The sequence below is a fragment of the Poecilia mexicana genome, unplaced genomic scaffold (assembly GCF_051168715.1).
Source record: "Poecilia mexicana isolate PSO_F unplaced genomic scaffold, ASM5116871v1 scaffold_10, whole genome shotgun sequence".
In the NCBI taxonomy this organism is placed as follows: Eukaryota; Metazoa; Chordata; class Actinopteri; order Cyprinodontiformes; family Poeciliidae; genus Poecilia; species Poecilia mexicana.
Window position 1 is genome coordinate 18605431 of NW_028263379.1, and position 281786 is coordinate 18887216.

Sequence of the window (281786 nt, forward strand, 5' to 3'; positions counted from 1 at the left end):
TGATTTCCTGGTTAATGTCAAGTTGTCATAACAAAGACATTTTGAATAATGTCAACTTTGTATTAAAAGTGTCATAATTTACCGAATGACGCTTTATGACAACAGTCATAAATATTCATGAAGGCTTATTCATGTTCATGACAGTGTCATGACAGTATTATTTCAGCCCCTTCAAATAAAGTGTTACCAAATACTGTATACTAAAGTTTCTGCTCAAGTGTGAAAAGGTTTAAAGTTTTAAAGGGTATAATTTTAATTGGAAGATACTGCATGTATAATGACATGCATGCTCATAAAGACACTATTTAAACCTCACCATGGTCGCAGTGGAGTGATGAACAAAGACTGAGGTTTCAAATAACCTTACAATAGTCCTTTGACCTTGTATAATCGGCGCTTCTGTGGCAGCGTCCTTTTGCTACTTTTCTCACCGTCCCGCACCAAACAGAAGAAACCAATTTTACTTTAAAAATGCAAAAGGGGGGCAATGTAAAAATAAACCGTCCCACAAAATATTTATCAACTGGGAAAGATAAATGTCTTCCTATGAATGCCAGAGCAACAGGAAAACATGAAGACGTGTAGCGCACACTACACACTACACACTGCGCGAGGCCATGTTAGGTGTTAACTCTGACAGCAAATCCTCAAAGAGCAAATAAGGAAAGAATGAGCTCTATTAGCTGAGGGAAGCTGAGATGGAGCTTTGTGTCTACCAGTGGGTCTCATCACACATGCATGCCCACCCACAGAGAGAGACACTTCGGTCCGCCTCAGTGCACTCTCTCTTCACGTCAATAATTTATGGCCACTAAAATAAAAATACCATCATTTTTGGTGCAGAGAGACTCAAACATAATCAGACATTAATCTTCAGGTCTTTCCCCACTCACGTAAAATCTTTCAAAAGATCAGAACATGGAGATGAAAGAAGAAAAAAAAGATGAAGAGGGTGATGTTGTGTTTGAATGACACAGGCAGAAGATCTATTATCAGACGATACATAAAGGAAAACAAACTTTAGATTCTGCATCTTTTGGGTTTCTTTTTAGGATGGTGAATAATTCAGGGGAATGCCATCTGTGGCGGACCGAAACAATTCAGGCTTTAGCTGTACTAGGATTCACTCAGTACACTGTCCTAATCGGTCATTCTATTAAAAAAATAAAAAACAGAGTGCCACTCGTGCATCGTCTGACAGCATTGTGGTCAAATGCTGTCAGACCTCTAGCATTTTTTATGTGAACCTTCCTGGAGTTTCTGATTTCTGTTCATTGCTTTGTCTCAATGTTTTCCCTCTTAGTAAAATGTTCTCTAAATAAGGATACAAAAACAATGAAAGCTCTATATTGCCACATTGTTTCCTGTTTTTTTTTTATTTCTTTCTTTGACGTGTCTGAAAACCATGATGGCTTACAACAAGAAGAGAAACAGGAAGCTCAGAAAATGGCTTTCTTCCTTTTCTCAGCTCCCACTGTGTGACTTTTACATGAATCCACAGCTTGGGTTGCAGCTACTGTAACTGCTACCACAGTTTGTTTTGCTGATAGCGTTGATTTCTCAATTCATCCACTTATTCACCATCATCACAACAAGCGTGGTGAAACAACTTTATTCAGTAAATTGTAATATTATGAGTTCAGTAACTCAATAAGTGAAACACATTAGGCAGACAGACGTCATCAAACCTACTTTCTGGTTAATTATGATGTTTTTCTACTTACTGCTAATGAAAACGTAACATTTCAGACTAGACTGTTACATCAGATCAATAAGAAACACTTAGTTCAGAAGTGTGGGAATAACAATAATAGAAATACCTGTTGAAAGGTTGTTTTCAGGATACTTTTAATCTTACGAATGAGCTTAATCGAAATGCATATTCTAATTAACTCTATAGCCTGTCAGCTCATGGATAAGGGGCCCTGGTGACTTCACATTTATCAGTACTTATGAGAAAAGAGTTTTTATTATAAATAGTATCTTTAGTCTCAGAAAAAAAACATAGTTTTGAATTTTTGGGGGGATTTTTTTTTATAATCCACATAAAGTCATGATTATGTATATATAGTTTCTATGCATCCAGAATGCTCAGTTAAATGTTTTAACTATTGGTGTCAGAATGTTTTGAATATAATTATTCAGTTGGGAAAAAATACCATAATTCCTATTTTTATTTTTTAAAGCTTATCATTAATAATCCATGACATCATGTTTGCTTCTGGTGCAAATATGAGATGACAAACAGGCTCATTTCTTTTAACCATAGCAACTATTAGATACTATGGATACAAAATATTGTTTTGGTGTGGTGTCAGGCGAACCAACTCAGATGTAAATATCTGGACTTTGGACTTTGCGTGGAACCATATGCTTTGTTGCAGTGAAACAAGGATGGAGGCTTTCAACAACAAAATAGTTCCACCCGGTTCAGCTTCTCACAAAGAATGGGTAGTGTGGGGGAAAAAAAGTAAAACTCATAACTAAAGTGGAGGGTGTCTGATGCAGTGTGCTTAGCGGGTGGAGTAGTCATGTTGCAATTAAAAGGTTGTAGGGTGAATTACAGCTTCCTCCTATCACATGTTGATGTGCCTCTGGGCAAGGCACAACCCAGACTGCTTACCAATCTGTGTGTTAGTGTATAAATAAATGTAAGTGTGATTGGATGAAAGTAGCTACAGTGTAAAGTGCTGTGAGTGGTTAATGTGAGTGGAAAAGTGCTATATAAGCTCAGTCCATTTACAATTTGCTATTACAGCGATAGCATCAGGAGCTCTTTGGGATATAAACACACAAATAGTTCTCTGGACACAAGATCCACCTTTATCCAAGGACATCTTCAGTCCCACCACCCACCACAACAAATGACAGACAGATTGTGAAGAGAAATGGTCAAATGGTCTCTGTGTAGGATTTATCCTCATGAAATGCTATAGAAGAAAACTAAGTAGTCTTCTGTTTTCCATTAAATAAATGTAGGTTTTGTTATTTTCAAAAGTTTGTCTGTGGTGTTATACCACAGCAGTAAAATATGTTTTCTTAAAATAAAAGTTTTTACTCATATTTATGGTGGTAAATATGTTCTACACTGTGTGTAGCACCTTGCCAAATCCAGACACAAACAGTAAGCCTGAGATTAATTGGAAACCAGAAACTCCATGAGAAAACACACACAGAAATCAGCTCTGCAATGAATAAAATGTGTTAATGTTATCAGAATGGAGTAAAATCAACCATCTGGAAAATTTGTAAATTCTGCTTCGCATTCATGTCTGTTACAAATTTAAATGAACTCTGTCCATTCTAATAAAAAAGAGTGATACCCGGTAAAGGATTATAACTTTAATCCTGTGTCTAAAATAAAAGCATGCGGTCAAAGGGACGTTAAAGCATTATTGAGGCTGTAGGTATATCTGAGTCTGTATGAATAACTCTGACTTTAAGTGGATGAAAGAAAATCTTTCATAATATCAATATGCATAACAATAATTCAAATAAATCATTAAAAGTTCAAAACCGGTATGTCATTTATGTTCCTGATAAGTGGACCACTGTGTCACCTGCGGTTGGAGCAGAGGTGATAATAAAATATTCATAAAATCAGTTCGGCTGCACATTAACTAATAAATAACATAAAAATAAATTAATTTGAGAGGAAATAAATTCCAACCGGGACAGACAAAATAAACATTTAGTGGTTTTATTTGTTTCAGTTGGAGACACACGACCAGAATGTTGTTGTATTTTTGCCACATGTATTAACAAACCAAATTATGATACACATTAGCATTGGTTTTGTATTTTATATTGTGTTCTTTTGAGCTCATTTCAGTACCATGTAGAGGTCCTGAAGATATTTTAACTTCTCATAATCTTCTAAATTCAGGCTTTGGGTTGAAGGCTGAGCTCTTACCCAAATGACTGCATGCTCTCAACGCCCAGTATCTTAGAAAAGTATTGCCTGTTTTACATCCACAAAGCTTAATAACGTATTTCACTGAATTTTCAACAGACTAAAAGAAAGTGGTGTATAATTGTGAGATAGAAACCAAATTTGTCATGGTTGTGGGAGGTTTTTAACTTAGAAAAGTGTAAAAACTGACATGTATTTGTATTCAGTCTCATTAATTCTTGTATTAAGTCCTATAGCAAAGTAAAATTTTGTTATTTTTAAAGTTTTCAGAAGTAACCAAAATGTTGTCATCCTGTAATCCCAGTGGCCTCTGAAGTTTATTAGTAAATAAAAAGCTTAATGAAGACCAAGGGACCCAACAGACAGATCAGGGATAAAGGTGTGGAGTAGTTTAAGGAAGATTTAGGATATATAGTGCAACAATGTTCGACAATTTCATTGTTTCCCTGAGAGCTATTTGAGCCAGCATCCTAAAATTGATGCACACCATACACAATGTGTCTTTGAATCATCCTGAATTAATATGAGTAACAACAAAACTTAATTTCTCTTTGGGATTAATAAAGTATTTTGAATTTAATTGAATGTCACACCAGCACCTAGATGATAATCCAGCTAGGACATGCAGTAACTTGCAATGACTTGCAGTAACTGATAAAATAAAGTCACTGTTGAAAGTTATTCATAAAAATATGTGTTTACCACGAGCAGTGAAACGAGCACAACAAAAATGTTGAAGACGTTGCTCTGGTCAAACCAAAACTAAACCCTGTGGCATAAATACAAAACACTGTTTGTCAAAGCAAACTATCCGTTTACATACCATCCCCATAGCAACGCATGGTGATGGCAGCATCATGGTTTTGGGATTCTTTTCTTCAGGAAGGACAGCTAATCTGGTCCAAACTCAATTGTCCAGTAATTGCATCACATAGTGGTTCTGTAGGAGGTGAATGATTTTTTGAAAACTATGTACCATTTTAATTATACTTTACAGTTAGGCATGATCCCACTTTGGATTGGTGCAACACAAACAAATTCCCAATTAAATTCCCCCAGATTTGTTAATGCAACACAAAATTTCGTTGCATGTAGGGAACAGAACACATATTTTAATTCCCTTCTTGTGTTTGTAGATAACATTATTCAGCTTTACATACCTTCAAAAGTCATAAAGCTTAAATTGCTTAAATTAAGATTTGAGGCTCTATCTCAGCATATCACACGTCACCTGTGTTATAATTAAAAGGTAGTTTAATTGAACCACCTGCTTTAAAGTCCAATTCCCACTGCATTGAAATTGACTCCAGAAAACTAGCCATGGATTAAGCATTTGCATTGAAATAAATAAATATAATTCTACCCAGATTTTGCTCCTTTAAACTTATTAAGCAATAACTTAATGATTCGGGGCAGAAAGTGCAATAACCTTCAACCAGTAACATCTCCATATGGTCAAGAAAGTGAACAGTAGGGCAAGACAATTTCAAGACAGCTCATCAAATTAATAATAACAACAATAATAATAATAAAAAAAATAATGCATGAGAAAACTAACTCACCTTCCACGGCGAGAACCAGGAGAACCAGCGCTGTTTTCACCGGGACCCCCATCGCTTTATCTCCTCCAGAGCGACGCGCGCTCCCAAACTTCCAGATGGAAAGTCTGTTGCGTTTTCTTGGCGTGAGATTTACTCAAATCAGCAGGAGGAAAACGAAAAGCAAACCAAGACTAAAGCGCTTATAGTGCTGCCATCATGTCACACTCTGCGGCTGAACGCCGGTAGCTGATGAATCTCGGAGGCATCTAGAGGATGGAGAGGAACGCAGGCTGCAGACTGAGCCGGGAGAAGAGGAGGCTGGATGTCTTCTGCAAGAGCGCACCGCCGGTCCAGCAGCTGTGATTGGAAGCCAAGCCGTGGAAATCCGAGTCCTGCCTGGTTTCCTCTCACCGATGCGAGTTTTGTTTTAATAGAAAATACTTGCTAGAAGTAAGAGGCTCGTTGACTCAGTTATCGAGATGGAGGATTAAATCACTCTCTTGGCTGCGTCGGTTTCACTCTCTGCTCACCTGATCCACAGTTTCAAAGTGTGATAATTAATAGGAAGCTATTAAAGTTTCCTGAGGATGACCCTCAATCCTTAAAATGAACTGAAACCAAGCTAATCTGGATTAATTTTCTTGCACTTTTAATTGAAATTGGTGCCTTGAGAGTTGATTTGTTGTTAAAGCCATAAAACGTTCCATAATCAATTAATTATGAGCAAAAATGTTAATTAAACTAAGGCAGCCACTTTGCTTCAGGAAAAATGCTTCACCATCCGGGTTGGACAACACATTGTTGTCCAGGTCTGAATCTGAGCGACTCTTGGATTTCTGATGACTGTGAATTGGTATAAGAAAAATGAAACAAAAAAGATCATAATTTCAAGCAGTACTGTTGAAACCAATATTAGTCGTTCTTTCTGAATTTATTGAGATCATGCAATTTGTTGCAGTTGAAATGAAAGGAATCAGCTTATCTGAAGCACAGAATGGAAGTGTAATCTTCTGTAAAAAAAATGCTGTCAGCCAGCTTTACAGCACATTTGATCATATTTAAGGCAGACCTTTGTAACTTCATCTTTATCTCATCTTTCAGGTGTAGAACTATCAATCTTCTAATCTAACTGAAATAATAATTTTCCACAGCACTGGCAATTTTTGACTAATATTTTTGAAGAAATCTCATGTAATGCACGAAATTTCAAACACATTTTGATCTGATATAAAATATTCTTTTAAAAAGACATTTTATGCTTTCATGAATAGACAGATATTCCACAAAATAGTCACAGCTCCGGTTCCAGTCTGACTCTGTTGTCCTGCCGTCACGCCCTGTTTCAGCCACACCTAAGCAACATGCAAGCATTAGCCTTCCAAAGTCCCTGGCTGTCTCTCCTAATGAGCATTATCTCTGCGTCCTAAAAGCAGAGAAGAGAAAGAAGAGAAAGAGAGATTTAATCAGGGCTTCTCAGAGCTCAGTGTGGGGTCAGCTGAAAAGCCAGACACCAAACACACGAGCATGGAATATACTGATAGCATCTGAGCTCTTGGTTTGATCTTACTGAAACTGGATTTTTGCCATATGAAATATGACTGCTAAAGAAACTGACTGATTTTGAAAAGAGCAGGATACGTAAATAGGTTCTGGTCCTGGATGAGCGACTGATGAGGCTGGTTCAACAAATGATGGTTAGTTTGGTTTCTCCATGCAGACCTTTTCAGGTGGTAATTGCTTCTTGGAGGGCAGAAATTGTCCCCAGCCTCATCTGACGCTTCTCTCCCTCTGGACAACATGGCGCCCTGGTGAAGTGACCGATTCCCCTCCTGCATTAATGCTGTCATAAATTCATATCACATGGACACATTAGTGTCTTCATCTGACAGAAGGAGATGGGGCTTTTTAAATTCCAGCCTGGTGACCTGTCACAGTGGGACATTGTCTCGTTCCACTGGGACAGACTCCGTACACGAGGACGTCCTCTTCTCTCAACCTGTCATCTTTTTGAATACACGTACAGTGCTTCTGCCAATTTTTTTTTTTTTTTTACCTCTGTTTACTTCTTTTTCTTTTTTCAAACTGAAATGTTTTAGTTTCTCAAACACATTTTCAGACCAGCTACAGATATCTTAAGTAACCACGCAATGCAGTTTTAAAAATTATGAGTTAATTTCTCCAAGCAAAAGAAAACTATTCAATCCAGTCTTGACGTATGCGATAAAGTGTTTCTCCTCTAAAACTAAAACTTTGGCAGCAACAACTTCCATCAAGTGATGCAACAACTGGCAAACCATCATCCTGCTTCACAGCCTACGGGTGAACGGTAAGCCACAAAGTGATGCTCCGACATCCTGCGTCAGGATTTTCCGGTGGTGAGCAAGAAGTTTTGGTTCCATCATCTATTTGAAGCCTGAAGTAGCAAAGCAGATCTGGACCTTCACCTGTTTGACAGCTGCGTGACGTTTATTTTTCTAAAATGCTGTCTTCATTTTGAGCCTGACGTAAACGGACTTACACATTCCCAAAATGTTCTATTTTTGTTTTGTTTGTTCACCAACAAATTTCCCAAACACTCTGGGGATTATCGATATGTTTTTGGAAAACAATAGACAAGGCTTTGCATTTTTCTGTTATGCAGATTTTAAACAGTTTGGTTTTTGCTGAACTCTGAGATAAAAACAAAAGAGGCCTGCAGTGGTTTATTTAAGTTTTATTCTATTTTAATAAAATTAACGTGGCAAATTACAGTTAATTAAGGCTGGCAAAAATATTTTAACATAAGGTTAAGATAGTTTAGGTCTCCTTTTTCCCTTAAAAATATAAGTACTTTAAAACTGCTTTTGTGTTTTCTGTGTGTCTTTATCGTATACTAGGAGTTTTATCAGCTAAAACCTTGTTATTTTTAGCCATTTATTTTATTTTTATCATTTAAAAACTACAGGGAGATTACAGTTTAGCGGTTTGCTCCTACAAAATGTGTTACACAGCTTAGCACAATTGAGCTCATTGTTTTTCGATCAATTTAGGTCACTGTCATTTGTGTGGAAGTTCATAGTGTTAGCATGTTTGTTTACACACTATCTGGGGAGGAAATATTCATACACACAGCTGAGTTGACATGCAGGTGTGGTTTTACAATTTTTGGATTCCAACGGACTCTTACATGAGCAGGAAACACTCATGAATAATAAAACGCTCCACACTATTTCCCCTCCTCTGCAGTTGTTTCTGATGCGTCTTCACGCCACATCCATGGATCGCTCTCTGCTGCTGCTCGGCTGCCGACTCATGCGTAATGAATTCAACACGAGATGAATGACTCAAAGTTATTCTAGAAGCAGTGTCGTTTCCTTTTCCTCCAGTGCAGCGATTTCTACAAGTAGAGTTGGTTTGGCTTTCGTGCAGCTGCATCACTTCGGCTCTTGTGGGCTTGACCAGCTTTGCGCTACCGCATGAAAAACGATACAAGTCGTGATTATCTGGGGCAGATCATGAAATGTGCTACTGAACACAAGCCCGATGGAAGAGTCCTGAGCACGAAAGGTTGCTGCAGCCGTCCCAACTGAAAACCAGCAGAGCAGCTGTGCGATGCAGATTTTGAGGGCTGTTGGATTAACGTGAATAAATTATCCAAAATAAGATCAGTCTTCTATAATAATCACCAAGTTTACATTTTCCAGCAGCATAAAAGCGTAAGTGTATTGTTGGAAGACCAAGTAGCTGCAGAATTTAAAGTGGATTTAAGTTTGTTTAACCTTACAAGCAAAGGTTATGTGTAGATTTACTCTCAAAAAAGGGCAAAAAAAAAATTACAGAAGACAGAAAATAAACATCAGACAAAACTTTCAAACAGCCAGTTGGTTCATTTGATACAACTAAATATACAACAGCTTTGAACAAATGCCTTAGGGAAGTAAAACAACACTACGGGTCAAGAGAAGGTCAGGAGAAGATGCACAACTGAACCAATTTTATGTACAGATGAATTGATGAACTTGACCACTTTTTGGCTTGGTGGTTGTTATTCGTATCACCGTGCAATGAAGCGTTTCACGTTATCACATTAGAACCACAAATCTTACTGTGTTTTCGTTAAATACTTCTGCTACAGCAGTGTGTGTGTGTGTGTGTGTGTGTGTGTGTGTGTGTGTGTGTGTGTGTGTGTGTGTGTGTGTGTGTGTGGGGGTGTGTGTGTGTGTGTGTGTGTGTGCCAGCAAATCTCCGAGAAGGTGGTTCTTTTGTGGAAAGTTCAAGAGAAACAGATCTTTCATCAAATCCTGCTCTTTATCCCCTCCAATAACTCCCATGATCCAAACTGATGTTAGATGCTTTCAGTTCAAATATCGATTAAGAGAACAGAAACTAAAGGGACAAGAAAAATCCAAGTCTTACTGTAAACATAACTTTTAATAAAGTTGGAACATTAAAAAAGAAAAAGAGACTTTCTTTTTTTTCTTTTTCTCAGTGGCTGCTCAAATAATATGTTGCAGCTCTTTAAGTAAAGTCATAGGATGATCTAGGAAAGTAGACTGAGTAAAATCTGTGTTTGCAGATTTTTGTTTATGAAGAATATTGTACCAAACAATATCCTTGACTGCACACAAAACAGAAGTAAACAAGCCACACACACCTAAAGAAAGTGATCCCTCTGAGCCTAATGTATGTTTTCAGGGAGCAAGAGAAACTTTTAGGAGCAAGATTTTAGTGTAAAATAAAATTAGATCACATACAAAAGATTTATGAACTGATTTTTGAGAAGAAAAAGACAGTGTGCTCCAAACGCAGCATTACTTGTTTTTAACACCAGCAGCTTTCGCCTTTTCCTTCCAGATATCCATCTGTCTTCGTCGACTTCACAGACTAACTTACTTATCTGGCTTTGACCTTTCTCTCAACCCTCCTTCAAAAACACAATATTTTTCCATTTTCATCAACTCAGCAAAGAGATGAATTTGATGTCCATGGCCCGATGTGACATGATGGTCTGAGCAAATATGACAAAAATCAACCTCAAACAAATGTTCATGTAACATGGTAGGACATGTTGTGCTCACCTTTTTCAGTGATGGGTTGAAAAAGACTTTAAATCATAATCAACCAAAAGAAAAGAAGAAAAAAAAAAACGAGGAAAAATAACGATTGCTTTCACAATTTTAAAAGTTAGAACAGCCGCTGCATTTCTTAACAATCGGGAATATTCTTTTTTTTGCGTGTTTTTGTACCTGATGTATCAGTGCAAGATTTATTTTTAATCAAACTTCGTTTTAAAAAATCACAAGTGACCAGTTTTATTGCTTTGTCAGTGATGGTTTTGTTTTTAACTCACCCCTTTGCACCTGAGCAGGAGAAATTGATGAAGCCATGGAGCGTGCAAAAGATCAAAACAAAAAAAAAACTGTGTGATATTTTTTCTTTTAATTACTTAATTAAGAAAAGACACATGCAAAGACAATCAGAAAGAAGTTAAAATAATAAATTCACACTTTATCCAAGTATTTAAAGAATAACAACAGAACAAAAAAAAACATTTTCTGAGTGTATTTTCTCATTTAAACTTTCTAATCAATGCATTTATTCAAAATACATCCATACATAATGCATGCTGGTTGCTCAGAAATGGAAATGAGCTTTTGTTTGTGTTTTTCACTCTAAAGGACAGCAACAGTCGGGGGGGTTTTATCTTATCAGATGACTTAATGAACTTTGTTCATCTCTCTGTGGTTCACACCAGCTCCCTGGAGAGAGAATTATCCATCAGACTGGGAAGAAGACCAGAGGCTCCTGCTGTCCATGTTCCCGCTGTGTAACGCGCAGCACACAATGTGTTGATGTAGCATATCAGAAACGGAAAGGATTGCATTGATAGATTCAAAGCTTTGCACCGCAGCTTTTCCGCTCCCCACATACTTCTTCCACCTGTCTGAGACACACCTCACGCTCCACGAGCGACAGCGAAGTCCTCTGGCAACCCAAAAAGGATGACAGCATGTAAATCCACCTCAGAGAGAGGGAACCCTATGACATAAAAAACACTCAGACAGACAGACAGACAGACAGACAGACAGACAGACAGACAGACAGACAGACAGACAGAGATTGACCTGCCATGTCATGCCCTGCTAATGTGTTCAGTTCAAGGAGAGTTAAAAAAAAAAAGGTTTGGAGAAAGGCAAACACAGAGTGTGCCAGTACACACCCGCTTATGTGTGAATAAACGTGAGGCAGGCAGAGCTTGATGCCCTCACTTTCCTTTTATATAACGGCAGGATGGAGAAGTCGTGTTCCCTGTCAGCCTGGGACAGTCTGCACACTACACACATGCTCTCCCACACAAGCAAGAGTTTTTCATCTCTGTTTTTTTTTTTTTTTTTTTGCTTTTATACACAATAAAAGTCGAGTACAAGAAAGAGAGAATTTAACCATCTCTTCTGTGAAATATATAAAGCATATATGAAATATACATCGCTTTTGTCCTCAATCCATCCACGCATTATTCTTCCGTCTATCCATTTTAACATGTGTCAATTTATCGACCTATTAATTCATCCTCTCAATTATTCATTCATCCATGTATTTGTCCGTCATGTCCATCCGTCCTTCCATTCATTAGTTTTTCCACGCCTTCATCTATTTGTTCTTCTATGTGCCCATTCATCTAACCCTGTTTACATCTATCCATTTATCTACACAGTCATTTATCCTTTTTTCGTGTCATCCTTCTGTGTATTCAGACAGACTTTGTCCATTGGTCTTTACACTGTTTTCATTTTTCGATCTTTCCATCCTTCCAGCCTGTGCTGTTTCCGTTTTAGTGCCTGTTAACTCTTGAGATACATGCCTTATGTATAGTGTGAACTTTTGTGTTTATAATTTCAAAATTGGCCCGAAAACACAGAAGACTCTGACAATTTCAATGCAGGTGCTTTTAATTTAATATTCGGTTGTGAATTTTGGAAAATCTGAAGAATAACGAGGATCACTGAACAACATGTCAGACAATGATTCAGTGCTCTGAAAAACATCCATTGAGCTGATGGCAGAAAATGTTTGCTCGTGTAATCAGAATAAAGGCTTTCTGAAGAATGACTGCGTTCATTGGTTACATAATTGTTCAATGTGATGCCCTCTCTCCCTCTTTCTAATCTGATACTGAAAGACACAAATGGGGAAAACTGATCTTCTTCTCTGTCACTGCGAGACAAGCTGTCTGAAACACATCGGTTGTTGGAGCAAAGCCTCAAGACATCGACACACACACACACACACACACACACAAACCCAGAGTGAGACCAACCAACCAAACAGAACATTCAAACCAGAACTTTCACCACTGGGATTCCTCTCGGGTGCTAAAGCTCAGCTGTGGAAAATAAATAAATTAATAATAGGCAAAGCAGTTCATGAGGAAATCAGATGTGATGCATTTTAAAATGTTTTGTAGCTGTAACAAATATGGGGAATGTAATCCACACTGTGTAAAACGGACTTGTGGGTATTCCAAGGTTTAACCTTCACAATTGCATTAAATTTTTCAAATAAATATTGGATCGAGTTGAATATTTTTTTTTAGCTAATTGGCTAATTTCTTCTGTTAAAGTTGGGCAACTTTGAACAGCCTCAGTAAGAAATATAATATTATGTCTGGGTAAAACATGGGTAAGACACGGCAAGCTGCGTCTGTTCCCGGAAATGTCTGCGCCGCCAGTTCCAGACAGAAGTCCCCCATCACTTCCACTTCAGTGCAGAGGAAGCAGGTTAAAGGAGTGGGTGGTGATCACGGCTGAAGCAAAGAGGCAGAGGAGGAGGCTGAAAGGGAGGGTGCATACGTAAAAAGACAAGAAGAGAGCAAGGAGAGCCAGGGAGAAAGAGGCGTTTGAGGAGAAAGCGCAGAAACAGGAAATGAGGTGATGGAGCAGAAGATCGGGGTGTGTTAGGGGATGCATTAGTAAAAGAAAACTGGGGACTAGAAGCTAGAAGTTAGGTGGGATAAAAATAAAAAAAATAAAATAAAAAAACCCTTGGTGACTCATCAGGTCAGGAAAAAGAGGCACCTCATTCCATTAGGCAAAAAGTTTAAATTTAGAGCTGCTGTCACCCTGTTGCTTTTCATGCCATGCATGCTGGCACCAAGTTTTAAATGAAGCAACTTTTGTGAAATAAAATCCTGTCACTTCTTTCAAATATGATGTGTTCATCCCTTTTTATGTGTGTTTTTTTTTTTTTTGTGAGTTTAGCTGTAGGATGGTGTGGGGTCTCGTTTTTCTTCAGTATTTAAGTAAAGGCCTTCTGTTAATGTTTTTGCTTTAATGAATCAGAAAGGATGCATTCGTGTTCAGCCATGTTGCATTCGAATGAAGGTGAATCTTTAACAGGGCACACAGAGTGTTTGCATTGTTTTGCATGACATTTGGTAAATGTTGTTGTTGGGAATGTTTAGAAGTAGCCATGTAGCAGCAGCATTGTCACATGTGGCGTACAAGGGGTGTAAGATTTGAAGCATTCATGCTGTGGAATTTTTCAGCCATATTTAGTGAAGCAGTAGTGACAACTGTTCTGTACTTTGTGCGAATTATTTTACCGACTGAAATGGCTTTCTCCCCAGGGCAGCGCAGGTTGGTGGGCGCAGAGGTAATCAAAACACAAAAACACCACCAGCTGGAAGTTTTCAGTTTGCACTGTATGGCCACTGCATGGCTGATGATGTTGAATTAATATGGCCATGATCTGTGAAACCCTGATACAAAGAAAAAAATAAAAGTCCAGAAAAGACCAATTTGTTTTTTAGTGTTTGATGTGTAATTAGTTTCACAATGAAAACTTGATTTTATTTGTGCAAAACAGGCTTCATTGGGGGAGTGAGTGTTTTTACCCGTGTGTTGGGAAGCAAAAGCAGCTCCTGCAACCACTTACAAGAACTGAATCTGGTGGCAACACATGATTTAACAGTCTCCCAACTTGACTATTAGAGCTTGATTTATACCAATGTTTGCATCTTTCATGAATACGCAAACAGACACAAAATGTTATGGCACAACCAAGAACTTGGGTGTCAGACCTGACAGCAGGAGTTTTCACTGTCGCTTTGAGACTTGATTCAATAGCGCTGAGAAAAATACACAACATTCAGATGTAGGCTTAAAATACAAAATAATGATTAAAAAACCCAGTATTCGTGTGCAAACAAAAATAATTTCAACATGTTTTCCTAAGTTGAATATCTCCATCTTTTCTCGATCTTGACCTCTGAATCCAACATATGTGTGGTTCTAATGCAAAATCGTAATTCTGACACCAAAAATTAGGTGCATCCAAAAACAGATTACATGATCCTACTTCTTTCCTGGTGTTTTCTGTATGGTGTGCCCTCGTAAGTACAGTGACATTTGTGTTTTGTGTGCCTCAATCAGCCCCAGGCAAGCCACTTGTGAAAATGAGGCCATTTGTGCATGAAAGCCTAGAGGTGACACCTGGCCTTTGAATTTCAACATACAACATTTCATAGGTTTGTACAGTAGCACAAATGCTGTTCATCAGCAGAAGCACAGGACAACGGCACTGCTGCAGGGAGACGTGGTGGACGGCTCATCTGTGCACAAACTCTACGCTGACATTTCTGTCACTGTGAAGTGTAAGAATATTTCACCAAAAGTAAGCCGTCGTTTTAAAAGGAACAACAATTACAAGGTTCTGAAATGACTCGAGTTTAACCTCAAACAAAAACTGGATTTGAAAACTGCATTTAAAAACCACAGTAAGTACAACCTTCTGCTTCTACTGGACTGAAGAGAGAAACTAGATGCTGCTCAGAAAAAAGCATCTTAATCACTGATCACTAGCAAATTTCACCACTTCTACTGAACTAACCTTCAACGTCTCTTCAGAACAAAAGCCAAATGTGTACCAAATGTAGCAAAATGATCCTAGCAGGATATTATCAACAGAATAGCAGAAAAAAATAAAAACAAAATAAGTTTAGACCTTGGCTAAATTAATACAATGTGGTGGGACGTTAAGAAACCTCTAAATTGCTGCAATCTTGTTAAGAGGGACATGATTCCTTCGACACGATGCAACTTATAGTCAAACAGAACAAAGTCCCTGAGTTACAACTGCTAAATGTTTCAACAACTGTGTTTATAATAAAAACCTCATTACTGCTCTTAATATTTTTCATCATTTTACTCATTACTTAATTTTCTCTCTTGAGCAAAGATATGATCCAAGTCGGTAAATGCAGAACAGTGGCAACATCTAGTGGTCAATAAGGTTATTGCATCCAATAAAATCTGTTCGCTCTGATGCTGCGTTCCAGTAACCTCGGAACTCACCTCTAGCCTGAAATAAGTCTGGATTTCAAAATGGCCACGACCATCGACATAGTTTGCAGTACCGCTTACAAGCACAATTTTAAGCTTTAAATTTCATAAGCAAACACCATTTTTAATTTTAGTTTACAGTTGCAGGCAGGTGTTAAGTGTAACATTTGATTTTGGACTCACAGTTGTATGAGAGTCTAGTAAAATAGCTTTACTACATCTTAGTAATGTTGACGTGAGGAGCAGCCATGATGAAAATCCTACTTCGATTAGCATTCTGGTTGATTTTTTTCGACTAGGAAGTCAAAATTTCCAAATTCCGAGTACAACTTGAATGCAGCTTAAGCTTCAGGTTAATATACATCATGACAAGTAGCCCAATAAAACCGCATATTTTTTTCCTCACTCCAATTCTCAGTCTTTACTTATAAACAATTATTACAAAATACAAAATTTAAAAAGTTCATATCAAGCCTTTTATTTGGTATATAGATATTCATATATTTTTACAGTATATATAGATATATGCAACATGTGCCACTGCAAAACCACAAACGTTTTCTTTGAAAAGAAAGGAAAATATATTTGTTAAAAGTCAAAGTGGTGCTATGAAGCATTTGTAATTAGAACGGAATGATGAGGTAACTTTCAGGCAGGAAAACAACCAGTTATACTGCTAATAATAATAATAATAATAATAGTAATAATAATATTTCAAACGAGCAACTGAGAAATACAGTGGCAGCATGGACCCTTAGTGTCAAACTAGAGAAAAGTCTATAACATACATACACACCGAGTATGCATACAGACAGTGCATAAACATATAAAAACAGGAAGAAAAGTCAATCATAAGAGCCAAAAAAAAAAAAATCATTGTTACTTTTGTCCAATACAGAAGAACAATTCATGCATGCTCCAGAATCCCTAAAATCCATCCCACACCTACACACACACTGATAACACAGTCATGTACCGAAGCCCTGCAATATAGAGCTGACCAATGTCTGCACAGTTGTGGTGCATACACATCTACGCAGACACACACACACACACACAGTACTGCAGGAAGGTGGGTCATTCACTTAAACGTGAGAACCTGTGTGCATGTATCGAAAGGAGTGTGACAAGTTATCGGAGTAAAGAAAACATGTACGATTAACTATGGGGAATAAAGTGCTCCACCGACATGTAAGGTAACGCTGCATGTGTGTGTATGAGAACGCAAATGTGCATCAATTTATCAGGAGCAGGCAGTGCTAGATGTGTTAGACCAACAGCAGGAAGCGTATGGCTCCCTCTTGTGGTCACTCTGAGTCTCTCTGGACCTCGGAGGCGTCGGCTCGACAGATCGGACACGTCCTGTTGGCCTGAAGACAAACAGAGGAGACATGTCATATCAGCAGTGTTCTCAGCAGCAACACTGAAACGAATTAAAAAAAAAAAAAAAAAAAAGATGCAAAAACTCACTGAGAAATTAAAATGCCTCACCAGAAATTAGAATATAACAGCCCAAAATTATGAATTCACAAAGATAAATATAACATAAGACAGGAATTGCATGTTATAGCTATGTTATGATCTACAGTACACAATCACGGGGAAGATAGATGACCTGTCAGGTGTTTAGCAGACGGTTTCTGACCCTAAACGTAATTGCTACAACAGCTACAGAGCTCTGAATACAAGAACATTGATGGAAAGTTGAAGAGAAGAAAAACTTTCTGGTAGAAAAAGGAACACAAGAGATAATGACTGCCTAGAAAGACTTGAGAGGTACAGCTTCTAATTTTTTTGAGGACCAATGTGAAGTTTATACAGTCAGTGATGACATGTCATCTGTTGGAGTTTACCTTGTACTACTCTGTTCAATAAATATAGAAGAACATGTCAGAGCACTCAATGTTTCCATCTGGCAACAAGCTTCATGGAGATGCTGGTTTCACTTTGCAGCAGGAACCTGCCCACATTGCAAAAAGTACCAATAGCTACTTTAATTACCCTGAGCTTGATTGGCCACAAACTGGCCTGACCTGAAGCCATCAAAGGTGACAGACACCAGAACCAAACATTAAAGATTAACTGAAGGCTTATTCAACCAATACTTCCTGAACACTTCAATTAATAAGCTCTTCTCGTTGAAATGAAGAAGTCAGTCAAGTAAAAGGAGCCACAACCAAGTCTTGATACATACTGTACAGTACATGGACATACTTTTCAGTAAGTTCACCTTTCGACTGAATCGTTTAATAAACTGATTTTTGCACGATTATACAAGTCATGATTATCAATAAAGACAAAGGTTGAGAGTTCCTCCTGGACTCAGGGGGGCGCCAGCTCACCCTCAGCCACTTGTCCACACACTTTCCATGGAACTCGTGACTGCAGGGAAGGACTCGCAGCAGTTGACGGGACTCGAAATCACTCATACATACCACACACCTGTAACCAGACTTGTGTTAGTGTACAGTTCTGCAGCACACAAATCCTGCTGTGTAAACGTGCAGAAAGAAGCTTGTGCTTCCAGAACATTATTCTGAAGAGACCTTGTCTGTTTAGGTGACATTATTCTTACAGCAGACGGATATCTACAGTCGTCTTAAAGTAACAAAGTCACACCAAGTGTGGAAAACTTCTAGATGCTTCTGGATTTAGAAAACGCACAAAACATGCAGATTAAAGCCATCACTTATAAACTGCAGTCTGTAACACAAAGAAAACAATAATATTTGGCTTTTATCAGCATGTGAAGGTGCTTTGAAAGGGCAGTGCTCACAGTGTTTGCTCAGACTGATGGTTATTTGGGTTGAATCGATAGGAAGGGAGTTGTTCAATGTCCCCCTTGGTCAGTCCGCGGAGTTTGGCCTCTCCCAGGCGCTCAGCAAGATTCAGGAGGGCCTTTGGGGAAAACATCAGCAACAATGAAAGAGTATAAAAGCCTGAATCTGGCAACGATAAACATTAATAACGGCATAAAGCAAACCTCATAGTTCTCCACTTCTCCGTCATCTACATCCAGCTCCAGGCTGATTGCAGGACCCGTGGGCTGGACTGGCAGCATTGATCTGTGCAAAGAGAAATCAATTAAAAAGTCATCAGGACAAAATTATGAAACTGTAATTATTTTTGCTGTTTTTTAGGTTGGCATGTTTCCCAGTGAACTTACAGGAAGTAAGGCAGGAGGCTGGGGTGATAAGGCGAAGGTGGAAGCTGTTGCGAACGGTACCGCCGTCCTGGGAGACGCCGAGGAATGAAATTTGGATAAGACTTCAGGGAAGATAAACGAGACACATGTCAGAGTTAATTCACACAGAAAGAAGAAATGTTCAGCTTTAAAATGCATTTATTTTTCCAAAGCTCACCACTCCAAAGAACTCCTGTGGCAGGGGCTCGTGGGAGAGGAAGTGGAGAGGCGTCGAGTGTGGGGTGAGGGCTGGGTGTGCGGCGGGGGAGTAGTGGAGCCCAGCACCCAGAGAAAGATGCTCCCCCAGCAGCTCCACGTCGTTCTCTATCCTCTGTAAAGGCTGCAGAGGACAAAAAAAATAATAATTTTATTTGTCTATCACAGAAAATAAATTCAAAACAATTAAAAATATTGGAAAGTAGTTTAAAAAAAAAAGCTGAAAAATAATTTTACCACCTTTTTTTTAAGTCTGACAAAAGAAACACAAGCAAATTAATTTGGGTCTAGAAACAAAATTTCCTAATAAAACCTTTAGAAAGAAACTGACGGGATTAACGACTGTGCCAACTTTAAAAATTAAAGGCTAATTTAAGCAAATGTCTTTTTAGACACCATTACATCACATATAACCTTCCCACATAATAATTGTGATTACAAAACACAACCAGCAAAATGTGTCCAGCATGAGTGGCAGCAAGTGTGAAAAAAAGAGAAAGACTGTCTGCCTCTGTATCAACCAACGCCAGCACCTTGACATTAATGTTGCACAATCCTGATCCATTTTATCAGAGACAAGACTCTGTAATGAAGTCTTTATCCATTTTGCTCCTTGTTCATTTACACAACTGTAAATTGTTAATAAATTAGAAGTTTAAATGATCATATTTTTGTTCACACACTAAGGAACAGCCTTACTGCTTTTTGTTAATGTTCAACCAATGAGTAGCGATGTCCCTAATAGATGAAGATTCAAAAGGTTTTTACATTTACAGATTTATTTTCCCCCCAACCAAACACACAAAAGATTTTGAACAAAAAGATGCGAACAAAGATGAGCACGGCACTTTGGCCCGTCGACTGCGAGGCTTCTTACTCACTGATCGAGCCTGCTGCGCCGGATAAGGTCCAAACTGCGCCGGCTGCGGCAAGTGAGGCGGGTGGTGGGAGAGATGCGTTGGAGGGTGGGCGAGGTGAGGAGGGGGGATCAAGAAGGTCGGGTCGCTGGACAGCAACGAGGGGAACGGGTAGGGCATGGGCAAATGCTGAACGGAACAAGTCTGAAGAACCTGACGTAGATATGAAAAGACGTTTTTCCACTTGGCGAAGAATGTTGACTGAAGAATGTCAAAGATATCATGTGGAGAAGATATTTGTTTGAGAAAACGTTGAACTAAAATGACTTAAAAACTAACACTTACAGGAGGAGGGACGCTGCAGACGGGATAGTGCTGCCCGCTGAAAACCACAGAGCATGCTGGGATCTGCTGCGGGGCGGAGCGAGGCGGCAGGCCGGGCGGCACACCCGGAGGGGAGACCGGGTACGATACCGGAACCGAACCCTGAAACCAAACAGAAGATTTTAAACACAGTGATTAAAAGCCCACAACAACGCCTGCCAACAAGCAAAGCATTGCCATTTGTTGCTCCAACTGCAATATTATTTAAAGTGGAAAACAGAGCTGAGCTGCAGCTTTGATCGTCTGTCTTTCAGTTTTCGATAAATGCTTTGAAATGTGCATGGACTTCTGCAGAAATATATATATAAAAAATACTTTAAGTGTTACCAAAATGTCTCAATTCAAAAACTTCTGGAAATTTTAACTTTTGTTTGATTACGTTTAGTTAGGAAAATGTTGCTGGTTCTTTGAGTTAGTGGTACTGGATCCAAACAAAAATGAAGGATTTTTTTTCTTTTTCTGTGTTTTAAGATCATTCCCATGGTTGCACTAAAGCAAATGTTGCTAAACCGTATCAGAATTTTCTTTAACAAAGGTTAAAAAAAGCATTGCTATAATGTTGGCAGTTCTTAGTTTTGACTCATTATGATTTTTCTTTAATTTAACCTGCAAATTACCAATCAAGCATCTGCAATTGTTACACAGGGCAAGATCCTTCCTTTTAGAGGAAACTTATATTAACTTTAGTTTATACACGTATTAAATACAAATGTGGCAGAAGACAAGCCCAACTTACTAAGTGTTGACTTAAAAAACGGTTTCTATGGTTCTAGACGATGGTCTCAAATCAAAAAGTATTTTTCAGTTCTGAAGTATTTGCTATACATGGTGAACAATTAAAAATAAATCTCCAACGTACCCAATTTAAAGCAAGCAGACAAACAGCAAGAAAATTTGTATCAAGTAAACCTGGATTACTGCGAATCTAGACAGACATTTGTTGCACTGTAAAAAGCAGGTCTGGCTTCTGATGTTTAGTTAATTTAATCTTCTCTTTGCATTTTCTGCACCTTTATAAAAACAAATAAATCTGCTTGATTCCCCTTAAGCCCACCTGTTCCTGGAGGTCTAGGACCCCACTGCTCTGTTGCTGGGATGGGTGGGGGTGTGGGTGCTGCGGATGGGCTCCAGGGTGCAGCAGCCTGGGCGACAGGTTCGGCGACTGGTGCAGGGGCCTCGGGGAGGGGTTGGGGGGATGGTAACCTGGACGGTCTTCGGGGCTGGAGCCCGGCCCTCGCGGGGGTTGCTGGCTGTAGGGTGGGTAGCCCTGAGGAGGAGCTGGGTGGCGGTAGTTTTCGTCCTGATGTCCCGGCGACGGGCCGTGGTGGGAGTGGAGATGGTGGTGATGGTGGTGGCTGTTTGGGTGGTGGTGGTGGTGGTGATTGTTGTTGCCGTTATAGTGGTGGTGGTGGCGGGTCAGACGGTCTCGCCGGCCACGCTGGCGTCTCATTGGAGGGCTGGAGAGAAACAGCAGGAAAACTAAAGAAGAGCCAAAAAGAGCCATGTTGATAAACTACAAAAAAAAAAAAAAGGTTTAACTTGAATTTCTGGCTAAACCTGGAATATTTAGGGAGAAACACTTTAGGCTGATTGGGGTAAACAAATGCAAAATTAAAAGCAGGAAGCAGCTATAAAACTTCGTTGTGCTATAAGGTAGAATGTCCAAATCTGGACATTAAAATAAAATAATCTGAAAACTCAATGATAAAAATTATAAAGAAAATTGCATTATTTTTCCAATGTAAGCAATTCCCAATTTTTTTCATTACTTAAATCTGAAAATATGTGCACAAGTGAACTTTAAAAAAAAAGACAAATGTATCTCTTCCGTTTGTCTCTTTCAAACTGTTTCTTCCTACAAAACCCAACATCTTGACATCTTTGCCTGTGTTTGAGATGTCAGGATGTTTCTTGTAGCTGTCGTGTTACTGTAGTGCACACAAACACACTAGATTTAAACTTTAGCCTATAAGAACTGGAACCCTCCAAGCTGCTTCAAAATGTCCTGACAGACAACAGATCCTGAAACGACGTCCATCCACAAAACATGGACGTTTTTAAAACCTCAACAGAATACCCAGCAGTATCAGGTTTTCCCTAAATGAATGCCCTGATTAAGGTAGATTAGATTTTCAGAGAACTTTAAAATAATAAAACAGAGAACATGAAATACTGATTACTCTGTTGGAGACAAAAATATGAACTCATCATTTAATTCAATATAATTATGTGATTGAAACAATGTGAAAACAGCTCACAGCATGAGAAAAGATCTTATTTATGGTGATGGCTTGTTGACATTTATACACACACACACACACACACACAGATCAGTATTTTACAGTCTACCAGCTTCTCTAGTAGAGGTGCCTTGTATTTTTGCTCCATTCGTCTTCACATCAATTAACAAGCTTCTCTAATGAATGTTGGTCCATCACATAAAATGCTACCAAAAATACATTCAAGTTGTTTTCTATGATATCCCGAACTAAAATGTGCAGCAAATGTTATATTGTTGTGCACTTCTTTGTGTGAGACTAATATAATATCTCAAAATACATTTAGGTTGGTTGTCGTTATGTGACAGAATGAGGGAGTATGAAGGCGCTATTGGACATGGAATATTCAACTAATGTGACCAAGTTTTAACGAAAAGACAGAAATCTAAATTGGACCAAGTATATGGACATAAAGGCTTTCATTTCCTCTTCATTTGAACCAATTAATTAAAAATGTGGACAATGACAGTAGAACAAGGTCTAAACAGGATTTCCACAACAAAGTTTTCACACCAAGAGATCCTTAAACAAAGCTGGACTGTTGAATGCGAGTTCTGTGAAACAAAGAGCCATTAATTCAATTTACATGATTAAATGGCACTATGGAGTGGAGAGAAAAATCCCACAGGTATCTTTAACAAATAATTTATGTTGTAATTTATTCAATTATCTTGGTAAAGTTTTCTGCTCCCTTATTTATTCCCTCTCTAGCACTTTCTTCATGCTTTCCTCATATACTAAAACTTCCCTGAAGTTTTGCCATAATTAAAGCAATTAAAATTGCTTTTAATTATGACACATTTTATATGCATACTTGCACATTACATAATTAGAGCATGTATTCATCATACATTTATTCATGTTTCTCTTCTTGTTTAAGTGTCTCTTATCACACCCGTCTATATTTAAAGACTTGATGCTTACTGTGTATTTTTTTTTTCACAACGTCTGATGAAGAACAAAGTGATAAAAACCTCTCCTCGGTGCAAAACCTGAACCTCAAGAGATAGTCTGCAGCATGCAAACCTCTTGTGTTTGCTCTTCTTTTTATTGTTTACTATTCTAATCAGTAGATGGCACTTTCAAGGGGACTGTGTCACAAACATACCTGCGGCGGTTTCTGACAGGTGTGTGGCATCTCTCCGGCATGTAGTGGGGGTGGGGCCGTCGGCTCGGGGGCAACTCCCACGGCCGAATGGGAGAGGAAGGAGTGGAGGGAGGAGCCGAGCCGAGGTCCAACATGGACTGCTGGGAAAGACGCTGCCTTTTGGGGCTTGGGCTGTCCTCCATCTGCACATAAAGGAGAAGGAATAAATAAGGGAGCAGATAAAAAGGGAAGGACGCATGGGACTGAGCAAACAATGAAATACAAATTCTATTCAAACCAGGAGCAAAGCAGGGACAGCAGGAAGTAATGGTCTTTGATGCTTACTTTGTCTCGATCCTCACTGCACACATTATCTGGATGAAAATGCAGCAACCCTCCTGTAGAATAATAATTAAAAAATACTTCATCAGATAAAAACAAAGCTGAGAAAAACATCATCACAAGACAGTGAGCGTCTCTTGCTTAGCCAACATATCTACAGTAAACAAAAAGGAGGATGGTCATCATGTATGCCAAAAAGCAAACAATACGGTGATCGAACCCGGTTGGCTGCTTGGTTTCAATCGGTGACAGAGGTCTGATACAGATTTATAGTTAAGTTCACAAAGTAAGATTTTATTTAAAACCATTTACTGATGTAAAGAACAAATAAAAGACACAGAACAACCTCGCAACATATTCTTCTAATTCAACACAAAAAGCTTGGAAAGACAAACCGCCATCAATGAAAAGGGACATCACAATGGAGTATCACTGTATGTTTTAGTTAAAACTCTCTACAGCTTTATTACTAACATTAAAGTGTGTCACCCAAAACAGACCAGGCAGAAACTTACTACAATATTTACTTATGCAAATAAGTCGTTCATTTGTTTATATCAGACGTTCAAATTGCAAGGTTGACTTTCTTTGTTTAAGCATTGTAAGCCAAATATGTTTTGGTTACAACTGCAGGCTAGCTAAACCAAGGATGCAAATTGAAAATGGATGCAAATCTTAACATAATCTTAATTGTGTGGATTATGGTCCACATTTAATCAGCCAAAACATCAGCAACAGCAAATCAATCACAACATAGTTTTAAAATAGAGCTCTAAATCTACCATTTTACCAACAACTACTGTCACTATAATAACAGCTATAACATTAAATAATGATTTTAAGCTCATATAACTGCTATAAGTTGCCCTGAGCAAAACTATTAACCATTTATACATTGACATCTTAGCCTTATCATTCAACATTTTTCCACAATAAGCAGCAAACAAGGTCCCTTCAGAAATACTGAAGGAGCAAAAAAAGTTCTTTAACTTCTTTTATACAACACAAGATAACCTTCTAGAATTCAGTATTTTTTTCCCTAAATGCATCTAGATGACATTTACTTTGTTTTCCAAAAAAAAAAAAAACAAGAGCTCTAAAGCAAAGTCTGCTACATTTAAAAAAAATGAATATAATGAGAGTTTTTATTTTCTCATTTCAGAGAACATGAAAGCGTTCTGCTTCTACCCCAACAATAACATTTTATAAAAATATCACCATAATAACAAAGAAGAATATGACCACTGAACCTAATTAATACCCAGATTTATGGAAAGGGTTCTCATCTATTTATATGACATGTGCAGTGTGGATGCAACATGAGCACGGACACATTAAACTGATAAACATTCTCTTGCTTACAACAAAAAAAAAACAAAAAAAAAACACAGGTTATGTGTCACCAAAAATAGGGCAGAAACTCATCCCTTTATTCCTTCCTGATTCTAAGCCCGCCTTAAACCAAAAGCCTTTTGGGTTAAACAAACCCCTTTGATTTTCTTGTTTTTGTGACATCACTCTCGAGTCATACAACCTCTGTAGAAGCGGACAACTCGAACACCGTCAGTAGCTCATGACAACTACAGCAAGGCCAATGCACCGCACTTTTATATATCCAACAAGCCTATTTCTTTTTCCCTCTGTTACATCTCAAACTGTCCAGAACCCAACACACCCATTTTTTTATGGAAAACTAGGTCTAGTTATGCTGATTCATCCCAAGGGCAAAAGGAGAAGGGATTTCAAGCCAGAACGGACGGGTTTCACTGGCGAGCAGACATGACCCTGTTTCCTTCAAGCATAGTTGCTAGGGAAGACTGACACCATTTCTCCCTTCCCAGCCAAACACGATCGAAAACCGAGCAAGGTCTTACTGCAACTAGCTTTTATATGTTGAGCCACTAATAGAAACGCTGTTTTTAGAGACGCAATCCATCTACAGTAATGTGGTGTCGCAATTAAAAGTAGTTCTGTTATCAGTCCGTGTGGGTGGGTTGCAACATTGATTATTATTAAAGCTGCGCTGTGCAACCACATGCTCCAGACCCAGTACGATCAGTCCTATACTGCACAAATTGACGCCAAGGGATGTAAAACACCAAAAAGCACAACCAAATAAGCATTAATAGTCTTTGCCTGCACTCATAATATGCAGATGGTTGCTTAGGGGAGAGCTCAACAACATGCATGTTTAAGACCCCCAACAGAAACCTGCCTGTGGCCTGCAAGATTAGAAAACGACTCTCTTTGCATTTTGGCTTTTTGGGGACAGTGCTGCTAATACGACACAGTTTTATCGAAAGCTTAAATTTTAATCCATCTCAGAGCTCCCCCCCCCGCCCCTCACCCCTTTTTGATAAAATCCAGTCTGCTGTTGCAGAAGTTTTCTCTAGCAACTTTCCAGAGGTCAGCAGGGAAAACTCGCTGAACCTTGACGTGGAAAGTCAGGGCAAAAAGAAATAAGGGTATCTTGGTTGTTGCTTGATATTAAAATCTGTTTCATTCATATTATTTATTTTTGTTATGAATAAATACTTTATCGTCAGTCAACAGAGATAAATCTGACATGGCAGTCAATGTTTGTGTTTTCACAGAACAAAAACATAGACGTCGTCTTAACTTTTGTGCTTTTCAAAACATTCACCGTCCTCTGCTAAGCCTGACAATTTGAGGACAACACAGAGCTTCAAGGTGGCTGGATCTAACTTTAACACCATTAGTTGTCATGGATGAAAAGACTAAAAAAAAACTCAACCGAGAGTAACACACAAGTCAGCTGGTGTCACAGCAGTTAGCAATCTAAGGAGAGGGGGGAAAAAAAGAGATAAAAAAAGTAACATTCAATAAATTACTTCATTTTAAGCCGTTTAGAACGGCTGCTTCAAGGACTTGAAGGGCTCTGCATCAAGAACATCATGTATTTAGAGTCAAATGACTGGGAGCTTTCTGTGGGACATCTAAAACTCTGTCATCTGATAAATGGAAAATGGATTTTCAGTCCAAAACGCAACTTTTAAAAGTGCGTGCTTTTTAATTCTTTCATCTTAAAAAGAAAACGCTCAACTACCATTTAATCCAGACTCGACCGGCAGTGTGGAAAATGTGAAAAGAATCGCAGAATCCGGCTACAACACGTCAATAACTACGGTTCAAAGTCAAGCGCTTAATTAAAATAACCAGGTCTAAGTTAATATTTCTAATAAAAGTAGAGTGCTCCTTGAATTTCAAATAAATCAAAAGTTTGAGCAGTTTAAAGTAACAAACACCAGTGGGCAACAGGTGTCATTTGATTTGCTTGTAAACCATCAGTGCATCTGATGAAAGTGACCAATAGTTTTCCCCAGACATTTCACATCATCCAGAAATCAGATTCGGTCCTTTTAACGCGACGTTTGGTAAACATCTGTTCCAGGATGTCAACTTGCAAGAACGTTATGCCACTTGCAGCACGACGTTTGCGTATCTAACGCAAAAAATTTTCTTGTTTTGTTTTTCTGAATGCGTCGGAATTGTCAAGGAGAACCTAACAGACTTACTTTCACAAGTGGAGCATTACAGCTACGTAATGCAAGGAGGGTTTCTAAAATGAAGTATGTGGGTCAGTTAAAGTATTCAATGATTTTGTGTGGCACACGACTCCAATTTAAGAAGAATAAAAGTCTGTCAGCCCAGCACAACAAAGTTAATTTAGATGCAAACTTAAAAAAAAAAAAACATTAATGGAATATTTTTGATTGTAATCTTCTTAAAATGGAAAATGTTAGATGCAACACAAAGTGTTTGGCTTTTATTCACCAAGATTTTTTTATTGTAATGTCTGCATAAATGGGACTACAAACTAACTTAAGGAGATCCATTTAGTAAACTTGACAAAATACAGCAAGTGTCAGAGAATGACAGACCCTTATTTGAGTCTTGCCACTGAGAACATGTTAAAATATTTTTTGACCAAAATAAATAAATTACTTGAATATTTTTTATTTTATTTAGTTTCTTATGCTACATTTTAAAAATCTAATTTATGTTGCCTGTAAGCACTCTAAACTTGGCAATTATGGGGGGGAAAAGTTTTAACACCATTTGTTTTTACATTTGTTTGTTCTGGAACAAATCTCTGTAAAGGTAAAACAATGGCTTTCAGAAATCTACTTGGCCTTATTTTTTTTCTAACCTCTCAGATCAGTATAACCTTCACAGCTGAACTTCCACCACAACATTTAACATACAGCTGGCCCCTCTATGCGTCAGCTGGCAGTGAAAACACTAAAACCTTTTACTTAAATGCCTCAGAGCCTGATAAAGCTGCAAGTGGTCTGCCTGCATCCCTCAGGGGGTTTATCCTGTGTGAGTGTGTAATGATGCATCTACCCCCCCAACCCCCCTGGATGTGGGCCCCGTTTATTCTAAAGCCTGCTTACCTGCCCCGGGGTGTCTGTGAGCTCCGTGTGCAGAGTGGCGCTGCACCCCCGCGGACAGGTAGCTCCCCTGGGCGTGCTGCTGCGGCGGCGGCAGCGGCTGCTGCTGCTGCTGGCTCTCCGGGTAGCTCCGTCCTCCGTGGTGCGGCGCCCAGCCGGGGTTACTCGGCGGCGGGTAGCTCACCCCTCCTCCGCTGGCGCTCATCAAGCCCCCGTCGTTGCCTCCAACGCTGCCGTTCATGGAGAAATGATAGAAGCCAGATCGAGACCGCGACCGAGTCCTGGGGGGGTCCATGGCCGGAGAGGCGGTGGGCGGCGGTGGATGGATGGATAGATAGATGGGTGGATGAGGAGGTGGACTAGATGCAACCGCTTCTCCGCGACCAACTTAGCTATTACTTGAGAAGATCAGCTACTCGTAGTAATTTATGATGCATTTAAATGAGTATTTAATCAAATTAAATAAACCTGGAAGCTGCAGGTTCAGGGAAGCACAGCCCTGAAATAGCATGCAGACACAATCTGCTTCTGCTCCATTCGCTATCACTGTGTGGAAAAACGTTATTTCAGTTTATTCTTTTAGCATAATTGCAAGCAAAATATCTAAAGTAATACAGTTTATGTGTGTGCTCTACAAAAGAAATCGACAACAAAAATCAATTATGTTCCTCAATACCAGAACAAGCCTTTTTCTTCCTTTTGTCTCTCGCTTTGAACACTGTTATAAGAAATTAAAGTATTTTATAGGCACTGGTTACACGAGTGAGCCCGTTGCAAACACGTATATTTACCATCAACTTAACACCGCCTGCTCTTTGTCATCAAAACCCAACCAAGTTCAACACTTCAAGCCGTCAACCCGAGCAAAGATGGCTAGCTGAGGAGCGCTAGCAAACTAACCCGGATACTAGGCATTAAATAAAAGTTATCAGCATAGATTTGTGAGGGAAAATAGAAGTCAGGTGGAAGGACTGGCTATCGCAGGCAGCAAAGTTACACCCCCTCTTTTGTGTTGGCTAACTATACCTGCTCGGTCATTAACATAATGTCGATTTTCCAGCGAGCCCGAGGCTAACAGGAAGCGAGGTCTACGGGGAAAAACAAGTCCAACGCTGCCGACATTACAGCCCAGCTACCGTCGCTCTGCGCCAACGCTGAGCCGTTCCTCTGACACACGAACCCGCGGACGATGCCAACCCGCATGAGACCGCAAAGGGCAGCCTCGTCCGTCAACTAAAGCGGACGGTTTTTGTCTAATTTAAATCCCCTCTCGCATTCGCTATCGGGTGTTTTCTCTGGTCAGCGGGGAGTGGAGTGGAGATCAATCAATGGGAGCCTCGCATCTCTGTCAAGTCGCGATCAATCGATAACAGAGACTCATGGAGCTCGTCAGCACAGACCTTTGTGGTACATTTCAAACTATACTGAATGGAGAGGAAGAATAAGAGATTAATTTCTTAAATGTACATGATTCTATATTTTCCCGCATGTAGAATCCTTCGTGTGCTATTTTGAATTGGGCTGTTTTTATCAGAGTCGACTACTTTTGTCTGAAAAACCTCAGGCAGCTGCTCTGCTCATTAATAATTCAGCAGCTTCACAGCAGAACTACTATGAGACAAGGCTTTGAAAAAACCCACTGGCTCCACACGGCTTTTATTCGTTCGGCATAAACAAATGCAAGCTTCATATTAATAAAGCTAACCACTTTTATTTATTGGCCTAAATATACTTTCTTGCAGCCTCAACATTAGCTTACCCTCACAAATACGGTGTTTACGGTTTAAATGTCACAGGCAACAAAAGGACATTTTTCAAACTCATTTTTTTTACTACTCAGCATTTAAATTGACTATTAAATAGGGAAAAAAAAACATTATTGGAATCACCCAAAAGTAGTTTACTGTATCCACATTGCTACACGTAACCCAATCAGCAAAATATTTTTCATTAAAAATTATATAAAATGTTTACAAACAAATTTTGCCCAGCCAATATGATCATAGCCAGGAGTTTGGCAGTGAAACTAATAGTAGATTCATTCAACGAGTTCTTTTTTCTTTTCTTTAAAGCAATCCACACTTTGATATATTATTGTATTGAATATTATAAATGCAAAGAGCTACACCATATTGAAAAATGTACCTTACAGAAAAACAAAAATTAAGTGTATTTTGAGAATACATATCCATGTGCAAGTAGTAAAAACGCTAATTAAAACTTTGGAATCATATCCTAATAGCAATTAAAGTATCAAAAATCCACCTTAAATCCTCAATGCAGACCGATTAAAGGCTGGTTTCTATAGTAGATGGTAGATATTTGAAAATTGTCAAGGTTTTAAAAAAAAATGACAATTTGGTTTTAAACTGAGGTTGAAATCATGCAACCTCAGTTTAAACAAACTTAAACTGTATTTCAGTTCAAAGGTTCACTATTTCTGCATAGTAGAAATGAAAAGGAAGAAAACAACCATAGCAAATCAGAAAAAAATGTAATGTATAATAAATATAAAGAGACTCTTCACATGAATTGAATCCATATGCAAGGCTTTAATATTTATAACATTAATTGTTCTTTAAAAATTTAAAAACTTGAGTATAAACTTTCACAAAACTGAAAAAAGGCTTAAGCTACTTCCACACTTGATTAAATTAATTTTTCATTAATGTATTTTATGCGTTATTAAATACATATTATAAATAAACTGAGCAGAACATTTAATGCCACTAAAAGGGCATAATTTCACATCACTTATCTCCTTCGGTGACGTACTCTCTGCTTTGGAGACAGAAGGTTTTCACTTCCAATGTCAATGTCACCGTGTGGATACAAATCCCCGCGTTTTATCCCCCCTCTTTTTCTCCACTTCTCTGCTTCTCTGCTTTTCCTGTTCTTCTTTCCAGCTTTCTCCTCTCTCTTTTTGTTCTCCTGAGAGGTTTTGTACTCTCCATGACTGCGCAGCATGGGCCTATAGGGGTCAGCGGGGCAAACTGCATCATCAATGGTGCAAAAATGCCTCCCCAGAAATCCTCCTTCCCGCTTAGCCTGGGCTTCCCTCCTCAGTCGCTTCACTTCACGCCTCTCTCTGCGCCTTTCAGGCCAGGTCTTCCTCCTCCCAGGATGAGCGCCAGGCTCCAGCTTTGTCCTGCTTCTTCCCTGCATCAATGGCGTATCTTTGCAACATTCCTGCTGTGAAGAAGTCGGGGGTCCAGCACTCGCAAGGTCTGAAAGCACATGTCAAATTTCACAAGTTTAAAAACCTTTTGTACAATTAGTGCAGCTGAAAGACTTTGTTCTAAATGTAGATATTTTTTGCAATAATTATTTAAAAGCAACTTTTAATCACCTCTGGCTGGTGTGAGCGTCGGGGCGTTCTGCTGCAGAATGTCATCCAGAGTGTCATAATAACAAACATAAGGCAGTGAGGGAAAAGTGCCACTGATCATCCTCCTCTTTGTGCACTCCTGATGTCAAGAAAGACAACCATCCAAATGAGTGAGAGAAAAAGGACAAAATATAGGAACAGAGCATCCTGAGATGGTGAAAGTCATCTACTTACATGACCATAATGTCCCCATTTTGAGCAGTTGTAGCAATGAGCATGGTGGCTCTTATGTTTGAGGCTGCAGGCGTTTCTGGGTCTGAAAGGAACCCCTAACTTGACCTAGAAAAAAATGAAATTGACCTTTTATGTTTTGCTTGGCATTAGATTAAAATGCATTGACAAATCCATACTTCAATTGCCACAGAGTACATTAAAAAACATATTTTCCTCAGTTTTTCTTCTGCCTTTATCGTCACCTCTGTTACTGACATGTAAAGTATTGAGACCACATGTACTTTTCCGTAGTTTATCACACTATAAACACAAACTTTATTGTGAGTTTTTGTGCTTAGTCAACGTAAAGTAGTAAATAACTGTAAAGTGAAGGAAAAATGTTTTATGATTTTCAAGTTTCTCTTGAAAAAGTGAAAAGTGAGGCATGCTTCTTGAGTCGACATTTTGTAGAGCCACCTGTAGCAGAGCTGCAGCTGCAAGTCTTTAAGGATACGTCTCGCTATGGAGACAGAAAATTTTACCCAGTCTTGCTTGCAAAGCTGAATGGAAAGTGTCTGCAAACACTGATTTTGGACTTAGTTATGAATTTTAAGAAGGTCACTCTTGCACACTTCTTACTTTACTTCTACTGCATGTGAGTACTTCTTGATTTGATGGCAAGTTGAACGATTGTTCTCATTCACAGAATTTCATTTTATTGTTGACTTGTATTGACCCTGCATGTGACAAATATATCCGAATATATCCTTTAAACAGCTGTAATCATCTCTCAATAAACTCTGACCAGTTTTTCTCCTCCTGTTGCAAGATTGTTCCACTATTATGACTGACCGTGGGGTTGGTGTGTTCGCACAAGGATTTGCATGGAAGTTGTATTTTGATCATATCTGACCAGGAAACAGTCTTTGTCTCTAACATGGCTAATGGCAAACTGTAAGCTGAACTCCTGATGGCTTTCTTCTTGCCTCTCTTCCACTGAGGCCATATTTGTGGAGTGCACAGCTAATAGTAGTTCTGCAGACAGATTCTACTCCCTGAGCTCTGGACCTCTGCAGCTCCTCCAGAGTTACCACCGGATTCCTGGCTGCCTCTATGACTAATTATCTCCTTGTCCAGCCTGCATGTCTAGGTGGACTGCCATGTCTTGATATTGTAGTTGTGCAATGCTGCAGATTAATTAGGAATAAAATAAAACTTCCTCTTACAGTCAGGTGGTATTGTCGCCATGTATCTGGGCAGGCCTGAAAAAAAACCCACAACAAACAAAGAATAAGAATTTCCCTCTGAGCAACATCCAGATAAACACGGTAGTTTCACAGAAGAGGAAATGCAGAAACAGAGCGACACTTTGTAAAAATTGGGCTAAAATGCAGAGATCCTCACAAGATTATAGAATTAAGTTTCAAGAATTTCTTCAACACTAAGCACACTTTAATCAAAACAATCCAGGGAATTTCTAATGAGAGTTGATAGATGAACTCACATCAAACATGTGGCCGGTCACGCCGCAGCGCTGGCAGTGCTGCTTCCACACTGGAGGCACTCTGCAGGGATTGAGGGCATGCGAAGGTAGCCCACAAGTGGAACAGGGCCGGCTCGGGCAGTCTCTTTGGACGTGGCCCTGGACGCCACAAAGGACACAAGTGGGACTTTTCTGCTGAGGAGAACAAGATTTTTTTTTTTTTAATCCATTTTTGATTGATGACATGATGTTGTCAACAAACACAGGTGACTTTAGCTGTACCTTGTGAAAGTAGCAACTTCTGGCGACGTGTCCCATCCTGTTGCAGATGTTACAGATGGATGAGCGACCAGCCATGAAATAGCGACTGCCCAGAGACCGAGTGCCTCCATACTGGACATATTGGAAGATCCAAATTGAGTACAGCAAATAACTATTTCTGAGTTCCTACAACATGTTATCACTTGATATTTTCTGAATCAACAAGCTTAGTGTTTGAAATCTAGATAATAAAGATTACCTTGTCTTTGTCTGAGACAGCCCAGGAATCCCCTCCTGATTTCACTTCCTTGTCTGTCATACCTTGATGGAGAGAATGACCACAAAATGTTCGCGTTACCTGTTAGTGGAGGGGCCACTAGGGCTGCACAATACGAGGAAAATAGTGAATTCTGCGATAGGGACACAACTGGCAATAAGTGATTAAGTGTATTTGATGCAGTATCAGCATCAGTAGTCTAGTAAATCTTTACTCGATTAAACATCCAAATATTGCTGTCCTTTTTGGGGCCCAAGATTTTGTGTAACTCTATAATATTGCCTTCACATAAACAGTAGATGGCAGAAAATACCAAGTATAAAAAGATGCCTGAGTTTTTATTGAATGTAAAGAATTAATTACAAAATTCAAGTCTTTAATACCAAACTACATTGATTTTGTAAAACTACAGTTATGAGCTATTTTGATAAGACAAGCATTAATGAGAGAAGCACACAAAGAGCCCATAGTTACTCTGGAAGAGCTGCGGAGCTCCATAGCTCAGGTGAGAGTATTGGCTGAAAGGGGAAATAATTTGTGCCCTCCACAAATCTGCAATCCTATAAGAAAACCTGACACAGGCTGCAGCAGTTTCCTCTTCAGCATAACAACAACCCAAACTCACACCCTGGACTACAGTGAAATGGCTTAGATCACACCTGAAGTAAATGAATAGTTGTTATGAGTTAAGTAATTCTGCCATTTGATTCAGATATGAAGAAATGGATCTAGATCTCAGAAATCATTAGTTTTTATTAAAGCATATTCATAAGGGGACTATGTAATCCATTTAGCTAAATTTTATGTCTTTTTTATTATTATTATTAATATCAGACAAAAATATGTTTGCACTTCATCTACTGTGATTAAAAGTAAGATAAATAATGCTGGCAAAGATGATCTCTAACCTTCATCTTCAACATCCTGCTCGGAGCTCTGCCAGCAGCCGAGGTTGAGCTGGATGCTTGGGTCTTCCGCCTGCTCCTCTCCATCCAGGATCATCCACTCCTCAATAGGCTGATCGCTGTCCTCTTCCAGCTGCTCCTGTGAACCAGCACTGGAGACACTGCTGGTGTCCTGATGAGTCTTTCCAGAGGTGATGGAGAAAGCAAGGAGCAGCGGAGGAGAGCTGTCTCTGCTGAGCTGTGAAAACAGCTTGGCTCTTTTCTCATGTTTCATGTAACCAGAACACGTCTCTTCTCCACTCTCTGAAGTGATGGAGTCCTCAATGAAGAAAAGGTGGTCTTTGATATTTCCTTTACCATCCGATACTTCATTTTCATTGACAGAGTTCATAGTACAATCTTAGGTGGCTACGGAGCGCCGCTCAATGGTGAAATCGTGTATTGCATCTAAGCAGCGCGGGACAATAACGCATGTTACACTACTACTTCTCAATTCTCACCCCAACAGAAATTACATTGGATCAAGTTGTTTTAAAACTTGTTTTGTTTTTCAAATACTTTAAAGGATGTTCTGTAAATGTTTCTAACATATCGGAAACGCACTAAGGCAAAGCGCGTTTCTAGGTACCCTAGCACCTAGCAAGAAAGCTACATTACAAACACGGCTAATACGATGTCAAAACAAAGGCGCTTTTGTGTAGTACACTAATTTATTTCACTGCATCTCGGTAGCGATTACCTCTGTCAACTCAAAACGCATTTCTTCCACAAAGCAGAGACAAATGTAGTTCCCACTAAGCAGGTTTGTGTACATGTGGTTATGATTTGAATTACTTAACCGGCGTTTCCGGAAAAAGTTGGACAGCCAAATATAAACCCGGAGTTACGTCACTTTTCTTTTCCGGGGAAATGAATTAATGGAGAAATTACATTACATCTTATCGGAGCCAGAAAGGTCTGCAACCTGCGGCTCTTTGAACCCTACGTACTGCTTCCCTAGTAACTTTGACTGTCTGTTTTTAAAAATAGACATAATAAAAGCTTTTCAGGTTTTTGATGCAATAATTGCATTGAATCTTCACAACAAATAGTAAAATATGCATCGTTTTCCACAAATAGAAGAAATGTATGTATCTACTTTTTTCTTTTTTTGCAAAAGTTGTATATTATTTATTTAATTTGAAATCTGGCAACAAAAATAAAACAAAAGTCTTTAAAAATGACCTGTAACATACTTATCAAATCCAAATTGTCTTTATTAACACATGTACATTTTTCAACTATATATGAGTTTTACTTGGCTGGACTGAGGGAAAATAGCTTTTTGAATCATAAAGATTGTCGACCCCTATTGTAAACCAATTGTGTACTTCTAATGTCTACTGAGTAGACATTAGAATAATTTTAAAATGTATTGAGGAAATTATATTTTACAATCCTGCGGGCTTTATGAATTTAGTTATTGTGTTCTATTTTAAATATAAAAAATATTCATAACACTTTTGGATTTTTTTTTCTTTGTCTTTTTTCTTTCTTGTGATGTTACAGCAGAAACCTAATGTATTTTATTCATAATTTTGATGATAGAGCAAAACACAGTGACAAGTAACTCTAAAGTGAAGGAAAAGGGTATCCATGCTTTTTATGACTAATGCCACACGTTCTCAAATGGACTTATGTGTGGACTTTGACTAGTCCATTTTAACACATCAATATGTATCAAGATGGATCAATTAATTCTCCTGACTGTGAATGTCAGTGTCTCTTCTCTCTTGAAGTCACTAACATTTATTTTTGTAGGATTGGGCTGTATACCTGTACATACAACTCTGACCTGCCCTTGCTGATAAGAAGCATCCTCAGAGTATGATGCGTCCACAACTATGTTTGGATAATGTGGATATCATGTTATTTTCTGTCACATTTCTGCTGTTTTTACATAGGTCAAAAAGTTTTTATTTTAATTTTTTTCAGTCAAGAAATCTATACTAGCCAGGTACAAAGACTGGGTGGGAAATTGATCAATAAGCACTCAAAGTCAAAAGAAATAAAATCTTTAGAAAGCCTGAATAACTAACGATGAATTAAAAGATCAAGAAAATCTAGTTCTTTGAAATTAAAGAGATAAGGAATAAAATTATGTTCTTAACGCTTAAAATCCCCCCCCTTTTGTTCAACTGATGCTTAATAATAGATGAATTACATCGCAATTCTTTCTCTAAGCATTGCTGAAAGAGCTCACTGCTGGGTTAAATCTTTATAATATTTAAAAAAGGAAAAATTGAACGACGTCGACAATATCAAGTTGAACATTTAGAAGTTTCTTTTAAAATCCAGACATACTTTTTAAAACGACCGTTCGCTTAGGGCTAAAGAGAAATGCTCAACAGTTATTACAATTTGTCCTGTCTGCTCCCTTCTTTTCGTATAAATGCGCTCGACGAAACCATAAGCGCCTCAGCCCCGCCTGTGCGCTCAGAGGCTTTCACTGCTGTTCACTGATCAGGTGCTGAAAGTATAGTAGAGAGGAAGTCTGCATTTAAAGTTTTAAGTCTATACTTTATTTTCAATTTCTCCGTTTGTTTGAAGGTCCATCGCCAAACTTTGTATACAGAGCTGGATCTAGGATGTAATTTTTTGTTTTGCTCAAGTTTCTGTGTCTTATCTAAACCTTGGAGGTAGAACCACGACAAGTTTAGCTGGTCGTGGTTCTTTGACGTGTCTGTGATGGAAGTAAGTTTTGGACTGGTTCCGTTCACAGTTGCGCACAGTAAGTATCGGAATCTCGCATCCTTTCCACAGAGGCTGTCTGAAGTCCTGGAACTGGGTCTTCTCGTTTTGCTCCGACACTCAGGGTTCGGCGGGGTAAACCAGCTCGGCGGAGTCTTCATCAACGGGCGGCCGTTACCGCACGAGGTCAGACACCGGATCGTGGAGCTCGCGCAGCACGGGGTGCGCCCCTGTGAGATCTCGCGCCGTCTGCGCGTCAGTCATGGCTGCGTCAGCAAAATATTGACCAGGTAGCTGCAGTTTAAAATGGGTTCAGTCATATGGAATCAGGAAGTTATGACATCATAAAATCTTTCAAAAACAAATGTTTAAAAGTTCGCGGATTCTTTTAATGCTTTTATCGAGTCATCGTGTCTGTTTGTCTTTCGGTCTGTCTATTTTAATCAGGGCGTTTGACCAAAACCAAAAATCTTGAAACTCGCTGCATACAATGCACAAGCAAAAATAACAATTATTAGAAGCTTAATAAAAGGATTGTAGTTTTTTTTTTTTTTGTCATAATTGCTTTCCACGATTTTTAATTTGGCATAGAAAAAAAGAGTAGTCGTTTGATTAAACTTAACACAACAAAAAAAAAACTCGATATTCACCACCAAATGTTGTGGCATGTGGGTTTGATTGATAATGCTAATTTAATGAAAATGGAAACTACACAAAGTAAAAGTTGGCAGCCAACGGGTTGCCTGTTTATCCTTGTGTGTGTAAGTGTCAACCTTTCCTTGCCACACACGACTCTTAAACATGCCAGGTACAACGAGACAGGAAGCATCAGACCGGGGCTGATAGGTGGCTCCAAACCCAAGGTGGCGACCCCCACAGTGGTGCAGAAGATCCTGCAGCTGAAACACAACAGTCCCACGATGTTTGCCTGGGAGATCCGGGACAGGCTGGTGCTGGAGCAAGTGTGTGACCCAAGCAACGTTCCCAGCATCAGCTCAATCAACAGGTAAGGGTTTCCAGGTGTGTTTCTGCTTGACAGCAAAGATCTGGAAAACAAGTGTTGATTGTTTTGGTGTTTGCAGGATCATCAGGAGGAAAGTTCAAGCGAAGCCTTGTGAAGATGGTGAGTGTTTCTCTGTTATACTTCTATATGCCCAGTCTTCCTCTCAGTGATGTTTGTGCCTCTGTATTGGCAGCATCATCTGTTTCCATGGGGACAGACTGTCCCTCTGAGTCCAGGTTTTCAATAGGAGGGATTCTGGGACTCAGAAAATTCAATAAACAAAACGAAGGTGAGAATCATTATATGTTCAAACAGCATGTGTCCGTAATACAGTGAGCAAATTTAAGTGAAGTTGACATTTTAAACTAAATGTCATTTTTTGTTAAGCTACTTAAATATTACTCAAAGATTCAGCATCATTTTTGTTGTGAAATGATCTTTGTTTTGGCAAACGTGGGTTTTGACAAGGACATTCTGTAATCTTTAATTTTATCCTTTAAAAATAATATTTCATAGATTTCTTTGCATGCCTATAATATTTATCACATATAAAGGACAAAAAATAAGTGGTTTATGTGCATGACAACTGGTATTTCACATACCTATTAATTTCAAGCAATCCAATAGATGAAATATTGTTTGTTTTTTTGTCAGTAAAATACTTGGTGTTTTTTTGTTTGTTTGTTTGTTTTACAAGTGTGAGGTGTGATAATAGTTGTGGTGTGTTCATTTTGTCCAAATAAACCTGTCATGTTTTAAATTATTTTATTAAATTATTTGTACATACAATGTTATGTCCGTATAATCAGATAAGCTTGTCTATTTAGGATATCTTTCATAAGAAATCTATTTTTATACTAAATTAATGTCTTTTCAAAAAATAAAGATGGAAAAAAAAAAGAAAGTACAAAGCTTTTTCTTGGTTAAGGTTAATTTATCCTAAACAGTAATTTACATCTTTTGATTCTAGGAACTGTTGCTTTTCTGCTTTTCACATAATCTTTGTAGAAACAGTTCACTTACATGGCAATCACTCTGAATGTGTAACTACTGGGAGAAAAATAGTTCTCACAATTTTGAGTGATATTTTTCATTATCACCCAAAATTTCCATTCATTTCCATTCAGGCAGGAAATGAATGCATTGCAGTCTATATTATTTTTCTGTCCACGCATTAAAGTCATTCAAAATGTTTAAACGCAATTTAAGTTTTTAATTGAAATTGTTAGAGAAAAAGGTCACAAAGTAGAAAATAAGCACTTAATAAGAATAAACATTTGAATAAGCTACGAATACGCACAGCATTTGTTAAAATGGCTTTTAACTGGAGACCACACAGGAGACGGATGCGTAAGACTTTGTGCTTTATGTTAATATAAGTCAGACGGAGACACTGCAAGCAGCAGGAGGTCCACTTCGTCTCCCCAGGTCTCCATCCTCCTCCCTGCCTCCCTTTCCATCACAGGGAGAATTAGAACAGGCGGCTTCGGAGACAAATAAGCATAGTTATCTATACGAATACAGCCATCCATGTGGGCTGTTTTTCATTCTTCTAATTAGAACAAATGGAGGTGGAAATGGAGATAAAAGCAAACCTATACGCTGAAGCTGTTCTGTTTTCCAGGAGCGGACGAGTCCTGCGGTGGGCACCACACCCAGCTCTGTCTCTGGAGCAGGTCTGACCTCAGCTCGCCATTTCGCCATCAGCCGCCAGCTGACCATGATTCAGATCCGCTAGGTTAGTCTGCACTGATCTGACGTGACGCCCGGCGGATCTTTCGCCTTCGGTCTTCATTTCACCGAAGGACAGAATTCATCATGTTTAAAATCAGAGAAAGCATATTAAAATCAAACTAAAACCACCCTCCTCTTATGTTGTTATTTGTTTACATAATTTGGAGGATGGGAACAGCAAGGTTGCTGTGATCAGTTCAGAGTGTTGTGCCCTGTCCCTGTGGTCATTTTCTGCTCAGTCAGTGGCTGTAAAGCAACATCATTAGAGGCCCCATGATGGACAACAGTGGCTGCTTTCTGTCCTTTGTGTCCAATTCCCTTGCCTGCTCTCATGGATGAGGAATCTAGGAAGATGAGAGCTGCTGAAGGGACCAGCAGGGTGAAAAAACATCAGAGCAGCTCAGAGCTTTTTTGTGTGAAGGCATACACCGACCAACAATCAAATTCATTTATGAAGCAGATACTGACAGAATTTCAGATTGATTCTGTTTGTTTCTGCAATGCATTTGTGTTGAGTTGTGACTGAGCAATGAATAAGCTGTCTATTCGCTTTTTACCTTAACATTTCTCAAAAATGTCCCATTGACTTTGTCTCTGTTATGTTGCATTATAGTAATTCTAACAAAAGGACATTCTCATAATATATAGATAAACTATTTTATATACATAGATTTTTTTTCCCCTAATTGATCATATTAGAAAATCAGAAAATAGAAAAAAATAGTACATTTGGTGGGAAAGTGGTCTATGAAGACCCTAAGTGTGTTTCAGCACAGTTATTCAGAATGAAGCCACTCTAGGTTTTGACAAAATAGAAAACTTTTAAAAGTTGACATGATGTCTCCAGGTCAAAAACGACATTGGTTTTATTTCTAGCATCTTAAAGAGCCACCAGCAGACCTGTAGTCTGACAGTGAAAACATACGGAACTATCCTTTTCAGTGGAGCTTCATTTTCCAGAGCCTTGTGTTTCTTCAGGTTTTGATTCAACAGGGAGTCAGTAAAGAGAAGCAAAAATCGGAGAAATGTGATATCTCTCCACCTGCATCTGTCCACATCAGCTTAAGGTATTTTATTGATGTCTTGTAGGCATCCTTGACTCAGTCAAGAAATAACTTACAGGTCAGGAAATTGCAAAATGGAAGAAAATATTCTCTTTTTAAGAAACGTAAAGATGTCTTCGGCTTAGAGGGCATAAAATGGGGGCCAACCCTAAATACTAACAGCTCTACCAGAAGAAGGAAAAGAAAGAAGAAAAAATCTGGACGACTAGACTTTTTGTCCTGCTATGTCCATACTTAGTCTCTAGAGGGCAGTGTTTTCATCATCATTCTCTGTGCCACGGGTTTCTTGCTTACATCTCAGTTAATAAACAAATAACAGTACAAAACAAGACCATGTTTATACGACACTAATAAATTACTTTGTGGGACAAGCTGAGCCTGTTAGTTAGAATCAAGTAATAAATCCAGGATTTTTTTTTTGTTTTGTTTTTTTGGTCCAAACAGCTCCTGTAAAGTGAAGGCAAATGTTTTTTTTATTTACTTTAAAGCACAATATTACAGATGTTAAAAATATTTGCTCTGCCAACACAAATTCTTCAGCTGAGACACATTTGTATTGGTTAGATGTCACCCTGAGTCTTTCAGACATTTAACCTGGTATTTAACATCAGTTAATCATTAAGCACTTTCACCTCAGGTTAAACTTAGATCGAGCCTCATATTTCCCTGTCTTGACAACAGTGACACCAAGAAGCTGAGGTTTAAATCCTGCTGCTGCTGTTAATCAATACACCCACTTCTCATGGTGTTTCTGCTGAATTTATTGTGGGGAAACGAAATGAAAGGTTTATTTCACATATGAAATAAGGCTTTTTTGTGCCTCTGATTGTGTTTACTATTAAGAAAAGAACCAAAACTTTAAATCCCACCACTACACTGCAATCAAACTGTTTTTACCTGATGCAGTGTTGTTTGTTGACACCATTATTCCTGAGCGAACCCAGATCACATTGTGGGGTTCCACAGTGTGGATCCATCCGCAGGCCACTTTAAGTTGACATCTACTTCACCAGCCTAAAAGATCTTCTATTACAACATCTCATACTCTGTGTGAGCTGATTACACACATTTTTTGTCACCACATGACCACAGTTCCTTGCAATAACAGGCAGAATCCATAATATGAGTTAATCTGAATTTTCTTTAGCTAATGGCAGAAAACATAGAAGTCATTGTTTTTGGTCTAAAAAAATATTCCAAGGTTAGAAATCAACTCTTTACTAGACTTTAGAAATACTAAAGTTCATAGACCACGAAACGTAGGTGTTGTCATGGATTTTAACTGAAATGAGTCTACTACCTAGCTACCAGTCTGATAACATTTCCAGAATTAGAGTTCTCCGTATGAATATGATGCAAAAGACTCCTGTGATCCTTTAGTTTCTGTAACTTACACCAGTCTCTGCCTGCTCATCTGATATGCAGCCATCAGCGCCCTGAACATCAGAAATAAATTCTCATGTCACACAATTTTTTGAATTGCTTCACTGGCTATATTTTTTTCCAACTAAACCAGAAATGTAAATGTTATATTTAATGTATAAGGCACTGAATGGTGTTGGGGTTTCAGATATAAATCACGTGGATCCCTCAGGACATCAGAGGCCTCTTCACTCAGTGCTTCCTGGACCAAAACTAAACAAGACAAAGCAACCTTTAGATTTATGTTATGTTTTCCTCTGCTCTGCAAACAGATTGTACGAAAAAGTGGGGCTGCAGAAAATGTTGGCTGCTTGAAACAAATCAGGTTTGATGGTTTAAATACACTTTATCTACATCAGGAGTTGATTTACTTTGGATTTTTATATGACACTGAAATGCATTATCTAGAGGGAGACATGCTTCATTATGACCTGAGCAGTAAAAAGCTGTTTATGCTCTGTCAAGTAACTTCGAAGTAGTTTGAAACTGCAACACTGAAATAAATGTTTCATTGAGCCAACTTAAAAGAAAAATACTCTAATTTGTTACAGCTAATTGTATTAGTTTTTCTCAAGCTATAAATTAAATCCGAATTACAGTTTGAGCAAAACCAATAAGATTGACTGTAACAAATTATTTTTTTTAAAAAGTAGGTTCAAAGAAACATTTTTTTTCAGTGCAGCCCGTGAGACATTAAAACCTAGAATTAGAAAATAATGTAAAAATGTTGCCCATGTCTCCTTAGAGGAGACATGGGCAACATTTATCAATATAAATCTAATCCATTCAGAGAATCATTAAAAACAAAAACAACAATAACAATATTTTTGAAACACAGTGTAACATTTTATTTTCACGTGCACCGTAGAATGCAGCTGTTTACCTAACCCATCTTGTGGACATTACAATCCTTTTTATCTGATATGTTACTGCTGTAGTTGTCACTCTTGAGCATTGGCTGCAATAAATCCAGGATACTTAAACCCAGTGCAGGAGTTTTTTATTGGCATAAATTCAGAGCTGTTTTTCTTTGCATTACAAAGTCTCACCTTATAGGGTTCAGGTATTACAGTCTGAGCTTTCTTGTGCGAAAAGGAGTCTAAACTGAGACTAAAAGTTGAGCTGTTTATCTACTTACTTTTATCGCTAATGATTAATCCGTCCTACATTTTTAGAGTTTTGCCTTGAAAAAAGCCTTTGTGTTTGTGCGTGAACTAACGCCAACACACTTTACTGCACATGAGAATGAAAAGCAAATTATCATGAGTTATGCAGGGCCAAAGTACAAATACTGATAATTCTTTGGCTTTTTTTTTTGTTTTGTTTTTTTCAACTAACTACTTCCTTCTTCATAAATCAGTGTGGCATTTCCCAGTTCAGAGCCAGAGCAGCTCTGAGGCTGCGCGAGAAAAGTTATGATAGTGGCGTTATAGAGCAGTGACAATCTCAGGCAGTAAATCAGTGCATCTCAGCTCACACAAAAACACAGACGAGCTCAGTTCTCAGCTCAAAGGCTCAGGAGCGTAGAGGCGAACAAAGCAAGGAGAAGAAACTCGGAGATCTGATGGAGGGCAGGCCGCACCCGAGAGCTGTCCACAGGAGGAGGGAGACGATCACAGCGTTGCCTCTGTACCACTGTGGAAGCCTGCTGAAGAAAAACCTCAAAGAGAAGGTAACATAACCTACACTGCAATTTAGTAGAAGTTTGAAACTGGAGATTTAAACACAGAAACTGTCAATGAAAGAGGTATTCATGACAATATTTTTTGGCTGATTCTCTTTGTAACCTTTTTTTTTTTTTTTTAGAAACCTTATCTTGTTGCCAAGGTCAAACTGAGATTGCTTTATTTTGTGGGAGGCTATTTTAAACTAATAATTTATGAAGAAGATCGATTCCTACTGATAGATGAAGATTCTTTGAATGATGAGTCTAAAGAAAAACTCGCTTAAAACTGTACTGTTTTCATAAATAAGTAAATTAACAATCTCGATTACTTTACCGGAGATTAAAGAAAATTAATTGCACTTTAGTCGACCATAAAGACGAGGGTGAGTTTATTGGATTGCAGTTCTGTGTAAAGGTTAACGTTTCATCCACAGCAGCAACTCAAAGGACATTTATGACTTTCAGGATTTCAGGAACTTCTACGGAGAGCTCCGAGGAACAACACTGTTTCTGTACAAAAATGATACACAAGACACAGTAAGGACACAGTCAAAAGTTTGTCTTTCATAAAATAATGCGGTCAAATTTAATTGAAAGTATTTTTCGTGTGCAAGACCCCAAAATCTGAATCCAAAGAAACTCATCAGAGGGGCAATAAGGAAGTACAAGGCTGTTGATATTTCAGCTATTAAACCGCCAAGGGACTTTCTGTTTGTTCAACAGTATTCAGAAAGGCTGGACCTGGGGCTGATAAAGTCCATGGACATGGAGTCTCCTTATAAAAAAAAAGTGCCAACCATTTTCACCCTAAGCTTGCCCCTGGAGGAGGTGCAGCTAAAGGTTTGTAAAACTTCAAACCGACTCAGCATTTATCACAGAAATGTCATTCACTTAGTTTTAGCAGCTGGTTAATTTGAATACACACTGATTTAGGTACTATAAAGTTTAACTAGGATTTAGCACTGAGGGGCTGAAATGCAATTTCAAAGAGTTTATGTAACTATGGAAGAGAAACGGGCTCACCTCATCACAGATCTTCCACCATACGTAGCAGTGAGCCTGAGGTGTTTTCCATATATGTATTATTTATTTCGCATAAAGCTCACGTGTGGTATTTGTTGAAGAAAAGCAATTGGTCTCATCTTACCAACACTTGTGCTGTTTTCTCTGCCTCTGCAGATGGATAATGCTGACACGGGAGAGGAATGGAGAGGCTTCATTATGACTCTGGTTAATGTAAGTCAAAAATCTGAAAAACAGAAACAAACTCAGGATGAACATGAGGCTCGCAAGCTTGAAAACTCCTGTTTTATTTAGTATTCATAGGAAAATTACTTTTTCAAAGTAGGTCAAGTACTCTGTGTCATTAGATAGAGTTAAATTCATTTGTCTTCCTGAACTCCATCATCTAATTTTAAGATAAGCAACTGCATGTAAACAGACAGCTAGAGATGGCAACTACTCAACTTTGAAACATTAGCTACACATATGAGCAATAAAATATGAGCTGCTGTCATCTTGAACATTACACATTTCTAAATGAGATTTTAAATTTTAGTGGGTTTTTCTAATTAAATTCAGTGTGAATTAATATAAAATTAAATATGTTCAAAAACAATGAAAAGTATTAATACAATATTTATCTGTAAAAATTGCTTCCTTGTGGTAAAACTCAACTAGCTAAAATTTAGAACTAAGCTAGTGCTAACTTTTACCTTAGCAGAAAGAATTGATGGAAATGTTATAAAAGATGTTATTTTTCTGTAGTCCTCCTGCATGCCATGGTATCACAGCTTGCAAAACATTTTCAACATCTCTGCTTGTAGAAAAAATACATTCGTTGTGGCTGGTTTGTAGAGTTACGGCTGAGCTATGGTGCATCTTTCAGGTTTTCTTGTTGATCAGTGTGTAATAAAATGTTGAATAAACAATGTGTTTCTGCAGCATACGTTGAATATTTGTCCTTCAGATTACTGTAAATCTCCATAGAATGACTCACAAGTCAGTTATTAAAAGAAAATAGCACTTGAATATTACCGGTTCAATGTTTGCCTCAAACTGCCAAGACGAAGAAAACATCCCTCCAAAATTGAGAAAGTGGTGGGTTTAATATGTAAAACTTCCTAAATATTGTACCTACTGTTTCAGTTCATGTTAATATTTTAAGTAAAGTGTGCATTCAATTTTCTCTCCTGTATTTTATGGTGAACTACGTTGTGTAAACAGTAATCTGTATTTTATTGCAGAAAGAGATTCCCTCGGACATTCAGATGCTGCCTGGTCAGAAAATTAAGCTGGAGGAGATGCTGACTCTGGAAAAGAAAAGAAACCCCCAGCTGGAGCGCCCTGCTCTTCCACCCCGACCGGGCTTCCTGCAGACTAAAGATACTCCTGACATGCCTGCGTGAGTTAAACTGAGGAGCTTCTAACACATTATGTTTGTCTGCATCTCCAAACAATGAGACAACTATCCCGGACAATAATATCTGATAATATCTACAGGTTATTTCAAGCAGTTTTAGCCTCTGTCTCCTCTCCTGCATCATTTCTTGGCTCTAATCAGTCCTATAAGCATCATGTTTCCATCTCGAGACTCTTGCAATGAGAATATGATTTACCTTCAGTCAGTAGATACCTGCTTGCTCACAGCCTTACTTCCTGTAAGACTCAGATACCAGAACTCATAAAACTTAAGAATCAATAAAAAATGTACGAGTTTGTTTCACAATGACCTCCAGAGAAAATTGTGAAATTCTAACATTTCAGCTCTATTCACAGCTTTTTAAAATATTTTATTGAGAAAAACAAAATTATTTGCTTTCAAAACTTATAGCAGATGTTGATCGTGTCTTTTTGCTTTCTTTGCTCCCCGCAGTTGTTTCTTCGATGTGACCCGACAGGAGGCTGAAAAGCTGCTCAGTGAGAACCCGGAAAATGGAGACATCATCCTCCGTCCGTCCACCATGCCCAAGAACTACGCCCTGACGCTCAGACAGAAGATAGACAGGTTTACTCAAACTTCACCCTAATCTCACTCAGCAGCTCCAATTCCCTCCGCAGAACTTCGAAATAAACCAGCTGGCTGTTAAAGTTTATTTTTATAATCCTGCTTTGACAAAGAAGGGAAACCAAACATTTCAGCCAGTTAGACAAATGATAGAAACAACGTTAATCTGCATTCAGAGTAACTATCTTGATGTCCACTGTGTTGCAGAGGGCATGTCCTGAAGAACTACAGGGTGACCTCCACGAGCGCCGGCTTTGTGATCGAACTCGAGACTCCAGTAAGTCTAAAGTATTTGTTTTTACGGTTGAACAGCTCTCCTCACAATCCACAACCTGAACATAGTGACAATCTGAAAGAAAACGGTGACATGAAACATAAATGTTTCATTGAATTTATTGTTTGCTAAAGGAAAATGCAGTTTTGAACCTTAGCATCCATCCATATGGAGTCAAAAGTGTTCAGACATTCTGCCTTAATGGTGTGAAATAATTTAGGCAGAGTATCAAACATGACGACAGCAAATAATTCTGTTGTTTTGTCAAAAAACTTTTTTGATGGATTTTAATTAAAGCGCCTAAAAAAACTGACATTGGTGATTTCTCACATGTAACATGCCGGTTTCATGCGTGTTAGAAGGTATTTAGCTGTTATGTAACTCAGGCTGTGAATGAAAGGCCAGATGTCATAAGGTGGTCATAATATTTAATGCACAATCACACCACTTGCTTTAATCAATTGTGCAACATTGTAAATGATTCACGTCCAATTAAATAAAAAAAAAAGACTTGAGGATTTCCTTGTTGGTTACATCAGAAGCTAAACATCAACCGATGTCGACATGACGTCACCAAGAAGCCAAATCAGTTTCTCCTACAATTTTGCCTCATATTTCTGTCTCAATTGTGGGACACAAAAGTTGCTCAGTGGTTTCATATTCATATTCATTTCCATAATAATATTATTACTAATAATAAGCTCCCATTTCTTTTCATTTTGCTTCCAATCTTGTGATGTTGACCAATTGTTCTTTAGATTTTACTAAATGGGATCAAAAATTGTAATGGCACCATATTGTGAAAAATGCCTTTAGGAAGGTTTTAATTAAATAGGGCTGAAAAAAAAAACTAACTAACTATTCTGTCTTTCAAGCTCTGTGCATGTTTGACTGACAAAATGTAAACAAATTGCATATTTGACACAGGCTCCAATTAACAAATTATCTAATGATGCTGGGAAAAAATGACTTCTTTTGACTTGTCTCATGTGTAAACTAATATCTGGTACATCTCTTGAGTTCAGTGTGCCTGAAAATTAAAAGGGCCAGAGGGGAACAACTAAACAAACACTACTGAACAGAAATGAGAAATTTCAAAGTGACTGAAATAAACATATCAAGGCCTGATTAATAGATTAAAAGAAGATCTGGTTCCATGCAAGGACAAAATTAGGAAATGAAAGCTGACTGAGCACATTCAGATTACTGTGTTACATAGGAGTTTATGTTATGAATGTTATATATCAACAGTTTCATAGTTGATTGCGATATGCTGATTTTCTTTAATCATGTTTTATTTATTTTTATTTATTTCAAGGAGGTCAGAGGGGGAAAAAATAGCCATTTTTTCTAGAAAAGTAGTTACTTTTCTGTGACGGTTGAATCTTAGTCTGGAATATGTTTTTCTGACATTTTATGATAAGTACGCCTGTAAAAACATAAAATTCACACATTTCATAACTAATTCTTCCCTAATGTTTACTCTGCAGATGACAGTCCGCTCGCTGAACGATGTGCTGAAGTACTTCCTGGAGAAGACAGAGTACCGCCTGCGTCCCTACATTGTAGCTCAACCCTACGATACTCGGATTGGTGAGGATTAGCACTCCTTTGAGAAGCGAGTGAGTTCACGCTGACACAGATTAACGTCTGCTTTTGCTTGACAGTAATGGATCCTCCACCAAAATGTGTCAACAAGCCTCCACCTGTAGTCCCCAAAGCTCAGGTGGCCCCCATGCAGCGATTCCAGGCCAAAGACAAGCATCTTCCTCCCGTTCCCAAGCCTGACGAGGGAGATTACGTGTTACCAGAAGATCCCGACATGGACGATCATATGAAAAAGAAAAGTAAATACACACTCAAACAAATTTATTTGGATCCTGAGTAAAAATGTGTTCAAAATCTAAAACAGATTTTTTTTTTTTCATTGATTCCATTTAAAGAATTAGGACAGTTAGAGGTAAATAAAACAAGTCACTATTGGAGAACTGTGTGCCGTAGCAACCACTGGACAATATCTGCATAGCAACTGGTTGGACTTTCTCTGTCCATCCAGTTGTCCAAACGTGGGGAGTTTGCTAAAATGGGATTTTAATTGAACCTGTATTTTTTTTTTTTGCTAGACAACATCCAGACAGAACTTTTCAATTACAAACCAATACAGCTTCTTTGACTAGAAATTCAGGAGCATCATGCCCACGGTCAAGTACGATGGTGGAACTATGATGCTGAGGGCCTGTTTCTCTTGTAAGGGGGTGTGGCATCAGTAGACCTTTAAAGAAAATCTGGTGGACTTTGAGAAAACTGAAAGTATGTGTTCATTGGGTTTTTTTAACGTGATTCAAAACATTCCTCCATGGTCATATCTGTCCCCAGACCAAACCCTGTAGAACACCTACTGGATAAACAGTCAATAGGACAGAAACAAGCAACAATGAGATTGCACAAATAGAAAAAAAAAAGTTTATTCATACTCCAACCTTGGGAAATAGGTAAAAAAAATATATGTCCAACTGCTGATTGTATTTCTGAATATAGAAAATTATCTGCTGAAAGGAATATGCTCAAATGCGAGGTAAAATTTTTCTGAAATGTTCTGAGTGAAATTATGCTTCTTCTATAAAAGATGAGTTTATTTTACATCATAACTAAAGTTCAACCGAATGCATGTTAGTCGATGAAATTGATCTCAACGAGTAACGCTCTTTTCTGGGTCTTAATCAGCTCAGATAGCTGATGAGCTTCAGGCAGTCTTGCAGAAGAGAAGAGGAAACATCTACGTGGAAAGTGGAAACGACGAAGACTCCGCCTACCAGAATGAAGAAGGTGAAAAATTCAAATCAAAGGTCCAGTGGACAACCAACGTCCCCATGCCATGAACTTTAACTTCCTGCCTAATATGTGGCTCAAAGATTACATGTTTTACTGAGTTCTGCCACCACAATTCTTTTTTTTTTCCTATGGGGATATTAAATGTGCACAAAAGTCAAGAATATGACTTCTCAGTTAATTATGATTTTTTTCCCAAGTTAGGGAAATTTGGTCAAACACTATAGATATCTCTAAATTACACCTGCAATCCACAGATCAGTCAGAAAACCAGTGAAGGAGAAACAATATTTGCTAAAAAAAATAAATAAATTTGGTGCTTCTGAGGTTTTTTGATAGAAACTTTAACTTCACACAAAACTGAGAAAGACTGCATTTATGTTTTATTGTGATCAGAAGGTTTTGCACAAGTCAGAGGAAGAAAATGTTTATTTCAGAAGCATGTGTTAATATTCACTTCTTTGTTGTACTTTGTCTGGATTTGATGCCATTAAGAAAAGCTTCTTGGGTCAAAATGACTAGAAAACTGACAAGCTAACTGTAGAAGTCTGAAATAACGAAAAAGTTACTTAAAAATAAATCTCAATCTAGGGTTTAAGGAAATGTACATTGTTCAACTTATTGTGTTTTGCACCACCGGGCCTCCATACTTTTGTAGCTTTATGATAAAAACTATTTTCTGAAATGGTTCCCTTATGTCATGAAGGGGTTGTCGGCTAGCAGTACCAACACCGAGCTGGTGGAATGAGCTACGAACCGCGACCAGAACACGGGCGACCCCAACTTCAACAAATCCTAGCGAACCCAACTCTTCTGAGAGAATCTCCCCCCCCGCTACACTTTCTCTTTCTACACCATCACATCTGACAGAACCTGCCTGGTGCTCTTACCTCCACCATATTATATATTTCCTACCCTACTGTTAGATCATTGCCGTTAGTTGGCTACTAGCCTGCTAGCAGTAGCCTACTACCGTTAGCTTTGATATTAGCTGTATTATGTTATGTCCTCATTTGTCGGTGATTTCTGCCAAATGCATTAACATAAAATGTGATTTTGTTTCACAACACAATGTTGACACTACCAAAAAAAGTGAGCTAGAGAGAAATAAGACATTTTCACATGTGACAATAATTTGCCAAAACCATCTTATTGTGAACATCGGCAGATTTTCTGTTTAGAAGGATGGTAAGCTTTCAGTTTTGGCTAATTATTATTTTTTCTTTATGTTATTGTAACCATGTCAAATGTAAAAATAAAAAAACAAAAAAAACAATGAAGATGTAAACATGTAAAATATTTTAATGCAAGTTGAAGACAGGAATAATAATCCAAGATTATCTTTATTTTTTTATTTTTCCACACTTAGGAGTAATCCAACATAAATGCTTAGAAGTTTTTTTTTTTATTCTATTATGTTTTACTGTATTTTTTTTTGTCAGTGTAGTGGATCATATAAGTTTAAGGATCATTCATCACTCAAAAACAGCAAGACTGTGAAAAATATTCAATAAAAAAAAAAAGAAAAACCTCCCTTTTTGTTGTCTCCTTCGCTTAAGTGTACAGTATTTTATTCAAAGTAACCCATTTCGCATTTCCTACATCAATTCCTTTCAGTCTGTGCATGTTAGCAGCCTTCATGTGACAAAAACAAATAAAATATCTGCAATAATAAATTAATGTCTTGGGATTTCAAAATTAAAACAGAATAAATTAAGTGTGGACCCGTCCGGCTCCAGCTGCAGCATCACTTCTCCGTGAGAGACAGCTGCAGGATTCTCTCCAGCTCCTCCTCTTCCTCCTTACGCTTCCTGGAACAGAAAGACGAACTGGGTTTAACAGATTTCACCACTCAAAGTTTTTGTGGATTCAATGTTTTCAGTGTTTATGCAGGAAAGATTTGACTGGACATATTATCGTGTCTAATATGGGAGCTACACGCAGCAAAGAAGGTGTGTTTGTAGAGCTCAGACATGGAAAAACTACAGTTTAACCAATCATTTATCAGCTTGGAGTAAAAAAGAAATGTTTACAGAAGTAGTCAGAAGTCATCGTTTTCATCTTACATCTTAGTGGACGAATGTTGAACAGTTTTTCTTTATAATGCATCTTAATGCAATATACTCTATATATAATATACTTGTGATGTAAATTGTCTATGGCCCTCTGTATGCTTTGTAATTCATTTAGCCAATTACATTGTTTCTAAACAGCAATAGAAACTGTTAACGAGATGAATTTTCATCACCCCAGTGATAGTAATGAACATAAATATAAACAGCACAGCAAATAAATAGCTGCAGGAATGAAGGACTGGGTGCTCTGGTGAAGTTTAAGGATGTAGTGCGAGTGAGTAAACACAAAATACGTCTCTTCCTCAACTGCCATGCATGCAGACATCCGTCACTCACTCACAGAAGGATCAGATCACAATCTGTCAACACGAACGTTTTGCCTGAGGTGACCGCCAGGCAGCCCCCCCCCCTGCCCCCCACCTGTCATTCTCCTCCTGCTCCCTGCACGACAGCTCCATGGCGAGCCGCAGCTGCTCGTCGAAGCTGGACGCCACGCCGAAGGGGCCGGAGGAAAGCCTCGGGTTGGTGGCGGCGCTGTAGGAGAGCGGCGAGTTGGAGGCGGGGTCCTGCGGGGACATGGAGGGGGGCAGGCTGGGGTCGGCCGTGTCTTCTCCCTCTCTGCTGGCCAGAGAGATGGAGAGCGACTCCTGGATCGCCCTGAGAGGAGGCAGAAAAAGTCGTCTAAGACGGTTGTTTTCAGTGTCCTTCTGCTTAAACTCCAGTAGAGGATAAAAGAGAAGTGCTGCTCTCTTGAGAAGAGAGAAAAAGCTAATTACTGAACTCTATTTAATATCTTTCCTTAAATTACAGCTCATGCCAGAAGTTCTCCTGAAGAAAAAAAGATTAAGACATCATTAGAATATTAATTCCCCACACATTCAACTATTTATTCTCTAAATTACTAATCCATTTTAAAAAAAACAAAAAAAACTAATTATTCTCTACTAACAGTGGAGTAAAGCCACAGTTCCAGTAGAGTGATGACTGCAGCAGGTAAAATCCTCTCACCTCTCCAGCTGAGAGTCCTCCTCATACAGCGGAGACTGCGGCCCCGGGCGGCTGTTCGTCAGCGCCTCCCAGATGGTCACCTGGAAATTTAGAATCAAATGGTTCCTGCCTTTAGACAAAAGAAGTGCTTGCTCAGAGTTCAATGTTCGACTAAGAGCAGCATCTACAGTGTTAAAAAGAGCTCTGCGCTTTCCAACTCAAGGAGGAAAAACAGATGCAAAGACGCAGGCAAATGAAGAAACGCTGCTGCTTCTGCAGAAGCTACGCCAGACTGGACCAACAGCGCCAATGACGCAACATTTTTATGCTGAATTATTGGTATTTATAACTAGATATAGGGAGAAAATGTCAAAAGCAGTTTTCTGAATTAATTTATCATCTCAAGTTAACAATAAACTTACTTTTTACTTGACTTAAAAATTTTCACATGACTCTGTCAGTGTTTTTAATCCAGCCTTTGGAGTACAGTCAGTCATCTTGAACTTTTGCACATTTTATCATGCATTTCATTTAGCAAAGTAGCAAATTATTGTGAAGTTGAACTAAAATTATGCAAACAATCATCTACTCTCAAACTATTTTCTATGGAAACATCCACAGACAAACATCTGTTAGTTGTGCTCTGTACAGTCAGCCTTTTTGAAAGACTATGGACACAGCAAACATAAGGAAGAAGGCAAGCGTTTTACAGAACCCAAAATAAATGTCTTTGACCTGAATGTCAGAGGCTCAGCATTGTGGAAACATGACGTCGCTACGAAAACATGTTGCAGCGACATCATGCTGCGTCGAAGCAATTCTAAGAGGCTAAACGACGACCTTAAAAACTCAGCAAAAATCACAGGGGAACCGTTTAGATTCCAGCACAGTTATGAGCTACAATGGCCCAGTCAAAGTCCAGAGCTTAGTCCAGGTGGACTTGATATTTAAAAGATGCTTTACATTTGCTAAATGTGTGAAAGGCGGTAGAGACGCACAACAAAACAGAGATGCTTCTACAAAATATTGGCTCAGGGGGGGATTAATACCAAGGTCTGCCACACCTTTTTGGATTTTTATATTAAAATTTTTTGAAACTTTGCAATTTTCCTGTGACTTTACAAGTTTGTGTTACCTTGAGTTTGACTAATACATGAAATCACAGGTTATAAAGGAGACATAGGAGAAAAGAACCACAAAATATCTCCACTGATACGTCTCCAAATGCTGAGGAATCTTCCTAATTAGTTTTGTTATTTTAACCATAACAAATTCCGCACAAATCCTTATCTATGTTTTTTTTATTTTTTTTATTTTACAAATAGTTCAGGAATATATGGGTTGTGTCATTAAGGTGCACAAAGATAAGGAGGGAATCTCGAGTGTCACTGCGAAACACTCAATACCTGCATTCAGTCACACACAAGGCTGCATCACATTACAGTGAAGAACAGCCCAGCTGCTTCAGTTCACAAGTCTATAAGAATATTTATTCTAGTAAATGAAACTGCAGAATAAAATCTATAAACCTCCGACATCAACAGCAACATGCTGCACAACAATCATCAGATCTCTGCGCAGAACTTCATAAACGTTTTCGATCCACCTTGCAGACATTCTTCATGGTCTGTTGGCGAAGCCGCTGCTCTTCTTTATCACTCACTTTTTATTACTGGCACCACATTTCATCACATTCTGCTTGTTATAATAAAGCTATCTATCAGTAAATCTACTCGTTTATCTATCCTGTCCAAAGTCTCCCGTCTGTCTGAGCCAAACTGAAGGCGCTGTACTCATTTCACCGGGCTGATTACGGCGGCGCTCGCACCTGATCGCTCTCGGTGCCGGCGTCCAGCAGACTCTGCTGGATGGCGAACTGCAGCAGGTTGTCGTCCTCGTCCCTCAGCGGCTCGCTGCGGCCCGGCCCGAGGGTGGTGTAATCTGGAGGGGGCTCGAACACCGAGGGGTCCACCTCGCAATGGAAGTCAGGGGGAAGCTGACCTGAGGAGGAAACGGGATGCGTTCATGGTTCGATGCGTTAAAACGCCCCTGCAGGCGGGAGGGAGTGGGAGCGCAGCTGTGATTAGCTACAGCTGCAATTTGTTTTTGTGCTGAAAAAACATATTGCTCGACACCCCTGGCAAAGAAGTACAAAAAGATGTCAAATAAACTAGTCTTTTATTGTAGATGAATTATCCCAGGATAAAATTTCTAAAATTTCAACCATTAATCTGGTTACCTTTGGGGGGGTGGGGGGAGGAATCAGAAATAACTTCATCGATTGTTTTAAGCCAGTTCCACCTGGAGATTGTTTTGCCCCAAAGCTCAGCCTCTCATACAGAGCGTCTTCTTTAAAGTTTCAGTAGAGCCCTGCAAACTCCACATGTTTGTAATAACAAACATGTGGATAACAGGATTTGCGATAACAGGATAGAAAATTTTCTTCTGTCATGTAAATTGCATCTAACAGTTGCTATGGAGACCAGACCACCCCAAGATGCCACTCTTTGCTGCAGTCCTCAAACTGAGAGATTAGGAGATTTTGTTTTTAAACACTTAGCGTTCCTCTCTTACCGTTTCTTCTGGAAAGATAAACTTCAGTCTTTTCGATTTTTAAATTATTGCTCTGACTGTTGATGCAAGTTTGGGCAATTTCCCTATAGTAAGTTCCTAACTCATGAAGATCAACTTAGACATACCTTACTTAAATATGTTCTCATGTTTGTCCCATTTTGAAGAGTGGCGACGACAAATGGGCCTCTGCGTTACTTCAAATTTACACCCCAGGGAAACAAGGATCACAGATTAAAAGTTCCTACTTGCTCACTGAATTTAAAAGTAAAGCATAAGCTCACTTTATAAGAACAGGTGAGCAAAAATGTTTTGTTACAGGTAATTACATTAAAAAATATCAAATTATTTTCCACTGAAATGCTCTCAAAATAAAGGTTTGGCACCGATTATTTTAACATTTTCCAGTAAACGAGGAGGGTGCTGCTCAGATGAATGTCTTCAGTGTTTACTGCGTGTGTTGGGAGTCGTAGTTACCCCGAGTCCTCTGCAGTTCTCCAGGGTCCTCTGGCTGGTGAACAATCACAGAGCTGACCGGCTCGTCGCAGCCACACAGATTACTGAACGTCACTCTGGCATTCAACACGTGAAACAGAGGAATCTCTGAGGAGGCAGAAAGAGAAAATACTGAAATGGGAAGGTGCAGTTGAGTGGGTTTCCTTTGGCTGTTATTCTACTGGAACAAGCAACGTTTCCAACCTAAAGCTCCAGGGCTTTAAAAAAAAAAAAAAAAGCCAAAGTCACAGAGAAGCTTCCTGCAGAGTTGAAACGTCCCATCAGATATGCAGCCAATGACTGCACTCACCTATCTTCACAGGGAAGCCCGGCGGGAGCCGCAGGGTGATGAAGTCCCGCAGTTTAGCAAAGTGAGCGTTCGAGATGGCCATGAGGTCGATGATGGGCGTCACCTGCTCAGCCAGGGACAGAGGGTGTTTCTCACTCAGCCAAAGTGTGGCTTTAAACCTAAAAGACAAAATAAGAGACAAATGTAGTGCAATAATGATAATAAACGTGACTGATCTGATGCTGCTCTGCCTTCACCAAACCTCTGCACTTTGCTTGTGAGCTCGACGGGGCGTCCGATGTCCCGGCCGTTCAGGTTGAACTCCGGGTTGAAGTATTCCTCGGCTGTGATGGCTGTGGGGTTGTTAGGACTGGCACACTGGGACACGTTGCTCTGACAGGAACACGCACACACACACACACACACACACACACACACACACACACACACACACAGAGGCAGCAGTGAGTGTGTGTGAAAGGATGAACGAGGTCGCGTGTGGGGAAGAATGTGCGCCGCTGAGGCTCCGTTACCCCGTCGTGAGCCGTGTGCTGCTCTGCAATCCCCAGGAAGGACTGAAGGGGAGTCTTTGAGCCTGAGAAAAAACAGGAAAAATACCCGTTTTAATCAATACGTTTTAATCTACAGCGCAGCCAAACCTCTGCTCTGTTTGCCTCTATGTTGATAAAGTGACACACACACCATGCCGGTTTTTTTTACCTACCAACAAGCCTGAGATGTAAAGTAAATACAGTTTCTTTTGTCCAAATAAGTACAAAACAATTTAAAGCCATATACACAAATCTGACAAAATACACAAACTGGGCAGTATATGAATAAAAACAAGTAGTTTAATGTCTCAGCAGCGACAAATTCATCCTACCAAGATTTTGCTCCTAAATCACACAGATAGTTTTCTGTCTCACCTTTGCTTCTGGACTTGTCCTGGTCTGATAAATGCTCTGTCCTCGAGCGGGTCACCAGCTCCACATTGGTGGCGCTGTAAACCTGGACACAAACAGAGACACCATGGACGACATGTCTTCTCACACTTTCAGCATCAGACAAAAATGTCTGGAGTGAAAGTGGAACCTAGAAAAACAGATCTTGTTTTGTGCAGACAAACTAAAATATAGAAACTGTTTCTTTTACAACCTGAAGAGCTTCTTGTATAAAAAAAAATATGATGACAATGATTGGACAAAAACAAGAACAAACAATATAGGTTAGTTGCTATGAGACTAGAAGGAACTTTGATTAAAAATAAAAAAAAACTAAACACAAATAAGTATGTAGAAGTGTCCTTTTGTGAGTTTAGCTGTGATCATCACATCTTTTAGCTCCTCTTAGAAATCAGTCTAGAGTATTTTGGCAGTGGGGAACTCTTCTTCTCCCACACTGCTCTGAAACAAAACATCTGTCAACTTTAAACAGAAATAAGTTCAAACATATAATTTAGACAAATCAAAATAAAACCAGCGTCGGCCTCCTTACCTTGGCATCGTAACCGCTGACGACCTCGGTCTTCTCAGAACGCCAGCCCCAGATCCCCGACTTATTCCTGAGACAAATACGAAAACGCAGGCCAAACTCTTAAGTGAGGCCGTCATCAATATTTCCATTTTAACTCTGCAAAAGTGATGCTTGGGCATTCAGTCGTTACCGCTCAAAGGAAATGTTGCGCGTGTTGAGGTGCGTGGAGACGATGGGCGACGTGAGCCTCTGGGCCGTGTTCTCCTGCGACGGCTGCATGGCCGCCAGAAGGGACGGCGCATCACGAGGGGACAGCACGAGCGGCTCCGTGTACACCACCTGCTTCTCGTGGTCCACCTCCATCACCACGGCTCCGTCGTCTGAGCAGAGAGACGGACAGGCTGCGAATCCCCTCCGTTCATTCGCTCATTTATGCATTTACGTCACACACCTCCACCCTTGAAAATGTAGCTGCGCCGTCCTTTCAGCCAAGTCATGTGTTCAAAGCCCAGTAGGGTGGTGTCGACACGGAGGCACGAGCCGCTTTTCCAAACCCGGTAGACGTCACTGGGGCAAACCTTAGACACCAGGGGTACTGCACAGAGACAGGAGGGAGAGGATGGGGCTTCCTTCAAAACATGCGAGAGAGAGAGAGCAAGAAACACATAACCAAAGAAGAAGTAATAGAAGAAAATCTTGTTTTATTTTTTCACCAGCGCATCAAATAAATTAATCTGATTAGTCCGAGTAGCATATTTTTTTCTGCCATTGGTCTCCTTGCTTTCTAAATGCCTCAGACTGAGGAGAGTGTTGCCTAAAAATGCTTAGCAGGATGATCCTCCTGCTTTCTCAGCATTGATTTTTCCCTCCCCGGTTTCTAAAAGGGAGCTGCTGCTTTTAAACAGGCCAAGGACTTCACAGTCATGAGGCAAAGCCTGATAAGCCAAGAATTTTGTAAAACATTTTCATCTCTACCTAAACTAAAAATTATCTCTTTATGAAGCGGGAGCTTAACTTAAAACTAATTTAAACTGAAACCTTGCAAATCCAAGACACCGTCTCACTTCTGATTAGTCATTTTGATTAGAAATGCACAGATCAGACTTTTTACATGTCATGTACTCTCTGACATGCCAATTCCAATTTTGACCAATTCTGATTCATTTTTCTTCAGACGGATGACGGATTAAAAAAATAAATAAAAGTTTAATTAGATGGACAAGTTTTAAACGCAACAAAAAAATTGAATCACAAGATGACCACCACTCATACATCACAGTATTTTCTAAACTATTATCTAATTTTTAATCAATTTTAAAAAGTGCAAAATTTTTAGTTTCATTTCTTTGAGAAAAAAAATTAACTAATTTTTCTTTTTTTGTTTTTACTGTGGATCTCCAATCAGAGGGAACTAAATCTACCAGTTCCAATCTCTGCTCTGTTAATTGGTGCATGTTTATTTAGGACTCACAAGTTTTCGCCTCTTTTTCCAAAAGGTGTAAATTCAATATCGACACAGTCTGCTGCTGAGGGGAGCTGTCCAGCTGCAGTGGTGCTGAAATTTACCTCAGTGTGGGAAACCTGAAATCCACTCACCCCAGCTGGTGAACTCCCACTTCATCTCCACGTAAAAGTCCCGCGCCTGGAGAGACAGGAAAAGGATGTTCACACGGTGACCGTCCTCATCTAATGAAGACGCTGAGAGTTTTTGGCAGCATGTCGGAAATATTGTTTAAAATGGAAAAGCCACCCTGGCAGTCAAGTGTAGAGCTCTTGCTTCACTGGAAGCATCTTAGAGAAAGACTTTGGAACAGCACAGAAGAGTGCATTGATAAAGGAGATGAGGAATTTAGAGGCTAAAGGATGATTTTTACCTGTCTCAGTTTGCTGAGCAGCTCTGGGATGCCCGCCAGTCTCTCTGTAGCTCGTTTAAAATCTCTGTACTGAAGCACCAGCTGCACCAGCTCTGGGTCCCCGGTGCTCACCGCCTCCTGCAAGACTGAAGCAAATGTCCGGGTGATTAACTCACAGCAACCTCAGGACATGAAGCAAAACAGCAGCAGCAGCAGCAGCTTGAAGCACTCACTGGTCCAGCCCTGCGTGTTGCAGTGCGTCGGGTCCGCAGAGTACCTGAGCAGCACCCGGGTGGACTCCAGGTGACCCAGACAGACAGCCAGCTCCAGCGGGGTGCGCCCCCGTGGATCCAGGCGCTGAACATCCTGCTGCATGTCCAACACACACACGCACACACACAAGCTGCGTCAGCGCACTGCGGCGCGGCATAAAATAAAGCGCACCTGTAGAAACCCATCACCCACAGAGACTCACTTCTTTCTTCTGCAGCTCTCTGTCCAGCTCTAGGTACTGATTGTTCCAGACGTAAAAATGCAAGGGAAAGGCCTCCTGAGCCATGGCTGACACACTCTTACAAAGACTTTTACAGCCACAAAGATCGCAGTGAAATGGATCGGCACCGCTGGTTAGCTAGCTAGCTTCGGTTTTTACTTAAAAATGTTACACTCCGACAGCAAAAGTTGTGTCACTTAGAAAAAAACCCTGCCACTTGGCAACTCTATTGTAGTAACTAACATGAAGCAGCAAAACTATTAGTGGGCTGAGTCAGGAAGGCTAACTCAGCCCACTAGTTAACTAGCAGCTAGCTGGCTAACCTTAGCTAACTAGCTAACAACATTGTTTTCAGCTTCTAATTTCCATACTGCGGGATGGACGGGTTTAACCAACAAACAGCTCACAACAGTGTCCTCTCATTTTTTTCTTTCTGTTAAATACTTATACTGTAGCAGTTACGATAATCTAGTTCCAACCGCCGGATATTAAAGTTAGCTAGCTTGTCCCGCTGCCGATGAGAGCATCCTCCGTTTCCATCGCAGTGTTGTAACCAAAATAAAGCAAGATACGGCCCTTCAGTCCGCTTCCACATCCAGGTCACTCCAGTTCAGGGTCTGATGAGAAGATGCCAGCTGCTGCCAATAACGCATCTGTCCAGTGCGCCCTGATCCTCTGCGATCAGCTCCGCCACAATCAAGCTCTCCCAACGGTTTATTTAGTTTGAAGGGGCTTTGTTTCCAGGTGGCGGAGAGAGGCTGCTGGGTGGAGCCGGGAGGCAGGATTTCTGTCATCCAGCGATGCAAATCTGTGAGAAAGTACTTCCTCCGGATTTCTTCCCTTCTTGATTTTGTTGTTGTTGTTCATAAAATTTTTCTGATTAATTTAAAAAAAAAATGCAAAACTCAATTTAGAAATTATTTCATAAGATCCCCTTTCCTCCTTTTTAAAATCAGAAATTAAACTATAATTAGCCACATTTTAAAAGCAGGATCTAATTTCACCAGCCACACCCAGGTCTGATTATTGTCTGAGCTGAAGAAGCATAAAGTAATTTTATCATTAGAACCTGTTTGACGTGAAGTAGGCTAAAGGAGCAAAAACACCAGCACATCTCAAATGTGAACAGATGAGAAACAACATCACTGACTTTGTTTCTCAAGGGTTAAAAAAGTAATTTATAACAGCCTGGGACTTAAGTGCTATGAAACACTAGAAACTTTCCCCATTTAAGGTAGTACAAGAGCACATTAGCGTCTATAAGAAAAAAAACTGACATCTAAAAGTAATGCAATGCCTTGGACTGCTTTGCTTCTTCTGGACAACTTGAACTGAAGGAAACGTAAATCATGCATCAGAAAACCCTGAAAAACAATGTTCACCCATCAGTTTAAGAGCTTGAAGTAAAGCACATCTGGGTTATGCAACACCAGGAGGGCTAACTAAGTAGCTGCTCAAAAACAAGGATTTTGAAGTAGCCTGGTCAAAGTTGGGGCATAGGCCACCTCAAAATCCACCAAAGTGACTGTTTTAAAATAATTCGGCAAGAAGAATGGACCAAGATTGCTTCATAGCAGAATGAAGAACTCATTGCACCAAAGGGTGGCGCAGTCAGTTCTGAGTATTGGGGGGGAAATTAGGTCTTCATGTACAGTCAGCAAACTTTATGCTCTCAAAAAAAAAAAAAAATTCAAACTGCATTTGTTACTTTTAATCCCATTAAAATTAGCTTGACAGGTTAGAAGTAAGGCGGAGTCGCCATTTCAACTTGGCAAAGATGCTGAAATCGATGTCAACTTTTTTTTATTTTTCTTGAAAAATAACACAACATGAAGTGAAAAAAGCTTCTGAAAATAATTACAATGCTACACGATCTGTTTATAATCTAAAAGAGGAAGCCAAAAACAAAAAACAGAAGGAAAAAAAAATACACATTTACACAAAAGTAAATATTTATATAATTATATTCATTCTTAGGGATATGGCCAGGGGAGCAGTCCGGGAGGAGAGCTTTGTTTCAGAGTTTTAACACTTAAAGGAAACAAAAACAAACGAGCAAATTCTCCAAATAAAATCTTGCATCTCCACGCAGACAGAGACGAGTGAACAAAAGTGACTACTTTCCCCCAACATCCATTAAAAAAAGAAAATTGTATCAAAGAGGGGCGGGGAGCAGTTTCATCTACAATATTTTTTTGCTTTCAACGTCTGTACAAAAAAACAAACCAATATGTGTTTGAAAATAATAGCACCTGAAGTTGAACTGCTGTTTGGAAATGCACCATTTATCTGTCAGCGTATCCTTGGCTTTTCCCCCACACTTATTACAACCTGCCCCATCGGCGGGGTGAGGTCTTGTTACTATGTTGATTGCCTACTCACACAGTCTTTGTACCTTCTCAAGCTTTACAACAATGTATACCCCTAACAACTGCTGCAATAAGTCTTTTAATTACAAAGCTGGATGCACAATGGTAAACACAGGCCATTCCAGTAGTCTGATGATTTTGCTTATGTCTAGATAAAAAATAAAAATAAAAATCTCCAAGCATAGCTGTTGTGCATAAAGCAAATGTTGACAATTTAACCCAGACAAGAAAAAAAAAAAAAATCTACTAGAAGCACCCAAATGTAGTTGAAGTCAAAGCGATTCTGTGTTGTCACAATGAAAATAAGATTTTATGATAGATTAGCATAATGGATCAATTATTTATATCCCACGGATGCAACTCAAAGTCTTTGCTAATTCTGAAAGGCAAGAGTTTGTGATGAGAGCCAACACTGGTACTTTTTTCACAAAAAAAAAAAAAAAAAGTCGAGGCGGCCATCCACAGGACAAACTGAGCTAGTTGATCAGTCTCCCATTCCAGTTAATGAAAAATTATATGCTCTTTCCAAAAGTTATGTCTAAAATGAACAGCAAAAAGGCTCCTGAGCGTCTCTGTAGGTACACAGAAAAAAACAAAAATAAAAGTAAGACGTATTGATCTTGCTCTAACACCTCCCTTTACCAAACACCAGTGAAGCAAGCAAGCGCTCCAGTTCAGACCCCACCCCTCCTGCAGTCCAGTTTCCCTGTAGAGACGGGTCCGGAGACGCGCCCTCTGCTTTTTGCATCTCAAATCACTAAAGCGCAGAGAGAAGGCAGGCGACTAGGATATCCGCTGGATCAGTTTCTCATCTGATAGGCAGTAGAGTGTGTTGACCGACAGCTCAGAGATGAAGGCCTCGCAGGCCTTTCTGGAGACTCCTTTGCAGCCTCGCAGGTCGAGCAGAGAGATGCACGACAGGCGGCGCAGATATTTCAAACACGCGTCAGTCAGTTTGCTGCAGCCTGAAGAGAAACGAAGGCAAAGGTTAAACGCGAGGAAATGCAAACCGAGATGTCCGTCCCGCTCTCAGCATCGCTCACCTCCTAGGTTGAGCTCGGTCAGCGTGTTCCGGGTGGACGAGCCGACCGCGGTCAGCAGGTTGATGGAGTGGTCGGTGAGGCTGTTGCAGTGGGACAGATCCAGTTTAGTTAAATGGGGCATGTGGCGGATCACCAGCCGCAGAGTGGGGTCGCTGATGTCCAGACCTGCAAGCCGCAAGCACTGCATGCTCCTCAGCTGGCTGCGGTTGTCACAGCCTGGTGGAAGCAAGTGGAGAAAAAAAGTTGGAGAAGTTATGGTGTTGTGGCCTAAAATCAATACTCTCCTGGACCAAGTATTTTTACTGCCACTTTATTGGGGTTTGAAAAAAAAAAAAACAATCTGCAAATAAATGAAGTAAATGTGCACTTAAAAGTTATAGAACAAATAAGCAGAAATGAACAAATTTAGAAGTATTTAGTAACGTTCTAATGTCCTCGCAGAACCCAAAATGTTGACGCTTTTTCGGGGTAATGAGCTGCTTCTCGACCAGCTCTACCAATACAGCTTCAACATTCTGAAATGTTCATTTTCTTAACCTCCCCATCTACTTTACTTCTTGTTGCAGACTGTATGGGGTGGAGTCTAAAGACGACAGGCTGTACACAGAGCAGCGTTTTAAAGGGACATGAGCATAGCCTTCCAATACAGACCCAAAGAAAGACAACTTTTCTTTTCATTTTTTTTTCTCCTTTTTTAAATACTGACATGGGTAAAATCATCGTCAAATTTTGGTGTCTGTTAAAATTTGTTCCGTCGCCCAGGTCTACATCAACTTTATATTAATATTTTGTCAGGCAGGTCTTGTAATGTACACCTGCAGTCTGAGGCGGCTCTTCTGCTTACCTGGAGGTATGACCAATTCCCTGATCTGTGCGTCTTTGACGCCGTACGCGTTTCGCAGGTCCAGAGAGCGAAGGAGAGGACAGCCGGTGGAGCAGAGAGCTGAAATCGACGACCAGGAACAACCGGACAGCATCAAGTCCTTTAGTCCTGCAAAATGGATAACGGGTCGCATTTGTTTTCATACTGTGGCACTACCAAATAAGACAAAATCAAAACGAGGAGTCCAACAAGAGGCTTGTACTTGAGTCGTACCAGGCAGGCGGCCAATCAGCCAGTTGAGCTGTTTTTTGGAGATGTTCGTCCAGGAGAGGTCGAGTGTGACGGGTTGTCTCTTTATGATGCCTGTGAGGGCCTGAGGGGTCACAGTGCGCTTGATGCTCAGGTCAATTCGGGCCCAGAGCCTTTTATCTAAACACCTACAGACAAAAATAACTCAATAAAACATTTCTGTCAGGCGGCTTATTTCAGCAGCAAAACCTATAATCCTTCCAAGAGGGGAAATGTCCCACGACTAAATTCATAAAATCAGGCAAAGGTGAAATATAAGAGCATATTTGCCTTAAATTTCAAGTTTGTTTGTAAAACAGAATGAGAGGTTAACTATGACTGAAAGGCAGATTGCAAAATGTATACTTTCAGTTTTTACAGATAAATCTCTTGGATTTTAACTGTTTAAATCCCAGCCGCCATTTATAGCTTTTGTCCACAGAGGGGAAGTAAAATCTGTGAAAACAAGGGGCAGAACTTTTTTTCCCTCAACTATATCATCCTTACACATTGGAGGCAAGTTAAATGAAATGTTCTTAGGTACTGCTTTTGTCACCTCACTACTCCTATAAATATCAAACAGCTGAAAGTTGCTCAATGTAATTTGATCAGAGGTCATAACCTGTCAGATTTCCTAAATGTAAACTAGACTACACAGGAAAAAGAAATAGTTTTCTGAAAATACTAATTTACCTATGAATATGAAACAAAGTACTTTTATGGTTATCTCTATAAATAAAGGCAATATTTCACTGCCAAGAAAAATGTACTAATTTTCATTGGTTCAAGCCTAAAATTATGTTTCAAAAAAACAAATCATGGGGGAGGAATAAGAGTACAAAGGGGTGTAAGAAAGAAATTACTTACAGCCTTTGTTTTGACACCCAAACTGCGTTTTGTTGCCTGTTAATTATCAAACTCAGAAAAGATTTTAATAAACGTTAGCATGTGAAATATGGACCAGATGAGTAAGAATCTAGGTTAAATGTGAAACGGAGAATCTGAAGTTCACACTTTAGGGTGAAACCTTCTGTAGCTTATTGTTAAAACTCCTCATAAGTAGAAGTCGACTTGACTTCTCACTGATGAATGAAACCAAATTGTGAGCGACTCATCGTTCTGTAGCTCGTGTCTGCAAATTTAAATTGGACCAGAATGGACTCTGGTATTTACAAGACAAGTTGGCCAGAAAAGCAAAAAACGAGTTTAAGTGAGAGGAAATGAAAGGAGGTGAAACTAGTCATAAACTGTTAATCGGATCTACAATAACTGTGTGAACAGGTCTTACCATTTGTACCAGTTCTTGCAGACCGCCATGCAGACACACAGATCCGTTCGGTTCAAGTAGCGAAAGACGGAGACCCAGACCTCCCTCTCACAGCTCGGCCCACCCCCGCAGCTCTCCCTGTCCGCGTCCCCCCCTCCTTCCTGCAGGGCGGAGAGGGGGACTCTGAGATGATGAAGCTCAGTTGATGAAGAGGAGGAAGCACCGTTGCTAAGTTTAGCTGGTCTGGTCGATCTCGTTTGTTTCGATGCTTCCAGCCTGTCCGGGTTGGAAGAACGAGAGTCTGTGTGTCTGCTCCGAGTGCGCGGCGGCGTCACCCGGTTTGTGTTTCGGTCCGGACAAGGCCCTCGATTTCTGATGGGGGGTCTGTGGAGGGCTTTGCTCTGGTTGGTTGCTGCAGAAGCTGCAGTTTGAGGGGCGACGGCCTCTAATTTCGGGACGATCGCTGAGGAGTCCTGTTTTGCTCTGGGCGGCTTTTGAAGCGTCACTTTAATGAACGAGCCGTCTTTGTCCCCTTTTGGAATGTCGTACTCCGTTTCCTCCTCTTCGTCGTCCTTTTCTCCTCCGTTTTGGTTGCCCAGTCCACTTCCACACTCGTCCTGTTCTGTGGCGGGCTGCCCTCGCCTCGACTGTGGCCGGTTCTCTTTATCCCCCACCCTCCCGTTGTTCAGCCCGCTCTCCTCCTCCTCCTCCTCCTCGTCCTCGTCTTCCTCGCTGCTGCTGCTGTTGGTGCTGCTGCTGCTGCTGTCCTCGCTGTCCTCCTCCGGCTTGTGGTGTCTCCCTCCACCTCTGATGCCGCGTCCCGCTCCTCCTCCTCGCAGCCTCACACCTCTTCCGTGCCCCCTGCGGGGCTCTCCTTTGGGATGAAGCACCAGGCCGTGGGAGGACTTCTGCTGCCCAAACGATCCATTACCTCCCAGAATGCTGCTGTGAGACGAACCAGTTGCCCAACCAGAGCCCCGGATTTGGCCCTGAGACAGTCTGTTGACTGGAGAGTGCAAGCGAGAAATCATCCTGGAGCTCAGGAACCGGGGAGAGCGATCTAAACACGCCTGTTTCTTTGGGAAAAAAAAGGTAAACAAGGATAAGATATTTTTTAAACACTAATTTCAATCAGTCAAATCTGAATGCAAAACAAAAGCATGGAATGATTAGAGCCAGGGGTGTCCAGAGTTTTTGTCACAAGGGGCAAAATCAGCAAGTTAAAAGGATCTGAGGGCCGAAGAAGTTCATTTTACCTCATCAACAAAAAGCTAAGAATGCAATAGTTTAAAAAAATAAAGTAGTCATAAATTATTCTGCATAAAACCTAAATAGTTTTTCAGGTTTGCCTTATTAAAATGCATTTTGCAACTTTTCAAGGCATCAATTCAAAAATATAAAGATATTAAAATTTTGTCAATTTTGAGAAATGAAGTCAGTATTTAGGTAATCGTTTCTTTGAAAACACCTGCTGGATTTAGCCAGGTTTAATAAACTAATTAAAAGTTTATTAAATCATTTAAAGCAAATTTAAATGATTGGTGTCGTTTCCAACATTTTCTATTGTAAGAAGATTTTACTTTGTGATAAAAACTTTGTAATTAAAAACACAAGGTTTGCATCAAACACCTGTGCTGGAGGCTGGGGGATTTGTATCATCTTTAATATGAAATTATGGGCCACACACAATCAGTTGAGGGGCTACAAATGGCCCCTGGACCACACTTCGGACACCTCAGGTTTAAGCACAATATTATAAACTGCAAAACAGCAAAAGTTTCTTACTCTTAAAAGTTTGCTCCTCTCCATTTTTATCTGGAAGGTGAAAAATTAAGAAACATTGAATTTTTTTTCTACAACCTTCTTTCAACAAGTAAAATATTAAATAGTAAACACTCTTCAAGTGCATCATATCTACCCTTTTCTTAAGTCTGTGCTCCAGAGCACTCTCTCGTTTGCGACTCTGTTGATGCTGTAGCAGCAGCTTTTGGGAGGGAGGGGGCGCCGTTTGTCGGCCGTGCAGTCGGCTTCGTTTCCCTCGACTCGGACCTTCCTCGCAAACGTCATCCTGATACGAACGTTTAGACTGTGGCATGAATGTGGAGCCCTCCGAGTCCTCACTCTCCTCCTCACTGGAAGACTGAACATTAATAAACCGGATGTTATATTTTAACTGGTTGGAAAAAAAAAAAAAAAAGTTTCTAATACAATGAAACACCAAGAAACAGAAGCAGAAATCTTGTACCTCTGAGTCGGAGTCATTCCCTTGGTAACATCTGGGACACTCCCAGCAGCTGGGCAGGTCCTTGTTGATCTTCCCCTCACCGGGTTCCTGAAACGGAAACGCTAAAGCTCAGACACAAACACGACCAAATCTAGCAAAGAAATGCATCTTAGGCTTAGTATGACACCAGTCACCAACACGGTAATGCATATAGTAACAAGTCGAAGGTTGATCAGTGAATCCCAAACCAAAACAATGACATTTATGAATGAAGTATTATGATGCACCTGCCCCAGTGCTGAAAGGCATGTAGCAACTGATTTAATGTTTAATCTTTATTTAACCCTCTCTGTTTCATTGTATCTGCTTCTACGCCTGCAGAAAAGACTCACCTTAACACACTGACGATGTACGATCTGCGAGCAGGCGGTGCACTCCATTAAAGAGTACGTGCTGGGATCTGATTCGTCAAACTCTCCTTCTCCACAAACGGCACATCGGGCTGTGTTTGGCAAAGCAGGCTGCAAAAAAAATATATTATAAGAAACTTCTGCTCTCATACAGAAGATCACAAAAATTATATAAAGCTGCTAAGAACCTTTTTTATATTAAAGAAAAAAAGTAAAATCTCAATTTTGTCAGAGAACCTCAAGCTACCAGTCTCATATTCTTTAGAATCTAAAGAATATTTTTGGCATCATTTAACAGAATTTTAAGCTAAACGTTACCTTTTGAAAGTCCTGCAACATTATTTAGTTTTAACATTGTTTTATAGCACTCCATCAGTTTGCCTGTCATCTCACCATTAGACATTGCCTCATAACGCAGCTCTTTTTCATGCGTCCAGGACCACCAAATTTTCTCATGTCGTGACAGTACTGGCAGTCCCCGCACTCCTTCCTGCAGCAGGCGGAGCATCGCTTGCATCTCACCCGCCTGCGCCGCAGCGCCGAAATGGAAGTGTGTTTGGTAGACCGCTTAGATTTGTGCAGAGACGGACCCAGGCGGGGACGATAAATAACAGGTGCTGGGGGTGTTGGGGGCTGGTACCATGACGGCTACACCACAGCAGAAGAAGACGGTTGGAGAAACATGTTAGTATTGAAAGAATACTAACATGAATTGAGCTTTTAATATCACAGTGTTAAAACAAAATAGATATATTAAATATCCGTAACTCACCCTTTCAGGCCACTTGACGATCGGCTCTCCAGTGCAGGATAGTTTGAAGTCGTCACCGGCACGCTCCCTTAGAACAGCCTGGACACAACCAGGTAAGATGGAAAACATTTAAGCTTTGTAGAATGATATCACATTCAAGAAATGTACAGCTACCCACCCTCATGTCCTCCAGCAGCGCTGCAGCATTTCTGATTCCTGCAGGGACGCACTTTTTATGGGCTGGCAGCTCCTCCAGCTTCCCTAAAAGGTTCCACAGTCCCTCCAGTTCAAAAGGCGTCAGCACAGGCCGAGTCGTTCCTATTTTGTTTTCAAGCTCTTCATCGCCCTCCTCTTCTTTGATCTCTTCTACCTTCGGCTTTTCTTCATCCTCACCGTCGACCCCGTTGGTGCCGTTAATGGGGGGATCGTTACTTCCGACATCTGCGCGAGTCAGTCCTGAAAAAGAAATCAAAGACGAAATTGTTTCTACCCGATCCCGTGTGGGAGCTTGAAAACTAGAAAAACACAAAAGGAAAACTTTGTTTTCATTCATTCTTACCAATGCCGAGCGAGTATTTCTGGAACTCCGGGGTGAGGTGGGAGATGTTGGTGAGACAGAAGAGGTATCTCTCTACGACGTACCAGCACATCTCATAGTAGAACGGGTACCGGAACTTTGCTGGCACCTAAACAACGATGACAGAAATATGTACATATTTTTAAATAATTCAGCTCACCTCATCATTACTTTTGTTTATTTTCATAAAATTTATTTAGGTATTTATGATGTAACTGAAGACAAGATTTTCAATAAGGGTGCATTCACACCAGTCCTATTTGGTCTGTTTTAATCAAACCCTGGTTCGTTTGGGGAGGCGTAAATGTGGAATCGAGCAACAACAACAAAAAAGAGAAATCTGATCTGCCTACAACCTTGGTTCAGTTGAAGTGAACTCTGGTGCGGTTAGAATACATATGTGAATGCCAAAGTGAAACCGAGACCGCTCCAAAAGCAGAAATGACTATAGCACAAGGCATTCTGGGTAAAGTCTTCCAGGCTATCAGGTGTTGAGACATCCTTAAGCTCCCATCAGCTTTTCCTGAGCCATGACCAACAGGTTCTGAAAGGTGTGTACTTCTACCAGCAATTCAAAGCTAATACGATAACAACTGTTGCTATTTGTCAGCAAGCTTCTTACATATTCCTATGTGCAGAAATAGTTTCTACTATCATCCAATTATCAGCAACAAATACCTTTTTCTATTTTAAGAACGATTGGTTGAAATCTTCTCTTGCATCCCAGGCAGTAGATCAGAAGTTCAATTGCAACATCGCCACAAGTTAAGTCTTGCGTTACACAATGGTATGTATGTACAAAGATTTACTCAACAAAACACACCAACTGCTGGAAATAAAGATTTAAGACCTTCAGTGGGGAAACTGTGAATCATGTGCAAAGACTCACTCTTTTGGTACAGTTGTGTAATCACTTATTATACACCTACTGAAACTTTGCCTTGCATTATAATAATAGTATAAAAAAACACTATCTGATAAGCTTAGGTATGATTTGTTTCTCACCCGTGTGCGGTCTTCAATATTGTAGATGTTGAGCTGCATGGGGATGTTAAAGCTGTGGAGAAAGTTCCCCCCGAACACTAAAGTATCTTCTGGAGTGTACACAGCATGGATCCACCCTGCAGCACACAAAACATTCACAATAAATGTGACGATTAAGTGCGTTCTTCTTCCACTTTTATCTAAGCAGGGTAAAACTCCTTGTTTTATCCTCTCATGTTCAATAAGAGGAAGCAGATGTGTTTGTTTGCCCGTCGTTATTGGCATAACAGACCTGACGGGATTATGAAGGTGTTGCCCTGCTGGAGCTCTATCCTCTGGCAGTCGTAACACTTGTCTCCCAAGAAGATGTCGCCCTGCTTTCCCGATAAAACCCAGTTCTCATACATGTCCAGGTTCTGAGGCGTTGGTGGAATCAACCAAAACACCTGCAATAATATGAAAATGTTCATAGATGATAAATACAGAGTTTGAATCATCTTAAATATTATCTCCCAAACCAGATTAAACTTAATCATGTCTTAATCATCAAGCCTTAAAAACCGTCTCCACCTCAAAACTATTCCAGCTTAGCAAAACGTTCAACGAAGGCGGGTATACAGAGGTCACAAAATGAATTTGGAACCAAATTTTCATTTTAATTTCCACCAACAGGAAATGAAAGGTGATGTTAAGAAAAATTGGCCTATGATCAAATACAGCAAAAGCTTTCCTTTTTTATACAGCATCATGCCAAAACTGACCTTTGCCCCTCGCAGAATGTGGTACCAGACTGAAGTTCCCCCAAAGTCAATGTGGAAGTCTGTGAAGCAGCCCTGCACACTCATGAGACAGTACCTGAGAAACAAACACAGCCAGTTTCAGAAAACAATGAAGCAACTTTTCTTAAGCATCTATGTACTAGAAATGTCCAGTAGAGAACTTTAACTGAAGTGAATCAAATATCCAGGTGGTTTACTCACTTCTGTACTTTGGGATAATGCATGTCTATAATGGCATTAGTGGAGTCTCTCTGTCTCTCCTTCAGATGACGAGGCCACATGTTGTCCACCCAGTCAATAAGGTCCACCTGGACAGAGGAGAGAAGAAGATGATGCCAATGTGTCTTCACACATTTCTACCACTGCCAGCCAACAGGATTTCTTTTTGCAAATAAAATGCAATCTAGTAAGTGTTGCCATGGCCTTGTCAAACAGTCAAAAAGTCAAAAATATGTTAAGTTCTTTGTTATGCAACTGTAAATATGTGTAAAGATCTAAAGTGTGAAATGACTTTGGTCCTTACTGATGCTGGTCGTTTGACCAGGTTCTCCAGCCTGGTGTGGCTGAACTCCAGGCTGATCACATTGTAGAGTTTCTCCCTTTCCGATGGCGGCGTCTCGTAGTAGCGTCGCCACTGAGCCATAGACATCTCAATTCCCTTTTGGGTATTCACGTCCATAACATCTACAATCCGTCGACTGCCTGCAGGTCAGTTGACAAGAGTTCAGCAAATGATACCTCCATAAAAGAAGCTAAAATTCAGCCCTGGAATAACTTCAGTTTTGAGAAGGGGGGAAACTTCAGCAGCCTAAAATACATTAAGTTAAGCTAAAATAACTAAATAGAAATTAAATTTATGACATATGTTTAGAAAAAGGTGTTGTATAAACTTTTAAATTGTAATAAATAAAACGTTAGACATAAAAATTGAGCTCAATTTGTCTTTTTTCAGGAAGAATTGATGACATTTAGCTTTCCAACATTTTAAAATAGTTGATCCTAAAGACGAGCAACAAGCCTAAGAAAAAACAGTTAAATATACAAACAGAATACAGAATTCAAGAACTTACCGACAAATAACTTGACATCACTCACACTGAAATCTGGGTCTGGCATTCTGTAAGACAGAGTCGTTTTTTTAATTTTTCTAATTCTCTTTAAATGATATTATGAGATGAAAGATAAATACACCGACTTACTGTATACCGAGCCCATCGGTTGTCTTAAAAATAATGGGGTCCCTGAGCCCTTCTCTCTGTATATATTCATATGTAAAATCTATCAAGGATATGGAAAAAGCAAAGAAAATGATTTAACAAACAGGACACACTCCTGTGTTTGTAAGTTTCACCTACAAGTACAGAACAAACTGACTTAAAAATAATTGCACTGCCTTTACACATCCTGAGTGGATCCATTTCATTTACATGCGGGCATCTCACCTTTACCCTCCATGTGTTTGACGAGATCACTGCCAAACCTCTCACACTGCAGCTTCTCATGCAGGTCAAAGGTTCGTTTGCCTTCGATCTCATCATCTGAGATGCCATCATCCTGGTACTGCCTTCGCGGAGCCGTCCGCTGAGGAGGAAAAGTGGATTTTAAAAGTCAGAACCGATTTGAGTGACTACAATATCAGCAACAGTTTAATGTGTGGGTGGGGGAAAGGGATGGAGAATTTAGCTCCAGATGTTCTCTTGTTTTCTTTTGTGCCCCGAATTATTTTTAAATTCTTTGATGCCACTTTTCTCACTTCCCTTTTCCCTTCTGTCATCTTGGTGATTGTTTCCAATAAACGCTGTTATGTTGTGATAGATCTCAGCTCATTCAATTATCAATCATGTGATTCTGTGAAAGAGAAAGTTGGATTTTTTAAAGTCTAAAGTCCCCCAGGATTTCTTAAAGTAACTTATTTTGAGCAGACGGAAAAACAAAACAGAGCAAAGGAGCAACTCTGGAGACCTTGTGAATGACATTTAAATTAATTCACACCAACACTGAACTACAAGTTCCTATAAATCATTTAACAGACACTTTCTGGGCTAAAAATGATCATTTTCCAAATTCCTTGACAAATCAGCACCACAGCAACTAATGTAAAACAGAAAACAGCCGCATGAGCAAATAAGATGCTAATTAAAAAAGCTGTGCTCCAAACCGCAACTGGGACAAAAGACTATTTTATCACTTGTTCTGAAAATACTAATTTGGAAAACAGCATGAAAGATCTCAAAGACAAAAGGAAAGTCAAGTTAATTTCAAATGAATACAAGGATAATAGAAAAGATTAGAACAGTGTTTATATACATCCTTTAAAAAGGTGCATTAGCAAACCTTTTAGAAGAACTGAAGGTTAAAACAAACAACTTCATTTGAAAGAGCAATAATTAAAAGAAAACTAAAATGATACCAATATTGAGTGTGTAGGTTAAACAAGAGAATGGCTTCAGCAGCTGGACTTCGTGAATAAATTTTGCCTTTCAATCTCCAGTGAGACTTGTAAAGAAAAGATTGCAACACAAGAGCACAAAACATGTCTGGCTTAAATGTGATGGATATAGCAGTAAAGTATTTTATGAAGAATGTTGTGTTTTATGTGGCTGGAATAAATTCTTAATTAACCTTCAGCAGCTCATTTATTCAGCACAAAGGCCACATTTGTTACTTTACAGCAACATAAAAAAACTAAAAGGCACCTCACTTTTTCACAATTGTTATGATTAAATTCAAGAACTTGGACAAAAAGACTGTCACAATTTTTTTTAATTGAAACCCGACCATCTGGGCTTTAGTAAAGCAGCTTGAACTTGGACATAAAAATCTTGACAGTTTGGTTGAGAAACATTTCAGACATGGTTTCATCAAAGCAACGTTTCCACTTTGATTTGTTAAGTATGAAAAGAAAACGACCAATTATGGTTTGAGTTTGTTAATCACCAGGAATTCTTTAAACGGAAAATCACAATAGCAAATAAATATTTTTAGGCAACAATTAAAGCAAAAGCATAAGGTGCGACAACTAATTGACAAGAATCAACAAATTTACTTTTTATTGGCAGGTGAAATTATATTTAAAAAAAAAAACAAAAAAACAGCAACTCTTCGTCCTGTTCATGAAACACTGTAAAACTATGAACTAGATCAATTTTCATTCTATAAACAACAAGTTCTTTGATTGACTTATTTTTGTAAAAACAGATAACGGTAAGGACATCCACTTTAATTCATAAATGGGTATATCCTTTTAAGCTTTTTATTTTCTTTTGAGTTCAAAACTACTCCCTCTGCCAATGAACCCGCAGCATACATTTTTCTCCATGTATGCTTCTCCAAGGTGCTTCTGTCATCAAAAACCCAAACACAAAGTTGGCCAAAATCTGAGTATGCAGCTCATCCCTTAAAGAAAACCATAACTCACTGTCAGAACAAGCTTGATCCTGTATTTCTAGCAAAAACATCAAGCACAGACAAACCGATAGCAGCGTGCCTACTTACAGCACATGGAAAGATACTGGATAAAGCTTGTTTTTGATCTTCTCTAAAATCATGATTAGTCTTGAACTGTAATTCTAGATGAAGACGAAAAATCAATTCGCCTGAGATCACTCAACCAGCTGCGGCATCACTTCATGTTGCACAAAGAATTACCATAATACGATGGCAGGAGTTAATCTTCTACACACTGCCCCCTTCGAGCCCCCCTCCCACATGAAGCACTGTTTGGCCAGACAGATGGATTAAACCCCTCCACCCCCCTTCCCAAATATGTGCTTTTCTCACACCAAATAAACTATTATTTAAGCTTAAATTTGCTTTAAGAATGAAGAGCATTCCCCACTCTTAGAAACTGTCAATATACAATGCAATCAAACCAGAACTGCCTAATTATGCTAACATTTAGAAAGGGAACAAACAGGAAGAAGTGTTATTCATCAATTTAACTTGCAATTACATTAAACTATTTGAGAAATTGAACAAGTGAGTCAACAGAAAAAAAAACTATATTTCCAAGCTTTCTAAAATGATGTTTAATAACCCCCCGTCCAGAAACTATTAAGATAAATATTTTTAAATATATTGTCCAGGTGGACTTTTATTGCTTTAAATCTGAAAGAAAAAAGGGTTGTAAAAGGGTGAAACAAGGTCGCTGAACAAACGCTATCAGGGTAGATGGTGAACTTGACCTTCTATTGAACCCAGGGTCTTTAAACAAGTTCATTACAACCAAAACAGAGAGGCTTCTGCTTGGAGTCAGTTGCACAAAAGAAGCCGGTCGTTTCATTCAAACACACCACACAAAGGTTTCACAATTACTAACAGAATACGGCTACATATATATATGCAGGGCAGCAAATGCATCTTAGACGTATTATAAACAACTAAAGTGTTTAGGAGAGGTAGCATCTTGGCTAAGTTACTTACCAGTCGTTTGCTGTACCGTGTGTGAGGATCCTCCATAGTCTGCAAAAGAGGAATAAAGTTAAATCTCTAAAACGGGCAAACTAAACGCTCAAAGGCATTGCTATAATGTCACATATTTCTTTAAAACTAATAGTCTTCTATTTGAGCCGGGGCTCACTGCTAGTTCTAGCCTGCTACTATTGCATTAGCCAGCGAGCTAAAGCTAGCATCACACGATTGGTTTTGTCTACAATATATTCTTATTTTTCAAATTGCTAAGGGTCGAAACTGACAGCAACATAGTTAATGAACTAATATGTGTCGCTATAACCAAACGTCAGCTGAGCGGGCAAACTAGCTTTGCTGACAATACAGTTCTTAGGTCGTCGGCTATAAATGATGCTAACTAGCTAGTTGTCGCTAGCCCGTCTACGGTAGTTGGGAGCTTTTCATCATTACCTTTATGTTTAAACTCCGCTAAGACGGTGTGGTGGAAGTAATATGTCCCGACTAACGCGTCTGTAGCCTCTGGATACGGTTTCTCCCCATGTTATGCGGAAAAAAGCCCAGTATTTTTGAGGTGTTTGTTATTGTGCGATAAAAGTTAGGAGCTATCGACGGTCCGGGCCGCCGCCATTTTCAGCTGGTTAGAAAACACACACAAACACTCACGCACACACACACACAAAAAGGAAAAGATTTAATCCCCGCCCCCTTCCCTGTTCACCACCAGACTGGAGATTAGCATGAGCTTCCGTCATTGGACACAGCAGGTGCTATTTAAAAAGCTATTACAATACATTAACATACAGGAGTGTTTTATTTATTCACCGGCTGACGGATAGGTTACTTCGTTTCATTGACGTCCGGATCAGATTCGACAGTAATTTTGATTAGAAAGTAACAAACAAAAGAAAGAAAAACAAACAAAAACTATATATCATTTGACGAGTTTCGATTTACAGCAAATTAAAATACTAAATTTAAAAATCTAACCATCATAAAACATTTTTAATAATGGTGGATGTAATGAAAACAATACAGACTTAAAAATTATTTTCTAACAATAGTTTTAATCTGAGAAATTAGTCGCGTCAAAACGCATAATGTAATTTACTGAAAAAATATATTAACAAAATACAAAGAAAGTAGATTAAAATAAATGAATAAATGTATACAAACACATCATATTTAAAAAAAAACGTTCAGAAATCAGTTTGATATCGGAAATGTTTCGAGATTTACATGACTGAAATATTACTCTGACAAATGGGGGGAAAATAATCATAGAATTTACCAAAAAACAAACAAAAAAAATTCACAGTTTTAATCTCCTTGCATGATCTTTTAATATTGGACACTCTTTTATAAATGAGTAAATCATTACATCTTCTGTATTTCTGAAGATTACAGAATCAAACCTTTAAATTTTATTCCAAATTTACTGTTTAATATAAACAGTTAGGACTCTCACTTATGAAATTCACAAAGCAACCTTGAGTACTCTTTTGCATTTACTTTTTAAAATGTTTGCCTTTTTTATTCTCTGAAAAAGGACGTTTAACATTTTTAAATAATTTTGACCCTTCCAGTTTATCCTCCAAATCCGGATGAGTAAAACGAACGCACCCCGCTCCAGGTCGAGCAGATGGGCGGGGCCTCTGAGCAGCGGCGAGATGGGGGATGAAATTAGGTCAGAAGGCTCACCGGAGGCTAAACAGCAGAGCATCAGCTGGACCAGATCTGCACAAATGATCAATGCTACAAGTATTTATTTATTTATTTATTTTATTATTTTCCCTTCAGCACGTATGGTCAGCTGATGCAAATGGTTCACTGAAGGACTGAGGCATGCACGGTTCTTGGTTCACTGTAGATTTCCTTTTATTACATAACAGGCTTTATAGAGTTAACAAGCTTTTTTAAGCAGCATGGACTCATACACACAAAAATCACATTTATAACACACAAATGATATAATAACGCAGATCTGCTTCAAACATTTTATAGTGTAGGCAGAGAAAACCCAAGATTTTGTAAAGTTTAGATGACATTCCCAGTCATTTCTTCATAAATACAATGTTCACAATGGTTATTTGTTCAGAGAACCACCAGGAGGCGCTGGACTAAAGCTGAACAGAGTGATGCGTGAAGATTAACAGTCACATGTTGAGCCATCTGTCTAAGTGGAGGCAGACTGAGAAAAATCCACACATTTATAACACGTTTTCAAACACTTTATACAGCAAGAACAGATATTCAATTGAGACTCAGAGGGGAAGGGAGAAAGGGTAAGAAAGCAGTGGTTATTTTTCTTTTTTTTATTTGAGAGTGGCTTAAATTTAATCTACAAATTTAAATGACAGAAACTGGGTAAGAACCACAGGAAAAAAAAGGTTTTCTCCTGGAGATCTCTATTCCTAGGAAGAACACAAAGACAGAAGAGTGGTCAAACATTCAAAGCACCATGTAAATAGTAAAAATGATCACAGACTGATGTTTCACCTGCGCAAAATCTTTTATGAGAAGAAACTGTAGAGATAGGAGAACCCAACGATCCCAATGATGGCACAGCACAATGTAATCATCATCTTTTTCTGGAGAGTTACAATACACACAAGAAAGTTAAAGAAGAAACAAAATACAAGTGTTTGCATATCTAGGGGAGTTGGTAAGAGGAAATGATGCAGCAAAGGGGAAGGAAGGGCCAGATTACGGTGTGTGTATCTGTATGCTATAGAAGATAGGTGATGCAACTTACCTTCACTTCCGCATATCAAGTCTTTGAAAACTGTACTTTAACACAGCGGTCAAGAGAAAACACTTTCACACATCTTCTCCACAACACAGTCATCAAAACTATTCACATGCAGCTACAGTGGCTTGCAGAAGTATTCACGTCCTGTTAGCGTTTAAAAATTTTATCAACAAGCTTCAATGCAATTTATTGGGATTTCACGTGGTGAATCAACACAGAGTGGTGCACAAATGCAAACTAAGAGTATACTTTATTTTTTACAAAACAAAAGTCTTAAGCCCTTAAAAAACTGCAACCAGTTGCCTTCTCGAATACACCAACAGAGGTCACCTGTGTGTAATATGAAGGCCGACAGCATTGCACAATCCATCATTAAATAAATTATAAGAATAGCACAAGTGCAAACTTTCCACAAAATAGCCACAGAGTTTAACTGACAGTCTAGGAATACTGAAACTTTAAGGGTGATGTAAAATGTGGAAGAAAGGCCAAACTTTTGGTCAAAACTGCGTGGTGATTAAGATTGGTGGCATCAACAATTATCAGAAGCTGTTCAAAGTTCATGGAAAGATGGAGGTTATAAAATATAAAGTTAGATGCTGCAAACGATTTGAAACTGGAGCGGAGCTTCTCCTACCAGCAGGAAATCTACTCTAAACACCGAGCCACAGCTACAAGGGAAGTGGTTTTGATCAGAGCATATCTGTGTCAGACTGGCCTTGTCAAAGCCAAGACCTAAATCCAAACAAGGTTGATATATTTTGTAAAGAATTAACAAAAATTAGAGTCTGTAGATGTGCAAAGCTGGTAGAAACATACCTTCAAATACTTACTGTGTTGATTCTGGGAGGTTGAAAATAAATGCAAATCATAGTTTCCAGGGTTTTGTTTTTTTTAATCATGCACTATTTTGCTTTAATTTTACAAATGTTTTACTTTGACTTGAATTCTTATATGAAATCCCAATATATGTCTGACTACTCATTGTATATTTTAGGTTGAGACTCAGAAACAGCAGCACAAACAGTCAGACTTAAGAAAAAAAACTAACAAATCTTTAATTCTTTTGAAATATTTGACATAAGAAATGTGCAACAAGCTTTAATTTTCCCCAGTCTTCCTTCGGTGACCTGCATGGCCACAAAAAAATCATGCTGGACGCTGATTTCAAGTATTTCCTGAAAGTGTAAAGACACAGAATCTTGTAAAAAAAAAAATGCTTAGGCTCCTGTTGACTGACTGAAATGACATCTCGCCTTCATATGCACACAACCACCTTCTTTACTGTAAGTGCTAAAGCCAATGTAATGTTTTGTAAACTGTCAGTCTGGAATATTATCTACAGAGAAAAATAATGGTGACCAATAAACATTCAACTTAACTACCAGCTTATGAAGTTCACCGCATTATACAATATTTTAAATTAAAATAGAAGCTCCATGATGTTACCTTTTCATTTCAATTCATGCATATATAAATAAAAATGATCATCAAAGTGTTTTGTAAATTATCTGGTGACAAAATAATTTTATAAACATGAAGAAAAAATGGCTCTGCACATCATTCTAACAGGAAAATGAATGGATACACTTCATAAACTGGTAGCTTAGCCGTACGTTTACGGTGGAAACAATCACTTAATACACCTAAAAGGAGTTCTTACTTTCCTCATGATTTAGTTGTCCCTTTTATATGTAAAAACTTGTTAAATCAAAAAAAATATTTACTAGTGTTAATTCCAGTCTCTGCAAACTCTTTGGTAGCACATTAACAGTTTCTATTACACTCCATCTGCCAAGATTAAATTTAAGGCACCATCTCAAGACAATGAATAACTTGTTGCCCTTTTCTTTCAAATGTTGCTGAAATATGTCGTCCTTCATATCTGAAAAAGGAACATTTTCTTACAAGACTGTCAACAGTGCACAAACATGACTTCTATTATTTACAACATAATTACGTAAACCGTAGCTTAATTCAATATTTTTAACAGTGAAAGTGCTGGAACTCTCTAAAAACAACCATAACCTGGAGGAGCAAACATTCAGTAGCTTTTAAAGTAGTAATATGTGTCAAGGCTCATTAAGGCAAGAAGAGTGGATCTGGGGTTTGTATGTGCGTGTGTGTGTTTGCTCCTGCATGGTTTAAAGAAGAGCTTAGGACAAACACACACAGGGGTGCCATTTTGGCATCAAATGTTAAAAACAATGAGATGTTCGGAGATGGAGGAGTGATGAGGAAACAGTCATTTTCCCAGTTCCCTTTTTGTTGCTTCCACAGAGGTGTAAGCAGGTACTGAGCCGCATTTCAGTTCTCATTTCCTCATCAGAGCATCCGTAGATTGTCCGGAACTGAAGAAGTCGCAAAAGATCATCTTCCCTTTTTTTTTTTTTTTTTTAAACACCAGCAGCACTGATCCATACACAGGAATTTGCATCAGTTGTTTTTTTGTTGTTTTTTGAGCAGATGATGAAACAAAATGGACGATCTGGGTGAAGAAAACACATGACGGCGATGGTAGGGGTCCGGCGGTCCTATCATAGTGTCTGAGTGAGGATGATAATGAGGATGACGACTACAACCACAGCACAGCACACACCGATGAAGATCATCTTCTACAGAAGGGGAGAGACAGAGACACGACGACGGGAGAGTTAGTGACAGAGAGCAGGAGCGTTTAAATCCCCTGCAGATCAAACCAACTCACCACTAACACCAAGTTATTTAACAGAGTCCAGAAATGCCAACACACACACACACACACACACACACGCACACACACACACACACACACACACACAACAAATGAGCTCCCAGGACAGACGGAAAACACACTCATTCAAGTCTAAAAGAAACCGCTTTGCCAAAGCATGCTTCATTCCCACTTGTTACAGCACTACACTGAAGATTTTCTCCAAAATTACTCACCAACATCTCTTCTTTTAGTCAAACAGTTCCTCATTTTTTCAATCCTACTGCCAGCCCGATTATGAGAGCTAGCAATGCCAGTAAGATCACCACAACAACCACTATAATCACAGTTTTCTGTTGGAAATAACCAAGTACACACATTCTGATCAGATCCAAATCTCAGTTGGAAAATTACTTAAAAACAAACAAAAAAAAGCAGACAAATCGCCACGTAGCTGGAAGTTGCGAAAAAAAAAAAAATCTCAACAGTTATTTTCACCTACACGAATGCTTGTGCTGGTAAAAGCAAACAATATCTTCAGCATCAACAGACGAGCACTTTAGTCACATTCAAAAACATCAGCAAGGTTAAAAACGAAAAGGCGGGAAAAAGAGAAAAGAGAAACCAAGCAGTGTGTGTGAGTGGCAGTGTGTGTGTGAGTGGCAGTGTGTGTTTCAGTGGGTGGGAGGAGGATCGTCTTGGTTCTGGTCATGGGTGGAGGACGGGTCACAGCAGCGGTTTTATCACAGGGATCCACAGAGTTAGTAATAAATCACAGAGGAGGGTCAGGGGTCGTCACAGATCTCACTCATGAAATTAATGTGGCTTCCCAAAAGCACTGAGGTGTTCGTTTAGTCAACAGGTAGTTTCTTGTAGTTTAGTGGTACTAACTTAATTTCTTAATCATCTATATTTGCTTTACTCTGGGAATCATATCAGATTTAACTGGTGTTTGAAAAGTCGATACACTTATTTTTTTAAGATGCCTCTACTGATTGAAATGAGTTGTTTTATTAATGAACAGAAATGGCTGACAATTTGGAAAATAGTTTATTTGTGGAAATTGATGTATGATTTTAGCAACTGTAGAAAACTGTTTAATTTAAAAAGAAATAAAGGTTCAACACTAGTAAAACTAAACTACATCAAACTGATTTTTTCAGTAAGAGCTTCTAGGTTTAGTTGTACTGCTCATTAACATTGGTATACGACTGAAATAAACAGCATGCTAATCTAATGCAGTTTTATTATAAGAAAAAACTGATAAATAAACTAGACTAAAATATTTTTATGCAGCTGCTGCTTGATTTCAATATGAAGATAACTTGATTAAGGAAAATTTATGTTTCACATGCAATGGGTGCACTTTTAATTCAATCTCTAATTTTGCAAATAAACATAAAATACACCTTAAAAACTTAAAATATCTTCTTGCTGACAGTAAAGTTTGCTAGATATGAGGGCCAGAAACCGGGTACCATGACGTTTTGATGCAGATTTGAAATATACAATTTTACTTTGATGCTCGTGGAGATCGAATGCTTTTATTTGACGTTTTTAACAAGTCGACGCCTCTCGTTAATAAGCTCAAATGTTTCGGGTGCTTTTAGGAAGCCGGAGTTGCAGTTCTTGACCACAGCCACTCACACGGCGAGCCTCTTGCTGGTACTTGGCAGCTTTCTTAGTATCTGCAACAGCTCTCTCCACAAAGCCCACCGACTGGTCCATGTTGCTCTCAATCCTGTCAATCATCCCGCCCTGACGGGCACGCAGCCGGAGGCGGCAGCAGACGGAAACGAGTGACGGCAGAGAGGAGGAAGCATGCAGAGAGCTTACACATTATTCTAACGGTTGTGTGTGAGTGGTAATGGCAGTGAGGCAATTAGAAGAGCGATATGCAGAGCATGCAAAGCGGATGAAATGTGCTAAACTGGGCAAAAGTGCCAGAGTGACTGAAATTTTTTAAAAAAAAGAAGCAGCAACAGGAAGAGGTCATATTTGTGCGATACATTGCAAAACACTTTTTTACCTTGCGGGCCTTGGTCTGGTACCTTACGGCTTTTTTGGTCTGCTCCTTCGCTTGAATAATGTGATCCACCGACTGGGATACATTCTGCTCTATGTTGTCTACTATTTCCCCCTGAGAAAAACAAAACAAAAAAACACAGGAACATGCATTTTAATATCTACCAAGCAAACGTGTGGTCACAAGTTTTGGCATTGACACGTCTGTGTTTTGCAAACTGTGAGGCTTCAGTTTTTTTTTTTGTGATGAAAGATCAAAATGTTTTTAGAGTTCTGCAAAGCAAGATCATGCTGCATATGCCCAAATACAGATGTGAAAGACTACAGCTGAAATCGCCAGCAGTCTAATCTCAAACCTGAAACATCTCCTCTTGAAGAGCGAGCTAAAACATGTTGCCACCGATGAAGAGCTTGCTCAAAACTGGCAGCAGGTATGTGTGTGTGCATGCACAAGCATAAAGAGAGGCAAAGAGTTTTTAAACACTGCTGTTGTGAAGAGAACAGCAAAAAAAAAAAAAACATTTCTGTTAAAGACTGAATTTCTGCAGGAAGCATCAGGATTTAAAAATAACCGACATCATGGCAGATAAAAGCCTGTAAAACTCATTATACTCATACAAACAACTGCCTCAGTGCGAGGCGGATCGAGCTCATTAACTCCAACGAATTTATTCCTTTTATGAAAACGATTACTTATAACTTGAAAGGTATAATTAATGCGTTGGATGGATCTTTAGTGATGCACTGCAGATTGAAATCAGGCAATTCTTTTTTTTCCAATTCAATTTATAGCAAACAATGAGAGCTTCCAAAAGTAAAATCACCACCTTTTGCAGCAAAAGGTGGTGATTAAACATTTTCTAAGTGCATCATGTCATTGAGACAAGGTTAATTCACAACCTTGTCTTTTATTTAGATGACAAAAAAAGAGCTCAATGTTATGAAGATCAAATTGTGCATGTGCTGCTTAGAATTAATATGTCAATAAAATACAAGCAATATAACTATTGTATTTATTATGCATTATGCTCTCTGCTACTTTTAGAAAAAAACATTCTAACTTTGTAAAGTGTGATTACACACCAGTTTCATAAGCTACATTCCTACTCATCTGATTGCCAATCTGCATAGAAAAAAAAAATCAGGAAGTAATACTGAGGTGGATGGATCTGAATGTGGTAGTGATGGCATCTAAAGAGTCTTTCATTTTCACTGTTACCACATGCATGCCAAATGAATGATGTTGCGCAATCAACCGTCCTCCGTCGCTACATGTTGGCTCAGGAGGGGCGGTTTGCTGCAAAGCAAGTGACTCAATGCAGCTTACTGGTTTCTTTAAACGGCTTTTTCTAAAGGAAACGCATCAAATTAAGGGGACTGCATAGTACTATTTGAAATTTAATTGAAACTGAAGTCATTCAAAGTATTTGTTGGCCCTTTAGAAGCAAGTGGTAATGTCGGCGATTTATTTATTCGAGAGCAAAATCTTCTCAAATTCCAAAAGTGAACATAAATAAAAGGGGAAAAAACAGAAGCAACACAAAGAGTGCTTACCTCAAACAACCATTTCCCTCAGAAAGCATGGCGGTGTAAGCAGCACAAAACAGTTGGTCATACTCTAGTAGTTTAATTATGATAGTTGCTAAATGTCTTAAAACCTTGTATGTGATGAAATAGGTGTGAATGATGCTTGGTTCCTATCTTACTACATGTATTAAGGTTCCATGGAGGGAATGAGATGAAGGCGGTGGTGGCGGAGGACAGGTGTAAGAAAAGCATGGAGCTGGAAAAAAGACAGACAGACGGATGCAGAACGACAGTCATGGAACAGCAGAGGAAGAAAGAGAAAAACACAGAGACAGACATGACTGATCGCTAAGACACGGTAAAGATGAGCTGAAAGAACGGATGGATGGATTTGAATGAAACGACAAGAAGGTGATATCCAGAGGAGAGTACCTGGCTCTCCACCAGCATGGCGATGTCTACAAACATGTCGTGCAGCTCTTTGATGCTACTTTCCAGACGGACGATGTCTTTATGCCTGGATTCAATCTCACTCAGAGCCTGTTTTGAGATCCCAGAGTCCACAATCTGCAAAGACGAGCAGTTCACTGTTACCATGCAGGCTCAAAACAGACAGCAAATAAAACATCAACATCTAGTCATCAAGTGTGAATCCAAGTGTTTTTTCTTGAATGTCAATATCAAAATAAATTTCCAAATGTTTTAAATTGATAAGCATAACAGTTCTTGTGTTGCTTTTTAAGATCCTAAAACGTTCCTGTAATTTCCCAGTTATTGTTTTTATTGCAATTGTTTGACGGTTTCATATGAATTACTGAGAACCTCAGGTGTGCATTTACATTATAGGAATAAGATATAGGAATAATTTAGGTGTGGTTTGTCCCAGTCTTTGCACATCAGGGAATCCCAAGCTGAACTCTGTGTCCTTGAACAAGAAATTCCTCCTCAGTCGAGCCGAAAACAAGCTCCTCTTTATCAAAAAGCTTGAACAGAAGCTGAAGTGCAACATGTTCTCATTTTATCAGTGACACATGCAGTCGAAGCTGCATGATTCGGTGTTCCCGGTCACTCCGTTTCTTTCTAGAAGCCTCCCTAGAAACCGCTGCTTCATCTGTTTGCTGAGACGTCACAAACAAGCATGACTCCTTTCCTCGAATCTTTACGATGTGGTTATTAAATATGTAAAACATCATCCAGCTCGGCATTATGATCTCTTAAATGAAGATATTTTGAATAGAAAATATTTTCTAGAATCTGAACAAGAAAGACAAAGTTCCTTTTATCCAAACATCAGAAACCTAAAAATTAGCAAATAATTGGCTTTTTTTTTTTTAAACTGCAAAACCAATTTTATTTGCAGTTTAATCACATGACAATAGAAAGGTGTTAAAACAGTGGCCATAATTGCTTATTTACACACAAGACACACTGACCCCAGCAGTGAAAACGGCAGCATTTCCACTTTCCAACATCTCCTCCAGCTCTTCGTCCGTCTTCGCTTGTCCAGCTGGACAGAGCAAAGTGAAAAACACAGATTATTATGGGATTATTCTACACTTTTTTTCTGCGCATCTAGGTGCAACTTACTTATCTCAAGTTGTCTCTGGATACGTCCTTTACTCCTCTCCCGGAAGTCCACCTGAGCTTCATTATACTTTGTCATGACCTCAACAAACTTCCTGGACAGCACTGCATGCTGGGAGGACAGAATAGATGCAAATTATGATCACAAACCTTTCTCAACATCCTGGAAACAGCTGCACATTGTTTACTTTTCAGGGGGTGGGAGTCTACCTTTATATGCTGGAATATTTGACTAAACTAAACCCTATGAAACAATTTAATTTGAAATTAAAAAGCCCTATTTAAAAGCTTTACAAGTAATTACTTTAAGTCTGAAAATTCTTCATCCTGTGCACAATTTACCTGCGATTTACGTATCCGCATATCAGCCGACACCCTCTCCTGCTGCTGCTCCGACTCCAGATTTCTCTCAATGGCTGGAAAACAGAGCAACGTTCAAATTCACGTCATCCAACATTTTGGATAAAAATCAGGAAATGTTTGACTCATTGTGACGAGAGAAAGTGCGATTGTCACTGCCAGACTTACTCTTGAGTTTGTTTCTTGCATTGTTGGCCATCTTCTTTATGTCATTGGTGATTGATTCCAAGTCATCCTGCGTTTCTGAAGAGAAGAAAAAAATTAGTCTTAAACCAGGGCTGTTCAGATAGAAATGAAGTTTTTTTTTAAAGATAATGTATGCAGAGAAAATGAAAATGCTTGATATTTTCTGAAATATTTCATATTCTGTCATCTTCTGCTCAGATTGTAACAGAGTTCAATTCAGAACAAAAACCACAAATCGGAAAAAAAACTACAGTAACCTTATTTTTGTGAACCAGGTTCAAATAGCTTGTATAATAATAATAATAATAATAATAATAATAATAATAATAATAATAAAAGGGGCAGACAAATACAGTAAATCAGTGAAAGGTGAGATGTCTCACTCTGATCCGACGTGGGAGCCGACAGGATGACCGAGTAAAGCTTTCTGACTTCAGCCACGTTCTCGTCAATTTTATCAATACTGTTCCTGATGTCTTCAATCTGCAAACAGACGAGTCACAATTAACAAAATTTTAAAAAATATGTAAGAGAGGTTAGGTCCCTGCACGACAACAACCGAGAGCGTAAAACCTGACCTGAGAGAAGAACTCGTCCATGAAGGCTGCGTTGTCCACAGCGATCTCCACCTCCTCATCATCTTGATCACAAGTCTAACATTTGAAAACAAATAAAGCTGTTTATAGTTGTTGAGCCTTTTAGCTTAAAAACAACTAAAATGTCTTTTTGTGATTTAAGATACCATTTTAAATTGGAAAAAAAAACCCTGGAAGTTAATAGTTTAAAACCATAAATCTGAAATTTTAACAGATTTTCTGATGGTTTATTTTGCAAATGACTGAACAACATTCATGGCTGCCAAGAATAAGACGAAGAAAAAAAAACCCGTACTGTCAGATTAGAGTACTGGATAGTTAAAATAATCTACTACTCAACAAATCACAAGTAGATTTTTTTTTTGTTCAAATTACTGAGAAATCAAATTTAAAAAACAAAACAGACACAAAAACAAAGATATATCTAGTTCTTAAATTGTCACTATATAATTAACTTTTTTTTTTTTTTACTTGTGGCATTATCAAAATACTGGAAAACAAAAAATGTCTAAATAACTATATTTATACCCATTTTAATGTTAGAGTAATAGTAAATACACATCCAAATATTTAAATGTGAAATCCATCAAATATAATTATTTCTGCATACAAGTATTAAATGATTCCTGTTCCAAAACTCGCAAAATAAAATAATCAGCTAGACTCTTTAAACCAATGCTAACTTCTGATTGGTTAATCTACACAGCAAGTCAACGTCTGATTAGTTATATTGACAAGAACAGTCAATACACATTGTCCAGTAACTTTGATGGGCAAGATAATGGATAAAGATAAAGTGCTGCAGCATGCAAGAATAAAAACAAAGTAGAAATAGTTTGGCTTTTCATAAAAACACTTATGACACATTTAACCAATGTTATATACAAATAACTTCACTTTGCATCAGTTTACTGATTTGTTTTAGCTTGTCAGACAAGTTTATAGACACAGTAAATGAGTATTAAACTAATAGCCAGCTGATTAACAACATTATTCTTTATATTTGCCTATATTGTACCATTTAGTTGTGAAAACACTGTACTAAATGGAAGAAGATGGCAAAAAGTAGATTTTCTGTTTACTGAGCTGTCAGTGTTGGCTGCACTGCAGCATCCAGTGTAGTTATTCTTCATGTCACGAATCAAAACTAGACGTGCAACGAAGAGGTCAGTGTCTGATGCTTCTTAAGTCCAGTCTCCTTCTAGGTCAAAACATACCACTTTCAAACTTTACTCTGTTAACCTTTAATTCAACAATTACATACAACAAAAGCTTATAGAGCTAAATTGGGGCCAAAGATCTGTTTAAGAAAAAAAAAAAACGCTTAAAGATGAAAAATGATTTGAAACTGAAAAGTCATTTTGAGACTGAAACTGGAAAGGGATTTGAAACAACAACAACAACAACAACAAAAGGTCAAAACATCTTTCCAAATTTGAGGGATTTTTTTTTTTCCAGTTTAAAATTCCACATGATATGGACAAAATATTCCCAGCTGTTGCGTTAAGAACCAATGAGAGTTGGAAATGTATTTTTCCCCCTCCATTTCAAATCTTTTTTCAGTTTCAAAAATTGTTTTCCAGTTTCAAATCTTTTTTTTAAATTCAGTTTTAGGCTGTAAAAAATTCCAACAATGCGTGGCAGGGAGAGTCTTTAAACCACATGGACATGATCAGGTTGAAGATGTTCCAGGAATTAACCAACATGGTTGATCAACTTCCTCTGAACTGCTGTTTAGAAGTCAAATTAACCTCCACGTGTGACACCTACTTCCAGGTAAACCAGATACTTACAAACTCAGTATAAAAATAACCTTTCTTCCAACACTGTTTGGTAATAATTCAGTTCAAACTTTCCATAAGTTAGGATTTCAAAGTTTTTTTTACAATCCAGATGCCAGAATTTGCCACAATCATCAGGTCAAACAAAAATCCTATTATCGAAATGTCCAGCGATCGCACCATTCAGGAACGACCCGGTTCCGTCTCCCAGAGATGAACATGTTTTGGTGTGAAATTTGCACATCTCCCCAAACACAAAAGTGTGTCATGATAAAATGTGAAATGAAACCAGTGAAACTCAGGGAGAGGAGGCCAAGTCAGTTTAAAAGACAGATCTACCAAATACAAAAGGTAATTTACAGTATGTAAACACCTGACTTTAAATGCATAAATGTAGCTTGCAAAAGTTAGAGTCCTTTACCAGACTGGAAAAGGTTATTTGTCATTTTCTAAGCTGTAAAAAATATATATATTTGGTTCAATTGTGTGTGTCAAGTTCCAGTGTATTTAATGGAAAACAATACATCTCTGTAAAGAACTTTTTCTTGGTTTTACATATAACTTTTACCAGTTATATATTGCTTTATTTTGTTATGCGTTTGTGTGAGTGGGGTAGGAGGCGTGATATAATTACAAATGTCATAAAGTTAATGTTCTGATCTACCAAGAAAATGTTAATAAAACTAAATTAAAAAAAACATCTGTATTTAACTTAAACAATTGCCATACGTGCATTTACAAGTTCAATCATGTACATTTCATTTATTTAAATAAGTTAAATAGATTTTCGCCATGACAAATGTGAGCCAATGTTTTACTCAGAGACACTCCATGGCATTATTCAGATCTGGTGGAAAATCTGGAGCACAAAGGAAGGTTTTAGTCCCTCATCTCCCAGCTAAAGACCACAGCATACCAATAAAACCACTTCCTTGTTTGGCAGCATGACACATCAAGCTGGGATACTGCTCACCCTAACCAGACCACACCCAATATATTTATTAGACAGCTTTACTTCTAAAGTATATAAATAACAAATAACGTCACTGGGATAAGATGGCAAACACAGTGAGGTGCAGTCGGATGTTTGCATGCCTGCAGGAACTCCACCTGTCTCCAGCCGGCGTTAAAAACCAAAATTAAAGAGTAAACGTTTGACAGCGTCGAGTTAAAGAAAAGAAATTCTACCAGTTAATTTGTTTATTCCTTTTTAATCACTTCGACTTTTTCAATCAAACAGCGTTTTAATGACACCCACGCGATGCAATTGGCTGGTGATCTTTATGCGAGTCAGGTTGTGTGAGTAATGTGTAACCAGGTCCGAACTCTTCAGGTGTGACAGTCAGGTGTGTGTGTGTGGCCGGGTCAAAGTCAAAGTGCGGAAAAAGTCGGGCGTCACAGCTGTTGGTTTCCCTGCAATCATATCATCCAACTCCATCATGATCCAAACAAACGGAGTGAACACATGCCATTTGAAGTGTTTACATTTTTCCAAGTTAACGCCATAAACCTGAATTAATTGTATTTCCGGAACACAAAGTAGATTAAGTTGAGAGAAAATGACATGATTTACAAAATTCTCTATTAAAAGCGAAAATCTGAAGCGTTTGCATGCATTTATATTTATGCAATTTTTTTGCCGATAGCCCTATATAAAATCTAGTGCCACAATGAACAATCATGTTCCTCACAAATCTGACTTAAGGATGGCAAAAAACACCCATAAGGAGTCTCATGTGACTGTGCCTACTATCAATTCTTGCCACACTTTTCAGATTTGACTTGTAAAAACTTCTTCCACTTTACAATTATGCAACATTTTACGTTGGTCTATGAAATAACATGCCCACAAAATACAGTGAAACTAAAAATGGAGTATGAAAACCTTTGCAGGGAAGCATTTAGACAGAGAGTTAAGCACAGAACAAAAGTTGTCATGTTTTACTCACAGAATAACATTTACCTGTAATTTAAGTATTTATACTTACATCTCCCCTAATTTGATTACGACTTGGACTAATTTTCGAACTGGAGTGCAGCTTTTTCCTCCCACCAGTTCAAAAACCTGCCCTCTTTTTTCCCCAGCACTTCATCCAAAGTTTCACTTTAACCTACGCAAGCCTTCAAAATTTGAATTGCAAATGATTTCTGGACTATTTGTTTCACTCCGTCATAACTGACTATTAGTTGTGAAGAGAATTCCCTGAACATGTATTGATATAGTTCTTATTGTCGGTGACTCGGGTCATGTGATTTTCCATCAAAAGCGAAGTTTGGCCTCACACATTACAGCCTCTCTGACACACAGTGCTTCTGCAGCGATGAGATAACGACGAGCTCACTTCCTTCCACAGGCCAGTTCAGCAGAAACGGGAGGAAAAGGAGGTCGATCTGTGCAACACGCCCTGCAGCGGTGGGCCACAAAGACGCAGCTGGACGCTTTCTGTGCAGGATCACCTCAGAAACCGGCAGGAACAATCAGAGGAAGAGGAGTTATCCGGGTCAGACGGAGACTTTCTGTCGCAGGCTCGCATAATGAATTAGCTTCTGCAGTCAGAACAGACACTGAACCGCCTTGAACGCTCATAAACTAAGATCAATTTTAGATCAGATAATGTCAAATGATGGTTTCTTTTCTGAACAACATATTAAAGTGCTTGAAACCTTTTTTTTTCTTTTATAAAAGATAAAACATAAAAACCACACTGACAGAAGACCTGTGAGCTGAAATACAGATACAGCGAGTCACGCTGGAGCAAATGAGATTTTGATCTAAACCAAGAAACAATAATCTCCTACTGAACATCGCATAATCATGAGAGTGAAGTGGACATAAAGCTTAAAAAAGGGGCACAAAACACAAACGCACATGGAAGTGGGAAGGTTGGTTTGTTCCTTCAATGCAAAACATCATTACGCTCACAAAGTGTCCATATGTCATGTTGCATAATTCCCTCTTAACAACAAGGCGATGCCTGAAAAGGTTTGCTTAAAGATTTTACATTTAAGCAAACACAGTGATCCTTAGCCTCAGAAATCAGTGGCTCTCTTAAAGGGGAAGCCGACTAAGCTCCGTCATTCACGTTTTTTCTCCTGGGCTGTGGCGCTACCCGTCCATCACCACAGTTTTACCGTAAAAGTGAAGGAGGGTTAGCTGCTTAATTAACTTAAAAAGAAAAGAAAAATGAGTCAAATGCTTCCACCTGTAAACCTGGAGAACATTACCAATTAAAAGCTGCCAATCCCACAGTTGAAGAAAGATTTATTTTTAATGGACAAAGTTTGTTTTTGTCAAAGAAAGTCTGGATTAATCGGGTCTTTATAGCTTTAAACTTCTCTTTTTAAGCTACTGCTTCAATGTTTAATTAATAGGGAAAAAGGTCTATCCTGCTTGAATGCATTTTAATATCTGGAGCAGAAAACAGAAAAATAAATGTTGCAAATTAATGAAAAAGGCTAATTTTAGGGTCCTGCTACAATTTGAAAAGTTTAATAAAGCAATTTATAACGTTTCTGTAAAACAAAAAACAAAAAAAAAAAACAACTTTGATATTTAAGTAACTCTGCAGAACTAATGTGGTTAATCCCATCCCATGTTAGTTTCAGGTGTTATTAATAGAGATGAACCAATCAGGTCTTTGCTGGTCCAAACATCTCTGGTTTTCTTTTAGCTCACACCTGATAATTCAATATCTAATCAATAAGATATTCAAAAGAGAAAACTGAAGGGCAGATTGTTTGAGAAGTTTTGAATCCAGCAGAATAGGAATTACAAAATCACACATATGTATCCATTAAATATAAACGTGCAAAGCAACAGCTGTTTATCTGAGCGAAACGAGATATTTATCAGATTCTGATCTCTAATCAATTGATCAGTTTGTCTCTAATTCTGAAGTCGTCCCAAAAGGACCAAGCAGCCAACAGAGTCAATTTGTTCTTAGCTGCTGTTTTTATTTATTGTACTTTTACTAGAACTGCACAATCAAGTCACAGCAGCCACCAAGATATCAACAATGTGCAAAACTGTAATCGCAAAAGGCTGTTTGGCTTTGGCAGGAAGTTATTTATAAAGTTCCACACACACACGTATATATATGCCAGTTTTGCAGGCCGATAATGTTTTTAGCCAGTTGTGCAGACATTTTTTGATTAGAAAGGTCTATTTTTGGAGACTGAGATGCTAAAGCTAAAAAAAGAGTAGAGGAGGTATTGTGATAAAGAAAGGCCTGAGTCAGGACCATAAAGGCATCCAGCCATAAAAATACAGCTGACAGTTACAGCTCAGTGGAAATTAACTTGTTCCTCAACGGAAAAGATCAAAACAAAGTTCCTAATTTATGGACAGAGAACAAATTATCTTATATGCACTTTTACTGGTGCAATAAACAAAAACCTGCCTTCTGTTGAAGAACTTGTAGTGATTCCTCAGATTGGTGCATTAAAAGCTCTGCGATTCTTTGAAAACAACAACAAAGCGAAGCAGAACAGACGGCCATCAGTGAAACATTCACATTTAATTCAGGGCTAAAGTTCTTCTTTAAAACGATTCTCACCAACGACTCGGTTATTAACACTTTGCTGCGCTGCGCTTCACATCTCAGATGTGAGAATAACATTTCGGCTTAGCGCTTTCCGGTTACAAGTCAGAAAAGCAGTGGGACTTAATTGTTGATTCAACTGGTTCTAGCAATACAAGCCAATAGCAATAACGCATTTCTAAAGTATCTCATCGATTTGTTTGTTGATTAAATACTTCAGAACTGCATTACACCTCATCTCAGTTCAGCCAAACTCAAAAACTGCCTTTTAGCTTAAAAAGGTAAACGTCTTTAACTGACCTGAATGCTTGCAAACACCTTCAAGGTAGTCAGGTGAAAAAAATGCAGGGCAGTCTTAGACCATTGTCACAATCACACCTTTTTACCGACAACTCATTGGGTTCATGTGCTACTGAAGATCAGAAATGAACTCATACATCTAAAAACTAAAGATCGCTGCAGTTTTAGAGAAGGCAACATGTTGGAACCAGTTTGTAATTCTGAAAAACAGCCAGCACCTTATTCAGAGGGTTTTTTTATCATGGTGAACGTTTAGCATGCAGCAAACATGAAATCTTAGTTCTGTGCAAGCAGAGCTGAAAATTGAAGATCATCTGGATTTCTGGGTAATTTATCTGAAAATATTTTCTTCTCAGGAACTAAACCATGCTACATCTTCAACCAAAACAAAACTTTTACAAAACCTTCATTTCAAATTTTGGTAGAATCTGATTCATGCTTGTACATTTCATTCCAATGATTTGTAGTTTTGTGCATCACCCTTGTCATTTATAGTAGTTTAGGATTAAACAGGATGATATTCACTTAGTTCTGTTTTGCTTAATTAGATTGTGCCATAATATTAGTTTATGGCTCATATATCTGCTGCAAGCCCGATTCCTTCACTTCTTCACTGAACTATGACGTATAAGAAGCTGTTGGTTAGACAACGGCTAGCAATCTGACAAGGGAACATAAAGAACCTATAATAGAGGAAACGATGTCAGTGCTACTACAATTCATCCATTCATTAGGATTCAAGAGGGGAACCAAAACCAGCAGCCAGTTGAGTTAGAGTGTTGGATTACTGCGCACGCAAGGCTGAAAAAATATTTAGCTTTTACAGAAAACTAAGCAACAAAAAGCTGTTTTGGTTTTCATATCCACCTTTTGTTATAGCACACAAAGGGAAACATCCTATTCAATTATTTGAGGTTAAAACCACACAAGAAGCCAGGATAAGTCCAACTAAGCACCGTAAAAGCTGCCATAACTCAAAGCAAATTATGTTCCACAGTTTCTTCTCGTCCCAAACGTCTTCAAGTTTCCTGAAAGTCAGGTGATTGTTAGCAGTAGCTTGGGCAAACATTTACATGAAAGTAAGGCTGCAGAATGACACATATGCAGTCTAGATTACATCCAGCAGGTTAAACATTAGGAAGGAAACTCAAGGAGGAAAGCCAAGGTGGAGCCGAGTCTGGATAAGAGGAAAAGATAAATGGAAAGGTGGTAAATATGAGAACAACGTCGAGTCTTTGTAGGTTATGTAGCTTCACCGAAGCATGAAGCACACTTTCTGTCAACTTCCCTACACACGAATGGCCTACTTAGGCTACTATCTGTACTTCCTTTCACCAATATGAGGACAGCTGTGTGTCAGTCAGAGGCAAGCACTCTGGAGCGCAGCGGTCTTTAAAACAGCGCAAATATTTAGCCAAATGTTTTAAGAAGCCATGGCAACACACTTCATATTGGGTTACAACAACAGGATCAAGGCCTCAGCTCCACGAGCACCAAGAGCGGGAAAAACACTCAACATTGTTCACATCGTTCACCTTCAGAGTAACTTCTTCTCTTCTCAAGGCAGATAACAGACTTTTAGAGTATCTTGTAAAAGTATCTAAAACTTAGCCATTCATTTCCAAGAATGTGTTTTCAAAGGTTACATTTTTTTTTTGTTTTACCATGGAGGCAGTTTTATTGCTGATTCATTGCTTAGCAGCAGGTAGCTCCGCCTGGATGGGTAGGAGATTCTCGCTAGATGATAAACTTGAGTAAAAACACCAGAAGTTTGTGGTTTTTACATGCTTAAAACAAATGCAAAACATCCAACTGCTGTTGTTTCAAAGAAAAAGCAACATTTATTCCTACAGCTGCCAGAAATCAAACTCAGATTACTGGAGTCTTAATTATGTCACAGTTAGCATCAGAGCAAAAATAAATAAATAAATAAAAAATACACATTGTTGTCATTCTGTTACTTATCACAACAATAAAATACTGTTGTAAGCAGGTCGATACGTTGGTGCATTTGTTCCAGCAGTAAGCCTGAAGTTGATTTTTAAGCAGATTTTCAGCATTTATTTTGCAAGCTGTATCTTAAACATCAATAATGAGGGAGCTGTGGAGTTTACACACCAACGTGGTCTGTGTTTGTATTGGTCAAAAATTGTCCTTAACAGTTGAATTAGTCAAATCTTGTGATTGAAAAAAGAAAAAAAAAAAAAGAACGTGTGCCTTCTTTCAGCCGTCCATGTGCAGAAACAGGCAGGAGAGGGGTCGCACTGGCTTAAGCCACACGACATGAGAAGAAAACTTTGGTGACCAACGTTTGGTCACTCCAGCTGTATGTCTGGTATCTTATGCAAAGGACTTCGAACAACTCTCTAATACATTTGACCTCCTACAAATCCAGTTCTTACCATGTCTATCTAAAAACTGATTGATTGGTTTTTAAAATAAACTTAAAGAATGTCAATATTTCCAAAGGTTTGAAGTGAAACTTCTCTAATTAGCTGATAACACCTAAAAGATGAGTATAATCAGGTAAACAAGAGTAAGATTGTCAATTACTTATTGATTTAGAACAGGAAAGCTTAGGAGAACAAGACATTAAGATTATTGTTGAAAACTGTGATGTTGACATTAATTGCGATTAACCTACAATTTCAACTCAACTTTCTTATTATCCTCAAGATGTACCCAGAAGTATCCCTTTGCATTAGCATCTATGCCACTAACATCTATATCAGCAGTAGGAATAAATAAGTGAAGTTCATCCAACTGGCCAATAATATTGGTGATAAAGAATTAGAACAGTATGTATGGTCCTGATAGCTTAACAAAGATTGCATCCAGGCAGTCACTGGCACACTGAAACTGAATAGAATTGTGTTAAAGCGTTAACTATTATTGAATAGATAGATTTTCCCCTAGCCAGCTCCAATTTGAAGATAATTTCCATAACCCCATTCATTAAACCTGTCAAAACCAAGAACTCACAATATGTCTGCTCTTTAAACGTCGTAACAAACCTTAGTGTACGTTTTGAGTTAAAGTTCAAAGTTCTGAGGCTTAAAGGGAATTCAAAAATGTAAGAAATAAGAACAAACAGAAGTGGGGGGGGGGGGATCAGAATTTAAGAAATCGGTATTGGGACGAAAAAAAGTCTGATCAGTGCAATAACTGAAAAAACACACTTTGAAGTTTAGTATTAAGGTAAAAAGAAACTAAAACATCACAATCGATCACCAACCAATCTTAAATTTCAAGTTGAACACATTTGACACAATGACTTAAATGATCCTTCTCCTTTACCCAACACCAGAATATTAAATTCACATATAAGCTACAATTTTACTACCATCTATCATGAGTTATGTCATCTCGTGGCCGGATATATCATAAAATGTGTTTCCTTTCACTCAGAAGGTTTGTTCCCGTGTTAAATTAAGTGTCTCCTAACGACTTAAACATTCTCCCAATAAAAATGTAGTTTTACACAATGAAAGAGGTGGACAAAAACACATTTCCTGAACATTACTCACCGCTTTCAGCTGTTCCAATCGGTCCTTCATTATTAGTTGTGTAATATAACAGTTCAAATCCAAAAAGACAACACCAGTATTGCACCAAATTGGTTGGAAAACTATTCCCAGCGCCTGGATTCCTCAGCCAGCTGCAGAGCTAGCTGTGCAGCTGAAACCCAACAACCTGTGAAAGGAAATTTAAAACTCTCCAAAACTCCTGCAGGTCTCTGAGGAGCGGATTTTTTTTTTCTGAAAATTAGAGTCTTTCCGTCGCTTTTCCATACAATATGGCTGCTGGGTTTAAAGGCTGGGGTTTTTCTTGCTAAATCTCTTCTTCCAGGGGATTAAAACAACAGTTGTGTGGAGCCGTATAATCTGCCTCTGCGCTGCCCACCACTAATCATTCTAAAACGCACTTTTCAAGCTCACGCATGCGCAAACAAGTCCCTCTTCACTTTGATAAAGCCACGCCCTGAGCCACCTGCACTGCTGATGCATTTAGGTGCTGTGGGAATAATGGCGTTGAACAACTCCATCTGGGAAACAATAGGTTTTTGGCACTATTTGTGAACATCAGAGAACACGGAAAAAGCATCAGATTATATCTTAATAAAATTACAGCATTTAAAAGTCATGTTGTGATTTTACTCTTAGGGTTTTGTCTCAATTTAATTAATCTTAGAGAACCTTAAATTTGTTGTTGTACTCAGAACTTGTTCACCTTTTGTCACATTGTAACGAGAAATAGTGATGAGATTTTTTAATTTTTTTATTTTATTTGTAATTTGTCAAGGGCAAAGATTAGAAATGGAAGATAAAATATAGGTTTCAAGATTTTTCTTTACAGGAAAAACTAAAATCTAAAAAGTGTACTTGCATTCTGCAGAATTTCTTTATCAAAACTAAAGCATCTTCAAATACACAAACTCAAACTTCTTAAAGTCTTTTTGAAGTCATTCTCCTACATAGTGAACCTCTGGCTCGGTTTCAAATTGTTTTCCATTTCGGATTTTTTTGACAGTACCTTTGTTCTTCCTACTTTTTACTGCAAAAACTGTTTTGTGGGTTGCTTGGGTAATTGTTGTCATGTTTCACTTCAGCTACAAATGTACCATGGGTCTCCTGGCTGCTTCTCTGATTAATTCTGACCTACCTGCTGTGGTCCTTGGTCTTTCATAATGCCGTTTGTTAACTAATGTTCTCTAACAAACCTCTGTGCCCATCACATAACAGCTGAAATATAAAATGCTGTTTTATATTTAAATTGCAATAACATGATAAATGTTCGAAAAGTTAATTTAAAGTAGCCATTTCCAAAAGTTGAGTCACGGTTCCACCGTGGATAGCTAAACACTGTATGGAAAGCCGTGGGGCAATATTTCAAAATAAGAAAAGCTTCAAAAAATTATAATGAAATTTATATAAGTATAATTTTTCAACAATTATGCTTGTTGGAAAACAAGTATAATTTAACTGGTTAATTTGTGATTGCTAACTAGAGAACATAATTTCATGTAAAATAACGTAAGTTAATAATTTTACGTAAAATGAGGTGATTAGCTAAGCTGTCTCACTAATGAAGGAATATATTCCTCCTCAATAACATGAATTCAGAGGGTAATAAAAATAAGTCAACCGCTTATTTTTGATCTGTGGGAAACTAGATCAAAGCCGTGTAACACTCCAGATTTGTTTGGTCTTCTCTTGAACAACAGAGGAGAAATACCACAAAGATCAGCTTTCATGTCTTGAGAAAGCTTGATCTTCCAACATTTTCAGCAATATGATTGTGGACAGTGGAGTTTGTTCTGCAGCTCTGCATTGCTGCAGCAATGTCTTAGCAGCTGGGGTTAAAACACTAGAGCCTCATGGGAGAATGGTGAACAACCATCATAACATACAGCAATATTCAGTCATTGCATTCTTCAGTTCAGTTGCAATAAACACTAAAGATCATTTTAATTCATAGTAATTACATTTGACAAGAATCAAATGTTTCCTTTTGCATTTGTTGTTTTGTAATTTGCATTACTAAACTTAAATCATGAACCCATTTTTTTTTGTAAATTATTGGCCCACTCATTTTGTTTTAACTTTTCTACTCAAGTTCAATTTTTTATTAGATACCCATTTCGATAACTTCTATTAATACACAGACTATTTACCATTAGTAAACCGTAAAGTATGCAGCCTGATTTTCGACATTTTTTAGTGTTACTTGAACGCACCATTCATAGTTTCCAGATAAGTATCGATGCAGTAACAATAATACACCACCGTACAGACATGTGATGCAAGTTTAATTTAAAAAGGCTTATGGTTTTAAAGTAAGATAAGAAACCAAACGGCAGCGCTTTCTTGATGCTGCACATTTATGCAGATGTGACGCAGTCCGATCATGTTTGTTATTAAAACAGTGATTGTGTTTGATGGACAATAAACTGGTTTAGGGTCTCATTTAGGGAAAAGAGCAAAACTGGTTACACGGTGTTCACCATCCGTCTAGGTGAAAGACATTACACGTCACATTGAACGTAATCAGCAAAACTGTTACGTAATTCTTTATAATGGTTCAATGCGCCAAGGAAGAAAACAATGTTGCCAGTGACACCTAGTGGACAGAAAACTGAAACGTCACTATAGTTAAAATCTAGAAACCAAACCGGCTGTTAAAAAAAACATTCATTTCGGAAAAAATTACATTATGAATCGTCTTTAAAGCAATACCACATCTTTTAGAGGAAAAAATACAATATTTCTCTGTGGATTTAAAGGTAGAAGTTTCTGCATGCAAATTATGTATTGCATATTCAACAATGAGGTCCTTTTGGATAAATTTAAGTTTCATACACATCGAAAAACTGCTCAGCCTTGGGTTATTCCCCACCCTCAAGTAGCTCCTTTCTTTCAAAGTATGTCTTTGAAAAGCCCTACATGAACAACTGGGGCACCCTATTCCTTAAGAACAGTGTGGAGTGAAGGGCTGAAATGGGATTTAGCCTGTTGAACAAATTCAATATCATGCCTCTATTTGCCCATACAGAGTATTGCAACTGAAATAACTTTTACATAAATTTTCCTTTGGATATTCTAGGTCTGTGATCATATCCAAAATGACTGAGGCAAGACAATTATATTATACTGAGAATGTTTTTATTCAAAGTTTATTCCCCTTAGTGCTTCCAGTACACCGTACAACAGCATTATGTGAGCTGGATATGTGCAGCGGAGGAGGGTGCTTGACGACGAAGAGAGCAGCATGTTGCCATGCCAAACAACAACACTAGGGTGGGTGTGTCATACAGTGAAATTAGAACCACGACTTTTGCACCAAGTTTTTTTTTCTCTTAAGTTTTAAAACAAAAAAATTCAAAAATAAAAAAAAAATCTGAAAAGGGATTTTACAGTAAAGGGGAAAAAACTCAAACTTCCTGTCCACAGCCGGGGGGAGAAGGGGAGGGAAAATCAGAAAACAGGTTAGAGGTCATCTTCTTCATCTGGGAGTGCTGTCTGTGATGCAACCTGGAAAACAAAAGCGAGTTTTAGCTTCCGGTTGGGAATGGTTTTGACGAGCTACAAACAAAGCGCTGCAAGATTAGATTTGCGTCATAAAAAAAAAAAAGAACACATTTAGACTTACTTGAAGCTCTTCCTCATACTTGGCGGCAAGGGACGGGTCCATCTGGACTTCTGGGGGAGCAAGGGCTGGCATAGCCACAAACTCCAAGTTGGGATCGCCGATCAACTTCCTCGCTAACCACAGGAAGGGCTTCTCAAAGTTGTAGTTACTTTTGGCAGAAATGTCGTAGTACTATGGAGAGGGTAACCACAAAAGACAGACTTAGACCCAATGAAGATTAGACCAGTCAAACAAACTCAGAATAAAAACGGGAAAGTGTTCATTACCTGCAGGTTCTTCTTGCGGTGAAACACGATGCTCTTGGCTTTGACTTTCCTGTCTTTGATGTCTACCTTGTTGCCACACAGAACGATGGGAATGTTCTCGCACACACGGACCAGGTCACGATGCCAGTTGGGCACGTTCTTGTAGGTGACTCGGGAGGTGACGTCAAACATGATGATCGCACACTGAGCTGTTAAGGAAAAATCAAGGTAACACACTACACAAAGAAAGAGGCCAACCCAACTGCATCCAAGCCTTTTAAGATGTGGGTTAGTACCTTGAATGTAGTAACCATCTCTCAAGCCTCCGAACTTCTCCTGGCCAGCCGTGTCCCACACATTGTACTTGATGGGTCCTCTGTTGGTGTGGAACATCAAGGGGTGCACTTCTACTCCCAGAGTAGCTATAAATGAAGACAAGTTGTATGAGAAACATGAAACATTTTCAGAATTTGGCATGTGTGCATATGTAAAAGGCTGTATAGATCAAACAAGTCTGGTTTAATGAAGCAACTCGATGAGCAGCTCTATTTTAGAGGGAGGAGGTTCATTTTCCCCCCCACCAGGTCTTGTATATTTTCTCCAATGTAAAAGCTTTGATGGGTGATACCTGATCTGTTTTATCAAGCCTTCCAACCTTCCTATGAAGCGTTTCATAGAATATTTTCTGTCCATGTGAATCATTTTCAACTGAGTTTCATGAATTTAAAATTCATAATCCCAATTTGCTTACATTTTGAATCATTTTTAAACTTAAGGAATTTAAACCTAGCCTAGAAAATAGTCAAATTTGGTGAAATTCACTTCATAAATCTGTTTTAATATTTTAGCAGGTCATTGTTATAATGCAACCTTTTGCCTTCTTTAGAACTTAACGAAGCAATCGTAATATTTTTAATCATTTGTAAGAGTAACTGTGATGTCTGTATGGGATGTCTGTAAAGTCCAGATATTTTATTTCCAGATATGAAAAGGACACTTAAGTAACTTTATATATATATTCAGTGCAGTAAAGTTAACATTTATGTTCTAGCAGTACTGACATCACTGGGACATTTACAAGAATATTTATAAATATACAAGACATTGCAAGACAGAAATGATCTGTATATTTTCTGTCTTCATTAAATTGCCTGGTGAACTTCATATATGAATACTCACCGACATACTTCTTCTCAAACTCTCCTGTAATGTGTCTTTTCACAAAAGTCGTTTTTCCTGTGCCTCCATCTCCGACCAACACCAGCTGAAAGGAAGAGATAGTAGTTAGTCCAAACTGGCTAGTACCGGTCCACAACTGCTAACTGATGAATGCCTCAAAATCACCATTAGAATCCCTCACCTAGACATAAAACAGAATATAATTGCTATCATTGAGTCGAAAGCTTACCTTAAACACTGCCACAGGTACGCATTGTCCCATAGAGTCAGCCATAGTTGCGACTTTTCTGAGTTGAAGAAAAACAGGGCGGGATGGTCAGTTTGCATCTTGTCCGTTATCCCCCAGTTGATCATGCTAGGCTAATCGTGTTAGCAGTTACCCATTTATGTATTTTAATTACACCTCTGAAACAATATTGAATGTGTCAACAACGAGGGCGTTGGGTGGTTTGTTTAATATTTGAGAAATCAAGCTGCTACATACACAACTTCTTCTAGCATGTTCGATCCCAGCTAACGTTCCGACACGCAACAAACGCAGTGTTACGTTAACGTCAGTGCGTCTAGCCTAAAATTGTGTCAAATAATACAGAGTTCTGCATCCAAAATTAAAGCAAATATTCAAAACTTTATCTTGGATGCGTGTTTAAACATCACTGGGCTGCTAACTAGCTTAGCAGCTAGCCAACTGCTGGCGTTAGTTTAGTGCGCCATATGACGAGCGAGCGCACTTTTTCTTGTTCGAGTGGAACAATCAGCCTGAAGAAGCAGCTAATGTGTTCCACACTGCGGCTAACTTTAATCATCATCAACAGTCCACTAGGTGTATATATACTACTGCCCAAATTCAGAATATACGTTTTGAAAAATAAATAGATGCAAATACATGGATGCCAACAGTTCTGAAGAACAAAGCAGTGTTACGAGAGCTAGCCATAGATGCTAACATGTTACCATAGCATGGGCATGGAAGCCATTCTTTCCTACACGCTAGCGGCTAAGTTAGCTAGCTAGTAGTTAGCACACACAAGACAAAAAAATCGATGGCGTGATCTAGCTTTACATATGGCAACAGCCGCAACGGCTAATGAATCCGATAAGCACCTGAAAGGTTTCGCCTGCTCTGGCTGACTTTCTGCGCAAATATAAAGTTGAAATTTAGGCCGAGCCGCAGTGAGGAAGGAAAGTAGAGACTCACCGGTGTCACTACGAAGAGAGGAAAGAGTAAATGGCTGCGTTCGCGGGAGATTCAGCGTGGACTATGAGTCAGTTTCCGCCCTGGTCACGTGACATGTGCAGCGGCAAATACGTATGAGAAGCGTTTATTTTGCTCAAGTAAAGTAAAAATCTGCGGTCAAAGAAATTATCCTATTTAAAGTAAAAGGGTATTTCGTAAAAAAAAAAAAAAAAAAAAAAAAAAAAAGCTAATGAAGTACTGAGTATGACAGACAGAAACATAAAGCTATGTGCAAATTTTGGTATTTCAACTGCACAATAATAATGTTGTAACAACAACAATAATAATAATAATAGTTATTATTATATAAAAATCTGGCTGCATTTTATTGCCATGAAGTGGATAGAATCAAAGACATTTGGAGTGAATTAGATTGTATGTAATTACATAAAAATTTGATGTGCCTGTCATGGAAAGTGCCTTGAAATGTTTGGTGTGAATTCATACAATGTATGTAAAGAAAGCTGACCTTTATGCTTGAACTCACAAGCTGCCTTTAAAAATCAATGCATCATTTCGTATCATTAATTCAAACAGTCGTGGTTTAAGAACTGCTTTATTCCAGTGGACTAAAAAGCTTTAATACTTTATAATTACTGACATAAGTTTAAGTTATACAATCAAAAAATACATATCACTGTGTCACAGTAATTGCTCTATAAAGACTGCAAAATTTGACATCAAACAGTTTAAAAACACAACACTGCTAGGCCAAAAATAATCTATTAATGGGGTAAAAGTAAGAACTTTGCACTAAAAAACAAACAATAAAAATGTCACACTTCTGTTTTGCATCAAAGAAATAAAACAGGGGGGCTGCTTATCCAGAGGTATCCAAATTATTTGACACTTGAGCCAATATTGTCAACCTGTCTTTAACTAAAAACACAAGAAACGGTGATCATTTAACAAGTAAAAACAGAAACATCTATTTTTCGCAAACTAATTGCAATATGTTAATGAAACAAAATAATCTGATTCTTGTTGGGAAGGTATCTGATGTCCTAACTTTGTGCAGTCAACTGTTTTCTATTTTCTTCGCTTAGAAAAAAAGTAGTATGAAGATCACTCTTTTCCTCAAAAATGCTTTATCGACTTAATCAGATTTAATGAATAGCAGACCCCCAACCTGCTTTGAGTAAGCTGGATGTTTGTGGTCCTGTACATTATGTGGCAGTGTTAATAAAAGACATATATAGAGTTTGTTGTATTTAACTTTTCCATTTTAAAAAGATTTTAACTTGTCAGTGAAGATCTCGCCATAAACAAGTTTTGAAAGTGTCCGTCTGCGTCACTTGCTTGTGTTAGTACCAGTGGTGCTACTCTTGAATTGTGATCGAGGGCCACGCGAAATTATTTCAAAGGTTGCCCATAGAATCAGGGTCACACTTTCAACAGCCTTAAACCCTTAGGATAAGGAATGTCAAATTCATTATAAAAATCTGGTAAAATGCTTTTGAACTGTGACATGCTTCATAAATAAATATTTAAATAAATACAATAAACCAATTAATTAACACTTGGAAACACTCACTGCACAGTCAAGTTAAAAATAAAGAATGCAATGTGGATACTTGGATACTGCTCCAATCAATTGGACTAAAAAGCTGTACAAACAGCCGCAAGAAATAAAAAAAAAAACATTCAATAAAGTTAACAGTGGAAAACAGCTTACTTCATCTTAATAGAAAGGAGGATTATAATCTGAAACAATGGCAAAAAGTCACATGGTCGAATGAGTCCCCTGATTCAGAGAGATGAAAGCATTATATTAAGAAGAGGAGTGGATAAGTTGATGAATTCATCATAAATAGTGTGAATCAGTTATAAAAGGCAAGCTGACAACCCAAATGTGTTAATTGACCTTTTTTTCCATAAAAGGATTATTTCCTTCCTGGTGGCAGGTACATTCTAACGTAACAGTTTTAAGACAATTAATCATTGTTGCCACACATGGGTGGCTCTGGCAAGAAATGTCCAAAAGACTTTATCCCACAGTTCAACCGAATGTAACGTCTTAAAACTGCCACTTTGTTTGAGAATAGTTTGTTATAAGCTCACTGATACATTAAAATTATACTTACAGCTAAAGCTGGGTCAGCAAAATAACATGATATTTTTCACCAGGCAGTGTATAATTTGTGCGTATCTGCAGCATGGCTTCAGTGCTTACCCCCATTTCACTTTTGCATTAGTAAGGCTACATGTAGCTATTTCTTTTATTGCACATATATGTTAAAATGTTTGTTACTGATGACGCAGTTCATCTGTAAAGATAATCAGCCTGTATGTTGGCTGCTATCTCAGCCTCCCAACGGTCTCCGTTGTTGAGCAGCTTCTCTTTGTTGTACAGCAGCTCCTCATGTGTCTCTGTAGCATATTCAAAGTTTGGCCCCTGGACAAAGAATCAAATGAGAAAACTGACTTTCAGTTTTCTGAACTGAAAGTCATCAAAGTCATGAAAACCATCAAAGACGTACAATTAAAAATGGTAAATACTGTTACGAAGCACACGCAGCTGCATGAGTTAGTGTCACCTTTTATGTCAGGGGTTTGTTCGAGGCAAAACAGAAATACAAAAATACTCTTTTCTCACCTCAACAATGGCGTCAACAGGACAGGCTTCCTGACAGAAACCACAGTAGATGCACTTGGTCATATCGATATCGTAACGTGTAGTTCTCCTGCTGCCATCCGCTCGAGTCTCCGCTTCGATAGTAATGGCCTGAGGAGAAAAACAAAATGGCCAATAGTGGAATGAGCTGAAACAAATTTAGGACGACATTTTTATTTATTTTTTTTGATTATAGATCTGTGATCAACACATTTTTGAAATTCAATGCATGTCTATCTTTTTGTTTACCTGAGCAGGGCAGATGGCTTCACACAGCTTACAAGCAATGCAGCGCTCCTCTCCATTGGGGTACCGGCGGAGGGCGTGCTCGCCTCGAAACCGTGGCGACAGCGGACCTTTCTCAAACGGGTAGTTGATGGTGGCAGGCTCACGGAACAGGTAGCTCATGGTCATTGCCAAACCTGCAATGAATAATCACAAAAGAGTGAATAAAGGATTGGTGATGACTTTAATTGATGCACTTTTTTAAATGCAGATTCATCTTTGATTGTTTGTGGCAGCAGGGCGCCCTTCCCCTTATCGAGTCAAATTAATTAAAATAATTTTTAAACTAAAACGCATTGGGTATTTTAAGCTACCAACAGACTCAGAAGCTGTGTTCATCACTGGGCAAAAAAAATTGTAATGAGCAACTAATCAGCTTTCCCTACACAACCAGCAATTGTTTAAGTTAAATCTTGGTCTTCTCATGATATTTGACAAGAAAATACAAAATTTAGCTTCAACTCCATTGCATGAATCAGGTCATGTGCCCAGAAGTAATAACAGCTCTGACCTCTGAAAAGCTCAGTCCATAAGAGGGTTGTTGCAGCCCGGTCAGTGATGGACCTCAGGTCAGTTGGCTGCTCCTGGGCATTTACATACTCTACCAGAAGAGAAAAGAAATAAAAATGTGGTTACATAATCTTTTTGCTTTAGTCATTTTTTTCCTAAATATGGCAAAAGTATTCACATCCTTAGGAACTTTCACATTCTTTCACTTTACATCCACAAATATCAATGTCTCTTAGTGAGACTTCCTAACATACTTCAACACAAAGATGATGTAAAATTAAACACGTGCTCTTTATCCAGTCTGACTTAAGCAATTTTCCAAAATCTTCACTCTGCATGTGTGAAAGTGTGTAAACTTTATCTTTATACTATTTCAAAGAAAACCCAAAAGAGCTCTACAGTAATAGATAAATTATAATGGAGAAGAAAATACGAATATTTTTACTCTGTAGCAAAGTATTAAAAATTCAAAAGCTATAACAGGTAAGAAAAACGGAATAAAATAGCAAATTATGCACTGCTTTACCATGTGTGGTAAAACAAACAACAAACTACTTTACCATGTGTGGTAAAGTAGTGAAATCCCAGTAAAATATAGAAATTTGTAGTTGAAACATGACAAAATGTAAAAAGTTGAAGGTACTTCTTCCGTAGTGCACTACTGTATTTAGTCCAGTACTTACTGTAGCCTTCTCTCGGTGCGCTAACGCTAAGTGTGCGCCTAACACCAGAACCATGTCCAAAGGTGCCTGGAGATGCACAAACACGAGGTGAGCCAACATCATTTTAGCACACATGCATGTTATTATAATGTGGTTTAGTACCTTGCTTCGAGTAGCAGTGTAACAGACGCAGACTTAATGCAGCAGACATCTGATTAACAATCAGAGAGGCAGAAAACAAGACATACAAACAACAATCGTAATGTAAAAACCAGAAAACTGTGAAAACACGAGAGAACCTGCAGGTAAGGAGAGTGCCAGCTGAGGACAGCCCTGCTGTAATCTGGCGCCCCAAATCCCTGCTGTATGACGTATTCGCGGAACGCAGGAAAAATAGAAACCCAGATGTACGGACTAGATTTAAGGGTGTTCCGTGATTATAAACCAATTACCACCATGTAGCAAATTTATGTGAACAAAAACGACAACGAAAAGGTAAAATGTATTCTTTCTTCTAGCATAAACAACATGTAAGAAGAAAACTGCAGCTATTATGGTTGTTGTAGCGATTAAATCAGGTTTTGGAGGGTTTTTTTTAGTTCTTTTGAAGACGGACTGAATGATGCACATAAACACATGGCCCAACATCGCTTAATTTACTATAAGGCTTTATATTTACGTTTTTCAGATAAAACGTGTTTGTAAGTCTACTGTAAAACGCTTATTTTTGCTCATACGTCGTTGCTTCCCAGTTGTAGAGTTGATAATTTTAGGTGTATTTGACAACAGAAAACAAACCACATATATTCAGCATTTCTTGGTAAAAGTGTCAACTACATGTTCAGTTTATAATAATCTTTTACGGTACATACCTTTGGAGCGAGATTTGTGATGAACTCCACCGGTCCCTGAACTGCGCAGTTTTAGAAGTGCTGCATTCAAAGCGGCTCGTTTATTCCCCTTTCTCTCCGTGTCACAATATCGTCACCCTGCTAACCTTTTGACATCTCCCCCTTAATTTGTATTACTTTTGACACCATATATTTGCAACGCAGTTATTTGGCAATGCAGTAGGAAGGGATTTTAAAAGCCTTAAAAATATATATTACCCTTTTTGTACAAATGTGTCATGCTACCAAAGTAATATTAGTTTCACTTCCATAACTATTTAGGATCTTAAAAAAGAAAAAAAGAAGAAGAAAAAAAAAACGTTAATAAAGGACCACAGTGTATGTCAGAGGAAAAGTGAGTCAATGCATTGGCAACAGTAACAGACAAGGGCGGTGTGCAGATTAACAGCAGTAAATAGAGTGAGGAAGTTTATCTTCTACTTCCATTACTGGAAGACCTCACTCTGCACCTCTTCTGGAAACAAATACGCAATAATGGAGGTAATCTAAAAGGTATTTACTTTTATATCACATTTCATTTGATGGTGTGTCTGGTTGAATGGCAGGAAGTCAACACTCTATTAACTTCCTGTTAAAACTCTCCCAACCCTTAGTCAAGTGCGCGGCAGAGAAAGAAATAGCAGCAGAAGAAAAAACATGTAGAGAACAGGTAGACTACTGACTACTATTGCTTGGTTCAGATGGGATTATTACTCCTCAAGATGTGCAGCCTGACTGTCATGAACTCTTCATGACTGGGGATACTTTTACAAAGTGAACCACAAGAGCCGCCGTCTTCTGTGCTGCGAAGATGTTGAAAGCATCGAGCCAACCCCACAGGCATCAGAGCGAGGAGGACAGCTCTGGGTCGGATGCTGGATCAGAGGTCAGTCTAGAACCAGAGACGGACCGGTTTGGCTTCATTCTGACCAATGGATCCACAGCTGGGTGAGTACACCTGCAGGATGCTGGAGAGCTGCAACTTTACTGTCAGCAGGGGGTTATACTGCTATAAAAACCACATGCACTGCTTAAGGAAATAAGATGGCTTTAAAAGTCAACTTCAAATACAAAATTTAAAATCACATAAAATACAAGCTCTGATTAATTGATATATAAATAGTATGCAAAATATCTTATTGGGTTTAATCTGCTTGAATTCACGAGGTTCGTATATTCTCCCACCATTGTAACAATTTCTCTTTTCTAATTAACTGATCCAAAAGTTCCTTGTTTTTTGTGTTTGTTTTTAACAAAACATTGTAAAAGGTTTTAGACTAGCAGAATCAGCTTGAGAAAATGTGTACGAAGGGCTCCCGAAGTGACAAATAACTTTTATTTTTGTCTTCCCATGGCGAGACCAGGAAGTTATACCAGGCCACATATCTGAGAACCGGTGGGTTAATGCAGCAGAGAAACATGCGCGTTATACCCACTGGCACTAAAAGAGAGAGAGAAAAAATAACTAAATACATGTTTTGCACAACAAAATGGCAAAGTCATAAAGGGGGCACAAGAAATAATGAAGATGAACTTTTTAAGATAATTACCTAAGTACTTTTTAAGATAATAAAGGGAAAACGCACCATCTGAAAACAGAGCACAAAAATAATGCGTAATATTTGAGTAATGCTGCGATGAAAACCATTTTAGGCACTTTTATTATATTATTACGAGAAAAGATAGAAGCTAGAGGTAGAAGATGACTTTTATAACACTTTATTCATTTAAAGAATAGACAAAAAAGCTTGTCAGGTTGTTAGAACAACATAAACAAGCTCACAAAATATTTTGCCTACAGTAATGGTTAATACTCAGTGTATATATGAGGCACTGTGAGATTTATTTACTATTGTGACATTGCTTAAAAAAATGAAAGAAATTCACAGCTTATATATACTGTTTATAATTTCATTAATTTGCGCTTCTTTTACTTTAATAGAAACTACGAGTTTCTATGATACGGTCTGTCAGCCTCCTCTCAGGCAGCTCACTGGCAGTGTGCAGCAACAAGTGGGGCAGGGCCAGCACTGCATTATCTTATTTATTAAACAGTTTGATGCATCTTCAGTTACTCTGACATTTGCACTGTAGTCCACTGTGACATTTCCCTAATTAGGGAAAGTGCAGGTGGAGTTTAAACAGGATATTTTAAACCCTGGATAAAGTTTTATGCTGCAAGCGGCCGACGCCTGCTGCAGCATCACATATCAGAACTCACACACTTTTTTCCCATGGCAGCAAGTGAACACTTGACGCAGTGATGGTGGCAGATGAAGCAGTATCAAATCAGAGTAGGAGAGGCTAAGCAACCTGCTACCTGTCGTCTTCACATTTTCCCCATTGATAACATCCTGACCTGTTGCCATGGAGACGTCAAACTGCTAACGTGTGGTTTTCCTGTTTCCTGCCTTGTTTTTCAGAGCTCTGCGTTGCTGTGCAGTAATGGCACAGAGCAGCACTGCAGGCTGACTTTAAAAGCCCCTAGAAATTAGTTCATAGGTTATCTTTTTTTTTTTCTTTTACAAAATGTGCTAAAATTACTCACTTGGTGTCTTATGTGCTGTGTTGTGTGCCAGGAGTGTGGGCCCATCCCCTGAGCTGGTCAGGCAGAGGGAAGCCAAATGGATCAACATCATTGGCCAATGGGACCGCATCTTGTTAAAGAAGAGCAGCAAGGTGTGTCCTGGTGGAGAGACGACAAGCAAATAAACTCTTTTTTTTAGCTTGTCATAAAATTATAAAAAGAGCAGAATAGCCTTGTTTTTTTTTCACTGCCACGACAAGCCAAATTGTTTGCTGTTAAAATGGCTTTGTAGGGATTCTTACTGGGTCGTGATGTCTCTGCAGGTCAAGCTGCAGTGCCAGAAAGGAATCCCTGCCTCGCTCCGAGCGAAGTGCTGGCCTCTGCTGTGTGGAGCATCAGAAAGAATGAGACAAAATGAAAACCTCTATGAGGCAAGAGCTATTACGTTTTCACTGGAGTTAATGCTTTCTAGCAAACATTGTTTTTTTTTTTTGTTTGTTTGTTTGCAAAAAAAAAAGCTGCATGGTTGTTGCAGGAATATGACTGATATTTCTTGTGAGTAATTTGTGAGAAGCTGAAAATAATTTCCTGATTATTGTGATTTAAAAAAGGAAACTTGTTTGTGCTACATGCAACCTTACGTTAGCATAGCATCGCAAAGTTAAGTTAGTTCACTAACTAAATAAAAAAGTGAAATTCACTGACAGAGTTTCACAGTGGTACATTTCAAGGGTCTGTTTTCTGATTATGTTGAAGGTCATCAATTTCAATCAATAACAGAAAACTTGATTTGTAGATGCAACCTCTAAAACAGGATTTTTATTCTGAAGTGTGCTAAATAAAGATGGAGGAGACTTAACTGTTCAACAGACAGAGTAAGCCAGAAAACGTTATTGTTAAAGAAGGTGGCTCTTCACAGAAGGCTACTTTAAAGCAAATTCATGCTTAAAGTTAAGTGGAAGGAAAAATTCTGCTGGAAAAGGGTGCACACACAACAAGTATAAGCACAGACTGAGAGGATTGTAAAGTAACTTTAAAGTAAAGTGTGGATGGTGAGTACAAGATCCAAAAAATCAAATTGTTGCTCAAGAGTCCAAATGTCCTTTCTTTCAGATTAAGTTCTATTAAGCATCTCACTGGAAATCAGGATCAGGAGGGAAAATGGAGAAGAACAGAATCCAAATTCCTTAAGGTCCACTGTGACATTTCCCTAATTAGGGAGCTGTAAGAGATAACCATAAAAATAAACATGTGACCCTTAAAATCTATCACTACATATGCAGCAGCTAATGTTTTTTGAACAACAATCAGTGTTTTTACTACATTAGATAAATCAAGTTTGCCGTTTTTTAACTCTGCGTGACATTGGAATATCAATGACTTGTTATTTCAGTCTCTAGATTCACAGCCAGGCCTGCAGAGCTGGGTGGATATAATCGAGAGGGATCTAGACCGACAGTTCCCCTTCCACGAGATGTTCCTCTCTAAAGACGGACACGGGTGGGTTTGTTTTCTACGCAGTGTTTCTGCCAACAAGCTGTGAGTGGAGAACAACTTTATGACGCCTTCAGTTACTGCACCTGCAAGATAAATCTTTGCTTCTTCAATTGAAACAGATAAATGTTTCTGATCAGTGAGAACGCTTGAGCTGGCTGCTCTGCATATGCTTTGTGGTTGATTACTGTGGTGTGTGTGTGTGTGTGTGTGTGCAGGCAGCGGGGGTTGTTCCGGGTGTTGAAAGCCTATACTCAGTTCCAGCCAGAGGAAGGTTACTGCCAGGCGCAGGGGCCGGTGGCTGCGGTGCTGCTGATGAACATGCCTGCTGAGGTTGGACCAAAAACACGTTTCTGTTCTGCAGACTGGGTGCAAGTTCACATCGAGAACAATCACCATGAAAGGGAGAATTGTTTCTGTCAGGGCAGACTTTGAGGTTTTACCTGTACTCACTCATCTCGTTCATATGTCTTTTTAATGGATGAACAAGTGAACAGGAATCAAACAACCTGTAGAGGTGTTCATTTGCCTGCTCTATCTTTGCACTCTTGTTTTTAGGGGGAGTATTTGTTTTTACTAGCCAAACCTCTGGTCACCATATCCTGACACTCTTGTTCATGTCTGGCAGGAGGCCTTCTGGTGTTTGGTTCAGATCAGTGAGCAGTATCTTCCTGGATACTACAGCCCTCTGCTGGTGAGTGAACACTTGCGGCTTCCTTCACGTTCCACCTTTCCAGATTTAACTTTCAAACAGATGAATGAATGGTGCAAGGAAAGGTGGAGTGATGAATGGAGGGCAGATGCAAAGGATGACGCAAAGAAAGAGATAAAGACCTTTTAGAGTACTTTCCTGTACCGTACTGTTCTATAGTTAAGCCTTTTTCCTCTCCCGCATCAGACGTTTCCAGGAGACACACCTGGTCATTGTTAATGAGGTGTGGCTCTCTAACACACCTGGTGTTTTGTGTAGGAGGGAGTCCTGTTCGACGCAGCCATCCTTTCCTGGGTCTTGAAGAAGACGTGCCCGGCTGCACACAAGCATCTCCAGCAGCACGGCGTGGAGCCACTCATGTTCGCCACCGACTGGTTGATGTGTCTGTTCACACGTCACCTGCCCTTTAACACGCTTCTCCGAGTGTGGGACCTCTTCTTCTGCTACGGTGTGTGTGTGTGTGTGTGTGTGTGTTTTTACACCGAAAACTAAATCAAATCGAGGCAATGTGAGTTTTATGTTGGATGCTGCAGTCGCTGTTGCGCGTCCTTATTGGTGAAGTTGTCCCACCTCTGCCGTCCAGGTGTGAAGGTGCTGCTCCAGGTGGCGGTGGTGCTGGTGCGTCGCGTCCTGGGCCGGGCCGAGCAGAGGAAGCAGTGTCCAGGCCAGATGGAGACTCTGGAGAGGCTGAGGGGGGTCAGGGAGCACGTCCAGGAGGAGGAGGAGACTTTCATAGCAGAGGTAACACTGAAAAGCGTTAGCGCTCCTTGTTTGATCATTCCCTGCAGAGGAAATATACATCAGGTCACCCTTTTTGTCTAGAGGAGGGCCATTTGCGGCTCTCGGACAAATTTTTTGTCGTCCTTTGCTGCAATTCAAGAACTATAAAAATGCGGCCTCCCTGGTTGAATGAGATGAAGTCTTTTTATTTTTAATTATGGGAAAATGATCACAAATTAAAACCTTTTCATAACAGAAAAGTAATATATTTTTATATTTTTGATTCAGTCTGTATGAACTCTCCACAAAATCTCTCATTTTGTTGAATATTTCTAAATGTATTCTGTAAATTTAACACTTCAAGACTAATTTAATTTCGAGTGCGTGACCTTGAGCCAATCAAAATGTAATTTTATTGTGTGTACGCTTGCAAGTGGATGTCTGAATGACAAATAAGTCAAAGCATTTATCTTTACACAGCTGTTCTCCTGTAAGGGCCACATCTTGTGACTTTTGCTGAAACTTGGCTGCACCCAAATCTGAATTCATTAAGTTATTAAAATTGCGTAAATAGAGGAAGAGTTTTCAAATAGTGATTTAAATGCTGTTTTTTGCTCAAAATTGGCTCAGTTTACTGTTGAGAAGAAGAAAAAAAAATTGGGTCTGTGAGTCCATTTGATTTGACTAGTTTGGCTCATGTGACAAAAAGCTTGCAGAACCATTATGAAAATGTATCAGATCACCCTTTTCTGTAATAAAAAGTTGTCTTTTCAATAAATGACATAATCAGAGGCACACTAAAGATTAACCCAACAATCTTTTATACTATCCTGATTTAAACCCAATTGAAACTCGGTATTTAACTGCAATTAAACCACATTTTGTCCCGCTCTTCTGTCCTGTGATCACGAGTCAAACCTCCCAGATTCACAGCTGCCTTCTCTCTCCCCTCATTCAGGTTTGTTCAGTGCCACTGTCAGGTAAAGACCTGGAGAAGCGGACAGAGAAGGAGTTGGGAAGGTGGAGGAAAGACAAGCCCTCGTCTACGTTCGACCCGCGGGGTCGTTGCTATGGGTATCGGATGGCGTGGGCGAGAACCCGCCAGCAGAAGGAAGAACGTGAGCAGAAGGAGAGAGAAACGGGGAATCTGTCTGTTCCTCTCGCCCGCTCTGCCTCCACTCTTTCACTCTCGCCTACCCTCCTTCACAAGAGGTTTAGGAAAGGAGGAAAAGGCAACCCTGGCGAGTGGGAAGCCGGCAACAAAGTTTCGAGGCATCTTTCAATGGGAGCAAAGGACGACTGGAGAAACTGGAGTGACGCAGAATTCAAGAAAAGCGTCCAGGACGTCAAAGAGGAGGATGTAGTTTCAGATGGGCAGAGAACAGAAAGAGAGACTAAACCAGCAGAAGAAAATAAACCAGAAGAAAACAAAAGTCCGCCAACAGAGAACCAAGAAACGGTAAAAGTAGAAGAACAAACTGAGCCTTTGGAAGCAGGACAATGTGAAAAGGAGGAAAGTAAAGAGACTGGAGAAAGCACAGTCATTTCAGAAAAGACAGAGGAGTCTCAATCTGTTGAAAACAATCCCGAAGCTGCAGAAGAATCCAATGAAAATGAGCAGAAAGAGGAGCCGTGTGACACAAACCAACCACAAGTACTGGAGGAGCAAAGTCAGGAGAGTGAGGCTGTAGACACAAATGAGACTGAGAACCAAAAAGGTCTGCAAACTGTGAGCCAATCCCACATTACTGACGAGCAAAGTAACAAAAACATTGAGGAGAGCGGGGATACAGAAATAAGCAGCGAGGCGGAGAATCCAGAAGAGCTGCAAAATACGAGTCAATCCCACATTCTGGAAGAGCAAAGCAATGAGCCGCAGACCAAGGCGACTGGTACGCACGAAGAGGCAGAAAACGAAAATACAGCCACCGTGGAGGAAAATCACGCAGAGATTCAGAGAGAAAACACAAACGCAGAGTCTCACACAGAGTCATGGGAGGAGCCAGCTGGCACCAAACCACAGGCTGGTACAGAAACTGAAAATCCACAACAGCTGCTGCTGGACGCCGTCGCTGAGGTCACAGAGACGAGAAGTGAGACAAACCTGGACTCAGAATGTCACCGAGACCTGGATCCTAAAACCGACACGGGGCAGGAGCAAGAAGAAGTGATCACAGAGACGGGTAGATGCCACAGCACTGAATCATTCGTAGAAACAGAACAGACAGAGACCCACACAGAGACAGAAACCAATGTCCTGGCAGAAAACGTGGCCGTGCAGGACGAACTAAAAACGACCCAAACAGAGCAGGAAGACTCACAGACACCATCTACACCTGAAAGCACCCTTCAAGAGGGGGAGAGTGATGCCACGACTGTGGTTGAAGAAGAAATTGAAGCAGTAACGGATGGCCCTGGACAGGAAATAGGGGAGGTGGTTGTGCCTGTACATGCACAAAGTCAGGAATGTGTTTGTAATCCCAGAAATTCAGAGGAATTACAAATACACGATCAGCCAAACGAGGAAGCTGCAGAGAGCGCACCGCCTCCAGAAGAAGGTGAGATTTTAACACAGGATGAGACTGAAGACGAGTCTGATCAAAAACAAACAAGCTCTTCTGATGTGCAAACACCTGAAGAGTCAGCAGCTGGCGCTGTGGAGAAAGCAGAAAGCACGGAAAATGTTCAAGAAAGCCAAGCAGGAGAGAATAAGGTCACCATTTCTCCTGAATCAACAAATACTGACAGCAACACACAAATCCAAGACAAAGTTCATCAGGACGCAAAAGATCTTCCTGAACTTGACGACGGCAGCCAGGAGCAAACATCTGCGCGCCGCAGCAGTCGCTCCTCCGCCGATTACTGTCTGAGGAAATCCTCCGGCTCGCGTGGCTCCAAGGTCACGCGTAGGCTTTCAGAGGATCTCTTCAGCGGTCCTGAGAAGACTAACCAATCCCAGTTCAGCGCCAGTCAACCAGAATTACAACCTAAGGAAGCAAAATCAGAGCAAGCCGTTCCCGAAGTGACAGATGACGCGGGGGAGCGACAGGAGCAGCAGCCCGACGCCTCCAAGCGCTTCGGACTCTTCCGCAAACTCAAAGGAGAGCAACCCAAAAAGGCCAAGCCGAAGAAGAAGCCCAAGATGCAGGTTCCCAAAATCTTGGTTCAGGACTTCAGCGACATGATGCCAGCGGATGAGCCGGCGGTCCAGGAGGACGCGGAGGAGAAGCTGAGCTCCAGGGAGAGGAGGAGGAGGCGGAGGGAGCAAGAGAGGAAGGAGAAAGAGGAGGAGAAGCTGAAAAAGAAGAAGGAGAAGGAACAAGAGAGGGAGAGGAGGAAACCGCAGACCAGGGGGAAAAGTTTTCAAGGCCAGAAGGAGAAAGTTAGCGATGATGTCGCTAATCCTGCAAAGACTGATTCACAGATCACTAGAAATTCTGTTTCTTACGCTGAATCTTACTTTTAACAAAAAAACTTCATCTGATTATAGGTCACATTGTTTCCCCTTTCTTGTTTGAGCTCAGCCTTGGTTTATACTTGAACCTTTTCAGATGTACATAAATAATAAATACTGTTTATATGATATGAAAGGCAAATTTATTTTTCTTTGGTGCAACTGCTTCTCCATCAGCCAGACAGAGTCAAAGTAAAAACGAACTGAAGTGCTTCATGCTTAGCGGCACTTCATCACAGTTTTCAAGTTCAACGTGAACATCAGAGTCCTCAGTAAAAACAGCACAGCGGTATCTGTCCAGTAAAAACAAAAAGTCGGCTCCAAAGCGTCAGTTTTTTTTTTTTCGTTTCAAGTAATCCAGGTGTGGTGGTGTAACAGCGCTCCCTCGTTTCGCCTCCATCAGATCTCTGGTCGTCATTCTGCTTCAGCTTCATCCTCGCTGTCGCTGGCCAGCACTTCCTGAGTCGGAAGCGGCTGCGTGTTCATCTGGGACGAAGGAGGAAGGACTGATCCGAAGAACAGGGAGCGGAACTGCGGGAGAACACGGGAAGCCGTTAAAAAAACGAATTTTATCCAAGATAACTCCTTGGATATGGGCCAGCGATGGGCTTAAGAAAATGTTAGCATTTCCCGATATGCCATACAGTCGGTGCGTGTCCCCTCCCTGACCTGTTGCCGTTTCTGGCTGGTCAGCTGGCTGAAAGAAAGGAACTACACTTTTCCCTTATCTCCTACTGGATAATAAGACGATAGCCAAAGGGTATCATATTTTCTGTTTCCATTTACATTCAATCATAAAACAGGAGGCTGAAAAATATTTTATACCCTTCTAGATCAGTAACTGAAAAGCCTTTATTGGGGTTACAGCTGTCAAACCCTTCTAATAACTGCTGAGCAGCTTTTACATGTTTCCACTTGCAGAGAATGGAAGGCCTCCCTGCCATCACCCTAATCTTTAACTCCCTACACAGATTGCCTATTACATTCAAAACGTTGATATGAATTCGACTCAGTCAGAGGGAATCAAATATTTATTTTAAATCTAAATCTGGCAGCGGTTAGAAAAATTTGGGGCTCAACTATATTAATGACGTGTGATTAAATAAGTAAGTCCAACCCTAGAAAGTGGCATCTCACTATCTGAGAAACTCTCTTACCTTTTTATCTGGCGGTCTCTCTGGATCATCATCGTCTTCCTCCTCCTCACTGTGCGTTCTGGTCCTATAATTAGGTGCCGGGGGCTTTCTGGATGTGGCTAATGACGGTGGGGGCAGGTCTGCGGTGGAGGGACCTGGTGCTGCACTGGTATCCATGGCAATCAGATAGGCATCCATGTCGTCATTCATGAAGTCGTCAGGAGGATGCGACTGGTCTGCGTCGCCTCTGAGGAGACAGTCATGGAGGATGAGGAAGAACGTAAAGAACATATCCACTTTCTGAGTTGAATCTGTATCAACTTTCTTTAACTCTAACTTTAACCCTAACTTTCTTTCTTTCTTGTTTATTTAAATGGGAACAAGTGTTAAGTATCTAAGGCCAAGCATCTGTAGCCTTAGTTAGTTTGCGATGGGCCTTTAACAACATAAATTTAAAAGACAATTAAAGCAACACAGCAAGAACGACAGGCTTTTTCATATTTCACAAAAGGCGAAGACGTGAATAAAACCAAATGTCCTGATGTATTTTAATAATTAATGACTCAAAGGAGCAATACTTGTGTCTCCAGTTTTGTCACTTCCGTCTCATTTACTACCAGAATAAGTTATAGATGATACATCTGGACTACAATCAAACAACCTTAAACAACAGGCAACAAACTGTGATGGAAACTCAACATGTTTACATTTTAATCAAGCTTTTCATACAATCTCGTTAAGTATTCGAAATAAGCTCATGTTCTAATCGATGTCAGAACATTTACTGCTTCCTCTGACTTACAGAAAACCTTTGGTAACATCCTGTGACTCCTCTGTAGTTAACGTTTTGCTGCCTGAGCTTGTTTTATGCTAAGACAATTGATTCAGTGATGGCAAACGAGTTTTAAGTGTCAGAATGTTTCACAAATGATCTGGTCTTTTACAGGTTCTGAAATTACAGCTAAGTTAATTAAACACATGCCACCGTGTCGTCATTAAACAGAGATGAAGCCAAACATTGAGAAGTTGGGTATGTGAAACGAAGAGCAGGTCCTCATTTAGAAGCTTGCAAGAAAACAGCAGCAATAGCTAGTTGTTTACCATCTGATTTTATTTGTGTTTCCTAAATGGAGGACATTTGACAAAAACATTGCTTAACAGCTTAAACGGCCTAATTTTAGCCAAGCTTCTCTATCAGAGAACATTTGACTCTAGAATGTTTTGCTATGCAGAGCAATTTGTGGTTAGCTTGGTGGTTTGCAAGGGATGCAGGTCTTGTCACAAAAAAACAACCCAAATTATCACCGCTTCACCACAATGTTTGACAGCTGGAATGAGGCGTCTGAGCCGATATTGTTTGAAAATGGTCTTATGAACCTACTCAAGTGGTGGAGCAGCAACCAATGCTGACATCTTGAGAAAGATGGAGAACTCTAATTCTGGGACATACTGAACTACTGACCTCAGCAGCTGACAATGATATCAGACAGATCCATAAGAAATAACTCTACAGCTGTCGGTGTTGTGGATTATCGCTAAAGAACTAGCAGCCGCCAGAAAAAAAAAAAAGAGTCTCAAGCACAGTGACTTCCAGCTGATATGAATCACACTAACATTATCCACCAGGTGGCATGAAGGAGTAAATACTCAGGATTTCCTGCCTGTCTTTGAAATGAGTCAGACAGGAAACATTGACTGGAAGTTAAAGCATTGATCTGATTTTCATTTGTTCAGCGTTTTTTCTTTTTTTTCTTTTTACCGACAGCTGACTGGTGTTTCAAGGCTTTTATAGGCGTTCTTTACAGAATCATAACCAGTAATGTCTGCTTGTTTTTTTTTTTTTTTTACCCTTTGTTGCTCTTTTGAAGATCGCGATCATCCGAAAGCGTCGCCAGCACAAAATTCCCCTCCAGAACGCTGTCTGTTACTGAAAGCACCACAGGGCTGACACACAAACGCACACAGAATATGCACATCAGTGGCCAAAAGTGGAACAATTTTCTTAATATGTGAACACTCTGAAAACAAGCACGCTCACCTGCCTGGCTCATCAAAGTACATAGACACGGGGAGGCCAGTGGACTCCGCAAACAACAGCAAACCCTGGAGGGGAGAAGATAACGATTTATCTCAGACTCTGGACCAAAAGGAATCCAGTCATTTTGTCAAAGCGATCACTGTTTCTCTCTTATCTGTCACACCCGAAATTCCTTCAGACAAAAAGTGATGCTGTAGTGAGCTTTGACGGCAAAGTGGTCGAACTCATCCGCAGCGAGACACAGCTCAGTTAGCATAGCCTTCGAGCGCTCTGAGAGGGAGAAACAAAACAGAAAAGAAATGAAGACCTAACTTCTGCCTCTGTTTTATGTAACCATTTAATGTGCAAGAGCATCTTTGGGTTTAAATCCATTTCATGTAACTTTTCTGTGTCATTTAAGGCAACATAAAGCGTCTTTTGTTAAATGTTCTAAACTTTTAGCTCCTTCAGACTGACTCGAATGAGAAACACGCCTTCTCAAGAGGGGGAAATGAGGCACTGAAAGGGAGTGTTCACTTTGTAGTTTGGTGTGAAAATAACTGAACTAATCAGCTGATGTAACTGTCATGTTATTTGCTGGCTGGAGAGGGGAAAAATTTTTTTTTTTTTTCACCTGCTTCATCCTCCACATGATTTCTGACCCACATCCGTTCGTCACTCACTGTCACGGTCACTTCTTCCAGAGATGAAGGGAAGTGCACAACCGTGTCCACCAGCACTCTGAGAACAAAGGAAAACCAAAAACGCAGATCAGGCTAAAATTTAACAGTGGCATAATGAAAGCAAAACAAAAAGAGTGAATATTTGAAAACCTGGGTTGGGCTTTGAACACATTGGCACAGCTGTTTTTATCAAACACTGCCTCCAAGCTTTCGCTGTCCTGGTAAGACAGGTTATGTGTCTTCAGGAGGCCTGGAGAGAACGTCCACACACACAAACCTTTAAAACTCAAAACAACACACGATGGAATGCAATGTAATGAATGCGCAGTGCTGCAATTAGTACTGAATACGTCAAAATGAATGTCACATGTCCCCTGTGAAGCCCTCAGTGTACAGCACTGAAAATCTGAAAGGGAAGCAGGGTGGTGTTACCATGTTTGCAGTGCAGCGTGAAAGTGAGGCGATCTTTCTGCTCATTGAGACCGATGTGACATTTTTCCACCGTTTTCTCTAAAGTTGGGAGAGATTTGAAGACGGACTGCACGCTCTGCCAAAGCAAAAAAAAAAACAAAACAGGAAGTAAAGCAACACCTCTATAACAGATGGAGGAATTTCTGTAACTTTATCTGCAGTGACTTCATCTCATACTTGTTTTATGTCATGTAAATAAAACACTTTTGGCATGTTACAGGCTTACTATAATGTTACGTACACGTGTGTGTAATGGACAATTTTACTAGGAGAGATTTTCTGCAACTATCTGGGGCAGGAAGCTCAGAGGTTTCACGCCGTTAACCACAACCTCCCGGTACCAACGTGGCACACAAAACAGCATGTAGAGATGAGCAACGCGAGAAAACGTTCAGACGCATCCATTTCCTTCTTCTTACTGAGAATTATTCGACTGGGATCAGCCATAAAAATCAGCAATCAGATCTGGTGAAGAGATGATGTCGATCTATAAATGGGTTGGTAATTCTCACAACATCAGAAACCTATTTATGAAAATACTGCTGTTTTATAGTAGTAAAGAAATCTGTAACAAAAATGTATAATATTGACATCTAATTTGTTTTATTTAAAAATGAGAAACAATTACTATTCCAATTGCTCCAAGAATAACATTATATCAATTTATGGTTAACTCAAAAAATGTATCCAAGGTAAATACACACTGTTGTACTTTTCAAATGTAGATTAGGCAGAATTTTAAACTATTTTTGCTGTCACTCTTTGCTTGACAGTTATACTAATAAAAACATTTGAAAAGTTTCTTCAATAAAAGGGCCATTTCCAAACAACACTAATGATAAGCATAGCAGCTTCCTTTCAGCCAGCAGGGCAGCAGTGCTCAGCAGCAGGTGGGGGAAGGAGAAATTTCTGCCTTATCCGAGGCTTGAAACAGCCACAGAAAACTCCAGTTACGCCATGAACTGCAATTAGCACCTCAGTGGAAAAAGGAAAGCTTTAACCCCAGAAATGTCAGGACGTTACATTTTTGCAGGTTTGAAATAACTTTTTTTTAAACCTGTCCACACAAGTATGAGTTCTTTGAATTTTGGGATGAATTTACTGGAAGATCAGAGTTTGCTTTCGTTGTTAAGCACCTTGAGGGATACATCTACATGTGAATAAATGTCCTCAAAACAACATCACAACATTTAGAAGACGAGAGGATTTGCAAGAGGAACAACTTCAATGTAAAAGAAGAACAAATTGCAATTTGCATTTGATATAAATGACGTGATGTTGTTAAAGTATGAGGAACTTGCTTTAAAGAAGACTCTAAAATACTAGAAAATATAGTAAAGATGCCTAATATGTGACTCTTTATAAAGTATTTTATGGTGAGTATTATTATTTAATGTAGTTTGTTTTGTCGTGAGGTAAACTAATAAAACTGCTTTAAAACTGTTGTATACCTTGATACTAGGACATCTGAACAAGTCTTTTAAAATAAATGTACATCTGATAAAACAACATGCTGTAATTGTACATAAGGAAACTCTTGTAGGAACTTATTCGTTATGTGGGAAAAACTGGAGATGATGATGAAGCAGTTTCTGATGGACTTTAAGGTTGTACATTCCGCAAAGTTAGAAAACCACTGACAAAGGGGCACATTTCAGATTTTAAATTGTGCATTTATGCTCTCACACCTTTATTGCCATCTTGCAGCGGAAGTTGAGCCCAGTGGGAATGGAATACCTGCACAGAAACGTGGAACGATGCAGTTATAGTCTCTGCATAAATGTGATGCTTACTGGTCTAAAACTAAAGACAGGAAAATAAAATCTGCACCTGCTGAAGAAGAGCGGTGCGAACAGGAAACAAGCATATGCCGATCGAGAGGAGTTCACAGACCGCAGGGCTAGCTACAAGTCAGAGAGAGAGAGAGAGACAGAAATACAACAAAATCAACACTGTTCATTGACGCAAGGTTTGCACTAACAGGAAGAAACCAGACTGCATGCATGGCTGAAGGAAGTGTTGCTGTATCTGACAGCAGCAGCAGCAGCAGCAGTGCAGCTCACCCCGTCTTCCTGAGGCTCCACGTACAGCTCGTCTCCGATCCTGGACAGAGAGTGGATGGCTTTGCCCAGCACTGGTCGGTACCATGCACACACACAATCAACAATTAAGTCATTACTAGCGTATATTGCGTATGGTCAAGCTAGAGAACGACGGAACAGCAGGAAATAGTCAGTACCTTTCACGTTTCCTCCCGTTACGACACATTGCATTTTTACAAAGATATCAGTTAAGATGAGCAAACCTTCCTAAAAGTTTTTCAAAGCTACCAAACAGCTGTAGAACCAGTTTGTTGGGTTTTAATAGCGTCCGCCCACAAAATAAATACTCCAACGGAAAACATACTTATTATAGCTGTGGTCGTGTTTGTAAAAGCTTATTTGCGATGACTGCTTCAATGAATAACCGACTATTGCCTTGTTTACGCCGCCATAACCACTTCCTCACTGTAGACCTATCAGAAACGAAGGAATCAAGCGCATGCGCATTTACTTTTCTGTGGGTTTAGCTCGGAATCGACTCTTTCGACTCGTTCACTTCTTCCAGCCTTTTAAATAAAGTCAATTTTTGATCTAAGTGTGTGGTTACATTGAAATATTACTGTTTTTAAACAGTAATGAAAGGGGGCATTCTAATTCAATCTGAATAGCATTTTTATGAAGATGAATTCAGACAGAAAAATGGGTTTCAACTAGTCACCAACGTTTTATTTAAGATATTTATCAAAACACAAATGAATGTTTTTTCTGCATATGTCTCATTTTTGCTCTACCCATCACTGTGTCTCTGATGTAATTTATAATCACATGGTACGGTCCTAGTTTGTCTTGTGTGACACCTGAAAACTTTCAAACCTAACAGATGTTGCCCTTTTTTTTAAAATGCAGCTAGTTTCATTACATTGATGTTGCTAGCAGAAACTTTCAGCTTTAAGTGGTTCTCAGCCTTGCTCCCTCGGGCCCACAGCTTTGCATATCTTAGATTTCACCCAGCTTTTGCACATGTTACCTAAATTCACAAGCAGTTAACAAACTTTAACAAAACTTGGCAAGATAGTGTATGCTCATATTTCACTAAAACAGATAGTTTAGCTCTGTCAGATAAAATGTAAACAGTTTTATGTTAATATATTTTGCAATTAAACAGCTGCTGGTAAATAATACAGTACATCAAAGGGCATATCATTGATTTGTAATCTGCTCACTGCATCCTGCAGATGTTTATTTCTCACACATTGTTTTGCTTACATGCAATGCAAAATAATAAAGCAGAATTCTTGATTAAACTGCTCTCTTTTCCCTTTTCCTGGTGTAAGAAAGAAAAATAAAACTGAATTGAGGTTCATTAAAAGTAAGTTTTAAATGTGTTCACTTTTAAAGTACAAAGGTGTTTGTGGTTGATTTTAATAAAAGTATGCCTTTATCTTGACTCATAAAACCTCTATCCCTATTTCGCTTTTGATTTTGCCTTTAATAAGTCTGAATTTCTGTAGAATCGCCCAGATGTTTGTGCTGCACTGAACCTCACTAGCTGTTTGACTAGATTCCTGTTCTCAGGAGGCTACCAGAAAAACAACACTTTCATGTAAACACTATCAACTCTAATGCTGTTTCTATCATTTTCATCTGGTGCTCATTGTGATGGATTAGACTTTAATTATGACATCACATGTAACTAGAAGTCTTTAGGATAACATTATAAAACTAATATTACAGTCCTTTACAAAAGTTTTGCCACATTTTAATTACAGTTTCTCAAACTACAACCACAAACATCAGTTTACATTACTTGCTACATGACAAAGTAACAAGCATATTGCGCTATTGTGAAGTGAAAGGTTGGTTTACAACATGGCAAATAAAAATCTGAAAAGTGTGACTTTTTTTGAGTCCCACTAAATCAATAGTTTGTAAAACCAGCATTCTTCTCCACAAACTAACTTAAATTCAGACTGGAGGGAGAGTGTCACAGAAATCTTGGCCCAGATTCTCAAATGGATTTTGCGCTGGACTTTGACTAGGTCATTTTAACTAATAAATGTACTTTCATGTAAGCCATCCCATTGGTTGTATGTTTAGGGTTGGAATCATCTGTCCTCATAAACTCTGACCATCCTTTTATGACCCTACTAAAAAAAAAGTCTCTTCACAGCATAATGCCGGCACCACTATGTTTTATCTTTGGTATGATGCGTTCAAGGTGGTTTGCAGTGTTCACTGTTCCAAATAGTACTTGCAAGTGAGGCAGAAAGTTATTTTTTGGTCTCATCTCACCTGAACACCTTCTTCCTTATACCTGCTGTGTGGCAAATTGGACTTTCTGCTCATCAAAAAGGTTGAAATTCTAGCCTGTCCTTCATTTTCATAAAGGCCAGATCCTGGATGCGTAATAAATACCTTTTTGCTGTCAATAGATTCTCTTGGTTGAACTGTGAATCTCTGCAGCTCCTTCAGAGTTACCACAGGGGTCTTGGCCTCCTCTGATTATTGTTGCCTTCAGATGGTCGAACATGCCGACAGATGTATGTACACAGAGTTGACATGTAATTTGCACCAATTAGAAAATCCAGAAATGATGTTTTTATTTAGAAAGGACCAATGTAAAAGGAAGCTGGATATAGTAAAATAAATGTAAAACTCTGCATCACTTTCCCTCCACTTCACAATTGTGTAATCATGATAGAGCAACTTGGTGTAGAACTCTAACTTATTATGTGTAAGTTGGTGTTTGTGACATTTTCTAGAAAGGAGATCAATACTGTGCCAAGGCACCGTAGGTCTAAAATCACTCCTGAAGAACCGTTGACACAAAATGGGTTGCTAAATATATTACATAGTTTTCTCTCGATCTAAAGAAGCTAGCTGTAAAAATAGCTGCCACTCTAAAAAAAACAAAAACCTCCCTATAATTACCAATGGAGGGTCACTGTGAGAAGAAAGAGGGTGTGTGTTCATATGCTAGACTCAGCAAGAAATAGGAAGGAAGGGCGACGTAAAACTCAAGCAGAGTGACACACAGAGGGAGAGTCGCTGTCAAAGTGGAATTGTCTCACCTCTCTGGTTTGTCTTGTTTGTCTTCTTCAGTGCGTAAGATGTGAGGAACGCTGCCGTGAAGTGACTCTCCTCCCATCAGAGGTGATATAAGCAGCTGCTGAAGAAGAGGTATTACTAGAACAGGCTGTGGACATTTAGAGAAAGAGGGACACTTTTAAAAAGGAGTAAGAGGAGCTATGTAAAGAGCTTGTTTCTTTCGAGAGTTAAGGACTTTTGTTGTGCAATTTGAGGACTGTTGAACAAGTGGATGCAAAACGACAGCGAGGCGTATCTGAGAAGAGGCAGCAGGAAGATAAGCGGTAAAACGTGGGCCTCAGTTTGATTTCGTGGTGAGGAACTGTTCGCACGATGAAAAGAGATCAGAAAACTTGGCAAGAGCAAGCCGACCCTCGCCGGAGTCTTTTCAGCCAAAGCTGGATTAAAGGAGAGAAATGATCACAGCACAGGTACATTTTTCTGTCTTGGTATCCAGGCTCAACGAAACGCAGCAGTGAGTAGAAGCTATCCCTGTTTCGCTGGATGTGCTGCATTGTTCACATGTGTTTCAGTGAAACCAGGATCTGACACACCGAAGATTTGTTCCTAGATGTCTCAGTCACCTCATTCAACAGACACCCATGCCGTGTTGCAGTCTATGCTGCAGAGACTGCAGCTTCAGTCAGGAAGAGAGGCCCAGACGCTTTTTCAAACACCTGTATCCTCGTCTGCACCTCCGGCTCTGGGGCAAAATGGTGAGAGAGGAGCTGCCAGCCTCCAGGGAGTTCCCAGCAGTCCTGTGAATGTGCTTGGTTTTAACGGGAACCCTTCAAAGGAGTTCCCAATCTCAGCCACGAACAGTACCTCTGGCTTCCCGAGGGATGAAAAACACCAAGCAAGTTCTGCTTTGGAAGGGAGCAGGAGTCCAACTCTCTTCCCTTCGCAGAAAGTCAACCCCAATGGAGACTCGGGTAAGAAGTGGGAGCTGGGACAGGCTCCCGGGCCTGGGTTCTCCCCAACAAGTACAAGGCCGCTTTTTCCTGCTAAACCGCAAAAGGAGGTTAAACTCACTTTCTTTAAGAGGACGGATACAGAGAGGGAGAGCATTGGCAGCACCCTGATGAGAGAAGACGTCCCTGCTAATACCGGTGCTGTTTTGAACATGATGGAAAACCAGAACCACGTCCCGGCGTGGTCCGTGAACAGCACAGACGCCGGCTTGGCTGGTGGGGGAAATACAGGATCCCATGTTGAAAACGGAGGATTCGGCAGCTTGCAACAAAACAACGAATTGCAGGTCTTTTCAAACAGCCAAGTAGCAACAAACATGAGGAGAAAACGATCAACTGAGAATAAAACGAGAAGATGGACGCAGAAGCTCAAGGAGAGATTTAAGGACAGACATGGGAATGCTGGGAAAAAGGGAAAAGAAGACGGACTTCCTGGACAAGAAACGCAAGTGAGCAGCGTTCTTTTATTATTAATATTCTGCTAGAGATTATTGTAAATAAAATAATAATCTGAGGACATATTTCAACGTTTTTAATCACATTTCCATCTTTAACCAGGTAATAATGCCAGATACACCAGGCAACAAACCAAATAATGATCCAGATGCAACCTTCTCTCCTTTGGACTGCACTGATTCCAGCAAATTAAATCCTGCACAAACAGAAGACAACACTACTGCGAGCAACATCAGGTAATCACCAAACAGACTCACTCTGAATAATGTCCAAACAGGCCCAAATTATGTCTGTTGTCCTAAAAGTATCAAGAGTTGGATTTTATTTATTTGCATTTGTCCCTTAGAACCTCATCAGAGTTATGAAAGGCATTTGGGATCTTTCCAGTAAAAGCCTTGTGACTGCTTTACCTGACATTTTCACATCTAATGTGCCAACAACACTCCTGTCACTGACAAGACCTGTCAACAGGTTTCTGCAAACATGCTTTCTGACAATGTGTGTTGTGATTCTTCTAAAATAGACCATTCAAGGAAGCAATGGCTGTTAAGGAAGAGGGAAATAAAATTACATTTTTGATTTTATCATCAAAAATAAATACACGCTGAATTACAGAAGAACAAAATGTGGAAAAATGGAACTGAAATTCAATGTAAAAAAAAAACAAAACATTATTTTCAGTGACAATCAACTATAATTTTTATTTAGATTAAAACAATTAAAAAAGTTAAAAACGTTGCATGAAGGTTTAAAACAAAAACATCATACATGCAATATTTCTCCTCATTTATCCCATGCATGACTTGTGTTGCAAAGGTATTTAAAACTAACACCAATGTGGTTTACATAAAACGGAAAAAAAGCTGAAAAAAAAGCTCAAAATATCAACTTTCAGGTAAACATAAAAATTAAATATACATACTGTGATAAGAAATGTTCAAAAACACAATATCAGTACTAAAATAAATGAAAAATGTAAAAAAAAAAAAAAAAAAAAAACAGGAGATAAATTTTAAAGAGGGATTTGATTGGCTGAATCTACGGCACAATGTGTGCATATTTGTCAAGGTCTTACTGTCTCTATGTTATGTTTTTATTGTTTTATAAAGGAAAAAGTGCTGTAAATGCATCTGAGTGATTTTTCAGAAATGCAGCTCTAACAAATATTTGCTCTGCCTTTCGTTCTGCATAATCTCTGCTGGATTTGATTTCATACTTTTACATTTGTTCTGAGACAAAATAAATCTGATATCTAATATAATTTAGATAAACTTCAATCAGGACAGCAAACTACACACTAATTATAAGATTTAGTGTGTAGTTTAATATTTTGCTTCCTTGAAGCCAAACTGAGCTTAAACTTTCTCTTCTTTCAGGCGTAGCAGTGACTTTGACTTCGGCCTGGGGTCATTCAGCCTTCTGGACGAGATCACCAAGGGTCAGGAGTGGGCTAAGTTTTTAAACCCAAACCTCTCCATATCCTCAGTAACTGAGAGACCTTCAGAGGAGCCATCAAACCAACCCCATATTCAGCCACAGCCTCACAGCCTCAATCAGTCACCGGGAACTTTGAATCAGGTTGGAGTCGGGAACAACCAGTGGAGCTTCAGGAGTATGGAGTCCTCACCTGGTCCAGTCTTCAGCATGCCACAGTCAGCCCCTGTTTTCCCACCTGCAAACATTGACACTTCAGTATTAAGGCAGCAGGCTGACCAGTCGGAGCCAATGGAAGACGGACAAAGCCGATCGGAAATGCTGTCCAAACTCCAGCTCAGGTTGTCGGCGTTTGCAGAGGTCAGATGTTCATTTCTTTCTGAAAGCGCAGCATGTAAAAAAAAAAAAAATGTTTTTCCACACTTCCAGCATTAAAAGTATAATTTCTTCTCGGTTGCAGCCATCAGGTAATCCTTACCATTCAATAGCAAGAAACAGAATCCAGATGAGCAGAAAGAGGCAACATCAGCCGGCTGAGAGGAAAGACGAGAGATTTCAGACTGAGAAAATGAGTGACGGAGGGGTGACAGATAAAGGTATGCAGAAACAACATGAAAACACACAATCCATGTTTTATTATTCAGTAAACATTGTCAGGTTGTAACATATTTTATATAGATATATGCAGAATCCAGTCCTTAACTTACATGGTATATGTGATGCTTATTGGATACCTGCAAGGGACTTAATCGGTATTTGAAAGTTACTTTCGAGATACTTACTGCACACTTACACACTATTTGAAGCTGCGGTATATAACTTTCTTAAACAATATGTTTTTTCTTACATATTTGTTAAAACTGTCACTGTTGTGAAAGTAGAATATAAAACAGATAACATGAAAAAAAAATCAAGTTCCTCTGCCTTCTCCATGCTATCTTCAGAAACTCCCAGTAAAAACAACAAATCAGAGGCAGGAGGAAGGTATTAACTTTAATTACCTGGACTTTATTTGTCAGGAAAAAGGCACACCATTGAATCCAAACTGGGTTTAATCATGTAAGAAAAAGAATCCTACCTATTAAGATACATATTATGTATCAACAGCATTCTTATGGGTGCCAACAAAGGACATACAGGAAACCTACAGGGTACGTAAAAGAGTACTTGGAGGAATTGTAAAGCACCTACTAACATTTACTCACGTTACTGTAATTATGTATGATTTGTCCGTACTTTGAACCTTTTTAAGTTGCTTACAAAACCTGAACCTGGACTGTACTCAGCTACATTTGAAGTCACATCTGTAATGACTTAAAAATAACATAAAAACGCCAGGAAAGACGGCACTGATCCTTCTGCTGGGTTAGCAATCAGATATCATAATGCTGCATCAATTAGAAAACAGGCTCAAGCATAGTTAACCTCTGTGAAAAAGAAGAAGAAAACTCGTGGCTGTACATAAGAGACGAGGTTAACTAGAAGAATGAGAAAGGCAGTTTAAGACCGTTTAAAATATTCTGAACAATATTTTAACAAATATAAATAATATCAGTTTTATCAGTACTTGTGATTGTAATTTGGCTAAAAACAGAAGGTGCTTAGCTTGGAGTCAATTGTTTAAAACTATTAGACTGGAGGGACGATGGGCGTATTGGACAGGGAGTTTTCCTGCCAGGTTCTGAGGAAGAGGAAAATCAGAGAGAGGCTGCACAGATGTAATGAAGGATGCCGAGATGATCGATTGTAGGGAATCCTAAAGGCAGCAACTGACCGAAGATATTGTACATAGACGTCCCATTTAAATTTCATATAGTACCTCCTAAATATTCAGATCATATGCTAACGTTTTATTTGGTGTTGAATTTTTATTTATATAGCCCTTCAAGTAAAGCAGTCTGTTAATACCCTTTAATTCTTGTTCTGTATTGCTGCCAGTTTCCATGCTTCATCTACGCTTTAATAAAAATGTTTCCTCCTCTAGCCTTCATCAATAATGGTATTTGCTGCGGTTTCTGTTCATCAACTTTCCCCCTCTCTCATGATGATCCAGAGCCCATATCTTCACCATCCTCCACCAGCATCCAAATGATGGAAGAGTCGGTGGAGTCACAGCAGAGAAACATCTCATCTTCACAACAGCAAAGGCCTCTTCCTGTCTCTCTGTCTCCAACATCACTGAGTCCGTCTGCTCCGCCTCCCCGGAGTGTGCTCAGAAACAACACGTCCCATGAAGCCGAATCCGCAATGGAGACTATGACGAAACGGGTGAGAGATTGTGGATAACAGCGCCTCCTTGTGGTGTAACGTTTTAAAGCGTAAGGTGCACTTACTTATCAATTAGCGGCTAAAAACAACTGATTAAATCACAATTTGAGTGCATTTTTTTAATGCATACATGTCAAATTCAATATGGATTGCAGGCAGAATATATTGTTCTTGATTCCACAAAATACAGAAAAAAACAAAACAATAAACTCACTTAAACTAAAAGTGATAATTAGAGACATTTCAGAAAATTACAAAGCTCTGTTTTCGATAACACCATAACATGTCTGACACATTTTGGTAAATTTGACACTGATTTTTTTTTTTTTAATTTGTTGTTTTTTCACGATTCTGTGACGCAGAGACGGGTCGAGGAGAACCGCCGGGTTCATTTTTCCGAGCAGGTGATCGCCATAGATTCGCCAGACATCATGGACGATACGGTGGAAGAGGAGGATGAAGAGGAGGATTTGGAAGCGGATGAGGACTCTTTATTCGAGCCGGACTTTGAGGCGGTGCAGGCAGAGATAGACCAAGCGCTGCCAGCCCGTCGTTCAAATCTCCCTGCTTGGATACAGGCTCTGAAGAGGATGAATGCTGGGAAAAAGCACAGATAGTGGCTGCGGAACAGAAATGATTCTGTCGAATAAGTGATGTTTAAGCAATGCATTCTTAAAACCATCGTATTCGAGGAGAGTTTGTCTCCAAAACAGATTCATCTGGTTGAATCTGTTTAAAAACTCTGACCAAGTGGCAGAGTTTTTAAAGTGGTTTGAAACCACTGGTCTGGGACTCTTTGGCTACAGGAATTTCTGCCATTTTAAGCATTTTTCCAGTCGTACATGGAAACCATTTAAATGAATATTCCTACAGAACGTGTGTCAAATATCTCTGGACACTCGCATTGTCCTGCTCAGAAACTGCTTTGTTAACAAGCAATCGATCAGATCATATGCTTCTAGCAATAAACTTTAAATCGAATGATTGAAATGTTTTTCTGCTGTCGTTGCAGAGTTGTTGTGTGTCGTTCTCCATTATTCTCCTACTGGTCATCAGCTGATTGTTGTCTGATCTAAGGTCTCTGCTGCTGACTCCCACACATATCCTGTCTGTCTGCCATGATTCTCAACCAGACAGCCAGAGCAACTCACTGCCAAGAGAGGGAAACCTTATCATATTAAGATAATGATAATTATTCTAATCAGCATCTGTGCAACTCAGCCATTTGCTTCCAAAGTGACGTTTTCAGGCCAGGAGTGTTTTCACCCTGCAAGGAAAATAACTGTTATCAACAATTGCATGGACATAATACGAGACTTACAGTGTGATGCCATGTATATTTGCATCTATGTCCTATTACTTCCAGATGTGGGGTTGAAACACTCGCTGTCAGAAATTCAAAACATGGGATATTATGGCATATTAAAATTTGCAGCTACAATAAAAAGGGCTCAAGGTAACAAGGAGTGAATATTTTTGGAAAACCTCTGAATTGAGAAAAGTAATAGAAAGGTTTATAATCTGATACGATCTGCCACTTTAGACCAAATCACTGGGAAAAATAAGAAATCTGATACAGTTTTGAAGCTCTGCTGTGTCTGTATTACCTGACAGACTCATTTTAATGCTTCAGCTGGAGCAGCTGGGTCCTTGTTTACAGCAAAAGTCAAGAGCAGTTAACCATACAATGAAAATTGTGTGTAATGGGTATAAAACTTTAAATGTTCTTGTTTTTATTGAAATTTAAGTCAAATTAATACTGACCAAGGAATTGTGACTAATCTTGGTCAAGATCATGGCCTGCTATGGCATAGCCCCCACTTTATAGCAAGATGACTGAACAAACAACTCTTCAAGTTCTTTTGTTATCACAACGTGTTACAAATGATAGAAATTAAGGATATTGGATTTTAAAAAAAGAAAGCAAGAAGTGTGATGCATATCCTGGATAGGAAAACTTTGGTGTTAACTTCTATCCTGACTCTCCCTGAAGAAAACCTCTCAGAAAACTGACTGACATAACCCAAGACTCACTAAGGTTTTTAGATCTCTGATGGTATTGATAAATAATGATAAAAAAATCTAATAAAAAATAGGCAGTGGAGAGAGAGGAGTGGAAATATTAATTTATGATGCATTAACTGAGAACTGAGAAAATGCCAAAGTACATAACTTACTGTATGAAAAGTAAGTATGTAGGGGTAAAGCTGGGAAATAATGAAAGAAACGAGTGTAATGGTGTTTTTTTTCCCTCTGAAGTCCCTCCCAGATATTAACAGCGTCTGTCCATTAGTGTGCACAGGAAACATCTCATATTGACCCTGAAGTGCAGCAATTATGGCCAATTTGCAAGCCTCAAGCCACACAACACACACACACACACACACACACACACACACACACACACACACACACACACACACACACACACACACACACACACACACACACACCCACACACACATGCACACACACACACACATACATATCCCACAGTCCTTTTCAATGATGTGGATTATTGGATCTGTACAGTAAGACACATTAAGTCTTTATTTGAGATCACAAACATTTTGTTGTATTGCAAGAAAACAAATAAACTTCTAAGCTGAAAATGACAAAATATGATTTTTTTAAAATTATATAATCACACAAAATGCGACACATTATTGTACCTAAAAGGACTTAAGAAACTGATGAACTAATGGCCATTTTACACTCATTCACATCCTATGATTCAGATTTTCAAAATATTCATACGCCCTCAAATGTTTCGCGTTAGTCCTGTTACAACCACAAACTTTTATGTGTTTTACTGGGATCAGCACAAAGAAAATCTGACACGATTTCTTGCCTTCAGAAGTCGCATGATTAGTAAACAGAAGCCATAGATGTGCAACTTAATTCAACCAAACTGACAGTCTGCTTGAAGAAAAGCGATCAAAGCCCACACATGAATCTGTGGCAGGGACTGAAGATTGCTATTCCAGCATATTCTCCATCCAGCCTGAATGAGCTTTAGTTATTTTGCCAATAAAAATGTCCCTTTTTCCTTAGGAGTAGCTGTCATTGCGGCAAAAGCTGGTTGTCATGGCAACCCGTGGGAGGTTGAAAACATTAGCAACTTTTCATATTGCTATGTGTAGAAAACTTTTAAAAAGCTTCTACAATTCTCCTTCTCCGACTTCAAAATTGTACATTGCAAAAAAAAACAAAAACAAAAAACGATTTTGATTTGTCGCTAACTAAAGTTGAAGGGAATGTTGATCAATTTTACCCGCCCTAATAAACCTACAACCACCTACGAAATCCTGACCGCTGGAGAAAATGGTAAGAATGTGTTATAAGGGTGAAGAGAGAAAAACTATTGAGGTTTGTCCAGTTTCTTTCAGATTCCCATCATCAAAAATTGGTGGAGATGGATACGGCTCCAGAGTCATTGCAGCTGCTGTTTCCTCGTCTGACTGACAGCTGGCTTCCTGGTTTTGGAGTGAGGGATTCATTAATCTGTTCTTCTGACACCTGAGTGGATAAGGCGATTAGAAACACACCACACCACAAACACAGACAAATCCGAGTCAAATTAGCGTCATTTGCCTTTAAAACAGCGTTGATCTGTGCAAATTCGGCTTTTTCGGGAAATCTATGATAAACTACAAAAACACTCCACTGAAATGCATTAATTTGTTTGAAACAAAACTAATGCATTTCTAGAATGAGAAAAAGGTCTTTGAATTCATGATCACTTACACGGCATGGTTCAACCACAGCTTGACCTTTCACCTACTTTAGCTTCTTCTCTCTAAGTGCTTCGTGATAAAGACTACACGAATCAACTGTGACTAAAAAATCGCCGCTAATGGACTGATGAACCTCCAGCTGTTACTGAAATGGGTGTTTACCAAAACGATTGAATGGGACACAATGATTTGTCTCAACATGCAGCAAGTTACAGTTTTATAGTTACATTTCTACACATGGACTTGGGATTTTGCTGAGGATAATTGTCCTCAATGCTGCAAATTATCATCAGATAAATACTGACCATGACATGACTTCACATTATCAAATATGCCTCATATCCTATGAAGAGATAGAACAATTTTACCCAACTTAAATCTACGAAAGATAAGTGTAGCCAGTCTACCTGTGATGTTTCCTAAACAACTGAATTCAAGTTTGCCTTTGAGATTCATTGCTGGTTTAAAGGCAACAAGCTCATAATCTTTAAAAATATTATTTTTTTTACACTTCTTCACTTTTCATTATTACTTTACTGCATTTCAAACACATAGTACCTCCTCATACTTCTTTTCTTTATAGTACTGTGCTCTTTTCGAACAATGCAGTAAGATGAGATCACAGAGAACCGTACCCTGCCAATACAGAATGAAAACATGTTAAAACCACTGGCGTTTACAGGAATATTCTATTCTATCCTCAGAATATCACATAGTTCATACCATCCCCACTGAGGTGACAGCTGTGATCACATTGATCACTGTTGGAATTAAGCTGAACTTTCTTGCCTGGAAGAACAAGAGAGATCGGCACAAAGTTAATCTGTTTTAACAGTGTTTTTTGATCTTGTTATATATATTTTTTTAAGTTAAAAAGGTACAGTCTGAATGCTAAGCATTCATTTAACTCTTGATGACAGTAGGAAATCCCCCTGTAGAGTCAGAGTTGGGAGAGGGATCTCGGCACTGAGCATCCGATGAACGATTGGATTGGGTTGATTCAGCAGGAGCCTGAGCTGGAGTGTGAGCTTGACTGGTACCAGTAAGATATAGCTAAACTCACTTCCACGCACAGCTTGGGCTCTGGAACATAGCTATCGGAGAGGGACTGCAGACTCTCTTACTACATGCAGTGGTATAGAGATAGTATCAAGCCCCCGGCTGAATGCCCTGGTGTTGGAGTTCTTCCCTGTGAGTTAAAGAGCCGAGTCTGTGTGGCTTCAAATAACAAGAGGGAAGGTTTTGAATGTTGTCTCTTTTTATGTACCAAGCTCCGATTCAGATCATCCGGTCTTTGAGTCTCTGGATTCGGATGTCATCAGTGAATTCTCCCGTGCCCAAGCTGGCAATTATGCGGCAGCCTGCAGGGTGTAATTGAGAGAAACAGACTTCCACATCGGAATCCAGACAAGGTTTTCTTATTGGATTTCTTTGATAGGAATAGGATATTACTAACAAGCACAAGTACTTGATGTCAGGTCACTTTAGGACAAATGTTGATGATTTATTTTGCAATTCTATCGTTAAACTTGTCTTGTTATGTCTTGGACACTTGACCGGACTCAAACTGAAGAAGAGGTGATGTAGGTCTTGCTTGTTCTTGTGGACTTTCCAAGCAGCAGACAGGCACAGGATGACCAAACGGACAGCGGCTTTATTGGTGGGCAAGGAAAATATTTGGGTGAGAGAAGAAGCTAGAGAGGATTTTAAGAAAAACTCTTAATGGGCCTTAAGAAAGTTTTGTAAAACCATTTGATGGCTCACATTGTTGCATATCTTAAAACAAACCAGGTAACTTACAGTGCCGGTCACGATAACATCAAAACGAATTGCAAATGCTTTGTGAAGACGCCGATAATCAGTTCCATCCTCTGTCTTGTAGTATTTGGCAAATCTGGATTCAAGGACAAAAATATGTTTAAGAAAAAGCAAAGTGAAAAAACAAACAAACAAAAACAACTACTGAGTATTATAACCTACCTAAAGTTGTAACCTTTGGAGAGTTTGGCATTTTGAAATGGAGCATCCAGTTGAGAGAAAGAGTACTTAGGAACGCAGAAGTTGACATCATGGTCCAGGTTACATCTCCACTGTATGATTATTCCTATTTCACCACCCTGTCAAATATAAAGTAAACATCAAAGCTCAAAAGCTGTAAATCCTGAACCTGTGGAGTTCAAAATCTACGCTGTAGTCCAAAACTGCTTGCATGACCAGATCCTTTTTAATAGGGATACAGTATTACATAAATGTAATACAATAGTGGCTTTTGACTGCAATATGTTTTGTCCTTCATTTCTCTACAAACTGTACTGTCTGCTCTTGAGTACATCTTCACCACAGCAACAGCTTATGACTTTTGTGTTTATATTGCTTTCTTTTAATACGGTTTTCTTTATCAACAACACTTAACTCTGAAAATTAAGGACAATTTAAACAGTAGGAAAAGTGAGACCTTTTCTGCCAGCATAGTCACATTCTGCCGAGTTTCATTCAGAATATAATCCACTTGAAAGATGGGACAGAACGGATCTTCGATCTTGTCATACTTGCAAGTCTTAATATCTTTCGTTGAATTAAAATTTCCTCTGAAAAATAAAAAGTTTATGATAAAAACATTAAAAAAGGTAATTCCTGAAACTACTTACACTTCTGCTTGACCCTTAATCTGATTTAAGTTAAGAAGATGTTTGTTTGTGAATGACCCACCTGGTGACGTTGAAGAGGGGGAAACGAATGCTGTTTTTGATGTAAATGGTGAAGTTCACAAACTCGGGCATTGGTTTGCTGGAGATGGTGATAATATTAACATCTTAAGTGACAGAAACATTACAAGTAAGTCTTCACCCGTGTGCGTGTGTGTGTGTGTGCGTGTGTGTGTGTGTGTGGGGGTGTGTGTGCGTGTGTGTGTGTGTGGATCTTCGTGTGGCCTAATCTCACATTTTCACTTTGTCATCCTCTGCTGGACACCATCCTTCAATCTCACAGTAACCAGCAGTTGTGTTGCATTCACCTGTAATCATACCTTTTGAAGAAAATAAAATTGGTTATCAATTTGACATTGTCTAATCATTTTTAGAAGACACTTCTACAAGTGCGTGTGTAACTGTACCATCTAAAGGTAAGTGACAACAGATACAAAGGAATCCTAGCAGATGAACAAAACTGCATTACAACAATCTGAGTGAATTTGATAGGAATTTAATTTTGGTATTGGAAACGATGGACGTGGAATGGCACGAATACATCACGTAAGGCATGCAGTGTAAGACATGGAGGACATGAGGCGTGTGAATGCCCTCACAGACCAAGGATCCCACAATCCTTAAAGGTTGTACTCACCGTCAGCTTGAACAGAGCCAAGATGCTGTATACAGTCTGCATTTGAGCTGCAATTAAACTCTTTCTCAGACTGAAACAAAGATAGAGACAAAACAAGTTTAAAAATCCAGAAGACATTTTATGACAAAGCTAAATTTTTCTGGGTACACAAATAACAGCAAGAAGCATGCAAAAATGATTTCTATGAGATGAAGCAATGTGCTCAGACAGGTGTGTTTTACTGCATAAAGCTTCACCAGCATCTGGTCTGTAATTTGAGACATAAGCTGTAGGTGGATCGATTTATTTGCAGAAATCCTCATGTTATTAGTGTGTCATCTGTATATTTACAGATTTTGTTACATGACTCCTTACATGATGTGTGTTTAATTACAATCACGAAGGATTTAAATATGCTAAATAAATTAAAGCTTTATCCAAGTTGGGAAAATACATGTCTGAAATGTTCCAAACCTCTGGACATCTTCCTTGGAACTGGTTGTCCGTCTCTATGATTTTAGTAATGATGCTAAACGCGCCTTCGCCCTGAAACACACCGCAGCATGTATTTGTTATGAAAGCATGAACTGAGTATGAGTTTCTGTTTTTAAAGGTGTTTAAATGTGTAGTTTTGTGTTACACACCTGAGGAGGGTAGATATAATCAGATATAATCACAGCGTTGTCAAGTTTGCCAAATCCTTTCACTTTCGTTGTGACTGAGGACTCGATGTTTGTGTCGGCCACCTGGTAAGCTTTTTCATAGAGGAAGACGTAGCTGCAGGGCAAAGGAAACGACACAAAAATCCTGAGCTGAGACTGAGCTCAGATTCAGATCTTACCTCTAAAACCACTCAACCAAAACCTTTGCAGATATCTAGGTTTTTAGGCAAGAATATCAGTTTAATGTGGAAAATGTTGATAATAAAAGTAATAACGATTGTTTCGGCGATAATCCAGATGCATCCCAGAAAAGGAAAGGTTTGATATCAAACTTCTGACCTGTAGGTGTTCTTGTGGTTTCTCCTTTGAATAATTTTTGTTAAAACCACGATAGAATTTGGACAAAGTTTAGATTTGTCTACAAAATACTTTAACACGATAAACACACACACACAAAAAACAAATTTGTATGTATTTCTCCCAAATAAAAAGAAATTAAAGCAATATCTTTTTTGAGGTAGCATCGACACAAAAACAAAATACAATTTCGAGACAGAATCAGAAACCAGAGTGGATACAAATCACAGTTGTTAAGTAATAATTTATGAAATAATTAGTAAAGAAGCCATCCAAACCAACCTTATCCTAATCCTATGTGCAAAAGTATTAATCCTCTAAATTTACAATTGGCAGGAGTAAGTAGAGAGCAACACAAGCTTTTTGTGACATGCTTTAGAAAATTGTATGACATTAAGTTCTGGTGTTTTTATATACATTTTTCAGTCTTAAACACATCTTGCCCACCTGAGTGGACATGTGAAAAACTATCCTCAGAACTACATGCTGAATAATGGAGGTTCAGGCTTCAAGATGAATAGAAAAGGATTTCAAAATATCTGGAATGAATCAATTTTAGCTCATGCATAAACTGCAACTTAAATAAACATATAAAAAAACCAGATTACTGACCCAACAAAATATGAGATGATGATTAGCTGTGCCAGACGATACATGATCCCTAAAGGCCAGCTCCTCACCACCACGGACTTGTAGGTTTCGTAGGTCAGGATGCTGGTCATGCAGCTACACAGAGCTGAATTCATGGCTGCAGAAATCCTTTTTTCAGAGAAAGAAAAAGTCCACCTTTTCTCCAGGCCTTTGACCTTTGAAAATCAGGGAAACTCTCTCCTGGTTTGGACGAGAAATCTTCACAGAGTGTCTCTGCTTGGCTTGTCTTCTTCTCTGAAAATCAGTCTCTCCCCTCTGTGTCATTGGTTAATGACATAAGTCAGACCTCACCCTCTTTACTCAAAGGAGCGAGAGGAGGATGTCTATTTCCTTCTTCACCACAAATCCCAGTCTCCCATGCTGCTCTCCACATCTCTGCTTTGAAGTGAAAACACAGCAGCCTCGTGGACGCTCGTAAACACTTAGCAGGCAATCAATGCGCCATATATCTCCAGTCGTTTCTCTGCTAGTGTATCAAATTCATTTAGCAGGTGTCTCGTATGTTTTACCACCTCATTCCATCAGCTGAGTGTCGGTAATCGGTGTCCAGTTCACTCACAACAACCGGGCAAAGAAAGCAAGAACGTGTCCTCTGCTTCCCTCCAGTCTTTCTTTGTTTTGTCATCAGAACCGCATGATTTAATGTGTTTCGTTGGGATTCCATGCGATAAAAAAAGCCACAAAGTGGTGAACGAAGTAGAAAGTAGAAGATAAACAATGTATGGTTTTAACAATTTCAAAAGGAAGCTGTGAAAAGTTTGTATTCACTTCCCAGAATCAATCATTTTCAGAGTCTCTTTTGGCCATAACTGCGATCATTTTTATTTTCAGCCTCTTATTGACTTTCTTCCACTGTTACCTTGTTTGTTGCTTCATCCACATTATCAGCCCTAACCAGCTGTCCATGTACCAGAATAAGAAAACCCTCCCCCACATCATGATGCTGCCATCACTATGTTTCACCATGGGAGTTGTGTTGTCTGGGTCAAATAAATAGTTTTCCACAACAGGTTAGGTTTATTTTCTAAAGGATCCCACTTTTATCCCACATTATAAGTTACGATATGGAAAAAATGTTTTTCCACTGGGAGGCTAATTCACTTATAACTGACTCACTATTACGGAAGTGTTGACTTAAACAAATTCCTAAATTGTGTTGAAAAGCTACTTTTAAGTTAGTTTAGATTTTTTCCAAGTGTACTAAGATATAGGCCAAAAATACTTTGTAAGATTTTTAGTTTTTGCAGTGCAGTGAATTATGAAATACTATGGGAAATAAAAGCCATCATCTAATATAATGATTACATTAAATTAAATAATGTGATTTATTTATATCAATCCGTTACCCGTTTATGCATGTATTGTCACATCTGACAAGGGGCAGGAAGGCTGACAGATTTCAGCTGGTGCCTTTCCCCACCTGTGTGTGTTCAGCACTTTTTCCTCGTTCGGTGCTTTCCATTTCTCATTACTGCACATAACTTTTGAACTTATTTGTTTTAGTTTCTTTCTGTGTGTTGGTTACTTGAGTTGTTATCCACACCTTATGAAAATATGTCAACAGCACCTTTAAAAATATATTCACAATTAAAAAATTATTTTACCCACCAGATAAACATCACACATGGCCAAAAATATAGGCGTACTTACATTATTTTCTTTAAGTCAAACCTCTGGCAGCATTAAGGGTCTGGATTTAAATACATTTTTAGTGGCTTACATGAAAAAAAAAAAAACAGCTCATAAATCGCGTTATGTAGCCACTCAGACACCTTCTAAATGCTCAATATCCATCCATTAAACTTTTTTTTCTTCCAGATTTCTATACAGAAACTCGAAAGAAAAACGAGTCACTGGTAACAAGACAGTCTAAAAGCGCTAGATGAATGGCAGCTGGTCATACGATAGGACCATTTCTGGACTCAGGGAGGTAATGTAATAGAGTGACATTCAATGTCTCTCTTTCTGTGCATTTCTGCGTGTGCGTAGACACCGTGTCATTTCTTAAGTGGCCCCCATTACGTTTGTGGTCTTCTAATGGTAACCCGATATGGCAGCAGAAACACATAAACACATGCTGTGGATGTTTGAGGAGCACGAGCTTTCAGGCAGCACGTATTTGTATGAGTTGTTGCGACGGCCAATTATACTTCCCAAACATTTACGCTTGAGACACTCGCAGAGGAAACTGTATGCAGACAGAGCAGATAATTAAGGATGAGCAAATAGGGAAATACAAACATGAGGATGGGATCAACGCTGGTAGATTTGCATTAGTTATGTATGAGGCAGCATTAAGTGTCCACTTCTAATTAATGGTTGTAAGGAAAGTAAGGAAAACTGAGACATTATTTAAAGAAACAAAAAAAAAAAAAATACAGATGAAACCAACGGCAGGAAATACTTGCAGAACTATAACAATAATTATTAAATAGACTAAAACTGGGACACACTACTATAACTCAAAGAGAAAGACATGGCTCTGTATTTCTATTGCTGTGTAAGAGTTTTGAACCATCCCTAAATCTCCTAATACTTTATTTTAGTATTGCTTTATTTTAGCTGGAGTCTGTTAAAAGTGTCTCAGGATGTTTAGGAAAATGTTTTAAGAGTTTTACCTTTGGGCTTTTTCTGCTTTTTCACTTATTCTCTTGTTGCAAACGACAAAGAGCCTTGCTGCGACTTCTGTTCAACAACAGACTGTCTTCCTGCTAATCTTCACTCCCAGTTAGCGGCACAGAATGACGCCACACTTTTAAGATTTTTGCTTGTGAAAGTTTGTCTCATTTTCTTCCCAATTCATTGTTAGTTGTATGTGTTGTTCGTTCACATAAAATGCAAATAAAATGCATTACATTTGTTGTTTTAACATGAAAATGTGATAAAGTTAAAAAACTATTGAAACTTTCCATGGCAAGTTTAGTTTTCTAAGCAGGGAATGAGTATTTTAAAAAAACTTCATCATTCACTGGAGAAGAATGAAATTGTAGAATTTCCACAAAATGTTGCAAAGGGATGATCATTATAATGATTCTTTGATTCCTGACTTTTCATCCAGTCAGCCAGATGTTTATTAACAGCATAGACATAATCTGAATAATATCTGCAGGGGATAGAGCCTCCTGGGGAGCCCTTCTCACTGAAACCATCACTTAAGATGAACATCTCATCCGGTGATGTTTGGCTTTTAAAAGCCACACTCCAAACCACCTTCCTCCCCGACTTTGGGGATTTGTTTGAAACCATCGTCTCTGCAGCGTTCGCCCTCTAAACACGCTCACCCAAACCCAACTGACTGGTTAAACTGGCTAATGTGTGCACAGCCAGTGGGAATACCTTGAGCAAGACGGCTCTGAAAGCTCGCTTCACGTAATGGGTTGGGGAGGGTTAATGAGCTGCAGGCTTACAGGCAGAAATTTGTTGAATGCTGATAAGACTTCCCTGATGCAGGAAATGTTTTATACGACTCCATGGGTTTGTTTTTTAAACTAATAAGGCAAATTTAGTATCTCGTTTGAATTTATGAATTGTCTGATGACAGTTTTCAATCATCTTCTCTTTCATTTGCTTTAAAGGACATTCAAAAATGTGTCTCAATTCAGAATAGAAATAATCTAGAGACAAGATGTAAATACTTTGTGTAAATCATGAGATTTAGGCGTCAAAAATCCACAATCTGAAACTCCAGCAGCTGATTGGCTGGCTGATGTGAACTTTCTATAGGTTAGCATTGATCCTGACAAAATCTGTCCTTCACTGCAACACAAATACTGTTGTGCAAGTTTTATTTACTGCAAAAAATGAGATAATTTCCCTTATGTCTACCAAGTTATATGTTTTTTTTTATCTTATGGAAATCCCAAAGATGTGTTGTCCATTTCAATTCAGCATCCTTTATTCTGTTGCCGTCCATCACTGTCCTCTGATTGGACCATAGAGACACATTCAGGAGGATCCCTGAAACTTATAAAATCCCCTACAAAAAATAACCCATTAATGTCCCTGAATTCAACAATATCACACATATGTGATCATTTAAACTTATACCACTTTGGTTAAGGTGAATAAGCACATAATTTTTTATTTTATAAGAAACATTTCAAGGCTGTCGAGGAGCTTTAGCGAAACACAAAGACCAAAATCCCAAGAATTTATTGAAAAATTCTGTATTTATTTTGACCTTAAAACAACAAAAAGACATTTGTTTTTAAAGAGCACTACACAAGAGGAGCAAAAATTGACCCCTCATTACACTGACAAACTAATAACTCCTACAATCCTCGGCGTTATGCAGCTAACAATCATTCCCATAGGTTCAACTGTCTCATTATTCCACCGAGCCGTCAGGAGGAGACGAGCTCAAAAATCAGCGCAGATTGGTTTCCAGACGTAGTCACAAAATACGTGATTGTACTTTTAAAATTAAATGTGCTGAAGAAAACGGTACAACTCAAGTTTGTTGATTGGTCTGAAATCAACGGTAAAAACAGTTGGTCCTGGGTTTGTGGGTGTGATCAGTGTCTCTTCAGTCGGACTCTTCCTCTGAGCTGGCAGGAGTGGATACAACTTCCTCCTCCTCTTCCTCCTCCGATTCCTGGGTGAATAAAACATTTCAATAAGAACCACAGGGGTCGATTCATCCGTTATCACAGTGAAGATTTAAAATAAATGGTTGAATCTGAGGCTCGCCGTAAACTTGAAAAATACTTGAACAGAAAGGGAAATTAAATGTTAGCTCTCATCATTCCAGTTTCTTCAAAAAGTCAATGTGGACGAACACAGGTGAAAAAACTCTGCAAACAATATATAAGAATAAATAAAAATCAGTAAAACAGGGAAATGTATTCAAGAAGCAGAATATGGATCGACTTCGCAGAGTTTCCCAAACTATTAGTTGTGAAAACGACTTTAGGTAACATTGAAGTCAATTAATGCTTAATTAGGACCAAAGTATCTGTCCTAAAATGTGTTTGGTGCGTTTAGTGGGACACAAATATTCAGCTGAAACTTAAGACATGAAGCTGAAGAAATGCTGGATGTCACTGAACTCTAGTGACTGAAAGTTTTTAATGATAAATAAACTAACAGAACTCAGATCGACTTCTGAGAAACTCAAAAAACTCAAGTCTGGAAACCTAAACGGCTCCTCAAACAACAAAAAAACAAAACAGCCTCTACCGTTGAACAGAGCGATGTGTTTTGATGACAATAAGTGGCGACACAAACTACACAAATACAAGAGGAAAACATGTATATGTGCTTCCAGGGAAGTTGAAAGAAAATCAATCATGAATCTCTTTAATCTGTTGGTCAGAATTACTTTGCCGTTACCAGAGTGATGTGTGAAATTTGTGGCTTTTTCTTTTTGTTTTGAATCGATGCGTCTTTATGCTAATAGTATCCATGACTGGTTTTACCTTCTTCTTCCTCTTCTTCTTGGATTTGCTCTTGTGGTCGGAGTCGGAGGAACTGTCATCGCTGGTCTCAATGAACTCTCGGCTCTTGAAGCTGTCGTTTCCTCCTCGTTCCTTTTCTTTCTCTCCGCCGCTGGACTTTCTCTTCTTGTCATCCTTTTTCCCACCAGATTTTCTCTTCTCTCTAAACGATTGGAGGCGTAGGAAGACAATTAGGGATGTAACATGAGCTTCTTTAGGAGGAAAAAAAAAAAAGACACTCTGAAATAAAAGCCTTACTTCCTGGGACTGGAGGTCGATCCTCCTCCGCTCTCTTTGTATTCCTTCTTTAATTTGTCATATTGCCTTTTTGCCTCCCCTGCTTTTGTTTCCCATTCCTAAAAGAAACAGAAGTACAAAAGATCAGGGGTTTTGAAAGAAGTGCTGCTCAACTAAAGCATAAACAGGCCAGGTCTCACCTCCTTCTCGTCTTTGTTCAGCTGTCTCCACATCTCTCCGGCCTTCTTGGATATCTCTGTGATGGAGATGCCGGGGTTCTCTGACTTGATGCGCTCGCGGCTGGAGTTCAGCCACAGCATGTAGGCACTCATCGGCCTCTTGGGGCCAGCTTTGTCCTTCTGCTTCTTCTGCTCAGACACAAAATAGAAACGTTGCTTTCATTGAAGACAATCTGAGACTTGGGAATATGGGTATTCTCTTTTGCTGCTTTCTCACCTCTTTGCGTGGTTTTCTTTCCTTTTTCTCTTTCACAACTTTAGCTTTTTTGGCCTTTTTCTTCTTTGCGCTCTCGTCTTCGCTATCATCTCCTTCGTCGCTGCTGTCGCTGGCAGAAGCATTGCTGTCATACCTGATTGAAAGGAAAAACGTCGAATGAATCTGTGAAAATGCAAACGCGAGCTTCGATCTGAAGTTGAAAAAGTAAAAGGAAAGGCACTTACTCTTCTGCAATTTCCTCATCTTCCTCTCCAGGGTTGAAAGACTCGTCTAAAGAGAAGAACAGGAGCTTAGCCTTCTACTCTTCAAATTATTTCAAGGGTTCAGACGCTGAATCGGTCACTTACCGCTTCCACTTCCGTCTGAATCGTCACTGTCGTTGCCCTCCTCCCTGATCTTTCCCTCGGCCTTCATCCTCTCCAGGTAGGCATCGTGTTGGTCTTCGTCAGAGTCGCTGTACTCGTCGATGTTGCCCTTCATGCCCTGGAACCAAAACGTACAGTCAGGAAAACATTAATACAGACTGTTTGCAGCTATAATAAGACTCAACCAGGACCGAGAAATGCATCAACTACTCAGGATCCAAATGCAGCGTTTCCCCGTGCATCATAAGCCTGGCGGGCTACCAGGCTTCACTTGCGCCTCCAACAGGGTAAGCATTGTTTGTTTATTTATTGCAGGGTTTTTTTTACACACCAGTAATGATGATAGCAAAAACAGGTTAAAGACTCTCTTTGGTGAAACGGTAGGAAGGACAAAGGAAACATAATATGGTCAGCATGTGAAGACATACGGAGACGTCAGGCGTCTTTATTCACCTGAACTCCATAACCACTGCCTGTCTCTACCAGTCTACAGGCTAACGCTAACAAGTCATGGATGATAGATCAACTGAAGTGCAAGAAATGTATCTTAATTGTATTTTTTTATGTTTGCCTTTTTTAATACTTTCTAGTTGGTACTTGGGTATTTTTAATGCCTTTGAATAAACACATAGATAGTTAGTTATATTTTCACATTTCCTGTCAACTTTAAACTTTTAACTCAAATAACACAGGGCATCGCTGAATGACTGCCCTAGCGCTCCAACCACCAGGCTTAGCAAATATGAACATTTACCCCCTGATCTTTTCAGCCAAATACTGAAAAATCTGTTTTCCCCCAGAGTCTGACACCACTTCTCCTTAAAGGATATATTTAAATACATGGTAAATGATGGGATCAGTCTGGTAAAGAGTGCAATTGGTAATATAAAAATTAGTTTTTAAAACTAAATCATAAAAAAAAGGAAGTAAGTAAAACAGAAGCAACTGTGCAAGACCAGAGTACAGATATGGACATAATCTGGCTTTGGCCAGATTTAAAATATGCACATTATCCACCCTGTTAAGAATAATAATAATAATAATAATAATAATAATAATAATAATAATAATAATGCCTTCCATCAGTGCAGGAATCTTTAAACTTACATTTGACAGAAGGGATTTTGCAGCTGTAATTTTACTTCACATCACCCAAACTTCTGCAGCCTGCAGCTCTCATAATGGTTCTAAATAGGTTTGGCTTAAAATAATAAAAAGCTATCCAATGTTTATAAATATAAATATAATGGCACATGCAGTTTTTTTTTAAATGGCATTGAAGTTCGAGGACAGAATGAATCTAATAAGAAAAGCTTCCTGTTTGTAATACTTTTTGACGTAAAATCTTCATCCTGAGTAAATTAACTTAAGATGCAAGTAAAAAGCTCGTTGGCTCAAACTAATACTTCGTAGACATGGAAACCAGTCGGGCTATTCTCTCCTCGCCCCCACAAGGTCCGTCCCGGCTCCATGCATCTTTATCCACAGCTGACGGAAGCATCCAGTTAGGAAGGCGGCCATTTATACATCAACAGGAAATGGAGAGGAGCACGATCTGTTCTCATTGCTGTTCTCTGGCGACTCCGTCACCGTGGCGACAGATGATCATGGTGAGGGGAGAAACTTGGCAAAACTCTGAGCCAGCAGGAGCTCGTACTTGTCAGCAGAACGTTACAGGTGGTGCAATCAACGCGGTCGAGTGTTAAACACCAAAAGCCCCCAGGCAGCGCATTAGTCAGCACAATGCAAACACACAGAGTTATCAGAGTGATCAGCCTCACACACACACACACACACACACACACACTCCTCCAATCCACACGGCTCATGATTAGCAATAGTTCATTTGAGATTCATCAAGTAATCCGACAAGATTATCCCTCCAGAAACTGCTTGGATCCATCAGCGGCACACCATGCAATCAGAAATCACTCCACACCAATCAACCCGGGTTCCTTCAGCCACACGAGGCGCCCGCAACCATACCCACCTTCTTCTACAGGAGGTACAGACACAGACACACAGGAGAAGGGTGACATGAATCAATATCTGTAAAGGGAAACTGCTCTAATGTTTTAATTTTACAAACTAGGACGGGTTAATTTGCTCATAAATTACCTCTTTGAAGCCTCTGTTCTTGATGTTGAGCTTCTTGGCATTAACAAAGTCAAACAGTTTGCCATATTCCTCCCTACAAAGAAAAAAAAAAGACAAGGAGAATAATTTGGGTGTAATAAAAATCAATACTTGAAAAAGAGAAATTAAAAAGACAACGAGGAGAACGACTGCACTGGAAGGTGATGTCGCTTCACAGGAAATAAACAGGAAGTCCAGATTTTGCACCATGGAAACCAATAAATTAATATTAAGGATACATAATAAATTGCTGATAATTCTTTTGTTAAATTAGAAATTTAAAATGTTTTTTGACTAAAATTGAAGAGTTTGAAAGTCGTGACGCTTAAACATTTTTACAGACAAAGATTTTTTTTTTTCATCTCATCTGCAAAATGTTTTTATTTTTTGTACAGTTTTGGCTTCATTACAGCTCTGAGTGTTTTGTTATTTCACCAAAAGGGCTTTTGAGTCTATATACTGCAGTCAATCTGATAACATAGAAAGCCTTTTAATAAACACTAAAGCCTCTTCCTCTTCTTCTCCAGCACAGCCGTCGTCTTTCCACGTAGCTGAAACCTGAAACACAGCGACGGCTCTGCGTGTGAATGAGGCGGCCTCACCTCTCGATGCTGCTGAACGTGTACTGGTTTCCTTGCTTGGTCTCGATCTCAAAGTCGAAGGACCGCGTCGTGGTGGTGCCTCTGGCGAAGTTGACGCAGGAGATTTCCTCAAAGCGCAGGTGAACCGGGGGCTTGTGGACGTAGATGAAGCCCCTCTCCAGAGGGTAGAGGAGGCCTGAAGACGCCTTGTAGGAGCAGGTGATGCACTGAGCGCCAGAGTGGCTGTGGAGGAGGAGGAGAAGAGGATCTTACTAGGATTTATTTATTGTGAAATAAAAACCTTCAAAAAGCGTGCTGGAGATGCATCCTACCCTTGGAAGTTTCCAGGCACAGTGATTTTGCGGTTGACCAGGGCCTTCATCACCCTGCTGACCATCTCATAAAGAGAGCCAGACATGTTTTTACTGAGTTTGCCCTCAAAGCGTTTTTCCACATCCTCCCTGTGGTAGAGTTGACAGGAAAAAAATTAAAATGTCTGAATGCAAACATTTGATGGGATTTCTGAGAAGAAAATTAAAGAGGTTATCACACTGGTAAAGCCGTTTCTGCTTTACCAGAAACAGCAGCATAAAAAAAGCTCTAAAAACCATAAAATAGCTCCTATAAAGCTTTGGCGCCACCTGGTGGAAAGCATGAAGGCAGTAAAGAATGCCTTGAAAAACGTTTCCACAGCCATTTTTTCATGTTTCAACCAAAAAGTTGTTTTTTTTAATCCACAGATAAAAATCTACAGTGACTCTTTTACAAACCTAAATCCTACAAAAGGTGTAAACAGAAAAACAAACATAAGCAAATAAAATAAGCAATGTTTTAATAACAACATATTTTTTTAACAGTAACATTAAAAAATATCTCAAAAATGGTGAAAACCTTTTATGTTATATATTTAAATAAAAGTGTATATAGCACACTTTTCATTCATTTGTAAAAAAAATAATAAATTAATTTAAAAAAACTTTGAAAAGCCCATTTTATTGCCTTTCAGTGTTGCTTTAATGACCCATCTTCAGGGTTGTGGCAATAAAAATCAGCCTTCTCCTAACGTACTCACTCGCTCATGTTGAGGGTTAGGTTGATGTCCTCTTCCTTGGAAAAAAGCAGAATGAGGAAGTGATAACGCGTCTGACCCTGCTTGATGGGAGGATCCAAACTGATCTAAAAAAAAAAAAAAAATCAGGGAAGGTGAGAAACATCAGAGTGAAGTGAAACTCCAGGACAGAAAAACTGGAAACCTGGAAAGGAGGAAGAGACGTTCACTCACCACAAAGAACATCTGCCGCTGATCCTTGTGAGGCAGCAGGAAGAGTCGCAGCACGGTGGTGTAGGGAATCTTGTAGTCGAACGTTTTGCCGTGCAAGTGGAGGAATGTCGGATAGATTCGAATATCATATCTGTAAGAATAGGCCAAAAGAGAAACGAAAGACAAATTAAAAAACACATTTTAAAAGTCAGTTTTTATTCTGTTTATTGGTATGTTTTCTTTGTTGCTTTAAAGGCTGTATCTTGTGGCATATCTTTGTTTTTTTTGTTCACTTTTAAACCAAAAAAAGAAGATTTATTAGGAAAACATACAAACAAGATAGTCTGTGTCATCCATTTGGAAAAATAAGAACTAGAAAATAACAAAAATGTTATTCATTTAGAGCTTGAGAGCATATATTTGGGAGCTAAAAGAGACCACAACACATAAGTTTAGTCAAGGAGAAATGCATCAGTCGGTGAAAATACTTGATTGGTGAAATGTTAAAATCAAGTGGGAAATCAAATGATTGCTTTTGTTCAGAATAAACCAGGTTTATCCTTCAGAGAATAGGAGGATAAATATTCATAGTTATGGTAAAAGCAGATTTGATACGTTTTTAATCACCATGTGGGAATCTGAAGTGATATTTTGTTGTTCTCCTACCTTCCTCTGGGCGTCAGACACTGAAGCTCCTTGAAGATACAAACAGCGTCTCCTGTGGCCTGAATGACATCAGCCTTCGACAAAACGTTCTGGGCGAACGCCTAGAGGAAACAAAACACGCAAGCCATTCAACGTTACCATCAACGCTAATAAAGCCAAATCAGTTCCCAGAACCGCTTTTCAATAACTGCTAAAAAACAGAAATGATCAGGCATCACCTCCACAGGGTCTTGTCGTTCGTCGGTCTGACTGGGCGGGACGTAGAACCGGACCTCCATGAGAGAAACCTCGGTGTCGTCGTTCTGGTGGAACTCCAGTGTGACTTCGTTCTTCCCAGTGGCGCACTGGGAAACGTTGGACAGAGGGATCTCGAATGCCGTGTTGTCGTTGATATCGAACGACAGCAGCGGTCCTGGGAAAAGAGCGAGTCTCTTTCAACTTTGAATAATCACAAACATCCAGGAGATGCTGGATTATATTTGACATTTCCATGCTTCCCCAGACTCAAATTTCTAGATTTTTCTGGACACTTGTGGAAACAAATGATTGATTTTATTATCCAGAATATCTTTGCTTTGTCTGGCCTTTACTTTTGTCTAGTTAACGAACCACAGGTCTATTTTTGACACGCTGATATAATCGCATATGTAAAGAGCAAAAGAGATTAAACTTTCGGATTTTTAATGAATCTGCATTTTTCTGTAGATTTTGTCTGCAACTCAAAAGCCTTGTTGTGGCAAATGCAACAAACATAATCTAAAACAGAATTAAAGAGCCCTCTAATCTTTTACATGACGGAAAAGAGAATAAAGTTTGACGGGTCAAACCATATTCTAATTTTCTGGGTCTCCAGATGTTTAAGGACTGTGCAGAAACAAAGTGTGTTTGCCTTCAGTGACTCCATGCCGGCTTGTTTACCTGAGAACTTGGCCGTCCCCCAGTTCCAGCCCTTCACAGACATGTCCTTCTCCGACAGCTCCACCTTGTAGTTCAACTTGAAAAACTCTGACAGCTTCTCAAAGTCCTGCAGAAGGAAAAAATAAAACAGCAAAGAAACAGAAAGATGAGAGGCGTAAACGGTAGACGGAGAAGTCCTGACAGACTTCATGGTGAACGAGTCAGAGCCCATTAAAACGCAGCCCAGAAGGAAGCAGGAACGGTGGATAATTAATCACAATGTGATTGGGACTGTGCCGCCAGGGAACACAGGAGATGAATGTAATCCATCCGCCTCGTCTGTCCTCCGACAATCAGCTCGTTTATTTATCCTGCAGGCCCGCTTACAACTGGAGAGGACGCACACACAGCGACAAACACATGGTCACTGAAACACACACACACACACACATGCACACACACACACACACACACACACACACAATCCCAGCAGTACAAACACATGTGGAAGTGATTGTGGCGAGCAAGTGTGCGTAGAGAGGAATCAGCTAATTTACGCACCTGGGTATCTGCCTGTCCATGGAGTTATTAGAGCCAATTAGAGCCTGTGTGTGCGCATGTGTGTGCGCATGTGTGTGTGTGTGTATGAACACTAAAGGTCATAAGGATGTTTGTTGATCTGGATTAAAGAACTGTTTGTACTATTTGTAAATAGAAGCGTACGTAAAATCGGGAGTTGTTTTGCCGAAGCCAATTTAATACAAACCAACACACATCTCATTTCCATCACAGATATAAACATTCACTTCTACAACATCGCTACATCCTCTGTGTTTTGGGTTTCAAAGACTTTCTAATCAATAAAATTTCTAAAAAGGTGTTTTTTTTGGGACTGTAGCTCTATTTTTGCTTTTACTTTTTATCCACTCCTGGTACCAAACAATGAAGAAGATAAACCGAACAACATAAGAGAAATGACAGGAATAAAAAACAATGTATCCTCCAGTGTTCACAAAAACATTTGAACTACGACGGCCAATCTGGTAGATGTGAGACCGTCTCGCATGAAGGACATTTTTGAAAGACATTTACACGCATGCTGCAATTCGTATCCGTTTAGAAGTGTGTATTGCAGTGACCTCTGACATTTTCATATTTTACACTGAACTTTAAACACTGTAGATGAGGATTTTGTACATACAACAAATTATAGCTGTTATGGTTACAGTGTTTGAAGAAGATATTGATGATGGATGATTGTGAGCTTTGATGAAGAGGACTTTGAGACAAAACTGCCAGAAATTGGAGGATTTATTTACTAGTGTATTTTTTAACTCAAGCTTTACAATAACTTCATACTTTGACTTTTACTATCCTGATGTCCTCACTTGATATAAATTTCATACCAAAGTGCTAAACCTGATGGAAAACGACTGAGAACACCATGATGAGGAAACAGAGGAAAATGTGTTTATTGCAAAATCACCATCATTGTTTTAATATCACACAGCTCTGCCAAAAAATAAGCTACCTACTGTTACGATGGAAATATGAAATTGGGCACAAACAGAACGAGAACCGAAGAGGTTTCACTGCTAAGCCTGAGCAGAAGTATCGCAGGAGCCGTCAGCCTCCCGAAGACGATCGCAGCTCGGCGATTCGACAGACTCTCTGGCAGAGATTCGCCATCTTCCTCAGGACGTTTCACAGGGACGGATAAATCAACTGTCTGCTCCGCACGCCAGCAGCTAAATCTCTCGCCAATTCTCGATTACCGACACTAACTGTGGGATAATAAACAATGACATCACGGCTTTTCCTCCAGAACCAGAGGATCTATCTTCCACCAAAAATATGCTGATTAACCCCAGGAGACAGTCGCAGCCTGCAGGTTGTACCCACACCCTCATCCCTGTGTTACAGTTGCATCCTGACGTTCTCCATACGCTCCGAGAAAAGAGCGTTAAAAACAATGTGAGAGACAAAAGAACAATGATTTTTTTTTTCCTAAACATCTTGTTTTGTGAGCTTAATTGCTCCAGTGAATTGACATAAACACCGACCCAGAAGAGTCGATGATTGCACTGTTTATGAAACACGCATACTGGCGCTGGTTTCCCTCATTAATCCCATTATAGGTTTGAGGAGAGGAACCGACTGATTCACAGGACTCTGACAGAAACCCACATGCACTTATAGCCAGCCAAATGGCAGCCCTTTTCACACCAAGCGCACTGGAGTTTTTCTGTAGGAAACAACAGGGAAAGAAGGGTAGCTGTTTATCAGAAGACACTTTAAAACGAAAGCTTTGTCAGGAGGAAAAGCCCAATCGTTCTGAGGAACATTTTTATTTCCCAGCAATATTTAATCTGGAGAAGCAAGAACTCCATTGGACCGAGTCATTTGGGAATGATTAGCTAAATAGACACAGAAGCAGAGCTTACCGTGTCCCTGAAGCCGTCATATTTGTAGATGTGCCCCGTGCTGGTGCCGAGTTTGATGCCGTGGCCTAAACACACGCGCCTCCACTGCGCCTGGTTGAGCTCTCCAGCCGGGATGTTGTCCACCTTCCCAGTCTTGTTGCTCTTATAAACCACGTTCTGTTTGCTGAAACGCAGCCGTCCGTCATTCTGCAGGAACACAACGCAGATCTGGGTTACCCTTTTCATAATACTCAAAAAGAAAGCAGATAAAAGTTATCAAATTTATTCATACTGCACTTTTAAAAACAACATTAGCTGGCAAAAAAGGTATATGTATTTATGACAAATAATGAGGGGCGTGAATCCTTTTGAAAGGCACTATAAGCTTCGGTCTAAACAGGTTAAAAACAAAATTAGGTTGTTTTTAACTGGGTGGGTCATATTGTAAAAAGATGGTGCTGTTACGTACCCATGAGCCTTTGACCTCCTGATAGATCTCGTTGAACTCTAGCATGTCCCCCATGTTGGCTGCAGGCGATGACTGATGCTCTACAGAGAGACCGAGAACTGGATCAGACACACACATCCACAGGGATTATGGAAAGCACATGTGCTACTTCAAAACTCAAGTCAGAAGATGTCAAGATATATTTATTACAAATGACTAGAAAGTTTTAAGTTAGCTTGTAAACTAACAAACGGCGGGGTAGTATCACTGTAATTACTGTTAATATAAAGGAGGAGTATGTAATTTCACTGTAGTGAAATGGAGCACAGTTTTGTATTTTCCAGGAGCAGAATAGCAGCTAAGCTAGCTGAAAATACATGAGGTGCACTTCTTTTGTGTTAAAGTGCTTGACAGGCTCCAGCAATCTTAAAAGAAGTAAACGACACGCGCTACAACACCGCCCAGCAGAGACACATCGAACGTTTAATCAAGCGCCCGGACAGAGCAAGGCCGGCATGAGGAAAACAAATCGCAAATTAAAAGGTTTAAACGTCAAATAAAAGCGCTCGAAATGACCCTCATGAGCGCTTTGCAATCTCCGCTGCCTCATAATACCCACTGACTCTAATTCTATCTAAAACAGAAAATACCGTATGAAAACGTGAAACCTTACATTCACTGACGAGCCTCTGTTTCCCGCGTGTAGCATCAGGAGCTAGCGCTACGTCACAGGAAGTAGCAAGCGGTATTTGTATCTACGTCCGGCTAAGTAAAAAGAAAAAAAATATTGGTTTATGTATGTATTAAAAAACGTGTAATGAAATGTATTGAAAGCAACAATATATTGTAGGTAAATTACTGGCTTACTCAAATTTGACAACAATAAGACGGAAGGGAGTTTGCGCAGATCATAACTGACTGCAGTAACAAACAACTGCCACAGGAGGGCGCAGAGTGATTCTGATAAGAACTACGTCTATTCCCAAACTGCATACTCTGACCCAAAAGAGCTTTAAATGCTAAGTGCGAAAAGGCGCGACTAGTTTTAACTTATATTATTATTATTATTATTCAGAATCAAACGTACATGTCCTAACTCGTTGCATAAATAAATACACAATTTCATTTTTATAAGTTTAAGAACAGAGCAGTGTTCTTCAAGGTCTTGACAAGATTAACCTGCTGAGAAAGAACAACTGTGTGGCCAGTGGAGTTTTATTTTATATTCTGTCTTCATTAAACACATAGAAGAATGCGATAAAAAAGTGAAAAAACTAAACACAGGTAGTAAACTAACCAACCAAATAGAACATGCTGAATAGAGGGCCTGAAGGCCTGTCTTAAATCATAACCCATTTAAGGCTCCCACTCTGTCAAGTAAGATTATACTTTCAGTGCTGCGCTCTCCCAAATAAATCTTCTGTTCCATAAAAAACAAGAACTGAGTCCCAGGTCTCCTCTTTGCTCCGAATAATCCAGCCCTGAGGATCTCGACTGTCAGCTCAAATAAGTAGGCCACTTTATTCAAACTCATTCACCGCTTGACTTTTACGGATTTTTGGATCTCGGCTTGATTAAGGAGGATTTTTACCAAAAAAAAGTCTGTGGGGATTATTTGCACGAAAGCGAAAATATATATAGGCAGATATAATTCTCTAAACGTGAATGAAATGGCTATTTAAAAAATAATAAAAATAATAACAATAGCCTACTATGTTTAAGAGCTGCGGGAATGATTTAAGTATGCATTTTTATTTATTTTTATTTTTCTAAATCTTTTACAGCTTTATTCTCTACATGTTAAGGTCGTCTAGTTTTTCATTGTTTATTTGCTTTTTCTTAAACGAAACGACTATTTGGCTGCCACGTCGTTGCATGGTGAGGTTTGTTTGGTGTTGTAGTCCCAAGCAGTCAATAAACCTCTGACGACACATGAACTCGCACCTAATGATAATTTACATTAGCACGTTAATTAACCTAAAATGTTTAGGTAAATTGGATTTTAAAAAAAACAACAACAAAAAAAACAACAACACTTATTTTAGAGCGTGGAAATAATACAAGCCGGAGAAAAAGCACGCACAGGAGAGATTCAAGGGATTCTAACGTGGGATTTCTGAGGCAACAGCAAAACCAAATGAAGATTTAAAAAGAAAAAAAATAATAATAAAGGAAGAAAGAAAAACAATTAGAAAGGAGAGAGATGAAAGACTTGTTGACATCGTTCAGGGGTTTTATTAATTTAAATTTGAATTTAAAACTGAAGGGCAAATACCTCGAGGATTGTTTCAACACTTATTTATTTAATAGTTAATCTCTCATCAACTTTAAAAAGTAGGCGAATTTATTTTATAGTAATTTCAGTTATTTTGTTGTAACACGATTTCACTCACTGGGTATTTTAAAGTAATTTTTTTATTACCATCATTATAAATAAATAAATAAATAAATAAATAAATAAATAAATAAATAAATAAATAAATGGCATTTGCCCCCAAAATTTTTGGTGAAATGAAATCCACACGAGAACCACTCCACATATAATTTAGAGAGGGCATTGCAGTAATGACTTATTTCCTGCACTGTCGGGTTTGCCTGGTCCTGCTGGCCTCCCGGTCAGCTGATCCAGGCGGATTCGTCTCCTCGTTAAAGCGCCGCGGATTAACAGATCAAACGGCCGCAGTCAGGTTGTGTTCGCCGGGATGACGAGCGGATGAGAGGCAGGAATGAGTTGTGACAAGTCCGGTGGTTGAGCGGCTCTGTCAAGTGGTGCGTCAACCCCGGTGAATCACCGAGGAAGGAGGAGGGAGGGAGAGGATAACGAGGGAAGAAGAGGAGACAAGGATGGAAAAGGAGGGCAGGAATGGGAGCAAAAGAGGAGGAGGAAAAGGCTACAAAAAGGCTCCGCCGTCATGCAGTCTTGTCACACGGACCACACGAGTCGGCGAGAAAGTCCTGCGTTAGGCTCGTCACGTCGCTTGTTGATTTTTATTTCAGGAAAACGGAGGGAGGACATCACCTGTTGACTTATCTCCGCTTTTTTTTTTCTCTCTCTCTCAGAAAGTTGAGCCAAGACGTCAAGATTTTTTTTTTTCACCCTTAACAACAGAATAAACAGAGCTGGAGATAATGAGCAGCTTTTGTAGAGGTAAGATTATTAGCATTTGATTTTTATAAGCTGTAAAAGCAACTGTGATGTCAGTTAAACTCTTCAAAAAATGTTTGACTTATTTACCTTTGGGGTTTTTTTTTTACCCCCCCACCCCTCCAAAAAAAAATTAATGACTTGCAAATTGGCCTTTAATGCAGGTGCGTCTCCGGTAAATACTGTCAGGGGTGGCCATGGGGTGGGGGGCACATCAAAACCAAAAGTCATGGCAGAATCTAAAGACTTTGTTTATTCATGTTGCAATGAAAGGACTTAAAATGTTGGTCCAATGAAAAAAATTCTTAACGCCACAAAATTCACTGGCTATGGACACAACAACAGCTCTATTTTCTGACCTAAGCATGTCATGTTGGAATTATTTACAGACTTTTTAAAAACAGTGAACTATGATTGAACGATACAAAAAATAAAACAACAAATAAATGAATAAATAATTCACAAAATGGCCAGATGAGTGTGAACTACTAAAGTTGGGGGGTAGCACACTTGATTTAGAAATAAATACTCATGTACTCATCCGTTTTAAATTCATTTAGTATTAAAATAAAATAATCAATGTCAAGCATAGACAGGTGGCACCACTGCTGAAACCTGACACAGAACAAAAATTCAAATAAACGCTGAACAAATCCATTACAAATAAAAAAGTGCGTCTGGGGTGAAAGTAAAATGACAGAGAAAAAAGTAAAAGTTAAAAGTTGAACGTGTGACAAGGTTGAAGCGGGTCAGAGCAGCCAGAGCCCCTGTCTAGTTAACTGTCACTGATATGAGAAAATACATGATTCACTTTAGTCAGGGTGTGAGAGGACACACACACACACACACACACACACACACGCATACAAACACACACACACACGCATGCAAACACACACACATAGTGTGTCCTCTTGGGATGACTGGCCCGGCTGCTTCTCCTCGTCTATAAAAGGAAGGGAAATGTAAAAAAAAAAAAAAAAAAAGACAGAAGGAGAATCTGTGGTAAAATCCTGCACTGGACGCCTTTTTCTCTTTTCTACCTTCATCCTTTGACCCGTCTGGGTGGCCAGAAGGTGGAGAATATTAAACTACCAGCAAATTCAGTAGAACTTTTAAAAAGATAATAAATATAAAGCTAAGCTGCTTCCCTTGACACGCAGAGCAAATAAATACACAATAAGACATTGCCTTTGACTCTCAGAGCATTAATCTCTCCAGGTTCAACTGTATCTGACTCCACACAGCTCCCTTTCTGCCTGATGCTGCAGAACACACTCTCACACTGTCAAAAGACAAAAAAAAAAAAACTGCCTGGAGGCTTGCATTAGACTCGGTGTGTTTCAGATAAAACCTTTAGTGTGTCTTGGATCAGGGAGCTCCAATCAGAGGAAACAAAGGAAGCAGGAGAGACAGAGGGAGATGTGGAAAAAAAGGGAGGATAAGCTGAACTCCTTCACATCTTCTGATTCGCTCAAGCCAATTCTTCACGGTGCATACAAGAAGTCAGGAAGGTTTGTGGCGAAGAGGTTACGTTTATGCGTGTGTGTGTGTGTGTGTGAAGGACAGGAAGGAGAAACAGATAAAAGGAGAGGGGAAACTGGCTGCAGAGGGGTTAATGCAGTGCAGATTGACAGAAGTTAGGAGCACCCAGAGGGGAGGAGAGGCGAGGGGAGGGGGGCTGATATAAAATGAGTCGGTCACGCTTTGAACAGTTACACATGCTGTTTACATTTTTCCCAAATTAACATGGCCCCTCGCTTCAGAAAACGCTCCCTCCCCTCCACCTTTTCCTCTTCCTCCTCCTCCACCTCCTGCCCCCTCTATCCTACCAGACTCTTAACATGTCCTTTCCTCCCCAAAACCTGAAAAGTTCCCATTGCAATACCAATTAAAATGTTTTATTCAATCATACGCAGTCGGTACTTTTAATCTGCAGCTGGTACATTTTGAGCGTAATGTTCTGAACATAAAAACACAAACAACCGGGAGACAAAACCTGAAATAAATCACAACTTAGCACACAGAAGTGTAAAATTCAGTCTGACAATGAGGCAAGCAAGCAGCAGACAATATATTCCCTGTTTTTTCTGCGAGTCCAAATCCCCAAAGGTTTTATTCCGCATTTCAACTTAGTCCACAAAGGTTTAGAGACTGAACTAAACTGTTTTTCAGAATAATCCCAACAACCTGCCCAAAATAACACAAAATTATGCGTACAAGGGCGGTAGCCCAGGGCCAAGCGTCCTGGGGAAGCAAAGATTCATCTAGTTATTTTTTTTTTTTTAATGAATGTTTATTTTACAAACATTTCATGAAGATCTGCCAGGGGACATTTTAAACTAACCATGCATCAGTTCTTACTAGTTGATGTGTAAGCCTACCTATCACGGTACAGTATCGTAGGATTAAAAAAATGATAATAATTTGTGGATCGGGGACTGAAACTGGCTCCAGCCCAGAACCCCAAATAGCTGTAAATTTGGCTCTGTATGAAGTCGTATAGTTTTTCTCTTAAGAAACATATATTTGTTATAAAATCACAGCTGTAGACTGGAGTCCCACTGCAGGATTTCACAAAATCCAAGGCTGTAGAGAAAATCCGCTTCGTGTACAAGAGGTACAAGAATCGAGATAATCAGCAGGATTTAGTAAACTCCCTTCTAACTTTCATTCAAGTTTAACGGATTCCAGGTTTTATATTTTCCAAATATTTGACAAACTCAGGCAGCGTCCTTTTATATATATATATATATATATATATATATATATATATATATATATATATATATATATATATATATATGTGTGTATACGTCTCAAAAGTTTTGCTGCAGATGTACAGATTACAAGTAGACACACTTGAAGAAAGGATTAGATTAAAAGAGGGGGAAAATATATATATATAAATGTGCGCAAAAGAATTCTGAATATGTCTTTTGTGATGATACCAGGAGAGTGCGTTCATGGAAACTTCTTTTCTTTTGGAGGGTAGATTTGATCTGAAGTAATTATTGGTTTACAACTGAGAGCTGGCTTCATTTTACCGAGAAGCTCAGCTGGTAGCTTTAAAATCCAATAGCAACTCGGATCAGAAGAACGATTTCACTGAGCAGCAGTTCCCTTTAGGTTTCTGTTCAGCGGCTTAAGAAACGTCATTGCAATCCTTCACATTTCACATGTTTGATCCAGACTCACTGAAGCTTCACGAACGCCGTCTGAAACAGAACTGATCAAATGTCATGCAGTTTGACTGCAGGTGTGGAGCAGCAAAAACCAAACGAGAATAACGTCTCAGCACTTGGTATTTAATTTATAATAAATGCTACAGTGGAATTCAATGAAGAAAATGAAACAATGTAAAGTCAATCTTAAGTTCTTCTTGTTTTTAGAATGAGTTTTATTTAGTGTTAAACTGATCTTTGTGTAAGAAAAGCACGCTTGTTAGCTTGCCGTCTTGATGAAAACAGTAAATATTGTAAAATTACCATTTTTTTCAATTGCTGACATGTAAAGCTGTTTTGAGAGGAGATGAATTATAATCTTGGTGTAAACAGAGCTAACAAAACAACATCTACAAGTAGAAAAAAAGGCAGACAGGGCATCATAAGGAAACTATTTCTGTTATAAACACATTTTGAAACAGAGAACTTCCAAGAATGCAACTTGTGGCTTTTAGTTTTGGCACCCAAAACCTCCAAGACGCTGCAAATTTAAAAAAAACATAAGCAGCAGGTAGGGAGCCTTTGAGAAGTTTTCATGTTCCTTGAAGGTTTTCACATTTTGTTGTGTTGAGACCACAAATGTGGGTGAATTTTAATATGATTTTTTTTTTGTTTAACACCAATACAAAGGAAAAGATCCTCATGAGTTGGGAGGAAAGTTATGTGTTTTTAAAAAATTGTGTGTATGTTCAGGGATATTGTCCTGCTGGAAAAGCTTCTGCAGAGCATGATGGTGCTTCCACCAAGTGTCATAGGGTCATAAGAGCATTTGGTTTAGCATTCATCACTTTTGTCCCACTTTACAATTTTGCCTTACTTTGTTCATGTTGAAATTTGTGGTAGAGATCTCTGTGTCAAAAGTCAGATCTGATAAAGATCCTGATATATCAGATGTTGTGTTTTTGACAGTTGCGTGCCTTCTGCAGACAACAGGTTCCACTAGATTTTATTTTGGGCCATCAAAGTAAAGGATGGTTAAATGCAAATGCATGCAACACTTTGTAGATTTTTATTAGCAAAAGAAAATAACATATGAAACCCAAAGACAGCGCAGCTCAGGTTTCTTGACCAACAGAGGTCGTACACACGCTCACACTTTACAATAATTTCCATCGGCCAATTAATTAACCTGATATATTTAAGTGAATTGGGCCCAAAAAAACTAGAAGAGTAGAATTATTGGCATTGATGTAGAAAATTTGGAGAGGCCACTTCCAAAACAAGGGGGTCTAAGTAGGAGAGGAGGGTCTGATGTCTAAGGCGGATTTGGAGAAGAGACTGAGACGGATGAGGCGACAATGAAATTGAAACCAAGCACAGCAATAAAAAAAAATGAAGCAACAGGAATGTTCAGATTTAAAAAAAAAAAGATTAACTTATAAGGTGAAGCAGGAGAGACAACAAGGCGAGAGCAGAAACAAAGCAGAGGATGTGGCATTTACGACACTAAGAAGTGGAGTTTCTGGGAATAAACGTAATTTTTATAGGATCTCTTTTATTGGACTGTTTTCTGTTGCGCTTGTTTTTGGGTCACTGATGTTTCTGAGTGTCTCCATTGTTAAAGCTTTTATGAGCAAACGCCGACTAAGAAATCTCCAGAGAGAAGAGAAGGGAAAAGTACATGGATTAGTGCTTGTATGTCCATTTTTAGATGCGTTTTAGGTGCAGCGATGCCTTTGGATACATGGATCTGCTGCACAGTGCACACTTTGGATGCTTGTGTGTGTGTGTGTGTGTGTGTGTGTGTGTGTTGAGTTAGCAGAGGAATGTGCACGCTTGATTGAGGACAGGCTGCACATAAATCTGGCCTTTAACTGTACACAGACACACAACAATGACCCCGAGCCCACATGTGTCTGTCCTTTTCGCCTGTGTCTCTGTCCCCTCACATCAGCGTCCTCATCCGTCTCTTTGCCTCTTATCGTTCAGCATTCAGGAAAGTGCTGTAGTAGGCAAAAAAAAAAAAAAATAACCAAGCTGTAAAATGACTGCAATCTATTGACAGATATGTGGAAAGTGAAGCAGCTTGACTAAGTTTGGCTGTGATGAGTCGTTCCCAGAGGCAGGAGTCTCAAGCTGCCACGTTAGCTGGATGACAGTAATTATGCAAATCAGGATAGAGGATGGGTGTGCTTTATATAAAAAAAGACACAAAAACAACTTTATGTGTGCACTGAAATATTTAGTGAACACATGTGGTAGAACATTATAAGCTCCCTTTTTGAATAAGAATTTAAATGCAAAATTTCTATCGTTTTTTTTTTTTTTTTTTTTTTTTTTTAGATTTTGGTTTGAAGCAGCCAGATGTCCTTGTAAACGGTTTATCTTCATCTTCAGTACTTTTTTCCCATGAACTTTGGCTGCTTTTCACTCATTTTCAGTCATGTCATTTTCAGACCTACCTGATGATTTTCCAGTGTTTTGGTTTGTTTGCTAAGGCACTTAACGCTGACCTATGACTCATGCAGGCATGAGAAAAGTCAAACTCCTTGCAGGCTAAATATGAGGTGAACGTGGGATGAATGACTCAGGCGGTTTGCGCAGTATGCACATCAGTTAGAGATGACTATTGAAGACCTGTGGGTGGAAAATGCCAAATATTTTAACTTGCATATTTTCCTCATTTCTATCACTCATCGACGAGTTAACCCGACTTATTTAGCAGAATATTAAATGTAACATGCAGAACAGAAGCATGTTTAAAAAAAAAAAGTAGTGCAATGGCGCCGATATGTTTGTAAATAACCATGTTTTTATTTATTGCGTCTGCAATATAAAGTAAGCTGGAGCTAATTTGCGTTTGTAGCTCAGAAACACAATTTCTGGGGCTAATTGTCTCTGAGGGTGGAAGTTGTGACCATGGCTTTGCTGTGCAGATGGTTTGATACGGTTCTGAATAAGATTATGCCAATTTTCGCTGTTTAGTTTAGATTTATTTTACTGCAGTTTTGTCTCCTTTCTTTGTGTTTCCCATCGTTACCCACACGTTTTTAGTCTCGCTGTTAGCCGTGTGGGCTATGAGTTTTTTTTTATTAAGACGCTTGCCGAACTAAAGTCAATAAACATTAAATAGAGTTAATATTAATGTTGTAGCAGTTAATCTTCTCAGGCAGTAGGTTGATCCTTGATGTCGTCTTAACTTATTTTGAATAAGATGGCTGAGTAAAGTGGACTGATGAAGCTAAAACCTCTTTGGTCAATCGTATATTAAACTTACGATAAGAATGAAAACAAGGTATAACGCAGATATGAAAGGATGAAGCTGCAGGGCTGCGAAGGAGCAGAGAAAGGCCTGCATTCTTGATCTGAACAGTAGGAGTAATATTTTATAGACTGAACATTTCAATCTGACTTGGATCTTTGTTTTGTCAGGTCAAATGTTTAAACGGTAGAAAAAGGGATTCATTTGGATTTTCCTCATTTATTGTTATGCCATTAGTGCAACATATGTTTTGCAGCAGATTTTCAGCAAGCAGGTTGTGTAACTGTAGATTTACCACAATCCCAGTTTTTAAAGCACTTCTGCTCCTAATCGTGTTTCCATAGCTTAATCTTCTTACTTGTCGGTGTGTGTTTGGCACCGACATTTGGATCGGTTGCATTTTTTAGCCGTGTTTCATTTTACTATGATTCTTTTATTTTCTGACGATTTTTTTTCTAGCTATAATCAAAATAACGATTATAGCTAAAAAGCTTTTGCTTTACTTTATTTTCTGCCTTCATTGAAATATTTAATGATTTATGTGGCTCAATACTTACTTTAGTAAATCTATCTACAAAATATTTCACTTACTTGTTCACAACTTATACAGATTCAAAGTAAAATGAAACATCTTCCCAAAAACGTATTGCTTCCTTCAGACTGTCAGATGTTTCTGATGTGTCTGACTTCAAATCTCTTACAGGCTGAAATTTAAAGTTAGGGTTTTTTTTTTCCACTGTAATATGATTTCAGTCTGTCAGGAGGACATTTTATGGAGTTTTAGATTTCTCCTGTCGAGTGTGAGTGGGTGGAAGCACATTAAAAGTAATGCACCATAACTGAATTTATTCGTTTTTATTAGAGTTGAATGGGAACTTTTCAGAATGGATCTTTTTTAGTACAACTTATAAAAATACTTTCTTTTTACTTTAAGACATTAAATCAGACTCTACTTTTCCTGTTGTAGGTCAGTTAAAGATACCTATTTTTAAAATTTTGTTTGTTAAGTAGCTGAATAATCAGAGAACTTTAGATTTTTTTTAATTTATTTAAATTCAGAACGCTACATGCATTTTCTTAGTGTTGGTTAGAATTGTCTTTTAATCTGTGTAACTTGGGTCAAAAATTTTGGATTTTCTTTCCTCACAATTTTATTTAATTTTTGAAATTCACCAGTTGATTCCGCAGCAAAACAGCCCACAACATAATGCAGCCACCACTGTACTTCACAGATGGGATTGGAGTTGAAAACTTATTCCTACATCCTTAAAATGCTTATAATGTCAAAGAAGCTACATGTTGGAGGTGTTTTTTTTCTAATAAACATCCACATGTGTGCCTTGATTTGAATCAAATATTGTGAATTAACTCATCAACAATTATTTTAATGCATAGTAATCTTAGTGTATGTAAATCTCTAATACCTCTTTCATATTCTGGCATTTAGGAAATCTAAATAATTTTGCTAATCCTATTTGACCTAAACCAAAATGTTTAGTCTGACTTGTTAGACAGTGAGAAAAAAAAGTTATGTGTCTTTTTAGTGTATGTAAATATCTGGTTTCACTGTAACTGATGTTACCTGGTTTTGTTCTCCGCTGCAGCTCCTCTGCAGCAACAGAATCAAAGCAGGTAGCAAATTTAAGTCTGGAAAACACAGCTTGGGCTCGTTTACGGTTAAATCCAGTCTCCAAATTTATACCCAGATCATGACAATCTACTTTAGCCTTCCTAATCAATGTCACATGGGAAACAATAAACATAAATTTCAGCCTGATTAACAACATCTTCTGTGCACGTACATTATGTTTTCTCTCTGTTTGAGAGCTCTTTCAAGTGGTTAGAGTGATGGAGGGCAACCTTTTTTGGCAGCCACTTTTTCCTGGAGCAGACCGGTTACATTTACTTGCGCATGGTTTTCCCACCGTACCAAATTCTCTTTAAGTGCTTGTTTGAAACCTCAAATGGTGGTGCATGTTGTGAAAGATGACATACCAGCGCTCTCAGAGGGAAGTGGTACAACATCCACAAACACCGGGTCACTGGTTTACCAAAACACCGTCTGGGTTGTAAAGTATCCCGCCCTTACGAGGATCTTTTTGCCCCAAAACTTATCCTTATGCCCTAAACTTCAACTCTGACCTCCGACCCCCTGGTGGTGTTTAATTTAAACCTATTTGGGGGCTCAGAAGCTGTGCATGTTCCGCTTGCACAGCTCTGCAGATGGCAGCCAGATTCCAGAGTGCCAGAGAACCAACCAAAGGATAAAAATATGATGTGCTGTGGATAACAGTGCTCCCATGTGTGTGTGTGCGCAGCTCAGATATGCATGCGCATCTGCTGTAGGACGCACAGATGCGGGTCATGGTCAGCCATTGGAGGGAACCCCGGTGAGCCGTAATGCAATCCTCCCACTGAGAATGTTCTGGTTTCATCCCTGCCCTGCGGAGTGTGCTTCCACTGCCAGGTACACGCAGTCGGCCTCGAACCCGCAGGGCTCGCCTTGAAGTCAGCCGATATGCCGACTGTACTGTAGTTACTCAATCTAATATTATATAACAACAAAACAGCTTGGAGTCTGAATTATCTCAGTTTACTCGTACAAAGAGAGATTGTTTTCAGCTGCAGCAAAGGTTGCCTTCATACATGTCAGAGCTCAATCAAAACAACAAGAGCCTTCCACGTCTGGCAATCATCTCCCGAGCATGTGGCGGCAGACAAAGGGAGCCGCTAGCAGTAGTTTAGGCTCATTTTTACCAGGAGTGCTATTCCTTCCTCTCCCCGGGACTCATTTTCTTTGCTACCTGTTTATACCTTTTTTAATGCAACCTGCTTACCTCCAGGGCTGTTTACTGTGAGTCACTGGTGTTGTGGTGAGTTCTGGGGGCAGGGAGAGGGGGTAATTCAGGATGCTCTGCGGCACCAGGAGCTGCAAATGTGCGGCTGAAAGATGCGCATTGCAGCTGACAGGTGATGAGGCTTTTGCAGTTAGGGAGAACGGAGGAGGCTTTGTTGGCAGATGCTGCCCTGGTTGACTGATTTCGAGGTGTGTGTCTGTGTGGGAACATGCGGGAGCTGCTTCTTGGCTAGACCTCAGTAATTTAGATAATAGTCTGGGGGAGGATTTTTTTTTTTTAATGCCATCAACAACTGAAGGTTAGCAGGTAGCAGAAACATTAGCGGCTACATTATGTTTGTGCCTCCAGATGAGCAGTTGGGGAGTTGTTCGTTCAGGTTTCGTCCTTGTCAGCGCAGCGACAGGCATTTCTAATCTTGATTTAATTTGAAACTGCCAACTTCCCAATCTGTCATTCAATCTGCCAGGAAAGCTCATTTGGCAAATATGTTTTGAAGTGAGGTTTAGCCTGCTGGGTGGGTTGAGATATCTTGGGAAATATGTGTCATCACAGTGACTTAGTCGTTATTATCGCAATTTGTAACAAGAGGATTTATGCTTCCAATTTGTTCTCTTTCTAATTATTTCCCAGGCTCTGTTTGTAGCAAATTAAACAAAAAAAAAAGGTCTCTGTGTGCTTTCTTCTTTAAATGCAGAGCCTTGCAAAAGTATTCATAGTCCTTTTTTATCTTGTTACAGACTTAAATGTGTTTTAATACTAGGATTTTATTTAGGAGATCAACAGAAAGTGGGTTAGAACTGTAAAATTAGTGAAAAATGGCTTTCAACCATTTAAAAAGATGCGATTTGTGGTATTCCCACTTTATTACTTATAAAGGAAATCCAGGGCAAAATAATCTACAACAAAAAATCTACCTTTGTGTTGTTAAATCTCAATATGAATCCAGCTGTTCTGTTTTGTTTATTAGAGAATATTAGTGAAGAAACAGCATCATGAAGACCAAGAAACACAACAAACACATCAGGAAGAAAGTTGTGAACATGCTTAAAGCACGCTTATGATAACCATCCAGACCAGGGATGTCTCACAAGGTTAAGGTTAGCAGCATTGATCATCCATATGAACATGTAAGGAGTTCAGAACAACTGCATCGCCACAGGCTGAACAAGAACAACGTCAAACTGGGAAGCAGCCAAGAGGACGTTGGTAACTCTGCACAGATCCGAAGCTCAGGTTGGGGATCATGTTGACAGGACGTCTATTAGTTATGCAGTTCACAAATTTGGCCCAAAGCTGTTGCTGAAAGAAATTGGCAGTTTATCAGAAGACGCTAAAGGGAGGTACAATGTGTTTTCCAGGCACAACAAAAACAACTTAAAAGAAATTAGATTTTGCTTCGACATAACACGATACAAAGAGCAAAAACTTTGATTTTCCATGACTCCACACACACACACACACACACACACACACACACACACACACACACACACACACACACACACACACACACACACACACACACACACACCACTCCTCCCAATCCTCTTTAAAGATGTTTTTCTACTAAGATGAGACCACAACTGAATTTTGTTGCACATCCCAACAAAATTAAGTTGTGATGGTGGTGGGAACATCAGCATTTCTTTACGGGGGTAAGAAGAGCTGATCAGAGCTGATGGGAAGGAGCTAAAACAGGATAAAAAGACATGTAAGAGGCTCCAAAAGCCTTGCAGCAGGACGATTGGTGCAAATTCATGTGTGGCCTAAATATGTGTCAAATCTTGAAAACTCCTTTCCGCCTAACTGACTATTTTGTAAAGAAGCGAGGCGTGAAACATGGTGGTGGAAACATCATGCTGTGGGAATGGTTTTGTTCAACAGGGACAGCGTTCAGAGTGAATGGAAAGACAGAAAACTTTAGACAGCGGCGGAGTTTCACCTTCCAGCAGGACAACAACCCTAAACATACAAACAGCACGACAGTGGAAAGGTTTGTACAAAGGGCTGTACATTTTTGTCCGTTGAGTAGTATAGCATACATAAGAACAGCGAGTTTCTACCCAACCCTGTTTGGGAGTGGGCACCGATACGGCTGAGTCACAGGGAAAACGCGTTGGCTGTTTAAGGTCATTTCTCCATTCAGCGGGCCCAACAAGCGTGTTAAAGCTAAATGTTTTGAAATATGTCAGAGTGATTTCACTTCAGGTCTCTCGTTCTTCTTGTGGGGTCCATCGTGGAGGATGACAGAAAGAAAAGGGAGGGAGCAAGAGAGCTAATCAGGGTTAATTGGCTGCTGTTTTTTCTTCTTTTTTTTTCTAACCTGAGGCAGAAAGGAGACGGAGGAGAAACTCTGGAGGAAAAGGGAGGAAGGCTTAAGTACACTGTGACTAATTTAAAAGGAGAAAGGGATTGAATTGGCGGGGCAACAGGAGGGCCGACTGAGGTGTGTCTGAGCTGGACGGAGGCTGACTGAGCGCCAGAGAGAAATATTGTGCAATGCACTTTTCACACCTAATGAACAGCAGCATGTTTTAGGAGCATGAATCACGGCTTTCTGTCTGGGCAACGTCAGGATGAAAGGGAGCGCCGAGAGGATGGGAAAGGATGACAGAGTGCAGGAGGAGGAAAAAAGTGTTGTGTTTGGAGAAATTTAGCGGGGGGAAAAAAGTGAAAGCATCCAAAGAGTGCAACAAAAAAAAAAAAAAAAAAAAAAAAAAAAAACGAGAGGCGGACGTACATGAAGTACCGTACTGTCGAAAAATCAACCTTTCAGCTCCAATTTTCTCTGTTTGAAACCAGAGATTTGGGCTCTGAAAGGTTTCAGTGTTGCTACCCCCCACTTCCTCTGATCGTCCTGTCGTCTCTCTTTTCCTCAAACACACATAACATCACTGTATACAATCGCAGCAATGTAATGCTAATCCACGTATATGATGTCGACTGCAAACATTCTAGCAAACACTCACATGTAACCTAAAGCAGCTATACAAACAAGGTAAAACATAAACAAGAGGGCCACGATGCAAACACGTTAATGTTTGTGATGGTAAAGAAAGCCACATGTCTTTGTTTTGGAGGGTTTTGGTCAGGAATGAACATACGTGTGAGCTTTTGTGTGAACCCTGAACGTAGGAGCCATTTGTTTTACTGTCTAGAGCTATTAGGCGAGGTTTTATTTAAAGCCAGAGTAAACCTCCTACAGCCAGAGACCTCTAAAACGAGATTGGAAACGGAAAAGGTTTCATTGGCAGTGTCGGATAACTCTGACCCCGGCTGGGTGCAACCAGGCAAAGTCGTCACCACACAGGCAATGAAATAAACCTGAATATTTTTTACAATTCCAACAAACAGGGTTACGGTGAAGTCTGGAAACTGCTGCTGAATGTTATTTCTGTCCATTTAGTCACTAGATTTATTATAAAACTCAGTTTCCAATATAAATAATCTCAAAACATATGAGAAAATAATAGCTGAAATAAGTTCTGCCTCTTTGTTTTTAAAACAAATAACTCTGCTGTGCGTGCTAACATTTGGACACTTAAGACATGCACGTCATTATAGAAGCATCTCTTATTGCCGGAGTTTTAATCAGCCTTTTTTCTTTTGATTCCCCCCCACAGTCCGTCAGCTGCTTGCGGTGCTGCTGGCTGCTGCCGTGGTAACGGCCATGGATCCTTCCCACAACCTGGCCAGCGAGAGAAGTTCGATCGAAAGCACATACGAGCTGACCAAATACCTCGAGTACCAGCTCAAGGAAATCAAAGACGTATATGTGAGTAATTCTTTAAGATTATTTTTATACAACACAATTACACACTACGATATAAATTTTTCATGTAACTTGAAATTTAATTGTTTTTATTTATCAAAGTCACTCTTACTGGCAGCCCCAAATGATAACAAAATAAATGTACCTAAAGGATTATTAAAATCTTCTATTTCCTCTGAATGTGGATCAGAATCAGAATGTCCAAAAACCTTTAATTAGTAGGCCAATTAATTAATGATTCTTGTTTGCCTGAGGTATAAATATGATGTGACACAGAGGGTCTATTTCTACTTTCTCTACAGAATGTGAAAAGCAAACATGACATTCAAGTAAAACATATGCTGATAAATTATAGAATGGCTACAAGACAGAAGATACTCACCTAACGTCATACTGACCGTTTGCACGTGACGTCACTCTCTTCGAAACTCCGCCCACTCCGCCATGACGGACGTCAAAACAACTCTTGCGCTCTTGTAAAGCGTGTCAAGAAACGCACATCTGGTAGTCTAATATCGCTTTTATTAAGTTGATTTCGCAGTAAAAATGGTCACAGGGTGCTGCGCGGTCGGCTGCAGAGAAAGACCAGGATGTTAACCAAACTTATTTAATTACTTTGAATGAGGAAAGATACGGCGGTGATGGATCAGCTCTGTGAGGGTTCTCACAGTAACCAGCCAGAGAGAGGCTGAATGGAATTCAAAAATAATCTTAATTTATTACAAAAAAGTTAAAAAATAATCAAACAATGAAGAATTGGGCCCAAAAACTGAGGTCAACATAACAAACTACAACTCAGGTGTTAACACAAAGAACTCAAGCACAAAACTGACCTAACAAACAAGACATGAGGGGAACTTAAATAGTGGCTGATCAGACCACTGCTGACACACTAGGGGTAATTTAAACATGCAAAAACTTAAACAAATACAATACCAAATCTTTAAATTAAACAAACATTAGACTGAAACTACCAAATAGAAAAAGCATTAAAGAAATGGTCAAATTATATTAAAGAAAACCAAATTTCCCCATTCCCTGGCAAACAAATGGAACGGCCCGCTGAGGAGGTTTGCCAGCCATATAAGGACGTCAATTAGCTGGAGTTTTTCTGTGACCCTCCAGGAGCAGCTCCAAAGGAAACTGGGAACTCAAAACAAATAAATTAATTTGTTGCCTTCAACAAAAATATAAAGAACTGACAGATAAGGTTAACTAAATGTGTGCACTCCAAACAGTTAACCAAAAAAGTCAGACTAATGAAAATAATTAACAAAAATCTAAACTATTCACTAATTAATGTCTAAATTAATGTAAAAGATAAAACAAACAAAATGATTACCCTTCAGGTCGGTGTGACAGTAGGGTCAGCTGTCACAAGCTCTGTCAATCATTATGACTGCTTAGCCCTCGGTGTAATCGCGGATTTTCAGGGAACACCTTGTACAAGGTCAGAAGATTAGCGTTCATAAACTTTATAAGTAAGTATGATTAGAAAGATACCAAATATCGCATTATGAGGAAGGTACGCGTCTAACCATTACCATGGAAACAGTGCCACACCGTCATAGCCTAGCATGTGTGGGGGGAAAAAAACAAATAAAAAAATGTTTAGCATCTTGTCTAACAGGACCGTCTATGGCTCCCTAATCAGGTGTGTCGCGTTCACAGACAAATTAGCTCGACTCGAACAAGTAGAAACCATGAATAAACTGGAAAAAACAACTTGCGAAAACAATTTCAGTTGCTCTGTAAAATACTCCCGTCCCTCACTTTCGACGTCCGTCATGGCGCCTCGAATGATTAAGTGACGTAGTTGCAACGGGTCAATATATAACTTTAGTCTCCATAACAACCATTCAGTGCTATTTAAAAACCATTTAGGAGTGGTTTTGTCAATAAAAAGACTTTTACTTTCTTGTCCTAAATTCACAAACAGGAAAATGTAAGTTTGCTAAACTCTACAGGGAGTTTAACTGGAAGAATGTGCTTAGGTCAGGTGAGACCAGGAGATATTTGGAAAACAATGACGGAATATTTGGAAAAGCTCCTTATGCTCACTGTGCTTATGTTGGAGGATTGTTTTCCTTATTAAGATATGCTAATATTTCTTAATTGTAAACCTGAAAACAGACATTTGTTTAAAATAATTGTATTAGGGTACTGAGATCCTAAATTTAAAGAATTATATGCAGTTTTTTGACTCTTCTCCAGGGATGAGAGAGACAGAATAGAAACTGTTAGTTTATTTTAGCCAAACATTTGCTTTTCATTTATCCTCTTCTCTTGCTTAAGCTGAAGTAAGTCAAATAAATCAAATTATTTAGACACTTCTAGCTTTACAAGAAAACCAAAAGACTTAAAAAGATTTTTATTGTTGATTTATGTCACTTATAAACTATTAATCTTCTCCTTTTGTTTGACCTGGCAGTAACACAGATTTGGCAAAAATCAAATAGGACATTGTTTTTATTAGACAGACAATCCATTTGTTTTTTTTTTCCTCAGCTGACCTGCTGCTTTTCTTTTTATTAATCCTGAGTTTTGAAGAATATTCCCACAGCAGCCTAGTTCTTGAAGGATTTCATTGAGTTTCAAGCAAAGAAAAAAACAGTTCAAAGTGTTCAAATAATGTTTTCTTTAATGCTCCAAATGTTTTTGCCAGCCTGCCTCATGAGGCCTTATTTTCCTAATTAATTTGCTGAGATATGGGAATGTGTCAGCAGAGCTCTGTTAATCCAGATCTGGCAGATTTTTATTCAAAACACTGCGGTTAACCCAGCTGTTTTTGTAACTTTGTTGGGAAAGAAAACAAAGTCAAACTGCAAAGTCACCGTCACTCATCGCTTTGTTTAATCTGCTGTTCAGCTTGTCTTAGCGTATTTGAAGTTTGTATGTATCGATTAAGTGTGAAGGCAGCCCTGTTTGTAATTCACTTTTTTTTTTATGTTTAACCGTCTCTTTCTTTTGGCTTTTCCTCCAGCTGACATATCTGGGCCCGCCGTTCAATGAGAAAGACTTCTCTCCTCCTCGGCCCAACAGCACGGCTCTGACTCTGCCTAGTGCCGCCACCCGACTGGAGCTGTGGCACGGCCTGGAGAACCAAGCCCGACTCGCACAGAACCAGAGGGCCTACTCTATCCTGCTGGCTGCTGTCAGGGAGCTGGCCCGCTCCACCCTCTGCCCGTCCCTCAAAACATCCCTGCTGCACTTCTGCACCGGTCTGGATGGACTTCTCGGCTCCATTTCTGCACTGATGAACTCCCTCGGTTACTCGTCCCCCGCTCAAGCTGCAGCTGGCGAGCTGCAGTTCCCGCAGAGGGGGACTGGGAGCAACCGGCCTGCTCCGCTCATGAGCCAGAGCCTGTACCGATCCAGAGATGGGACAAGAACAGAGGCCAGTCAGCGTGGCAGCCAGAGAAGAAGTCGGATAAAGATGGTCAGAGAGAGGGAAGACGGCGACCAGATGGACAGGAGAAGAGGGAGAACGGGGAAGAAAGCGGAGGCAACCACTGCTGTGGGGCGGAGTGGTGGGCAGAGGGAGAAGGGAAGAGGAGAACGAGTGAGAAGAGAGGAGAGGGAAGAGCAACAGGAGGTGCAGGAGCTGAAGGAAGAGGTGGAAAACTGGGGCAGAAGGAGAAGGTTGTTGAGTATAGAAGAGAATGAGGATGAGAAGGACAGGGAGACCAAAATCAGAGTGGAAGTGTCGTATCTGGGCTCCGGAGAAATCATAAACCATCAGCAAACGAACAACCAGTACAGCTTCAGTCTGAACTCAGATCACCGAGACGCCCTGAGAGATGATGGATTTATTTTAGAAACAAACAGGAGATTCGTTTTGAAGGGAGAAAAGGACGCAGATATGGACTCAGCCTCCTCCTCCTCCTCCTTCCAGGAGCACCACCGGCGTCCTCGCTCTCTTCTCTACCCCACCCCCTCGCCTCCCCTCTCCACTCTTTCGCTCCTGTACCAGTTCGGAGTGGGTGAGGAGCACACCCTGCTCCCCCAGCCTGTCCCGCTTTCTCTACAGAGGGGCACCTCCCTTCTCTCTCCTCCTCTGAGTCCGCTGCTCTCCTCTTCGTCCTCCTCCCCTTCCACCTCCTCGTCGCTCCTGGCAGCTCGGCCAACGATGAACGATTTCGCCAGGAAGGTGGAGGGTTTCTGGATCCTGCGAGAGCTGCAGAGCTGGTTGTGGAGATCGGCCAAGGACTTCAACCGTCTCAAGAAGAGACTCCGAGGCTGAGACGTTTGGGCGGCCCGGACAAGGACACAAAGACTCATAAAAGTACGGCAAGGCGGAAATCTATTGTTTTCACAAAGTCTGAGAGGAAGCAACCGAGATCTCTCTAAGCACATTACCACATCTATACTGAACACATCCATTCATCCCGTACTGGAACCAGTGGATAATGGACTTTTTTGGCTGGTCACCATTCCTGCTACTGGAACATAACGCACACAAAGCCATGACAAGACTGTTCTGACCGCACATTGGAGGTAATTGAGATAAACTCACTGAGTCTGGGTCTGAGTTACCGGACTTCACAGCTCATAGATCAACAGAAAAACCACTGTAGGTTTGAACAACACAGGCACGCACCAGACAGACAGTGCAGTCATTGTGCACAAGCTGATTCAGTGACCTCACATGTGTGAATCAGCAAATATTCACTTTCTCTAAAGGAAGAAGGAAAAAAAATATGAATGGGCAAAAGACGAGAGGAGGAGGAAAAATGCCCAAAGGAACGATTGAGGCAGAGAGGGGCCATGAGTCAGGGAGTGATCACATATACTAACCAGCAGAGGGGTATTGCTGAGTAATTATTGAGGAAATTGTAGTTTACCGTAATCACACAACAGAGCCACACATACAGTCCAAGCTGAGCGGCGAAGCACATTTTTTGCCTCCGTTTTAGATTTGGTGCTCACGACTTCGGCTTTAATCTACTCAGATATCACCACCTTTTATAATCTTTAGAATTTTAGAGCCTAAAAATAAAAACTTAAAGCATTTTTGCAGTCCTGCTGCATCATATTTTAAGTTAGTGGAGGTACTTTCCAATAACATTAAAAATTAAAAAATAATAATTGCAGTTTTTTTTTTTTGGCCAACCTAACTGGGAAACTAGTGACTATTTTACCACTGTAGCTAAGTACATCAGCGGTTAATATTAAGAGACAAGTTTTTGCTTTTGTTATAGATTATATTTATTTGTGCTTTGATAAAATTAAGTTATTTTTTGTTCTAAAAAAAAACAAACATTTTCCCCAAATTTCAAATGAAACAATTTCATCAAATCAGCTTTGCTAAACTACATCTTAGCACTTTTTTATAAGTAGTTAAATCCAGATTTTCAGAAAACTCAATAAGATTTTCATTTCCTGCAATTAGCCTATTAATTAATGAAAAAAAAACTATTTAAAACATTTTATTTGGTATGTGGTTGTTTAAATGCTACATGTACACAAACACACTAAAATCAAAAACTGTAATATCTATATTTTAGATAATTGTATACATTACAGGAACAGAACTTGCTAACAGACTTGGTTAACTACATGCAGTGTTAGTCTAGCCTTCTCTCTGTTAAGCTTCTATATGTCATTGCATCTGTAGCTATTTGCAAGCAAAGTGTTAACACACCAAAGCTAACACGTTCCTCTAGTCTACAAAATTTGTGAAATTGTGTTAACTAGATTCTACTTAGGAAATCTACAAGCAGTGATGGCGGTCAGTAAACTTCAATAAACAAAGCTTGTCAAAAAGTTTTGTCTATTCAGGGAGAAAGTTAAAAAACAGATAACACATAATATGAATCCACAATTCAACTTCTATGCTTACAAATAAACATGCATCTTACACAATCTCCTTTTCTAAAAAAAACAACAAAAAAAAACAGCCAAAGTGGTTAGATGTTTAAGAGCAATGCACCCAATCAATACACGCAAATATTATTAATCGAACATATCTTAAAATTGACTTATTTTTACCTGCACACTATTGTAGCGATATTGCTTAAGTGTAGACCACCAATAAAGGGTTTCAAATAACTCGTCCTTCATTTTGCCCCGTGGCACATCTGAGTTTAACAGCTGGAGTATTTAAGCCATATGCTGGAAAGAAAAGCTGAAGTAAATCTGTGAACTCGATGCCTTATGCCTTCAACTAGCCTTCAGACTGGATCACTTAAGACACATGCTTGTGCCAGGTGTTATGACAGCAAGTTCAAGACATGCTCACCACTCTGATATTCACTTTTCAAAATGTTGAAGTAATGCTGTAAGTTGGCTTCACATTCCTAAACTCAAACCGCTCAGCTTTCCCTCCAAGCAAGTTAAAACATTTTGTTTTCAGAATAAATTTGTCGTCATGTGTTTGAAATGTGTGCCGTTATGGCCAAAGGTTATGGATCATATTGCCATTATTTATTGAACAAAAATGTTTATTTATTTTTCCCTGTGTGATAATACTGTATTGTAACTTGAGAGAGAATAAATACTAGGTTTTTGTACACAGCGTGGTGTCATTGGTCATTTGGGATGCAGTAAATGAGAGAACTGGACTCTGAGGTCTGGGCGTTTTCTGAAAAACAAAGCGTAGTTCCCGTTTGTGGTTGAAAAAGGAGGGGCGGGGGCTTAGCAGAGGTTTTATTCGTCTGTCCTTGCGAAAATTTACGACCTTTTTCTTTTCATCATTCCCTTCCCGTCTCCTCGTTGCACCATCCCACCTCCCATTTTACTTTCCTTTCTCGTCCCACTATCTCACGAGGCTCGTCTTCCCCCGACTTCCCAAAACAAAAAAAAAAAAACAACAAAAAAAAACTATTGGCCATACCCTTGACAGAGCACATAAGGACAGGTACAAACACACCTTTCCTAATCCGTCCAACAACCCGGCTCGCTTGTTGTGTCTGTTTTAATGCCGCCACTCGGCTCGCTTCTGTCACCACCTCTGCCTCTTATCGTTTTTGGTCATCCTCTGCCTCCCGGTCTTTTATCGCCTCCGCACCTGTTATCTTTTCCCTTCTTTCTTTCTTTCATTTCATGCTCTCAACTACACAGTTTCCCACAGGCTCTCTGGCTCGCTGTCTTGGCCTCAGGCCGGATATTAAGGGATCAATGAGAATCTCCTCTCTATTACCGTCACCTCCAAGGTAGACACCTGCACACAACCGCATGTTTCCACCCTAAAATCACCAAGGTACTTGTTCTGGATGCAGAATAAACATCACCTCACTTATGGCCCTCAGACTAAAAGGGAAAGGGCTAACCGTGTCAGACGCATGACACATGTATGCATGCACACACACGAGACAATGTGTGTTTTTTACATTTAGTAAGCGCTGGCTGAGAGGCTGCCAGTAGTCAACAAAGGCAGCTTTGTGGGCTCTATGTGTGCACATTCTATGTGTGAGTTTGTATTGTTTGCCCCTGTGTGGGCTTGCAGGCCCAGCACGTGTGTGAATCATTATCTCTATGTGTCAGAACTTCGTTGGAATGAGGCTTGTCGTGCATAGCTATCTAACAGCCATCACTCACCGTTGCCCTCGCGGTTTCCCTCTCAGCCTGTTTCTCCCTGTCAGCGCGGCAGAGACAAATCGCTGGAACTAATACGCAATATAACAGCTGAGCTCTGTTAGAGCGACTCAGCCAGCCAGCTCTTTGACGAGGCATCGATATTATTAGCGAGCTTGGCCCGCCAGGCTCAGACGGGACTGTCCGCGTGATTGACGCTCAATGATCTCATAAAGAGGGAGCAATGACCTGGGGGTTATCATGGTGGAGGGCTTTTATTTGCTTCTTGAGACCTTTCTTCTGTTCTGGCTCGTTGGCTTTTTCTGCTTTTCAACACTGTAAAATTTAAATTTCTACCAAAAAAAAAAAAAAGGAACAAAAACTTCCTTTCACCATCATCCTGAAGCAGAGGCAACTCTTAGGCCTTCCTTTTTGATTTGTGAGTTAGTCAAATTCTCAAATCCTAGCTCTTCCAAAAATGTTTTTACAGATGTATTAAATGGCATCAAGCCCAAATAAACCACTGAAATGTGAGTTGGATCGAGCCCTGGATCATTTTTTAACCCCATTTCGCTCTTAGACGTTACCATTTTGGATTTTTCTATTTCCTTTTTGAACCTGCAAACTGTTTTATTCACTGTAGTTGAGTGTTTACACGAGTTGCGAAAATAAATGACTATAAAAAATAATCTAAATACTCATGTCATGTAATTTAGTGGTATACCATCATTTGAAAACTATGTTACCTTTATGTTGGTGCTGATGATTTGCTCTGTGATTGATTACGACCTCTGATTCAACCAAAACACACAAAATTGCCAAATGTATTATCTCATCTGCCTTCATATACAAATTAACTCAAATGATATACCGTTCATAATCCATAGAGGTTAACATAATGTCAGTCCGCCCTTTTCAACTATTCGGTTTTATGGGAAAGCATTCCACAAAGTTTTGGAGTGTGTTTAAGAGAAAATATGACCATTATTGCTGAAGCCAATCTGTGAGGACAGAAAATAATGTTGGACGAGAAGTCCTGGTTTGCACTGTCCGCTCTAAGTCATCGTAAAAAGTGTTAGGGTTACCGAATTGTGTCCCTAAGGGTCAGGAGAAATAATCGCACATCAAAATCATCACTGCACCAAACCTTACATCTGTCACAATGCATTGTTGTTCTCCTGGTAACCCAGATTAGTCCACTGGATTACCGGAAAGGGCGTCATGATTTGTTCCTTCACTGCACTAGAGTCCAGTGGAAGTGTGATTTACATTGTTGCATCTGTCACTGAACTAATCTGAAGACCACTTGAAGTTTGGAGGTCTATTGGATCTGTAGAAAGTCAGCCACATCTGCACAATACGGTCCTCAGAATCCAGAACCTGCAGATCTAGTGCAGCGATTTCACATGCTTACCACTTTTTGGCTGAATTGTTTTCCTTCCCAGTTGCTTCCATTTTATGATATCACAGCTAACATTTCACCATGGAATATTTTGTAGCTATAAAATATCCAGACTTGACCTATTGCACAAGGGACATTATATCACCAGACCATGCTGGTTTTCACTGAACTCCTGGGAGTGACCCATTCTTTCACAACTGTTTGTTAGAAGCAGTCTGTTTGCCCAGGGGCTGGATTAAATACACCAAATTCAATGGCAGAGAGGGGCGACCCAAGGCTTTCGTCATTATAGTGTAATTCTGACCAAACTCCTGCTGCTGGATGTTGGTTATTAAAGTCATTGAACTAAATTTCTTCAAAGTAGACCTTGAGTGAAGCAGTGGAAAACTACTTTAAATAACTTTTTGACCAATCAGGAACGAAACATGCCCCTGGTGGGTACAAATTGATGCAGATCCTGTGGTGGACAGCACCATTTTTTTTTTTACTACAAAAAGGTAAAATGACCAGCAGCTGTTCAATCTTCCTCTGATTAGTTTTCAAAATCAAACATAAATACACCTGGATTCTGTTGGCAAATCTATATACACACTTTTATTTTGAAAAATGCTTTTATGTGAAAATTAGTTTTTCCACGATAATCATAATCAGTGCTCACTATTCTTCTCCTCAGAAATGATTGGTTTAGTTTGTCGGTTCGTGTGAATCATATAATCATGGATCCTTGTTGGACCAGCTCCTGGTTAGATTTTCCCATATTTAAACTGGACAAAGCATGGCAATTACATTGTTTTGAATAAAATGTCTTTGCTTTATTGCCTTGATATTAAACTATAGATACTTATGCATAAAAGATCAACTCTAGTCAGCAATTTATTTTTTAATAAATGTTCATATTCTGATAGATGAAGTGATAAAGATACCTAGTAAATCTGTTACTAAAGCTGTTCCAAAGAGAAAGTTATATAAAGTAAAACTTTGATTTTATGCCTGCAGTAATTAACAATTAATCAAATAACAGGTTGTTATTTTACTACGAGAAAGACTGCATTGATAAAATGGTTCATTAAGCCATTAGAAACAATAGGGTAAACCTTGCATATGTGTTTTGTTTCCACATCTCTAAGGAAAGGGAAATGTTTGTTCACTATAATTGTGTTCAAAATGTTCACTTGTTCTCTCTGTAACTGCAAAGCATTAACAACACAGAAGGTGTAGCAGCGGCAGGCAGCCTTAGCCAGGTGGTTTGCATTTTACAGAGGGCTGATGTGCAGCGCTCATCATAATAACTCAAGTCAAATCAATTCAAAAAAATTTTTTCTTCCCAAAGGAAAATTTAACGCTTCATCTCTAAATAAGGTGGTGCTGGCGGGAAGGCTCTGCAGATCTGTGGATCTCAAGAACAGTCTGGTGAAGTGGACGCTTAGTTTCGTCCATTAAGTTATTTTTATTTCATGAAGCCTCCCTCTTTGTATAAATATCTCTGGAGGCTCCAGAAAAGACCCCAGAAGTAAGACATCCTTCTATATCAACTTGTTCACAGTTTTAACACCAGCCCCTTTCACAAAACACTTCAAGATGGCAACGAGGCACCTTTTAGCCCGGCCATGAGTTTCGTGAAATGACAGATGAAGGAAGGGGGTGGAGTACTGGAGTACAGCCAGCCTGTGTTTTATGTCCCTGAATCACTGACTTGTAATGGAGCAAGCAAGTTTCACAGGTCAAGGTAGTGATTTAGTGATGAAGTATGGTTCGTGTGACCAACCAGCCAAAGGAATAAAAGCTTGAAAAAACTCCAACGAGAAGAAGGCGGCATAGTTTATTGGAATGCAAAGCTTTTGTTTAGCTAACAATGCTACGATTTGTTCACTGTTTATTTATTTTTTTAAAGGAATAGTACGTGGAAACTTACAATGCAGATTTGAAGAGCAGTACTGACATCGCTACTTCCAACACCTCCTGTGTTTTTTGATAAACTCACAGCTGTGTAGGATCTGAACTTGTAATTTGCGAATGGCTAAATTGAGCTCAGAGGGAGGTTTATTACACAAATACTTTGTGAAACAGGCTACTGGCTCTGATGCTGCTTTCCCAGCAGATGATAGCAGAAGAGACTGCACTTTCAAAAACGTGACGTATCAAACAGAAAAATGAGAAAGGTTTGACATGCAACTAACCCGTCACGTTGTCTGGTGCTATTCTAGAACTAGCATCAAAATGTTGCAACAATTAATGCAACAACAAACCAGAGGGATGTGCAACGGTGCATGCTTAATAAAACTGAAGTTTTTTTTTTTTTTTTTTGCCAGTTTTGATTTATTTAACCTCAAAGTTTGCTTTCTTCTCTTTTAAACAGACAATTAGCAAAATACAGCATTATTTCTGCCTATTAAGAACACTGTACACCTGTGAAAGGAATGATTTGATCAAACTGATCTAAACAAAAGAACTAGCATCTACCTGTGCCCAATGGAAATTTAAAAGCAGTGTGAGTTTATGCATGTGATAAACATGCTATGTTAGATTTGTCTTGGCAATTGGGAACTCAGATCTGAGTTAATGATAAGGATCACAACACTAGGGGGGAAAAAAACCCAAAAGAAAAACAACCCATTATGTTAAAGTTGATATTCGGTGTGCCACTAAATGAAGATAAGTGTATGATTCCCAAGCTAAACATTAGTCGATAAACTTGTTTTGTAGTTTGCCACAATGTTTGTACCCAAATTTTCTGAACAGAAACTCTAAATATTTCAGGTTTTTTATTTGCCACTTGGCCCTGGTAATCAGATTTTCTAAAGGAATACAATCTGAAGACTGGAAACACGACTGCATGACCTTATCTTGCATTAATTCTTGACCCGTCTTCAGTACTCTGGTTGAGGAAAGAATATTCTTGTTGAATGGAAAACACTTACGTCAGGCATTTTTCGCCCCACTATCCGTTTAATTAACTTTACACAGAAGCAGTTTGGTTGGCAACTTGGAGTTAAGTGCTTTGTTCAAGGGAACAGTCACATTGAACTCACAACTCTCTTACGACAAGACCAGTATTCTTCTCCATGATTCACCCAAATGTCACCCCAATTTCCCAGTAAACAGCCCCCTCGACGGATTATGGCATTGTCTGTCTTTCGTAGAATAACGATCCCAACGCTGGATCCCTTAACATCTGTGCTTGACAGTGGATGTTGTGTTCTTTGTGTCTTATGAATTGAGGTGTTTAACAAAGAGCTTCATGTTGGTTTTATGTGACCAGAGCACTTTTATTTACATTTCCACAGGCAAACTTAAACAGGCATATGCGCTTTTATTGCAGGGGGACTTCGGGATTTTAATCCGTCGCAGCTTAATGTATTGTGGTTCTTGGCGACTGTGGTCTCCAATGCCTTCAGATCATTAACAAACACCATGTTGCTATGGACTGGTTCTTCACTTTTCTCACAATGGCTTGTGTTCAGTTTGATTTTATTGAACATAGTGTAATAAAAGCATAGCCAAAGTTATATGCAAAGAAAATAAATTCAAAGAAAAGAAGAAGAATGAGACAAGATTGATCTTCCAGATCAAGAGTGGTTCATGGAGTGTTTTGTTTCCTCCTTGAGAGTAATTTTTTCCCCGTTGTACATTTCCAGTAGAAAATAATTGCCTGCAATATGTCATTCAGAATTTATTTTCAGCGCGGATCTCATTCATGAATTACCTAGAAAGTCACAGATACATTAATCAAGCCATTTCTCTTTTGGTCCTCAGCTACTTTCTGCAGGTTTTCTTCTTTTCTGATAATTTTCCCACGTCTCCCTGTCTCACTTCTCTGCGTCCATCTGTGTGCCACCCTCTCTGATGGCACAAGCATCCATTTTGCTTTATTTGAGTCACTTTTGCTCCATTTTCACCCCACGCGCCCCATTTTTCCCTGCTACAATCAGACCCTTTCACGCTTCCCTCAAATTCCCTCGGCCACCCCCGTGCTCCGTCCATCTTTTTCCATCTGTCCATCGCCGTCTTCTTTTCCTCCCCCTCCTCCCTCTGTGCTCCGCTCACCTGCAGCACATAAAAATTCTTCTTTTCCTTCTCCAGAGGATAGTTCAGTCACTCAGGGATTTTCTGCATTCCTCTATGCTCTCTCTCTCTCCCTCTTTGTCTCCATATCTGTCTCCCCTTGTTTTGGCAGCACTACACAGCATCTGATTAGGCTTATTTTGTCTTTTGTCTTTTTAACACATTTATATCCCTCTTCAAATCCCTCTGTGTTTTCCCTCTCCATCCCTTCCTGTCTTCTATAATAACACTCACTAATCCAGTAACTCTCGCTTCAGCGAAACCCACCCTGATTTTTTTTTTCTTTTCCCCCACTCTACCTGCTCCACCTGGCCTCTCCCTCCTGCTGGATTTCTGCCATGAGCTGTGAACATCCCGCCTCCACTTACTTAGCTGGCGGCTGCAGGGTTGGGCCGTGGATTCACAGCACATCTTTTTCTTTTTTTTTTTAAGCTCTAGAGGTGGAGAGGGACACCACAAGGCCTGGGGCCTGGGATGAGGCTGATTTATGAGTTAATCAATCGGTCGTCCGTGTGAGTGAGCATAACCGCAGAGGTGTGTGAGCCTCTTTCATGTCTCTGTCTGAGCTTGTTGACTTAGTCCCTCAGGAAAGCACCGCGAGCTGTCACTCCCCGTGTTGTTCAACTCTCCGTCATGTTTTCAAAAGCAATTAGGCCGATGAAGAGGGTGGGTGTTCATTCATCTGAGGTTTGAATGGCTCGTATCTGTGAGCACTTATAGTTGTGCGGCTATCAAAGCCTCACCTAAAGCCTGTTTTGAGGAAGACGGTTCGGATGTCTGAACGGGGTAACTTTTGGCCACTATCTGGATGTTTAATGGATTGAGCAGCTCCTCTGACTGTCGCTGACTCTGGTATTTTTACTGTTTGGCATTTAAGCAATTTATAAACCGCACAAAACTGTGGAGTGCAAATATTTCAGTCTGCTATTTTACATTGTATCACACTGCAACTGACTCCTGGTGGACTATGCATCAAATAAAGTGTGGAAACACAAACCATCTTTATTTTTGATTCATCTTACCAGATTAAAGGGCTGTGTTGCTTTGTGTCTGTATTTTACAATGAGTGCAGTCATTCTGATGGCTTCTTTATTTTTATTTCTTTCTTTCTTTATTTTTTCAATTCATTTCTCCAAATTTGAGCAGGAGCGCTCCACATTTTGCGTAGGATGGCACTTCCACTGGGTTTTTGTAGGTTTGTTGCATTGTCAAAGTATTTTATGCAGGTGTATGCAGTCAAAATATTTGATGACACCTTTAGAGTATCACTTATCTGTGGTGCTGTAAAATACCCTGAGTGCTTTTGATTTTCTGGGACTTTTCCATTTTGATTAAATTACCATTCGTGGTGGTTTGTCGTGTAGGAGAAGCGTCCAGTATAAATCTCTGATTAGAGCTGATTTGGGTTAATTTGACAATTATTTGGATTATTTTTTGGGGTTGTTTTGTCCTCTAACGCTTAGCCAAATCCAACAGCATACAAAAACTTTCATGTCTTTTATTGGGATTTTATGAAATAGATGTAGAAAAACTATCACATAAATGTGAAGTGCATGGAAAGTGATACATGATTTTCATTATTGGCACTGGATTTTATTTAGGCATTTTATCAAAGCAAAGGAAGGTGAATACAAGTGCACGCCACACTTTTCAGTTTTATTAGTAAAGAAAAAAATGAGAACTTTTTCTCTTTTTTTTCTCTTTGTGTTGCCATATAACCCTAATAATATGCTTTTATATTGTCAAGATTTTGTTTTTACTTTAAAAAAATATGCCAACATTCAAAGGGAATGAATGCTTTTGCTAGACTCTGTGCATAACAAGTGTTGGTTTCCATACATTTCTGAGTCTAACGCCCATTTCCAAACTCAACTACGTAATTTTAAGGCTTCGTGTCCGTATGGTGCAGTTGCAGTGAAGTCTTTTTGAAAACATCTGTCAACGGTTATCCAGGCAAATGGTCTTTAAACACCTTACAAAGCACCTCAGACCACCAGTGTGTGAGGTCCTGCTGCAGCTGTGGGTTCACGGCCACATGATACACAAATAGGCAGAGTCCGAAGATAGGAATAATAAGAGCTGCTCCCGTTAATTTAACTTTGTCAGTGTTGATGAATGGAAGTTGTGATGTGGTTTAACACAGCTGATTTTGGTGTAAATGGTGAGTTTTGGTAGAAACTAGAAGGATATAATGCTAAAAAAACATCAAAGTTAGCTGACAGATCGATCTGAACGTAAATCTGTTCGTTGAAATAGTGGGTAGCTCAACTGGTTGAACAAGCATCCCATGTCCTCGTTTCAGCAGGCCTAGCGTTGGATCACAGACAGAAATGTTTTATTTTGTACTGAAGTTTGTGAAGTTCCCAGAAAAACGCGGTTCAATTCTTCCATAACGGATACTCAGAACAAGAAGGTGTGATGATAATGTATTACACATGAATGTTATACAGACAAAATGCCTAAAAGATTTACTCAGCCACCTTCACACTTGAGTGACATCTCACACTTAATCCGTAAGGTAACAAGATGCTGACCCTCCCTTTTGCAGATATAATAGCTTCAACTTTTCTGGGAACGCTTTCTATGACGTTTAGAAGTGTCTTTATGAGAATTTCTAAGTATTTTTAAAGAAGCATATTTGTAAGGTCAGACACCGACGTTGGACCAGAAAGCTTGGCTTCCGGTCTCCACTCTAATTAATCTGAAAGCTATTCTCTGGGTTAAGGTTAAGACGAGTATGACAATTTCTTACACGATAAATGTGCTCACCCATGTATTTACTTTGACTTACATGGAGGAGCCAATGTCGTCCAAAAATTGTTATTCTCAAACAATATGACAAAAATACATTTGATGACATCTTGGTAGCCTGACTTCCATCCACTAAAAAGCAAAGATTAACAAAATGAAAGCAGGGAGAGTTTAGGATTAACAAGCAGAGAGATAAACACACACACACACACACACACCCCCCCACACACACACACACACACACACATCCACATCCATCCAAGCAAAAGACACGTCTTAACAACTTTGCAGTTTCACCAACCTATCCTGAAGGGGTTTACCTGTAGCACAGGAATTCTCGGCGGCACATTTGTTTGAGCTGTTTTAATACTGTTCCATCATTTGTAAAATTTCAAACATGATTAATGGGTTCAGGTTGAGTAATTGAGCCAAAATATTTATTTTCCTCCTTTGATTTGCCCGAAGCTTTGAGTGCAAGTCAATGAAGCGTTTTACGTGTTGCTCTGTTGCAGCCTACGTTACATGTTTGACATGTCACGGTTTGTTAGAGACTAAAACGCCTGTTTGGGACCAGCTGTCCACCCCCACAAGAGTACTTATAGTGCTCTCTCTCTCTTTCTCTCTAATACACACACACACACACACACCCACACACACACACACACACCACTTGAAAAAGGAGAACGGTGCGGAAGGTAAATAGAGGGCTTTTAAACTGTCTGCGCGGCACACAAAGACGGGAGATTACAGAAGAACTACAGACTCCTTTACACGTACAGAGCCACACACTTGTTTTGTCATTTTGGACAAGACATTTTGTTTATACTTTGGAGATGTAATTTTAAAAACCAAGCCTTGGAATTAAATAAAATGTGATTTTTAAAAAAAGTGTTTTTGGCTCTCCAGGTAATGTACTTTCATTCAACAGCATGTAATTTGGCATATTTCACATGTCATGCCCATGCATTTGCAAGATGGATTGGTTTTCTTAGAGCGGCTTTAAAATTACACGAAAAGCAGCAGGTTAATTTATGCCTGCATTGCAGAACTTCCCACTGTGGATCTGCTTTCCCACAGCACAACATGCACCTTCAGAAATACAGTTAAGTTTTGTGGCGACTCCAACCAATACAGCAAACTGAACACTGTGAAACAAAAGGAGCAAAATAACAGTCACTGCGTCAGTTTCATTAGAAATGAAATGAAACATCAGGTAACTCAGGTTATTTTTGTTATTATTATCAGGTATTGCAAGTCAAAAGGTCTCAAGTTTTTCCACCCAAGTCTCAAAGTCAATTGCAATTTTTGAATTCAGTGGAAACTTTAACTATTAATTTTGAGTCTTAAATAAATAATTTGACTAAATATGCAGTTACAGTCCTGTGAATTTTTTGACTTTAAAATTATTTTAAAAGGTGTTTCTGTTTGCCTGAGCAACCAGTAAGAGGAAGTGAGCTTCATCCATTTGAAAATCACTGTTTATGTTGCTTTTTTTATGGTAAATATTAACCAATAAGCTAGCAAAGTTTGAACATGATATGCAAACTGATCCATAACAAACAAATATCAGAATTCCATGCAAAAGAAATTATTAATTGTATTTTAACCAGTTCCAACACCATTAACCTGAATTACACTGTATTATTAAAATAACTCAAATTATTTATACAACTTACTAAAAAACATTTTGCTATCAAATTCCTTCCATAAAACATTATTACTTTGTTACTGACACACACTGGAACTTGTAACTTTCCATCCTCTATGATTAAATAAAGAAACACATAAAAAAAGCTAGTTAAGATAAAAATTACGCTCTATTTATTTCCTGTAGCGGTGAGTCTCCATTCTTTGGGTAAAATCAAATGTCAGAAGGAGGTCAAATGTTGTTGCCTCTCTAGTTTTCAGCCCAAATGTTTTCCTTTTTATTTTTGATCACTTTCTGTTTGACGTAAGATTTCAAGTCCCCAAAATCTCAAACCTCTGCACATGCAGGCGTACATCCAGGCCATCCATTGTCACTAGATTGAGTGAATTATTGTTTATGCATCGAAACCTGTATCTAAGGTGTTTTTCCCTTTTTAGAAAAAAAGCTAAAAGGTCATGTCGGTACTAAATACCTTTGTCCAGAGATGAGACGTCAGGATGTCTGCAGATCCAAGTTAAAGACTTTTGCTCTTAGCAGGAGGGAATGACCTAAAACTGTGTTTGTCAGGCCTCAGGGCAGCGATGTGCTTAATGATACAATACGTTGTCTGTGTTTTTCTGAAAATATTTCTTTGACATGGGATCAACTTGAAGACGGGCGAATTCCTTATTGACTTTCCAAGCCACGTCATCCGTCAACTCACTGTGAAATGTATTAGCAACATAAACAGAATTGTCAGATAGCTAAGTGAAAATACACACACTGAGTTATTTGTAGGGCAAAAATACTTTAGGTTTTCATTTAACATTTTTCTAAATTGTGTCTCTTATCTAGAGTGTGTTAACTTCTGTTTGCTGCTTTTGCTATTGACATTTGGGCTAACTTGGTTTTCTGCAGCGTGTGTCCTGTTGCATGTAGATGGGAGACCCAAACACAGACAGGAAGCAAGCAAAACGGTGAGGAAAATTAACATTTAAAAAAAATAGTCTGAAAACTCTCAAAACCATAAAAGGCATCAGGAGCTTGAAAACTAATAAGGCAATGTGGCCAGAAGTGAATTGAAGAGAAAATATCCGTACTTGAATGCAGGATTAGTGGAACAATGAACAGGTGAGTCTAATTAAGTGCATGAGCTGCAGCTGTTGGGGAGGGATATCCTGAGGCACAGAGGAAGAGTGGCTGGAAAGCACAAAGAGACTGCAAACATAACACAGGAGGAAACAACTAAACAAGATAAGTCAGAAAACAGAGGGACAAGTAAAACAATATTTAAACTGAACATGAGAAAACCCATCAAGCTACTGAGATGCAAATGCAAGGTGAGTTCAAAGCAACACAGAATTCAATACTAAAGAGATAAAACAGACTCTGATCTGTTTCCCGGTCAGATTTAGACCACATCATGTTTCGTCTTGTCACTGGAGATTTTTCCAGCTCCTTTATTTTTATAGATTAGTATTTATTTACCCTACATTGCATTACCATTGGTAACTCATTCCAAGTCAGATTAATATGTTCTGTCTTGCAGTAAAAGCTTCCACAAAAACTTGAGAAGCTTCTAAAACACTTTTTTTTTAGTGTGTATAGTAGGGGTGCACCGATTGCAGTTTTATGGCCGATGCCGATTACCAATCTTTTAAAAAGCCTAACTTGCCGATCCTGATTTTGGCCGATACCATTTTTTTTTTTACTCAAATGTTGCTCAATATATCAAGAAAGTTGCTGAATTGGCAACAATGGGGTGACTATTGTTAACTGTAAGGGTTCAGACATGACCTGGTTGGCCGGTTAGTCAGTTAAACGTTTCTCACGGGAGAAAATAAAAGCAGAGCGGTTGATTTTTAGATCTTTGCTGAAGTTGATAACATCGGTGGATAAAATCAAAATTAAGGAAATCGGCACCTATAAATCGGCTGGCCAATAAATCGGTGCATCCCTAGTGTATAGTAAGACATATTGGTTAAAAACCTCCATCTCATTTCCATGAATGGCTGTTAAAAAGAAAACGTGACATTTTAGATTTGAAGCTATGAGTTTGATTTTTAAGTCAGAACTATTTCTTGTTTTATTTTCATTTTTTTCAAACCTGAGAGAAGTCTGCAATCGAGCATCAGGTAAGATACTTGCAACTAATAGCAACTCCACAGATCCCCAAAATATTCAAATAATCAACCAAACGGCTTTAGATAGCTTATTTGTCTTTTTTTTTTAAGTGCATCATTGAACCGAAGACACTCTTAGAAACTCTTTGAAGCATTGTGTATTATATGCAATGAATATCAGCAGATATTTGGGAAAGTTGTTGTAATCTGACAGAATTAAATGTGTTTCAGATCAATGGATTTAAAAATGTTGTTTTAAATGGTTGACTTGTTTTTCTCAACAAGAACAACTCGCACAAAAAAAAACATGTTTACTTAGAGACAATTGTTTACAATTTCCTCCTTTGTTTTCGGTAATTTCCCCAAACTTCATGCCATTTAACTCTCCCAAAGTTCACCGTTTAAGGCGGCAGGACATAACCTTTTCCTCTTCCCAGCTGGAACACACTCGGGGCATATCTTTTTACGCTCATCTTAAAAACCCCGTGGTAATACGATGCTGTTTCTTCATTCCGTCACGCTGTCTGAGTTTCCTTTTCTTTAATTTTTTTTTTTGTATGGGTTTTCCACACCGAGACAACACCGGACCAAAACAAACTCGAGCAAGACACAATCATGTCTGCCAGGAGGGACAGACGAAGATGCTCGACTCAGACGGGTTTGACTTGACTAGAGGACTGGCAGAGCGGGTGGTTTTGATTCACAAATTATGACTCTATGTTTGAAAAATCAAACCTAAAGATGTCCAGAAGAGAAATCCCTGCATTTGGCTTTTGGCTCACTCTCATTTTTTAGCCCTGCTTTCAGTTTTAATCCAGATTTTTTTTCTCTCTCTTTCTTTGACTATTTTAATGATTTAAAAAATAAAAAAAAATAACCCACAACTGCAATATATGTATCCATTACAAGGTCCGAGAACATTGAAGGGAATCCAAGACGAGTTGTTCCTCTTAGTTTGTGCTTTCCCTTTGCATTTACTTGGTAGTTTGAACAGAGATCACAAGCGCTGGTCAGTTTCAATCTGCATGGCTTTTGTTCTGTGACAGAAACGGTTAATTCCTGGAGAAAGACCTCGGTGGGAGCTAAAATAACGAGTGACCAGAATATGATTATGTGCTATGTGGCTGGCCCTGATTGACACATCCCACAATCAAATCAAAGTGCTGACAGCTGTTGCTCATTTGCCACAACTGTTGTGGTTTATGGAGAAAAATGGGCGAATGTGGGAGGGGGGTGGGAATAAAAAATACAGCAAAGACACTGTTTGAGAGAAAAACGCTCGCATGTTTTTGCCCCCTTGAAATCTCAGAGGAAATTGAACTTTACCACATTTTTAGGATAACAAAGTCAGCTGCTAATTAGACGAGTTGACCAGAAACGATCTGAAAATAGAGTTGCTTTTCTTTCTGATTTCATATAAACCTGTAATGCATTAAACATCAAAGCAGGTTTAAATTTACTGTATTACTTTTGGAGTCACTTGGAGGGAATCCAATGACAAATTCTCACTTTATAAAAGCTTATTTGGCAAGCAGACGCCTTATGAAAGCATTTAGCTGCTGCCAGACACAATACAATGCGAATGCCACTCAAACCCAACATTTTCTCATGCCTGTCTCTCTGTAGTAACCAAAAACATGTTGGGTACCTTCACTCCCACTGATAAAAACATTTGCAGGAATCCTTCACCATGGAAATGGATTGAGCTGAAATAATATTTTATTGCGAAGAGAGTTGTCCCAGGAGATTAGAGAGAAAATGATAAACAAGCATGTTAAAGATGAGGGTTATAAGATCGTCTCCAAGCAGCTTGATGATGACAAATTGAAATAAAGGAGAATTTGAACACTAACCAAAGAGTTCAGAGCAAAGAAATTAAAGGTGAACTCCAAGATCAAGGTGCGTCAGTGTCAGATCTGTCATCGTTTTGAGCCACTGGAGGATCATAATATTAAGACTACATTTAAGAAGTCATCTCTGATTTCTGTAGCAGAAATAACAGCTGCATTGTTAATAAAGGTTTTTGATTACTTCAAGTTTAAATTGGACTAATAAAGAGATTTTCTGTGTGAATCGGTTCAACCTGCTATTCAAGCTGATTTATTTCACTGAAGGACATACAGTTATGTTTTTGTATGTTTTGCTCAAAATGGCTGAGACTTTGTCATATTATATGGACTGCAAATATGAAGACCAGTTTTCAGTTCTCCATTTGAGTTCAGTTTAAACTTTCCAAGCCATGAATGTTTTGTTTTGACTGCATCTGTTTCAGGTAATTGTCATACAGTGACGTCTCAAGTGTTTTGCTGTTTCTACCTGGTTTTCTTCCGCCATTGTGCTGCATTTCACTCCATCCATCATCCCTACAAACAGAAACATCCCCACAGCATTATGCTGCTACCACCAACTTCCCCTGTGAGACTGTTGTAGTCGGGTTGATGTGCAGTGTTGGCTTTCATCCATACTGTTTGGTATGTTAGTCAAAATGTTCAAGTTTGGACTAATTTGACCACAGCTCCATATCCCACTTGTTTTATCTGACCTCTATATGGTTTGTGTCAAATTTCAAACTTTTTTTTTTTTTATCAACAGTTTTCTTATGGATTTGTGGCGTCCAAGACTTGGTTGATCTCTAAGGCTTCTGCAGCGTTATCATGGCTGCTTCCCTCAATGTGTTATGTAGATGGGCTTTATGCTTTATATTTTTGTAGTATTTGGTATGCACGTTTATATTTTGAAGTTTCAGATTATATTAGTGTAAAACATTAAAACCATTTCATTTTCTTTCCTTCTTACAATCTTGTGCTACTTTGTGTTGGCTTCTCACTTAAAATCCCAATGAGTAAACCTAAGTTTATCGTTGTAAACCTGTACAAACTATGAAAATGTTGCAGCTCAGTGTATTTTTCTAACCTCTGAGACCATCCCCTCTACTAAGCCTCTCGTGGACTTTCATTAAAGTATGCTTTTAAGTCGATGCATGATCTTATCACGCATCACCGTTCAGCTCGGCTCCTCTTGCTTCATTTGTTATCACTTCTAATCTTCCTCTTCCCTTCACTGTCTCCCACTGCCTCTCTGTCGACTCTCGCCCCCCTTTTTCCACACGCACACATTTTTCTCCCTTCTTTTGTTGTTCTCCATCTGCTTCAAGGCACTCATTATCTGCTTGAAGTTATGGAGTTCCTTAAAAGGGAGAAACAGAAGACGAGCAGTAGGAGAGGCCTGGGACTCTAAGACCTCCACCATTACTTGCCCATCCTTCAGTCCATCTTTTGTTCTGCCTTCCCTGTCCATCCCTTCTTCCAGAGTTAGTGTTACACCAGCGCTCCTGTCTGCCTTCGTTCGCTCGCCTTCTTCATGTTTTCTTTCCCTGACTCATCCATCATGCGCCGTCGCCGGCGGTGCTAGCCCTGTCGTGTAATTATCTCATATTTATGCGAATATGCTTGTCCTGTATTCTCGCTGCATTGGTTTCATGCACACACAGGACTCCCTGCACTCGGAGCCTCTGGTTTGAAAAGCTTTCAGTCATAATTCAAGCCAGAGGGAGTCGTTCGGTTGGCCCGCGGGCCTCAACGGTGATTCACAGCCTCTTTGATATATATATATTTTTTTTTCTTACACCAACCTAACTGGTCGCTACAGCAGGAATCCTTGTAGAAAAACAAACGCAGGAGCTAATTACTTTGAGGCACCTGCATGCCTCACATGGTTCATCAGTCGTAGTGTAGAGGGTCAGTTTTGGTGGCACTACGTACTTTCCTTGAACTTTTAGGATACTTTTTAGGAGCATTTCTGGGACTTGATGGGCAGCTTTCATGACTGTCACGGAACCCATCAGGTAATTTTACAGATTTAATCAAGTACTTTCAAAATCCTCACCTAGTACTTTTCAGCACTTTCAATATTCTTTCTCAGAGGTTCAGGTAAAGGTCCACAAAAGTCTCCTTTCCTAAAGATCTCCATGAAACTACTTGGCAAGTTCTGGAAAGTAACAGGTTTTTTCTTTGAAAGTTCTATTACGGAACTTTCGCGGTAAAAAGTTCCATAATGGAACTCTCTGTACTGTGATGTACGGCGAGTTCCACGAAGCACCTGTTGAGTTTTGCCAGGGTACAATAAGCTGTACGTCACAATTAAAAACATCAGTTCATCAGTGCATTGGTTTTAATTTTTTCAGTATCGGCTCCCAAAGCTCTGAGTCGATCAGATTAGTGGGTTCACACACTTTCGAGATCCTTGCGCAACAACCAGGAATGTTCAAAATTTCGATTGATTCCTACGTTTCCGCCACACTTTCTCAGCTAGCAGCTTTTTGGAGAGCATCACCACAACCAAGGGGTGGGGAGTGTGGGCCAGAGTAGCAAAATTGTTCAAATATACTTAAAAATAATGATTAAAAGAATTATGTGAATAATGTCAGCTTCTACCAGGATAACTATTTACATTTACATACACTTGAGTTTTATTACAGTGATATCATGTTTTAACTTTTGTACTCCTTATTGAGCACAAGTGTTTTTGTTCTACTGTTTATTTTCATACATTTTACAGCTCAAAATGTTCATGTTTATAATGTGAAAGTAATCCGTTCCACCATGACTGTTCATACAAGCAGGAAAACTTATAAATAGGTGCATAAAATGACTTGGTATACCAAGGAATTATTTGAACACTACTACTAAATCAATATAGAAATATTTAAACTAATATTGAACTTAGTTGATATTTAATTGTGACCCAAAGAATCGAAATTGAATTAAATTGAGTTTATTAACAAATCCCAGCACTAATAATATTACAACCTGAATATACCCAACTTGAATGTGAATCCAGTGAAAGTTCCTGAGTTTCAGTAAAATAAAGGCTTTAATATTTGGTGCCATCGCATTGTTGATACTGAGCAAAGATGTAATCTGAACTTGAGAAGGCATAGTGGGAGTTTAACCCCGTAACTGGAGCAGCTCCAGCTCCTGCTCTGCGCACCGAGCTTCAAACCGGCAGCACGCAGAGGAACAGAGAGGGAGATAATCATTCTTTGCCCTCGAGGTCTGAATGCCCCTGGAAAGCAAACCTCAGGCCGGGTTCAAACCTCCTGGACTCCATCTCCACATCTTCCAATTCTGGCTACTAACTGTGACACATCTCATCTTGTTGTCTTTGTTGCCAGCATACAGTCTCCTCGCTCCAAAACCAACCTCAAAGCTCCTGGGCTTTGCTTCATCTGATTTCATCTTAATCCAATGATGGGTAGTGCAGTTCCAGGGAAATTTTTCTACTTCACAGAAAATACATCTTTTTTGCATTTTTTTTTTTTTTTTTTTTTTCTTAAGAGACTCATTATTGTGGACTTCTGGAGGTTACGTCGACGTAGCTTCTAATTTTCATCGCTTTGCTGAACCTACATCTAATCTTATGGGCTTCTCTGGTCAGCTTTCCAGTCGGACTGCAGAAAAACGATGGAGTTTTCCTCCCACAGAGAGTTATTTTAGTAACATTAACAATTTGAGATGTCTGGTCTTTCACAAGCTCGGACAGGAAGGACTGAGTTTTCTTGAAGTCAAAGTAAAGAAAACTACATGGGCTGCCTCTTTTCTTTGAACTCCAAATCTTATCCTGATTTTCGCTCCAGGAGGGATCTGTAACTCTGTTCCCATGTTCCTACATTTCCTGGGTTTATATGGCACTTATTGATGAGATAACAAACATCTCCAAATTCCCTTAAAGCCTTGTTTTGATAAAAGCCTGATAATTAGCTAAAAAAAAAATTCTTGAAACAAGCTGAGTTTAAGCCAAACGCAACAGGAGAGTTATTCTTTACAGGGGTTTTTCCTGTGACAACTAGAAACTGTGCAGCTTCACATCTACAGATTTTTTTTTGGAAATATCTTGTGCAGGAAAGGTTGACATGAATCCTTTCCATCACTTGAGCTGCAAGTTAAAGAGATTGAGGAAATGGTGTCAGTATGCATAGGATTTACTTCAGAAAATATAGTTTTTATTAGTTTGGCGGGTTTTTTAGGGTAAAGGTTTTAACTGTATGAACTGTTCCCGTTCTTAGCTAACAGGAAGGTCACCTGCTGTGGTCTTTTGCTGCTGTGGCCCATCTGCTTCCAGTATGTCGATGTTGTGCAATCAGAGATGATATTCTTCACAATTTGGTGTAACAATCTGGTCTTTCTCCTCTGACCTTCTAAATAAAAAGCCAGATTGTCACAGCGAAAAGCCCTAATCTTTGTACAAATTCAGTCATGGTCAATACTGTATGTTGTGAAAAGATTAAACTTTAAAGATGACAGCTGAAGTGATTAGTGTTTGCAGCAGCTGTAATATGTATTGCTTTGGTCAGGCTCTTACAATACTAGACTTAAACATGAGTAAATATGCAAAACTCTGACAGAATTTTTATTTTGAGATGGAAGTAAGTGTTTCATCGTTGAACATTTATTCTGGTCTGTTCACAAATTACTGACTTTTTCTCTGCATCTTCGTGGGTACTGTCATTATGTATATGAATTAATAAATGTAAAAAAATGTTAAATTCTTTGAAGCAGGGTTTTATAGTTGGACCTATTTGGATATAAAGATAACCTGAATTGGAGGCTCCTGATAAACAGTTAAAAGATGCGTCTCTACCATTATTGTTAAAAACATTTTTGTTGAATCAGAAAAGCTCGTCTGCTTCAAATTAAAGAGCATATTGACACCAAACTAGCCGAGGCTGCAGTGGTGACGACGGAAAGAAAGTCAAATGTGTGTATGAACGGTTTTATATACATGTGCTAAATTCAATTTCTTTAATTTGTTTAGTCACTGCAAAATATACTTTACCGGAGACCCATTATTACAAACACGTAAACCAAACGGTTACGAATCAGCGCAATGAAATCTGAAGATGAGAACTGTGGAGATGTTGCGTCTAGTCCTGCTTTCTTCACGCTGGATTAGTCATTTTACTCAATTTTTAGGATTCAATTTATGTTCAGAGTTAAAAAAAAAAAAGAACATTGAGTTCCACAAATTAAATTTCATGTCAGTGTCTGGTGCATGTTCAAAGTTGCTTTTGTCAAGTTTAACTGGTAACCAGTCCTGAACAAAAATAAACACACACACACAAACAAATGCTGTTTAGGAACCATCATGTGAGGAAACTTTCCATCTGAGAGACATTAGTCTCAAAGTCATGAAGACAAAGTCCATGTTTATATCCATTTGGTCAAAGTTTTATTGTTAAATTCAGAATGAAAGAGCTGAAATGAGGTATTTAGAGGGGTTTGTAAGCAGCTGAAGCCTTTAATTATTCTGCTTTTTTTGTTTGTTTTTTGCCACAAAGATAACTTTTAATAACATGCAAGGCTGGACACTTATAAGGACATTTCTCTCTCTCTCTCTTTTTTTTTTTTTTTTTGTGTTGTCCAAATAAATAAAGTTTTCCTGAATATTAACCTCACTGCTTGTTCCAAGCCAATTCGACGATCGTGGATAATGGTGTGTGTGTGTGTGTGTGTACGTCGTTCTGGTTGTTAAAGCATATAAATGTCGCAATCTCCAAATTAATTGCGTTATTTGGCAACTGAAGTGAATTAATAAGATGTCCGGGAACAAATAAAGGGAGCGTGTGTGAGCTCTGCAGCGAAGAAGCTTGTGAAAAACGTTGCAGAATAATGGGAGATGTTGTGTTCCCAGTTGGGAAGTGAAGTGAAAAGCTGTGGAGGCAGCTTCCAAATTACAGGAGGTAACCGGAGTCCGGGACCAAAGCGATGTGTCAGAAAGACGTATTCCTGGTTTGTTTTCTGCGTGAGGAAAGTGCTGGATTCCATTAAGGAGAGCGGTCCTGCTCCACATCCTGCCGGGGGGTAAATAACCCCACTGGAAACTGTTTTCCCTCAGCCCACAGTTCTGCTTCCTAAATGATTGGCCAGTAGTTAATGAGGTTAAATAGACTCCTCTTGTAAAAGTGAGTTCCACGCTGGTTTTATGAGCCTCTGTTGCCCTCCTGTGGCGAGCAGAAAGCGTCACTGTGGATGCGGGTGACCCCTCAGGAGCTGTGAACGTGTCTGGCCACCTGTGTGTAGTTTAGAGCCGAGAAGAATGATGTGCTGTTCCCCCGCTAATGAAATCACGGGATTAGATATGCTTTATGTTTCAAGTACCGTGAGACCGGGCCTCTCGCCCTGCCAACCCACCAGCCATCCTCGCGTTGATGAAAATTAAGACCACATTGAATTTGTCTGCGTGTTTATGTGCGTTCACTGATTGCTGCCTGGACCTCATTTAAACAGAAACAGATTGAAGAATGATAATTAGGTCTAATAAGATGGAATTTCCCTTACTATGTCAAACAGCAGCCGCCGCATCACAGAGGAGGATTCAGGTCGACCAGAACCACATCCAGCCCAAAACGCGGGCGAACCGGGACGCTTTTAATTACTTATCCTCATCATAATTTTCTAACTTTGTTTGTATTCTCCGACTGATGCTTCCAGCTAATTCTCCTTTGTATTAAACTGGCCTTTCTGCAACCTCTCCGTTTTAGGCTGCATGAATCAAGTTGATACACCCGACTGCGTTTCACAAATTGATGTTTAACTCACCCCTGAAAGAGTATTTTTATTTGTGTCTTCAGCTGCTACCCGGTGGTTTCATTGTTTGTTTATTGGCTTGTTGTAATGCTTGATGTAAATCTATGAGAACATGAACATTAAATAAAAATTAAAAAAAAAAGCAGATTTGATCCAAAGGGATTTCCAGTTATAATAAAACTATCTTAAATCTAATGCTGACCGTAAACAACATTCGGGTAAAATATCATCCCTCTGCATTATGCTGCAACTGCAGATTTCAGACCATCACATAGTGATGCACAATTATCAAATGGGGGGGGGAAAGATACATGGTTTCAATGATTTTACAAATTTAACCTCAGCATTAATCCAGATGTTTTGTGAAGGCCTCGGAGGTTTGTTAGAGAACATAAAAGAACAAACGGCATCATGAAAAGTAAGGATAAAAAGCAGAAATAACTATATTACAAATAAAAAAAAAATATCTACAGAAACCTGGAACTGTGCTCAAATAAAGAAGTTTGGTGTACAGAAGCATTTACAGTATAACAATATAATGCAACTACATTAAAAAAATCATTTATGTACCGCATATATAAACACTGAATTAAAAGTAAAAGTAATGAAAATAACTTTCCTGTGGATTTAGCTGGATTAAAACCGTTGATGTGAAGATATAAATAGATTTAAATGAGATGGAGCCAGTGTGTTCCTTGATGATGTATTTTATATGCTAATGCAACATTATTCTGACTTCATCTCATGAAAAATTCATAAAATGAGACGAAGTGGTTCGTGATGAAAGCTGTGGCTCTGGCTCACTTTTTGGGAGGAGAACAATAAAGATGAAACATTCAGTTTTAATTTGAGTGAAGTGAACTTGGACCTGGTTCTTGTGAGGAGGAACCTTCGCATTGGTTGTTCTTACTGAAGGTTGTGGGGTCGTTGTTAAACCTGGTTAAACAAAACCAGCCTTGTAAAAATATTCAAACCCCTTTAATCTCTTGAACTTTCTCACATTTCATCAAATAGCCACAGCAAATTCGTCTAATCAGCACAAAGTGGTGCATAACCGTGAAGTGAAAAAAAAAAAAAAAAAAGGATTAGAGGGAGAAAAAAAAAACACTGAAAAGCATTTTTGCATTCAGCTCTATTGAGTCAACGGCTTGTTGAGCTGACTTTTGAGGCATTCACAGCTGCAGGCCACAGCTGGACATCTACAGACTGATTGTTTTAGCAAATTTTCTTTCCAAATAAAATCAGTTTTAGTCCGATTTGATCGAAAGCACCTGTGAACATCAGAACCTCCGATTCTCAATTACATTTAGGTTTGAACTATGACTGGCCCATTAAAACTCATGAATATGCTTTGATCTAAACCACCAAGAGTTTTTTTTTGTTTGTTTTAAAGTTCAGTTTTTATAATTAAACTGTGCAGCAGATGACATTTATATTCAAACGGTGTGTAAACGTGGACACCTTTCAGGTTTCAGAAGCATCGCATCAGGATCAAATACAATTCCTGAAAACCTCAGAGGGATGACGGTGATGCCTGTCAGTCTGCAAATGCCTCTAAAGTCTTTCCAAAAGCTCCAGCGGCTTCTCTGAATCTCAGCCAACTTCATGCTGCTCAAGTAGAAAAAAGTCTGCTGAGTCCCCCTGCCAAAACCTCTTCAAGAGACGAACGCAGAAAAATTAAAAACATACAAGAACTTAAAAGGGCAAGTAGGCTTCCTTTTGACCTTGGCTGCAGTCAGGCTTCATGTGTCCACCTTTGAGAAGAAAAATGAGATCCACGGCAGGACAACGAGTCAGAAACCAAGAGGAAAAAATAACGTTTGTCTGAAACTTACCAAAGCATATCCTGGTAGTGGCTGAAAACACTTTGGCTTCACACTGTAGCCTTTACAAAAAAACATGTTCATGGGAGAAAAGCAACTAAGATTTTAAACATAAATGCATTTCATATGTCCTTTAATCATGTGTTTGTAGCTCCTCAGTTTGATTCTGACCTATTTGGAGGTTTAATGTCAATCAAAGATTGATTCATGAAAAAGGTTGGGAAGTTTTGTAAACGCAAGAAAACGTGTTCCGTTTAATCCTGTATTAAGCAGACACTCAAAGTGTCTTATAGATGAATGTATTTTAGAAATGCATAAACAATTCTGGCATTTCATGAAACCAACACTCTCTAAGCATTACTGCAGCTTTGTGAGAGGACTCTGGGTTCGCCAACAGTCCATGATCATCACTCCCTGATTCTCCTCTTCTTGACACTTAACACATTTTTAACAGGAGACAGATCTGATTTCAGATCTGAGCCATGTTGCACTGAGTCATTCAGAATGAGCTCTGGCGTTGTTCCTCTGAATGTGTCAGGAATATGTTCAGTCTTGACAAAAGGAGCATCTCTAAAACTCCAGGATACTCCTCTAGACATGCAGCTACACTGAAAATAATCTACCCAGCCTCTGCTGTTATTGGTAAAACATACAGACTGGCAGAATGCCACTTTTTATGTCTGCTGCAGTATAACACTGACACATGAGAAGTGGCCTCAAGTTTGTTGTTGGGTTTATGCCATAACCAAGTTTTATAACTCCTACAGATTTTAAATGGAGTGCTAGTTAACTATGATGACCACCAGCATCTTCCATGTCCTCTTCAGAAATCAAGACTTTGGGATGTGTTGGCGTCTTGTCCTGTTTGACAGTCGCCTCATCTTGTAAGTTACATTTCCAGGCCTGTAGTAACTCCATCTCACCTTCCAAACTCAGCAGGTTTCCATGGAGCATCACTAACTCCATGATTCATTCTTTCTCCTTCAGACACATCGCAAAATGTCTAAACACTTCCAGTTTTAAATCCATGGATTCACAGAACATAATCTCTTAATTTATTTGGCTTATTTAAATAGCTGAGTAAACCGGAGATGACTTTTTCATGCTTTTGGATCAGTAATTTTCATGGAAACTGAAACCTCGTGATGGCTGCCAGAGTTTTTCCTGCTCTGGTGATTGAAACATTTTGAGACTATGCGTTGCTCATTTAAATGGGATATATATTTATTTCTCATTTAGATAAATCCTCAATTTATTTACAGTAAATCATTAAATTATACCTCCAAAATTAAAAATTTGCAAACTTTAAACCATTCAAAATGTCTGATATCTTCGGCCAAAAGAATTGAACGTCTTTATATTAAAACAGTTTTGTCAACCAACCGCGATGCAGTTCGACATTTCACCAATGTTGCTTCCTGTCCAGCAGGTGGCGCCCGCCATCAGGAGGCCAGTGTGCGATTTAGTAGAATTTGCATCCTTTTCTTTATTTTATACAAACACGCCTGTGTAAACTGAAATAAGGCAATTATAACTACTTTATATCAAGTGTAGCATACTTGATTAAAACTATTTTATTGTATAAAGGTACAAAGTAGTTTATGTTTTTATATTTGAAGAATGGTGAGTGATGCATATTGCAGTGGCATTTGGATAAGTTATTCTCAATCATAACGCAAAGATTGACATTTTCTACCATCTTAAGTAATGATAATGACAGTAGAATAGATTTTAATGAAAGCCATAAGTTTTAAAATCGTTTTTTTCCCCTCATAGTAAATGCAAACCTTGACTTATTTGCAGCACTTTATATTAACGCAAATATTTTTTTTATTTTCTTTTTTATAAAAAGCATTTAAATGTTCACTCAGATACTGAGACTTTCACAGATTTTCCTCATTATGTCCACTCTGCTCACAGTCGCTCAGCTCACATATGAAACTTTGCCTTCCCTGCTGTGAAATGAGTCCAGCTCAGACTGCCAACCTGAGCACAGCCTGACACGCTGGTGAGGATATTACAGTTAGCAGGTGAGGTCAGCAGGTGAGCTCAAAGGTTATATTTCCAAGTATCACAGCTGGAAAGAGCTCACACAAATTCCAGCAGGATTATTTCATTAAGAAACTTGGAGGCCCTGAAGTTCTCAGATTTACACCTGCAGCTTGAACAAATGCTCCATGACTTACTGCAAATCTGTGATTAACCTGCACAAATTGTTACAGATTTAAAAATAGAGTGCTGGGTAGTTTCTTGTGAAGCCCTGCAGAGTGCAAGTTTGCAGATTGTGTGGAAACTATGATTAGCACAGATCCTGGCAGGTATGCAAAAATACAACAGAACGAGAAGTTTTATAATTTGCTTCCCAAGTGCATCTTTTTTGTGAAACAACACCAGATTCATAACGTTAAGTTTGATTTATGAATGTTAGTTTTACAGTCCAAAGTTTGCTTTGTAAGCATTTTATAATAAAATACTTTCTGACACTATTATCTCAGTACTAAAAGAATAAAGCTTTGCTGTTTCAAGTTTGTTTCAGCATAAATCACAGGTCAAGACCATATAATGAGTTAGAAATTTCCTCTTTGGCCAATAAAGTATTTTTGAATTGAACTGAATTGTATTTATTCAAATAACACTTTCAGCAACATCCTGTGTTGCTAAAAAGACTTCCTGTTGATAAACAAAATACAAATAAAGGTTCAGAAATGTATAAAAACCTAATTTTAGATAGCAAGTTTTGATCTTTTATCACATACTGTAAAATTAGAAACAATGATATTTGAAACTTTAAACTTAGTGTTGCAAAAGCAAAAATGGAAAAAATGCATTAGAGTTTTAAAAACCTGCAAGGATTTTAACACACTTAATAGAATACTAAGTTATTTAAATTATTTCCAAGTGTTCAGCAGTTTCCTGTTTATATATTATTTACATACTGTGGTTTCCAGGTGTTAAATGACAGAGTGGACTCAAAGCAACTAGCTTAAAACCTGCATTACAGGTTTTTTAATCCCACTGTGGTCAAGGCATGTATAAGGTAACTAAACACATATTGACATCTCAGAATATGTCTTCAGCTGATCCAAGAAATGTCTTTGTGCCCTGAATGATGTCTTCAAAAATCCACGCCTCCTTACGTCCCCAGCAGAACATTTTGCTTTCAGACTGTTTGGATTCTTTTGGTTTATGGAGGATCTGAAACTACAGTGGGAATATAAGCTGTTAGTTGTTATATAACTGTATTTTCTTTGATAAATTTTACTGATAAAACACACCCTCATTTCCTCACCCTGCTACTTCTTCCTACTACTCTCCATTTTTGCATACTTTGCAATTACAGTATTGCTGAATAAGGTCTGTGTTTTCACTGTTTCTGCTTTTGATTGAAGACACTTGGTGCAGTTTTTATTTCCTTGAGTCTTCTTCGTAGAAATACATTGTTTTATTCTGTCTTTGTTTTGTTTTTTTTTCAATAGAAAACATACCAGGGCCAGAGCTCCTTTGTTCAACTGTGCCACTTTCCAGGACAAAGCCAACAAAAAACATACTGCTGCAAACTGACATACTAATAATCAATATACGTTATGACTCTGTCAAGCCGAAGGGCAATAAACAGCCAGAATAAAGTTAATTAATGTTTATTGTTACACAAATAAGAGGATTTCCTGTTAACTTTATCCATTCGTTGTCAATCCGATAATGTTCAACCCGAATTTAAAGGCCACTTCAGGCGGACAAACCCACATAAACCACTACAGTGTTCACTGCAAACTTAAGATGCACTCGATTCACTGCAAAAATGATCACATGCAATCCAAAACCTGAGATCACACCAAACAGGATCGGGTCTCAGATATTTAAGATTAACAGCGACATAGAAGGTGTGTATTCTGGGAAGTGAAACCAAGGACAAGACAGGACAAAACAAACAAAAATAAATGGGAAGTAGTTAGCTCGCCCTCACCAGTACTAAGTGGGAATACACTTAGTACTTAGTATCCAAAACTGGGCGGACTAACAAAAAAGAAAATCAAACTCTAAAAGGACAGCAGGAAGCAGTGATATACCAGCACTCTCTGGTCACACACCAACTCTAAAGTCAAACTTGATGTAGCAGATCTGGTGCAGCCCTGCGGCGTCAAACGACCACACGCCCAGGTAACGATGGCACCGGAACGTCGTTAATAGTGTGGCCCCCACAGACAACAAACAGTGGAACGTGTGGACCCAACACACACCTGGTCACACACAGGAAACTGACACTTGGCCACCAACCTTCCAGCTTCCCTTTTATGGAAGCTCAGGCTGTGGAGAGAGCGACACCTGGTGGCTCCACCTGTTACATATAGTAAGTGCTTCTAATCAAATTTAACAATACTTTATTGATCCCAATATATTCTCTCCGATCTCAAGCCATTAACAGAGCTATATGTTGCCAGTAATGATGTCCTTTACCATAAAAAGCTCCTGCTAGACCAGTGTGTACGTTTTTTTCTTCTTCTTCTTCTTTTGCTGCTTTCTTAGGTCTTAGCTCCCAGTCAGTTGTAGTAGGTTTTATACAAAGCCTAATTTTTATTTTATTTTGTTGTATTCAGTTTCTCATTTAAACTATTGCCACATGCTTGTTTTGGAGGAGGGATTATTGCAAAAAAAAAAAATTCAATGCAATGCAATCAATTCATCTTACCTAGTAAGATAACGCTTTTATAAATTGTCGTTTGCTGAATTTGACTGTGCTGTACTATTACAACCATTAATTGGGTTCATTGCAATTGGATGTAGATGAAACTACATGATTTGATTGTTTTGGAACAGACAGATTTTGTCTGAAATGACAAAATCTTGCATTCCTTGCATTCTTTTCCTATGTAAATGTACATACAGTGCATCCAGAATGTCTTCACAGTGCTTCACTTTCTCTACATTTTGTTCTGAAAACAGCTTGATTGCAAAGTTTGTGAGTAGGTACATTTTCCAAAAGTGACCTTTCCTACAGTACTCAAGTGTTCTGACACTGAATTTTTCATTTTCTGTAAACCATAATCATCAAAATTACAAGAAACAGGCTTGGAATACAATGTGTGATGATTCTATACATTTCATGTTCTGAGATGACTGGGAATACATTTTGCAGTTTCACAAAATATTAACTTTTTAGATGTAACTTATCCTGGTTTAAATTCCTCACCCTGAAAAATAATAAGACCTTAAGTGAACTATAAGTCTTGCAAAGCTCCCAGTTGTGCAGAACAAGAGTCAAAGGGAAGGCTAAAACAAACCTTTCTGACCCAAATCAACCTCTTTTTAGTTTAGCTAAAGGTTGCTGCCATTGCCACACAGATGCACGATGAAAAAAAACAATGCAAACAGAACCATTTGTTTGTTCCTGTTATTGTCACCACCATCAATAATTCAATCTGACAGGACGAAACAGCAACTGCAGTAGCTTATGTTTGTGTCCTGGTTGTGGTTATTTTCATATTCGGTCAATTACATTTACACTTTTCTTTGTATTTATTCTTTGCTGGCTGCAAAACAAATATGCAAATAGATAACTGAATATCACATGTCATATGATGACTTATGTCAGGGCACACAAAGTCATCACATTGTGTCCTAACATTTACCATGTGGGACTACATGTGTTTTTAGTATTTGGAGAGAAGAGCATTTGTAAGATGAAGGGGGTGGTGGGGGGGAAAAAGAGCAGAAGGGTGGTAACTTCTCTCCACCCATGTAAACTGAAAGAGGGAGGAGATTAGAAGTCAAATAGGAGAACAGGGGGTGCTTCAAATGAAGCCAGAGAGAACAGAGAAATGTGTGTGAGAAAAACTTAATACTCAACAAAGAAGAAACAAGAAAAAAATTCCAAACTAACTCAAGAAAAAGTACAACTAACTCATGGCTTCAGGATCTTAACATTGACTAACCTAAGTAACTGTGGGAGTTGATACATTTTACCAGCTTGATACCCTGAATGAAACTTAAGACATCATCTGAAGACTCTGTTTCTCTCACAAAGAAAACGCACAACTTAAGTAAGTAGATATTTGTTTTTTCCCTAAGATTTGTCATGTTTTTGTATGTTGTAGACGTGATACTGATGGTGATAATGTAGATGTAGACTGAGCCGTAGCTGAATCTACCGGGTACAGACACGTGGCATTAAACTAAAGAGGCGGACATAACTTTTTAACTTCGCTTTAATCAAGGCGCTTCTTCATAAACCCGCGAAAATTGGCAAAAGACGTAAAAGACGCGGCGCGGACACACGAGGAAGTTAAGAAGTGAAAACTATATCTAATAAAAGAGAATCCACGGATATGTCGGGAATGGTAGTAGAGTTCCTCCCATGCTTGAACGGTGTGTCCTTATTTCTTCCTCATTGTAGTAAAGCATTGTTTCCATCTGAGAGGAACTCCCTATGCTTATCGCACCCTTACTATAGTGACGAAAACGCACGTAACACAACTTCGTATGTCTTACTTCACCGCATTTTAAACCCTAACATCATTTTAGCATTAGTTTAATTGTCTCATCAGGATAAAGATACACACGTTGCCTTCACTGGCTCCCCCCACAGTCAGAATTTACCAAAGCAGATCCCTGTTCACTTTAAATTGCGAAATTAAATATTTTACAAGTGTACTGTTTTGGTAATATATTTATTAATTTTGTTCAACATGTTGGTATCTATTTGTGAAATACCAAGGAAAAAAGATGCTGTCATTGTGGTCAACTTTGTAGCCTTGTAATTGTGGTCATTTTGTACCCACATTAAGCCATGTGCTGTGGTGCTGTGGGACGTTTCATACCGTTTAAATTATTTTTTAAATGCAAGGGAATTTGGTTTTATGAGTTTTATCAATATTTACCAGTAGGTGGTTGATTAGACTTATTTTGGTTTGATTGGGGGGTCACAGTTTATCACCTGGTCTATTTGAGAAATTGATCTTCAACAAATAGAAATGGGACGTACTACAAGGTTTTCAGAAATCAAAATATAGTTATGGGAGATTAGAGCATTTTTAATATCGTTTTTAATTATTCATCTAAAAAGAAAGATAAACTGGTTGTATAAAGGTTTTAAGTATGGATGGATACAAAATGGTTTGGTTCTGGGAACAAAAAACAGAAGAACTGTCCCCTTATCCAATCAGCTACCTGGCGGTGTTAACAAAGACTGATCAATTATTTAGATTACTTTGAAATAACACCACCCCCAGCATTGGCCATCAACATGTGACTGGGAAGGTGTGCAGACAAAAGTGAGCTTTATTTAGATAGAAATATATATTTTTAGATGTTTTTAACTTTTGCCCATTTTTCCAATAAGGCTGTGAGATATTATGTTCACCACAGCAAATGATAATAGGATGTGAAAGCACGTTTTTTAAATTAAAATACCTTTAAATTCTAAGTGAGACTTTTGTATTCTGATAAAAAAAAATACGACATCAAACGATAAAGTGATGGGAATGGGTTTATGTAGATGGAAATGAAATGGTTTGTTTACAGGTCCAAAATGGACTTAGTACAAAATGGCTAAATGTTGTTAGCCTGTACAACATGCAAAGGGTGTGTCTTGAAGCCAGTTAAAACAGTTCCGGTGACATTTCTCTCCAAAATTAGGTCAGTATGTTGACTTGCATCATTTTAAAAATAACATACTTACTGGAATGTGGTTTGGTTGTACAAAACTGTGTTTATCAAGAAGTGAACTCATTTTGTTTACATAAATTGCACATGAGTAGCTTTTATGCCTGTAGTGGAAGTTGTATTTGTAAATATTGATTATTATCACTGCAGCTGGTTTCAGCTCAAAATGATGAAACCAGAAAACTAGGAACATTCTTGAAATTTTAAATACAAGTATTTAACTTAAAGATACTGGTTTTCTTGATCCAGTGTTGGTTAATGCTCTTACACAGGCGAGTCACTGGAAACTCGATATTTTGGGGGCGTTTCGTTGCTTGTTTTAAACTCATAATTACTGTTTTAAACTCATAATTACTGTTTTACGCCAAGTCAGTGAACGCAGCATTGTCGCTTCCGCACCGGCCGCCCCTCGCAGTCAGTAACCGGACCCAGGCTGAGGTCACACCCGCGGAGAAGCAGCTGCCCTCCCGGCAGGGCGGCGTTAGAGGGTTGTCCCAGAGCGTGTGGTTTATTTTCTTGGAAACGTATAAGAATAAAGAGTTTGTCCTGCGGTTCTTTATGTCCTGCGGAGAATGATAAACACGGAGGGTCAGGAACAGCAATATTCCCCTGCATGGATAAAAAGGGCAGTGCTGGATGTGAGCGGGGGAAGAAACACTTAAAAAGAAAAGCTGGAGACAAGATGGATAAAACAGACATGGCAAAATTAAATACTGTCATTTATTTATGCATGTAATCCAACTTCATAACCCAATACGTCTCTTTATACTACAGCGCTGTATGACTTCAGCAGAAGCAAAATTGCATCATTCAGCTGGAGCTCAGGGATTTCAGGAAACATTTCCCAAATATGGGATTCCTTACTCAGGCTTCCTGCTCAGCCAGCACACTTTGCAGTTTTGTGTCAGGAGTCACAGCTGCCTACCAACACTAACAACACATTGCTCTCTTGTTTTACGTGTTGGCGAGTATTTGTTGTGTTGACCGCTCCACCTTATCACAACACAAAGGCTCTCATGTTCCCACAGCTGGTGTTCTTAAAATACAATGGAATGCAAAGGTATTAACGTCCCTTGAACTTCAAACTTCAATGTTTTTATTTTTTCTTTGTACAGCAAAGTTATTTCTCATTCTTCTTTGTGAAATAACTCAAGCTCAGTCAGATTGGATAAACAAAATCACATGAATGTTACCTTTCAAATTGTGCCACAGTTCCTCAGTTGGATTGAGATCTGGACTTTGACTGGACCACTTTGACATGTGGCAATTCTTTGTTGTAAGCCATGCAGTTGTACTTCTGGCTGCATGTATATTATCCTGCGTTAAGACAAATCTCTCCCCCAGTCTCAAGTCTTTTGCAGCCTTCCAGGATTGCTCTATATTTAGTGATGTACTACTTTGTGTTGGTTTATCACAAGTTTTCAGACTGCACATGATATAATCTTAAAAGCCTCTAGGAGTGTGAAGACTTGAAAACCTCTGCAGCTGCAGTAGTATCAGAGAGCAACAAACAGGATGGAAACAATTCAGAAGAGCAGCAGACCCCAGATTGTCTCGGTCCACGTCCTCCTTTAACCTGAGCTCAGATACTTGATACACACACACACACACACACACACATGGTTATTCTGATACCTTAAAATCATGGCTGCTGGCTATTGCCTTCAGAGAACTGGTTTCCAGTGTGTGTTGACGTGTAATGTTTATCTTGTGACCTTACAATCTCAACACAACTACCATTGTCAACTAAGACAGAAGCCTCTGGCTTCACTGTCTTTCCTCAGTTCTACATACAGTTTGTCATATTGTACAAGAATATAAAATAAGATGTAAATCTTGTTTTAAGTAACAAAACTGAACAAAAATGTGTGAGCTACACTATGATGGTTCTGAAGATATATAAAAAGCATAATTATGGTGTTTATTTTCACTGCCCTTTGTTCTGACCGCCATGTTTCTAGTTAAATTAGAAAACATGGAGCTCAGTTTGTGATTATGGAGGCTGCAGTTGAATTTGCTGCCACTGTCATTTCTTCTCTTACGATGGTCTAATTTCAGTTCAGGAACTGTTTTTTTTTTTTTTTTTTTTTTTTCCACCAAATATTGAACGTTTTCACAAACGTCTTTGCTGCAGTTGTCTGACGGCTGCTGTGCTGTTTACACATCACATGATGTTTTCAAGGACAATTTACGCTCTGATGTTACTAATAACACACGAGTAGGACCATCTTCACCTGTGGTTGTTTTCAGAGGCGCAAAAAGTGGGTATGCAGCGTATGCAACGCATAGGGGCGCAGCACCAGAGGGGGCGCCAAAAACCCGATGGGCTCCGATTTATGTTTTCACATCCACCTGAATAATGTGCAGTTGCGCCACTGGTTGTTTTTTCCATCATAGTTATCATAAAGCAAATCACTATTAAACATTTCAGGTCTGCCAGAGATCAATGTAGGATATTTATAATCATAGTATAATGGCGTAACTTAAACTAATTAAGTCAACTTCCTGGGAATCCATATCACTGCTTTGCCATTTCATACTTTGGCAGTTTTCGTCTCTTTGTAGCTCAGTCTTTTCAGGTAAAATAGAAGTGAAATAGATCAATATCTACCCGTCTATCTTACAGAAAGGTAGAAAATTATGCATCTGATTCCAGCGTCCTGTTGTGAATTTGACCAAGGTGTCTAGAGTTAGGAGGCACATCTATTTAATCTTCTAAAAATTACAGATGCATCAATTTGCCATTTTTTCCCTTAACCTGCTCTGATCTCTAATCACCAAGGAAACCACTGAAAATAATTTCTTCTCCTCTTTTAAATGCCTCAAAATTAACAAAACTGGATTCAAAACTCCTGTCTCCTGTATCCAACAATCTGCAGCACATTTTTACTTTTTATGAGATAAAATATTTTGAAGAAATGAACCATTGGTCAAAATCAGAACTGGCAGCTCAGATCTGCTCCTATAGGAACAATGGAAACTGTGGCATAAGCCTGAACTCTACCCAAAACTGATACAGACATAAACCTGAATAATGGATCTATAATGAAGACAAATGCTGGTTTGAACCTTCGATATGACGAGCAGGGTTCACATTGAAGGTGATGGTGCTTGAAAACAACTAAAATCTCATTTATTCCTATATAAAGGCATTTTAGGTCTTTGAGACGCAAAAAGAGGAAAAGCTCCAAGTTCTTTAACATATTCATGACTTCATGCTGCATAAACCAGTTTAATTCAGCTGGAGTTTCATGCCCAGACCTTCACTTTCCACTCATTCAGAGTCTTACTTTCTGACTTCATTATCAGTCTCATTTATGGACTTACACGAGTGAGTGAATGAGAACGGTTTCACTCTGTCACCTCCGTGTTTGGGGTTATGGGGAGTTGTGTGTGTGTGTGTGTGTGTGTGTGTGTGTGTGTGTGTGTGTGTGTGTGTGTGAGACTGACCACTGCAGAGATTTTCATCATGGGGTGTCAGTTACAGGGAAATCCTCCGTTTTAAATGCTCCTTTCAGCAGACTGGCTGCTCGCTGGGCTGTGAGTAATCGCATTACACACATGCCTCGCAGGCACACGCAGAGACAAATCTGTCCCTTTAGAGCGTCTCAGTTTGTCCAGTACGACACATGTAAGAAATGGGCCCTCATTAAGAAGTGTTTCCTGTCAGAGGGCCTGACTGTCGCCCTCCTCCCACCCCCCGCCTTCTTTCCCCCTTTTTGCAGCTTCACATAGTTGGTTATTTTTGGATCATTGTGTTTTATTTAGGCATTTTCCAGATGAGTGCTGTCAGATTTCTTTTAGCTCCACTGTCAGAGGTCAAAGTGTCCCTCGACCTGTCCAGAGGGTGTGTTCGTGTGTCTGTTCTTTAGAGGTGGTCACGACTGGCTTTTCTTTGTTTGGCTTGGCAGCACAGGCCCTTCTGTTCGAACACGGATCTGCAGTTACATAAAAGCCACCCATTTCGCGAACCAGTTTCATCCAAGAGAGATAAAACCAGGACTAAACTGTCCGTAAAAAAGGCCCATTCAGCTAAAACCTGAGGCTTTTAAGATGCGGCTCTGATTTGCACAATAAAAGATTAGTGTTTGTTGCTTCTTGTCCATGTGAATGAATGTAGCTGAGAGAATAATGAGGAGATTACTGTGTATAATGCGTGGCAAAGTAAGGGTTTACAAAACAGTAACACAATTTGGGCTCAAGCAAAAGGCAAATTAATGGATAAAAAATGCAGAAACATAAAATTTCCCAGTCTTGAACAGGAAATCATATGAATGTGATTAATTTAGCCTTTCATTGATCTCCAGGGTCAAATGATAGGACAACAAACAACTTGTTTTCTGTGGCAGATTTATGGAAACAAGAGCAACTGGTGGCAATTTCATTTGTTTTTGAGTTTAAAATAGTTTGACAGGTAATTGATTTCATCTTAGAGACTTATGTAGATCTCAAACCTGCAACACAGTTTGAAGAAGATCTGTAATGAATGAAGTTTGAAGTTACACATATGTCCCTTCTAAAGGCTTTGTTAAACATCTGATTAATTTTATTTATTGTTTGCTTCCCCCCCCCCCCACAATCTTCTCTCTTCTGGGTTTCAGGGCATCAGCCATGGCGCCCTCTCTCGTTCAGGCCTACAGGAGGCGCTGGTGGATGGCGGTGACGGCGGTGATCGAAAACCTTCTGTGTTCGGCCGTGTTGTTGGGATGGGGCTCTCTTCTCATCATGCTGAAGAAGGAGGGCTTCTACTCTCACCTGTGCTCAGGTAAGAAGAGACAAGCATTTTGTAGCTAAAGAACCATTCAGTTCTCTCAAACGTTCTTTATCTCGCTGAAAGAATAAGAATAAGTGTGTATTTTAGATGTTAGTGTGTGTGGAGGAGCACCAAGCCATCTTTCGGTGCTCCTCCACACCAAAAGAAGCCTTGTCTTGAGACCTTTGGTTATTTTCTGTTCAGAGATGTTGCTCTGTCGCAGCTCTCTGATCAGCCTTTTACTCTTTATCCCTCAGAAAACAGCTCCGTGCCCGCGTCTTCTGAAAACACCACCAAAGGTGCACATGACTTGCTGTTCTGTGTGGAGCAGGAGGAGATGCTAAATCTTGGATTCACCATCGGCTCCTTCCTGCTCAGCGCCACGACCCTGCCGTTAGGCATCCTGATGGACAAGTTCGGCCCACGTCCAATTCGGCTGGTCGGCAGGTAGGGTCATAAAATACACTGTGAACATCTGTCTGTGAAGCTGGAGTGAAAACACCACAACCAACCCACCTCTGGTTCAGTAGCTTGTCGGAAAAGAGTCAAATTAGCTAAGAGCTGCTTCTGCCTGGTGAACTGGGTCAGTACTTTTACTGATGCAAGCTGAGTGCAGATTTTTGCAGTAGTCATCGTCACTTTTTCTGACTCAAGACATTTAACAGGAATCAGCGCTTGCCCTCATTTCCCAGCATGCATACATAGGATTCTTGTGAAGCAGCACGTTTCTTCTTAAACTCCATTGTTCCTGTACTACTGCTGTGTGGAGGGACAGCATTCCTAAAGAGGGATGTGTTTCATTGCATTTGTGAAGTGAGACAAGGTGGAGCAGTTTTGTGTTTGTTTCCATGCAGGGAGGAGAAATTGTGCAATAATCATTCATAACACTATAACCCCTGCATGATATTAACATTGAGTTTCTGCCTGAACCTCAGCAACGATCTGGACATGAGCAAAGTTCACTGGAGTCTGACTCTCGGACATTTACGATGGACATTTTACTTCCTGTGGCGTTTTCCACTGAGTAGCTCTGGGTGAGGGTTAAACCTCCACTGTCCCTTCATTTTGTATGTCAAACACAAGAAAATGCAAATTCCCATTTTAACCAGAATGCCTTTATTAACTTCACTCCTCACCATACAACCATTATTTATAATTTTATTTTATTTGAACTCCTTATCTAAATTTTAAATCCAACTGTTGTTTTTTAACCACACTTGTTTTTACCAGTTAAGAGCAAAACTAAGTTCATTTTGGTAAAAAGCCTGAAATCAGCTGCAAGTAGATTTCTTTACCTTTTGTATAAAATTAGTAAATTTACACTACATAAAAAAAAATCTCTTCATCTGGTAGAGATCGATATAAGATGAACAACGAAAGAATTTTAACACAAGGAAACAAATAAAAATAGAAATCAAATTTAAATTATTCAGAAAGAACATTAATGCAAGTCAGAGTGCCAAATTGTGTTTAATTAGCACCACATGTAAAAATAAAGTTAAAAAACAAAAAACCCAGGGGCTGAAAGGGCTGCTTTGTCAGAAAAATCCAGTTGAAACTTGAACAGTTAATTAGCCTATAAAAATATTTGGGTTTAGGATCTGTGAAAATGCCAGGATGTAAGTTTTTTTCCTCTCTAGATCCTTTTTATATAGCTGGATTAGAAGGATTATTCTGTTTGCCAAAGTTTTTGTCATATCTGAGTTTAGTTGATGACCCAAATGACACGAGGACAGAAGGAGAGGAGACTTAATGGAAAACAGAGAAAACCTGGAGAGCAAGAGGAAACCACAAAATATCCACAGCGAGAACAGCAGCGAAATCCAGGAGAGAAGGAAAGAAACTGAGAGACTTAACTGTGATCTCTAGTGAATACAGATGGGTCTGTTGAAGGCCAGCTGTGAGGGGATAATGCAGAGGTCACTGGGGTCAACCTGAGGAAATACAAGAAAATGGCTGATGGAGACAGAGGCCCAATTTCTATGCATCGAATTTCAGAGTCAAACTTCTTTTAAGTTTTGTTTGTTATATGCAGCATTTTTATATCAACTAAAGGCAACATAGTTGCTTCATTGTGCTAAAAAATTGCCTTATGTGGCTGGAAAATACACAATACCGCCCCTTTAAAACTAAGAAATAAACTCAATAATGAAAGCAAAAAGTGACAAATACAAAATAAAGCAAAAGAAAAAAACCTGTCCCAAAGATTATGACAGTTTTTTAGTTTGTGAAGTTTTTATTTAGTGCATTTTTTATGAATGAAATTTCTTCAGACACGCCTTTCAGTCAAACTCATGAGAAAATCCTTCCTCCTGCTTTCACTAGAAGATCCTTTAGCAGTGACTCATCTTACGGTATTTTCACAATGTTCTACTATGTGTTTGATTATTTTATTGTTTACACACGCCCTTCGTGTTTCCTTGCAGTTCTTTATTTGCGCTGTCCTGCATCATCATGGCTGGTTCTGCTTACAACACTCACGGTGAGTACAAATAAGTTAGTCCTCTGCAGAACGTCACTCTAACCTCACAAGGATACATAAACCTGCAGTCAAATCCAATCAAATTTAATATACATTCCCATGAGTCTCGGCTGTCAGATTAAAAGTACAATTTTTTAAAATCACATCATGTCAACCCCTAGAAACTCTTGCGTTTTATCTTCACATGCAATTATTCCTGCACTTTTTTGTAGTTTTATTTGGACAAAATGCAACAGATGTTTCTCATCTCTGCAGCTCTGTCGGCGCTCATCTTCTTGGCTCTCTCACTGAACGGCTTTGGAGGAATCTGCTTGACCTTCACCTCCATCACGGTGAGAAACGACAACAACACGAATAAACAAGACAATAGAAGTAAAATACAGATAACGAAGGAAACATTTTCAAGATACAAACCGCACACTGCTCTTTTGGTGATTCTTTACCAAATGCAGTATTTGAGGAAGTTTAATTTTAGCCTTCCTGGAAGCAAAGAGATGGAAATGTGATGTTACTCTGCAATATCAATAATAGACATGGCCATCAATGGTTTTATCAATATATCTATCAAATTACAGGTTAATCAGGAAACCCCTAATATCTAGAACAAATATAAACCTCTTAAAACTGGAAATAGAAATACTTGGCTTAGTAAATATTACGTCTTGCCATGAAGTTGGTTTGAATTTTTCCAAAAGTAACACACGATTCAAATGTACAAAAAACATCTAAACAAAAACAAGACTATGTTTCTTATCCAGCTTGAATCGAATTGAGGACAGAGGAGCTTCTGGACTCTGACTGGAGATTTTTTGCATTATTAATCTATAAAGTTTCTTTTTGATTTTACATGGAAGATTTCCTCTCTTATTAAGTCTAAAAGTGATGCATCTAGTGGTAGGTCTTTTAACAGTTTCACATTTATACAGCATGTCCTTCATAAATAAATCTATTTCTGTTGACATTTGGTTAATTTTTAATTTCTTTTTAAGGATAAAAACACATAAGTACTGTAGGTTTCTGCTTTTGTCTTATGACTCTGAGTTGTATTTAATATCTAACGCAGGAATTTGTACCTGGAACAAATGAACAGGGATATTTTGTCAGCTGACAGCCTCGGCATTGTTTGGGTCAGCTGAGCGTGTTGCGACTGGGATCTGTTTACATCTCACCAGCATCAGGTCAATGTGTGTATGCATGTATGTATGTATGTATGACGTCTCAGCTGCCACCAGCATCATCAGGGCTGTTTTGTCAGTGCAGCTGCCTCTTGTTTCCTGGCGTGTGTTTAGAGTCATGCTGTTTGAGGGTACATTGTGTTTACCCAAGGCAGCATCTGACCTCTCGCTGATGGAAACTCTGTCACGCCTGTTTGGACCAATGATGGCCCACGGCTGCCCACACACCCTCCTGCACCCTCCTCCCTCTACCTAAAATACACAAGGACGCATTTTGTCATGCGGGCTTTGGAAAGCGAAGGGTCATGCTGATTAAGTAGGTGACATTATGCCACAGCCTCTATGTGGCGTCTGTAACGTGGCGGTGTGAAAACAACACCTGCTTCAGTTAAATAAACTTTATTTATGCCTCCAAGGAAAACACCGCTGGCCCTGCTCAAAAACAGCTGACGTGACAGTGTGTAGTAGGAAACACTTGAAAGCAGTTTGTGTTGAGATGAGATTCAAAGCTTGCGTTAGCTAACAATTTCAAATTTCTTTACTTTTAACCTCGGGTTACGATTGTACTGGTGTTAGGATTTTCAGGACAAACTCCTTTGGATGAGAAAAGATTCATGAGTTGCATCTTCTTTTTTTTTTGGTGACTTTGTAAACAATATATCTTTAACTGAGGCTCAGTTCACAGCAGTTGTATGAAATAACTTTAAGATTAGGAAAGATAAATGTCTATGCGACTTTGAGAAATCAATGGCAGCTTTATGGAAGAAGTTGTCATATTTTCCCCTGTGGTGTGTGTGCTATAATCGCAGTCAGATTTTATTTTTTCTTCTTGGGCTAAACCTTAAAAGTCAAACACTAATGTCCAGATCTCGACTGCTAGGAATGAAAGAATTTTAGGAACAAAATGTAAAGGGGCAGTATCTATTTCCCAGGCAAAAATTGCCATTTTATGACATCTTACGTAGCTTAAATTTTTGTTGAAGGATATTGTACTTTTATAAAAATCTGTGTTTTATTTCAATAGATTTCCAACAATTGAGAGTGAGCACAAAGTCTGAAAACATAATCTTCAGGAGCTCCTTCAGGTTGCAAAATTCAAACATATTTTGCTTTGTAATAAGTGGAATACGTGAATGGCACCAGACTTATTGTGACCTCTCTGACATTATAATACAGTTTATGTGAGCACAGCAGAGTGAACAGCTTCAAACAGGCCGGTAGAAAGCAGATTACCAAGTCCAGTTAGTGAAGCAGTTAATGTGCGGTATGACCGTACAGAAACTCTAGAAAAGCTGCATTTGAATGCACTTTGTGGTTGAACAGTCAAGGATTTTCAAGGCCTCTCTCAAGGTCAGACAGTGGCTATGCATGTAATCTGGTTCTGTAGAAACCTGGAAAGATTCCTGCAGCCCCAAAACATTTTCTATGAAATACTTACAACATAACCCTTCCTTTATTTTTACATGTTACCTGCTGCTGATAAAATAGAAAATATTTATGTGTAATGCGGCACAATTGTTTTTATCTATGCATTGGAAATGTGTCTGAAAATCTCAGCTTTAGACTTTGTAAAAGATTAATTTAGTAAAAAAAAGTGTTAAAATTCACTTCAGGCAGACATAACTGTTAAGGTTCATGAATGAAAAACAGCCACAAGACGAGCTGCCAGACACCCCACCTAAATAAAAACAACAAAAACAGTGTGAGCATAAGTGATGGATAGTTACTGCATCTGGCAAACTGTCTTCCAGATGGCAACAAGTTACTTAACACCCAGCTGACACAATAAGTAGCTTCTCATTTCTTAAGCAAATGTTGAAATACACACACTGACACATACTGTGGTCATGGAAAGGATGTCAGTCTGTTTAAGGAGGGTCAACGTATTGGCATCAAACAGAGAAAACGTCACAAGAGGTTGCAGAAACTACTAAAAATTGGGTTGGGGACTGTTCAACGCTTTATTAAAAACTGGAAGGAAAGTGTTTGGAAAAAAATCCTGAATGACTGTGATTGACTAAGTCAAGGCTATGTAGTCTGCCGATAAATCAATTTGATCGATTCATTGAATCTGTTTAGAAAGATTTCATTTTGGACGTTTTTTTTTTTTTTTTCACAAATGCACTCTTTGGGTTTCTGTACAGTTCAGTGACCTGGCATTTAGTTTTACAAAAACATTTCTGAGCTTGTAATTATTTGAAACTTAATTTAGGTCAACTCCCCAGAGGGATGATTTAAATAAAAGCAAGTTGTTGAAAATACTTTCCCTGTTTTCAGAGACTCAGAGTAGCAGCACAGCGTCACATAAACAGCCCTGTCATTGTTTAACCTCGCACGTTCAATATACTGTACGTACTGTTCACTCTGTCCCATCGGCCACACACATACACACACTCAATTAATATTACACCTGCATTAATGTTAGAGTCGCCTCACACTTACGTCTGTCCTTGTCTGGCCTCTTGTCAACATTTCTCTGGATGCATTTTGGCTCACAGAAGCTCCAAGCTGATGTTGCTTTGATGGAAGAACAGCAGCAGAAGGACAAAGACACACAAACTCAGATATCATGAAAAACAGGAGACGTCTGAGAGCTCTGAGTCAAAACTGTCCCTGTTTCTGCTTGGACCTCCAATCGTCAATTACCTACATTATGATACAACTTTTTGATAACAACCTTCAAGAATTACTCGTCAGTGTTATACCGCCTAACCGAGTTACAGGAATAAATGACCCACTTAAATTACTAATAGGATTGCAAATTATAAACAACATGTAGTTGGAACATGTCAGATAACAAAGTGAGACATTGTTAGTTTGCTCATGTTTTGGTATATTGAGGCTATTTGTTCTGGTGTGTCTATATTATACGTTTATTGAAGATGCATGAAAAAATGAATTACTTTACAAGGTAAAGAACATGCAGACTAAAATCAATTCTACTTTTAAGTAAGAGCGATAGAAATTGTAAATATTTATTCTCTGCAAATGCAAAAATTTGAAAACTGCATTTAAGATTAAATCTTTTGCAAAGTAGCGTCCCAGGGTTCGTACACAGCTCTAAAAAGAAGTAAAACGTATGGAAAATGGGTATTTTTTCCTGTCTGGATAGTTAACATGGGAACGAAAACCAGCTACAGTAAATTCTGAATTTCAAAAAATAAATTAAAAAGAAAATGTCTTAATCAAAAAGATTACAACCGAGCATAGCAGCTACGTTCAGCAAAAACTTGGCCTCGAACATCTTTTCTCTTGTTTTAAAAGTTACATTTGAAAAAGTTGAGAATAAAAACACAAAATCTGTTTCAATCTCCTCGCAACAAAAAAAGACATTAAAACATTATAATACCTAAATAAAATTTGACTATTTGGCGAGGTTTTGATTTTCTAATGAGTTTCGGTGAAGTTTCTGTTCTCATTCAATAGAAAAACCAGTAGCTGTAAAAATAGTTACTGGTTAAACTGTCTTCCTGTTTTCTGGGGTTTTCTTGTGAGTGATGCAGAGACAGTACAACAAAAGATGAACTGAAAACAGCATCTTACTTGATTCTGTTCGTTAGAAGTTGTGAAATAATAAAATGAGAAGTAAAGCTTAAAAACCTGCTTTGCACCTTTTTCAGAGTTCCTTTAAGGATTAGTCATGTCTCTGTTTCAGCCTCTGGGTTACACACCTACCTGTGATGGTTTCACAGATTATAGGAACACACGGTTGAATAGCAGCAATTCTCTTCCTATCGTGTAACAAACGCATAAAACCAGTTCTGTTTGTTAGATTAGTTTTCCACTAGGAAAAAAATAAATAAAATAAAACAGGGTTTAGAGCAGAAGTTGCTGCTGGATCTCCTGCTGGTGATGAATATGTGCTCAGTTGTTCCTTCCCGGGGTTATTGAAGCTGTTGGTGAAATGTGTTCAACACTCTGGGTCAAACATAAAGAAACTTTAAAAAGCTTTGACCCAAATCAAAACATTTGGCCTTGCTCTGGTTTATCCAAGTCCAGTGCAGCTGGATGTGACAGTTCAGCCAATCTGTGAAAGGTTAGCGAGGACATAAAGCGAGGGGAAAGAAGAAGCCGGAGCCACTCAGCTGTGGTTTAGTGTTTCCTGCTGGGGAGGTGCAGCTGTGGTTTAAAGAGAGATCAGTCAATCCTGAAGAAATGCTTCTCCCACTAACTTTTTTTAAAATATAATTTCTGCCAACTTCTCCGCATGTAATCTACTGTTCTTCCACGTCGTTAGAGCTGAAACACATCTCTGAACTCATTGATCTGTCATTTGGCACATTCTCGGTAATTAAAGTCCTAATTAAAGTCGGTGCCGGCTGGCAAGATCTTACAGAGTCCAGCTGAGTGGGCACAGCCGGAGCGGAGGCTGAAATGATCGGAGGCGACAAACAAGTGGCCTGAGCTCCTTTTCTCTGTGACTCTCTGACCCCTGGTTAACCACCCGCATGGCTCAGTCACCTGTTAACATGCAGGGCTTCGTCACGTCTGTTCTTACAGATGAAATGTGGCATTTTCCAAATTTTTGTCATGTCATAACCCCAAAGCCTTAGTGTATTTTACTGGGATCGCAGGTAGAGACAAACCTCACAAGACTTGCTGCTGTAACTGCAGCAAAAGATGGCTCTACAAATACCGAAACAGGACGGCTGAATGCAAATACATCCCAGACTTTTAGCATTTTACAACCAGCAATTATGTGCTATTTTGTGTTGATCCAATTCCCATATAGCAATGTTTTTCAATGCATTTTGAAGGAGAACGTGGATATGCTAAATAGGAACGAGGCCTTGCATTTTGTTCTGCCTGTCTTTCAAGACTCTTCTCTGTGAACCTTTTCACATTATCTCCTTGAACCTCTGTAGCCAGAAGAGTCCAGATCCACGGACCTAACGGCCATGAAGGTGTCAGCCCCCCCCCCCCCCGATTCTGAGAAATCGTAAATGAAGACGAGTGTTCTTCGAGATGTTTTTCCTCCTCTTCCTCAGACAGTCAGGCTCTCTCTACAGCGCTCTGAGGGAAACGTTTTTTCTCCTGTTTGCCTGCTAACCGCTTGCTGCGGGCTCTCAGAGTGACCTGATGCTCCCTGGTGCAACACAGACACATTAGCACGCCGGCTGCAAACTGTCACCATATTGCGGCCTCGATGCAGCTTTCTCACAGACATTGAGAATAAAAATGTCAACATTCGCAGAAAAGCACACTTGACACCCACATACAGAATCTCTAGAGAAAGCTTTTCGACATGTGGCTCTGAAGTTCCTGGAAGTCTGCTTGAGGCTTGAGGGAAACTGCAAGCAGGACTTCTTGTTGCGTTATTTCAACAATAACTTTCTCCACTGAAGGCCAGATTTGTGTAGTGCACGACCCACCTGAGCAGTGGAGCTCCCCCAGAGTGCCACAGGTCTCTTAACATGTCTCTTAACCCAGCTTTGAACTTCTCCAAATTATTATTTCAAGGTGATTTAGTTAGGGGCATCAAAATAAAAGGGGCTGAGCTACTTCAGACCCTTAAACAGATATAAATGCATGTATAAACTGGAGGGTTTATACAAAGGCAAATCGGAACAATTTCCAATAACATGTTGCAATGGTGAAATCCTGCTCCCAGAAAAAAGGTTGTACAAAGTGCAAACTGTTTTTTTTACTCAAACGATCCTGTGTTTGTCGATAAATTAAAGGATGATGCAACATGGTGATATCTCACTTCCAACTTTTGAGAATCTAGTCAAACAGGATATTTTCTGTGAAAATGTAACTAAAACAAACAGTGTTGGTTTTAAAGTATCAATTCTGTTCAGTAATTATCTGATGTTTAATCTGACCACCTCAGGGTCTATGAGGCTGCTGAGCTTGGCAGAGTTGCCTTTTTTTTTAAGGTTCAGATATAATAAGGCAGGGTTACAAATAGCTCTGCATGATCGGTTATTAGGAGTGATTAAACATGTGTTACAGTTCAAGCTGCTTGGTTTATATTTACAATGGATCACAGAGGATTACGGTTTCTAGCGGCAGAAAGTGCAACTCCCAACAAGCATCGCTTCACGGCAGCTGGACGCGTATCAAAAGGCGAGTAGCCAGCGAATAAGCCATGCATATTAGCTAGGTATTGGTTAATGCACCTGTCCTTCTGGCCTCTTCTCTCCCAAATGAAAGTCAGACTCTGAGCTCTGAACCTATCGGTGTCTCATAGATGCGTTACAGTGAGATCGGTGTGCAGGGAAAAAAAAAAAAGGGGGTCACTGACACGGCTCGGTGAACCCTGACACAGCTGAGGGATTAGGTGGCGCTGACAGCAGGTTAGGTAAAATAGTGGAGGACAACTACAATCCCTCACATGTGATTTTTATAATCACAATTGACCCATTTAAAACTGCAATCAAAGGGCATTTAGTGTGCTGCCAGCACAATGGATTGTTGTTAAATGTTATAATCTTCTTACTGCTGTGACTGGGCCGGCCTAATATATGATGTGTTGGTACCTGCCACCATGTGGTTTGGTATGTTTCAGGCAGCCGTTCACAGTGGGTCAAACAGTGAGCTGAAAGGTCAGCAGGACTTTAATCCCAAATCCTTTAAAACAGCAAAGCTTTGTTCGTCTGAAACTGTGAGGCTGTCATGAAATTAGAAAGTAATAAATTCCTCTGCAGGAGGAGAAAACTTTATGTGTAGAAAGTTTGGAGGACACAGCTTTGGAGTTTTTCCCCGGCAGTTCTTAAAGCTGATTCATTCTGCCCCCTGGTGGTGGAAAAAAGTAAACAGCTTTAACATGTTTAATAGTATTAGCTTAATAAGTATTACAAATAACCGTGTGTGTTTTGTGCCTGCAGCTGCCCAACATGTTTGGTTCTCTGAGCTCCACCATCATGTCGCTGATGATCGGCTCCTACGCCTCCTCTGCCGTCACTTTCCCCGGCGTCAAGGTAAATTATAAGATTTAACACAGCTCTAGTTTTTCCCTGTGTCTTCCTGCTGCAGGTTAAAGGTGACTCAGTGTGAGTGTAAGTGTGTGCATGCATAAGACAAAAGTGGACAGAATTGGACAGAAAAGGTCTGGAAAAAGCTAATAAAATGTTTTATTCAGATATATTTTGAGGCTTTATTCTGATCCCTTTTGTCTAAAAGCTGTCCTTTATGTTCTATCTCTCCTTTTTTCCTTTGTTCCTTTGTGTCCTACTTTCTTTTTCTACTGTTTTCCTTCCTTTTAGGAATCTGTCCTATTTTTCTTTCTTTTACATTTCCATCCTTTCCTTCCTTCTGTGTTTTTTTCCCCTTCCTTCTTCATTTCTTTTCAGCTTTTTGTTACACACACATTTAAAGCTCCCCACAGGATGTGAATTTCAGTATTTTACATGCTGGAAAGCTTAGTCTGGATAAGTTTGGATGTTTTGTTTACAAAATTTGCAGGAACCTTGTTGAAACTGCATTAGATTTTTTTGTAATTTGCTTTAAAGGATCCAGATGTTCTGTATTCCTCTACAGTGGTCTGGATGAAAAGCTATCTAGGGTTCCTGAAGATCTTTCAGTTTCAAATTTTCTTTGAAGCACTTGAGGGTTTACAGAACAATGTTTACTGTTTGTTGTACAATATTGCTGAAAAGTATTAAAAAGGACGTCTGTCTCCAATAACTACAGTGACTTGAGAACTTTGCTGCATGCACTAAAAAACTCAATCAGCAACTCTAATTTTTTGCATCAATCATTTCTCGTCTCCGTAGCTGATCTACGATGCAGGCTTGAAATTCCATGTGATCATGTGGTCGTGGGCGGTTCTCGCCGGGCTCGTTTTTGTTAACTGCTTCTGGAACTGGCCCTCGGAAGGCTTCCCAACTCCAGACGAGGTCGACTACAGGTCAGTGTGACACCCGCCCGTCTGCTGCAAACGTTACCAGTGGGTTTTAGTCCAGCAAGTGGGATCTAAAGCTGTTTTGTACTCAACAGTAAGATTCTCACGACGCAAGAGGTTCCTTCATCTGAGCAGAAGGCTGCCGGGGAGAGACTGAACCAGAAAAACGGAGATGTCCGACATTCCCAGGAGAAGCTTCCCAACGGACCCGACGCTGCACCAAGTGAGTTAGCAAACCGCTCATGTTAGAGGGAAAAAAATAAGACAATTCTCAATTATGTTTATGTACTGATCAAGTTGTTTATAAGACAATGTTGGGGTGATGGAGACGTAAAACCACTGACTCCCTGTATGACGAAAATATATTTACAAGATGAATCTAATTTAATGAATTCTAACAAACATAAGATAAACTTAGTTACTCAAATAAAATTGTTTTTTAACTGTTGGAACATCATCTTAGAAAGTTTCCTTCAGAGTGTTTGAATTTGACAATGTAGAAGGTGAAACCACCCTGAAGGCTTTATAACCAAAGTGTTACATTACGTCACATAGCACCGAGAGCAATATGGCTGAAGTGTTGGGCCAACAGCAATATTTTTACTCATTTTTTTTACGACTTATTGATAATTCAGCTCATAATAAACTTTTACAGGAAACCAGTCTCGAGTCTTTCACTGTAAAATTAAAGCAAAAAGGATTAAAAAGCTTTAATTTGTTAGGAAAAACTCAGATTTGCGAGGTTCACAACTGATCACTTTTCATACGATTCAAATCTGTGCATCATGAAGCGTTACCCTTTTGGTAAAGGACACATTTTTAATTTAAACCTAATAAAAGATTCTATAAATTTGAGTAGAGGTTGTCTAAATTATTGCCTTTTTCATCTTTACTGTAACCTCTTAAACTTCAGGTTCATTAAGAGCGTTGAAAACTACCTCACCAAAGGTTTCTCCTCCTCCCTAAGACGCTGTTCCCTTCCGGCGGTCCGTGTTCTCCCCCATCTTCCTGTGGAGTTTGGTCACAATGGGGATGACCCAGCTGAGGATCATCTTCTTCATGGGAGCAATGAATAAGATGCTGGAGTTCATGGTGACCCGGGGTGTAGAAAACCGTGAGTGCCCAATGAGCTTTAACCTCTAGCATTTTGTTTTCTATTATTGTTTTATCACTATTGTAAATTTTGTTGTTTTTTTATACTTCAGCACCCGATGACCTTGTGCTTGAGGCAGAAACCACAGGTGAGTTTTGTTGTATTATGGCATAAACTTTTAAAAATGACCTTTTCTCCTCATTTTACTGTTTTCCTCTTGATCTTTCAGTGGGTTTCTACGCCTCCATCTTCGGCACGCTGCAGCTGCTGTGTCTGGTGACGTGTCCTCTGATTGGTTACATCATGGACTGGAAGATGAAGGAGTGTGAAGAGGAGAAGTGTGACTCTACAGGGATAGTGAAGAGGTACGTCCAGTAAAAAAAAAATAACAACAGACGTGAGTTGTTTGGGATTTTATTTCTCAGCTTCAGGCTTCCTTGGACCGTATGTAAGGATGGAAACAGGAAGTTCTTATAGGTGGAGGGCGAGTTTAACACCACAACTGTCATGCAGGTTAAAAAAATATGTCCTGTCTCTCCTTCAGAGCCAAAAGAGACCGTAAGATCCAGAAAGTGACCAACGCTATGAGAGCCTTCATCCTCACCAACATCCTTCTGATCATTTTTGGAATCTGTAACCTCGTGGATAATCTGCCTCTACAGGTAAACACACCGCATTACACATTAACGATAAAATACCATCAGAATAAAACGCTTACAAGCTGCCTCTTTTCTGCTGTAGATTTTGACGTTCATCCTCCACACTATGGTCCGAGGATTCATCCACTCCTGCTGCGGCGGCCTCTACGCTGCTGTGTGAGTCCTGCAGCCCCAGCAACACGACAGGCACAGGATGCATTCATTACCTTAGGCGAGGAACGTTTGGCAAGATTCCTCTTTAAACCACAGAGCAAACAATGTAGCGGTGCCATGTTTGTTTCTACGAGGTAGAAAACACTACAATATTCACAGTATTAAAGTCCAAGCAGATTGTTTTCCGGCTCATTTAGAGTTATCTCCCGACACCAAATAAACACCAAAATAAAACAGAGCTTTACAGTGTGATAAAAGCAACCAGATGTTTCAGCAAAACCAGAGCAGGTCAAATTCCCTACAGCAAGATGACATGTGCTCACTGGAGACATGGAAACAAGCCATCTCTGGCAGCAATTAACACCTTTAATATATATGTTGCGTCATCAAAAAGAAGAAGTTAACATTAAACATAGCAGTTAGATAAGTTACTCTGCATTGATGTTCATCCTGATGATCCTGGAGTTTATTTCAATGCCGAGCTAAACCACCTATTATTTTTCTTCAACAGCTACCCGTCCAACCACTTCGGTACACTGACAGGCCTCCAGTCCATGATCAGCGCAGTGGTCGCTCTGCTGCAGCAGCCGCTCTTCATCGTCATGGTGTCGCATCTTCATGGGAACGGCTACTGGGTGAGGAAGCGCTACCTTATTTTCTTTTTGTGACGATGAGTCAGAGTCATACATGATTTATAGCAAAAAAGATAAATAAAGAGCCGTCAGTACATAAAGTAGGACGTTTGGCTCTGTTAGAATTTCATTTTGGACCACTAGCTTTTTATCTTATTTTATCTTTAAAGACAGACTAACTCAAAGTGTAAAAACATAAAATAAAATATTGTATTTTTACAGCAGCCTTTGGGAAGCAGACATTTTTCAGTTTTTTTTTCAATCTGACACTAGAGAAAAATCAATGATGCATTAGTTGGGTGAATAATATTGTAATCCACTTTAAAGGATTAGAAACCAAATAAATATTTTTGGCTAAAGTAGATCTGAAAGACGAAGACGTCTATATTGGGAATAATTCTGTTATTATTCTGTTTTGGGAATTAGACATATTTTGTCCTTAGCAACAAATCCATTAGGATAGTAGCTCTCTGAGTCCAGTCCTAGAGAGCTACTATCCTACAACTTTTATAGATGTTTCCCCAGAATAAATAGCCTAAATCTAGTTCTGCAGAGGCGTGGTATCGAGCTACTCATTTGTTTCCGGTGTGTTGGACAAGTGATTTAGGGGCATCTAAAAACTCCAGGACATCAACCTTGTGGTGTAGCTTCTCATCTGTCCCCCACCGCCTGTGTTTCAGATCAACCTGGGCCTTCTGATTTTCTCGTTCACTGGCTTCCTGCTGCCAGGCTACTTGTTTTTCCACCGCAAAAACCTGCTGAGGGAACAGAAGGACAGAGACAACCAACTTGCCTTTCAGGAGACGGAAGCTCTCAAGTCCACCGAAGCCAACGGCTTCAACAAGCCTCACAGCAACGGCAACGCTTTGAGAGACGCTTAGACAAAATCATGGGTCATTTTAAGCATGTGGGTGCAGAATAAACACCGGATTTTTTTTTCTCATTGAGGAACAAAAAGTGTTTTACCGATATGCAGTTGAAACCAGAAGGTAACATACACTAAATGAAAAGAGACATACACACTTTTTCCTCACTGAAGTTAAATGAGACAAAAATCCTTGTTTTCGGTCGGTTAGAATCACCTAAATGACAGATTTATTACGAATGTCTCCAAAATTAGAGTTTAAATATAGAATAATTACTATATTTTTAAACAATAATGAAAAGCCCAGACGATGATGTCATGGCTTGGGAAACATCTGATAGGCTGACATATTTAAGTGGATGTACTTTAAGGCTTCACACTGCTTTCTTGTTGACATGAGAAAGTTAAAAGGAATATCTGATATATTCTTTCTTTAATTATTGTGACATCTAGCATATAGATATAATGGTAATCAAGACTTACCTAAAACAAGAGACATCTGATCTGATTTAACTTTAAGCATTCTTGTATTCAGTGTATATAAACTTCTGGTTTCAACAGTATTATTTTTCTTTTTTTTTAGTCATTGCTAGTTCTTGTTTTACCTGCTACAGACAAGATCATGTAGCTTTTGTTTGTTTGTTTGCTACAAGTCAGAATTTCTTGTTATTTGGAGAGACGTGTCATCAGCTTTTGTTGCTCTTTTATTTATTTGGATTTAGATCCAAGAGCCAAATCAGTTTTCATCTTAAGCCATAAACCTAAAGATCAAGCGGAGGCATGGACAAACTGTGGATATCACCGTACTTGAAGTAGATTCCCCGACAATCAGTACTAACCTGCGAACACCAAAGAAACAACGAGGTTTTTCGGACAGTTACATAATCTGATCAGTATTGTTTTTGTATCATGCAGACTGTTATTTGTGCTTTTTCTACTGTATTCCCAAAGTAAGAAGAATCCAAGCGAATCAGGAAAACATAGAGCATGCACCTGCCAAAGTTAAGAAGACTTATGAGGCATATGAAGATGTTTTTGAGGATTATATCTGAGCCCTTCTGATAATTTGAACACAAAAATGGCTGGATGTTTAGATACCACATCTACCTCCTCCTGTTTTGTCCCACTGTCCACAGGACGATGAACTCTTTCGATTATCTGATTTTTCTTCAGGTAAAGACTAAAAACATTTGTAAATTCCATTTTTACCTTTGGTCATCCACTTGTTTCACTGATAATGCTACAACCCAAACATTTCTGTAATTTATATATAAATATATATAGGAAGAATTTTGTATAGGAAAATGTGACTGACGGGGGTGATTCTTGCACACAGTGTGTCTGAACAGTTTTAAGACACTTTGTATTGCTTTATGCACAGAAATGAACTAGTGTGTATATAATATGAGTATGCAAGTGTGGTTTTTATACGTTAGTTGCAGTAGCAATAAAAAGGGAAATCTATTTTGTAGAGGGCTTACAATAAAAGTAGATCAGATGATTCTAGGTCTATACAGCTTTTATTTCTATGGTCTTGCATTGAGTTAGAAAAAATATATATTTTTTGTAAATACAACTGTGGTGTGGCTTGTTACTTTTATAACGTTTTCAGCTTGTTTAACTACAAATATTGGAGTGTATAGCATAGGAACATAAGGACAACCTGCTGTGGCTTTAGTCCGTTTCCTTGATGTGATTTCTCATCTGATTTTAAAATAAAAACTGTTTGAGCAGATAGTTTTCCCTTTGTGTCAGCAGCAGAAAAGTAACGATCCTAAATGTAAACAAAGTGTATATCTATGTTTACATCACACAGATTTAAGTTTTTGCCACTTTTTCTTATTTCTGATGCATGGTTTGTTTTTTTCTCTGTAGAAGTAGCTTTGCTTTATTATTTTTTTTTCTTTTTGCCGTCACCTTGCCTTTCAGTAGAAGAGGTATTTCTAAGAACATTTCAGCCGAACGGCTTTCCCTGTAAACCAAAGCCATTTTCCATAAATTTACAGTTTGACCTCATGAGAACAGACTGAATTACTTTCATTATTCCAGCATTAAGTATGAGTTACATGTGGTCTTTTCAGCTGTGAGCTACGAGCAAAAAACATTTGCTTAAACCATATTTAAAGACTTTACAGCGGTCCCTCTGTACCGTTAAGAGTTTTTTTGTTTTACAGAATTCATGTAGGTTATGGGGCTTAATTTGGTAAATAAATGTACAAATAAAACATGTTGTAAATGTGTCGTTTTCTGGTAAGGTGAATCAGATTAAGGAAAGAAACATAAAATTTATAATCAAAGTTTATTTGATTTTGGCGTTATGGTCAAAAGAAGAACAAAAAAATTAAAGAAATACACAGCGGCTGTTTAGTCCATCCACACAGTTGTTTTCTCTTTTTTTTTTTTAAGCTTAATCTGTAACATCTCTTTCCATTTTCACCCAGCATCTCTGCTTACTCAACACACACACACACATTATTCAGCCATCTGTTTATCTCATTAAGCATACTCTTAATAATACAATAACCTGTAAAACACACACTCTTACAAAACGTCACACATTCGAACAGGCAGACGCACACAGTGGGCTTCTGTCTATCTGAGGCTGTTGCTGCTGGGCTGCGATCCAGCGAGGCCGGGGTGGTCTGGGCTGTGGCGGTTCTGGATCAGGGCAGAGACAAACACCGGTTTCATTTTATACAGTTCCGACATTGTTCACACACAGATAAAAGTGTCAAACTGGTTTAATAATTCTAATGCAAATTAAGAAATAACCACAACATTAAAATTTCAAAAACCTTTTTGGATTTGTCGTCTTCATTCACAGTTAATCTCGAAGAAAGTCCAAAAATGCCTTAATTCTATAAATAAATAATTTCTTATAAACAAGTCCTAATTAAAATGACAAACGCTCAAGTGCTTTATTAAATATCTTGATTTGTTTTGTTTTGTTTTTTTGTTGTTTTTTTTACAAAAAATCAAGAGCAATTATTTCAGAATGTTTAAGTTTCATGGTCTTGGAAACAATTAACTCACTTTAAAGAAAAAAACAAGTTTATTATGCTAATTTTACTGTACCAAACAACTTAGTCATCAACAAAAATTAATTATTTATTTGTTACATTAAATAATGTACATTTTGCTCTCCATACATCTCATATGCACATGGCTTTAATACCTAAAAAATTTACAACTAAAGAAAATTGTAGTAATCAGAAAACATTAAATACCAAGCCAGCGTTGCACAGCAACAGACAGGATGTTGACCAAATATGGTGATATAATTTTAGTTTGTCACACTAACAAAAAAAAGGAGCTAGAAGCAAATCAAGAGCTGGAAAATTGACAGCAACCTTTAAAGTCAACAATGATAAAAAGTAACACCTGTTGCCCACAATGTAATTATAAATCCATTTTTTTCTCCAGTTTGATTATTTTTAATAACTATTAACAGCTTACATGAGCCTACACCAAAATCTATTTTAAAATATACTTAAATAATGTATTTATATTTATCAGATTCATTACAGAGATGTTTGATTTCTTTCTGTGGATAGTGTCTGGAAAAAACATCATCCTCTTGTCTTACACCATTAGACAGGACAGTCAGATCCAACTCATTTTTGATCCGAGTTATAAAGAAAAGAAATGATTACTTTGGCGTTAAACAGTTATTCTCACCTTCTTCTTTTTCTTGTCTTTCTTCTTTTTCTTTCGATCCGGGTCATCGTCCCTCTTCTTCTTCTTTTTCTTAGGATCAGAGTCTGAGGGAGTTTCTGAAATAGTAAAGAAGCAGGTAAGTAAGTGGCTTGCAGACATGATGGACTCATTTGCATTCAGAGGTAATAATTTGTCCTACCTTGTGGTAATGGGTCCTGTGGTCGATGGTGCTTGTGTTTATGCTTGCTCTTCTTCTTTGGAGGCTGTATGTGCATCAGTCTGTACTGTTCTGGGAGCTGGAAATATGTGCGTGTATTAGAGTTTAATATCTAATCATGATGTGCTTAAGACGTTAGCAGCAGACCAGAATATGAAATAAAGTACCGGTCCTGTGTGTAGTCTGAATCCTGTGAGCGAAGCACCAGTCAGCGGGCTGAAGGAGTTCCCACATACTGGAGGCTTATCGATGAGAGAGCGTAACGAGCTGCCGTCCTGAGTGCCCGGACAGTCGATCATACCTGCCACACAAATATGTGCAAGGGACATAAATGACATATGAGTATTTCGATAAGACCTTACAGCATCAGATTCCCACTTGAATTAGGTAATCCTGGCTGAAATGCTAAAAATCACTGAAAGTAATGGGAACACTGGTAGCAGAATTGAAATTAAGCAGTAGGGAGAATGTGCCTTTTTTGCAACTGTTACCCTCAACAATAATGTCACCATGATGTTTCTTAATACTATGCAGTCCTTGCTCAAACTGTGCTTCTATGCAATACGTATTAACATTATGACACTGCTCTACTCCTCTTCATCTTTATCCTATACTGTTGCGTACTTGTACTTTTTGAGGTAAAAAGATTTCTATTTCTATTTAAATGATCAAACAAAAGACCGAGATTTAAATTTAAAAGATTCCTAGCATCTATAGAAGAGACTGCAATTAAGTCTTCCTGATTTGAAAAAAAAAAGATAACTTCCCATGACAAGGACAGTACATAGTAAATGACAGACAAAAGCTTTAATTTTTTATAAATTAGCAGGTTGTTTACCTGGTAACTCTGGCAGAAAGTTGCTCAGCTTCTCCTTCACCTTCTTCCCACAGAACTTGTTGTAGGCATGTTCCAGGTTGTAGTGTGTGATAAGGTTGGTGTTGCCCGTCAATTCGTTTCCAACTAAAAACACAAAATTATATTGAAAAAGTTTTGCTAACAATAGAACAAAATGTATAATAAAGTTGTAATAAACATCCAGTAACGTTTAGGTGAACGGTGTGTTGATGCTACAACACGGATGCTCCCTCTGGTTATATAACATTTGGTTTTAAAATGAAATATAAACGAATATACGGTCTTTAAGAACAAAAGTAAACAAACGTAAGCTTAAGGTATGTTTGTCGAGATGTAAATAACACAACTATTCTGATAAAAAAAATAAACAGAGAGGCTAATAACGACAATTAGCTTTCACTTGTGACGTTAGCAACTGTTAGCAACACTGTTTAGGAACTGTTGTCAGTGTGTAATATCTCAACCAAACCCGTTGAAAATACAAATATCACACATTGTATCCAGCAGGCGTAGTAATGCGAACGTACCAGGAAGCTCTCGCAGTAAATAGAAAGGTTCGTTCATGGCTCCGGACTTTCGCAGGGCAGGCCCTTCATCCACGAGCTGTGGTGGCATCTGCGCCGCCATGGAGACTTGGTTCTGCGGGATGGGTGGCGGCGGCTTCCCTGGTCCAAAACCTAAAGACGAAGACCCGGGAGGTCCCTGAGCTTCATTTTGCCCGAACAGAGTGGAAAACATTTCAGTCATATTTATCAAGATTAATACATTTAAAGTGTTTTTTGGGGAAAAAGCCGGTCTTTTCTAGCTTAAAGCTTGTCCATGTAGCGTTGTCTCAACGAGTATCCATGCGAGCGTCAACTGCTTTGCTTCTCTTCTTTGTGGCTTTATTTTCATGTCCCAATTTACCGTAATACCGGAAACAAACACGCACACTACCGTAGTACCACCATTTATATATGAATGTCAAGAACAAACAAAAACCACATAAATACTGACTTGTATAATTTCATTTATTTTCAAACTGGTTGGTAGAGTAAATAACATATGTGCATTTAAATAGTTCACCATGTTAAAAAAGAATAACAATAGTCATTCATCAAATACATGAGCAGGGCAAAGGGATGAAGCCAATCTTTCAAATTCACTCACTGTGGCCTGCAAATGACAAAGATAAAGAAAAAATTAACAATCATGGTTTAACTTAAGAGGGAAAACACTCCATGTACATTTGAGTGCTTTTTATTACTTTTCAAAATTTACAAACAAAAAAATATCATAAAACAGAATTTAACTCAAACATCAATGCTGAGCTTTGATAAAGCTTCAAACTTCCCCTTTTGAACAAATTTCAGCTATCTTGTAAGAAATGTAACAGAAAAGAAATAAACTAAAACTTTAATCTAAAGAAACTGTGATATACAACTTTAATGACTTCTGAAAGATAAAAATTGATAAAAAAAAAAAAAAACTAAACAATTGTGGTTATGCCCTCATGGACAGAAAACTTAAAGTAACAATGAACTCTCATCTCTATATCCTGTTAACATTTGAGGTCTCCTGCAGATTGCCTCTTATTTCTTACCTTCCACTCATCTACACTTGTAGAAATCCGATGCTCGGTTTGAGCAATGCTTTCTCTCCCCGCCTGAACCCTCTCTGCCAGCGCAGCATTCTCTGCTTGAATCCGTTTCAGCTCCAGCTTCATGTAGGCCTCTTGCTTCTGATAGTATGGCATCAAAAAGCTGCAGATGTCCTGCTCAGGAACTCCACTGGGCCGCCTTAGAGGAGTTGAAATAAATAGAGACCAAAAAGCTTTAAACTGAAATACTAATAGTATTTATTAGTATATGAACTTTTTTTTTTTGTCTGAGCTTGTATTATAACAAAGCTAACAATAACCATGAGTTAAAATAAATAGGTTTAGGAAATGGGGCTGCACAGTGGCCCAGGTTCTCCGGCTTTCTCCCACAGCCCAAAAATATGACTGTCAGGTTGATTGGTCTCTCTAAATTCTCTGTAGGTGTTTGTGCATGGTTGTTTGTCCGCCTGTCTGTCTTTGTGTTGCCTGGACTGGTGGCCTGTCCATCGTGTACTCCGCCCCTCGCCTGTTGACTTCTGGAGATGTGCTCTCCTCGCGACCTCACTGGGGATAATGGATGGTTGGATGGGTTTAAGAAATAAATTACCTGTATTTTTAAAGTTTTTTTTTTTTTTTTTTTTACTTTTTGAAGGGTTAAAATGAAAACCCAATTGCAAAGTGAACAGAAAAGAACAGAAAAATCTTATACTTTAATGTTGAAGTTGGATTTAATTTAATTCTAAACATTAGCACCCTTACAAATGAGTTTTTTATTAGTGTATTTTTCTGTACTTCTACAATTTATTTGGATTGATGCACTTTTAATCCTTCTTTTACTAGTTTATGGTATTTATTTTTTTTAAAAAGCTTTTAAAGTATTTTAGTATTTCATTAAATGTAGTCATTTAGTCATTTTGAAGTTGGTTGTATGTATACAATATAAATAAAACAATTATTATTTATAATAATAATGTGCCCACAAAGAAAGTTCAGAAAGAAGAAATGTGTCCCGTTTGACGCGCAGGCGCAGTGTGTAACCCAGACCATTCAGGAAAAAAATGCTCAAGGTATTTATTTTACCTCAAAGCATTTTACTTCACTTGATATTTAAAATTAATTGAGTTTATTAGCGTTTTAAAATTCTCTTTCTGTGTTTTTTTAAATGTACTATTCGACTTCTATGAATTAATTTACTTATATACATGTATATATTTTTGTCAATGTGCACTTTTCATTGACTATTTATTTGGTTTTCAGAGGAAAATAAATAGTTGTCGGATAGCTGTCGGACACAGGTATTAGTTTACTAAGTTGTTTGTGAGGCAAAGATTCTGCAAACTCACTTTTTACTCTTTATTTGATAAGTTATGATAACTAAGCATAAAATTTCAGGTAATGAGTTTGTAGTGAGGATCTCAGCATGTTTAGATGGATACACGACCATCTCTTGTAACTTCCACACAAGTGTAATAAAAATAGTACATATAGTACATATTAATATTACTTATTAATATGTACTCACCATGCAGGGTCTGGATTGTCCTTGGCTTTGTTTTCCAGCTTGTCCAGTTCATTAAATTTGGACTCAAACTTGCCTTCCTCCATTAGTTTCATGATGTCCTCCTTAAATTGAAGGGAGACATAACAAATACAATCAGTCCTGAATCAAAGCCACTAAAATTCAACTTGAGAATTACTACATTAATAGTAGTTGAATAATTCTGTTTCAAATTAAATATACTGAAACTTGAAAACTCTAAAAACGTGCAACTGAACAATGTCACGTGTGTATGAAATAATCAAAACGGTGCTTCTCACCTGTATGGATTTCTGCAGCATTTCTGTAAAATGCTTATGAATTTCCTCCATCCTCTTAACGTTCTTCTTGTACAGTGGGCGAAAAGTGCTGGCAAAAACCTTAAAACTGAAAAAGAGACATGTCCGACTCTTTATGTTGTTTTGTTTACATCTGATTTGTAATTCTTTTTTAGCTGTATCTAAAGTATTATGTAAAAATACATGTTTGAATAGTTCACTTTGGACTAAAAATGACCACAACAAAATAGTATGACGGAAGAAGAAAACACGGGATGACGAAAGGAAGGAAAGAACATAAGGAGAAAGGACACGAGACAAAGTTTTCCAAGAGAAGGATGGGAAGAAAGGGGCAAGTAACAGAAGGAGGGAAATATGTCAAAGCACAGTGGAAAAAAGGAATAACACATAAGGAGGACAACAGGGTAGTGAATGAGGATGTATTAATTTTTCTAACTACAATCAAAAGCTTGAAAACACTCGAGCTAAATTTTATATTCTTTTTACTCTTTTCGAGACTGCATTTATCACAATTTAGGAAACATTTCGCTTCAAGTAAAATGAAAATAAACATGTTTTTGTAACATGACAAAATGTAAAAAAAAAAAGTTCAGAAAACCTTCTAAAGCCTAGAGTAGTTGAGTGAAAGCACGGTCGTACAACTCGGCTGTTATTTTCTTCGACATGTTTACGGACGTGTTACCTGGCATGCTCTATGAACTTGTTCAGGCTCTTCTGAATCACTTTATCGAACAGCTTCAGCCGGTTGTACCGAGCAGCCGTCTCCTCCGCCGCTTTCCTGCCAGGCTCGTCTTCTGTGGCCGCCGCATCAGTCCGCTTTTCGGTGGAGTCGCTTTCTTTTTGCTTTTCATCTTCATTTTGTCCAGAACCGCCCTGGTCCTCCATCTTCAACTGGCTTTGTTTACGTTTTTGGAAGTACCCGCCAATTCTACGGCAAGCCGCTGTGCCCACAAAGAAAGTTCAGAAAGAAGAAATGTGTCCCGTTTGACGCGCAGGCGCAGTGTGTAGCCCAGACCGTTCAGCTGTCGTTTCATTTCACCCCTGCGGTCTGTCCTGGTGGGCTGTCTCCTCTGACACTATGGGGTTAATCACAGGAGTGCTTGCCTTCTTGTATCATCTACCGCAGATCTACAAATGGCTGCTGAAACCTTACTACATCGTGTCGTTCCTTTTGACCGTCGCCTTCTTGGTGGTCAGGAAGGCTCCAGGACTGTGTGAACACCTGGCGACCGACCGAGAGGACGGCAACTCCTGCGACTTCGACTGGGTGAGCATGCTGGGAGAGGGGGGTTGGTGCTGCTGTTAAATATGGTGGAGATAACCTAGCAGGTATCGGACAATAGAATAAGATTGTTTGTCATTGATTTTTAATCATTTTACCAGAGAGAAGTGGAGATACTCATGTTTCTGAGTGCGATTGTGATGATGAAGAATAGAAGAGCCAGTAAGTACAAATCTTTTCATTTCCCCCCCACCTCAACTTAAATGTTGTGTCATTTTTATGCTATTGTAACATAAATTGATTTATGCTGAGTGGCTCTTTGGGAATCTCTGACCCGAGACCAGGCCACATACAGGAAGTAATTCCCTGAATCCTGCCTTTATTGTGTAAACATTACAGGTGCAGAGTAGTCCCACCCTCATATGACCTTGCTCAGGAGTCTGAAGGCTTTTCCTGCATGCTTTAGTCAATGATTCTTCTCTTTTGCAGTAACACTGGAGCAGCACATAGGCAACTTGTTCATGTTCAGCAAAGTGGCCAATGTGATCCTCTTCTTCAGGCTGGATGTACGGCTTGGCATTCTCTACCTCGCACTGTGTGTAGGTCAGTCACGTTTTTAGAGTTCAGTAATTTATCACCTTCTCTCCTAAGAGATCTGCATCATAATTAATAATCATGGAAAATTATGCCTGTATTACTCATTCAGCAGATTTATCAAAGCACATTTCTTCTGTATCAAAATATGCAAATTCCAATGCATCATCTTTCCCCCCCAAACATGGTGAACCCATTTAAAGCAGCATACAAATATGCCACTGTGTGTGTTAAAGCGTTTCATGACCACTTCTGAGTGCAGTAGAGGATCTATGATGCCGTATTTCAGGACTTTTTACACGTTTAACAGGGGTGGCACTAGTTGTATTAATATATTTAATTTTACCAATCTGCTTTTAAACATATATATTTTAAATATGACCAATTCCAGGTTTCTGGCATTTTTCTTCCCCAACAGCTAATCCCAAAATGTCCCGTCCTTCCACTCCTGTCACTTTAATTATTTCACCTGAATTTTATTAAAAACATCTGATTTACTCAAACACTTCCCTTTATTTGGCAAAAATAAAGCTGAATCACACACCCAGACAAGCAACAAAATACACATGTAGTGGAAGTTACATGTTACTTTACTTTTGAATGAATTATTACTTATTTAGTATAAGTGTTCACATAAAAATGTTTTCATGTTTCATTCTTCGTCTCCAGCATTTGTCATGACGTGCAAGCCTCCTCTCTACATGGGCCCAGAGTACATAAAGTACTTCAGTGACAAAACCATAGATGTGAGTTTTAGCATTTTTATTTTTTATCCAATAAGTCTTATTTCATGTACTCTAGCACCTCCTTGCTGTTATAATTAAAATTAAAAACTTAAACCGTGAAAAATATCGAGTTCTGCAATTTCACACCCATCTTCATGATGTGATAAAGTATTTATATGCAATGTAGTAAGAACACAACATTGTTAAACTATGTAGAACTCCATAATAGTAATATTGGTGGTTTGTTTGTTTAACATATTTCTGTGCCGGCAGGAGGAGCTGCAGAAGGACGGTCGCGTCACCTGGATTGTGGAGTTTTATGCCAACTGGTCGTCTGACTGCCAGTCCTTCGCTCCCGTCTTTGCCAACCTTTCTCTTAAGTGAGGATTTAATTTTCTCTCCCTAGGAGTTTGTGACCTGAGCTGTAATTTTACAATGGAGGCATTTTCACTCACATAAATGCTTCATTTTATGCAAACCAAATACATGGGTACTCAAAACTCTATATTTTTACTGTAATGGCTGCTTTCATAGAAAATTTGCATTTTGTCCTTATCTATAAAATCAGTCCTGTTTATGTAGGCATGCACAAGCATTTTTCATCCCTAGTATCTGTTGACCATTTTTTAACATATAAAATGATCGAATGTCATACTTTAGTCTTATTTTCAATCTTTTTGTTTGTTTTTGTACAGATACAACTGCGCTGGACTGAGGTTTGGAAAGGTGGACATTGGTCGCTATGGAGAGGTTTCACAAAGGTGATTTTTTGACTTTTATCTTTTAATTGGCACCTTGATGCTACAATATTATTTCTTCAGATATTTGTTCCTCTTTATTCTTTTTAAAAATAGGTACAAGGTGAGCACATCTCCTCTGGCTAAGCAGCTGCCATCACTGCTGCTTTTTCAAGGAGGACGGGAAGTTATGAGACGTCCAATGGTGGACACCAAAGGGAGAGCTGTGTCTTGGACCTTTAATGAGGTTAGTCTATATTTTTATTTTGTCGTTTTTAAAAGACAGTAAATGCACACTGCCTTTTCCCGACTGGCTAATACTAAACAAAGTTAACGAGAATACCTCTTTTCTTTCACCAGGAGAATATTATTCGAGAGTTCAACCTGAATGAGCTTTTCCAAAAGTCCAAGAAGCTGAACAAGAAGCAGAACGGTTTTCGGACAGAAGATGGCAGCGAAGAGCTTCAGCAGGAAACCAGCGAAGTGCAACAGTCAACAGAGAGCAAGAAAGACCAATGAAGAAATCCAGCAAGAAACAGGATCGGTTCGGTTGTTTCTCTGGTGTTGCATTTTGGTTAAACTTTTTACAAAAAAATTGAATGCGGTACTGAAAGCTGCTCCATCTATCAGACTCAAACTCCGGCGAGAATCAAAGCCCAAAAAAAGCTGAAACATGAACAACGTCTTACCGCTACATGTTTGTTATACTGAACCAAAACCAAGCATTAGTTTAAGTTATTTAAGTAGACATTTTTAGGAATTTTTTTCTTAATTTTTAAATGACTCAGTTTAACTTCACAGCTGCATGTGAATGTCTGCTGCCTGTATTTGTTAACCTGTCCGTTTACTTTCGCGTTATATTACAAAACCAAAGTAAAAACATGTTCAAAAAACAAGACTCGTCACATTTTTTATTTAAACAGTTTGACCTTTTATTCTGAGAAGACATCTTCTTAAAAATTCTTTATAAGGCCATTTTGGAAATGTATCTCATATACTCACTACAGATATTTATGAAACTCATTTCATCCGTCACAACCCACAATATCAATATTTAATCTCACGAAGAAGTATACTTGCTACTCGCGCATATCATCCAGATTGTGAACCTTGGCCGATGCGGTGAGAAGTAACGCAGGTTTGTGCCATTAACGATGTTGGTTTCTGTCACCCGCATGTGAGCATGGTGGGAACCGACAATCACACAAGAATGCACGCAAGTGAAGCAGTCAGCATGGCCAAGAACAGGAGAAAATAAAAAGAAATTAAAAAAATCACATGCACACTAAAGATGTAGCCTGGTTGGGTTGGAAACTCACAACACAGTTGTTTGGGTCAGTTCATACTCATGTGCTTAAAGCGTTCATTTCCCTCCTAAAGATGTGCCACATTCAGACCGCTTCGACATTCTACTCCAAACACTGCTATGAGTCTGGAACAGAAAACAGTTTAATAAATTAAAAACTCTGTGATGCCCAAACCAGAACGACAAACACATCTCCCTTCATCTAATTTTTTCTTTTTTTAAGAGTAAAAATAAATGAGCCAATCAATGAGATCAAAGTCACTTTTCAAGCTGGAGTCACCATTAGGCATGGGCTGGTCGACTATGAGGGTAAACCAACGTTTTAAACAGCAACCTCCTTAAAACTGGTAAAATTATTTCATGTTTATCAAGTCATTCATCTGTTGCTGTGCATTAGATGGATGGTCAGCTGGCTGAAAGACAGCTATGCAATATTTCCCAACTTCTAGGAAAAATGCATGTCGCTGTTTGGAGACATTTGCATTCTTAAACGTGAAGTGTTGCGTGATTTTAAGGAAACCAAAAACTACAGAGCTCAGAGCAGAGCGTCTTTAAAGCAGGAGGCTAGCTACCTGAGCAGACAGCCTGAATAATTTATATTAAGCTTGTTAGACTGAGTGTTACTCTATGAAGGGAAGAAAGGTTAAAAACTTATTATATTCTGCACAAAATGCTCATTTACTAGAGAACAAATACTTAATTGAGAGGCAGTTTAATCAAACCTTTAAACCTTAAAATGTATTCATTTTTAGCAGCATGTTTCTTTTGAATGTAAATATTTTTTTTGGAAAATTCCAACGTCAATGACTTAGGCACATTACTGAAGATCAATCACCAAAATACTACTGAAAACATACAAAAAGCTGAATAAAAATTGTATGGTTTAAGAAATACTTTTGTAATTTTTGACATTTTTATGATGTGAATAAATACTGCTTATTTTCCATTATTTTTTATTTTACTTTATGAAATTAGCCAGTCTCATTTCATACCAGAAACAAACGTCTAAAGTCAAATAAAAATAATTTTCAATTTTAAATCTGCCAGGGGTATGAATGATTTGCAGGTTAGGTGTGTATCAAGATCAAAGCAACTAAAATCATTGCTTTTCAGTTTAAAATAAAGTAAATAATATCAAATTGTATACATCTGTTTGAAGTGGTAATACTGTGAAACCTGTAGCTTGTGCTATAACGTTAGAACCTCATACCAGCCCATGCCCAATCACTACGAATGGTCAATCGAATCAAGAACAAAAAAAGCAAGTCAGTCTCTCTTTGCTCCATTTAGTGGCATCTTGCATAAACATTTTAATATAAAGATGTTCAGACTATTCTGCTGAAACTGATTTAATTAGTGCAGATTATTCTGTCTGGTGAAATAAATAAGCCCTTCCCTTTCTGCCCACTATTTGGCTAAACATCTGTTAAAAAGTATATGGTCGCTAGCATTCAAAACTAATTGACAGTCTACAGAAAAGCGAAAATGAAATAAAACAAAACACACTAAAAAGACATACGACGATCTTAAAGCTACAGACAGAGTTTGCATAATGCTTCTAGCATAAACATTACAAGCGTACATTCCACAACGATGCTTGTGCTGCGACTGTGGGGATATTAAAATTTCTCTGTGGCTTTCTTAAAAAATAATTTTGATTATTTGCCACGCCTGGTGTCCAGCAAGGATCATCTCCATCTTTGGATGTCAAAAAAAAAAAAAAAAAAAAAGAAAAACTCCATCAAGAGTTTGCAGGTGGCTGATGCAGCCATCAAATACAAAGAAGTCACAAAAAAGAAAACAGGCAACTGATCTGAAATAGCTTTCATGATTAATTACATACAGTACATCTGCCACCATTATCTTCAATATCTGACATTTTCTCTCTATAATAATCTGATTTTTTTTTTACATTTATATAAAATATTTTAAAAAAAATACAAAACTTAACTGATACTGTTTATAGCTTGGACTCATCCATCTATGTGTGGTCCGTTCAAGATGTTTCTTTTGGTCAATTCCTTTTAAAATTTAACATCAGCTTTCCTTAAAATGTGTTGGACACTTTTGTCAATACTTTGTCTTAACGTAGCAAAGCAACATAAACAGATCATGGAATAGGTATGCGTGTTTGATAGACATATCTGTACCCAGCCGTAATGACACAAGTCACATCAGTCTATGGCTCACAAAGTGGCAAAAATGGAGAGAGCTGATCCAGAGAGAGATGAATCAGCTTCCCCGGTTTCTCTTTGTTCAAACCTGAAAGGCTGGCGGAGAAGATTGGCCCGTGCCATTACAAAGATAAAACAAGTACCAGACAAGCCATTTCCTGGAGTCCACAGCAGAAGAACAGTTCCTCAGAGGCGTTCAGTCATGAATAATATCCAGCTACGGTTAAGAGGCAAGTGCAAGATGTGACTTTTTTTTTTTTTTTTTTTATCCCCCATCCTCGTCACAGATCACTCGGGACTGTCGTCACTCAAACCGATATCTCGTACGTGGTCCCTCCAACGCCGGTTACCTTCTTCACCCCACCCACCGGTTTGGATGTGGTGTGATTGGCCAAGGCTGGGCGAGAGGTGGATCTGATTGGACGTTCATTCAGAGGCGAAGGTTGAAGAGAGAAAACAGAAAGAAAGAGGTGAGAAGCTTGGCTTATGAATTCACAAAACATTCAAACAGCAAATGTTGCTCCACCAAACCACTTATAATGCACGTGATGATCAAAAATGCCTTGCAAAAGTATTTAAACCCCTTGAAAACCACAAACTTTAATGTATTTTAGTGAGATTTTAAGTAACAGACCAACATGTATTCATGTACTTTCAGTCTGTTTCCTGTAAATAAAAATAAAAAGGTCGAACCCTATAATCTAATTCGTAAATACAGCCCACCTGTGTGTAATTTAAACTCATAAAATCAGCTCTTCAGTTTGTTAGAGAACTTTAAATAGCAAACAGCAGTCAAGTCAGGGAGACATTTAAAGTCAGGTTATGTTACTAAATGATATTCCTACTGGGGCTGGGAGAAACGACTTAAAAATAAAATCTGATTTGATAATCAGAGATGCAGCCAAGATGGCTCACAGTAACTCTGGGACTCATGCAGCAGTAAAGCTTTTCTCAGGCTTGGAGAGAGAAGATGATTAGAGGTGATGGGAAGTCTGATGGAGATAAATGAGACGGGCCGACATTCACTTTCCAGTAGGACAACCACCGTAAACATAGCCAGAGCTACAATGTTTGGATTGAAATATATTTGTGTGTTAGAATGGCCCAGTCAAAACCCAAAAATAGAGTAAAACGACGATTTGTTGCAAGGCTTAAAAATGAATGCTTAGAGAAACTCAAATTTGAGATGTTTTTATCAGGCGGAAAGGACAGAAATAATCCAACGTATCTGCAGCAAAAGGTGGTTCTCCAAAATATTAACTCAAAGTTGGTAAAAACAGATGCATGCCACACTTTTCAGATTTTTATTTGTAAAAAAAAAAAAAAAAATGTTGAAAACCATGCGTCGATTTTCTAACACCTCACAGTTGTACTCGGCTTTGTGATGGTCTATCAGTTAGAATCCTGATAAAATACACTGAAGTTGTAACATGATCAAGTGTGAGAACGTTCAAGGCATGTGACGTCTTTTGCAAGGCACGGCGTACTTTGTGAGTAAAGACAACAGAATGTCCCAATGGACCACAGGACAGGAAAAGAAACCAGTAGAACAACATGCTGTGAGATCAACAAAATATACTGGCATGCTTCAAATATCAAACTGCAGATTCCAACTACTGAAAGAAAATCACGTTTCCGAAAACACACCCAATCAGCTACAGCAATTACGCACTGAATGTAAACTATGTAGGAGGAGAAGGAAGACTCACACAGATCAGGAAGGAAGAGACAGGCTGACACAAACCGGGAAAGAAAAACAGTAGAGAAAGGAGAAGAGTGGCAGGCTGACGACTCTGATGACGGATCACTACTCACTGTGGAGCCTGTTGCCCTCCTCCAACTCCTCCCCCCCCCAGCACAGCGCCCGCCCCCACAGGCCGGGGCTTGTGCTGAGACCCCGTCTCCCCTATGTGAACCGGGGACTTGGTGAGGGAGAGGCCGCGAGGCGGTGGAGATACAGGGGGGTCTAGTGAGCGAGCCCCGGGGGAAGAGGACGAGGAGGAAGGGTTGCGGGGGATTCGGGAAGTCAGGTCCTGGTTGTGATGGAGCAGGTGGCGGGCTTCAGGAGCCCCGGGGGAGGAGGACGGGGGTGGGCTGACAGCACGCAGGTAGGCCCTATGGGGGGAGGAGAAAGTGGTAGAGCCCTGGAGCAGCTGCCCCTCCCTCTGCTGAGCGATCTGAGCTGAGAGGAAGGGCGACGTGTAGCCCTGCAGCGGGCCGCCGGGCGGCGCCACCCCGGGCCGCCCGCCTCCCGCCGTCGACAGGAAGGGAACGTGAGGCTTCTGTGGCGACAGCTCATGGGCGGCGGACTCAAACTCCGGGCTCTCGGATGGCGTCAGGAGGCTGTCGTAGGACAGGCTGCCATTCCGAGGCGTCTGATTGGCTAGGCTTTTGTAGCTGGTGTCTGTGGTGCCCTCCGATTGGAGCGTGGCCAGCGGGTTATGAACAGTCTGAGCCGAGCGCAGGCTGGACGAGCGCGAGCCGCCCGTGGACAGAACCAGCGAAGATGGGTAGGAGGTGTAGGAGCGCCCAGCCAGGGAGTAACCCGACACGCCCCCTGACACCACACCAGCCATCCCTCCGGGGCCCCCAGGGCCCTCACCCCTGTCCCCTCCCCCTCTGCGCACCCCTACACCTCTTCCCACCACTGTGGCCCCGTCCAGGCTGCTGGGCTCCGAGCGGTAGCTAGGCTGGCGACTGGACTGAAGGATGGAGGGCGACGGGGAGTCAAGACTCTCCCCGCGGGTCATCTGAGGAGAGGAGAGAGAGGAGAGGAGGAGAAAAAGACCACAGGCAGAGAGGGAGAGAGGCGAGGAAGAGATGACAGGGGGCAGAATGATGAAAATTTCCATCTAAGCTCAGAAAGAATAAAGAAAGTACAGGTGCATCTCAATAAATTCAAAGATCAGGTAATTTCAGTAATTTGACCAAAACATGCATTTCAGGGTAATTATGTGCATGATTTCTGATCATTTTGATTTTGGTGGCTCACAGCTAGCCTGGTCATTGCCTTCCTACAAAATTCAAATCTCACTTCACTGCTCCATCTGGATTTCTCCCATTAAAGGAGATTCCCTCCAGTAGAATTTTTGACCGGACCAATCAGCGAAGGAGATTTGTGAATGATTTTATGCGCTGCTATAGAACTGAAGTTTATCTGTAGTTTTAGCGATGGCAGCGGAGGAAGTGAAAGACGCCGTTCCGTCCATGTTGGCCACGCTTCCAAATATTGAATTAACATCGACAGCCGCCTGGTTCGGATCAGCACTTCTCTCTCCGCAGTGGAGGACGGTTGCTTACTGTGCTGGCAATTTCTGCAAGCATCAAACTGCAACATTAAATGCGTCTTGGACAAGCGTTTGCCATTGGATGAGCTTCAGAGTCCCCGCCTCCAGGAATCAATCGTTTCTCTATAGAAATGTTAGATTATGGTTCATACAGTCATAAGGAAGACTGGTGACTTGACAGCTGTCCAACAGACTCTGCACAGTAGGTGTAAACCACAAAACAGTGTGGCTGAAAAAATTGAGTTGAGTGGAAGAACCAAGTGTGGTTTAAAAATTGTGATAACAGCAGCGTGGGGAAGATTGTAAATCAAAGGTAAGTAAAGAATTTAAGGTGTAGACGGTAACTGGAGTCGCTTCTTAAGAAGCCACACCCACAGCCGCCGTTTTCAGGAATAGAAATACAACTGTTGCAATTCGTGGACTAAGACATGCGTGGGCCTGTCGCACAACAACAAATTTTGCAACAACAAATAAATCGTCCCAGAAATTATTGCGATAAAATCGTGTTGAGACCATTTTCAAGTCAGGGTAATTTGTTCAAAACGAGCTCTGACAAAGCGTAATTACATATGATAAACTGAACTTTAAGGAGTTAATTAGCTGAAAGCCATAATCATCAAAATGAACAAAAATGATCACTGTGTGTAACAAAAATATGAGCGGCACTTTAAAAAAAAAAATTTAATTACAATAGGAGTTAAACTTTTAATAATATCATAACTTATTGAGATGTACCTGCAAAGAGGCTTTGCTCAGGTTGTAAAAAGACAAAAGAGTGGTGGGGAGCATTGGATGCTTAACTGGTGCTCTACTCCATCATCACACTACTGAAGTAGAAACATTGACTGGTTTGAGACTCCGTGTGCAAACACATAAATGGAAATGCAAATACATATGAAAGACGAACTGCACATTCCAGTCAATGCAGTCTGAAGGGAGAGGGTAGATCCAGTCAAACACACACAGACAGCCAGGGGGATACACACACACACACACACACACGCACGCACACACACCGAGACTTACTGCTCAACCGATGGCCACTGATCAATTTCAAGTAAAAACAAAAAGAAGGGCATTTATTTTACAAATGAAAGCAGAAGGCGGACACAACTGCCTCCACACCACTTGACACTTAAACAGGACGACGCGTTTTCTGCTCTACTGGTTTCCTTCTCATGCAACCAGCTGAAAACTGGAAAATTAGCTTTCTGTCAAATTTTAATACGTTTGTTTCTATTTAAAAGACCGTATCAAGAACTTCCCCCCCTTAGTTTCCTTCCCAGCATAAAGTTGCAGTACTTACATGGCATGCTGTGAATAACCTACGTCACGGCTTTGAGTTTTTAAATGTACCTTGTTTGGATGTGTGACACCAGTGTGATTCCTCCCTGGACTGCTGTAGGCTGGTCGGTACTTGTACATCGACGGCGTAGGTGGAGCCTCTGACAACAAGCTGCTCGCTGCAACACAAGGAAGCAAAAGTGACACTTAAAGGCGCTGCAGGAAAGATCAGAAAACACCTAAAGAATCTTTGTTAACTCTTCCTTTTACACACATCAGGTGATTTATATCTCTGTACTTATTCTCTCTTATGTACTTTCAGGGCCAGAGTCACGGCAAACAATTTCAGTGCACTTAACATTAGCTGTGCAGGTGAGGTTTCAGGTGGTATTCCTCTACATTCCTCCATGCTAAGCAGGAAAAAAAAAAGAAAAGAAATTCCCCCAAATGTCTGAAGGGAATTTGCCTCCAACCTTCTGTGTCGGCACGGGGCAGACCAGGGTAACGAAAATCCGGCTTCGGAGGAGGTGGAGGCTCTATGTCAGCTGACTGGCTCTCCATCTGATCCAGACTGCTCTTAGACTGGAGGAAACACAGTTAGTTGTTAGAGGCACATAAACTGATAAGAGAAGTGGGTAAAAAACACAGTGATGAGGCTTCTGAACATATAAACTCCTGGTCTAGAAGATTTTAAGATTTCTGGTTAGACATTTTAAGATTTCTCTTTAAAATGTCTGTCAAGTCAGGTCTGACTGATATTTGCTTTCATTAAAATGGGAAGGGAAAAAAAAAACATCAAGTGTTTTTCAAACACAAAATGTAAGAGCAGCAGGCCTGCCTGCTTACAGAGTGATTTTTATGTGTCTCATAAAAACACATCTTAATAAATATTAGCTGTGCGTTTAGGAAAGCCAACGCGAGCATGACTCACCCTGCTGCTGTGTCGGTCATTCTGGATCCCGTTGTCCAGAACCTTAGCTTCTAACTGAGCCTCAGTAAGAGACGGTCTAAGAAACGGTGGTTGTACTTCCACTGTCTGACGGTTCCACCACCGGCCCATGTACCTATAACACACACACAGATATTTAAGCATCATTTATTAGAAATTATGCAGCAAAAAGTGTTCACATGCAATTCCCACACTCATATTCCAGAAGCTAAACACAGTTGAAAACTAAAAGAAAACAGATGCAGAAAATGGAAGAGCAAATACGAGGAAGAGTGCTGACCTTGGCGCCAGCGGGCTGCAGAGGACATGTGAAATATTCCTCCAGCAACCCTTGGTGAAAGGGTTAACACCTCCTCTGAACTTCCCCGTCACCTGCAGCGGGAGAGAAACACATGTGCCTGCTCAAATGGGTTTCAAATGTTTGAAGGAAAAAAGTAGGCAGGGAGAGGAAAAGATGGACACTAAGCACTTCCTTGTACCTGTTCATTAGTGGTCCTACCGCGGGCCACCAACACTATGTGGAACCCAGTCAGGCCAGCAACTGGGACAAAAAACAGGCCAGCAACACACATCACAGCCATACTGGTAAAAAGGGTTAAGGAGATTTTTAGAAATGCAGAGAAATGAACCAAAAAGAAGAAGAAAGTACGTGAAAAGTAATTAAAGTAGTCTCATTCTGCACTTTTATGGCTTCAAAATCCCCACTTAAAGGATACGTAACAGCAGCGTGCGGCGTGTCGAGCTGCTGGCGGTGATGCAGGACGTAAACCAAGCCGAAGCCAAACACGTCCATGATGTGGGTGGTTAAAGACAGTAGAAACAAGAAGAAATAGCGATAATTCCTTCGGCCAATACAGTTGTTCACCCAGGGACAATGGTGGTCAAAATCCTGGGGGGGGGGATACAATTCAAAGTAAACATACAGCTTAGAAGGAAGGAGGACACAAAACAAGGGCAATTATGAAATTATAGACATGCTCAGCCTCCACTTCTCACATCGACTATCAAGAACATGACAGATACCTGGAGTTTCTAAAAACCAGCAGTGAAATGGGGATTTAATATCAAAATTAATACACAAATTACTTTGAAGGACATATATGCAACGCCTTGAGAAAGTACCTCCATCCTTTTATGTTTTGTGTTTTGTTGGGAGTGGTTTGTGAATGGTTGTTTTAACTGTGTCTCTGTATTGCTAGTGACCTGTCCAGGGTGAACCAACCTCACCTTTCACCCACTGACTGCTGGAGACAGGCAGCACTTCCACCAACCAGACAATAATAAGCGGTTGTAGACAATGGATGAATTTTATGTTGTTTTTTTAAACAACCACAAAAATCTAAAAAGTGTGGCATATTTTATAATAGGTCCCTCTGATTCTGATACACCTAAATAAAACCCACTTGCCTTCAAATGTCACCTAACGCAAAAATGCAGACAGGAGTGATCAGCTTTGATCACAGCAAATATCTACAAAGCATTCACTCAGAGGGATCGAATATTTATGCAGGCCCAAATTGTTTGCAGTTTTTTCTTCTTCCACAATAATGGACAACTTTGCATTCTGTACTTCTTTAAGGAATTAGTGTGTGAGGCAGCTTGACTAAAGAGAAAGAGATAAGCAACAAATGCCAAATTTAAAAGTGAAACCAAAAGTGCAATCTTATTTAAAGAGCCAAAAAAATTTCCATAAGTTGGGTGAATGTCTTTACGTGAACTTGCACGTGTTGGTGTGCGTGCGTACCTCCACACAGTTGTCACAGACAGAGCAGTGTGAGCAGCGGGGCGGGCGGTAGAAGCGGCAGGTCGAGCACCACTTCATTCGCACCTGGATGCTTCGGATCTCAACCGTCTTATAGAGAGGAGCACGGAAATCGTCCTCTTTGTCCTCGTCTTCCTCGGCTGCAAACGCGAAACATGCAAAACAAACTGTAAGCACAGCATTTGTTTAAATGAAGGCGTGCTGCTCAGCAGGACGACGTCTAAAACTGAAAGCACAGAGGCCGCTGAAGACCAGAACTCCGGCTCCACATCATGCTGCTCCAGTGAGTCACAGCAACATTTGCAATGACTTATGTTGTGCATCATGCTCTGAAAGCATTGCAGCATTTGCATGTGTGCACGCACTGACTGCCACATCCTTACCTCTGGGGAAGACTCCAGGATCCATGAATGTAGCCATGCAAAAGTTGGCAAGTGTGAAAAGGAAGATTACAGCGATGTAGATGGGTATTACACCGGAGATGTACTCCGATAACCATGGGCACCTGGAGAAGACATTCAGGAGAAAGAAAAAAAAAAGGAACGTTGCTCAGATATATTCAGATTTCTGGATTGTCATAATGACACAGAAAATGCTCTTTTCACAGCCCAACAGCACCTGATGAGGAGTCTTTGAGAAAGGCAATTAAACTCCCAAACACCTTCACTGAGACTGCAGAGGGACTAAATTTATACCGCATGAGGAGCTCAGAGGTGTGACGGTGTGAAACCGTGGGAGTGTCGATGAACAGATGGTTATAGTGGTCTGTCAATTCTCTCTCTGAATAAATGAAAGTTACAACCCACAAAAACAGCAACTTCTAATTCTACATGATGTGTTTCAGATACAGGGGCATCTTAACGAAGGAGTATCTTTGAAAATTTGAGTAATTCAATACAGAAACTAAAAGTCATACAGGGATTCATTAAACAGCGTTATATTTCAATCATGTATTTTAATTTAGCCCAGAAAACTAAATTAAAAACCAAAAATGATGATTTTTAATTCAGAATATTATGCTATGATCAATTATAGCTTACACAGTCACGGGGAAGACTTGACTAAACAGATGTTCTGCCACATAAAGTCATTGCTGCAGAGATAGAGCAGTAACCAATCATATAAAGGGAAAGTTGAGTGATGCGGTAGTGAAAACAGTAGGGATAAATGGAGTATTGCAAGGACTGTGAAGTAAGAGACTCAAGAGTTCAAGGGAGATTAAAAAGGTGTGGATTGTGGCTGCAGCGAGTGATTCAAGAGCCAAAACACAGTTAAATGCAGGACACAGCGTACAACTACTCTCTCCTTGTGTTTGAAACTCCTAAATGAGGAAAAACTGCCAGAAGACTTGTATGTGGGTTAAAGAAAAAAAAAAGCCTCAACTGCTATTCAGTGGTCCAAACTCCTCTTTACAGATCAAATTAAATTTTGCATTTCAACATCCCAGAGTTTGGAGGAAAAGTTGAGAGGCATGAATCCACAATGTTTGAGGTTCAGTGGGAAGTTTCCACAGTCAGAGATCATTTGTGGAGTCCCACAATGTGCTGGTGTCGGTCCACCGTGTTTTATTAAGTCAAAAACCAGCGCAGCATCTCACTGGATGTGTCAGAGCGCTTCATGCTTCCCTCAGCTGCAAAGCTTTATGAAGGACTTGACAATTACCAACCCCACTGACACTGACATGGCAAATGAGCTGAAAGTCGTCTTTAAATCAACACTTCAGCAGAGGAACCGGTCCATCCAAAGGGAGGCCTGACCAAGAATGGAGTGCAAATACCAGCACATATTGGTTTCCATAAACTTTTAGCCATATTCTTAGAAATCGAAAGAAATAAAAGCTTGAAAAATATCATCCTATGGTGTAATTAATCTGTACAGCAGGAGTATTATTTTGTGATTTGAATTACTGAATAAATTCACTTCAAAATGATACTTTCATATACTGAAAAGTTATCCACGTACTTGTACTTCGATATTTAATGCATTACTACCAGGCCTGTCACAATAATCGATAAATCAATTAATCACATGATAAATTAAAACAAACTCAATAATTTCCATTGGCATGATGTATCGTTTCTCTTTTTTTCTCTTTCTACCAAAAACTGGATGATAAAAGTCTTCAGTTTGGTGCTTTGGGCTCAACTAGACCATTTTTTGAAGGACGATTTACAAAGACTTCAAAATTCATTTTATTTTTTTGTTTTGTTAATTTATTTTGGATATTTAAAATGTCTTTCAGTTCCAGTGTTAAATGTTCATTAGAATTTAAAGTTTACTGATTTTTTTTAGAATGTGCTCTGGCATTATTATTTTTGCCATTACCATTATATTACTTAAAAATGGTCTCAAAACAACAATATTATTGTTTATCTCAATAACTTCTGGAGCAATTTATCGTCCAGCAAAATTTGTTATTGTGACAGGCCTAATTAACATAAACCTGTAAAGAGATTAATCTTTTTTTAAAATCACAACAGTTTTTATATGTAAAAATAAATAAATAAATACTCACGTGAAACAAAAGAAGAGGGTCGTGGACCCAACCAGGAAAGTTATGGCTGCAGACACCGGCACATATCGGCTGGGGCGAAACGGACGGGGAGGAGCAGAAGCTGGGCCCCCTACCCCTCCCCCAACCACCCCACCACTGAAACTGGGCATCAGCAACGGAGAGAGGGGAGGAAGAAGAGAGGGAGGTAGATATCGACTGTCTACCTACTGTAAAGGGGAGGTTACAGGTCAAAATGATGATGCAGGTGTTTAAGAGGCGGGGCCATGGCTACAACTCTATGCAAAGCAGAAATTGAGTGGAGACATGAGGGACTCTCCGTGTGCACACTTCCAATGTCTCCTGTCTGAGATATAAAACTCTTTTCAAAACAGCAACATGCACGACTTGGATGTGCACAGCTTCTTGTCGATAATTAATTTGAATGCATACATTTAATTTCTATACAAGAGCAAAATAATACAAAAATATATGTATGCAATTCATAAATATTACTGAGTATGGCTTTAATGTATCTGTATTTGGTGCAATAACGCAACAATATAAACACTGCTGTGCATATATGAAAATAGGGCAAGAACTCAAGCACAAAACCAAAACCGGTGCAGTGTTTTGTTAAAATTGTGGCGCTGTGCTTGAGTTTTGATTATCAGAGGATAACAGTATAAAAAGAAAACAAAATGAAAAGAGGTAGTCCATCAGACAGAGAGCAGAAGCACGTGGAGGAGAACAAGTAGAGAGGATTGAGCACAGCAGCTGCTGATGACTTCTTCCCAAGAGAGCTTATTTAGGCACTGGGTGGGTGGAAGAAACTGAGGATGGCGGCAGGAGGGACACTTCTGGCATTTCAAACTCAGTCAGGAGGAAGAACCAGCTGAAACAAATCCACTTTTAAGCCAGGTGTGGGAAGCTTAAAAAAAAAAAAGTCCAGGTGGGTTTTTTTTTTTTTAAGTTGTCAAAAAAATTGTTAACCAGTTAATGTCCTTGTGTTTAAAGGCTTTTAAAAAGGTAAAAAAAAAAAATAATCCAAGAGCCTGTTTCAGTTTTCACTTGGTCTGTTGATACAATGACGGAATCAATTCATTCCATAAAGAAGCCCAATGGAGCTCAGCAAGGTGCCACTGTGCTTGCTTTGGGATGGGTGTAGCAGGGACCTTTCCCACCTCCAGCTTCTCTGCAGAACGCTCTCCTCTCTCATTCTGCATCCCTTAAAGAAAGTCACACACAGCTTGGGCGTCATGTAGATGGACACATGCCAGCTCTCTTCTTTTCATTGGTTCCAGCTCCTTCTTCATGCCCTAGCGCTGTGGATTTACTGCTGGAGGTACCTGAAGCAACATGAATGCACAACATTAGAAAACTATCAACATGTAAGTACAAAAAGCAAAACACTAATTATCCAAATAATTACAGCTCTGGCAAATAGTAAATTAGCTGATGCTGTTTGCTGGCAGGATTGCACAAAAACTGCTTGACTTGCATTCCTGAATGTATGTTTTGGAGTCGTTTTACAGTTTGAAAAACAGCAGAAATATTTTTCTTTACCTTGTTTCATCACTGAGGACCTGTACCGTTAACTATTAGAGGGACTACTGAAACTATCCAATATGAGTATGAAATACAAATAACTGATGTATTAAACTCTATAGTATGCTAGGAATGGACAGTGGTTCGCAAAGTATTCAGATCCCTCAAACTTATCCACTTTTTGTCACATTACAGCCACAAACATTTATGAGTTCATGTGACAGAAAAACCCAAAGTAGTGCATATTTGTGTTGTGTAAACTGGATACATAGCTCCAATACTTTTACTCATAAAAATATGAAAAGGGTGTCGTGAATTCTTATTCATCCCCATTTACTCCTTATCCCTAATTAAAACACAACCAAATACATTTAGAAGTTATCTTGTCAGTACATCTAAGTCCACTTATGAGTTATTTAAAATCAGTAAAAATTGAGCTATTCTGTGAAGGAACACAGCAAGAAGGGAATCTTTAACAACGTTTAGTTGTCTCCACACAAAGTTGGCCTTTATGGACGAGTGATGAGATGAAAACACTTGCTGAAAAAAAAAATCCATAAAATGTCTACAAAACTCATCTCTGGTCAGGTGAGATCACAACTACAACTTTCTGGCAGGGATCCGACACAGTGCATGGAAAAGAAAAAATAATAACAGTTTCTGTCCAATTCATATTAATGGTAACTTTGTTTTGGTCCAGTCACAAAAAAGTACCTCAAAATAATAATAATTAAAAAAAAACATTATGTGAAAAAAATGTGCTTAAGTTAAAGGGGTATTAGCACTTTTACACAGTGCCTTGCAATCGAGCAAAGTTTATTTAGTTGTAGGGAAAGATTGGTTTCACTCTGATTTCACAATAGTCTGACAAATTACTACTCCAGTACTTTTCACCATTCCTCAGAAAGTTGTTAAACTGCCGGCTGTCCGCCAGCTGTTAACGTCAGTGCCCTCAGGCGGCAAAAGGAAAACACCTCCCGATACTGGAAATGCAAAACACCCCTATGACACACACACATATATCATGCTCATTTATTTCATATCCAGAAGAAAAACTTGTCCGTGTTGTGTGAGCCAACCGCAAACAGATCCGCTGCTAACGGTGTAATCTGATAGTCTGATAGACACACCCCTCTGTCCAACAATCATCTGTACTTGGTGGTAATAAGGAGCTGGAGCCGAGACACCGTCTCTTGTTGTTAATCATCTCATCTGACCCACAACAAATCCCCCCGACCCAGACTATAATGGATGTTAATCCTAAAATCTCCGTGTCGAGCTTTGTCGGTCATGTCACTACTACAGCCTGCTCCATTAAGTGGCCGATTGAGTCCAGTTTTTTTTTTGTTTTTTTTTCCCCCAAACCGAAACCAGTTTCTGGTGTTTTGTTTGAAACTGGACAGAAGATGTTTAAAACGTATGAAACAATGAGGCAGAACAAGACGTGAAAAGGAGGAAGGCCAGGCGAGCGTAAGGATTCAGTGAAGTCAACTAACGTTACCCATAATCTGCTCCCAGCGGAGATTCTCGTAAAAAAAAAAAAACACACAAATACTACTCCTTTGAACAATCCCTGTTTTGGGTTTCATTTCAACTGAGTAATAACAACAGTAATATAAACATCACAATTACTCACAGGCTCTTTTTACCCAACCTCGAAAGTTTTTTGCGACACTGCTCAGTCTTTTACCACAGCTACTGAAGTGAGCTAGCGTCAGTTCTCTGACTAGCTTCACGGCGAGAAGCTTTCATTGAAGATTCGAGGGGCAAATATAGAGACTTTTACCCGAACAGTCGCTAAAGACAACAGCTAAAGACGTACCCTAATGTCGACGTGTAGAGTTGTCTTCCCTGTGGTGTGTGTGGGTCGTTTTAGTCCTCCTTGAGTTAGCCACAAGCAAACTACTTAGCCGCTTTCTAGGCCGACATCGGAATCCAGGAACTGGCCTGTCGTTTCCCAGGTTGGACGAACAGCCAATCAGCAGCAGAGGGGGCGTGGCCTCCAGGAAAAGCGACAGCATACGTTTCTACTAGTAAAGAAATAACTATATGGAGAGCCATTTTTCATGTATCCCTTTATCCATTTTGGCTGAAATGGCTCTCCATAAAACACAGGGTAAAACTAAACCTGTAAAACCTGCCCAACTTCAAAGAAACAGTATGAATCTAAACATCTACTAAAACTCATGTTAATAGCATTATATGTTTTATTCATAATGTATTCCTAAGATATTTTTAGAATAATTTAGAGAAACAGCAAAATTTTACATTTATTTTTTTATAATGTAGTACTGAAGATTTGTTTTTTTAGTTTTCAAAATTTACATTTTTCTAAGAACAAACTAACACAGTTTTAGAACAATTTAGAGAAACAGTAAAAAAAAATGTAACCCTAAAACTATGAGGATAAACTTGCTTTTCATATTTTCAAAGCTTAATACCAAACTGCTCCTCCAGTATGTCATGACTTTTATGGAGAGTGAAAAGTGTCAAATGATAATACAAAATAAACAAATTTGGTGCCTAGGTTAGAAAACGTATGCACCAAACAGTTTCTCTCTTTTTCCACATGTAGTATTGTTTAATGTGCTGTCCTTGATTAAATACATTTGAATTGAACTGAACCCCATTCTGTGTCCACATAGGAAATGAATCACACATGCAAAAAGCTGCTTCTTGTCAGATTTTTCTACCGTAGCACGGATAGATATTTATGTACTATGGAGAGAATTAGGGCCACTGAAAAAAAAAAAATTCTCTTCTCACTTTAATCTCAGATTTCTGAGAAAAAAGTCATACATATGACTTTAATCTAGGCTTGAATATTGCCTGAGTTGGTACATGTTTACACACCAAATATGAAATGAGCTCTTTATGTCATGCTCCAAAACATTTACTGCCATACTGGTAGCGTTGCTACTGGTAACCACCAAGCAGGTTGGTGTCCTTTGCAGCACTAAAGACATACATGATAAACACTGTCTGGATGTGGAAAACACAAAATGCTGGCCATTCCTCCCATTTCATACAGAAACTTAACAGGTACAAAAAATAATCTACATGACTTCACTTAGAAGTGATATAATCTAATAATTTTCAGTATTTAGTAAATTATGCATCAATTAGGATAGACTACATGATTAGCTTTTGAAATTGGAGGCATGGAAGCAAGCTGCTTCATTTTCAAATAAAAGTATAATTAACACACAGGGATTCTCAAAGTTAAAATTTATTTGTACAAGAGAGAAGAAAAGACATTCTATAAAACAGATTATCAAAAAAAAAAAAATTCCAGCACCTATAAATGGCAACAAGAGAAATTTGCACAGTGCAAACAATAAAAGGAAGGTATAATTTAACTAATTTTAATTCCATCTCGTTCTCTTTTAAGTCCTTGCAAAGCACCTAGAAAGAAAAAGTGCTCACAAATATGATCATCACTTTATCTCGCATCCTCTCCTCCAACATGTGGCTTCATTTCATGTCCATAAAGCGGATGTCCATGATGAGCAGCGTGTGTCTGGGCAGTGGTCTGGGTGCAGGTGACAGCACTTTCATCACCTGTGCCTGAGTGTCAACGTTTGTGACCACAATGAATCCGCAGACGGGGCTCTCCACGATGCTCTTCCTGGCGTCTTCGTCTCCGTCGTCGACGCTGCTCACACTCAGCACGTGATACGTCAGGTCTCTCCCTGGAGTCACCGGCACCAGTTTCAGCTGCGTGTCGTCCTGAGACATTCCCAGTGGCAGGCAGGAGTCCGGGATGGACGGCGCCCCGATCTTGTAGATGCGAACATCCGAGAATCGCACTTCAAAAGAGAAAGGGAAGAAGGACAGCCCGCGGAAGCCGTAGAAGTACTCGCGGATCTTTTCATCCCGAGTCTCCCGCCGGCACTCCTTGGAGCGCTCCACCACTCCTCCGGACTTCGGCAGCAGCACAACGCGCACAAAGTGCGGCAGGTCCCTTTTGAGTTCATTGTAGAGCCTCTCATGGTCCAGCACAAGCACCACGTCTACCTGGAAGGTGGAGGCACAGTGGACCAGGGCCTGGTACCCAGAACCCTTCACCCAGCCACAGGTGTTGATGATGCAGCCGCCAACGCTGGCCTTCCTGTTTACCTCACAGCGTTGAGAGAACACCTCGGCCAGGCACGATGTCAGCTATGAGATTAGACAAGAGAGTCAGACAAATATACAGCACAAACCAACCTTACATCAGCAAAATGCAGAATCTTCCTTCTTACCTTGTTGTAAAGTTTAATGTTGGTTCCAGGAGTCGTAGAACCAAAGTGATAAACTAAAGGAGCCTGGACAGAGAAGCCCTCCTCCACGTCCGCAGGACGCTCGATGCACAGAGCTGATACTGTCCCTGGAACAGAAACCTGAGACAACATAATACAGTACACAGCTTAGTCCTCAGAACAACAACATAGGATAAGTCTTGCCATAGTCTTAAAATCACTGGAAATAAGGGAGAGTAACTTAATTCACATCAATTTATGGCTCCTGGGATTAACACAGATTCACCTGGATACACATCAACAATAGCTGCACAGTAACAGGACTCATGCAACAGTGACATTAGTGTTGCAGACTGCAAATGCAATAAATCTAATCTTTCTTATTAGCCATCACAACGGATCCACCTCTCCCTGCAACCTTTAGCACCTTACAAGTTCAAGACTCATACAATAAAGCTGGTGTTATTTTTTATTTCTTTATTATTTTATTATTTACAATAATACAACCACAATGTTGTATTTACAATACAACAATACTTCAATAACATTTCATTTCCACGCTTCCTAATATCATGAAGCACTACTAAACAAACTCCTTAAAAGAAGTAGGTGTTTCAAACATCAATATGACACCACATGTTATTTGTGTATTTCATCATTATTCATGTCACTGGAAACTGAGTAATAAAAAGTAAAGTTGTTGTCCTCTTACAGATCAACAACCCTAAAAGGTCATAGAGACATTATAAAATGAAAAGGCTTTTACCCCACTCTGTCCAACATCCAGTTCCACCAGCGTAGGTCTCCTTCCAACTCTCACAGCATAGCTGAGAAGCATTCGGCACACTGTGGACTTCCCCACGTCTGTAGGTCCCACTACCATCACCTGGAGAACAAGTATTTACTGGTCTTGTTGTCATTTTGTTCTGAAGCCTTTATGAAGAGATCTAGAAGATTCTTATTAAAACTTACCCTGGGCCCCCTCTCATTTTCCCGCTCAGCTTGTTTCCTCATCTGTTCCAGGGCAGCATGGGTGTTCAGGTAGAGCAGCATAGGAGTATCCTTGGACACATAGGCCACCTGCAGTGATAACCTCACTTTTATAACCACACTAATTGCATTTATTAAGGAAAAAGTTGAGGAAAAACCTCAAGTAATTTCCAAGTAAGAGCGCAAATATTAACCCAACTTCCGGATTCGCAACTACTGGACAACCCAAGTTTTATTCTTATTAAAAAATAACATCGGTATATGTTTGATTGCAAATAAGAATACAAAATGAAAACTTTCAAACATCTACACAAGGCCCTTACCTCTGGCTTTCCATACAGATTCACACTGCAGCCCTGCCAAGTGAAAACTGCGATCTTGGAGCCTGGTCCGAAGGTGTACTTCTTGTTGCGGTTCAGCTCAGAGCCAAACACCTCAGCCATCCCCGTCAGGAGCTCCATCTCCACCTGATCCGCGGCCTCTCCGGCCTCCACCTCGAAGCGAAGCTCGGTCTCCTTCTCCAGGTCGAACCTTTTGGACACCTTCCCCGAAGACGATGCATCTTCGCTGGTCTTTTCCACACCCTCTGCTGCCATTACTGTCTAGCAGAAATCCCATTCCTTTCAGTAATTCTCTTATATCGTTAGAAAACGCTTCATTCTGCCTCAGCAGAGAAAGGCTGTAATAGTTTTTGACAAGCTTTAGGAAAGGAATCACTTTGTGTTTTAGGTAAACGTGTCTTCCAAAGCAAAGTTACTTAAGATATGTAGCTATTAACTAACATTTAAAAAAAAACATTTATCTATAGAAAGAGCGAACAGATGCTAAAATACGCGATACAACTTCGCATAAGATACAAAGAGAAAAACAGATGCAAGTAGAAAACAAACTAGCTCTCAGTTAACATGCCGCTGCTAATCTACAAAAACAATCAAATAAAACCAGGAATGATGGCATACAAATGCTCCACATGGCTCAAGTTTTCTCAATAGGATGATTAATATGTTGCTTTATGTGCTGTGTAATACTCACACGTTAGATTTCAAACTTATTTTAGAGGACAAAAAAAATTAGTGCAGCTCTCATGAGGAACCACTGTCGCATAATGATGACGTCACGCAAATAGTAGACATACATTTTTTTTAATTACTGCCCCCCTGCGGACAGTATTACCTCTGCATTGCCCCATTTCTAAATATTTTTTTTAAACTGCTTTATTGGACCATTTCAAATAACCTGGGTTGTTCAAGTAACCAAGAATTGTTCGGTTTACTGGAGCAGATGATCCAGAGGCTACTTTTTTCCTCGAGTTAGTTACCTTTTTGAATTAAGTAATTTCTGGTTGATACAAATGCTTGTTCCTACAAGAACAAACTGGAATACATTTTCTCTAACTAGAAATACATATTTCCAGTCATCTCTCTCACTTGCAGTACACTAAGAAAACTAAAGAGCACAATGGGTTCAGGTTTCGGATCCCAGTGTGTAAGCTAGTAGTGTTAGACATTCTCAACAACATGCTATTTTGTGTTTTCCTATTTGGGTCTGTAGTTGTGCCAAATATGACCTGTTTTAGAACTGGTAATGAATAAGATTAAAGTGAATTTAGGGACAGCAATTCGCATGTTCAGCCAGTTCTAACCAATTAAAAAAAAATAAAATTACAGGACCAATGTTTTTCAAATTATACTTACTCTCTAAAAGAAAATTATCCAACCTTAATTTTTTGCAATGGTTTGGAAGAATTGTTAGAGGTTTGGGCTACCATCTTTGATTTGTATTTTAGCATTGTCTCTCAAAATCATATTAAGATGAAAACATATCAGGAAATGAACTGTTTTACATGAAGCTGACTCCATCAATTCATCTATTAGTGGTGATTAAGTGATTGTTTGAAGACAGTTACTTTATTTAGGTACAAAAAAAAAGGTTTTCAGAACTGGGATGTAGAAAACCTTTGCAAAACATAATGTTGCATTTGCTCAGATGATCCACTAGGTGTCGCCGTGCGTCCAGGAGACTTCAGATGGAGCTGGGCTCATCAGAGGAGAGACTGAGAGCGTCTCATTGGTCACTCCTCATCATTCTGCTTCCACCAGTCACATCTTCTAGATACTCAGCTGCACATAAAACGGATGACTATCTATTGAATTTCATTTAAGACACAGAAAATGTAGTAATAGATGTAGAAAAGCTTGGTTAAATGATACAATTTAAATACTAATATCTGCCTAAATTAAAAATATGTCAGCTTTGACCAACCTTCACTTGGTGTTTATTCAGTCTTAAGAGCTTCCTGCAGAGCAGCAACAACGCTGTCTGGCTGAGGAAACTTCAGCTTACGAGGTGGGCCCTTCTTTATTCCCGTCCAAAGAGATGTTTCTTTAGGGATGACACAAAAGAGACAGGTTATTCGAACCAGCAAGTCAAATCATAAGTATAAAGTCAATAACTGGAAACATCTAACAACAAACAACTGAAGTAGGTGGATAAAGCAAGAAATCTGGCAAGTGAACACCAAAGTTCAAAGGATTATTTTTCTGAAATGTTCCACTTCGGGAAATTTTTTACTTCAACTTTAAGAAAAAATTTACAATCAGCCGAACGAGTCACGACGATGATTCTACGACGCGAAAGGGCAAAAACTTGGCAGGAACAACAGTGTTCCCTTGGGGAGACCAAATGGCCCAGTTATTCTTGGCGCCTCTATCTCATCCCTCCTCACCTTTGCCTCCGTCCAGCAGAGTGATCTCGAAGCTGTTCCTGCGGGGCTTCTCGGGGTTGAGGACCACCGTCAGCCCGGGGCGGGCAGCCAGAAGGGCAGATTTCACCTCCTCGGCGTTACGCCCATACACTCGTCAGCTTTTGCTGCAGGACACAGAAGATCAAGAATGAGCAAAAGCCCCACATATGTACTTCCTGTGGTGGAATAGAACGGTTTGGATTAATTATTTAACAAGAAAAACAGTGATGGAGACCCGGCTCTGACCATGTGGCTGAAGTAAACACACCTGGTTTACTGGATGTCAAGATACAAATGCTCTTTTTAAAGAAAAAAGTAATAATGTTCGGTAGTTTTCAAGAAACAATGACTCTCAGGACATTAGTTAATCAGCAGGAAGTTACATATTTACACTATAAATTCTAATTGACATAATAAATTTTATCACTCTGAAGGAAGGAAGTTCTTCCTTCATAAATGGTCACTTCTTTAACCTGGCTCATTCACCCGCTGGCTAGAAAAGAATGGGCTATATTATATTTTTATTTGCAAATTGTCTTTCAGGGAACGTTTAATGCTAGTTATGAGCAAACTTGGAAATATCCACTTGAGATGAGATCTCCAAGGATACAATGTGATGTCTAAGAGTGGATATAAACAACCAGTGCAGTTTTTGTTTTTACTTCAAAACTAGACCATTTTACAGAAATGTTGTTAATTAATATCATCGTCTGTGTGCAAAAAGTACATATCAGATGTTAAGTGAAGATACTTCAATTTGAGCCATCGTTTAAAGAGAGAGTTTGGAAAATCATTTCCTTTTCCAGGAGTTTTAAATGACTGAATCACATCATGTTATCAGGTTCTGCTGGAGTCATTTGATTCAGCTGAGTTGGAGCAGGAAAACATCTAAAACATACAGGACGACAGCTATTGAGATTTGAAAGGCGTACAACATGGCTGCACAGTGTACTGTTGCCTAGCAGCGAAACATATAAGTGACCTGGCTTGCTGTAATTAAGTATGACAAGCAAAAGTTGTTGTTTTTTTAAATATTATAAATAAATGTTGCTTGGTTGAACGTAGATGTGTCAGTAAAAGGCAGAAATCGAAATACTGGAGTTAATGAACTTCAGAGGTCTTCAAATCCACATAAAATAAAATTTGCCTCATTTAACGCCAACTGTTCATTTCTATTAATAATAATAATACTAAGCTGGTAAAAGAGCTCACCAGTGTTCAATGACCACTTTCAAGCCATTTTGGCCGCTCTCCTCCTCTCCTTTCTCCTTCTTCTCCTCCGCAAATGTCTGCACTTCCTCCGCCTTGCGCTTTGTCCCTTTGCGGCCTGAACACCACAAGATGTTACATGTTTGTTGCATAACAAAAAACAGCCAAAGTTTATCTGTAGATGCTTCAAATACCCGTCTGGGTTAAACAAGGCGACGCTTGGTTATTATAATATCATTACATGTGTCCTAGAATGGTGTCAGAAAGCTTGTTCAGGGTACAAATGTGTTCAGGAACTTAATTTAGAAGCTTTGACATAAAGAGAGATACTATGAAGAGTGAAACTAACGACAAAATGTCCAGATATCTCTTTAACAGGGAGATTAGCGGATGTCACCTTCATATTTTAAAAGAAATAACCAGCTTTTTCCCTGCGGTTTGTCACAACAAAACACACCCACCTGCTTTGGACGCCATATTTGTTGGAGAGGCTTCGCGCTCAGACCGACTGAACCAAGATCCGGGGGAGTTTACCCGGACTGAACCATTCACACGAGGGCGGGGGTTTCCACCCAGAATCTACCCAAAGAGCAGCGCCTGTCAAATCCTCATTAAAGCACGTTATGACGGTAAAGAAAAGGTATTAAAGTAGTCAAGCATTGCTCACACCCTTTGCAGGATTTATATTAGGCCTGGGTGGATTCTTTGGAAGGAAAGTTTGTATCCAGTATTACATGAGAATAAAACACATTGTTGTCACAAATCATAACATCTTCAGTTTTACTGTCAGCCTCCATGACTAGTTTCTGTCTTGTTTCCATCAGTTTTTGGGAAACGTTCGGTTTTTGTCATATTTGCTGACACTGATGACCCGTGAGAGGTCAGGAAGATGCCGAAATTAAATCAAAATCAATTCCAAAAAGTATTATTTTAAGGTTATGAAAATGTATGCAGTCTTGTTTTTGTACCTTTTTTTATTTTTCTCTTTCTTTATTAATATGTTAAACATCCACATTTTCTTTTCGGATTATTTGAGCATGTGTAAAACATTTTTGTTTGGAAATGACTTATCAAAGTCTCACAAATCAGAAATTTGAACCAGGATGTTTACACTTTTCAGAGCCTCTCCAAACTGTTGGGCTCCCATATTCTTTAAACATTTTCCTAATCCAAAAATCTAGTCTTATTTGGAGAGCTTACAAGACCGAATCCAAGACAGGCGACAGGAAAGAGGACTAAATCCTTTCAGAGCAGCAGACGGATGTGATTGAATGCTCCAAAGTCAGGAGCCAATACGCCGTTCCCGGAATAGCAATCCTTGTCCGTCACAGTAGATATGACAGTGACTTTTTTGGGCAGAAAAAGTTGGTTCGTCCAAGGGACGTCACAAGTTGCGTCTGTGCCAGAAAAATACAACTCCCCAAAGCGAGGCGGAGTGACTCACAAAAGCACATCTAATCACTCTCCTATTGTCCTTTGTTACCAACAACCTCATTGTTTCTTCTTCTCTTGTCTTTGGCTTGCAATTATATCTCAGCCTTTCTGAATCATGTCATGCAAATAGATACATCAAATCTCTGTGGTTTCTGTGGGTCTTAGCCTGTGTTTGTGATCTGGTGCAGTGTATTTTTAGCTGCTTACAGAAGGAAGGGACAGATGTGCCCTTCCTTCACCTCGTCCCCCACTTTTACCCCAAAGTGACTCAAAACCGGACATTGCTCTCATCACAAATGCTCATACCAGCAACATGTTTAAATTTCTATGCAAATACAGTACAAGCAGGTTCAGAGGAGTAGGAGAACAGCAGAAGGCGGATCATTCATGACTGTCAGTAGCTTTCAGCGACAGCATCATGTTTTTAAATGCAGCATTCAGCTGGTGGAGGCAACGTTTTACGTTTACTGAACTCAAGCATTTGTTTAGCAAACTTGGATTTCTGTTTTGATATGTTGAAAACTTAAAATGGCAGTAAAATCACCAAAAGCAACCTATGAAAGCGTGCCCAGACTAAATCGGCTACTCTTCTTGAATCCTCTGGAGTGCATATAAAACTTGGTCTCATTGTGAAAATAACGATCTAAATTTTGCAGTCAAACATGTATCTGAAATTAGTATGCAACTGTTAAGTTTTTAACAGAAATAAATAAGAAAGTTTAACTCCTCTTTCTTTTTCTTGTCCATCTTTATGTAATTACATATGGGTGAATATATGGACAGGGAAATAAAACTGTAGAATAAAGTCTTGTTTATTTATTGTTTATCTTTTTTATTATTAAAAAAAAGAATCTCAAAAACAATTTTATCAACAGGTGTTTTTGTGTTGATGTCCAGATCTTAGCCACATCCATCCATTTAGAATCTCCATATAGATCACATTATGCATATCTGACCTATATGTTTCAAATCGCTGCAAATCATTTATGTGTCAACATGCCGCTATCAATAAGGGCTCTAAAGAAAGGTACAACTTAGAGGTACAACAGTGGTGTCTTTGCAATTCAGAGGTTATAGTTCACATTCACTTTTGCTGGTATCCAAAGCTGAGATATTAAAATTCAAGTTCAATTCAAATTCAAAAATACATTATTGATCCCAAAGGCAAATTAGTTCAAATTTTTCATACATTTATTCTCGTCAAATGTGAAAGCAAAGGGTCTTTTACCATTTCAAAGTTGTAAGTTAAATATTTTCCTTTCCATCAAAGACTGAACTTTTAGACATTTTCTTTTCCGGCAAGTCCTTTCCTGCCTGCTCCTTTCTTGGACCTTCCTGGTGTTGCTCTGATGTATCCGCTTCAAACAACACGTGCGAAGGTGAACGTCAGCAAATACCCAAGATCTACGCACATGAACACGCTGACTGGAATAAACCCAGGCAAGAAAGGCACAGCCAGATGGGAAGAGTGTGAAAGGGATGTAGATGCGCTGGAGTGATGGAGCTTAAGATAAAAAATAAAAATGAGATGAGTGAGTGACAGCCACATAAAGGCACGCAGATACATAAAAGAGACGCTGAGAAGCTGAGCATGGCTACACTGGTTGCCAGATGGGTGGAGAAAGAGTGGGCACGTATTGTCAGAGTGATTCTCACAGCTAATGACCTGGATTTACACCGGAAAAAACACAATGAAAGTCCAAAGAACTCCTAGTAAGGGAATGGCTGCAAACGCCTACAGTTTTGTCACAACAGAGAAGCTCTGAAATATGGAAAGGAAAATCACAATGGAGACAGTGAACTTGCAGCTCTGCAGGTGGTCATCTTTTAACGTTGAACAGTGACTGTCCTGTTACGTAAAAAGCTTAGCATTATTTCCTGAGAGATTGAAGATTATTAGATTTCTCACAGTCTTTGTGGAAATAACAGGACCAAGTCAGCACCTTTATAGCAATTTTCAAGCAAATTTCAAGTACAGATTTAGGCCTAGACTTTGACTGATTTGATACAAACCGTTCCAGTGTTGCTCCGGCTGTGGTCCTGCTGGAAGGTGGTCCTCCTCCACCCCAATATGAAGTCTTTTGTAACTGCTAAGATATTTTCTTCACATTGCTCTGTATTCAGCCTTGTTCATCCTCACATTAACTTTGATCAGAAAATTATTCCCAAAACATGATTCTGCCTTCTCCGTGGTTCATGCTTTGATGATGGACGCTCTCTTTGGTCATTCAGTTAGTTTAGGTGGCCATGTTTCTTGACAATTTTGCAGATGTGCCATAGTTTGTTCAGATGATTGAACAGCGCTCTATGAAATGTTCTAAGCTTGGGATATTATTTATTGACATAACTCTTCTTTAACTTTTCCCCTGCTGTGTTTCCTTGTCTTCAATGTTGAAAACTTTCAAGGAGTATGAGCTCTTCAAGGCGCTGCATGAATTCTTACATGGACGGTTGTTCATCTCCTGCGTCTTTGTGTCAGGCCCCTATACAAACACTGGAGCAGGTAAAGGTGAAAAGACAAAAGTTTTAAAGTGAAATCGGAGGTGTAAAAGAAAAAAAAAAGCATTAAGTTAGCCAATGAAATGTGATATATGATCACATCAGGTTGCATTATTTGTAGAGCTCTCATTAACTGATTACACATTTTCCAGTTTGTCTGTACAAAAAATGGATTAAAGATTTCCGTTTTGCTCAGTTCATTGGGTTTCAGACTGTTTCTTCTCCCTGAGCAGTTGCTAGGCAACCAGGATGTGACTTGCCAACAAAACAGTCAAGTAATCCTTTACTTTTTTAATATTCCACATTTTCTGACAAGCTGCCAAATAATTAAAGCTCAATATTTACTGCTTTATTCAAGCTTTGATAACAGACCCCTGAGTACATTTCCCTATGTTCATGAAGGCCATTTATTTAAATAAACATTTGAAAAAAATGAATTTAATATGTAAGTTGATTACACACAGACTGATATATTTCAAGTCTTTTATGGCGTGGACTTAATAAAACCCCAAGATTAGACTCTCACAAAATTTTAACCTTAAGACTTACATTTATTTTTATCAGAAATAATATTTTATAAACAATGCCGTAAGAGTGCAAGGTCATTATAAAAGAAGCTGGCTTTCCACAGTGTGCTCTATACAAACATATTAATGGTATATTGAGCAGAAGGAAAAATTGTGACAAGAAAGTGAATAGCAACATGAGAAACCACAACTTTGAATATGTTGAAATAACATATTTCAATCAGAATGCTGATTGAAAAGTTTGGTGGAGAGCCACAAGGACTGTGACTGGAGTCAGTGCAGCATTCTGCTACTGTCTGAACAGATTTGTCTTTAATTTTCTGAAATAAAGAATATTTTTTGAAGTGGAGAAATACTAATCAATTTAAATGATTAAATTAGTAAACTATTCATCAGTAAGATTTCCACTAATGTAGTAAAAGTGGAACATGAAAGTTCTCTTTTGAAATCTCCAGTTTGTGTTTCAGTGTGTGTGTGTGTGTGTGTGTGTGTGTGTGTGTGTGTGTGTGTGGGGGGGGGGGGGGGGGGTGTGTGTGTGTGTGTGTGTGCACTTGTTTATATTACGGTGCAGGGTCCAGAGCACGGGAGCACACCAACGGTGTGGGGCCCGGTTACGTTGTGGGGCCCAAAATGCCGGACCCCGCATGGGAAACCACTCTAAAGCAGCTTGGGATGCTCTCCTAACATGCCTCATGCATTTTTTTCACTTGGCCCACAAGGTAGCAAAAACTGGAAAAGTGTGTGTCAAGTGTGTATCAAAGTGGGGTCCCCCTGCTGGTTCAAGATGGAACTGCAATTATACACACACAGGAAGTGTGTATGCGCACTTCCTGTGTGTGTAAGGGCCCCTCATGGTCTTGTGTGTGTAAGGGCCCCTCATGGTCCATGTTTTGACTAAGATTGGCTGATATCTTATTAGCTTCCTAAAACCTGAAGTTTTAGGAAGTATTTTTTATAATTAATGTTATAATGAATATATTATAAGAGCACATACTAATGTGCTATTATAATGTTTTATAACAGCACGTTAACTCTCGAGCACATGTTAGCACATGTTAGCTCTACATGTTAGCTAACATGTTAGCTCCGTGTTAGCTGTCCGAACATGGAGAGCACCTGTGGCTATATGGCACTTTCTATGTTTTCAACATTTTTATGGCACTTCATAGCGTGTGACCAGTGATGACATAATTACTTTTAAAAAGTAACTTTAATCAGATTACTGACTATTCCTTGAAAAAGTACCTTAGTTAGATTACTGACTACTTGATTTGGAAAGTAATTAAGTTACATTAAAAGTAAAATTTTTAGTTACTTTCAGCAGCTGCTAACAACAACGCTCCAGTACCCATGAATATTACATTGAGCTTTGCTAGTACTTAATTGCAAGCTATTTTATAACAGTGACATCAACAATGTGTCTCCACTTAATTGGTTGAACTGAAGGGGACATTGTTTAATGGTTACAACAACACAAAAAAGTTTGTAATTTGTGTGTTCCACTATTGTCTGGAAAACTTTAAGAAGGATTTTAAAGGCCCCATCCCCCTGTCCCAGCGTCCAGGTTCTGCATTACAACCCTGCATTTGTTGTCAGAGCCCACCACACAATGGTCCTCCCGCCACTCCACAACTCAGATGGCCTTCTGCACAGATTTGTGACACTTATCTTAATATTAGTTATTATAATAGTGTTTAGTTGCACAACTTTACAGACATGTCCATTTGTGGCTGTATTCACGTTTACTGCACTGTTTGTATTAGTCTCGATGTTTGCAGTTTTCTGGAGCACAAAGCAAACGTGTAGTTCGCATGTTGTGTTGACGTCATTCAAGGAAAATATATGATGGATAAGTAATGGATTATACATATTAGCAAAGACACAGCGGTACGGATCTTCCAAGAAAGGATAGAAAGGGAAAGTCTGACATAAATAACCCAGATGACAGACAAATTCTGGGATTTATTATGAGTCTCTGCTTATTTCCAAGCCCAAATGAGCAACTTCACGTTCAAAAATGAGCCCAAAAAAGCACAACGCGTTAGATTACTCATTACTAAAAAAAAGTGGGCTGACATCAGTAATGCATTACAAAGTAATGCGTTACTGACATCACTGCATGTGACTGTGCCAGGGTGAAACTGCTTCACATTAAGAGGAGACCTATGCGAACAAAGAGGACACACTACTCAGAACAAAACACAACATACATGGTAAGTAACAGCATATTAATACTAAATACAAGAAACTGATGTGGAAATGCTTTTTATCCGGACACAGAGGTGTTTATATGGAATGATTTCGGCTTTACATTCCCCAAAGCTACATAAAAATGTTTACCTTGAAACAGAAGCATAGTAAAAAATGAGTTGGTAGATAATCAAAAATATAGCGAGTTCTTGTTTATTATTATTATTATTAGTAGTAGTAGCAGTAGTAGTAGTAGTTTTAGTTATCAAGCTATTGAAATAACTTTACTTAGGCTGTTTTTATTGACATAACTGTTATTAAACTGTTGTCATACAAACCAGATTCCAAAAAAGTTGGGACACTAAACAAATTGTGAATAAAAACTGAATGCAGTGATGTGGAGGTCCCAACATCTAATATTTTATTCACAATAGAACACAAATCACAAATCAAAAGTTTAAACTGAGAGAATATATCATTTTAAGGGAAAAATATGTTGTTTCAAAATTTCATGACGTCAACAAATCCCAAAAAAGTTGGGACACGGCCATTTTTACCACTGTGTGGCATCTCCCCTTCTTCTTACAGCACTCAGGCGTGTGGGGACAGGGGAGACCAGTTTCTCAAGTTTAGAAATAGGAATGCTCTCCCTTTCATGTCTAATGCAGGCCTCTAACTGTTAAATCGTCTTGGGCCTTCTTTATCGCACCTTCCTCTTTATGATGCACCAATTTTCTCTATAGGTGAAAGATCTGGACTGCAGGCTGGCCATTTCAGTGGCCAGATCCTTCTCCTATGTAGCCATGATGTTGTGATTGCTGCAGAATGTGGTCTGGCATTATCTTGTTGAAAAATGCAGGGTCTTCCCTGAAAGAGATGATGTCTAGATGGGAGCATATGTTGTTCTAGAACCTGAACATAGTTCTCTGCAATAATGCTGCCTTTCCAGACATGCAAGCTGTCCAAGCCACATACCGTCAGTGATGCAGGCTTCTGAATGGAGCTTTGATAACAACTTGGGTTATCCTTGTCCTCTCTGGTCTGGATGAGATGGCGTCCCAGTCTTCCATAAAGAACATCAAATCATGACTCGTCTGACCACAGAACAGTCCTCCATTTTGCCTCACTCCATTTTAAATGACTCCTGGACCAGTGCAAACGGCTGAGCTTGTGGAGTTGCTTAGAAATGGCTTCCTCTTAGCACTGTAGAGTTTCAGCGGGCAGCGGCGGATGGCACGGTGGATTGTGCTCACTGACAATGCTTTCTGGAAGTATTCCTGAGCACATGCTGTTATTTCCTTGACAGTGGCATTCCTGTTTGAGGTGCAGTGATGTTTAAGGGCCTGGAGATCATCAGCCTCCAGTAGAGTTTTACGGCCTTGATCCTTGACCCTTCCAGATTCTCTGAATCTTTTGATGATGTTATGCACGGTTGATGATGATAACTTAAAAGTCTTTGCTATTTTACGCTGGGTAACACCATTCTGGTACTGCTGCACTATCTTTCTGCGCAACAATGGTGGAATTGGTGATCCTCTTACCATCTTGGCTTCAGAGAGACACTGGTCTTTCAGTTGTTTGTTATATGTTCAATTTTCTTTTTCCAGCCACTTATTGCTACTTGTCCCAACTTTTTTGGGATTTGTAGACACTATGAAATTTTTAATCAACATATTTTTCCTTTAAAATGTTACATTTACTCAGATTAAACATTTGATCTGCCATCTATGTTCTTTTACGAATAAAATATTGACATTTCCCATCTCCACATCATTGCATTAAGTTTTTATTCACAATTTGTTTAGTGTCCCAACTTTTTTGGAATCCGGTTTGTATATAGCTATAATAAAGACTAGACACCTCATGGACCTCTCTTGCATTTAACTAGTTTTATATAATTTTCTTTGGAAAAAGAGTGTGGTTGGATGTTTCAGAAACATTCAAGCAGTACTGCGTATATAGGGTTTTATCATGTTTTTCAGCTAAAATGTTCTAGCTTAAGACTGATTCAGCAGCTGAGATTGATCCATGCTCTGCAGTAAAGTACAACTAAAAACAATAAAATTCATAATGATTGTTGTATTTACATTTTCTAAGCATGAATGTAGTATTAATGTTATAAGATAATACCACATTTATTTGGATAATTGTATATCTGAAAATTGAAAAATAACTTAATTTCTCCTAACCAATGTGTTAATATAAATTGCCTTGCCGGAAAGACAACAGTTTGCTACCCAGCCAATTGAACGAGGAGATTTCATCTTAAAATACATGGACAACTTCTGTCAGCAGAAAAATCCTGAACAGGAAAGTTTGGCTGGCTTTGGTTGAATCAACTAGAAGCTTCCTTGACTCTTTTCTTGAGAAGGATATCAAACAGGATGCCAGCCTACAAGTAACAGTCAATTAGACTTTATTGTGAGAACTAATTTTTGAAGACCTCTTATTGGTCTCTTGGTTTAAAGCTTGTCCATTTAGTTCATCTTTAATTGAGAAGATGTTATTTAGTCAGAAAGTACCTTAAAAAGCACTCAACCAACCACCTGCTCACACATTTTTAATGGTCCTCCTCATGGAGTCCAAAAACCAGTGGCACATACACCTATGAAAATATTTCTGAAACATGTGTCCATGTGGGTTCCTACCAAGTCAGTCACTCACACACACATACTGATGGATTCCTGACACATACATCCTTGTGGGGCCCTCCCGTATGGATCAAAGGTTTTCTCATTTTTTAGATCATAGTTCAGGTACCTGATGTCATTAAAGCATATTATATTATAGTTTATGTTCCATACATCTTAAACAGCTGAACAATCATGTTGAAGGATGCTCCACTACAACCATAAATATGCTGTTATAGGACCTGATTAGACATCCAGAACTGACTGGGAGGCTAGTAGCTAGAAAGACTCTTTTGGTTTTGGGAACTTCTTCATGTGATTTACATTTACACATCTGGAGTCTGTCATTGATGTTGTCAGGAAGATATTGGTGAGTTATTTGTGGTTTTAATTCCAGTCTCGCACGACAAATTGAGCATGGTCTCTTCAAAGGCTTTCCAGAGACTGAGATTGTTGATGCTGTCATAAGGGCCATTGTCCCAGGGAGTTGCGGAGCTAACTTGAGGGAAAAAATGACCTTACACTCCCCACCCTGAGAAGAATACAGCGCTGCCATTATCAGGAAAAGAGTGCAACAGAATTATATAAATCTGTCATCAGAAGCACAGGGCGTCAAAGAAACTCCTCAAAGTTTTCTCATCTACACTCTATACCTACGACAGAAGATTCTGTTTGCATCACAAGAGTCAGAGTCGGGCTTACGTTATGATCCAGTGCTGGTGCAGAACATGGTTCTCCATACAGTTATGACCAGTTTGCTGTATGATAACATAAAACATGACCTTCAGCCATCTCTAGAGCAAGCTGTTGTTTCTGAATTTTTATTTGAAAAACTAAATATTGCATGTGCCTGTGAAAGTGAGAGGCAGGACAAGAAAAAAATGCACGCACCACATTGATCTGTGACTGTCCACTCTGCTCAGTCTGACCACGCCACCACTGAGAAGAACAAAGTAAGCCCGTCAAGTCACAGTAAGAGTCAAACAGATATTCTTTCAGAACTGCAGGAGATGACAGCAAACATGACCCTGCTTAAAGATCTGAAAGCTGAAGGGTCGTCTATTAAAGAGTCTATGCAGCAGCCCTCTTATCTGCAGAGGCAGCACCCAAACCCAGTATCAGGACCAGATTGCACACCAGCCCAATGCACACCAGCCCAATCAGTGCCAGCTTACTACAAATCATCACTAACACACAAGCTTGCAGTATATCATGGTTACCATCAAACTCCTCCAGTGCAACACAGCTTCTTGCAACCCCCTTCAACACATCACAACTACTTACCACCATCCCCAGGACAACATGATCATCTTCCACCCAACCTGAGATATGGAAATCAACGCCCCCTCTCCACAACTTCACCACGGCCCAAGAGGAGGTGCTACACCTGCCAGCAGGAAAAATTGGAGGACTGCATTCACTGCTTCAGGTGTGGCAGCAGTGAACACTTCTCAGCTGGCTGCAGGATGAGGAGATCAGGCCAATTCGGAGGGAGTGTTTTAAACAAGTAAGGGCTACCCCAGCGGGATGGGGAGTTACCACATCATCAGTAGTGCCCCAACTCTGTGCACACAGTGGTGCAAGTGAGTTAAAGGTGAGACTGAGACAATGTTCATCTTCTAAAAGTGTGGTATACTGTTCTGAGGGATATCAACATGAACACTGGGCTGTACATAGAAATCAATGCTCAACAACTTTTTGTAGCACACCACGAAAGAAAAAGCAAGTTAAATTTGCCCCACTAGTTGGAAAAAAAATATCTGACTGACTGCTATATCCAAGGTCAGCAAATTGTGGGACTCTGGCTCACAAGTGACTGTAGTAAGTGAACAATGGAGAGCAGAACACCTGCCACATGTGACTTTGAAAGACATTTCTGAGATCATTGAAAACAGTGACACTTTGAATCTCCTTACAGCCAATGGCTAAGACATGCCATATTTGGGATGGATAGAAGTCACATTCAAACTGGCTACAGATGGAGTCCCAACAACAGAAGTTATTGTCCCCACACTAGTAATTAAAGACAATAGTCTTGCTCGCCCTATTATTGGTTCAAATGTCATTGGCCTGATGGTGGTACTGAGGTGCAGCAAAGCAAAGACACCAATACATAGCAGTAAATCAAAATTGTCCAATCAGCTTTTTATGACTTTGAAATGGATGATGCTTAAGCGTTTGTGGCTAGAGTTGCTGCTGAACAGCAATTTCTGGAGTAAAATGTCAAAACCACCAGAGGACAAGTACATGTCCCAAAACACACAAGTACATGTCCCAAAACACACATCAGTAAAGGTAGAGTGCCGTGTTATGACACCCCCTTTACAGGAGGAGACAACTCTGATGTTTGAACCTAATGTCAACCCACAGTGGTTGGAAGGTCTTGAGTTCACCGACACCCTCATAAAACTGAAGAAAGGTACAAAATCATTCATGATTGTGGATGTGCAAAACCCAATAGACCATGACATAGTACTCTCTGGGAGGACTGTTATTAGGACAGCACAGCCAGTCTAAGCAGTTTACCTGACCACAATTTTTGAACAGTCCTTCTCCATCTCCCCATTAACAGTAGCTAATGTGGAAGTGAGGAAAAAACAAACCTCTGATTGTGTCTGGGACCCCCCCCCCCCAGTTGATTTGGATCATCTCAGTTAAGAGAGGAGTCAGGCTCCTTTTCCTGTTCCGATAATGATATTGGATGCATCGAGAACCCGCGACTGTCCATCTCACTGAAAGACACAGAACCTGTGGCTAAAACTTACCTTTCAGTTCCAAAATCATTATACCAAGAAATGAAGAGCTATCTACATGATCTGATCACACAAGGTTGGGTGCACAAGTCAAATTCCCCCTATACTTCCCCAGTGGTGTGTGTTCAAAAAAAAGATGGAAGCTTACATCTTTGTATCGATTACCGTGAGTTGAACCATAAAACTGTACCAGACCACCAGCCCATTCCCAGGGTACAGGACATTATGGATGCCCTGGGAGGCAACTCATGGTTTTTGCTGTTAGATCAAGGTAAAGCTTACCATCAGGGGTTTATGGCAGAACACAGTCAGTCCCTTACTGCCTTTGTGACCCCCTGGGGTTTATATGAATGGATTCGCATACCATTTGGGTTAATGAACGCACCAGCTGCTTTCCAGCGGTGCATGGAAGAATGTCTCGAGGGGCTCAGGGATGAAATTTGCATTCCATACCTTGATGACATCCTTGTCTTTAGTAAGTCATTCGAAAGCCACATTGAACATGTCAGAACTGTGCTTAGACGATTGAGATTGCATGACAAAGTTGAAGCCAGCCAAATGTGAAAGGTTTCGACATGAGGTTCGCTATCTCGGGCGGGTCATTTCATCAGAGGGCAGCAAAATCGACCCTGCTGATACCTTTGCTGTCAGGGCCCTGAAAGACAAACGACCAGCCACTGTGGGAGAACTAAGAGCCATTATGGGTCTCCTGAGTTATTATTGTCAGTATATTTGAGACTTTTCTCAAATTGCTGCCCCTCTTTATGATGTGATGAGAGCTCCTGCAGATTCAAAACAAAGTGACAAACAAGTTACAAGACAGAGATATAATAAAAGAAAAACTGGGACCCCCTCCAATTTTCCCATTATGTGGACAGAAAAACATCAGCACTTGCTTGAGGAACTGTTAGACCTCCTGGTGGAACCACCAATCCTCACCTTTCCTGATTTTAGTAAACCCTTTGTACTACACACAGACACTTCCAATCTGGGTCTGGGGGAAGTTTTGTATCAGGAACAGGAAGGAAAAATGCATGTAATAGCATATGCCTCACAAACACTCACCAAATCTGAAAAAAAATTATCATTTCCACTCTGGAAAATTGGAATTTCTTGCCTTAAAATGGGCTGTCTGTGAAAAATTTAGAGACTATTTCATTGGCTCGTCATGCACTATATATACAGACAACAATCCGCTCACTTATGTCTTGTCTACAGCTAAGGTGAATGCAACCGGGTGTCGGTGGGTTGCCTAATTAGCGGATTTTCACCTTACCATCTGATACAGACCAGGGAAAGAAAACATCGATGCCAATCGTCTGTCAAGGTTGCCAGTGGATTTTAACACCATGATGGAACACTGTACTGAGGAAATGTCATCCCCTTCAGTTCAAGCAGTTGTACAGTCAGTTGAGGACCCAAGTTCCCCATGCAGTGTGGTCCATGGCACTATCTGCTCAGTGCAAAGAAATCAGCACTTCACACCAAACGCCTCTTTCACTGGAAGAGATTTGTTGAGCCCAAAGGGAAGATAAAAATATTGCCCCAGTGAGTGAATGTCGTCAGTTGAATAAGAAACCTGACAGAAAACAGCTCAAATCATTCAGCACAGAGTAAAAGACTACTATATGAATGGGAAAAACTAACTTTGGATGATGACGGCATCCTGCGTCGAAAGACAGCCAGACGGACATAACTTGTTTTGCCTGAAAAGTACAAACAATCATTATGAAGGAACTACATGATGACATGGGACATCAAGGAGTTGATCGAACCACTTCATTGGTGAGCAATCGTTTCTTCTGGCCATACATGCAGCATAACATTCAGAACTATGTGGCTCAAAGCTGCACATGTATAAAACAAAAGAAACCCAGCCGAGAGACTAGGACACCTCGAACTAGTATTGTCACAACTCAGCCTTTTGAGTTGGTTTCCTCGGACGATGAGTTGTCCTCCAGACATCATCTTCCACCTACTGATACGTTTTTCGTGCTCCCATTACCTTACAGTTCCAGCTTTATTTACATGTATAGCTGTTTTGTGTTGTATCCTGAGCTGTAGCTTTCTTTTATAGAGTACTTTTAACCCTAACCCTAAAACAAAAAACAAATAAAAAAGGATGCGCTGAAGACTTAGTTTGGTTTGCTGAATAAGAATATTATCCTGCTTCTTGTAAATTAAAATGACTGTTTCTTTTCATTTATTTAAATTATTATATCCCATAAGGGTTAACCCTAACCCTAGGGTTAACCCTAACCCTAGGGTTAGGGTTAGGGTTAGGGGACATTCAATCACTGGGGCAATAGTTTCATATACGCCAGCTCATATCAGCTTGCGGATATGAGTACATACTAGTCATCATTGATAATTTTTCAAGATTCACCCAGGCTTATGCCACAACATCTAAGTCGGCAAAGACTGTGGCTGATAAACTTTGTAATGATTATCCATTAAAATTTGGATTCCCCCTACGTATTCATCACGATCAAGGTGGTGAATTCGAAAACCAACTCATGTCACAACGAAAAAGAACCTGTGGAGTTTTGGGCTCGCGGACAACACCTTACCATCCTGAAGGCAATGGCCAAGTTGAACATTTCAACCGTACACTCCTACAAATGCTGAGGACCCTTGCAGAGAAAGAGAAGTCCAGCTGGAAAGAGTCACTGAACACATTGGTTTTTGCATACAATTGCACAAAATGTGAAGTCACTGGTTTTTCTCCCTTCTTTCTTCTGTTTGGAAGGACTCCAAGACTGCCGATTGATGTACTCTTCCACTAGACACCAGAAACAGGTACATCTGATCATAGAGAGTACATGCGAAAATGGCGAGAAGGGATACAACAAGCTTATGAGATAACAAGGAACAATGCAAGAAAATCAGCTGAAAGAGGAAAAAGGAACCATGATCGCAATGTAAAGAGCTCAGAACTGGAACCTGGAGACAGTGTCCTGGTTAGAAACTTGACCCCAAGAAGCGGGACTGGTGAACTTCGCAGCCATTGGGAGGACATCATCCATAAGGTTGTGCACCAAATAAATAAGGATGCTCCTGTATACGAGGTGGTACCTGAACAAGGAAAGGGGAGAGACAGCAGGATACTACACCACAACCTCTTACTCCCCTGTGACCACCTACCTCTAGAAGTTCCCCTAAAAGTTCCCAGATCACAGAAAAAAGGTTCAAGACAGACAAGTGACAGTAAACATAACAGTCAACAGAAAGACGACAGTGATGAGGACTCAGAGGATGAATAGTTTTACTACCCATGCCCTGAGCCACACCAATGTACAGGTCCCACGGCTGAGGAGCACACTGATGTGTCAGCAGGTCCTGAACCCACAGGAGCAAGGACAGGAACAAGGCCAGGAGAGGAACAAGAGACAGTGTTAAACCTGGAGGAAGATCAAGTGATGCCTGACCTGGTAGTGGAAGATGGAGCACCTGAACAACCAGAAAATTGTGGAGACAGCCCTCTGCTACCATCAATTTCACCTCCTTCATGTGAGAACCACAGTGGAGATGAGCAAGTACAAGACAGGCCTAGAAGAGAACGGCGACCACCAAAGCGATTCACCTATGATGAACTCGGTTATCAATCTTGGTACAGTTTGTGACTTCCACCAAGGTCCACATATTGGCTTGACCCAGTGGACTATTATGGACCCCTTCAAGCAAGGTCTATGTGGCCAGAGCCAGTCCAGATGTCTGCATACTATCCTATGTATCTGTATGGCTGACTCACCTTTTATGGACTTAGCATCGGCACTTAGAGACCTTGATTAGGTCAAGTGCCTGTGTATGGACTAAGTAGATTTGGGTT

At 39.3% G+C, this 281786-nt stretch overlaps 23 protein-coding genes and 1 long non-coding RNA gene across 32 annotated transcripts in view; 7 read left to right on the forward strand and 17 right to left on the reverse strand.

The window, feature by feature from the left end:
* LOC106920849 (neuronal acetylcholine receptor subunit beta-2-like) overlaps positions 1-5577 on the reverse strand; it is a 12069-nt gene extending 6492 nt beyond the window's left edge. The window contains exon 1 of the mRNA XM_014992141.2: positions 5476-5577. Within this exon, the coding sequence (XP_014847627.1) occupies positions 5476-5527 (52 nt within the window). The 5' untranslated portion in view covers positions 5528-5577. The remainder of the gene's footprint in view (positions 1-5475) is intronic.
* A 10658-nt stretch (positions 5578-16235) lies between these two features.
* LOC106920848 (E3 ubiquitin-protein ligase RNF38-like) lies at positions 16236-29867 on the reverse strand. The gene is made up of 13 exons (XM_088009518.1): positions 29564-29867; positions 28541-29083; positions 24126-24178; positions 23802-23983; positions 21469-21871; positions 20376-20516; positions 20055-20243; positions 19136-19297; positions 18940-19040; positions 18757-18838; positions 18550-18671; positions 18116-18215; positions 16236-17143 (listed from the first exon to the last, which is right to left on the reverse strand). Exons 2-13 carry the CDS (start codon positions 28830-28832, stop codon positions 17081-17083), a joined length of 1890 nt encoding a protein of 629 aa, XP_087865644.1. The 5' UTR covers positions 28833-29083; positions 29564-29867; the 3' UTR covers positions 16236-17080.
* Positions 29868-31069: 1202 nt separating this feature from the next.
* Positions 31070-35877, reverse strand: LOC106920847 (uncharacterized). Of its 2 annotated transcripts, XM_088009519.1 has the most exons (9): positions 35744-35877; positions 35008-35323; positions 34082-34143; positions 33844-33954; positions 33583-33756; positions 33305-33340; positions 32100-32204; positions 31887-32004; positions 31070-31764 (listed from the first exon to the last, which is right to left on the reverse strand). In XM_088009519.1, the coding sequence occupies exons 1-9, from the start codon at positions 35816-35818 to the stop codon at positions 31292-31294; spliced, it is 1470 nt and encodes a 489-aa protein (XP_087865645.1). In that variant the 5' UTR covers positions 35819-35877; the 3' UTR covers positions 31070-31291. The 2 variants fall into 2 exon arrangements, with proteins under 2 accessions (XP_087865645.1, XP_014847623.2); XM_014992137.2 differs by lacking the exon at positions 35744-35877 and having other exon boundaries at positions 33583-33753; positions 35008-35714.
* Positions 35878-37731: 1854 nt separating this feature from the next.
* On the forward strand, positions 37732-40599 carry LOC106920842 (paired box protein Pax-5-like). The gene is made up of 6 exons (XM_014992126.2): positions 37732-37774; positions 37859-38024; positions 38543-38740; positions 38817-38857; positions 38931-39026; positions 40362-40599. Exons 1-6 carry the CDS (start codon positions 37732-37734, stop codon positions 40478-40480), a joined length of 663 nt encoding a protein of 220 aa, XP_014847612.2. The 3' UTR covers positions 40481-40599.
* A 3340-nt stretch (positions 40600-43939) lies between these two features.
* LOC106920846 (signal-transducing adaptor protein 1-like) lies at positions 43940-52267 on the forward strand. The gene is made up of 10 exons (XM_014992133.2): positions 43940-44629; positions 45089-45160; positions 45347-45463; positions 45803-45859; positions 46870-47027; positions 47499-47630; positions 47838-47907; positions 49395-49497; positions 49572-49751; positions 50629-52267. The coding sequence occupies exons 1-10, from the start codon at positions 44522-44524 to the stop codon at positions 50781-50783; spliced, it is 1152 nt and encodes a 383-aa protein (XP_014847619.1). The 5' UTR covers positions 43940-44521; the 3' UTR covers positions 50784-52267.
* Positions 52018-61774, reverse strand: ankrd13d (ankyrin repeat domain 13D). Of its 3 annotated transcripts, XM_088009520.1 has the most exons (17): positions 60952-61768; positions 60710-60845; positions 60498-60622; positions 60220-60265; positions 59075-59218; positions 58814-59003; positions 58645-58711; positions 58077-58158; positions 57684-57745; positions 57413-57543; positions 57172-57329; positions 56844-56969; positions 55624-55796; positions 53817-53896; positions 53599-53636; positions 53229-53475; positions 52018-52544 (listed from the first exon to the last, which is right to left on the reverse strand). In XM_088009520.1, exons 1-17 carry the CDS (start codon positions 61033-61035, stop codon positions 52481-52483), a joined length of 1953 nt encoding a protein of 650 aa, XP_087865646.1. In that variant the 5' UTR covers positions 61036-61768; the 3' UTR covers positions 52018-52480. The 3 variants fall into 3 exon arrangements, with proteins under 3 accessions (XP_087865646.1, XP_014847616.1, XP_014847618.1); XM_014992130.2 differs by lacking the exon at positions 53599-53636 and having other exon boundaries at positions 53229-53465; positions 60952-61764; XM_014992132.2 differs by lacking the exon at positions 52018-52544 and having other exon boundaries at positions 53325-53465; positions 53590-53636; positions 60952-61774.
* A 981-nt stretch (positions 61775-62755) lies between these two features.
* Positions 62756-77873, reverse strand: kdm2ab (lysine (K)-specific demethylase 2Ab). Its single transcript, XM_014992127.2, has 23 exons — positions 77345-77873; positions 76907-76945; positions 73927-74065; positions 73684-73762; positions 73555-73601; positions 73008-73186; positions 72686-72792; positions 72467-72560; positions 71998-72151; positions 71727-71842; positions 70704-70830; positions 70323-70600; positions 70166-70243; positions 69787-70041; positions 69376-69504; positions 69005-69091; positions 68678-68899; positions 68545-68574; positions 66781-67835; positions 65478-65641; positions 65226-65372; positions 64382-64597; positions 62756-64303 (listed from the first exon to the last, which is right to left on the reverse strand). Exons 2-23 carry the CDS (start codon positions 76940-76942, stop codon positions 64122-64124), a joined length of 3921 nt encoding a protein of 1306 aa, XP_014847613.2. The 5' UTR covers positions 76943-76945; positions 77345-77873; the 3' UTR covers positions 62756-64121.
* An 871-nt stretch (positions 77874-78744) lies between these two features.
* stx3b (syntaxin 3b) lies at positions 78745-99189 on the reverse strand. 3 transcript variants are annotated; one of them, XM_088009521.1, is made up of 11 exons: positions 98763-99189; positions 88596-88670; positions 88401-88500; positions 88000-88074; positions 87814-87887; positions 87475-87583; positions 87321-87394; positions 86320-86454; positions 84365-84475; positions 83983-84093; positions 78745-79482 (listed from the first exon to the last, which is right to left on the reverse strand). In XM_088009521.1, the coding sequence occupies exons 1-11, from the start codon at positions 98790-98792 to the stop codon at positions 79405-79407; spliced, it is 972 nt and encodes a 323-aa protein (XP_087865647.1). In that variant the 5' UTR covers positions 98793-99189; the 3' UTR covers positions 78745-79404. The 3 variants fall into 3 exon arrangements, with proteins under 3 accessions (XP_087865647.1, XP_014828040.1, XP_014828041.1); XM_014972554.2 differs by lacking the exons at positions 78745-79482; positions 83983-84093 and adding exons at positions 80677-82258; positions 82572-82688 and having other exon boundaries at positions 98763-99188; XM_014972555.2 differs by lacking the exons at positions 78745-79482; positions 83983-84093 and adding an exon at positions 80677-82258 and having other exon boundaries at positions 98763-99188.
* Positions 99190-101875: 2686 nt separating this feature from the next.
* Positions 101876-105092, reverse strand: ran (RAN, member RAS oncogene family). Of its 2 annotated transcripts, none has more exons than XM_014972565.2 (7): positions 105007-105092; positions 104038-104095; positions 103809-103893; positions 102926-103051; positions 102651-102838; positions 102385-102555; positions 101876-102266 (listed from the first exon to the last, which is right to left on the reverse strand). In XM_014972565.2, the coding sequence occupies exons 2-7, from the start codon at positions 104080-104082 to the stop codon at positions 102222-102224; spliced, it is 660 nt and encodes a 219-aa protein (XP_014828051.1). In that variant the 5' UTR covers positions 104083-104095; positions 105007-105092; the 3' UTR covers positions 101876-102221. The 2 variants fall into 2 exon arrangements, with proteins under 2 accessions (XP_014828051.1, XP_014828050.1); XM_014972564.2 differs by lacking the exon at positions 105007-105092 and adding an exon at positions 104293-104324.
* A 493-nt stretch (positions 105093-105585) lies between these two features.
* ndufs8b (NADH:ubiquinone oxidoreductase core subunit S8b) lies at positions 105586-110325 on the reverse strand. The gene is made up of 7 exons (XM_014972553.2): positions 109989-110325; positions 109279-109327; positions 109138-109203; positions 108456-108545; positions 107909-108081; positions 107642-107770; positions 105586-107440 (listed from the first exon to the last, which is right to left on the reverse strand). Exons 2-7 carry the CDS (start codon positions 109325-109327, stop codon positions 107309-107311), a joined length of 639 nt encoding a protein of 212 aa, XP_014828039.1. The 5' UTR covers positions 109989-110325; the 3' UTR covers positions 105586-107308.
* A 206-nt stretch (positions 110326-110531) lies between these two features.
* On the forward strand, positions 110532-119049 carry tbc1d10c (TBC1 domain family, member 10C). The gene is made up of 9 exons (XM_014972549.2): positions 110532-110954; positions 112586-112685; positions 112857-112964; positions 113927-114033; positions 114246-114360; positions 114656-114721; positions 114998-115187; positions 115323-115480; positions 116418-119049. The coding sequence occupies exons 1-9, from the start codon at positions 110818-110820 to the stop codon at positions 118923-118925; spliced, it is 3489 nt and encodes a 1162-aa protein (XP_014828035.2). The 5' UTR covers positions 110532-110817; the 3' UTR covers positions 118926-119049.
* LOC148157041 (uncharacterized) lies at positions 112510-112912 on the reverse strand. The gene is made up of 2 exons (XR_015764478.1): positions 112836-112912; positions 112510-112692 (listed from the first exon to the last, which is right to left on the reverse strand). It is a non-coding gene; the product is annotated as an uncharacterized LOC148157041 (long non-coding RNA).
* rad9a (RAD9 checkpoint clamp component A) lies at positions 119034-125738 on the reverse strand. Its single transcript, XM_014972551.2, has 12 exons — positions 125460-125738; positions 125284-125354; positions 125051-125124; positions 124909-124957; positions 123182-123296; positions 122900-122999; positions 122701-122807; positions 122251-122357; positions 122088-122152; positions 121898-121993; positions 120071-120296; positions 119034-119444 (listed from the first exon to the last, which is right to left on the reverse strand). Exons 1-12 carry the CDS (start codon positions 125491-125493, stop codon positions 119328-119330), a joined length of 1161 nt encoding a protein of 386 aa, XP_014828037.1. The 5' UTR covers positions 125494-125738; the 3' UTR covers positions 119034-119327.
* Positions 125201-134472, forward strand: LOC106907032 (uncharacterized). The gene is made up of 7 exons (XM_014972550.2): positions 125201-125357; positions 128365-129769; positions 129879-130012; positions 131153-131570; positions 131671-131806; positions 133264-133478; positions 133841-134472. Exons 2-7 carry the CDS (start codon positions 128921-128923, stop codon positions 134093-134095), a joined length of 2007 nt encoding a protein of 668 aa, XP_014828036.2. The 5' UTR covers positions 125201-125357; positions 128365-128920; the 3' UTR covers positions 134096-134472.
* A 1386-nt stretch (positions 134473-135858) lies between these two features.
* p2rx3a (purinergic receptor P2X, ligand-gated ion channel, 3a) lies at positions 135859-142548 on the reverse strand. Its single transcript, XM_014972548.2, has 12 exons — positions 142168-142548; positions 141181-141313; positions 141011-141082; positions 140558-140627; positions 140156-140240; positions 139925-140002; positions 139671-139803; positions 139196-139332; positions 139016-139109; positions 137939-138004; positions 137774-137851; positions 135859-136997 (listed from the first exon to the last, which is right to left on the reverse strand). The coding sequence occupies exons 1-12, from the start codon at positions 142299-142301 to the stop codon at positions 136878-136880; spliced, it is 1200 nt and encodes a 399-aa protein (XP_014828034.2). The 5' UTR covers positions 142302-142548; the 3' UTR covers positions 135859-136877.
* A 3808-nt stretch (positions 142549-146356) lies between these two features.
* Positions 146357-157888, reverse strand: ssrp1a (structure specific recognition protein 1a). 2 transcript variants are annotated; one of them, XM_014972562.2, is made up of 18 exons: positions 157785-157888; positions 157133-157212; positions 156685-156870; positions 154262-154367; positions 153562-153755; positions 153344-153444; positions 152699-152828; positions 152489-152592; positions 151749-151877; positions 151438-151659; positions 150818-150890; positions 148682-148817; positions 148559-148604; positions 148335-148467; positions 148079-148246; positions 147900-147997; positions 147624-147804; positions 146357-146800 (listed from the first exon to the last, which is right to left on the reverse strand). In XM_014972562.2, exons 2-18 carry the CDS (start codon positions 157184-157186, stop codon positions 146732-146734), a joined length of 2130 nt encoding a protein of 709 aa, XP_014828048.2. In that variant the 5' UTR covers positions 157187-157212; positions 157785-157888; the 3' UTR covers positions 146357-146731. The 2 variants fall into 2 exon arrangements, with proteins under 2 accessions (XP_014828048.2, XP_087865648.1); XM_088009522.1 differs by lacking the exons at positions 156685-156870; positions 157133-157212; positions 157785-157888 and adding an exon at positions 154519-154654.
* Positions 157889-159711: 1823 nt separating this feature from the next.
* On the forward strand, positions 159712-179829 carry clcf1 (cardiotrophin-like cytokine factor 1). Its single transcript, XM_088009523.1, has 3 exons — positions 159712-160259; positions 173164-173315; positions 176296-179829. Exons 1-3 carry the CDS (start codon positions 160241-160243, stop codon positions 177553-177555), a joined length of 1431 nt encoding a protein of 476 aa, XP_087865649.1. The 5' UTR covers positions 159712-160240; the 3' UTR covers positions 177556-179829.
* Positions 179830-208911: 29082 nt separating this feature from the next.
* slc43a1a (solute carrier family 43 member 1a) lies at positions 208912-232742 on the forward strand. Its single transcript, XM_014970416.2, has 15 exons — positions 208912-209238; positions 215461-215624; positions 215870-216059; positions 218039-218094; positions 218350-218426; positions 226100-226192; positions 226988-227121; positions 227211-227338; positions 228083-228229; positions 228321-228356; positions 228438-228573; positions 228753-228870; positions 228950-229023; positions 229532-229655; positions 230333-232742. Exons 2-15 carry the CDS (start codon positions 215471-215473, stop codon positions 230531-230533), a joined length of 1668 nt encoding a protein of 555 aa, XP_014825902.2. The 5' UTR covers positions 208912-209238; positions 215461-215470; the 3' UTR covers positions 230534-232742.
* Positions 232743-232797: 55 nt separating this feature from the next.
* Positions 232798-236122, reverse strand: med19a (mediator complex subunit 19a). The gene is made up of 6 exons (XM_014970418.2): positions 235775-236122; positions 235230-235352; positions 234559-234692; positions 234374-234470; positions 234196-234290; positions 232798-233175 (listed from the first exon to the last, which is right to left on the reverse strand). The coding sequence occupies exons 1-6, from the start codon at positions 235992-235994 to the stop codon at positions 233110-233112; spliced, it is 735 nt and encodes a 244-aa protein (XP_014825904.1). The 5' UTR covers positions 235995-236122; the 3' UTR covers positions 232798-233109.
* A 114-nt stretch (positions 236123-236236) lies between these two features.
* pmf1 (polyamine modulated factor 1) lies at positions 236237-239683 on the reverse strand. Its single transcript, XM_014970419.2, has 5 exons — positions 239345-239683; positions 238645-238750; positions 238349-238449; positions 236830-237025; positions 236237-236402 (listed from the first exon to the last, which is right to left on the reverse strand). Exons 1-5 carry the CDS (start codon positions 239545-239547, stop codon positions 236337-236339), a joined length of 672 nt encoding a protein of 223 aa, XP_014825905.2. The 5' UTR covers positions 239548-239683; the 3' UTR covers positions 236237-236336.
* tmx2a (thioredoxin-related transmembrane protein 2a) lies at positions 239663-242836 on the forward strand. Its single transcript, XM_014970417.2, has 8 exons — positions 239663-239929; positions 240046-240106; positions 240374-240487; positions 241148-241224; positions 241477-241583; positions 241899-241964; positions 242058-242187; positions 242301-242836. The coding sequence occupies exons 1-8, from the start codon at positions 239741-239743 to the stop codon at positions 242457-242459; spliced, it is 903 nt and encodes a 300-aa protein (XP_014825903.1). The 5' UTR covers positions 239663-239740; the 3' UTR covers positions 242460-242836.
* An 11-nt stretch (positions 242837-242847) lies between these two features.
* Positions 242848-258717, reverse strand: zdhhc5b (zDHHC palmitoyltransferase 5b). The gene is made up of 12 exons (XM_014970415.2): positions 258564-258717; positions 255218-256542; positions 253086-253207; positions 252685-252842; positions 251657-251829; positions 251420-251522; positions 251221-251312; positions 250923-251055; positions 250465-250573; positions 250064-250170; positions 247236-248170; positions 242848-245834 (listed from the first exon to the last, which is right to left on the reverse strand). Exons 2-12 carry the CDS (start codon positions 255364-255366, stop codon positions 245729-245731), a joined length of 2187 nt encoding a protein of 728 aa, XP_014825901.1. The 5' UTR covers positions 255367-256542; positions 258564-258717; the 3' UTR covers positions 242848-245728.
* Positions 258718-259954: 1237 nt separating this feature from the next.
* clp1 (cleavage factor polyribonucleotide kinase subunit 1) lies at positions 259955-263116 on the reverse strand. 2 transcript variants are annotated; one of them, XM_014970423.2, is made up of 6 exons: positions 263005-263116; positions 262296-262570; positions 261955-262062; positions 261749-261868; positions 260986-261123; positions 259955-260902 (listed from the first exon to the last, which is right to left on the reverse strand). In XM_014970423.2, the coding sequence occupies exons 2-6, from the start codon at positions 262566-262568 to the stop codon at positions 260216-260218; spliced, it is 1326 nt and encodes a 441-aa protein (XP_014825909.1). In that variant the 5' UTR covers positions 262569-262570; positions 263005-263116; the 3' UTR covers positions 259955-260215. The 2 variants fall into 2 exon arrangements, with proteins under 2 accessions (XP_014825909.1, XP_014825910.1); XM_014970424.2 differs by having other exon boundaries at positions 262296-262574; positions 263005-263107.
* A 744-nt stretch (positions 263117-263860) lies between these two features.
* Positions 263861-266469, reverse strand: selenoh (selenoprotein H). The gene is made up of 5 exons (XM_014970414.2): positions 266386-266469; positions 265928-266042; positions 264698-264840; positions 264235-264354; positions 263861-264092 (listed from the first exon to the last, which is right to left on the reverse strand). Exons 1-4 carry the CDS (start codon positions 266399-266401, stop codon positions 264248-264250), a joined length of 381 nt encoding a protein of 126 aa, XP_014825900.2. The 5' UTR covers positions 266402-266469; the 3' UTR covers positions 263861-264092; positions 264235-264247.
* Between the last annotated feature and the right edge of the window lie 15317 nt (positions 266470-281786).

Bases quoted from the DNA above. Each gene is read 5' to 3' on its own strand.
- LOC106920848 (XM_088009518.1), bottom strand. From the start codon at position 28,832: ATGGACCCCCCCAGGACTCGGTCGCGGTCTCGATCTGGCTTCTATCAT. The intron at 24,179-28,540 runs GTAAGCAGGCTT...ATTATTCTACAG, and splicing joins TCACAGACACCCCGGGGCAG to GAGGGTTGCTGCATTTTCAT. The intron at 20,517-21,468 runs GTGGGCTTAAGG...GTTTGGTTTCAG, and splicing joins TCCTAGACCTCCAGGAACAG to GGTTCGGTTCCGGTATCGTA.
- LOC106920847 (XM_088009519.1), bottom strand. From the start codon at position 35,818: ATGTACACAAACCTGCTTAGTGGGAACTACATTTGTCTCTGCTTTGTG. The intron at 35,324-35,743 runs GTAATCGCTACC...TTCTTCATTGAG, and splicing joins TGCGTTTTGAGTTGACAGAG to GACTCCATCACTTCAGAGAG. The intron at 33,757-33,843 runs GTACAGCTAAAG...TGTTCTCCTCAG, and splicing joins GAAGTTGCTACTTTCACAAG to CAGAAAAGTCCCACTTGTGT.
- LOC106920842 (XM_014992126.2), top strand. From the start codon at position 37,732: ATGGAAGTAAGTTTTGGACTGGTTCCGTTCACAGTTGCGCACA. The intron at 37,775-37,858 runs GTAAGTATCGGA...TCCGACACTCAG, and splicing joins TCCGTTCACAGTTGCGCACA to GGTTCGGCGGGGTAAACCAG. The intron at 38,858-38,930 runs GTGAGTGTTTCT...CTGTATTGGCAG, and splicing joins AGCGAAGCCTTGTGAAGATG to CATCATCTGTTTCCATGGGG.
- LOC106920846 (XM_014992133.2), top strand. From the start codon at position 44,522: ATGGAGGGCAGGCCGCACCCGAGAGCTGTCCACAGGAGGAGGGAGACG. The intron at 45,161-45,346 runs GTAAGGACACAG...TTTGTTCAACAG, and splicing joins AAAATGATACACAAGACACA to TATTCAGAAAGGCTGGACCT. The intron at 45,860-46,869 runs GTAAGTCAAAAA...ATTTTATTGCAG, and splicing joins TCATTATGACTCTGGTTAAT to AAAGAGATTCCCTCGGACAT.
- ankrd13d (XM_088009520.1), bottom strand. From the start codon at position 61,035: ATGGCTCAGGAGGCCTTTCCCTTGCATTTTTACGTCTGGAACAATCAG. The intron at 56,970-57,171 runs GTGAGTGCAGTC...CTGCCTCCTCAG, and splicing joins GGGCTTCCCTGTGAAGATAG to AGATTCCTCTGTTTCACGTG. The intron at 55,797-56,843 runs GTAACTACGACT...TTTCCTCCTCAG, and splicing joins AGAACTGCAGAGGACTCGGG to GTCAGCTTCCCCCTGACTTC.
- kdm2ab (XM_014992127.2), bottom strand. From the start codon at position 76,942: ATGGAGGATCCTCACACACGGTACAGCAAACGACTG. The intron at 73,602-73,683 runs GTAAGTCGGTGT...TCTGTCTTACAG, and splicing joins ACCGATGGGCTCGGTATACA to AATGCCAGACCCAGATTTCA. The intron at 64,598-65,225 runs GTAAGCAGAAGA...TGCTTCCACCAG, and splicing joins GGAATTGGTCATACCTCCAG to GCTGTGACAACCGCAGCCAG.
- stx3b (XM_088009521.1), bottom strand. From the start codon at position 98,792: ATGAAGGACCGATTGGAACAGCTGAAAGCG. The intron at 88,075-88,400 runs GTGAGACATCTC...TCTTCTCTTCAG, and splicing joins GGCTCCCACGTCGGATCAGA to AAACGCAGGATGACTTGGAA. The intron at 86,455-87,320 runs GTCAGTGTGTCT...TCGTCTTTGCAG, and splicing joins CTGCCGTTTTCACTGCTGGG to ATTGTGGACTCTGGGATCTC.
- ran (XM_014972564.2), bottom strand. The intron at 102,556-102,650 runs GTAATGAACACT...CCCTCTCCATAG, and splicing joins ACCGCAAGAAGAACCTGCAG to TACTACGACATTTCTGCCAA. The intron at 102,267-102,384 runs GTAAGTCTAAAT...TTTGTTTTCCAG, and splicing joins AGTATGAGGAAGAGCTTCAA to GTTGCATCACAGACAGCACT.
- ndufs8b (XM_014972553.2), bottom strand. From the start codon at position 109,327: ATGTCTGCTGCATTAAGTCTGCGTCTGTTACACTGCTACTCGAAGCAA. The intron at 109,204-109,278 runs GTACTAAACCAC...GTGCATCTCCAG, and splicing joins ACACTGCTACTCGAAGCAAG to GCACCTTTGGACATGGTTCT. The intron at 108,082-108,455 runs GTCAGAGCTGTT...TATTCATTGCAG, and splicing joins ATGGACTGAGCTTTTCAGAG to GTTTGGCAATGACCATGAGC.
- tbc1d10c (XM_014972549.2), top strand. From the start codon at position 110,818: ATGTTGAAAGCATCGAGCCAACCCCACAGGCATCAGAGCGAGGAGGAC. The intron at 114,722-114,997 runs GTGAGTGAACAC...TGTTTTGTGTAG, and splicing joins GATACTACAGCCCTCTGCTG to GAGGGAGTCCTGTTCGACGC. The intron at 115,188-115,322 runs GTGTGTGTGTGT...TCTGCCGTCCAG, and splicing joins GGACCTCTTCTTCTGCTACG to GTGTGAAGGTGCTGCTCCAG.
- rad9a (XM_014972551.2), bottom strand. From the start codon at position 125,493: ATGCAATGTGTCGTAACGGGAGGAAACGTGAAAG. The intron at 125,355-125,459 runs GTACTGACTATT...GGTACCGACCAG, and splicing joins AACGGGAGGAAACGTGAAAG to TGCTGGGCAAAGCCATCCAC. The intron at 120,297-121,897 runs GTAAAAAAAAAA...CTGTCTCCTCAG, and splicing joins CTTCAAAAGAGCAACAAAGG to AGGCGACGCAGACCAGTCGC.
- LOC106907032 (XM_014972550.2), top strand. From the start codon at position 128,921: ATGTCTCAGTCACCTCATTCAACAGACACCCATGCCGTGTTGCAGTCT. The intron at 131,807-133,263 runs GTATGCAGAAAC...ATGATGATCCAG, and splicing joins CGGAGGGGTGACAGATAAAG to AGCCCATATCTTCACCATCC. The intron at 133,479-133,840 runs GTGAGAGATTGT...TCTGTGACGCAG, and splicing joins TGGAGACTATGACGAAACGG to AGACGGGTCGAGGAGAACCG.
- p2rx3a (XM_014972548.2), bottom strand. From the start codon at position 142,301: ATGAATTCAGCTCTGTGTAGCTGCATGACCAGCATCCTGACCTACGAA. The intron at 141,314-142,167 runs GTCAGTAATCTG...TTTGCCCTGCAG, and splicing joins ATCATCTCATATTTTGTTGG to CTACGTCTTCCTCTATGAAA. The intron at 141,083-141,180 runs GTGTGTAACACA...GGTGTGTTTCAG, and splicing joins ATTATATCTACCCTCCTCAG to GGCGAAGGCGCGTTTAGCAT.
- ssrp1a (XM_014972562.2), bottom strand. From the start codon at position 157,186: ATGGGGGACATGCTAGAGTTCAACGAGATCTATCAGGAGGTCAAAGGC. The intron at 152,593-152,698 runs GTGAGTGAACGT...TTTTTTTTTTAG, and splicing joins AGCGGCAGATGTTCTTTGTG to ATCAGTTTGGATCCTCCCAT. The intron at 147,805-147,899 runs GTAAGGCTTTTA...CCAATCGTTTAG, and splicing joins TCGACCTCCAGTCCCAGGAA to AGAGAAGAGAAAATCTGGTG.
- clcf1 (XM_088009523.1), top strand. The intron at 173,316-176,295 runs GTGAGTAATTCT...CTTTTCCTCCAG, and splicing joins AGGAAATCAAAGACGTATAT to CTGACATATCTGGGCCCGCC.
- slc43a1a (XM_014970416.2), top strand. From the start codon at position 215,471: ATGGCGCCCTCTCTCGTTCAGGCCTACAGGAGGCGCTGGTGGATGGCG. The intron at 216,060-218,038 runs GTAGGGTCATAA...GTTTCCTTGCAG, and splicing joins CCAATTCGGCTGGTCGGCAG to TTCTTTATTTGCGCTGTCCT. The intron at 226,193-226,987 runs GTAAATTATAAG...TCGTCTCCGTAG, and splicing joins TCACTTTCCCCGGCGTCAAG to CTGATCTACGATGCAGGCTT.
- med19a (XM_014970418.2), bottom strand. From the start codon at position 235,994: ATGACTGAAATGTTTTCCACTCTGTTCGGGCAAAATGAAGCTCAGGGA. The intron at 234,471-234,558 runs GTACTTTATTTC...ACATATTTCCAG, and splicing joins TCAGACTACACACAGGACCG to CTCCCAGAACAGTACAGACT. The intron at 234,291-234,373 runs GTAGGACAAATT...TTACTATTTCAG, and splicing joins ACAGGACCCATTACCACAAG to AAACTCCCTCAGACTCTGAT.
- pmf1 (XM_014970419.2), bottom strand. From the start codon at position 239,547: ATGGAGGACCAGGGCGGTTCTGGACAAAATGAAGATGAAAAGCAAAAA. The intron at 238,751-239,344 runs GTAACACGTCCG...TCTCTTTTTCAG, and splicing joins AAGTTCATAGAGCATGCCAG to TTTTAAGGTTTTTGCCAGCA. The intron at 237,026-238,348 runs GTGAGTACATAT...AACTCCTCTAAG, and splicing joins GACAATCCAGACCCTGCATG to GCGGCCCAGTGGAGTTCCTG.
- tmx2a (XM_014970417.2), top strand. From the start codon at position 239,741: ATGGGGTTAATCACAGGAGTGCTTGCCTTCTTGTATCATCTACCGCAG. The intron at 241,225-241,476 runs GTGAGTTTTAGC...CTGTGCCGGCAG, and splicing joins TCAGTGACAAAACCATAGAT to GAGGAGCTGCAGAAGGACGG. The intron at 241,584-241,898 runs GTGAGGATTTAA...GTTTTTGTACAG, and splicing joins TTTGCCAACCTTTCTCTTAA to ATACAACTGCGCTGGACTGA.
- zdhhc5b (XM_014970415.2), bottom strand. From the start codon at position 255,366: ATGCCCAGTTTCAGTGGTGGGGTGGTTGGGGGAGGGGTAGGGGGCCCA. The intron at 251,830-252,684 runs GTACGCACGCAC...CCCCCCCCCCAG, and splicing joins TCTGTGACAACTGTGTGGAG to GATTTTGACCACCATTGTCC. The intron at 251,313-251,419 runs GTACAAGGAAGT...CTCCCGCTGCAG, and splicing joins GTAGGACCACTAATGAACAG to GTGACGGGGAAGTTCAGAGG.
- clp1 (XM_014970423.2), bottom strand. From the start codon at position 262,568: ATGGCAGCAGAGGGTGTGGAAAAGACCAGCGAAGATGCATCGTCTTCG. The intron at 261,869-261,954 runs GTAAGTTTTAAT...CTTGTTCTCCAG, and splicing joins AAAATGAGAGGGGGCCCAGG to GTGATGGTAGTGGGACCTAC. The intron at 260,903-260,985 runs GTAAGAAGGAAG...CTAATCTCATAG, and splicing joins ACATTAAACTTTACAACAAG to CTGACATCGTGCCTGGCCGA.